The 278221-nt window shown below is 41.5% G+C and overlaps 23 protein-coding genes, 1 long non-coding RNA gene and 1 other non-coding gene across 47 annotated transcripts in view; 15 read left to right on the top strand and 10 right to left on the bottom strand.

The window, feature by feature from the left end:
• The first annotated feature begins 2961 nt into the window (after positions 1–2961).
• LOC115769722 (serine/arginine repetitive matrix protein 2) lies at positions 2962–9357 on the top strand. The gene is made up of 3 exons (XM_030714654.1): positions 2962–4204; positions 4286–8062; positions 8121–9357. Exons 1-3 carry the CDS (start codon positions 3321–3323, stop codon positions 9130–9132), a joined length of 5673 nt encoding a protein of 1890 aa, XP_030570514.1. The 5' UTR covers positions 2962–3320; the 3' UTR covers positions 9133–9357.
• A 1873-nt stretch (positions 9358–11230) lies between these two features.
• Positions 11231–13871, bottom strand: LOC115769836 (alkaline phosphatase). Its single transcript, XM_030714810.1, has 3 exons — positions 13712–13871; positions 11689–12839; positions 11231–11625 (listed from the first exon to the last, which is right to left on the bottom strand). The coding sequence occupies exons 1-3, from the start codon at positions 13815–13817 to the stop codon at positions 11287–11289; spliced, it is 1596 nt and encodes a 531-aa protein (XP_030570670.1). The 5' UTR covers positions 13818–13871; the 3' UTR covers positions 11231–11286.
• A 269-nt stretch (positions 13872–14140) lies between these two features.
• Positions 14141–15981, top strand: LOC115769783 (membrane-bound alkaline phosphatase). The gene has a single exon (XM_030714750.1). The coding sequence runs from the start codon at positions 14176–14178 to the stop codon at positions 15754–15756; it is 1581 nt and encodes a 526-aa protein (XP_030570610.1). The 5' UTR covers positions 14141–14175; the 3' UTR covers positions 15757–15981.
• Positions 15982–17357: 1376 nt separating this feature from the next.
• Positions 17358–18414, bottom strand: LOC115769453 (collagen alpha-1(XVIII) chain). The gene is made up of 4 exons (XM_030714266.1): positions 18378–18414; positions 18209–18316; positions 18047–18178; positions 17358–17992 (listed from the first exon to the last, which is right to left on the bottom strand). The coding sequence occupies exons 1-4, from the start codon at positions 18412–18414 to the stop codon at positions 17358–17360; spliced, it is 912 nt and encodes a 303-aa protein (XP_030570126.1).
• Positions 18415–19653: 1239 nt separating this feature from the next.
• LOC115769712 (transmembrane 9 superfamily member 3) lies at positions 19654–22383 on the bottom strand. Its single transcript, XM_030714641.1, has 6 exons — positions 22155–22383; positions 21509–22066; positions 21147–21445; positions 20655–21089; positions 20348–20578; positions 19654–20285 (listed from the first exon to the last, which is right to left on the bottom strand). The coding sequence occupies exons 1-6, from the start codon at positions 22242–22244 to the stop codon at positions 20141–20143; spliced, it is 1758 nt and encodes a 585-aa protein (XP_030570501.1). The 5' UTR covers positions 22245–22383; the 3' UTR covers positions 19654–20140.
• A 299-nt stretch (positions 22384–22682) lies between these two features.
• On the top strand, positions 22683–23301 carry LOC115769537 (protein lin-52 homolog). The gene is made up of 2 exons (XM_030714377.1): positions 22683–23068; positions 23132–23301. Exons 1-2 carry the CDS (start codon positions 22780–22782, stop codon positions 23278–23280), a joined length of 438 nt encoding a protein of 145 aa, XP_030570237.1. The 5' UTR covers positions 22683–22779; the 3' UTR covers positions 23281–23301.
• Positions 23302–23508: 207 nt separating this feature from the next.
• Positions 23509–24597, bottom strand: LOC115769535 (chromatin modification-related protein MEAF6). 2 transcript variants are annotated; one of them, XM_030714376.1, is made up of 4 exons: positions 24369–24597; positions 24097–24310; positions 23913–24038; positions 23509–23690 (listed from the first exon to the last, which is right to left on the bottom strand). In XM_030714376.1, the coding sequence occupies exons 1-4, from the start codon at positions 24519–24521 to the stop codon at positions 23524–23526; spliced, it is 660 nt and encodes a 219-aa protein (XP_030570236.1). In that variant the 5' UTR covers positions 24522–24597; the 3' UTR covers positions 23509–23523. The 2 variants fall into 2 exon arrangements, 1 of the variants encoding a protein (XP_030570236.1); XR_004018756.1 differs by having other exon boundaries at positions 23609–23690; positions 23748–24038; positions 24369–24596.
• Positions 24598–49211: 24614 nt separating this feature from the next.
• On the top strand, positions 49212–70045 carry LOC115769736. 3 transcript variants are annotated; one of them, XM_030714673.1, is made up of 6 exons: positions 49212–49589; positions 65120–65679; positions 65777–65893; positions 66238–66276; positions 66559–69124; positions 69194–70045. In XM_030714673.1, the coding sequence occupies exons 2-6, from the start codon at positions 65239–65241 to the stop codon at positions 69757–69759; spliced, it is 3729 nt and encodes a 1242-aa protein (XP_030570533.1). In that variant the 5' UTR covers positions 49212–49589; positions 65120–65238; the 3' UTR covers positions 69760–70045. The 3 variants fall into 3 exon arrangements, with proteins under 3 accessions (XP_030570533.1, XP_030570534.1, XP_030570535.1); XM_030714674.1 differs by lacking the exon at positions 49212–49589 and adding an exon at positions 64340–64517; XM_030714675.1 differs by lacking the exons at positions 49212–49589; positions 66238–66276 and having other exon boundaries at positions 65004–65679.
• Positions 70046–104639: 34594 nt separating this feature from the next.
• LOC115769721 (protein lin-28 homolog) lies at positions 104640–112855 on the top strand. Of its 2 annotated transcripts, XM_030714653.1 has the most exons (7): positions 104640–105262; positions 107271–107851; positions 108410–108567; positions 111936–112054; positions 112127–112275; positions 112337–112493; positions 112574–112855. In XM_030714653.1, coding segments are annotated over exons 2-7 (669 nt in total). In that variant the 5' UTR covers positions 104640–105262; positions 107271–107849; the 3' UTR covers positions 112658–112855. The 2 variants fall into 2 exon arrangements, with proteins under 2 accessions (XP_030570513.1, XP_030570512.1); XM_030714652.1 differs by lacking the exon at positions 104640–105262 and having other exon boundaries at positions 107229–107851.
• Positions 112856–116205: 3350 nt separating this feature from the next.
• LOC115769926 lies at positions 116206–118668 on the bottom strand. Its single transcript, XM_030714965.1, has 7 exons — positions 118560–118668; positions 118306–118501; positions 117776–118241; positions 117340–117723; positions 116981–117279; positions 116598–116923; positions 116206–116537 (listed from the first exon to the last, which is right to left on the bottom strand). Exons 1-7 carry the CDS (start codon positions 118630–118632, stop codon positions 116359–116361), a joined length of 1923 nt encoding a protein of 640 aa, XP_030570825.1. The 5' UTR covers positions 118633–118668; the 3' UTR covers positions 116206–116358.
• Positions 118669–123138: 4470 nt separating this feature from the next.
• LOC115769924 lies at positions 123139–226942 on the top strand. Of its 14 annotated transcripts, none has more exons than XM_030714959.1 (35): positions 123139–123239; positions 126667–126790; positions 126853–126991; positions 127587–127780; positions 127885–128003; positions 129373–129396; positions 131812–132010; positions 132404–132550; positions 133008–133294; positions 133410–133777; positions 133847–134280; positions 135574–135742; positions 135809–136057; positions 136121–136250; positions 169002–169147; positions 170183–170462; positions 171388–171519; positions 192350–192532; positions 194343–194543; positions 198818–199045; positions 200084–200270; positions 203956–204070; positions 205954–206105; positions 209444–209628; positions 213263–213433; positions 214618–214812; positions 214942–215050; positions 217291–217470; positions 217546–217683; positions 217771–217928; positions 218012–218380; positions 218448–218679; positions 218805–219063; positions 219573–219676; positions 226273–226942. In XM_030714959.1, exons 3-35 carry the CDS (start codon positions 126885–126887, stop codon positions 226356–226358), a joined length of 6237 nt encoding a protein of 2078 aa, XP_030570819.1. In that variant the 5' UTR covers positions 123139–123239; positions 126667–126790; positions 126853–126884; the 3' UTR covers positions 226359–226942. The 14 variants fall into 14 exon arrangements, with proteins under 14 accessions (XP_030570819.1, XP_030570818.1, XP_030570821.1 ...); XM_030714958.1 differs by having other exon boundaries at positions 218784–219063; XM_030714961.1 differs by lacking the exon at positions 129373–129396 and having other exon boundaries at positions 213290–213433; positions 218784–219063.
• Positions 177712–179189, top strand: LOC115769927. The gene is made up of 3 exons (XR_004018791.1): positions 177712–178710; positions 178764–178972; positions 179035–179189. It is a non-coding gene; the product is annotated as an uncharacterized LOC115769927 (long non-coding RNA).
• A 3639-nt stretch (positions 226943–230581) lies between the features above and the next one.
• LOC115769600 (dnaJ protein homolog 1) lies at positions 230582–232643 on the bottom strand. The gene is made up of 2 exons (XM_030714489.1): positions 232447–232643; positions 230582–232100 (listed from the first exon to the last, which is right to left on the bottom strand). The coding sequence occupies exon 2, from the start codon at positions 232066–232068 to the stop codon at positions 231016–231018; it is 1053 nt and encodes a 350-aa protein (XP_030570349.1). The 5' UTR covers positions 232069–232100; positions 232447–232643; the 3' UTR covers positions 230582–231015.
• Positions 232644–233047: 404 nt separating this feature from the next.
• On the top strand, positions 233048–242617 carry LOC115769358 (ubiquitin carboxyl-terminal hydrolase 47). Of its 5 annotated transcripts, none has more exons than XM_030714135.1 (10): positions 233055–233234; positions 236434–236668; positions 236732–238344; positions 238402–238813; positions 238881–239804; positions 239931–240929; positions 240998–241124; positions 241184–241254; positions 241323–241456; positions 241520–242617. In XM_030714135.1, exons 2-10 carry the CDS (start codon positions 236477–236479, stop codon positions 241728–241730), a joined length of 4683 nt encoding a protein of 1560 aa, XP_030569995.1. In that variant the 5' UTR covers positions 233055–233234; positions 236434–236476; the 3' UTR covers positions 241731–242617. The 5 variants fall into 5 exon arrangements, with proteins under 5 accessions (XP_030570000.1, XP_030569999.1, XP_030569995.1 ...); XM_030714136.1 differs by lacking the exon at positions 233055–233234 and adding an exon at positions 234034–234102; XM_030714138.1 differs by lacking the exon at positions 233055–233234 and adding an exon at positions 236209–236280.
• An 88-nt stretch (positions 242618–242705) lies between these two features.
• Positions 242706–245935, bottom strand: LOC115769360 (proliferation-associated protein 2G4). Its single transcript, XM_030714143.1, has 8 exons — positions 245784–245935; positions 245264–245361; positions 244803–244939; positions 244578–244740; positions 243917–244138; positions 243403–243628; positions 243034–243161; positions 242706–242968 (listed from the first exon to the last, which is right to left on the bottom strand). The coding sequence occupies exons 1-8, from the start codon at positions 245869–245871 to the stop codon at positions 242846–242848; spliced, it is 1185 nt and encodes a 394-aa protein (XP_030570003.1). The 5' UTR covers positions 245872–245935; the 3' UTR covers positions 242706–242845.
• Positions 245936–246030: 95 nt separating this feature from the next.
• On the top strand, positions 246031–247734 carry LOC115769361 (adenosine 3'-phospho 5'-phosphosulfate transporter 2). The gene is made up of 2 exons (XM_030714144.1): positions 246031–247417; positions 247478–247734. The coding sequence occupies exons 1-2, from the start codon at positions 246366–246368 to the stop codon at positions 247632–247634; spliced, it is 1209 nt and encodes a 402-aa protein (XP_030570004.1). The 5' UTR covers positions 246031–246365; the 3' UTR covers positions 247635–247734.
• An 11-nt stretch (positions 247735–247745) lies between these two features.
• On the bottom strand, positions 247746–248387 carry LOC115769365. The gene is made up of 3 exons (XM_030714147.1): positions 248316–248387; positions 248006–248243; positions 247746–247935 (listed from the first exon to the last, which is right to left on the bottom strand). Exons 1-3 carry the CDS (start codon positions 248333–248335, stop codon positions 247756–247758), a joined length of 438 nt encoding a protein of 145 aa, XP_030570007.1. The 5' UTR covers positions 248336–248387; the 3' UTR covers positions 247746–247755.
• A 362-nt stretch (positions 248388–248749) lies between these two features.
• Positions 248750–251254, top strand: LOC115769359 (FGGY carbohydrate kinase domain-containing protein). 2 transcript variants are annotated; one of them, XM_030714141.1, is made up of 6 exons: positions 248750–249303; positions 249392–250251; positions 250311–250461; positions 250515–250589; positions 250649–250867; positions 250923–251254. In XM_030714141.1, exons 1-6 carry the CDS (start codon positions 248788–248790, stop codon positions 251070–251072), a joined length of 1971 nt encoding a protein of 656 aa, XP_030570001.1. In that variant the 5' UTR covers positions 248750–248787; the 3' UTR covers positions 251073–251254. The 2 variants fall into 2 exon arrangements, with proteins under 2 accessions (XP_030570001.1, XP_030570002.1); XM_030714142.1 differs by having other exon boundaries at positions 249228–249278.
• On the bottom strand, positions 251188–252460 carry LOC115769362 (mitochondrial E3 ubiquitin protein ligase 1). The gene is made up of 4 exons (XM_030714145.1): positions 252286–252460; positions 251643–252226; positions 251376–251583; positions 251188–251320 (listed from the first exon to the last, which is right to left on the bottom strand). Exons 1-4 carry the CDS (start codon positions 252388–252390, stop codon positions 251201–251203), a joined length of 1017 nt encoding a protein of 338 aa, XP_030570005.1. The 5' UTR covers positions 252391–252460; the 3' UTR covers positions 251188–251200.
• Positions 252461–252694: 234 nt separating this feature from the next.
• LOC115769364 lies at positions 252695–254143 on the top strand. Its single transcript, XM_030714146.1, has 2 exons — positions 252695–253162; positions 253236–254143. Exons 1-2 carry the CDS (start codon positions 253133–253135, stop codon positions 254091–254093), a joined length of 888 nt encoding a protein of 295 aa, XP_030570006.1. The 5' UTR covers positions 252695–253132; the 3' UTR covers positions 254094–254143.
• A 114-nt stretch (positions 254144–254257) lies between these two features.
• Positions 254258–256526, top strand: LOC115769452. Its single transcript, XM_030714265.1, has 2 exons — positions 254258–255340; positions 256173–256526. Exons 1-2 carry the CDS (start codon positions 254258–254260, stop codon positions 256524–256526), a joined length of 1437 nt encoding a protein of 478 aa, XP_030570125.1.
• Positions 256527–256596: 70 nt separating this feature from the next.
• Positions 256597–259470, bottom strand: LOC115769780 (major royal jelly protein 1). Its single transcript, XM_030714745.1, has 3 exons — positions 259024–259470; positions 257794–257990; positions 256597–257163 (listed from the first exon to the last, which is right to left on the bottom strand). The coding sequence occupies exons 1-3, from the start codon at positions 259468–259470 to the stop codon at positions 256620–256622; spliced, it is 1188 nt and encodes a 395-aa protein (XP_030570605.1). The 3' UTR covers positions 256597–256619.
• A 953-nt stretch (positions 259471–260423) lies between these two features.
• On the top strand, positions 260424–260495 carry Trnac-gca. The gene has a single exon. It is a non-coding gene; the product is annotated as a tRNA-Cys (tRNA).
• A 3187-nt stretch (positions 260496–263682) lies between these two features.
• Positions 263683–264916, top strand: LOC115769451 (protein yellow). Its single transcript, XM_030714264.1, has 2 exons — positions 263683–264550; positions 264621–264916. Exons 1-2 carry the CDS (start codon positions 263683–263685, stop codon positions 264914–264916), a joined length of 1164 nt encoding a protein of 387 aa, XP_030570124.1.
• Positions 264917–269520: 4604 nt separating this feature from the next.
• Positions 269521–278221, top strand: part of LOC115769803 — a 20853-nt gene continuing 12152 nt past the window's right edge. Inside the window, exons 1-2 of the mRNA XM_030714771.1 lie at positions 269521–270030; positions 270093–270887. The gene's annotated coding sequence lies outside the window, so the exon portion shown is untranslated. The remainder of the gene's footprint in view (positions 270031–270092; positions 270888–278221) is intronic.

Below are 278221 nucleotides of genomic sequence, written 5' to 3'. Positions count from 1 at the left end.
GTCAGATGCTGTTCAGCGCGTCGCCATTTTGATTTGGTTTAAAATTAGCTAATAATAAAAAAGTGAAAAAAAAATGGTGAAAAAAGGTGCAAAAAGGTAAACAAGCCGCACACAAAAAAATCAAAACATACGAAAAAAAAAACATCTGCGAGTTTTTGTCAAGCGGAATATGCACAATAATAGAAATACGCTTCTCGATCGAGACGAATTCGCAATGCTCTACTCTACTAATTAAATTAGGAACCGCACCCTTTCACAACTCGAACGAATCAATTTCCAACGAACATTGTTCTTAAGCTCTATTTACTAGTTTCCTTATATGGAAAGTATTTGTTTTCCACTCCAAAATGCAGTCCACATCTCTATTGTTGTGTAGCGCATTAGAAAATACAATTAGATTTCGAGTTGGTCACGGTAGAATGGTTGTTGCGGTGATTATAGTTAGATTTAGGTGTTTGAAGATTGTTTTTGGGGATTTTCTATTATTATGTTCGTGCACCTAAAGGGTATTCACATGAAACAATGTAGCATGTTTCTTTACCTCGGGCAAACTGATTATTTATTTTACTAACCATAACTCTTTTTTACGTTTTTTTCTTTCTTTTGTAGAAAAAAGTCCCCATAGATATTATAGTATAGGCATACGAAAGGCGTTTTTATCAAAGCTCTGCAGCTTCTTTATGCGCAGAGACTGGTTTTTGTTTGTTTTGTGATTCGACAAATTTAAAGAATAATTCTATGCAATTGATGAATATAATTCCCTTTGTACCCATTACGAACGTGCTAACAGCGTTTAGCACCTCACCTCATATAAAACAAATGCCTCAAGCCCCACCATTCCCCCGGGCCACAGCGTTTCCAGTGCGCATGGGATGAAAGCATGCACAAATAAATTTAACCAATTTGAACGGGAATCAAGACTGACCGAGACCGTAAATTGTTTAAGCTCTAGTATATTATATTTTCATGTGTAGATCCGCAAATTAGTGATAGTTTTGTTTTGAGCAGATTACGCCCATTAGCATGGTGAAATTTAGTTGCATATAGAGCAGTGTATTGTTATGGTATATAAATGCCAATCGGAATTAGTTTTAACTTCTCTTCTTTTTTTCTCTCTTACCAATTAACACCATCCGTTCTGGCAAGCCCATTTACTTGATTTCTAGTTCAAGCTCCGCTGGTTGTTTGGCTTGGCTCGGCGCTTCGTGTTGAATGTCAATGACTTGGTTCGTCGCTGGAGTTGTTGCTGGAGCTGGAGCTGGAGCTGGAGGCAGTGGCATTTGCAGTGTTCATTTGTCAACAACAACAAGTAGCTACAACACCAACAACAACAACAACAACAACAACAGCAACTAGCTACAACTACAACAATGTCGCCCTCAATGCCCATGCAGCGTTGCGCTTTTAACGCTTTTGTATTATTATTTGCTAAGCAGATCATAAATACTCGGCTATATACAACAACAACAACAACAACAACGGCAATTGATGCAGCATATTTGACTTGAAATGGCATTTAGAAATGTTAATTGCCGGATTTATGGCTGTGGGAGTGTTTCGTATTTAAAGAACAAGCCCCACAAAGGTAAGAGCTGCGGAAAAGTTCAAATATCCGCCAAGATGAGTTAAATAATCATTGAGAAACTATAAACATAATGTGCTAAAATGATTATGGTCCAAGGCGCAAGGCACAACAAGCAGCCGCATTGTTACGCCCATTTACGCATGTTTACCAAGTTTCAGGAGTTTTTGGGTAGAAGGAAAACAATACGCAAGGTTTTCACACCAAGGTGCCAAAATTGCGGCAACAGCCAAATCCAAATGTCAAAGTCCGCATACAGCTACAGCTACAAGTGTAGGGTATATATGTACTTATGAATATTTATCTGAATTGGATTGCTTTTTATTTTTATTTTTTGTCGACATCTTCAAAACACAATGGTGGATTTTTTTTCTCTCTAAATTGCAAATGCACTTAACAAATGCGATTTTCGAAAGCGATAGCAAGTCACATTTTGAAGTTTTGGGAAAAGCTACAAAATTTCAGAGAAGCAACAAAAAAATTACACTTAAAGTACGGATAATGGACAAAGACAAAGCGAGGAAGGTTATTGTTGAAGCGCCACAAATTAATTTGCACCTTTCGCCTCTGTCGCAGCAGCTGTCGCGGCAGCAGCAGCAGCAGCCGCAGCAGCAGCAGAGATAGCGACAAGTCTGTCGGTCGCAGCAGCCGGTGAAAGTTGCATGCAAATACAAAGCCAGAAAAACTGTGGTGCTGTGGTGCTGTGGGGCTGGCCAAAAGCCCAAATCATGATTCGCGTTGCACTCTCTTTGCTGGGCTGCTGCAATTGCTGCTGGCAAATGCCAAAGCCGCAGGGCCCTTCTATTTCTTTTCCCTGTGCTTAGCGGCTATGTCATAATCCGCGTCGGGGCTTTTCCTCATTGCACCCGAAAGCGTTTCGCTTGAGTTGGGTGCCTGGCCTAACGGCAAGTGTACGCGTTATTTGTCATTTATTTGCACTTCGCAATTGAGTGCGCTTTGCTGGTAGGAAGCGGAAATAAGTGGCATTTGGCGAAAAGTGTGATGTTTGAGTGCGTTTTTGCTCAATTTGCGCCGTTAAAAGCATTATGCATTAACAATATTGGTCTTAAATTAATTTATCAACGGACCGTTAAATCAATTTAAAAATGTCATTTCTAACTCGCCACTTATCGATAGTTGCGCTCTCAGTGGCTGTCAAACTTTAACAGCTGTTTAGCGGCATACTTTTAAGCTGTGAATAATGTTATCGATATAAATAGCTAACAATTTTATTTGAATACTTAGTTTAAATTACCCATAAATACATGAGTTTTTGTATCACTGCTGTCATAAATATTAGTTTAGCAGTCAGGTATTGTAACATTTTGCATTTTGCAATCGATACCATATATCGCTTTGCAGCCCTGGAAGTATCGGTATCGTCTGCGCAAGTCATGACCCAAAAATGAACATCAGCTCTTTGAAAATGCATAAACACTTTTTTACATGAAGTATTCAAACAAAAGCAAACTCAAAACGTGTGCACGTGGATGCGACGAAGCGTGTGTGCCGTACGTGGAGAACACAGGAAAGGGCGTGCATCAAGATTTTAAAGAAACAATTCAGCAAGTACGCACCGCACTGTCAATGAGGATGACCCACACCCGCACCCCGCTAACGCAAACGCATTGATTACTACACATTTTCATCGTGCAAGCAACGCAACGCGGCGCCGCCATTGAATCTAAAATCAGGCAAGTTCTAAACGAAAAACGTTTCCACATAAGCTTACGCAAAAATGTCGCTAATGACGCGCATCGAGGGCGGCGGCGGCGGCGACAGCGGCGGCAGCGAATCGCAGAAGACGCCTTCAATTTCCGAGGTCGCTGCGTTAAGCGATGAATTACAAGATGGTGATAATAGCCTGGAGCCAGGTGAACTTGTCACGCCACCGCATCAGCAGCCAGGCAACGCTAGTCCGGCACTGAAGAAAATGCTCGCCAAGGACTTTATAAGCAAGGCATTGCGCAAGCTGACACAAATCGATACGGATAACTGTGAGGAGAAGGAGCGTGCTATTTTGGAGCTGGAGGCCATCAGGCGCAAAGATGCGGCTGTCAAAATGGTGACTGAGAAGCCAGCGCAAACCTATCCACTGGAAAATGGCAGCGCTGATACTGTAACGGCGGGTACATCGACGCCCGCATTAACGGACGATGCCGATGACAGTGAAGGCTTGTACTCGGACACCGACTCCTCTGGGGATGACCAAAAGAATGTAGAGGATGTGCAGAAGGCGCGCAAGGAGAAGGAAGCCGAGGCAGCTGCGGCGGCAGCACCACCACCACCACCTGCCCCTCACCATCCCTTTCTTGGACTAAATCCGCTGCGTTTTCACATGCGTCCGCCGTGTTTTGACTTTGGACGCATGGGTTTTGTGCCCAGAATGCCGCGTGGTGGCATGCGTGGAATGCGACCAATGTTCTTTAACCGACTACCCGCTGCCAATCGTTGTGCCACGCCCAGGGGCACAACACCGCCTTCATTAGTATCAGCGTCGCAAACGTGCAATGGACCTCAAGGTCATGCTGCTCCATCACCAGGTTCATACGGACCAGCGTTGCCACCCGGTCAGGCCCAAGGTCAAAATCAGGTCAATAAACGCACACAGTCCGATATAACGTAAGTATAACGAATCAACAGGAGACGATATTGTAAATAATGGTAAACGTTTTGCATATATCTAATTTTGTGCTCACCCAGCTGGACAACATCGCAGCCGCCAGTTTCGTTCATCTTTAACCTAGTTACGGAATGTGGCAATGCGCAACACAAAAGCTGCAAGCAGAAAGAGATACAGTCGGCCAAGCCTAACTCCAAGGAAAATGCCGGCAGTGACACGCAAAGGGAACTATCCAAGGATGAGAGTAACCCATGCAAGGAGCCGGCAGAGGAGCGTAAAGAGAAGCAGAGGGACCGCTTTAAGGATAAACTTAGGGAACGTTCCAAGGAGTCTAGAATCGATTGCTCAAAGGAGAGACTTAAAGAACGCTCAAGCGACCGTTTTAGGGAAAAAAAGAGCGAACGCTTCAGTGATAGGCAGAGGATTAACTCCAAAGAGAGAAAGGAGTGCTCCAACGATAAGCAAAGGGAACGCTCTAAAGATATCAGGGAATGCTCCAATAATAGGCAAAGAGAGCGCTCTAAGGACAGAAAAGAGTTTCCCATTGATAAGAAAACCGAACGTCCTAAACAAAGAAGGGAGAGCTCCTACGATAAGCAAAGAGAACACTCCAGAGACAAGAGAATGGGCGACAAGCCAAGAGAACGCTCCAAAGAAAAGTTAGATCGTTCGATTCAAAAGCAAAGGGAACGCTCTAAGGAGAAGAAACGAGCAAATGACCGATCCAAAGAGAAATCTACATCACGCTCAACGGAAAAGCTTAGTTTAGAATCGAAAAAAGGACGCCGAGATCATTCTAACGATGGACGTAGCAAAAAGTCAAGACACCGCACGCGTAGTAGAAGCAATAGTCGCAAGTTAGAGATTAGAGCAAAGACGCCGCCAATGCCGCCACTGCCACAGCCCAATAACGCTGCTCAACGGGACGAGCAAGTGCAGCTAACGCCACCACCCGCTCCGGCCGAGACGATAAAGGCCTTCGATATATTCGCCGAATCGCCGCCAAGACTGAAGAAAGCTAACAGCCCAGCCAAGATGCAATCGCCGGCACAGGAAAAAACTACCGAACTAAAAACAGAAAAGCCTGCAGAACGCAGTACAACGCCACCGCTGGAGAATCTACATATGCAGCCCAAGGTTGTACCCATTCTTGAGCCACAAAAATCAACGGCACCCCAGTTGAAAATACACAGCGAGATTCACATACGTATTGGTGCGCTGCTCGAGGACAACGATCTGCATTTCGAGGCGTTGCTGGCCACCAAGGAGCAGCTTCTGCGTAAAAGCACCGAACACCGCAACAAAAAGGAAGCACCCAAAGAGGTGCACATCAAAGTGGAGCCCATCGAGTCAGAGACCGCATCAAGCAGTCGCTGGACAACAAGCGGCACACCGGAACGTAAAACGGCGCCGCCTCGGCATGCCAATCCCTTTAAGCGTGAAACAGTATTATCTGAAACGTTCAGTCGCCTGTCGCCCCCCAGGCGCCCCACAGATTCGTCGCGTCGCAGCATGCAACGAAACGGGGACAGGCACAGCAACCCACGCAGTGAGCGGGATTCGACGACGCTGCGGCACAGCGATCAGTTCGAGGAGCGTGTCATCAAGCAGGAGAAGAATCGCTCCAAGACGCCACCATTGCTCACAGCGCAACAAATCAAAGTGGAGCGCAATGCGACACCGCCACGAGGTGGCGAAAACGAAAGGGAGGTGCCAGTGCGCAATGGTGTGCTGGCTGCCAATGCGCCGCCGCCACAGTTTGCTTCTGAGATGTCTGGCAAGAACGATGAGCACAGTCCCGATACTGATGACTACATAGACAACTGGGAGAATGACGACTCCATGGCGGGTGGTGACAGCAGTACGCCAAAAAATTTACCATCCACAGCTATGGCACGCCTTAACGGCGACAATGATGAAGACTCAAATGCCCTGTGGAACGCCAATAGCACGCCACCGCCTAAAGCCAAGTTGCCACAGATGCCACAGCAAATGCCGGAGGTAACTGGAGCAGCTGTGCCCGATAAGGCGCTGATAAACATACACGATTTGTACGACAAGTTCATGAAGAGTATTAAAATGGGCGGCAATTCGAATGAAGCAACAGCAGCTACCACGGCGGAGGCAACCACAAATAGTTCCTTAAGCAATTCCACTGCCGAAGAATCTTCCAGCGACACAGATGCAACATCGAGCAGCAGCAGCAGCAGCAGCGGCAGCAGTTCCGATGATGACGACAATAATGATGATGACGACGACGATGAAGATGACGATGACGAGTCGAGCACAGATGAGGACGACAATGCTGAGCAGCAGGAGCAGAAGACGCAGCAGCTGATCGACCTGGAGGATGGAGACCAATCGCAATCTCAGTCAGCTGACGTGGACGATGCAGCAGCGGCTGGAAAGCTGCTGCTTATCCACAAGAAGAACAATGTCAGCAAGGATTTGCGCAAACTCAAGAGTCTCGAGGACAATTTAGCGCGCATTCAAATGATGCGTGAGAATTACGATTCGGGTGACGACATTTGCGAGGAGCTGCTCAAAATGGAATCGCTATTCCTCATGCAGCGCAATGCCATTATGAACAAATATCGTAAGCCGGAACTCAAGACGGCCAGCGAGGAGGAGCATCAACTGCAACAGCAGCAGCAGCAGGACGAGCAGCAGCAGCATCTACCGCCACGGCCAGCATCGCCAGTTAATAATATCTTTGATGCAAATCGTGAAGCAATCAAACTAACCATTTCACCCTTAAAACTAACACGCAAGCCAGCAATTTTTGACAAGGATGAACCGGATATGGCACCACAGTCGTCCTCGTCGCAGCCACTCGAAGGCAAGCTGACCAAACCGCCCAAAGAGATTGCCATTGTCAAGCCCACCATCATGGACACGCGATCCAAGCCCCTACGGCAGCAGCAACATACACAGGCGCAGCTGCAGCCACCGCAACACCACCAGCTAAAGCGATCACGGACTCGGGAGCGCTCCAGATCGCGTTCAATGTCACGCAATCGTTTTCGACGTAATGTCCGTCCCAGCCGCAGCAAAGACTCGACACGTTCGCCCAGCCCACGTCGTCGGCGTCCAATGCCATCGCCGCGTCGCGGACGCTTTGGCAAGCCACGCTTGGGCGTGGGTCGCAGTCGTAGCCGCAGTCTGAGTCGCAGTCGCACGCGTAGTCGCAGTCCGTTGCGCAGGCGGCGCACCAAGCCGCTGCCCGGACGACGTCGCAGCTCATTGTCGCCGCCTTGCAAGATGCTGGGCCCACGCTCACCGCCGCCACCAGCGCGACGTCGCTCCTATAGCCGCGAGCGTTGCTACTCTCGCTCGCCGCTACCATTTAAGCCGCCATCGCCGCCCATGCGACGCAGCTGGTCAAGGTCAAGGTCACGCTCGCGCTCACCCTCACGCAGACACAGCCGCACGAGGTCGAGAACCAGATCTAGATCCCCACATAGTCAGAGCTTTGCCGACTACTTTGTGGAAAACCAGAGCCTAGAGGCAGCTGCCTACTACTACAATATGTCTCTGATGCAGCAGGATGCGAGTGGCGAGCAGTATGACAGCTACGCGGCCTACGTGGACACCGCCTACAACATGGAGCAGGCCTACGCACAATACACCGAGTACTCGGCGACCACAACAACTGTACCTATGGACTATGACTATGGTGGTGGCAGCCTGGTGGAGCCATCAACTATACCGGTGCTGCGCGAGCTGCCCATGGCGCCCGTTGCGCCTGTGGCCGTGCAAAAGGGAAATGTGCTGGAAATTGTGCCGTCTATGGAGGCCGCCGTGGAGCTAACGAACGTGCCGGCTGTTGTGCCAGAGGAACCACCAGAGGACAAAAAGTAAGTCAACTAAAATTAAAGCCGATCTGAAGCCTAATCAAATCGTATTGCCATACAGCAAACCTAAGCGCAAGCGCGTCAACTTTGTGGACAATGTGCTGCCCAACTACGAGAGCGACAGCGAGGATCGCAAAATTGTGGAAATAGCAGTGGAGCGTGCTGTAGGTCAGTATCGGGAAAGATGTGCCGCCAAGGCGACCAAATTGCAGCGCACAAGGGAACAACTGTTGGCCATGCCTCCGCCACTGCCGCCGGTTGCTCCAAAGCCGGCGCAACTGGATAGGCCCGTTCTAGTGCAAAAGAAGCCCCGGTTCCGCTACTATCACTTTGATCCCATTAAGGGCGCTATTGTTAAGTCGCGCGAACGCATGCTACGCCCGTCAATGCCGCATCCACCGCCACGCTTTGATCCCAAGTACATGGCAATGCTGGTGAAATCTGGACGCCTGCCGATGCCGGCCTTTTTGCGACATCGACCACCACCGCTACCCGCGCAAGCGGATGCCATGCTGCAGGAGTTCTTTAGCAAGCATCCGCCGCCACCGCTGCAAAACGTGCTACCACATTATTTGCGTGGACCACCGCCAATGACAACGGTGACGGCGGCACCGCCACCCATTGTCTCACAGCCGATACCTGTGCTGGGTGCACAGAGCTATCCGTGCTATCCGCCAACCCCAACGCCAGTTGGGGCGCCCGTGCCCTCAGTTGTCACAATACCAGCGCCCGTTCCTGTGCCAGTGCCTGTGCCCGTACCCGTTCCCGTGCTGACAGCCTCGCCACTAACATCAACACCACCGCCAGCATTGGTGCCTCCGTACTTTACGCCGCCACCCCTGCCCACTTTGTCATCACATTTTACGGTGCAGCCCGTGCCGACAATGCGCGAGATAATGCCCGTGGACATATTACAGAAAATTGGGCCACTGCCCAAGACACTAGACCTGGATGTCGGCAACCCCGGCCCGGACGATGCCAGCACCGATCTCAATGAAGCCGAGACGACGCCGTCTATAGAGACAGCACCTGCCGACGATCGACCGACGCCAGCAACGTTGCTGGAAACCTAATAAGAGAACAACACAAATGCACGCACTCTAACCCCCCATCCCTGAAGTCAGTCTTAAGAAACCGGTTCGCCATTATACTCGCATGTACTTAGAACCACCAACCAGCTGGACACATCATAACAAATTAGCTCTAAGTAGTTATCTTGTAGGCCTATCAACAACCTAGACATATTATTTTTTTTTTAACCATCCAACGAGCTCCCTGCAATTATATCATATTTTGTTGTTTTTCCTTCACCTTTTTCTTAAATTCATTTTTTTTACATATATATTTTGTAAGCGAAAGGCATTTATTGTTAATTTTTTCTAGAACTAATTCTGCATTGTGTAACATTTAACATTTAGTTCATTGATTTCTACAAGAAAATAAAAACAAATCAAAAACTGTAAATAGTGCGAACGACTAGGAGCATATCGAGTCGTATTTAGTCTAAGCGACATACGTAATGTATTTAACGAAACTTTATACAAAAATTCTACAATTAAACGATGGTACATTTGACGTATGTATGTACATGTATGTACGTGGAATATTTTAAGTTGTTAATTAATTGGAGGGAGCTGAAGGATATTATATAGCGATAATGTAGCTGGAGATAGATTTGTACGGGTGGAATTGGAATTGTTCTGATATTGTTAAATAGTCGTCTAAGGTAAGGTACCTTTAACATACATTTAAATGTATGTGGACATGTATGTATGTATGTGTGTGTATATGTACATATACTTATGTGTTTGTATGTTTACATGCAAATGTGCATGTTTCCATGTATGTACACATATAGTTTTCGCTGCACAGCATTTAAAAAAAAAGTATTAGTAAATGTTGGCCTACTACTCGATTCTCATGAATTTAAGTAAGCTCTAGAGGTTTTATGCTCTGATTACAAGTGTTATTTTTGTTAGTCTTGTGTGTGCTCAAATGCTTATATGTGTATACATGTATATATATTCGTATGTATGTATGTATGTACCTTTGTTCGTATGTATGTATGTATGTATGTACCTTTGTTCGTATGTTTGTATGTATGTATCTTTGTTCGTATGTATGTATGTATGTACCTTTGTTCGTATGTATGTATGTATGTACCTTTGTTCGTATGTATGTATGTATGTACCTTTGTTCGTATGTATGTATGTATTGTTCGTATGTACCTTTGTTTGTATGTATGTATGCATGCAAAGGTTCCCACCAACATAAATCGGTCAAAACTCAACCGATTTTCATAAAGTTTGTTTTTTTGTTAATGTTTTGGCCTCTCGATCAATTTTGCATTTAAATCTGACACCATTATTTTTGGTCAAAATTCATGTAAAAATGATACCCTCAAATATCATATGTATAGCCATAGATCAAACTTTCCCATCCCATAACTCGGTCAAAACTCAACCGATTTTGAAAAAGTTTGGCACTTTGCTAATATTTTTGTCTCCAAATCAATTTTGCATTTAAATCTGGCAACAATGTTCTGGGTCAAAAAGCATGTGAAAATGGTACCCTCAAATATCTTATATAGTCATAGGTCAAAATGTTTGGCGTACAGATTTTTTAATTTACCTACTGCTGCGCTGCGAATTAAAAAAAAAGACACCCAAATATGTAAATGTTGTAAATGTAAATGATTTCAAGAATTACCTACCTTAAAGCAAGTTCATGCTCTCAATGCAGTTGTTATATTAAATAGTTTCGTTGCCAATCAAATAAACCTTAATCTAAGATCATATTTTCTTGAACTCTATTTCCCTCCCTCTTTCGCTCACTCTCTCGCGCTCTCTCTCTCTCTCTCTCTCTCCATCACTGCCAATTACTTTGCTCTTAATTTCATCTGTTCTCTCTAACCTGCTCTAATTTTTTTTTTCAGCTATCAGGATATATTTAAACTTTTTACCCTCATACATATAGATGGAAAATTGAATAATCTCTGGCGTGAATATTTCGGTAAGTACATGTTTACATACGTATACATACATATATAAGAATTATGTTAATGCAATCCAGATTTGGATTATAATATTAAAAGAATGAGTGTGATTTTCCCCTCCGCCCTACCTATTCAGATAATCAGTGTACAGTTGAATTGTGGACTTATCTTAGAAATTCTTATTTAAATCTAATTATTTATTTTGCTGATGAGAATAACTACTTTATTGAAACTAATTCTTTAACTTGTCCGGAGCAAAGGGACCAATGTTGGCCGCATAAGCCATCAGAGCGGGTATTGTCGATTGCTCGTAGTTGCCGGAGAAGAAGTGCTCATGGGGACCCGAGGCAAAGACGCCCACATCCTCGCCGCCGTGAGTTTCAGTTTTGAGAGGAACTGTGGCTTGGAACTGGAAGTCAGCATCCTTGGTATTCTTATGCGACAGGTCCACGCGGCCGTTCTCATCGTAGGTATTCACAAAGCCCGGTCCATTGGCATAAGAGAGTATAGTGAAAGGCAGCTCATCTTCGGCCTGATTGGGAGCCAGCGAGAGTATATTCTGACGACGATACTGCAAAGTAATCGGAACATTAGAAGGGAACTCAAAAAAGCGAGAGCATAAGAGGAAACCTACTGGATACCCATTGATGGTCATTGTGTGCGAGTGATCCGAGGTGACAACAATGAGCGTGTCCTCCTCAGAGGTGAGACTACGTGCCAGCTCAACAGCGCGTGCAAACTCTTCGGTGTCCTCGAGAGCCTTTTGTGCCTTCGTCGCGTGGTGGGCCATGTCAATACGTGCGCCCTCCACAAAGAGAAAGTAGCCCTGTTCGTTGCAACTCAGCACCTTGATGGCCGCCTCTGTCATCTCGGAGAGCGAAGGCTCTAGGTATTCCATGTGCTGGCGCATACGATCGCCATGGTAGGGGCAGTGGTTGACATCGAATAGACCCAACAGGTAGTCAGTCTTGGTAAGGTCCAGTTTGTTGAGGCCATCGCGCGACCAGACATAGTGCGCCTCAGCGCCTTGTTGTTGCTTATCCGCCTGCCAGTCCTTGATCAAATCGCGTCCGTCCTTACGTTTGCCCACAAAGCCCTCCTCATCGCGCATGCTCTTATCGCGGAAGGAGGCACGTCCGCCGCCCAGTATCACACGCAAACCTCGACCCACCGGCCATTCCACCAGCTGGCGTGCAATATCTGTATTGAGCTCCGCGCTACAGTTGCTCGACTTGATCTTTCCATCGTGCTCCCATTCACGATCGGCCACGTGTGCGTAAACACCGGACGGAGATGCGTGTGTCACCCTGGCCGTTGTCACTAGACCCGCCCACTTGCCCGCCTCCTGTGCCCACTGTGCAATGCTCTCCGTGTGTGTGCTCTTGTCGGTGCCCGCCAGGCAATCGCCTCGCTTCACCTGGGCATTCACGCCAATGGTGCCATAGTTGCCCTTGACACCGCTCAAATAAGCAGTCGCCGTGCTGGCCGAGTCCGGGGTGCGCTCATCCACCGCATACGTCTTGGAGAGGCCCACGTAGGGGAACTTCTCGAAGGAGACCTGCTTGCTGCTGTCGCCCATGAAGGCACGTGTTGCCGCTATCGTGTGCACAGACATCCCATCGCCCAGGAACAGTATCACATTCTTGGCACGATTCTCATTGAGTTTTTTATGATGCGACAACTTATCGGCCAGTATAGACTGGGCCTTATCGTGCCAGAAACGTGTGTTGAGCTCCTCGTCCAGTTCGACATAGTCACGTGAGGCACTCATGCGTGGATGTTGTTCTGTGTGGGGACATAAAGCAAAGTTCTCAGCGATAGGGACTATCAAATGGGTTATTAATATGTTCTAAACACGTGAGGTACTCATGTTTGGATCTTGTTTTGGGCGGATTATAATACAATGTACTCAACGATAGGGCTAATCAGATTGGTTATTAACCTATTCTAATTCATAATTAATAAGTGTTATGTTTGATAATAGCTACGATTTTCTAATGAACCAAATTAATCAATAATTTATAGTTCTCAAAGTGCTATAAATTTTGTTTGTTCATAATAATCTTAAGCAATGGTCTTTCCAATAGATAATTTAATTGCAGCTAGTATAGATTATACATAAACTTCTCATCTAACAAGCTCTCAGCTATTTTTTAGCTGGAATTAGCTCATTTGTCAAAACCAAAATTTGATGATAAATGCCTTTTTTAAAGGATCAAATAATGAATTGCAAAAGCAATTGTTTAGTCTTTGAATTCAATTGGCAAAAATATTTCACACACTGTTCTCGACAACAATTGATCAGTCTTTGATTTTAATTAGTTTGACTAAGCCAATCAATTGGCAGAAATATTTCAGACCACTTTCATTGTTGTTCACGATGAATATTCGGGGTTCTTACTGTGCTGTATCTGAATCATTCTCTTATATTTGTTGATCATATTGTAGCCATTTTGTTCACTAAGTAGCTAGTTTAGCAATTTTGCAATTGCAGCTTGAAAAAAGTAGCTGATTTAGCTTTGTGAACATTTGACCTTTTAAAATGTCAATAGTTTCCCTCTGACAACCTCTGATTATGTCCTAATTTAGCTATAAACCAGCTGAATTGACTGCACGCAGTTCGTTCTCTTCTCCTTCAATCTGATCGAGTTACTCACCATTCTCTTGCTCGTCGGATAAATCTGCCCAGGCCGGGCACGTCATCAGAGCCAGGGCCAGAATGCACCACGCTGGGTAATTAGCACTTTTCAAGCCTTTTGTCATTTTGCTAAATTTATATTTGGAGATACGACTCGGTTCGACTTGGATTCGTGCCGTCCAACAGCTGGCGTTAGACTGTTGAGCCAGCGTGGGGCAGACATGGTTATATAGCCTACGAGTGGGCCTGTCCATTATTCCGTAGTGTATATCATTTGTTATTGTGATTTGTTCAATCTAAAGTGCCAATCGCGCAGAATCGAGTGCTGATTTGACACCTGTGCTAAAGAAGTACCCATAAATAAATCAAGCTCAGGCGTCCTAATCATCACTTCACAACAATAGCCCCAACAGTGGTTATAAAGCTGACGCTCAGCCCGGTCGAGTGCAGTAGTTGCTGGACTATCGAGCTGACAACCTGAAAATGCAGACACTACGTTGCTTAACTGGTCTATGGCTGCTGCTGCTCCTGGCGGCAAGCGTGCTGGGCGGCGCAGTGCCTGGTCAGGTGCCCGAGGATGACGACGAAGGCATGCACCCTCATCTGGAGGACAATGCACGGACAGCACCTGAGCCCCGCATCAAGGCAGAGAAAACACACGAATATTGGCTCTCGGCCAGCAAGCAACACATTCTGGAGAAGCTGAGCTATGTGCGCAACACACAGCGGGCGAAAAACATTATACTCTTCCTAGGCGACGGCATGGGACTGGCTACCTTGGCCGCGGCTCGCAGTTACATGGGTGGTGAGGAGCTGAAGCTCGCCTTTGAGGAGTTCCCCTATACGGGCCTCTCCAAGACCTACTGTGTGGACAAAATTGTGCCTGACTCGGCGTCCACGTCTACGTCGTATCTGTGCGGCGTGAAAGCCAACTATGGCACCATCGGCGTCAATGCACACATCAAGCGTGGCGACTGTGTGGCCATGGCGAACCAAACGAATCACGTCTTCTCTGTGGCCAAATGGGCAATGGATGCGGGCAAAGCCGCCGGATTGGTGACCACCACACGTGTCACCCATGCCTCGCCGTCGGGCGTGTATGCGCATACCGCCGACCGTGAATGGGAGAACAATGCCGTGCTTGAAGAGGCTTGCGGTGAACAGGCTAAGGGTCTGGACGACATTGCGGTGCAGCTGATCCATGGCGAGGTGGGCAGCAAGCTGAAGGTGATGCTCGGCGGCGGCAGACGTAACTTTATGGATCCCCAGTTCTATGACAAGGGCCGACGCACTGACGGACGCAATCTGGTCGAGGAATTCGAGGCCATGTCCGAGCGCAACACCTATGTGAAGAACCGCAAGAAGCTGCTGAAGGTGAATGCCACCGAAACGGATCGCCTGTTGGGCCTGTTCACCAAGAGCCATATGCACTATCATCTCGAGCAGCTGGCCGATCCGGAGAATACTGAGCCCACGCTGGAGGAGATGACAGAGAAGGCGATTGAAATGCTGGAGACCGAAGAGAATGGCTACTTCCTGTTTGTGGAGGGCGGTAAAATTGATATCAGCCATCATGATACCATGGCGCGCATTGCGCTGGACGAGACCGCGGAGCTGTCCAAGGCTGTGGCACGTGCGCGCAAAATGACCAGCGAGAAGGACACCCTGATTGTGGTTACATCAGATCATTCGCACACCTTCAGCCTAGGCGGCTACCAGAAGCGTGGCAGTGACATCTTTGGCAAGGCCAAGTCCAAGGGCACCGATGGCAAGCCCTATCTGGCCCTGAGCTATGCCAATGGCAAAAGCTTTGAGACCTATTACAATACGCAGACGCATGAGCGTGTGGATCTCATGACGCTGTTCGCGGAGGACCCAGATCCGGCCCAGCTGTTCCCGGCCACAGCTCCACTGGAGTCGGAGACGCATGGCGGCGAGGATGTTGGCGTCTTTGCTTCCGGTCCTTGGGCTCATCTCTTCACCGGCGTGTACGAGCAGAACACCATTCCACATATGTTGGCCTATGCCGCGTGCGTAGGCGATGGACAGAAAGCCTGTGATTGATTGACAGCTTGAATGACCCTTAATTTTAATTAAAAGTCGTGCTCCTTGGAGGCGATAGCAAACGATTCTCACGTACGCCTTATCATTAAGTGAATACTCAAAGATTGCTGTGGGTGTATTATGAACGTCATCAAATTGGGCTTCAGATTTGATTGTACTTACGGGATTTCGGCGCAGATAATATATTCCTATCTTCAAATAAAGTGTACCCAAATATGTATATTATATATGGATTTTGCGCAGAAGCATATTACGAGTACTTACTTTTAGAAGATAAACCCGTTCTCCAAAACGAATAGACTTCCATGACATGGCGTTAATCGGTTCTTGGAACTTCCTCACTCCAAAGGCTGATTCTATTATGGGACTTTTTATATTAAAAAGAAAAAGACAATTGCAGTAGAATTTTTTGACAGCATTGATCTTTTGTTCGATTTATTAATTTCTTAAGAGTTATGGGCTTGAATAAGACATATATGAGAATACGTAAAACTGGACATAATGACTTCTTGTGAATGAATCTAACAGGCAGTATGAGACTTACCGGATGCCAAGTGTATAACTACATAAGGTTAAGATCAATAGTCGATCAATAGTCATCAAGTATATTTGTCTGATTCTAGTTAAATCGGATCTGTTTCTGGGCCATCAACAAGAAACTTTGCATATGTCCGCCTTTCAGATCGAACCGCTATGCATATCATATGGCTGTCATAGAAATGATCCGTCATATATTAGGTTCTTCCATAAAAAAACATTTTTGTTGTTCAAGATAACCTGACCAAGCTTGGCACTGGCGAATTTTACTATTTATCAGTTTAGGGCTACTTTATCATTTAGCTTCATAGAAAGAACTGTTCAAAAACTCACAAACGCAATTTTTTATGGAAAAATATTCTCTTTTTCGAGATATATTCATAAAATTCTGTAATGTACGATACGATTTTATAATCTACTAATTTTCTTTATATTATTATTATATTCTCTTCATATCTGTCAAATCGTATCTATCCAGACTATATGAATATTCTTAAAGGAAAAATCGTTTGTTAATAAAACATTTCTCTGCTTTATGAATTTATACAAGACCTGAAGATTCTAGATCTTTCTTGCTTGGATTTTGTCTATATACACTTATACTTATATAGAATCCATATGCAGTTCGAAGCTGCGTAGAGGGTATCTTCTAGTTGGGCAGTTCTAAATAGTGCACTCCTTCTTGTGCTTATCATGATATTCTATCGCAGCTGTATGTTATATACGCTTGATTCCCTGATTATAGTCAATCTGAACTATTAAATTGTCATGATTGTAAATTAAATATTTAAGACTTGGTACTAATTTGTTTTGAACAAACAACTTTCTAAATCTTATCGGTTGCTGTAAACTACACGGAATTCGGATTAAAATGATTAGTTTCATAAATCCATAACTGTTTTTTATATAATAAGTATATACTTATATAAGAACTCGGTTATTTGTATTTCCCACTTTTGAGAAAATATTAAACTGGCTCTCCTAATTATTTTGCAATAACAGTAATTTTAGAAATTATCAGTACGGTTTTATTATAATAAAGGTCTTCAGGTGTTACTTAGTGTCTATAGAATAACGGCGTATCGCTGATCGACCGTGGGTGGCTGTATCAGGGAGGCATACTTATCCCTCAGATCGACCAGTGCTCGCTGGAAGCTGTCCATGCTGTTCTCCAGTTGGTTGGCGGTGGCCTGCTCGGAGCTGGCAGCGCTGATGACAGGCGGCTCACCCAGCAGCAGGACACGGCGCCAATCGTTGGCCTCAGAGTTGCCACGCAGCGAATCCTTGCGCTCCGAATTCGTTGCAGCCGCTGCAAACATGGCCTCATCCAGGCCGTCGGGCTGATCGTCGGGCGTAGGCGCTGTGGGCCCTGGCCGCGGATTTGGTGGCGTTATCCCAGTCGTTGAGGCGGCGGTGGGCACGGCCGCTTGTTGTGCGAGCTGCTCTTGGAAATTATGCGGTAGAATCTCATTGAGATCATTTTTGGGATTCTCGATGCGCAATAATTGGCCATCGGGAGTGATGCGGAAGAGCTGGGCGCGTCCATTAACGCCGGATGGTATGATTATAAGATTGCCAATAGCGGAGGATATGCCCTGACCGAAAGCTCCGCCGCCTCCTCCTCCTCCTCCTCCCCCACCTGGTCCAAAACCTGGTCCGAATCCTGGTCCAAATCCTGGTCCGAATCCTGGTCCAAATCCTGGTCCGATTCCTGGCCCGACTCCAGGTCCCATTCCTGGTCGTGGTCCATAACCACTATATGGGCAGGGGAAGCAGTAGCCCGGCGGTCCCGGCGGTCCAGGCAAGCCTCTAGGACCAATTATAGGCTGAATGTTGGGATTAAATGGTGGCATAGGTGGATAGCCCCATAGGCCACCACCACCACCTACACCAACGCCACCACCACCAACTCCACCAACACTACCAAAGCCAGCACCTGGAGGTCCTGGCGGTCCCGGTGGTCCTCGAGGACCCGGTTCACAATTACAGTTCAACAACGAGGCGCTGGTCGTGGAGCAAATACCTTTAAGATTTGGAAATACTTCACTTGGATGATTATTAAACAAAGCGTCCTCGTAACCTACCCAGCAGCAGAGCAGCCAGAAGGCTATGCGATGCCATGATCTCTCAGTATGGTCTATTCCAACAGCATCTGCAGACTGACTTGAGGCAAGATCAAATCATTGGTATTTATACCGAGAGCTGGGGTCTAAAGAATTTTCAGAGCTATTCTTAATGATATTCGATGCGAGTGGAAATCGGTTTCCAAACATTTTCATGTGCATATAAATGAGTGAAATGTGTGGAGAGACCCAAAACGTATTATCCAGGTGGGCTGCTGGCCCATAACTGTTCTCGCATAAGATAATCGTTAAACATACTTAAAAGAACTAGTTAGTCAGCCAGAGAGAGGGAAACTGATATACAGTGGGTTGTGCCATCGCCAGCATCTTGACATCTATGGTTGTTTATGTCGGAAAACATGCCCATGCTGTGGCTCAAATTCGGTCGCTTCTATTCTTGAGCCATGTCACTCGTTTCGTGTCAATCAGTCCATAAAATTTGTTGCTGACTTGATGTTTATTACAGTACGGGCATGAGGGAAAAAAAATAAAATAAAATAAATAATAATACCCTAGCGAAGAGATCTTGATTTTAGAACCTGGTGGGCTTGATGTCATTGATTGTGAATGAAATTGATTGAGCAGACACTTTTCCTCAGGTCTTCAAGCGTTAACCGTTATCTAATACACATACATATGTATTTCGAAGGTAGAGAGGAAAAGCCAACACGAAAACCCAAACGCACTTTTCATTAGCATAAATTAATGCAAACATGTTCGCGCCCCGAATTTAATGAGTCGCCTATTCAAATGTTCTGCCACATACATATATATGTGTGTATGTGTCATATCAGTTACAAGCATACCGTATGCCAGGCACAACATAGTCTATCTTGAGTGGCACCTCTCTAAATAAACCCCATTGAGCTGCGGCACGGTGCTGTGTTTGAGTACATCTATAAGTACTGCAGAAATTCCAAAAGAAAAAAAAAGACAAAAGATTGTAGGCTTAAGTACGGAAGCAACTGTCGTAGCCGTTGGAATGGATTTTTCCTATGGATGATAGACTGCTTTCAAGCTAATCAACCGACTTGCAAAATTATTAGTCTCGATGAGTGCGCAATTCACTTACGCATTGGTTCCCTTTGATAAATACGAACACGTTTCAATTAGCCAATAAAGCTCTTCGAATACCCAGTCGAAATAGAAAACATGCAATAATCATGTTTCGATAAGAGATCTTAAGAGGTTAGTTCGATTAAATCGTTCGCTGGCCCTAATGACTTTATGGACTTCATTTTTTATATGTTGATTTTATTTATTTAATATTATCGACTATTGCTAATCAGCACATTTCTGCAATGTATATAAACTTAATTGGCGCAAAATATTTGAAGTCACATTTGCAATTGCATAGATTTTCGATAAGTTTCTAGGCATATTTGATATTACAATATATATATATATATGTATATATATATGCTGCACACACGCATAAACACATACATAATACACATATACATACAAATACACAGTATATGTTCCATATATTTATATATACATAGATCAGATCAGGGGCGACGTTTCGGCTGTTATGTTATCATTGGTGTGAGCTCTTTGACTTGGTTAATTCATTCATTTTAAATCCACACCAATATGAGAAAATTGTAAGAGCATTGATAAAGAGCAAAATGAATATATATAAACACAAGTGGGTGAACTAAAGGACTACAAAATAAATACATTTGTAAATGGTTTCAATTGAACTCTACAGCCGCACGAATTTAGTCTATTTTCACATTGGAATAGATTTTACGCACGAAGAGATTCGTGCCCACATAGCCAACGGTTCCGCAGATAATGCCCAAAGCCCCGCTGAACAGTGCCATGTAGCCAAAATAGAAAGCTGTTTGGAATAGTCCAAACATTCTGCAAAAACAAAGTGATATGAATTAAAGATGTTAACAATGACAATGCTTAAATGTACGTACTTGGTCTTAAAAAAGAAGTAGTAAAAGGAATAGGCGTATACGTAAATGGACGTGGAGCCAGCTGCCATAAAGCTCGTCCATTGCCACCGATAATCCTCGGCATTCAGCAGGAAATATGTGCACACAATGGTAACGCAAACGGTGACCACAGTCAAAATGGAAAACACGAGCAACATAAAGCCATAGACATAATAGATTTTATACGCCCAGAACGAGGTGAAGATAAAGTACCTGTACATCAAAAGAGAGAGAGCAGAAAGTATTAAGAGATAAGCTCCAGCAATAAACAATTAAATTGATCACATACATTTCAATGAAAATGGAACCAAATGGTAGCACACCGCCCAGCAGCACAATAATCAACGGTTCCATATACCATTTCTTTTCGGGAATGGGCCTGGGTACAGCGTTAACGCGACAAGGGAAATCCGGCTGGCCATCCAAATTACGCCCCACCACGGTGCCAACGAGAGTCAGTGGCAAGATGACAAACAGGCAAATGCAGGTAACTGCAACCATTGTGCCAAAGGGTATGGCGCGCGATGCATGATAGCCAATGGCAATAAAGTTAATAAAGAACGCAGTTCCACAAACGGCGACAGGCACCGTAAAAGCGGAAGCGAGCATCTGACGTATCCACAAACGACCGCCCAGTCGAGCATACAGTGAGCCACCGAAATATCCATTAATAGGAGATGTAGCTGCATATACAAATATGGCCGTAGATAGCATTGAGCCACGTCTATGAAGCAAGAGTGATATAAACTATTTGTCAATGTTAGTTCAGCTGTTCACTTACTCTGTATACAGTTCGCCGACAATTGCAAACATGATGACACAAAAGACAACTGAGATGAGCTGATAGCCGGCACCGATGAGTGCCGAGAAAAGAAGGGAATTTGGTGGTGTGCGAAAAACATCGCCATGCACCTGTTTCCAGCCGTATTCATCGCCCAAGTCTCGTTCCATGTCATCCACCTCCTCATCCTTGCTGTAGCGTGCATAATCCTTGCGCAGCGTACGCATCAATATCATAGAAACCAGGCCCACCAGGAAAATGACCATCATGAAGCTATTAAAGATGCTGAACCAATGTATCTGAGTGCAAATAAATTGTACTAATTAGCTATGGCCAATAGAAGTATGAGCAGGCATAGATACCCTGTGCTGGAAAAAATTTGGATCCAGGTACTTGTCAAAGCGATTCTTAAATTCAATCTTTGTGGGCTTCCAATTGACCTCGTAGGAGAACTTGATTTTGGCATCCGTTTTCAGTTCCTCGCGCATTTCCGTTGTTAGCGTTATATCCACAATCTGCTGGCCATTATAGCCAATATCGAATTTCTTGTGCGTGTGTATGTAATACTTGCCATCGTTTTCATCCCGCTCACCGACCTTGCCCCATATGGGTAGACCATCGATATACATCTGATACCAATACTCGTTCATCACAGCATATTTAAACGCCTTCACATTCTCCTCGGTTAGCTTAACCATACAAATGACCGTACGCGGAACATCCGTCTTAAAGTCCATCTCGTAGCCGCTAAACTCTAGCTCAACTCCCTGGAGCGCCTCGCTGAGTGTTTCATGGTAGTGCGATATGCTCGATTTGGTACCGCTGCAGAACGGCAGCGAAAAGTAGGCATAGGTTTCCTGCCGGTTATGATACGGACCAACCGTATTCATCCATAACACCACCTCCTCTCGATCATTATACTGCAAGTATTGTTTTATGTTTAGATCTTGTACGAAGTGTGCCACCTACACTACAGATGCATGCATACAGACACATATACAAATATACCTTATGATTGTGCTCATCGGCTGACACCGACACGTAGCAGCTACTGAAGAGCAGACATAAACAAATTAGAAGGACCGATGACGTGCCCATGGCTGAACTTGTTTTTGTGGTCTTTCTATGCCTGAGTCTGCTGCTGGCCTCTTATAGTTTCTTTCCAGCGCAGATTTCGTTAAACAAAACGGAAGAATTAAAATGAAATATTTGTGATAGCCTCGATTAGAGCAGTGTTGGCTAGTGTTTAGGATTCTGATTGCTCTATCGATAGCTGCTGCATCGTTAAACGATTTATTCTAAAACTCCAATACGATATAAACATGGCCATATCATCAGGGGCTATATTAATAGCGCTACATCACAAATAACTATAGCATTATCAGTATTGTTCAAATAATTAAAAATGAGCACAGTTTTTCAAACAAATCGTGCTGTTTGATAGCGATATCGATACTCTTCCATTCTGAACTAGTGCTATCGAAGTTCATTTAGAACCACAATTTAACAGAAAACTCCGCAACTTGGGGAAATGCGGTCACATTGCTCGGTTTAATAATACAAACGCCTTTTTAATTAATTTATTTAATTCATTTAACTGAATTTAATACGTTTACACCACATCTGTGCAATAATGAACAATATGGAACCGGGGGTTGAAATGTTCTCTCCAGAGACTGTTCTGAAGTCGGAAACGGACACCAACGCAGCGGGGACGACGGGCAATGCCAGCAGCAATAAGGTGCTGAGCGCCAAAGAGGATGAGCTAATATCAATGGAAACACTGCGTGAATCACCGGTGCAGTGGCCAGAGCGCTTTCCTGGCATGGATGACTTTCTGACCATGAGCCAAACACCGATACACACACCAAACGCCGAATGTACACAAAACTTTAACAGCGCGGACATGGCAAGGATGAACCGTAAGCGGAATTGGGAATTCTTCCAGCAACCTGCGGGCTTTAACAATATTTGAACCTTTCCAGAGCTGGCCAGCCTAACACCAGAGCAATTGATAGATAAGATTAAGTCCATGCATGATGAAATCTATCAACTAGGCCTGCGCGAGTCCAAGGAAATGACACGCGGCAAACTGTTGGGCATCTTTGATCGAATGGCCAAAGGAAAGAAATAGGACATTCACCTTGAATTCTGTTGCCGTATTATATATAGTTAATTTTACTTTATTATACATAGACATGTGGTTACATGTAGCCTAAATTTAATGCATATTATGAATTTTTTTTGTAATAAAAAGAGCGATCGTTGATTAATTTAAGTTAATCATTTAAATGTACAAAAGAGACGCTAAAACACGATTAAAACCCTTTTTTTTTTTTGAGCGATCGACGATAGCCCAAGCTTTGGATTGGGCTCATTATCGATGCCGTATTTTCTTATTAATGTGTCCGCTCTTCTTTGCCGTCGCACTGGAGCTAGATGATAATTTGCTTTTTGTGTTGGTGGTGGGCGTGCCGGGTAGATCCTTGTTGCTGCTGCTTGAGCCGACAACGCTTCCCGACTCGTTTCGATGGGACGGCGAATCTGCAAAGTTCCATTAAGACATTAATTTGAGTCGCTGGATCAAATAACATGCTAAACCTGTTAGTTCACTTCTTAAGTTAACTTATAGTTATAAAGGCTTCATCAATTTTCTTGACATTCAGTTAAAGCACCGACACATATCACAGCACACGTTCAAACTTCTTGCTCATCATCTTCAATCCGTCACACTGATCTCGCCCACCTCGTCTTGCCACGCCTTACCCTTTTCATCCTGCGTCTTAATTGATGTAGCCCCATCGTGAGCAGTTGTTGTGTTCTGGTTAATTGAGATCTGATTGTCGCTGGAGTCTTCATTCGTTATGGAATCCGATTCGCTGGCGCGCTCAGCTGTGTTTATTGCAAATGTTTACTAAAGCTCGCACTGAACTTGCTGCTGGCTACTCACGATTGCATATGGCCATTGAGGTAATGCTGGACTTGGAGAAGAGGCGCTCAGCATCTTTGAATTTGCGATTGCGTTTGTCCGCCTTCGAGTTGGTGGCCTTGTTGGAGGTGAGGTAGCGCTCCCAGCCGCGTATGATGTTGCCACAGAGCTGTGTGTCCTCCAGGTAGGAGCCCTCGAAGGCGTAAATCTGTCGCTCTAGGTTGGCCAGTTGTTCCTGTTGATTGTGTTGTATATGGTGTAATGTTGTATTTGTTGCAATGATTGTTTGTTACCGAAGTTTCTGCCTTCTTCTTGATTAGATCCGCCAATTCTCCGCGCGTGTCCATGGTGCCGCCCTTGCCATTGGAATTCGTTTTGGCCGACTTCTTTGGCTTGTTGCTACTATTGTTCGTTTCACTAGCATTCTTACTCGTTGGGGAACTCATTTTTTGCTGTTTAGATGCGTTTTGTTATTTACTTCTGGCGATTTGTGTGCGCAGCTAGCTGTGTGTATCGATTCTAAGCCCACAAAAACTTATCGTTCAATATGGCGGCTTGTCGATATCACAGAGCTGCAATGCTACATATATCGATGCTGGCCATGACTTGCACATATGTAAACTAGGTGGCGCTAGTAGCATAAACGTGACCGTTAATTTTGAATGACGACCACAAAAATTAAATCAGTAAATGCTGAACACAAATGCTAAAGTCAAGCATTATCAATTCAACGATTTGAGAAAAGCTTTTCTTTGTAGATTTTATAGATATGCGTGTGTAAATACATTGTAAATTTTAAGTGGTGGCCATGCTGCCTTCAACTTTTTGTTCGTCAAGCAATTTCATTACAATGCTGCTCTTAACATTCATAGGAGATTCGAGTGCGTCTGCCATTGACCTCTTGCGTCGATTGTTTTATATATGCGTGTATATCTAACTATAGCCACGGCAGCAAGCGCCATTACCGACATCATCATCATCATCATCATCATCCACAGCCGCAGCAGATCATCACTGTGGCTTCCATAGTTTATTGACCCAAGTTCTTTCTAAGCTGTTGCCCGTAAAGTTTGTTGAACTGCCGAAAAAAAGTGAAGCGTTATTTCCATCAGCTGCTCCCGCTACCGCTCCCCCTTCAGCTACTGGCGCTGCGTAAGCTTGTGCTCCCTTTCGCTGCTAGCTGCGACTCTCTTTTACTTTTCAACAATTCGTTGCTCACACAGCTACGCACACACACACACACGCATACGCACACTTTTTGTGTGCTAGGCGCTGTGACTATTTTTCACTTTTAACAGCCGGCTCCCGTCATACGCGACGTATGCGTGATTTGATTTTGCTGCGCTTTTCTTACTTTTCATATGCCCATCTATGGCCCAGACGAAAAATGAATCCAGCGCAAGTAGAAAACAATATCGCATACGACGCCAGCGACAACATTAGAAAATGAAATCACAACGAAAAACGAAACGGCAACGACCGTTGCATAGTTTTGCAGGCTGGCAGCCGGTAAGCAAAGTCTGCTTCCACGTCTGACTGGCTAACTGACTGGCTGATTGACTAGCCAATTGACTGACTGACTGGCTGACTGACTGACTGACTCGATGCCTTCTATGTGTGTCAAAGATTGGCGCGCAAAAACTTTCATTTTATTAAAACAAACACACAAGGCGCGGCTTGGGCGACTTGGAAAAACTTATTTTCATTTGGTTTTTTGTAAGCAAACATCTACCAACAGCCCCCCGGCCCCTCTTGGCCAACTGTTGCTCCACCCTCTGGCCCACTGGTGCAATGGCTGCTGCTACTACTTCTTCGTCTTCTTCTTCTTCTTCTTGCTCGCCTGGCCAATTGACTGCAGTTTACAATAATTTTTATGATGAATTGCATGGCCGCGTGTGAAATCTGCTGCGGCGACTGAGGAAAAGTGGAAAACTGCCAGAAAAGTGGAACACAGCTAAAGAAGCGACGAGCTGCGTAGCCAACAACAACACAAACACTCTCGACTAATTAGCTGCGTTTTAGAAATTCAGCGGCAATGAAAACAAAATCGAGTTCAATGCTTGCAACGATGACGCTGCCACTGCCACTGCCACTGCCACAGCCACGGCTGCTGGCGCTACTGTGTTGCACATGTTGTTGTTGTTGCTGCTGCTGCTGCTGTGGCAACTTGTTGTTCGCGCTGCTACGTTTTCGTCGGTTTCCAAGAATCGCGCACACACAATATAGCATACATAGTTTGTTGCCATCGATTGAGGAAGACGCGCTTTCCAACGAGCGAGTGAAAATTAGTTGGTTGCGTTTTGGGCAAAAAATGGAAAACTTTTGTAAAACGCCATAAAAACAAAATGCATACAATTGAAACATTTTCAGCGCATATGCAAAAGCTTGCAGCTGAACCCATAAAAACATGGAGGAGGGGCGGAGGCGGCGCTGGCAGTGACATCATAACAGATTGACTGACAAACACACAAATGCACTTGCCATAAAGCACACTGGCAAGCGAGCAACACACACACGTGCATTCTCTTTCACACACTCAACTTATGCAAAAGCTACTGCATTGGCGTGCTCTTAACTATTGTGCGCTCTCTTGTGCTCTTTATGTAGCGGCAGCAACAACACAAAAAGCTCTAGTTTTTGTTTTTGTGCAAAAATGCCGGAAGAAACTTGATCTTGATTATTTTCTATGCAACGAGCAGCCGAAGCCAATGAGCACACGCGAGCGAGAGAGAGCGCGCCAGTGCGCAAAAAGTTCAAGTTGAATGTCGCTGTCGCGGCCATCGCGCTGCTCAGCCGCTCACAGCGTGGGGGCTGCCTCTCTCGCTCTCGCTCTCGCTCTATGTGTGTGTGTGTACGTGTGAGTATGTTTGCATGGTGGGGCGTCACAATTTGCACTGCTGCTTGTTGTTGTTCTTATTGTTGTTGGCAGTCGCTTTTGCTAGCTCGTGCGCTTGTATGGGACTTGCATGCATTTTTGTTCTAAGCATTTTGAGCTTTTGCATGTGTGCTCGTGCAGTGCAGAGCGTGGGCATAGAAAATTGATTGAAATTGTTCAATTGTGTATTTCGAACTGTAAACATAAAAATGCATTAATATTTCAATAATCATTCAGAGAATTCGGTTGTAAATGCAAATGTTTTTGCATATGTTGATTACATAGCGATCAAAGCTTTTTACTATATAAAATACAGCTCATGGCTTACATGCATATGCATGTGTATTTAAAATGGGCTACAAATATGCCTGAGCATGTAAAATTATCTCATTTTAGAATAGTTTCTTATGCTTTTATCATTCGTCAAATGCGCTCCTTTCTAACACAACGTCTTTTCCGGATGACCAAAACATAACCCTAGACACTTAAGTATTATTTGAACTTCTCACCTCTAAATGCAATCATAGTTTACGGCACTTTGTGGCACATCATCAGAAGTGCTTAACTGTCGGTCACCGAACTCATCGTAAGTAATTAAACAAAAATCCGACTCTTTACCCAAAAAATTGTTGGCCAACAAACAAAAAACAAACAAAAAAATGAAATGCAATCAAAGTTAGGTAAGAGAACTGACCTTAAACAATGCTGCACAGATCTTATGTGTGTTTCCCAGATGCGACACACACTTACGCACACGTATCCGACAGATACAAAATAAAAACGCATTCACCCAAAAACGTCGCCAGCAACAACAACAACAACAACAACGACAACAGCAAACATTCCTTTTCAAGAGACCCAAAACAACAACACGCAAAGTTTTCAGGCAGCGCGATGAGCCAAAGAAAACCAAACGAAAGCCAAGCTCTGAAAATAAAAAAGAGAAAAGCAATCGATACAACAACAACAACAGATTTAAGTCAAAAAGAAAAAGCCCAAGAAGCAGTTAGCTGCAGAGAGCCAGCAGGCAGCGGGTGCCGGGTGAATAGTGTTGGGCAAAGAGTGAACAAAGAGTGAAAGAGAGAGAGAGAGCGAGGTAAGCGCAGGCGAATGGAGTGCACGAGGCGAATGAACTTTGAGGCGAGTCGTCGCTGGCTGCGTTGGCATGAAAGTTATGCAACGCAACACACACACACACTCACACACACATAGACAGGCACTCACATAGAGCTGAGCGCCATGGTGAGCGCAGCTTTGCTTTCGGCTCAGCGCGCGAAACAAGTTAACTGTTTTTCTTCGGCCTCGCGTTAAGCGATTGCCTGCCAGACGACGACGACGACGACGACGACTTTGACTAGCCGCTGTCAATGTGTGCGTGCGTGTGAGTGAATTTGTAAGTATGTGCGTGAGTCGTTGACTTTGCATAAGTGTGCCAATTTATGAAACGGCGTGGCCTTCAATGCATTAAACATGAGCTGATAAGCATGCTTAAAACCATATAATAATAATATAAGCATTCATTCTGATATAAGCATCAATTATTTATATATAAAATAAAGCGTATATTGTTAAGGCCTGCTTTGCTTTGGGTCAGCCTTTTGCTGGCGTCGAGAGCCCAACTAATGCATTCTAAGTTGCCTGCGCCTAATGCTGCCCAATTCTGCGGGCCAGCAGCGCTTTGTGCATCACGAATTTGCCACGTTTTTTGTTTAGCAACAGCAGCAGCGGCAGCTGTAGCGGCAGCGGCAACGGCGTCAGCGTTGCATTCAGCATGCAGCAAACATTACTGTACATTCACCCACTTTTCAAAGTTCAAACACACACATAGACAGTGAGAAGCGCACGGCAAACGTTTCGCTAGAGAAACAGAAATTGCATTCTAGACGCCGCTGCAAAAAATAAAACCCGAGTTGCGCATGCGCAGCGATCGTGTGTCTCTGTGTATGTGTGTGTGTGTGTGTATTGGTGTGTGTTGCAGTTACAGTTGTTGCTGCAATAGAAAAAAAACTGCTTTCTCTTGAGGCCAAAATAAATGCAACGAGTCTATTCGCAATATTGTGGCAGCATCTAATGAAAAGACCATTTCAAAAGTTGTCTAGAACCTGAAAGAATATATATATATATATAGTGTATATATGTGTATATTAAGTGATTGGTATTAGAGTGCTTTAAATATTATATATTTATTAAGATATGGCAGAGCTAAAGACATAAGTTGGTCAGCTTGGGGAAGAAAGAAGCAGCAGAAAAACAGACAAGAAAATATAAAATCGTAAGGTAAAGTCCAAGAAAACAGGCAGTTCTTTATATATAGGAAAAAGTCTTAACTCTTTTTTAGAGTAATATTTTTATATACAAATTCAATTTTAAAATGATATGCTTAGTTTACTAATTATTTTACTTATTTACATTTCATATACAATTCTTAGCGCAACTAGTTTTTCTTTGTTTGCATCCGAAGCGCATTCTATAAACTTGTTAAGGATCATTCTTTATAACACGTAATCAATGTATATATATAGATATATAGATAATCTGTTTCGAGCTTCAAAGAAAGCAAACAATATTCAGAATCAGCTGAAGTCAATAGCCAATTGCCTGCCACCTGGCGCAGCCACTAAATTTTGCTGTCTATCGGCACAATAGAATCCGAGCCACGTTAAAAGCAGGAAAATTGCAATGCGAAAATCGGTTTCAGTATGTGTCTGTGTGTGTGTGTGTGTGTGTGTGTGTGTGTCTGTGTTTGTAAAATGTACGGTTATAATGCACTTCAGCATTTCACTTAATGCACAGTTTGTTCTCTGGATTTGCTAGCTGCCGCGTTGCATGTTGCTGTCGCTGTAGCTGTGCCGCACACTCTCTGTGCCGTGCAAAAGCACCGTTAGGTGAGTGTTTATTACGCTCCTGTTACAGCATACAAAAGCGGCCAGCCAAGCAACAGGCCAGAGCGGGTTGTGGGTGGTTCTTTGTCTGTGCATGTGTGTGTGTGTGTGTGTGTGTGTGTGTGTGGCAACTGCAGAACATTTGGCTTCGTTGCGATTCATATGTAATTTTCATATCTGGCCCGCAAGGAAATTGGTTTTTGTTTTTGGCCAAAAGAAAAGTGCCGAGTCGGTCAATCGCCCAATGACCGCTGGGCGAACGTTCCAATTGCAAGTTTCCACTCGCCCGTTCTCTGCCCCCCTCCTCCTCCTTCTCGCATTGCGGTTGCAGGGTGCAATGCATTTGCCAGCAATCGAACCCAACGATCGCAGCACTCGGCAATTTCTTTTTCTTTTTAGCCATGGCCTTTTCTTATGCTGCCAGCAGAAACATAATTTCAGTTATTTGCCAGCTCAGTTCCTCGACTCGCTGCGACTCGCTCTATGCGCATGCGCATAGAACTTCCGGGACAACAAAACTGAAAAACAAGAATGCAAAATGTGGCATGCAACAGCGCCGTTCGAATACCCTTGCACGCTGTGGTACCCTTCCTGTGGTTAATTATTTAATCTATACAAATTACTCCTTGAAAAGGAAACTTCCTTTCTCATACGATCTATGGGTTCCTTAGTAATATAACAAAGAACTTCTATTAAAAATAGATGTTTGTTTTTAGCTCCAAAGCATTTCTTTCAGGTCTTAGATATTTGGCTATCAAATCTTGGGTCAAGAATTTCTAATAGTATTTAATTTTATTGTTTTAATGAAAGACTTATTCCCATTTATTCAATATTCGGCTAAGAAATCTTGGGCAAAACTGATAGAATGCATAATTTCTTTGAACCTAAAATAGATTATGAAATTTTGGGTAAATGTGACAAAATCTGGAATTTTTATTAAAATGCGAATGTTTTTGTGAATTAGGAGCTTTTCATTAGATCCGAGATATTGGGCTTAAAGCTGGCCAAATATAAATTTGTATTAGCTGTGTTTTGTTTTTTTTTTTGTTTTTTGATTGTTATCTATGTCTATTTACTGATCAGCTTTACTTACTTCGAATAACTAGTTCTATGTGTGACACAAGCCAGGCCTTAGTTATTGTGCCTCACGCGGCAAGTGTATAAAAAGGCCAACTAACTCTAACAACAGCTACGATGGCGATGACAGCAACAACAACATCAACAGCAACAACAACAATAACTGCGATTGCTGCAACTGAGTGCAGAATTGGGTCACTGGGAATTCTTTTTTTTTGTTGTTTTTGTTCTATTGCCCATTTTGTGCAGCGTTGTTTTGCGCGCTGTTGTATTGTGTTGCTGCCTCTTGACTGCTGTTTGCGGCTAGAATTTTTTACTGTTTTGGCTTATAATGGCGCACAGAGTTTGGCAATGTGCAACGATCCCAGGCGGTGGTGGCGGCGGCGGCGGCGGCTTATTGAGTTGCTATGAAAATATTTGACGGTTATTTTCAATTTGTTGCACAGCACACAATTTGGCCTGCCGCAAGGCAACCCGAAAGAGAGAAGCAAAGACGCCACAGAAGTGGCAAGTTCACATCGCATTAAATAACATAGCGCAAATTTTGTGGTCAATTTGCTGTGGCACAGAATGTGTGTGGCTCGGTTCAAAATGGGTAAGCAAGTCAAGATTTGTCTGCGATATGCATGAACAGCCAGTCAATATGAGAAGCTGATGATAAGGCCCGAAATGCAGCTGTGCGCAGATTGATATATACCTGAACAATTCAAATAAAAGTGCAATTGTTGGGCTATCAAAAACTGGAATAAAAGCATATTTAAGTCTGAATTATATGAATTAAGCTGAAAAAACGTTTAGTTAACTAACAAAGTTAGATAAATATTTATTTATCACTCATTTACATCGCCATGTGCAAGCTATACAATAAATATTCCATATTGAGCAGCATAATAAATTAATTTAATTTTTTCGTTGTATATCTTTAATGACAAGCCTATTAACAATTAAAGAGCCGTTACTAAATACCATTAGTTGTGCATTTCATGAAATGCATTTACAAATAATTTCAAAAAACTTTAAATACCTTTTGCAATGATTAAGAGGAAAATAGGAGAATGTTGCTGAGAACTTTAGTCTTCACAAAAACAGCAGCAACAACAACATTGGCAGCAAACAAGCAAAACTGATTTTTCGCCAGAGCTTCGCATTGCGCCTTTCCCTCAATAATTTTCTTGGAAATATTTCTTAGACCGGTTTCATCTTTGGCAGCAGCAAACATTGCAGAATTGTTGCAGTTGTTGTTGTTGCTGTTGTTGTTGTTGCTGTTGTTGTTGTTGTTGGCTGGCTAAAGAACCGCGACGCAGACGCGCACAGCTACCGTTGAGATACTGTTATATTCTGCAAAATGCATCGGCACGTCTCCACACGAATGCATCTGTGTAGCTGCGAGAGCAATTCTTCTCTCTCTCTCTTTCTCTGTCTCTCTCACTCTGTGTGTGTGTGTGCGGCAGCTCCTTTCGCTGTGCTTTTGCACACATTTTTCAAATGTAAGTTACTTGCGGTCATTGGCTTTAACTGCTTCTTGTGCTGTTGCTGTTGCTGCTGTCGCTGCCTCTTCAGCTGCATTGGCAACTGGCCGCTGCAACTGCTGCAGTTGGAGTTGGAGTTAACTTGCGGCCATTGTATCGATTTAGCTTGCCATTAGATTCTAGGCGGGATTTGGCAATTGCTGGTTTATTCTTGAATTTGGGCATTGCCTAACCGTAAGCTGCCCAATAATGTTGCGGATCTGATTGAAGTATCTTAAAACCGTGCTCGCTGGCAACGCCCAAACAAAAGACTTAGGCAACGAACTTGCCAGAACTTGCAGACCAACTTGGGGACAGCGACAGCGACAGAGACGCTGCAGCAGCAAAAGCAGAAGAAGAAGCGCAGCAACGAGAGCGTCGCTGTACGAAGCCGAGCCGGGCTCAGTCGCAGCAGAATACGAAGCGCGACCGAAGCCCGGCCGAAGCACAGGCCACCGCGCAGCCGCTGCCAGAGTCAGTTCAACGAACCTGCGCTCGAATCTAGGCTAAACATTCTCGCGCTGACGTGCAATGAAAACGAAAAGTACCGTAAGCTAACCGCTACAAAGCGGAGGCTTCTGGAAGACGCGGCCAGAACATTGAACGTGCTGCGGAGAGCGGATAAGAGATAGAGGGGGAGAGAGAGAGAGAGAAAGAGTGAGAGCGGGGCGGTAGGCATTTGATTAGCAAGCGCTGGCCCAAAAAGGGGGCGGGTGTGTGGCAGGCTATGCCTGTGTGGCATGGCCCGAACGTGACGTTCTGTTGTGCCACATAGCACACGCACACACTCACACAGAGATGTGCGTGCACGTGTGTGTGTGTGTGTGGTGCTAATCAAATGCGCGACTTTTCCGGCACTTTGTCTGAGCGGAAGTTGCAAGCGGCTTTATTAGCTTTTAATGGGAAAGTTATTAATGGGACATATTTGGGCGAGCAAAAAGCAAATGGGTTCTAAGTCAGCTCACCTACACCACACACATACCCACACACACACGCACACACGCACACACGCACACGCACTGGCTGATATTGATGGCTGATCGGATTGACGCTTTTGGCGCATTGACAGCAACTCAATTGTTGTCGTCTCGTCGCTTGCCAGCGAAAGAACTGCGAAAGCAAAACAAATTGGTGAAAGTTGTTGCTCAGCTCCAAAAAGTCTTCTTGGCCATTCGTCGCCCGCTTTGTTGTGCGTTATATATTCGCGTTCTTATTCGCCGAAAAGGTTCTACCTCCTGTCCACTCTGTCGCCCTGCCTCCACGAAAAAACGGTCGTTGAACCTGTGCCGTGTGCGCGCCTCTTGAAAAGCTTCCAGCATTTCGTTTTTCATCTGTAATAATTTGGCGTGTAAACGGCGGAGTCAACGACTTCTGTGCCGCCACGCGAAGGCTTACAGCCCAGCTACCTCCACCCTACCTCTCCTTTCAGCCCACATTCAACACTTGATAACAACCGGCAGGCACTTTTCTGGCCCAATCACAGCAGCTACGTCTGAGTCATCTTGTTTACGCAAAACCGAAAAAAACGGCAACTTTTTTGACAGAGTTTCTTTTCATTGGAATCGGTATTGAGCATTGTATAATTAGGCTAACAGCTCCGGCCGCAGTGACGAAAGTGTAATCGCAAATACGCACACACTCACAAACATACACACACATACACAAGTTGTCTTAGAGTTATGGAAATTTTGACCATGACACGACAGCGCATAAAGCCGCGCTTCTTGTAGTCGTCGTCGTCGTCTGTGAGTCAGCGACCTGCAATCTGTTCTGCTTTGATTAGGGCCAAATTGTAAACAACATATTTTGCTAGGGGAATTCTTCGAGATTTCTTAGACTGCGCCATTTCGCTTGCAAATGGGGCAACAAGCTTGCATTCATATTTAAATGTGGTCTATGAAAAACTATTTTGCTTATAAGATATAAGAAATGTTTTACAGCTTGGCATTTACTAGCTTCATTATTCTCACATATCTACAAAAAGGAACTGTCTAAAAGGGTATAAGCTCAAATATATCCTTACCTTTTCGTTTGACAAACCTTATCAATACTAGATATCATAGTATCAAAAACTAAGTAATAATAATATTTATAAAATATTTTTTTTTTAGCTCATTTTCGAAAAATGTTGCAAAGTTCTAGAAATTTGCAAAGCCACAAATATATCCTAAATATTCTTCCAAATACTCAATGACGGGCTTAAGTCGCATTATAAAACTATGTATATTCCTTGTTACTAATATCAGTCATATGGCAAATTAAGTATGGCATATTTAAGCCCGTGTAATAATATGCTATTTGTTTCCCATCTCACGTATCTTTATCAAAGCATCTTGCGGTTCTGCGCAAGAAATTCTTTGGCATACCAAGACCTACATATGAGCTGGGGCTGTTCGCATATTAGAATTCCCAGCGTGGCGGGCGAGTACAATAAACAATTGCTTCGCTCCTACGATGCCCAGGTGATCCTCGGCAGATGCAATCGTAATAGCATTTTGATGATCATTTTTATCGCTTAGCCGAAATCTGTAACAAATGTAATGGCCCGAATGCTAAGAGCCACACAAGAATGAAGTAGAAGAAGAATAACAAAACCTGCTGCACGGCCGCCACTCGCTGCTCCAGAGCGAGTGCTCCACACATGCGTGTGCGGGGTTTCAATGCGCTTGGGACTTTGTCGAGCTGCGGCCAGTCCGGGAACTTTGGGGGCTCGGGTATATCGGCTTTTGGTTGATTCGTAATTATTTTCATTGCTCTCGGTTAGTTCGGCCGCCGGCTTCGGCTCGAGTTCGTGCTGGCGTTCGCGTATTGCTACTCCACTTTGTTCATTGTATATGTATATGTATGCCTGGCTCCATGGCAAGTTCAACGCACTCGCTTGAACTGCAGAAAAGACTGTGGCTGAGATGTAGATAAACATTTCCGCAACGGCGCCGAGAGGCCCCTCGGTGAAAAAAAAATAAAAAAATCTATGTAGAAACATTCTACGTTAGCCAGCAGCCAAATGGCCAAACAACCAGCTAACAGCCGACAGACAACAACTAAGCCAAGAGAGTGTAACCAACGCGAGATACTTTCATTGGCTTATGCGAATCTTTCTCTTTGGCTTGGTCGTTGCCTGGCTGCGAGCTGCTGCCTCGCAGCCAACCAGTTTCTTGGCCAGGCTAAAAAGAAAGGCTTTCTTTCTGGCCAGCTTTTGCAATGCTGCAGCGATTGCGACTGCAATTTGAAAGTATGACCGAGTGCCCAGAACTCCAGACCCCAGACCCCGGACCCCGGACATCAGACCCCTGAGACCCCTTAAAAACCCAGCCAAAGCGCAGCGCAGCGCTTTGGACGGCAATTGAGTAATTTTCTGCTGCTGCCGCTGCTTCTGCTTCTTCTTTTCGACAGTTCTTTCAAATTCTAGCCAAAATCTTCGTGTTAAAGTTCACATAGAAGATGGCTGCGGCTTTGGTTTTGTTGCTGTTGTTGTTATTGTTGTTGTTCTTGGTTCGTTTTTTGTTTGTGGTCAATGAACTGCCCGAAAAAGAAACCCAAAAGTTCAGACTTTGCTGTTTGTTACATTCTCGGCCCGCGTCTTACATAAAAAAACTCGACGCACTTCGCTGCGTGTCTTCATTGGGAGTCGGGGGGGTCTACGTGGGGGCTCTGAAAAGTCAGCGGCGTATTAATTTTTCTAATTTGTCTGCCAAGAGGCGAATGAACTTTTCTAGCCTTTTTAAATACACTTTTTGTTTTTTTTTTTTGTTTAGTTTTGTTTTATGTCATGTTATTTCGTTTTCTTTGGCAGCTTTTTTTTGGTTTTTTTTTGGGAGCTGTGCTATGAAGACATAATAGATGTAGTCGCAGCTCGACCGGCTGGAGTTCAAAGAACTCATTCGGCACTATTGTGAGAATTCATGCATATATTTGAATACCTTGTGCTAGTGTCTAGATTTATGGAAATGCGATACATAAAGACACATCATAATATCACAGTCTCAAATTGGCAATGCCATTAATCAAAGTTTTCTAGCCACGAACAATCGTAGATAGTTATACGTTTTTGGATGTGTGTAAAGTTAGCACCAAGTTTGATTAGCATTTGGAGCTTTGCTTTGGTTCTCAAGCGCTTGTAACGGCGGCAAACGCTCGATAGGAATTTTACAAAGGCAAGTATATAAAAATCAAAAAATGAAAAATTCAAAATTCTACAATTTATGAAGCCACTTAAAAATGTGGAATATTCAACTTAAAACTTGTTTCTATACTATAATTAAATAATTTATATTATATATATATACAAATATATATCTAGGTTAAGGATCAGTTTATGATGGGAAGCGTTTATAATATATGCAAAGGCAGGCAGCACGAGTCTGACAGTTTGATAAACTCATAGATTTTTACGAATACATAAGTTTTCTTTTTCATAGTTTGATTAATTTATGGATTTTACTTGTTGCCATAAATTGTTGAGTAAAACCAGAATTTTTGTAGCTAAGCACGATCTTTGAATCAATTCACACACTACTCCAAAAAGGTCTTCATATTGGTTGTGTGCTTAGAATATTTTATTATATTAATTATTAATGCATTATATGGTGCATTCAAATATAGGATATTGATACCAGGCTAGAGGATATATTATTAGCAAAGTCAAAGCCCAGTTCTATTAAAAAAAGTTAATAATGATGATAATGATAAGTATCAGAATAATAATGATAATTATAACAATGATAATGCTAATAATAATAATAACAATAATAATAATAAATAATAATAATAATAATAATAATAATAATAATAATAATAATAATAATAATATTAATAATAATAATAATACTAATGATAATAAAAGTAATGCTAATAATACTTATGATAATTATAATATTTAGAATAATAATAATATTAATAATACTATTATTAATAATTATAATAATACTTATAATAGTATTGATATTAATAATAATAATGATAATCCTGATAATAATATAAATGATAATAATAATTTTAAGATAATGTATTTTAAATTTCCCTGAACAGTTGATACAATACTTTCCTTTACCCTTTAGTTCTCTTCAAGTTCCCTAAAATACTTGAGCATATGTAAATTCTGATAAATATGCACACTACAAAGCGCTTTCTTTGCTCACATCAAGCAGCTGCTCCATTAGTTGCTGCCAACTTAAGTCAGCATCAGATGCTTCGCTCAATAAACAGACCTAACGGTGCTGCAATCCTTTAACGCCATTTTATACGTCAGCTGCCCGTCAGCTTTCAGAAAATGCCCCATTCATAATTGATTTCCGCTCAAGACAGTCTTCATATATGTAAGAGGCGCAAGTATTTCACTTCCACATTAGAAACAGGCTCTGAGCCAACTGTTATCACACACACACACATGCTGAGAGGGAGCTAGTGCCCTGTTTTGCATTTACAGTTATGCAACACAATGCATGCACATCCTTTGACATAATAGCCGCGGCCAAGGCAAGAAGTGTTCACACTACAAAACACGAGCTCGAGACGCTGTTAAAAACGAGTTTCCTGTCGCCAGTCGAGAAATAAAATTTAAATAAGAAAATAATGAACGAAAAAAAAACCGCTATGTTGCCGGCTGAGGCTGTGGCTGTTGCCTGTTGCCAGTTGCCAGTCTGCCTGTGTTGCTGTCGTGGGCTGTGGCTGTTGCTCCTTTCAATTTCTCGTAATTCTCAAATGAAGCAATCGCCAGAGACGACGTGCAGTTCCGCCCGCGTCGCCGCCAACGCCTACAAAGTGCTCAACGTTCCACGCAGCTACAAGACGAACAACAACCACCAACAACAACAAACAGCAACAACAACAGGCAGACAGTTGAACAATAGAGCAACAATAAACACGCAAACAATAGAGAGAAACTGAGAACAACAACAACAGCAACAGGATTTTTACCGTAATCCTTTCGTTTTGATCCGCTTGAGAAGTATATTTTCATTCTGACGAAAATGAGATTTTTGCCGCCAGAAGCTGACTGATTGAGCAAGGATTAAGGCTCGCTGCCAGCTACCTGCGCAGGACATGAGTTGCTTTATTTGAATACGAATGGCAGCAGCAGCCCGCTGGCAGGTACCGCAATATTGAGCGCGGCGTCAGGTGCTGCTGCCTGGCGAGGCAAGGGTAACTGATTGCCAGAGCCCATTCCATGGTTTTTGATTGAGGAGCAACGTGAGATTTTTACGGCATGTGGAGGCGCTGCCATTTGATTGCGTGAAATGCCTAAGAAAATTGATATTTTCCACAAAAAAACTCGTAATATTTACACAACCGAACACAAGTGGGAACAGGCCGCGCATATGCTGTGCAGGAAATGCTGTTAAAGGATTTACCCAGCGGAAATGACAGCAGCGGCAGCAGCAGCAGCGTGTCTGCCTCTATCGACAAACAATGGTTTAATTAAAGCAAGGACACAGTCAGTCATAAAGCCATAAAATTCATAGTGTCCCTCGCGGCAGCAATTGCCGTCAAAGGGTTGACCCAGGCAAGGACTCGAACGTTCGCTCGCAATTAGTGCAGCCTTTCGCTTCCTGGTAAATGTGTGCATTGTCCTTGCACGGTAGGCAAATGCGTTTCCATTGAAATTGCATGCAGTCTTCGCATGCAGACTGGGCCTGAGTGTGTGTGCATGTGTGTGTCTCAGTCAGTTTGGTCAAGTTCGTTACTTAAGTCTTTCGTTTTTACATAAACGAAAGAAGCAAAACTTGATGAAGACGCGCCACTAAAAACTGTTGCTCAACTCGCACAAGCCCAAACTGGAGTTCAACGAACGCACAAAATTCAAATATATAATGAAACAGTCCAACAACAACGGCAACAACAACAACAACAATCGTTGCTCTGTTACAAACGAGCGCCAAGTCACAGCAACTGCGGCTCAGCCCGCCGCGTCCCGCCAGCAATCAGTCAGTCAGTTGGCCGCTTGCTTACAGCACACCCCACCTCGCTCTGCCTTACATATAGACCCCCCAACACCCGCCCCTCACCCCCGTCGTAGCGCCTGCTGCTGCCTCACGCACTTGGCCGAAAAAAGCACAGCGACAACGTGGCTGGAGATGAGTTTGTTGACCTGCCAACTCAATTTTTGTTTGTTTTCGGCTTTTTTATTATTTCTGTTGTTTTTTTTTTATTTTGGCCAAGAGACGAAAATGAAATGGAAAAGAGCGCACACAACGTTCTTTACATTTATTTATTTTTGGTAGCCGCGAAACACTCTCGCCGTACGCCTTTAACTCTCTCGCGCTCTTGACTTGGTTTTTGAAAAGTGAAGTGAATCACTTTGATACACGCACAGTAGCCGCTGCCGCACAATGGACACGCTGCCAGAGGGTCCGGGGACCAGCGGACGCTGGGCAATGAGGCTACAAATTACTTTTATATACACATTTTGCTGAATTATGTCGAATGAGTTGGGCAAACACTCGACGAACGTAGCCGGTCTGGAGCTACGAAAAAAAAAAAACAAAAAAAAATCGCTGAACAATCAACTGTTAAGCTGGAGCCGAAGCTTTAGCCGCAGATTTCCGTCGCCAGCGGGCTGCTCTTCATTGTTTGAAGGTGTGTCGCGGTAGCATACGCAAATATAAACACCTGAATATATATATATATGCATATAAGTATGATTACTTATATTTCGAGGGTGTTTATAAATGGGGGGCAGCTGCTGCTGGTGTTGCTTTCTTTTGTGCTTTGATTTTCAAATCTGTCGATAAGATCGCGATGCGGAAATCAATCAGATTTGCGTTCAGCTGAAGCAACTTGCCGCATGACTAATCGATGAGAACAGGATGTTTGCAGCTTGAATTACTCATAAAAGCCAAATTAATTGATTAAATAATATTACTAACTGAGCTCCACGTCATGTTAGAGTGTTGAGAATTTAACAAGAAACGAGAAAGTAAGGAGGTTTTTCGATTACACGGTCTAAGATCTATAGTATTTATCTAAAAATATTGTTATTTATGATATGGAATTATAATAATTAATATTATTTTATTATAGAAAAAATAAAATAATTGAAAGAAACCCCGCATTGTAAGCAACATCTTTGCAAATTGTTAGCTTTGTATTGTCTGCTTATTCTTTGCGGTAGATTAAAAACACAATTATTGTATAAAATCCAAGTTTGCACGTTAGAGACTCTCAGGATTGTAGTTTAAGCTCAACAGCATTTCAAAGACTCCCAGACATTTTCTATACCACGTGGAACGCTTATCGAATATGCCTCTTCTACCCGTGATCATCACACTCCCTCTCTATTGACTTTGCCTCCCTTGTTGACTTTGCCCAAAGGCAAATCTGTCAATTTATGTGGAATTACAATCTTCATTTCATGCCATTTTTAAAGTCACTTCATAATGGGCTATTCAAAAATTGGCCAGGGCAAGAAGAAACTAAAAATCTCGTTTTTTTCGGACAAATTTGTAGCTACCTGTGCAAGCAATTCCTGAAAAAGATGACCGCAACCTTCTCAAAAAATAAGAGAGCAGAACGGAACGGAGAAAGTTATGAGTCCTTGAACTGTTTTTATGTGTTGTTTATCCCTGGCGATGCCGCAAAATGCGCGTGTCGCTGTTTTGGCCCCGGTCCGAGCATGCAAAACAATGGCCCAGGCCCAAAGTCTGGCTCGGGTCGGGTCTGCACAACTAACTGACCTGGGTTCGTGACGGAAAGTTGCGTCACTGTAGCAAATTGTGATCCGTGGAAAACACGGCATTGTAAATTATCTAACGTGTTTATGAGGCCGACAAGGTAAAAAGCAGGACATAAAAAATTTCACAGCCTTGTTGGAAATATCTTTAACAGGCCCATAAAATGAGGCAATCTACATGACTAAATTGACAATATCAGAGGTTTTTTTTATCGGTTGTTTTGTCGATAAGGTAGACAGTTTTTTTTTTGGTGATTTCAATATAGGTTACTAGTTCCGCTGTAAAAGGGGTCACACATCCTGCGCAGCCTTTTTTTTATTGCCAAGACGCATTTCCTTGAGCCAAGTGGAACGCGCTTTTCCAGGTCATTTCCGTTGATATTTTAAATGGAACTCGGTCACTTAAATTATTATTATTGAATAGCCTCTGCTCAACCACAAGGCTCTGGCACTTCCTTTTTTATCCTCAATCTTAAGGACTGCATTGGGCTAAAATTACATAATTATTAGTTGCTACCTCATAAAGGTGAGGGGTAAGCGAACCCTTGACAGCCGCTGCACTGACAACAACAATACAACAAAATAAAAACCCATAAAAAACCTGAGAATTTTCGCGCGCAATAGGAAAAATTCATTTTCCCCGCGGCAGCAACCCCAACAGTGGCAAAGGAAAACTGAAAGAAAAAAGGACAGCGCCGACAGATGCGCCGATTGATTCAATGATTATGATCAGATCCTTTGGGCTAAAGGGGCACTCATGTTGCACGGCGTTGCGGCGTTTATAACTGTGCTTGCTTTTGATTTCGTCAGGTGAGCCAGCAGCAGCTCCTTTTGCCTGCTGCTGCTTGGCGGCTGGTGGTAGGAAATCGAAATCCTTTTGTTGCGCGTTTACAGTTAGCGCGTCGCATTTGGTAATTGCCCCCAGCCGATGGCAGGGGCAGAGCAGCAATCGTGGGAGCGTTCTCTTACAGGATATGCGCGACGGCTCTAACGGTTCATAATTATGCAAGTAGCTGTCAACTCCAAGTACGCGACTCCCACACACACTAGCACACACACACCCACTTACATATGCGAGTGTCTATATCAGATTTCAGCTTGTCAGCTTGTCAACAACATTTGCAGTTATTTTCGCGACTTGCCGCCTTTCGATTCATCAATCAGCATTAGTCTAGTTGTTTGTCGGAGTCGTGGGGCAAAACAGCTGCAAAACAAGAGCGACAACAGAGTTCATTGTTACAATTATGAAGTGTTGCCGGAGGCGACGGAATAGACCAGACGCACAAAATAAAACAACACAAACAACCCAAATAGCCGAATAATCGAACAACCTGCGCGTATAAACAATTTACCCGCGGAAAAAAATAAAAAACAACATTTTCGAGTGGGCTTAATGCGTAATGTGGGAGTGTTAAACATATGAGCAAGATATTGGGATAACTTTAAACTATTCGAATTAAATGCTATCTAAATTTAAATAGAGATAAAAACAATGTTTAAAGATAACGAGCTTAACAGCTAGCAATCTCCAAAAAGTATGACAAATTTCTATTAATATAGGCCAATTTATCTATCTAGACAATTCTTAGCACATGATGAAATAAAACGCTTTTGGCTCAAAATATAAATAGTATAAAGATCGAAAGCATCAATACCTTAGCCATCACCCATATTTAGTACAGGAAAATAAATGTTTAAACTGGCAAATAATAATCAATTTTTAATATGTAATCATGTTAATTATAATCAAGGAAGGTCTGAAGCGGAACTTCATGGATGTGCAAACCAGGTTCACGAATCAAATCTAAGGGCAAGGAGCTGTTTCACAAACCAAATTTAAAGACGGGAAGCTGGTCCGAGTCGTTAGCGCTGCTTAATAAGACAAAACATGATGTATCTCTCACGTAAGATAATATGCCATAAAAGTAATTTGCTCGCACGTTGTATAACTGCAAATAATGATAAGGATCTGTCCATTGCAGCTGAGATAAGAGTCGCGAATGAGATACTCAAGCAAATGCCGTTGCTGGGTACTTCAAGCCAAAGCTGACAAATGAATGAAGTATTGCCTGCTGCTGTCAGCTACTCGTATTTGAATGCAGCTAACAGAATGATAAGCATTTCATCTTTGGCACCAGCCTAACAGCAGTTGCCGTTAGATTCTTGCATTTTAATTGCGTTTTAGGCAAATGTGGAGCATTTGCTCTCGCAGTGCACTAAGGCAAAACAATGTGAAATACTGCAGAGGGTTGTCGACTGGGCAGGGTGGGATGGGGGTAGATGCTGGCAGCGGCAGAGTATCTGGCGTAGGTCGTTGGCTGGTTTGGCGGATTGACAAACACTCGAAGACATGCAGAACGAGAACGCCAGAAAAACCAAAGAACCAGCGACAGCGACAACGATCCAAGGCAAGACACTTGGCGCGGCTCTCATTCGCGCTCTTTCTCTCTTCGAGAATTGCGAATACTCAATTGTGGAGCTCTATGTGTGTGTTGGCAGAAAACAGTTAACTTTGCTTTTGTGTGCGTTGGCCGCGCCGTTGTTTGCCTTGTTGTTGCTGCTGTTGTCGGCGCTTGTAGTTGCTGCCGCTGCTGGTTGCTGGTTGCTGTTGTTGCTGGTTGCTGCTTCTGTCGGTCATTGGCTTAGCACACATTTTTCATTTCGTTGCGGAAAAGAGTGAATTCCAATGCCTCCATCGTGGCTGGCCCCAGTCGCCGCAACTTCGAGTCAAATGTGCCACACGCTGTTTGTGGCAGTTGCTGATGCTGATTGCACTCGGTGCTAGCTTTCAGATTGATTGCGAATACTTTCAGAATTGCAACAGCACTATTCTAAGAGCCGTTGCCACAAATTGTACACTACAGGTGTCTATTATTAAGGTAAACAAATAACAAACGCACACACACACACAGAAATGGCAACAAAACATTCACTTTGTCTGCAGCTTCTGACGAATGGCAAGTTCATTGCTCCTAACCTAATTTTTCAAACATAATCATGAAGTAAATCAGGTTTGGCACATAGATAACAACAACAACTACGACGACAGCGACAAAGACGACAGCAACAGCGACGCGACTTCCAGAGACCGAGCCGCGCTTAGAATCATCACAGACGGGACTATCAATCTGTCCAGGTGTGTGAGTGTGTGTGTGCGGTGAGAGCTCTTACCGCAAAATTGGCGCGTGTGTTTAGCACCTTTCGCGCCCCCAACTGGCAAGAAGTTGGCAGCAGCAACAACAGGAACAGCAGCAGCAACAGCAACAATCATAGACACAGCTGCAACTGTGCTGCATAATCAACTTCTGCGTCGCCCGCTCTGATCCACTTAAGCACGGCCAAAAAGCGCAGCCCAAACTTCAGTTGGCAGCGATACAAAGTAATTGATGGCAACAACGGCAACAGAAACAACAACAGCATCATCAGCAGCAACTGCTGCAAGTGGCAGCTAGTTCGTCTGAGGTGGCTGACTTGGTAATTTGATGAGTGACCATTATGCACAATGAGCTCAAGAAAACAAACATTTGCGGCCAGATTTGGCAATGCATCAGCATCAGGGAGACAGCGACAACAGCAGCAACAGACAGCAGCTACGGGCAACAGTCATAGACACAGCAATAGATTCTTATAAGATTGAGGTTAAGTCTTGCGATTAAGTTTTGAAGCGGTCGTCCTTTCATTTTGTTCATTTTTATGGGCTTTTTAGCAGAAAAAGTTAAGCTCAAATTTCTAGACCTAAAAGTTATTTGTGTTTTGGTTCACGACTCGAGCCAACTTTAAAAATATAGTATCTAGTACATATTTTAAAAAAGAAGTTGCGGTCCACATTTGTTATCTGCCCAAAATTGGCATTTATCAAACATGGTTAGAAAAATTCCATGGTTGTTTATTAAAAGTTGTTTATTTTTAAACAATATATTTTGGCATAAAATAAGTTTCGTTTCTTCGTAAAAGCACAACTTGCATGAATTTTATGTGCCGCTAAACAAATGACTTAGGCAACAAACTTAAAAAAATTGTTCGAAGTTCATCTTTTGAGCACGAATCTTTGGCAAGTTAATAAAAGTAAACTCCATTTTATTTCTAGCGCTGTCATGCAAAATAATTTTATAAAAATTATTGCTTAATGCCAGTAATCAATCAGCAACAGCGACAGGTCGCACACAAAAGACTCTGGCAACAAACTTACAGGTAAAAAGAATATATGTAAAAATTTCAAATATAAAATGTAATAAATAAAAAGCATATTTATGGCCATTTCGGCAGCACTTTAAAAGCGCTTGTTCTCTTTGTCCCCGTTGCTATTGTTGCTGTTGTTGTTGTTGGTGTTGCTTTACCATCATTTATTTATTGAAGTGTGGCTGCTGGCGCTGGCCAATGAACTCCAGCAATGAAAACGAACGTATAAAAAACGAAAACAACAAGAACAAAAAACTGCGAAGAAGAACCAAAAAGAAATGAGCAGCGCCCCGCACAAAACAGAAACCGAAACGACACAGCACAAAAATTTGGTTTCAAGAAGTCATTGAACTTGTTACCAAAAAAATAACCAACACACACACACACAAAACTCTCTGAGTGCGTGAGCTTGAAATAAACTTGGCTCAAAATGAAATGAAAAGAAATGATTGTTGGAGCAGCCGAAAAAAGGCCGAGAAGCAAATGAAAGAGCCATCAAAAATGAAAGAGCCATAAAAGCGGGCGACGTTAACGTGCGCTCATGACTTGGCCTCTCTCTCAGTGTGTGCGTGTGTGTATAAGTGTTAAATAATACATATATATATATGTATATATACATATGCGTATAGGGCTAAAACGCACTTGATCTGCCTGCTGACAACATTTTTTTTATAATATTTTTCGATAGGCATTTCATATTTATTTTTTACTTTCAATTATGGATAGGCGCAAAAAAAAAACGAAGAACTTAAAACACGAACTTGTTTTAGCGCGGGGAATATTTCTTTTCCCACTTTTTTGTATTTATTCTTATTTTTTAACCAAGACGCAATAGTTTTATGCATATGCCAAAAATACATTTATTGAGTTGCGTTAATCAGTTGGGTTCTTGAAATTCGGAAAGTTCTTAAATCAACTGCGTTTCATCATCAGCGCGAGGCACATCAACCAAATCCGACAAATATAATGATGATTTATTTACTAAATATTATAATTGCGCGCATGCTCATGCTTATGTGTTGCCTTTTTGGGCGGGTTTTTCAGCTTCGTTTTTTTTCCCCCTTATTTATTTAAGAATTTATTGACCCCATGTTGGAGCGTTTTTGCTTTCTATGTGCCGCACGACAAGCAGCCGCAGCAGTAGGTTCTAATGACCACAGTTCCCAAGTTTCTTGAGCGTGTCTTTCGTTAGATTTTTTTCATTCTATTTATTATTTCGTTCGTTGGCTGGTTCCATTGTCCATTAGAAGCCGACACGTCGCTTTTTTAAAGTTCTGAGCGAATCAACTTTTGTATGCCTTAATTGTTATTTATAGAAAATGATAGTAAGTGTTGCAAAGCTAATGACTTTTTGCGCGGCTTGTCTGGAGTTCTATAGGCCTTTCGGGCTTATGGAGATCTTCTGAAACCACCAACTGATTTATTGTGCGTGTCTTTTGATTCGTTTCATAATCCTCTGTGCGCTTTTTTTTTGTTTGTTCACCAACGCGCAGAGTTCAAGGTTGAGCTCAGTTAATGCTAAAAATATTGATTACCTTACCAAATTGCCGGGTTGCCAACTGCTGGCAACTGCTCGATGCTGGTATTCTCAATGCCCGCAGCTCAACGAGCGGCTACCTTCGTTAATTACATTTTAGTTATGTAAATGCCAATTTCAATTAGTTGCCATTTTAATGTCTTTGTTGTAAATAATGATTTGGCATTTATTTGATCTATTGTCTTATCTCATTTGCCGCCCTTTTATCTCTGTGGCTAGCGCTAGGCTCTTAGAACTTATATTACGCAATCTATGGTATTTATAAAGAAGCTTTTTGTACGTAACGCTGTTTTATTCTAATGTCCGCATGCTTGCATCTATGAAAATGTATTAAAAAAAACTATATTTAATAACCTTAATTAAAGGTTAACTCCGCCTGTTGAATTCTGCGCCAAGCCCTTTGTCTGGCCTTTGTATTTAATTTGTTGTAATTCAAGATTTTCTCAAGATTTGTGCGTGGCCTGAGATTATGGCTTCGCTTACCTTTTCAGATGTTAGATGGTCTTAAACTGATTTTTATCCAAATTATATATATACATAATCAGCACCTAGCGCTATATATTTCTTAGTTTAGGAAAAGTTTAATTAAAATATCCTATATGTAAATTGAACACAGATAATCAAAAAAACAAAAATTTAAAAAATTTTGGCATTTTACCTAATAAATATAGAAGTTTTGATTTTTTAAGAGCTCCAAAAGGCTTATAGAAGAAGTTTAGAAAAAATTTGATAACCAATTGAATAGTAACTTTAAGGTTCTTTCTAAATTTATACTCATTCTATATTTATTTAACAATTTCAAAATTTGTTGGCTTAGAATATTGTGTTCAAATCGCCGGAGATATCTTCCCTCAGATCTTGTTATACAATCAACCTTTATTTGTTAATTTTCTAATGCTTGACTTAACTGTAGAATAAGTTTGTTTAGTATTTATTTTTTTTATAGATTTAATTGAAGTTTTCATAAAAACATTTCAAAGATTTATATTTGGTTTAAAAGCCAATTATACTACCCTATATTATTAACACGTTTCTAGTTCTTATTTCCTTAATATAATTATAATTTATGCATTTATTTTCAGCTACGCAAAATGACAACTCGCCAGTTCCAATTTGGGCAAACAACCAGTTGAAAAAAATAACAACAACTCTGTTGAGACGCTCGCCCATTACAATATGCAATTATAGCATCATGAAATTTAATACGCCAAAACAAACAAACAACAACGACAACAACAGCAGCAATAACAACAACGACAGCAACAGTAACAACAACGACAACCAATTACATGCAATTGTGAGTACGAGTGCTGAGCACAAGTATTCACCTGGTCAGAGAGTGGGTGAGAGCGCGTCGCGAGCAGCATGTGTGCGTGTGTGTGAGTGTGTGTGTGTAAGTGAGTGTTTGAAACGGGTTAAGAGAATGAGAACAAGTGGCGGTTGGTCGCGCTTGGCTTGCGCAGATTCTAAACTTGTTAGAAGAGTTCAACAAATGAGCGCGAGCGCCAATTGCCAAGATCAATGCTGCGGCAGCGACTGCTGCTGCCGCTGTTGCTGCTGCTGCTGCCGCGAGCCTTGAAAATGTTGTAATTTTACGCTCGCATGCTCAATTTGCGCTCACTCTCCATTTGATGGGCCGTATGTGTGTGTATGTGTTAGAGGCGTTTAGAACTATTGCAAAAAGCACGAATTTATTGAGTAAAGAGCGAGGCAAAAAAAACACCAACAACAAGCATAGCGGCAGCAGTGCCAGCGCTCAATGCCAAAGAGATGGCGCTGCTGCCGCTCTGCCGACGCACTCACCTTGAATGAAAGTTCTGGCCTGTTGCGCTCACCACACACACATACACACGAAGCCGAAGAGATACCGCGACGACGCGTTGCGCTCAATGTAAAAAGAAGGCAGCAGCGGCAGCGACTGAGACAGCGACTGCGGCTTTGTGTGTGTGCGTGATCAAGAACCTGAGACACCTGAGCTGCCGCTGTTGTGCTGTCTGTGCCTGTGTGTGTGTGCGTGTTTTGAAGAGAAAGAAGAGTCGCTGTAGAAAGCAGCGGGCAGAGCTGTTGTCCGTGTCCGTGTGTGAGTGCGTGTCGTGTAATGAAATGCTGAAAAAGTCTATCTGTTTGCGTCGGCGCTGCTGCTGCTGTTGCTGCTGCTGCTTTCAGAAGCCTCTAACGACGTCGCCGCTGCTGTCGTTCGACATTGAAGTCGCAACGCGACTCATCCGTAGTTCAGTTTCCCGTAAGCAACAAAACGATCGAGACATGGTTTCGTAAGCAGCACGCGTTACGTTTTTATTGCTTTTAGAAGAAGAAGAAGAAGTAGAAGTGCACGTTACGGCGAATCGTCTACAACAACAACAACAACAACAACAAATAAAAAAAAAACACCTTCCAAAACTAAACAAATCAAATTCTGTGCAACAACAACTACAAACAACAAAAGGTGCAACAAAGTTAAGAATTTGTGTTTTGCATATTGATAAGACTGCCTACAAAAGATATCATAGCAAAGTTTTTACATATAATTAGGCAATTAGTTCAAATACCCCGCCCACAAAATCAAGTGTGCACTTTAGTGCCAAAAATGTGTAACAACCACAACAACAACTAGTGTTTATAATAATTGAAAAACAACAAATACAAATAAAAGTAAACAGCATTTAAGCGTTTGGATTTATTACGTAATGGATTTCAAATTAGCAACAACAACTACAACAACATCAGCAGCAGCAGCTACACAACAACTAAGGCAACACGGATATGCATTTAAACAATGATAACAATGGTAAGTGTTATTTATATATATATTTTTTTAAATATTTATAGTCTACAAATTAATTTTTATCATATTTTTAAATTATTTATTAAAAGTAGTTGCCTAACAAATCATTTAGTTGAGGTCCAGTGGGAACTCTTGGTCGTGGCATCTAAATATCTATCTGTAAAGGTCTTACCAGAAAATTGTTCAAGATTCTCGAAAGTTCTGCAAAGAAAGCTTTCCATAAACTTACCAAACTTGTTGCCGTAACTCTCATACCCTTCCAGAAGCACCACGCAGAGTTGGGTTCTATGAAATGGTTATAATCAAGGCTTATATTTCAATAAAATTCCATTTTCTTGCCCTTTTTAGATAACTGAGCTTATAGCTATAGATATTCCCAACAACTAAATTGAGATTCCAAAAAATTGAATCTGTAAAATAGTTACATGCCGAATGTATCTTTAGGATAGGTTTTATATTGTGCGGCTAAAACTGCGCTTGGAAACATTTATCTCTGGAAAGTCTAAAGAAAAACCATCTTTAAGGCAACCAAAGCGCATAGATTGCATTTGCATACCTCAATTGCAAATCTTTTCATCATTTAGAAAAAAAATCCGCAACTAAACTCAAAGTAAAGCACGCTTAACAATAGTTTGTATTAAGCGCGAACGCGCCATGACTTGTGTTAGATGATTAATAGTAATTTGTTTACACAAGATCATACAATTTAATTGTCTGAACACTTCCTGGTTTATCTTGGCCATTACATAATAACCAAAACAATGCAAATGAGCCATCGATAAATACACTCATCCCAGACAGAAGGCCACATAAAAAATTGCATAATCAATTTGCCAGCCACTTTAATTGTATTATTATTAGTATTAATTCTTGTTTATCATCAAGACCAAGTGAGAATTGCTAATTGTCTTTTTTACACTTCATTCAATTCAACAATTTGCTAACAAATTATGTCTTGTTAATTGTCTTTCTCTGAAATATGGCCAACAATAGAGATGTTAAGACAAAGTCGACATAAATGCGTATAATTTTAACCATGATGTTGCCAAGAATTTCTATGATGATGAAGACTTTCTAGTGTACGTTATGCTAATACATAAAGGCATTATATAATCAAGCCGTGGGTAAAACGAGTTTCAAACTTACTAAACAAAAAAAAAAACAACAAAATTAAAGAACATACAAAGCCCAAAAGTGATTAATTACTGTCAGGCTAGTAAAATGGGGTGTGTATAAAAAAGTTCTTAAGGCGAATTTATGAGAAATTAAATCAAGCCTTAAAAACAAAATACGCTTAGGCCACTTGCCGCTGACTCAACGATGAGGAGCTGCCAAGTCTGGATAGCATTTCATTAGAAATATTATATATATAAATTGTATTTTTAATAATCATACAAATAAAATAAGAAGCTAGCAAAGTGAGCAACAAAAATAATTAGACAAAACCAGTTTCTGGCCTTAAACAAATAAACAGCAACAATAAATGGGCAAACACACAGATTGAAAGGCATACAGATATCCAGAAATATATACATATATTTATAAACGTACAAAGTTGGTAACATTATATATTATAAGAAGCGCTTGGCAGAGAGAGAGAGAGAGAGCGAGATGCAGAGAAAGAGAGATGCGAAAATAATTGGCGACGTAAGGCAGAAAAACCTTGACTTTGACTTTAAATGACTCGCAGCGCCGTAACAGCAACAACAATAACCACGACAACAACAAACTACAACAACAACAATAAAAGTTGTGATATATTGTCTAAACAAAAACAAATTTGAAATGAAATCGAAACGTGGCGCGAACGCTGACGCTTCACGTCGAGATGAATGAACAAAGCAAAGGCAAAACCAAAAGCAAAACCAAAAGCAAAGGCAAAGCCAAGAGCAAAGGCACTAAGCAAATGCAAAGCTCAATTTCAATATCAAGGTCATTAGCTGCAGCTGTCCGAAGACGCAGTTGCCACCTGTTAAAGTCGACAGCAATAGCTTCAATTGTAATTGATTTTAAATGGCATACAGAGTGACAGATCAGCTGTGCGAGGGCTGGGCGGGGAGTAAGGGGGGCAGGCACAGTTCAATATGTATTATACAAGCTGGCAGCAGGCGTTCAAGCAAAAGGTTGTTTTGCATTTCAAATGAGACAGCGGCAAAAAGCTGCTCTCAATGATTTGTAGCTAATGCTGTTGCTTCGATTGTTGTTGTTGTTATTGATATTTGGCACGAATTTAGGAGCGCTTTTTTGGGAATTGCGTTATGTAAACACACACACACACGGACGCAGAGGCACACACATGCTGAGTTGGCCGAGTTCAATGACTGCGCGTCCAAACAAAAGACTTAGGCAACGAACTCAATCTAGCCTGACAACGGTTTTCATTTTCATTTCTGAGAGAGAGAGAGAGAGAGAGAGAGAGAGAAGGCGCATGTGAGAGATAGAGACAGAGAGAGAGAGAGAGACAGCAAACACATAGGAGTCTAGCATTAGAATGTTGTTGGCAAGGGCGCGACCAAACAAAAAGTGAATCTGCCGCTTGCCGCAAACCAAACCAGTTCAACGCTGCAATTTAGTTACCATCCTTGCTGCAGCGGTGGGCCCGCGTTGGGGCAGGTTGCGCGGCGGTACAGGCAGGCAGGCCGCCAGGCAGGCAGGCAATCCAAGGCAAGGCAAGGCAAGGCTTGGCTTGGCAAGGCAGCTCAGCATCGGCATCGGCATCAGGGAATCATTTGCCGTGAAAAGGGCGTTCAACTGGCAAATGCTCATGGGCACATGGCGTGTGTTCGAGGTTCTTGCACTTGGGGCCGCCAACAAGTTCTTGCTGCTGCAGCAGTTGCACTCACTGTCTGCGCTCTGCCTGTCGATGCACTTATTTCTTACACATTTTCATTCGTCTTGTTTTTATTTTCTAAGCCTGCCCGTCACGTCATGAAAAGGGAATCAAATCACTCTTACTCTTTGCCGCAGCTGCAGTCAACTGCACGGGGTTATTGACTTTGCCTGTGGCAGCGCCTTTTGCTTTCTTTGTTGCTGCACAATTAGAATTGTTGCTTGCCTCTGAGCTTGTTGGCCAGGCTCCAGCTCCAGCTCCAGCGACAGCTTCAACTGCAGCTCTGGGCGGTGCACTTGCCACGCACTGCAACTGCAAGCAACATGCAAGTCATGCCAGCATCTCAGCTTCATGTACAGCTTAAGAGCTTAAGAGAGCGCTGGCTAAGAGAGGAAGAGAGGGAGAGCGCGCGCGCACAGGTGGCTTAAGAGAGCGCGCGCGCGCACACCAGGAAGAAAGTGTGCAATGGCCATGCAAAAGAATCAAACGAAAGACACGGACGCACACACAGTAAAAGAGGCATGAAAAGAAAACAAGTTCGCCAGTTCAATGACCGACCTACTCAAGCGCGTTATAACCAAAGCAACACCAACACACACACACACACACATGCATACACAGACAAGCGCGAGTGGAGAGCAGCGCGCGGCTTCGTGTGTGCCCGTTTGCGCTCAGAGCGTAAGCGCATGCGCCGAGGCGGCTGAGTCGCTGCTGCTACGGCTGCTGCTGCTGCTTTTGTTGAACTTTGCAGCGACAGGTTCTGTGTCATGTTGTTGTTGCTGTTGTTGTTGTTGCTGTTCCGACACTATCGCGTGTGGCGTTTGCTGCTAGCTGTAAATGCAGGCATTGTTGTTGTTGTTGTTGTTGTTGCTTTTGTGCATTGACTGTGACATTGACGAAGCCAGCGCAACGCCGATCGGCGCAGTTCAGTGGGTGGGCATCTCTCTCCCCATTTTTTTTTTGGTGGAGCTGACACGCTGACTCTTTTGTTTCGATTATTGTTGTTGTTGTTCGTATTGTTGAAATCAAATTATGTTCATTTACGCGCCACGCATACGCAATTCGTAATCAGCCGCATTACGTTATGCGACCCACGAAGTCAGCGCGCCTGTAATTGCCATTTGACTATGACAGAATGACTTCTTTTAATAAGCACACAGCCCAACCTGTGTAACGGTATTTAATGTGTCGCCTTCTGCTGCACGCTTTTCTTTATACTCTTTTTACAGTTGCTCGCCCATTAAAACGTACTTGAAATTTTATTAATAGACGTTTTGCGGCTGGGCCCAAGCTTTTGCTAGAGCTTTAACTGCGCCAGCTTGCATAATGTTGAGTTCAGGTGAATACTTCCGGTTTCTGGCTCTGTAGTTCATTGTCAACTGTCGCAGGGCATAGAAAACGCAATCAACTCTCTGGCGTGCGAACTTTTCCAACAAAGCATGCACTTGCAGCGGGCGAGAGAGAGAGAGAGAGAAATAGAGAGCGAGCTTAGCTGCAGAGCTTTAGATTGCGAAGCGCTGCAGTTCCGATGCACTGCAAGAAAAATACGTGTGCTTGGATAAAAACTTTACATGGCATTTTATTGATAAGATTAATTAGCAATTATTTGTTAAAACTAGACTTTCAGATAAGATTTGCTTGACTTTATGCAACAATTTGCTATAAATAGTGCAATTTATTTCCCAGGCCAGTAAAATCTTATCTTATCTGAAGATTTTACAGAGCTAAAGCTATCTGAACAAGGTTACGCACACAGTCAGTTATTATTTGTATCCAGAAATAAAAATGTGTCTTCTTTTGGGGCAAGTGTAGAAATGCTGTCCATAATCCTTTGCTGCACATAGATACAGGAGCAGAGTTAAGCTAATCTATTAATATCTATAAAAGAACCCAGCTGCTTTACATTTCCTCTACTATTATCAGGCCAAATATTACAAGCAAGCATTTCCTGTTAGCTTTCAAAGCTTCGTGTTGCATAGACAGACCTAGCCCAATAAAACGGCTTGGGTTTTTCTGCGTAAATCACAGCACCATGCAGCGCTGCACAACACCACAGGGCCCCTAGACGGGAGGGAGCCTGGCAACAACCCCTAGCGTGGCGCCGACTGCAGTGCAGACTCGGCTCGACTGCGAATGCTGGCGACGGACGCCGCCCTTGTATCGCTGCCTTTCGCATTGTTGTTATTATTAAATGCGCGAGTTCAGCTCATGCCAAGTGCAAGTGCCAACCCCACTTCAGAGCCCCTGCCCGCCCTTTTGGCCCCTTGGTCCCCTTGCATGTCTGCTTGTTTACTGTCTGCACTGCGTTCGGGCTGCATTCGCTGTCGCCGCTGACGGCAACTGCGACGGCGACTGCGACAGCGGCAGCGGCTGCGACAGCGGGCTGGCCAAGTGGCAGCCGCTGAACTGGCAGTCGCTTCAGTCCTGACTCGGGATGTTAGCGCGTTGGGCAGGTCATGTCTGGCAGGCGTAGCAGCCGCGTCGCGTGGACAAACAAAAAATAAAAAAAAAAAATAAATAAAAATAAAATAGAAAAATATGATAATAATAAAATAGTTTTGCATTTTATACAAAAAAAAAAAAATCAAATGATATACCACAAATGTGTTCAAGCAAATCGATTTAGTGCCGTTTAAGTGTAAGATTCTAGTGCATAAGGCTCGTCGAGCGTACGCTCTGTATATATAGTCTATATATCCCAGAAATACGGCAAGCCGAACAGACCGTGGCAATGTGTTCATACGGCCGTAGAACTCTATACTTTTATCGTATCTATTTTCGCGATACTTTTGCGATAATCAGTTTCTTCAAATCGCGTTTAAAATGCATTTTGGCCAATACTTGAGCGTTAATGAGACTGAGAGACCAAAAACAATACCAAAATTCTTGTGCAACAAATCTAAGGAAAAGGTAAATCCTAAAATACATAGCATTAATTGTATACTTTTGCTTTTCTGCGGCATGAGCATGTCCAGTGCCCAGTGCCTGGGGCCCGGTGCCAGGCGCTGGCTGACCATGTCCTAGCGCACCATAAAGCTCGCCGCCTCATGTTCTGTGAAAGTTCTTGCCTTTCTTTTTTTTTACCCAATACTGCTGCTGCTGCTGCTGTTTGTGGCAGTTCAATAACCTTCCAAAATTCGCAGCCAGTAATGGCAGCAGCAGCAACAGCAGCAGGAGCCTCGCGAGTCCTGACTCCACGCTAGACACAGACAACAACAAGCAGCAGACGCCGCTGCCGCTGCCGCTGCTGCTATTGTTGTCTCGCTTGCACGCATCGAAATCGAATCGTTGCCGTTCTGTCTGAATGACTGGAGTGCAAAAAATTAAAAGTGAAATTTTGTGCGCTGGCGCCTGCGCCGCGCCAACATAGTCTTGCCGCTGCATTCAGGGTCCTTGCCCGCAGTCGCTGCGCAGCCGGCGCCAACAACGAGCACGACGCACTGCACAAACTGCACACTGTCAAGACCACAACCCAAAGCGCGGCGGCTGCCCAGGCCCAGAAGCAGCATTAGCAGCAGCAGCTGGACCTTCGTTTGGCTCGTCGTTGTCCTCGTCCTCATCCTCGCCGTCGTCGTCGTCCTCGTCGTCCTCGTCTGCTGTCTGTGCTGTGCATTGTGTACAGCTTTTGCTGTCGTTGTCCTGTCGTTTGTGTGTTTCGCTTTCCGTATTGGGTGTGTATACCACTGGCAGCCGGCAAAAGCCGACGACCGTGCAACGTACGTGCCCAAAAGTTCAATGAACGCGCCAGCGATTTATGTATGAAAAGCGAAAAGGATAATGAGCAGCAGCAGCAGCAGCAGCAACAGCAACAGAGGCAGCAGCAGCAGCAGCAGCATTGGCAGCGACGGCTGCGTCGGGCCCTGCCCCAACATAATGTGGCAACATTGGCAAGGCGTCTGCTGCAGCCACTTCCCCGTATGGAAACTTCGAACTGGCGTCGTCTGGCGCTGCCTGAAAAGGGTCGTTCGCCTTTTCTGTTGTCTGGCAAATTTTACTTTGACTTTTTTCCGCACACCCGCCCCCTCACACACACACACACATACACACCCACAGCCAGTCAGTCTGCTCCTGTCTGCGTCCGCCCCCAGCGCCGCTCCATGTCTCGAATTTATGCGCATTTTCAATCGCTTTGTCGTAGGTCGTGTTTGTTGTTGTTGTTTCGTCAAGGTAATCTCGCACACAGGATTATGGCGACCATACATATCCTTTTAAGCCGCTTCGCTGCCTGCGTTTGCAGTTAGCTACCTGAGCGCGGACATCTTAATCTCGGCTTGCTTATAGAAATTTCCAGTTCTTTTTTCATACTAATTGTTGCTCGCAATTTTTGTCGGTTGTGGCGAAATTGTTCTTTTGGCAGCGGCATCTACTAGCTGGTAGCCATGACATCATGCCCCATGTGGCATGCAACTGTCAACTGTCTGCGCTGCATTTGACCTTTGGGTGCAATGACCCCAGTGCGACAGCTGCAGATGATGCAACTCTATTGCGGAGCTCTCCAAGTCAACAAGTAGGCAGGCATTTAAGCTAGTTGGGCCATGAAATATGAACATGTACTTGATTACATTGAAATATTATATCAAATCTCTATGCAGACAAATCCTTAAAATTAACATTTGTTTGGCTTTAAGGAAGAACTGAGATGAATAAATAAGTTATTATCAATTATTTTATTGCTTTCTACAACTCCTGCACAATTTTCGTAGCATGCTTCCAGGCGTCTCTAACGCATTTCGCTTAAACTTTACTTTATGTATATTTAAAGCAACTTTTATCGATTGCGATTAACTTGCCTGCTCGAACTTATATGCCTCTCAGTTAAAATTGTAGCGCAAGGTATGCAAAAAATTCTCTCAGCAAACTCAACGGCAAAATTGAATACTTTAATTAACACTAACAAAATCAACAACAAAATGTAAAACTTTCACTGCGCAATAAGTCAGAAAAAAAACAAAGAAAAAAAAAATAGAAGCAGAATAAATTCTAAATCAGCTGATAAGAAAAGGCAAGTGCATGGCAAATGTAAAAGCAGAAGAAGCAGCAGCTCCAGCTAACTGTAACTAAATGGTAGCCGATAAGAGGGCAACGAATTGTGCGGCGAAGCGAGGCGAAGTGGGGCGAAGGCGAAAAAGTTGCATTTAATTTATGATTAGGCGGCCAAACGACCTACGTCAAAGCCGAAAAGCCAATAAAACAAGGCAATCAATTGCACCTATAAACACACACGTAACTATATATAAACATATATAAATATATATATATATATATACATATATATATTGATGTGTGTGTATGTGAAGACTGTGTGATTTATAAGCATTTCGCAAAACAGAAAAAAATCAAGACTGCGCCCAGCAATTGGGGCGGATACATTTCGATTGCAAATATATATATATATATATATATATATATATTCATTTATTTATTGTTTCGCATATACAGATCTGTTAAGGTTTAATATACTTTCGCTTTTAATTGTTGTTATTGTTGCAGTAAAAATGAAATTTTTGTTTAAATGCAAAGCCGACTGCGAGACTTGGGCTCGTGTAGACTGAAGCAGCAGCAACTGAGCGACGGGAAGCTAATTAATATGCGAACACTGACAAAAAGCAGCAACCAATTGATAAGCAGAGTAAGAGAGAGAGAGCGAGAGAGGGCCAGTGGGAGGGTGGGAGAGAGTGAGCGCGCTCAATTGCATTGCTATTGCACATGCGCTAAATGCGAGCAACAAATTTCAAGGTTAAAGTGCAACGAAACCGCAACAATACTTTTACACAACCCGTGCAACCCTTGGCTGGCCGCTGCGGTTGTGGCAGGGGTGGGGGTTGCTGTCTGTAGAGCTCGCTGTTATAGATACATAGTATTTATCTGTGTGTGTGTGTGTGTGTGCTTGCTATTACATATACATATGTATATATATACATATTTTATTTTGATATCAATTTTAATTAGCATAAATTGAATTGCAATTTTTATTTCGTTTGCTGTTGCCCTTGAATTGCAAATATTAATTTCAGGCTTGCTTGCTTTTATTAGATAATGAGTGCAGCTAGTCAGTGCACAAAAGATACACGCTCTCAGATACTTTGCATACTGAAAATTCGACGTGCGCATCGTTGCATCGTTCCATTTGTGCATTCTATTCGCATGCACATTCTCGACTTGTGACTCAAGGTTATGATGATGATGCTGCTCACTGACTGACTGACTGACTGCAATCGCCCCTAGTCACCCCCCTCCCTCCCCCCTCCTCACACCCTACCTTACCGCTACACTACAAAATGAAAAAAGCTCTGGCAATTATTGCGCGCACACACACACGCGCACACATGTACGCATACTAGCTCAGCTTGGCACACAATTTTGTTTTATCAGCTGAATGCACCGCCCCCATACACACAACCCCGCGCTGTTTGCCCACTCTACCAGCGCCCACTTCCCCCCAGTTCCCCTCTAGCCCTTCGTTTGGTGTGCTTTCGTTTCGTTTTTGCATGCACATAAAATAAATGCGAGTACTCAACGTTACAACAAATTCTGTCAGATATTTGTCGCGGATTTGCTGTTGTTGTTGTTGTTGTTGTTATTTCTCTAGCCTCTGCTGCAGCGCACATTTTGTATTTATATTTCCGGGTTGTTGCACGCCCGTTCAAAATTTTGTTTTGTAGTTACTCGCAAATTGTTTTCGTTTGTTTTCGTTTTTTTGTTTTTGTAGCCGTATCTAAATGCATAAACACCATAATTTGTGCCACACGCAGCCCGTAGACTTTTGTAAATAATAAATTCATCATTACTCAATGTGAAAATGTTCTACAAGTTCAATAAATATTGATGTATAAATAGCAATATTTACATATATATGTTTTTTACACATTACTATAAAGTATAGTCATCTATAAAGTATAGACTTCCCTGCGTCCTTGAGATCTAGTTAGGTTTCAATTTCCAACCAAAAGGAAACAAAATATTTGAATGCATTATTCAAAAATATATAAATAAATATTTGTTAGCAATAAATATAATTTTTATTTACACACAAATATTTCAAATATTTAAAAATCTTTAAGATCTTTAGATCCCCACCTATTTAATCTACATATTAATAACTTGTAACTTAGAGAATACGTCTCCTCTCATGGAACTAATTGAGCCACAAATCCCGGTCAGTCTTGTTCTCTCCCTCTGTATCTCGTTTTCAACTTAAGCTGCATTTATAATTCGCAATTAGTTCTAACTTTATTTAAGTGCCTGTTCTTCATAAACAAAAACTTAATCTGGAAAACGTTTTCTTTCTGTTCCTCTCTCATGTAACTACTTGAACCACAGATCTAGAGTCCAATCTCGCCCTCCCCCTTCCCCTCATTTACTCTCCCGCTTTCAGCTTAAACTTCAATTATAATTCACAATCAGTTCTAACTGGCTTTAAGTGCCTGCTCTTCAGAAAAATAGCATCCTCATAGCTAGTAAATTTCAGCAACTTATCTGATTAGCTTACTCTCCTGTTGTCAAGTTCTATGGCTTTTCCGGCGTTTACTTTCCACATGTCTTTAAAATCGCACCCTTCACAACTGAATCATCAGGGAAATACACACACGCGAAAACGAAGTGTTGCCTGGTGGATGGGAAAGCCGATTAGAAAATGTTTTAGTGGAAAACGCAATACACAATACGAACGACCCAGGCACTCCCGAATATAAACAAATATTTGCATTGCACTTATAAATACATCGTGAAATTTGTTTATTCATTGAGACTACCCAACAGATATGCGTAGATTTCCTAGATAGCACTATTCGCAAGGCCACCCACTGAGCCCTGACACCCAACCAGCCCGAGCGAGACGGCGCTATGTAAGCGGACATTTTATGGCCTTTGTTGCAGCAGTTATCAGTAATACTCTATATATATATATATATATATCTATATATATATATATATATATATCTATATATATATATATATATATATATATATATGTATATATATAGGTAGTATATGGGCTGCGGTTAGTACAGTTTGCGTTGCCTATCGCGCACTTGTCCTTGAATCGAAATATCGACGTTTGGTTTTTATTGTTGAATATTGTTGTTGTAATTGCATTTGTTGCATTTTGTTTCGTTTCGCAACGCTTCCCCATTGCAATTTGATAAAGATCGATGCAGCGTCAACGACGTTGCGGAAGTTTTTCACAGTCTAGAATAACAAAATTATTATGAGCATTGCATCAATACTCAGACGACAATTCGTACATATAGAAATGCATCTACATATAAATATATGTATACATATGTATATGTATACTATATGCATAAGAACATGGTCGGGCGCATAGCTAACGCAGCCACAGGCGGCGGTAACACACGGCGTATGCGCAATGTGCAAAAGCTTATCAAAATGCAAATGCACTCGGAGACGACGCTGATGATGACGACGGCAACGTCAGCGGGTCGCCTGCGTTCAAGTTGAATGTTAAACTCGACGAGTCGTTTCGGTTGACAATTTTCTAATCGTTTTTATGGCTACTTTTGTTGTCTAAGTAAAGCTTATGGGGTATATTGAATTAGTCAGTGTGCGTGTAACGGGCATGTGAAACGTTTAAGTGAATCAGAACTTAACAATAATTTCCAATTAATATATTAATATATATTTTTGAGCTCAATTTCAATAAGCTTTTAAGGCTCAGTCTAAATTTATTGTGTTTAAAAAAATAAATATATTTTTTTTATTACTTAACATATTTATGTCAATTGTAGGGTATGCATGAGTTCTATCAAATATCAGAATCAAAAAATCAGTTTACAATGTAAAAACATTTCATATTTTTGAGCTCAATTTTAATTATTTGTTTTTTCTTAAATGTTTTAAACTATTTATGTCAATTGTAGGGTATGCAAATATTTCAGTTTTTCTATTAAAATCTCAAACAAATTTTTAAGCTCAAAATAATTATATTAAATCAGTTTCTGTTGGTATTTTCTTAACCTACTTATAACAATTGCAGGGTATGCATAGGTTTTGCCAACTATTTCGAAATGATATTGTGTACACAAAATGTGTTCGTGTAAGTGTGCAGTTGTGCGTGTGTGTGTGCGTTTGTGCGGCACTTATTTATTTTTAATTTACTGCGCCACTCTCTAAGCAAATTTCGCGTTCAATTCCCGCTGGGCCCCCAACCGTTCGCACCACCTGCCCTACGCTCGTTGCGCTCGTGTCCTTCAAATGCAATTGTGCGATGATTAGAAACGCAAAGCGTTGAGCTTTTTACTTTTTGTTTCTAATGCAGGCAACTCTTTATAAACACATACACACATACTCATGTAAACATATTAATCTTTGTGGATGTGTGTGAGTGTGTGTGCAGCTGTTTATTTTCATTTTCATAGCGATAGCGAAAAGCTTTTGGCGCACTATCTGCACACACACACACACACACCAACATACACACACATACACAATTATTCTAGTTTATTTTGTTATTTATTTTTATGCCGACGACTTCCTAGAGCCATAACGCATCTGTTCTATGTTAAGATGCGACAGAGCAATGCATTATCCAATTTTGGTTAACGTTCAGCGAAAGTTAGCTATAGAAAGAAGTCCCTTATTGCCGAGCAGTGCAAAATCGAAAGTACCTTAAATAAGAATAAAATTGAGATTGAGAAAAAAAGTGAATAACTATTTCGCGGCTGGCGCCAATTGCCAACACAAATGCAAACACACACCCACATGCACACTCAGATACACGCACATGCAGCTAGCCAAAAGTGTTCGCACGTTTCCGCAGTCATCAAAATAGAATCGAAGTGCAATTTTACAATTGCAACGCAAGTGCAAGTGCAACCAGACGGCAACACATGCACAAAGATACAGCATCTGTATCTGTAGCTGTGTCGATGTGCTTGCATCCGTGTTGTTGCCGCCATTGCCATTTGCCAAAGTCTGGGCAAAAAGTTCTCATTTATGCTGCACGTCGCCGCAGTTCGCATTCTACGTGCGTGTAGCTCACAGATTTAGTTACGGCAAAGACCCAAAATATAAAAATCGGAATACAAAATAGTATACGATCATTGTAAATTACCGTTAAGCCAATGGCAAAACACTTTAACTATTGGGTGAGTGCTGTTGGTTAGTAAAAATATATATTTATTTATGATTACAATTCTTAAGTGGTCTGTAAATAATGAGCTGTTATCAAAAGAACTTAAATGCATATCTGATAAGACTCTAAATATATATAAAATAGCTATTCAGGTTTATATGGACATATGTTGCAGATCTTATAACTCATGTTTCCTATGCTATCTGAGATCTCAACGGAAAGCTTTAAGCTTGAACCGTTTGCGAATTTTAATCTTTGCCTTACTTTAATCAATAGATTTGAAGGCAATTGAAAATATAAGTTTGAATACTTTTAAAAATCTGGAATATGCTAATAATGTTCAGTTTCGCCTTAAGACTAAGAAGTTTCCTTTCTTAACCTAACTCTCAGCCAGCCAATAGCTAGCTTGATTGATAGCTTTTTAAAGCTTCTTCGCCCAATCAACGATCTCAGCTTAGAAGTAATATTTTGTATGATGGGACATGCTTATGTAAAGCAGGCTCTAAATTAATTGACATGCTGCATCTAGCTGGCAACATAATTGGACATCTCGAATTCCATAGCTGTCAGCATGCAGCACACTTGTGGCATTGTCTGCCACTAACAGGCAACTCACAAGCTCATCATAAAAAAAAAAAAACTCGCAAGAAAATGTGAGGCTCATCAATATGGAAGCTGCCGCCGTCAATTCCTTTGCCAGCCTTGCACAATAAGTTTATGATTGAGCGGCGGCGCAGCAAAAACAAAAACAAACCACGCAAAGAAGAGACAGAAAGTAACGTTAGATTGCAACCACCGTTGGGACGCCAGCGACAGCGACAGCAGCGGAAGTAGCAGCAGCCCCGCCGATGCTGAAAGCGCCCGGCGAAATGCAGTCCGCACGAATTCGCCAAGCAACTGCGAAAGCTTTTTTGCATGACGCTCAAAAGCGCAACCCTTGAATAAACTTGAGCGATAAACAGTTTTTTCGGCTGCGCTGGCGCCGCTGCCGTCGTTGCCGTCGCTGCTGCAGCTGAGTGAGTGCATTCATTGGTAATGCCGGGTCGCTCGCGGTCTCTCCCTAGTCTAACTGCAGCGGCAGCAGCAGAGGCAGCGGCAGAGGCAGAGGCGAGCGAGCTTTGAGCATGGCGCCTGTGCCGGTTGCATGTATATTGTGTATATGTGGGTCAGTAGTAGGAACACTCGGTCCGCGTCTGTGTGGATGGGCACAGCGTTCATTCTAAAAACTTTTTTGCACATTAGTTTAATAATTTTAGTTTTTCTTGTTTTTGTTTTCTTTGCATTTGTTGCCCGATGCATTTTTGTTGCCCTCCACTGTAGCTATTGTTGCTGTTGTTGCCGCTATACATTTCCGCATAGCTGCATTTGTGAGCGCAATTTGATTTGCGAGCGGGTTTGAGAATCCAACGGGAAAACACAAAATATTTCTGATGTCGCTGCCGTGAGCTGGTTCAGTGCAATCGGGTATGCGGTGCGGTCGGTTGTTCTCGCTAACGGTGTTATTCTCACCGCCGGTTCGCAAACTTCAACAATGTACATTAATCAAATGTTAACCGAAAATTGCTAAAACTCTAAGAAATTAATTCAAATTTTTTTCAAAATTGCTGGAAATTTGCTGGCTGCAGTCAACAATGTAAGCTTTTTCGGCTGGTCAACGCGGCGTATGCGTAATATATCGAGCACGAAAACCAGCAACGAAACAGAAAGTGATGCGTAATTTGCCAGCACGAAAGTCCAAAAATTAAAACAAACAACAACAACAACAACTACAACAAGAAACGAAGCAATAAATTATTGAAATTATTCAGTGTGCGAGCAACAACAATATAAATAAAAAAAATTAAGAATTCAGCGGCTCAATTCACAGGAATATATGAATTCAAATTTGTATATTTGGAACAAAGTAACTGTCATTAATAAGCGCAAAAAGCAGCAAAACGAGAGTACAAACAGCAGTTGGCCAAAATAAAAATATAACAAACAAAAATAAAAAACGTAACAGCCTCACGTGAGTGTCAAATTCTGAATGAGTTTCCAAATGATTTGCCTTAAACTTCGATAAGAATATGCATATATATACTTTTTTTTTTTTTGGTGGGGAAAGAGATTTGCCTCTGAATGCCCCTGAACGTGAACGCGTAACCTCCATTAAGGCCGCAATCTTGAACTATGCAAACACACACACACACACACACACACACACACACACACACACACACACACACACATGCACGATGACGGCGTCGAACCGAAGCCACTCGACGCTCCGCCGTTAACGCTTTTTGCCGCTATTTTCCCGATAACGACAGCAACGACGACGCCATTGAAATACGAATGCAACACTGCAGGCACACACACACACACACACGAACCCACGCACACATTTATAGAGGCACATTTTTGAGTGTAGTTTTGAGTGAGTGGGCGAAGCTTTGCCTGTCTCTGTTGAAGTGTGTGCGTGTATGCGTCTGTATGTGTATGTGTGTGTGTGTGTGAGTGACGCATTTATTAATAGCCCTGGAAGAAAAAAAGTGAAAAGCAGCACAGAACATTCACAGCGCGTACTAAAGCTCTATTTTGTTTCTCTCTCCCGCCCCGTTATCTTTGCAGATCAAGTGAAACTTTAAATACAACAACAGCTAGCAGCCTAAGCAATACAACAACACAAAAGCGCACTTAAGCTTAGCATTAAGAAGCAAATAGCAACAACAATTAGCTGTAAATTTAAAATGCATGGACATCATCATCATCAACAGCAGCCGCAGCAGCAGCAACAGCAGCAGGCGCTGCCGCCGCCGCAACAAGTGCAACAAATGTCCGCCACAATGAAGATGGCCGGCAATCCACAGCAGCAGCAGCAGCAGCAACAACAAACACACATAGCCATACAGCAACAGCATCCACATCCGCATCATCCGCATCATGCACAGCATCCACATCATCATGCAAAGCTGCTGCGACGCTCGCGCAGTCGCAGTCGGAGTCCAACGCCGGATGGCACACAGGATTACGATGTGACGCGCATGCGCGAGGAGGACTTCGAGCGTCTGGCCGTATATCTGGTGCCCGACGTGCAGGCGGAGCGCGGCCTGCCCAATCGTGCGGATAAGACGCTGCCGCGCAGCCTGACGCTCAAGTCCTCCATGGTCTACTCAACGCCAAATGTTAAGGTGAGTGCAGAGCGCAAAAGCTCGCTGGATGTGAGGGTGTTCAGCCATCAAACAGAGCTAACTCTCTCCCTCTCTCTCTCTCGCTCTCTCTGTGCAGACTGAAGGAGTTTGGAGCAGCGGAGTCATACCGCGCGGCACACGCTTTGGCCCATTCGAAGGCATTCCAACCTCAAATTATCCAAATGATAAGAATAAGGCGCGATATTTCTGGCGGGTAAGCACACAATCAATTAATGGGCATTAACTGGTTTTTGTTTAAACAAAACTATGGTTAACATATTTTTAATTTGCTGCATTTTGCTACCTTTTGAAACAAGCAAAAACTATGCGACTAACCAACTGGTTTCTCTTAATTTTTAATTTCATGTGCATATCAAAAACAAAACCAAAAAAAAAAAAACAAATAATAAAACAACCCAATTACTATACAAATATATATAACCCAACTACAAAATACAACCGACAAATCAACCATTTATAAAAATTCCAAATTACAATTTTGCATTTTGTTGCGGATTTGGATTTGAATTTGAATCAAAAAAACAAAAAAATAATCAGGTGCAGGGAACACGCCACATAACCTACGGGAATATTAAGGTACCACTTTATGCTTTGTTTTATTTGTGACTCTTTGACCCTTCAACGCACTCTCTCCATCGCTTACTCTCACTAAATCTATCTGCACTCACGCTCGCTCTCTCTCTCTCTCGCTCACTCACTCACTCACTCTGTCTCTATCGCTCAGCAAGCACTGCGCTTGCTCTCTTTTGTAGTTTGTTTTCTGTGTTGTTGTATCTTCAACTTGTTGCTGTTGCCAAGGAAAATATCAAATCCAGCATTCTCCAATCTCGGTCTCTCTATTCTCATCACTTTCCGTAGATCTTCAAAGATGATGATTATTATTATCTGGACGGCTCGGATCGTTCCCAATCGAATTGGATGCGCTATGTAGCCTCGGCGTACAGCTTGTCGGTCATGAATCTGGTTGCGTGCCAGCATCAGGAGAACATCTATTTCTATACCACCCGCGACATATTGCCCAACGAGGAGCTGATGGTCTGGTATTGCAAGGATTTTGCCAGCCGCTTGGGCTACGATGTGGATCCGGAGCGCACCATATTCGGTGCCTGCAAGCAGGACGTGGATGTCGAGGAGGAGGAAGATGAGGACGAGGAGCTGGCGCACAAGAAACCCCATTATGCAATGGCCGCACCTGAAATACCCGCCGAGGTGGCTGTTAGTCACATCACCTATGTCATGGGTCTCCATCTGCCAGGTGCGCCGCCGGCAGCAGCTGCTCCTCCGCCAACAACAACAACAACAGCTGCCCAATGTTGTCGACGCGCCAGTCCGCCTGCCCATGTCAGCACCACCAGCAACCACAACAACAACAACAACAGCAGCAGCTCCAACTCGCTGCATCCGCATATACAGCACAGCCGGCACGCGTCCGTGATCATTGGGCAGGATCGTTCGCCGCTGAACAGCAGCGGCTGCGACAAGGAGACGGCTGGGTCGCCGTTGTGCGGCAAGGATGCGCACTATGAGCATCAGCTGACGCCGCAGGATGGCAGCGTGCGGTCGGTGCGCTCCGATGAGGGCTACCACAGCAACGAGTGCCAGGAGGATGGCCTGACGCCGCCGGAGGATTCCAGCGACAGCGAGAGCGAGCACAACTATGTGCTCGACTGCTCCAAGAAGGCGATTGCGCCCAAGGAGACGGTCATTGCGCAGGCGCAAAAGCCCAGCAGTGTGACGCCGCCAGCCACCACGCCCACCGTCGCCGCCGTCGCCACGCCCAGCTGTGAGTCGGACAAGAACGAGTTCCGCAAATTCAAGGTGAAAATGCCGTTAAAGTACGAGTTCAAAAACAAGAGCTGTGTGAAAACGGAACCGCTCAAGGACGTGGATGAGCATCTGCCGCCAGCCGGCGTCGGCTTGGAGGAGGAGGAGCTGCACGAGTTGCATGCGGCAGCGGCGGCGGCAGCAGCAGCGGCGGCAGCGGCAGCGCATTCCGAGGACTCGCTGTGCCCGCCCACCACCACAACAACGCTAGGCGAGGAGCAGCACCAGCACCAGCAGCATCTGGAGCCAACCAACACACAGCCCGCCTCCTCGACGGTAATTGTGTTGGAGCACAACTCGGGTGGCCAGACGCGCACCATTGTGCCGCTAAGCAAGCCCTACTACGAGGCCGATCCACCTGGTGAGCGCTATGTGCGCTTCACCCAGCCCAGCTCGAGCATACTGGAGACCATACTGACCAGCCAGCATCGCCTGGAAGCCGCCGCCGCCGCAGCCAATGCCTGCAGGCAGGCGAACGCAGCGACACCGCCGCCCACCTCGCCCACGGAGATGGCCTACAGCTACAAGAAGTCGCAGCGCTATGGCAATGCCGTCAGTCCCGATTCCAGCTCCAATCTGGGTCAGCCCCAGGAGCTGAGCGGCGCGCACGTTGTGAGCGAGCAGGAGCTCAGCCTGAGCCGCGCTACGCTGATCAAAGGCGAGTGTTCGCCGCCACCCGTCGCCTCGCATCATCATCACAATGTCATATATTCGCCGACGAGGACACATCATGCCGCCTACGAGCCGGGCAGCCATTCGCCCAGCTATGCCGGCTATGTGGGCTACCCGGGCGCGCAGTCCATGCATGCGGCCACCTCCACGTTCCACTCTCCGCCGCACAGCTCGCACTCGCCCTTCGATCGCCAGTCGAACGCGTCCAGCGGCGGCGGCTCCGCCTCCAATTTACATCTGCTGCAGAGCAGCACCCAAATGCTGAACCATCCGCTGATGCAGCCGCTGACGCCGCTGCAGCGTCTCTCGCCGCTGCGCATCTCGCCGCCCAGCAGTCTCAGTCCGGACGGCAACTCGTGCCCGCGCAGCGGCAGCCCCCTGAGTCCCAATTCGCTGGCCTCGCGCGGCTACCGCTCACTACCGTATCCGCTGAAGAAGAAGGATGGCAAAATGCACTACGAGTGCAATGTGTGCTGCAAGACCTTTGGCCAGCTGAGCAATCTCAAGGTGCATCTGCGCACCCATTCCGGGGAGCGGCCGTTCAAGTGCAATGTATGCACGAAGAGCTTCACCCAGCTGGCGCATCTGCAGAAGCATCATCTGGTGCACACGGGCGAGAAGCCGCATCAGTGCGACATCTGCAAGAAGCGCTTCTCCAGCACGTCCAATCTGAAGACGCATCTACGGCTGCACAGCGGCCAAAAGCCGTACGCCTGCGATCTCTGCCCGCAGAAGTTTACGCAATTCGTCCATCTGAAGCTGCACAAGCGTCTCCACACAAATGATCGGCCATATGTGTGCCAGGGCTGTGACAAGAAGTATATCAGCGCCTCCGGCCTGCGCACGCACTGGAAGACCACAAGCTGCAAGCCCAACAATCTGGAGGAGGAACTGGCCATGGCGGCGGCAGCCACCTCCGAGTGCCTGGGTAAGTTCAGAGCACAGCTCGGCTCGGCTTCACATTCAACAGTTGCTCAAAATGGTTTTGCATTTGCAGACAAGGATTTGCCGGAGCCGGACTCGCGCGAGGCCTATGAGCAGCTGCAGCAGCATATGCATCCAGTTCATCCGAGCCTGCGTCATTTGGCCGGCGCTCAGTCGCCGCCGCGTCTCATTCCACTGGGCGGCAATGGACAGCAGCACATGCACATGCAGCAGCTGCAGGGCCACCAGCCCCATGCGCAGGCGAGCAATGCGCCGCCGGGCCACCTAATGCACTCGCCACACGGCGGCCCGCCTATGCTGCTGACCACAGCCAATCAGCTGCCGCCGCCAACAACGCCACACCACCTGCAACAGCAGCAACAGCAACAGCAGCAGCAGCCGCCACAGGCCTCGCCCGGCCGACAGCCGCCAACGCATCAGCAACAGCAGCAGCAGCAGCAGCAACAGCAGCAGCAGCAGCATCTGGGGCCACCGCATCATCTGGCACAGCACTCGCCCAAGTCGCTGAAGCCGCTGCCGGACGCTGGCTATCTGCATGGGCCGCTCGTGCAGACGCAGGAGAATCGACCCTCGGTCATCGAGTCCTCCAGCCAGCCCATGATCATTGAGTGCACGTAGATCCGGCATTCAAGTATCCGTAACTGTAATTCAAGTGCAATACAACAGCAACAACAACACACCTAGAAGTTAAGAGAACCGTACGGAAGCGGACAGACGTTACCTAACTGCAGCACACACAAGCACACATAACGGTATTATTATTAGATTGTACATAGGCAGGCGGGCCCAAAACAAAACCCTACAAACCCACTCAAAATTTATTAAAGAAAACCAACTCATTTCGCGCTATGAAAAACTAGATCTCAACAATTGGCAGTCCCTCAGCAAAAAAAAAAAAAAAAAATGGAAAAACTGAAATTGAATAAAACATAGAAAAGAATACACGGCATATTATTTTTGATAAATATTTTATATTAAACAACTGGAAAATCATTTCAAGCTGTTAATTGTGAAAAACTTGCATTCAAAGTGGCAGCAGAGCGCATTGTTTATAGACAACAAAATAATAAAAACGGCAAAAAAAAACAACAATTTTGATTCGATGTGAAAACTAAAAATGCATTTAAATTTGTTTTCGAGTTGCGAGTTGTAAATTACAATTGCATACATAGACATATATAACACATAAACAATTAGATTCAAGTTGCCTTATTTGAATTTCGTTAGCACTGAAAACAAAAACAAAACACAAATATTTGCTTACAATTCCAAATTTAAGCAGAAGGAATATAAATTTATGAACAAAAATATAAAAAAAAATACTGCAAATACGTATTTTATATATAAATATATAAATATAAATATAAATATTTATTATATATTTGTATGTATTTTATAAAAAGCAGCAAACACAATTAAATCAACAAACTGTAAATAATTAAACAAAAAACAATAACAATAAACCCTGACATATGTAATAAATAATTAATTCATTTGAAGGCCTGTTAAATTTTGCAACCGCTTCATTCACTAGTGTTTAGCTATTAATTACTTAGCCACGTAGAGATTATCATTATGATTATATGATTATTATGATTAGTGAAAACTGAAAAAAAAATAAGATGAAAATATGAAGAGAAAAAAAAAAAATCAACAAGAACAACAACAACAACTTAGCTGAAAATCGGTGCTTTTGACTGTTTCCATTTGTCCACATTTACATTTACAATTGTATTTGTATTATGAAACACAATAATTATTACCATAAACTTAGGTACATAATAAACGCATATATTAATATAAATATTAGTACACATACATAGCCTAATAATGTAGCAACATATACTATATCATAAACCTTCTCTAAGCAAATCTTCAGCTCTTTGCAACAATTACTTTTGCGCCTTAGAAAAACAATTTCTCCAAAAAAAACAAAAAACAAAACAACAAAAATGCAAAAAATATGAATTATTCGTAACTTTACCAAAATTTAGCAAAAGCAAACAAAAACATCAACAACACGCTCTCAATTAGTCTTCGGTTCTTCTCAATGTCTAAGTTAAGTAAAGCAAATGGCTTAGTTAATTTGTCTGATTAATATAATGAAAACTAATATTTAAGCTTATAATATTAATGAGGCTGACTAGCGTTAAGTCTAATCTAATTAGCTCTAAATACAAACCTGTATATTATAGCTTAATACCAGCTTAAACTGTAAGAGACAACACCAATTCGTAACACTTAAGTATTTATCGTGTGCGCGCGCTGCGAGCGCACGCCGCATATGCGTAATATTATTGAATCGAAGATTTCCTTTACCAAACGCGCGTGCGCTCGTCTTGTAAAGTTGTTTACCGGGTTTTCATCTTTTTGATTTATTCGTTTATATATGTGGGTGAGTGGCAGCAGCGCGTGTTCGACCCGCTAATTGAGACTAAGACTACGCAAAATTCAATTTGTATTTTTGTATTCGATACAAAGACGCAAAACCGTTGAAAAAGTTGAACGCAAAGTTTGTACGGAGTTTAGCTATAAAACTAGAGTTTAAGTTTAATAAGCATATGCAATATTTATATATATATATATATATATATGAAGTATATATACGCATTATCTAACTCTAATCATAAAGTATTGAGTGGGAGACCTACATACATGGAAAATATAAAAGAAGATAATCAAAATTATAAAAAAAAAAACTAAAAAAAAACAAAGAAAATTGTTGATTTTATTTATTTGTTTTTGGCATACGTAAATTTTGCTTTTGGTTTTCATATTTTCTTCGACTCATGTGTTGTTGGTTGTGCGTTCATTTGTTTTGGTTCTTTGTGCAATACTCAAAAACATTGAAAGTAATTTTTCGAACTGATTTCATATGATTTCTGATTTATTGATTAATTAGTTAAAAATGAATAACAATAATAAAATGATGTAAGGAAATGTCATGCATAATAATACTTTCCTATTCGTGAGACTGAGACTGAATGAATTACTATATACACAATACTCTTAACTCTTAGCGTTTTGGGTATTACAACAACAACAAATACAACAGAAAAATGCATACAATATAAAACAAACAACTTTAGCATTGATTTGCTTGGCCGCATTTCGATATTTTACAACAGGAAACTTTTTGCTAAAAAAAAAACAAAAACATATTTTACAAGGCAGCACAAATAGTTTTTCATACGTTTTGATTTATTGACGCATTGTAATATATATACTTATTATTTATATAAATATATACATATACATACATATATATAAACTATTATATATTTGTAATAGCACACGTTTGTAGTTGGTAGGGAGTGGAAAGAGAGAGAGAGAGAGAGAGATAGAGAGAGAGAGAGAGGAAGGCGGAAGAGCTATAGAGAGCTATACGAACTATGCCCTTGGTGAGGATGCAACTTGTACAGTTATTTTGAAATCTGTTTCAGGATTCAAAACACAAAAACAAAAAAGTGACGACAACACGTAAATTTAAATGGAGAATAAATGACTGCTTCTTAGTGTTATAAGTGACTCTGATTTAGGTCAACACACACACAAAAAAAAAAAGACAAAAAACAAAAACAATGAATGAATCAATTATAGAAATCAAATCCAAATATATTGCATTATATATTCGATAAGTACTTATATGTATGTCAACTTTTATTGCAAATCAATATTTCCATATGTATCTGTATCTGTATCTGTATCTGTATCTGTATCTGTATCTTTATCTGTCTCTGTATATTTCTCTAATTACGTATATAGTGCATGTAGAGCCTTTGTTATTCATATTTATTGGTAAACGCATATTAATATACACACTATATATATATATATGTATATATAATTATTTATATATATATATATACTTGATTGAAAATTGTTTTTGTATCCACAAATGTACAAAATTGGTTCTCATACACAATTAAAAACGCAGCGAATTTCATTTGCAATCATTATTAACAAATCAAATTGCAATTAAAACCTTAAATTAGTGAACGTATTTTGTTGAATCCATTTAAAATTGTTAGCGATATGTCTCTGTCATTCACCTTTTATGCCACAATAACGAAATAAAAAGCAACAAAAAAAAAAAAAACTAAACCAAAAACAAATATGAATCCATAATTGACTAAATACATATATGCGAATTATATGCGTAAATCTAAAAAAGGAAATGTAATGAAATTATTTGAACGCAACTTAAATTCCTATTAATTATATAAAATATCTCTTAAATATCTCTAAATGAAAACCACAATTAATACAAATACGATGAAAAGACATAAATAAAAACAAAATATTTCATACTAAAATAACCATTTCCAAAAATTTCTTTCAAAAATGCATTTACCAAAGAATTTAACAAGGAAGATTTTATTGTAGACAACTTAAAAGTGAAGGTCTAGAAAAGTGTCTGTGCGTCTGTGACGATTTCCCAAGCCGTTTAAGATTTTGATAGATTTGTTTGCTTTTGTTAAGGGCTGCAAGTTCAACAAATATTATCGGCTCATTGCTTAAAGTTCGAACCAGCTTTTGGTTCAAACCTTGATTTTATATTTTTTTTTTTACTTGGAGTGAAGCCCTTCAATTTTTAATTTACCTGTGCCCGCTGTACAAAAAAAAATTTAAAGGTGTACATACTTTTAGTGGAGAATGCAAGCCCAAGGAATATAATTGACTTACGGTTTAAGGTTCGAACCAGAATTCGGTTCAAAGCTTATTTTCTCATATATTTTCAAATTGTTCATAACACACTTTAATAATTAATTTTAGCTGTCCGTTGTACCTAAAATGTTGGATGTTGAATGTATTTTCTTTACTGACTGCAAGCCCAGGCCACATTATCGGCTCACGGTTTGAAGTTTGAACCAGAATTCGGTTCAGACCTTAGTTTCTCATATATTTTATAACATGGTGTGAAGCTCTTACATTTTAATTAACATGTGCCCCTTTCTACTGAAAATATTGCAAGCTGAACGTAATATCATTAATGACTTCAAGCCCAAGAAATATTATGGGCTTGGGTAAGAAGCTGGAACCATATCAGTTTAAACCTAATCATTCAACTAATTGTGCAAATTTACTTAGTTGCCCTCAATACAGGCTTGCTTAAGAGTTTCTATGCCAATTGTACTTGCCTTTGGCTTCCGTTTTCCGTAGGTCGACAGGCTGTCACTGCAAAATGGAAACATCAATCACATGTCAATCAAGAGTGAAAGTGGGATACTTGAATGCTTATTGTGGACTGTAATAATAAGCCGGCCTCCTGCTGAACATGCAAATCGTGTGCGCTCTCGCATAAAAAAGGACACCGCCAACAAGAGCAAAAAAAAATATATAAAAATAGAGAGATTGTCGATAATCACACAGCCCCGACATGAGGTGCCGGGCGGGTCAAACGCGTGCAGCGGGACATCCGGCAAATGAAACGCTGCGGCGCTGCCTCCCCTGCCACCCGGCAGTTGCAACCACTTTGCATGGAACTTGCAGCATTTTTCTATATATTTTTCGATTACGATTTTGCATAGAGTTTTCATTGCCCGAAATTTCCACATTTGTGTTTGGCAACGTTTTTATAGACTTAAAGCGGATTATTTTCAGCGCATTGTGTTCGCGCGCTCTTTGTGTGTGAGTGTGTGTGGAATGCATGTCCGGAAATGCATGTCCGATCGAGCGGACCCAAAAGGCCGGCCGGACAATGGAACCGCTGCTCGCTGTTGCAATTGCATTCATGATGTGCGGCTGCCTTGTTAATCCTGTTCCAATTATGAGCATGTGAGTGGTTCGTATCCCCTAATGGGCACTTTCCATTTCAGCCATTGTGCCCGCAGGCGTCCAGCCTTTCGGACACTCGCACACACACATACACAAGCACACATAGGCACAGAATCTCGGGCACAAGCCAAAGGACTCTGCTGTCGGCAAAATATTGATTACACAGGCCCCTTTGAGCCAACGGCTATATTTTTTTTGCTACTCTGATTTTGTTTTGTGTTATTGTTGCTGCTGTTGTTTGTATGTGTTGTATGCATTTATTAAAGATAAAAATCAAACTGACCCAAGCCTGACCTTACAGAGCCAGTTGAGGGCAAAGTCCTGCTCTGGTTTCAAAAAAACTCATATCTTGTCTGTATGCGCGAAATAAAAGTAAGAACAGTTGGAAATCATATACATAATATATTTTAGTTTTTATTTGAATGTTTGTCGCTAGAAAGATATAATAATGTTCATTAGTAATCAATATAATTCTTAAACAGCCACGCTGAGCAGCAAGGAGGATTCACAGTAGTAGGGCACTAGCAATGCCAGTAATATCCGATCTATATGTTCCTTTATACCAATCGCAGACCAAGCTTTCTTCACATTTTAGTATGTGCGCAAGTTTATATGTGTATGTGGGCGCCAACGCATGTTTGCATGTACGTATGTAGGTGTATGTGTTTGTATGCATGAATATGTAAGTAAGTAAAGCATGTATGTATGTATGTATGTGTGTGTGTATGTATGTATGTATGTATGTTGTATGTATGTATGTATGTATGTATGTATGTATGTATGTATGTATGTATGTAAGTATGTATGTATGTGTATGTGTGTATGTTTGTACGTACGCATGTGTGTATGCATGTATGTATGTTTGTATGTACGTGTGTATGTATGTATGAATGCATCAAGGCATGTTTGAGTGTATGTATTTATGTATGTATGTATTTATGTATATGAGTGAACATGTACGCGTGTATGTATGTGTGTACGTTACGGTTTATGTATGTATGTTCGTATATGAGGATATCTATATTATATTTTGTATGAATATTTGAATATAAATGTAAGCATGCTTGTATATATGTATAAAAATGTCCATATGTAAGTATGTGTGTGTATCTGAATATGTACGTTCGTGAACATGTACGTGTATGTATGTTTATGTGCACGTTTCGTTGAATGTATGCATGCATATATAAATGTTTAATATATATGTATGTATATATGTACATATGTGTGAGAACATGGACCAGCATGTATTTATGTGTGTACGTTTCGTTGTGTGTGCATATGTTTGTGTATATGCATACATCTATGCTTGTGTAAATTTATGTATGACAGTATGTTTTTATATGTATGAATATGTATGTATGAATGTGTGTATGAATGTAAATGTATGTATCTATGTTTGTTTGTATGTAAGTATGTACATGTGCGTATGGTTGTATGCATGAACGTACATGCTCATATGTGTGCACGTATGTATATGGATGTATGTGTGTGTGCTTGTAATGTCTGCATGAGTGTGTGTATGCATGTCTGTACATATGGAGGTATGCATGTATGTATATATTCATGGCCAAAATTAAATGTTACTGCGGTGCAAATTCAAAAAAATTTTATTTTTGTCAAATGCCTTACTACTCGATTCTCATGAATTCAACTAGGCCCCTCATGCTTAAGACTGAATTTAACAAGACGGAGGAGGCGGCAGCTTGGACTATCAGGGATCGGCGGCTTTGACAAGGAGGAGGCGGCAGCTTGGCCTAGGAGGAATCGGCGGCTTTGACTAGGAGGAGGCGGCAGCTTGGACTAGGAGGAATCGGCGGCTTTGACTAGGGGGAGGCGGCAGCTTGGACTAGAAGGAATCGGCGGCTTCGACTAGGAGGAGGCGGCAGCTTCGACTAGGAGGAGGCGGCAGCTTGGACTAGGAGGAAACGGCGGCTTTGACTAGGAGGAGGCGGCAGCTTGGACTAGGAGGAAACGGCGGCGGTTTCAACTTTAATGCGGCTGCTTTGACTCAGATGAGGCGGGCCGTTCAACGAGGCGATTTAAATAAGTATGTTAAACTTGTGCCGCCCTATTCGATTCTCATAAATTCAAGTAGGCCCCATGTTCAAGTCTGTTTCTTACAGGGCGGTGGCGGCGGCTTCAACTATGAGGAGAAGGCAGCTTGGACTAAGAGGAGGCGGCGGCGGCTTCAACTTTGCTGCGGCTGCTTTGACTCAGAGGAGGCGGGCCGTTCAACGCGCCTATTTAATAACGTATGTTAAGCTTATGCCGCCCTATGCGATTCTCATAAATTCAAGTAGGCCCATCATGTTCAAGTCTATTTCTTACAGGGCAGAGACGCCGGCTTTAACAAGAGGATGCGGCGACGGCTTCACAAGGAGGTGACGATGGCGGCTTCAACCAGAAGGAGGGGGCAGCTTGGACTAGGAGAAAACGGAGGCGGCTTCAACTTTGAAGCTGATACTTTGACTCAGCGGGGTGGGCATGTTAAACTTATGCCGCTTTATACGATTACCATAGCTTGAAGTAGGCCAATCATGTTCAAGTCTGTGGTGGCGGATGAACCAGCTTCGAAGAGGCTGCTTTGACATGGAGGCGATGGCGGCTTCAATTAGGAATTGGCTACTTTAAGAAAGAGGAGCTGGCAGTTTTGACTAGAAGATGGATACTTTGACTTGGCGCGTCAGTCTGCTTGGCGAAATTAACGGAGGGGCATATTCTTGTACATGTAAGTATTAATGTGTATATGATTGAATGCATGTCAGACTTAGCTTATTTTTATACCCTGAGCCCATTAAAAATGGGTATAAGGGTATATTGTATTTGTTTAAAATTCAAATGTATGTAATAGGCAGAATGTAAGCTTCTCCGACCCCATAAAGTATATATATTCTTGATCAGCATCAATAGCCTAGTCGATCTAGCCATGTCCGTCTGTCTGTCCGTCCGTCCGTCAGTCCGTATGTATGAACGCAAGGATCTCAGAACCTATAAGAGCTAGAGAAATTTTAGATGTAGGTGCTCCTAGCTCCCGCGCAGATCGAGTTTGTTTCCTATAATCGATAACTGCCTCCGTTTCCAAGCAATCGATAAAAATTTATATCCATATCCTGTTTTTTGTGCAATTTTGGTAAATAATAAGAGCAAGAGTCACCAAACTTGAGCTCGGGAGCTCCCGACTAGAACCTCTTACTTGTTTATTCATGGTTTTGCCTCTATTCTATTTTGGCATTCCTATTTGGCCCTAAAATCGAATATAGCCAAAAAATCGAATATAGCCAAAAATTCGGATATAGTCATGGGTCGAAATTTCCCCTTCTCATAACTCGGTCAAAAATCAACTGATTTTAACGAGATTTGGTTTTTTATTCATGGTTTTGCCTCTACTTTAATTTGGCATTTAAATCTGACAACATGTTTTTTTGTCGATTTTCATGTCAAAATGTGGCAGCCTCAAATCGAATATAGCCAAAAATTCGGATATAGTAATGAGTCTAAATTTCCCCTTCTCATAACTCGGTCAAAACTCAACTGATTTTAACGAGATTTGGTTTTTTATTCATGGTTTTGCCTCTACTTTAATTTGGCATTTAAATCTGACAACATGTTTTTTTGTCGATTTTCATGTCAAAATGTGGCAGCCTAAAATCGATTATAGCCAAAAAATCGGATATTGCAATGACTCGAAATTTCCCATTCTCATAACTCGGTCAAAACTCAACTGATTTTAACGAGATTTGTTTTTTTATTCATGGTTTTGCCTCTACTTTAATTTGGCATTTACATCTGACAACATGTTTTTTTGTCCATTTTCATGTCAAAATGTGGCAGCCTCAAATCGAATATAGCCAAAAATTCGGATATAGTAATGAGTCTAAATTTCCCCTTCTCATAACTCGGTCAAAACTCAACTGATTTTAACGAGATTTGGTTTTTTATTCATGGTTTTGCCTCTACTTTAATTTGGCATTTAAATCTGACAACATGTTTTTTAGTCGAAATTCATGTCAAAATTGGCACCCTAAAATCGAATATAGCCAAAAAATCGGGTATAGCAATGACTCGAAATTGCCCCTTCTCATAACTCGGTCAAAACTCAACTGATTTTAACGAGATTTGGTTTTTTATTCATGGTTTTGCCTCTACTTTAATTTGGCATTTAAATCTGACAACATGTTTTTTTGTCGATTTTCATGTCAAAATGTGGCAGCCTCAAATCGAATATAGCCAAAAATTCGGATATAGTAATGAGTCAAAATTTTCCCAATCTCATAACTCGGTCAAAACTCAAGTGATTTTAACGAGATTTGGTTTTTTATTCATGGTTTTGCCTCTACTTTAATTTGGCATTTAAATCTGACAACATGTTTTTTTTGTCGATTTTCATGTCAAAATGTGGCAGCCTAAAATCGATTATAGCCAAAAAATCGGATATTGCAATGACTCGAAATTTCACATTCTTATAACTCGGTCAAAACTCAACTGATTTTAACGAGATTTGGTTTTTTATTCATGGTTTTGCCTCTACTTTAATTTGGCATTTAAATCTGACAACATGTTTTTTTGTCCATTTTCATGTCAAAATGTGGCAGCCTCAAATCGAATATAGCCAAAAATTCGGATATAGTAATGAGTCGAAATTTCCCAATCTCATAACTCGGTCAAAACTCAACTGATTTTAACGAGATTTGGTTTTTTATTCATGGTTTTGCCTCTACTTTAATTTGGCATTTAAATCTGACAACATGTTTTTTTGTCGATTTTCATGCCAAAATGTTAATCTCCGAAATTGGATATAGCCATGGGTCGAAATTTCCCATTCTCATAACTCGGTCAAAACTCAACTGATTTTAACGAGATTTGGTTTTTTATTCATAGTTTTGCCTCTACTTTAATTTGGCATTTAAATCTGACAACATGTTTTTTTGTCGATTTTCTTTTCAAAATGTGGCAGCCTCAAATCGAATATAGCCAAAAATTCGGATATCGTAATGACTCGAAATTTCCCATTCTCATAACTCGGTCAAAACTCAACTGATTTTATCGAGATTTTGTTTTTTTTTTCATGGTTTTGCCTCTACTTTAATTTGGCATTTAAATCTGACAACATGTTTTTTTTGTCGATTTTCATGTCAAAATGTGGCAGCCTCAAATCGAATATAGCCAAAAATTCGGATATAGTAATGAGTCGAAATTTCCCATTCTCATAACTCGGTCAAAACTCAACTGATTTTAACGAGATTTGGTTTTTTATTCATGGTTTTGCCTCTACTTTAATTTGGCATTTAAATCTGACAACATGTCTTTTTGTCGATTTTCATGCCAAAATGTTAATCTCCGAAATTGGATATAGTCATGGGTTGAAATTTCCCCTTCTCATAACTCGGTCAAAACTCAACTGATTTTAACGAGATTTGGTTTTTTATTCATGGTTTTGCCTCTACTTTAATTTGGCATTTAAATCTGACAACATGTTTTTTTTGTCGATTTTCATGTCAAAATGTGGCAGCCTAAAATCGAATATAGCCAAAAATTCGGATATAGTCATGGGTCGAAATTTCCCCTTCTCATAACTCGGTCAAAACTCAACTGATTTTAACGAGATTTGGTTTTTTATTCATGGTTTTGCCTCTACTTTAATTTGGCATTTAAATCTGACAACATGTTTTTTAGTCGAAATTCATGTCAAAATGTGGCACCCTAAAATCGAATATAGCCAAAAAATCGGATATAGTAATGAGTCGAAATTTCCCATTCTCATAACTCGGTCAAAACTCAACTGATTTTAACGAGATTTGGTTTTTTATTCATGGTTTTGCCTCTACTTTAATTTGGCATTTACATCTGACAACATGTTTTTTTGTCGATTTTCATGCCAAAATGTTAATCTCCGAAATTGGATATAGTCACGGGTTGAAATTTTCCCTTCTCATAACTCGGTCAAAACTCAACTGATTTTAACGAGATTTGGTTTTTTATTCATGGTTTTGCCTCTACTTTAATTTGGCATTTAAATCTGACATGTTTTTTTTGTCGAAATTCATGTCAAAATGTGGCACCCTAAAATCGAATATAGCCAAAAATTCGGATAGTCTAAATTTCCCCTTCTCATAACTCGGTCAAAACTCAACTGATTTTAACGAGATTTGGTTTTTTATTCATGGTTTTGCCTCTACTTTAATTTGGCATTTAAATCTGACAACATGTTTTTTAGTCGAAATTCATGTCAAAATGTGGCACCCTAAAATCGAATATAGCCAAAAAATCGGATATAGCAATGACTCGAAATTTCCCCTTCTCATAACTCGGTCAAAACTCAACTGATTTTAACGAGATTTGGTTTTCTATTCATGGTTTTGCCTCTACTTTAATTTGGCATTTAAATCTGACAACATGTTTTTTTGTCGATTTACATGTCAAAATGTGGCAGCCTCAAATCGAATATAGCCAAAAATTCGGATATAGTAATGAGTCGAAATTTCCCATTCTCATAACTCGGTCAAAACTCAACTGATTTTAACGAGATTTGGTTTTTTATTCATGGTTTTGCCTCTACTTTAATTTGGCATTTAAATCTGACAACATGTTTTTTTTTGTCGATTTTCATGTTAAAATGTGGCAGCCTAAGATCGAATATAGCCAAAAATTCGGATATAGTCATGGGTCGAAATTTCCCTTCTCATAACTCGGTCAAAAATCAACTGATTTTAACGAGATTTGGTTTTTTATTCATGGTTTTGCCTCTACTTTAATTTGGCATCTGACAACATGTTTTTTTGTCGATTTTCATGCCAAGATGTTAATCTCCGAAATTGGATATAGTCATGGGTTGAAATTTTCCCTTCTCATAACTCGGTCAAAACTCAACTGATTTTAACGAGATTTGGTTTTTTATTCATGGTTTTGCCTCTATTCTATTTTGGCATTCAAATCTGGCAACATGTTTTTTTGTCGAAATTCATGTCAAAATGTGGCACCCTATAATCGAATATAGCCAAAAATTCGGATATAGTAATAAGTCTAAATTTCCCCTTCTCATAACTCGGTCAAAACTTAACTGATTTTAACGAGATTTGGTTTTTTATTCATGGTTTTGCCTCTACTTTAATTTGGCATTTAAATCTGACAACATGTTTTTTTGTCGATTTTCATGTTAAAATGTGGCAGCCTAAAATCGAATATAGCCAAAAATTCGGATATAGTCATGGGTCGAAATTTCCCTTCTCATAACTCGGTCAAAAATCAACTGATTTTAACGAGATTTGGTTTTTTATTCATGGTTTTGCCTCTACTTTAATTTGGCATTTAAATCTGACAACATGTTTTTTAGTCGAAATTCATGTCAAAATGTGGCAGCCTAAAATCGAATATAGCCAAAAATTCGGATATAGTAATGAGTCTAAATTTCCCCTACTCATAACTCGGTCAAAACTCAACTGATTTTAACGAGATTTGGTTTCTTATTCATGGTTTTGCCTCTACTTTAATTTGGCATTTAAATCTGACAACATGTTTTTTAGTCGAAATTCATGTCAAAATGTGGCACCCTAAAATCGAATATAGCCAAAAAATCGGATATAGCAATGACTCGAAATTTCCCATTCTCATAACTCGATCAAAACTCAACTGATTTTAACGAGATTTGGTTTTTTAGTCATGGTTTTGCCTCTACTTTAATTTGGCATTTAAATCTGACAACATGTTTTTTAGTCGAAATTCATGTCAAAATGTGGCAGCCTAAAATCGAATATAGCCAAAAATTCGGATATAGTAATGAGTCTAAATTTCCCCTTCTCATAACTCGATCAAAACTCAACTGATTTTAACGAGATTTGGTTTTTTATTCATGGTTTTGCCTCTACTTTAATTTGGCATTTACATCTGACAACATGTTTTTTTTTGTCGATTTTCATGTTAAAATGTGGCAGCCTAAGATCGAATATAGCCAAAAATTCGGATATAGTCATGGGTCGAAATTTCCCTTCTCATAACTCGGTCAAAAATCAACTGATTTTAACGAGATTTGGTTTTTTATTCATGGTTTTGCCTCTACTTTAATTTGGCATCTGACAACATGTTTTTTTGTCGATTTTCATGCCAAGATGTTAATCTCCGAAATTGGATATAGTCATGGGTTGAAATTTTCCCTTCTCATAACTCGGTCAAAACTCAACTGATTTTAACGAGATTTGGTTTTTTATTCATGGTTTTGCCTCTATTCTATTTTGGCATTCAAATCTGGCAACATGTTTTTTTGTCGAAATTCATGTCAAAATGTGGCACCCTATAATCGAATATAGCCAAAAATTCGGATATAGTAATAAGTCTAAATTTCCCCTTCTCATAACTCGGTCAAAACTTAACTGATTTTAACGAGATTTGGTTTTTTATTCATGGTTTTGCCTCTACTTTAATTTGGCATTTAAATCTGACAACATGTTTTTTTTGTCGATTTTCATGTTAAAATGTGGCAGCCTAAAATCGAATATAGCCAAAAATTCGGATATAGTCATGGGTCGAAATTTCCCTTCTCATAACTCGGTCAAAAATCAACTGATTTTAACGAGATTTGGTTTTTTATTCATGGTTTTGCCTCTACTTTAATTTGGCATTTAAATCTGACAACATGTTTTTTAGTCGAAATTCATGTCAAAATGTGGCAGCCTAAAATCGAATATAGCCAAAAATTCGGATATAGTAATGAGTCTAAATTTCCCCTTCTCATAACTCGGTCAAAACTCAACTGATTTTAACGAGATTTGGTTTCTTATTCATGGTTTTGCCTCTACTTTAATTTGGCATTTAAATCTGACAACATGTTTTTTAGTCGAAATTCATGTCAAAATGTGGCACCCTAAAATCGAATATAGCCAAAAAATCGGATATAGCAATGACTCGAAATTTCCCATTCTCATAACTCGATCAAAACTCAACTGATTTTAACGAGATTTGGTTTTTTATTCATGGTTTTGCCTCTACTTTAATTTGGCATTTAAATCTGACAACATGTTTTTTAGTCGAAATTCATGTCAAAATGTGGCAGCCTAAAATCGAATATAGCCAAAAATTCGGATATAGTAATGAGTCTAAATTTCCCCTTCTCATAACTCGGTCAAAACTCAACTGATTTTAACGAGATTTGGTTTTTTATTCATGGTTTTGCCTCTACTTTAATTTGGCATTTACATCTGACAACATGTTTTTTTGTCGATTTTCATGCCAAAATGTTAATCTCCGAAATTGGATATAGTCACGGGTTGAAATTTTCCCTTCTCATAACTCGGTCAAAACTCAACTGATTTTAACGAGATTTGGTTTTGTATTCATGGTTTTGCCTCTACTTTAATTTGGCATTTAAATCTGACAACATGTTTTTTTGTCGATTTTCATGTCAAAATGTGGCAGCCTCAAATCGAATATAGCCAAAAATTCGGATATAGTAATGAGTCGAAATTTCCCATTCTCATAACTCGGTCAAAACTCAACTGATTTTAACGAGATTTGGTTTTTTATTCATGGTTTTGCCTCTACTTTAATTTGGCATTTACATCTGACAACATGTTTTTTTGTCGATTTTCATGCCAAAATGTTAATCTCCGAAATTGGATATAGTCATGGGTTGAAATTTTCCCTTCTCATAACTCGGTCAAAACTCAACTGATTTTAACGAGATTTGGTTTTTTATTCATGGTTTTGCCTCTACTTTAATTTGGCATTTAAATCTGACAACATGTTTTTTTTGTCGATTTTCATGTCAAAATGTGGCAGCCTCAAATCGAATATAGCCAAAAATTCGGATATAGTAATGAGTCGAAATTTCCCATTCTCATAACTCGGTCAAAACTCAACTGATTTTAACGAGATTTGGTTTTTTATTCATGGTTTTGCCTCTATTCTATTTTGGCATTCAAATCTGGCAACATGTTTTTTTGTCGAAATTCATGTCAAGATGTGGCACCCTATAATCGAATATAGCCAAAAATTCGGATATATTAATAAGTCTAAATTTCCCCTTCTCATAACTCGGTCAAAACTCAACTGATTTTAACGAGATTTGGTTTTTTATTCATGGTTTTGCCTCTACTTAAATTTGGCATTTAAATCTGACAACATGTTTTAATGTCGATTTTCATGTCAAAATGTGGCACCCTAAAATCGAATATAGCCAAAAAATCGGATATAGCAATGACTAGAAATTTCCCATTCTCATAACTCGGTCAAAACTCAACTGATTTTAACGAGATTTGGTTTTTTATTCATGGTTTTGCCTCTACTTTAATTTGGCATTTACATCTGACAACATGTTTTTTTTGTCGATTTTCATGCCAAAATGTTAATCTCCGAAATTGGATATAGTCATGGGTTGAAATTTTCCCTTCTCATAACTCGGTCAAAACTCAACTGATTTTAACGAGATTTGGTTTTTTATTCATGGTTTTGCCTCTACTTTAATTTGACATTTACATCTGACAACATGTTTTTTTGTCGATTTTCATGCCAAAATGTTAATCTCCGAAATTGGATATAGTCACGGGTTGAAATTTTCCCTTCTCATAACTCGGTCAAAACTCAACTGATTTTAGCGAGATTTGGTTTTTTTTTCATGGTTTTGCCTCTACTTTAATTTGGCATTTAAATCTGACATGTTTTTTTGTCGAAATTCATGTCAAAATGTGGCACCCTAAAATCGAATATAGCCAAAAATTCGGATAGTCTAAATTTCCCCTCCTCGTAACTCGGTGAAAACTCAACTGATTTTAACGAGATTTGGTTTTTTATTCATGGTTTTGCCTCTACTTTAATTTGGCATTTAAATCTGACAACATGTTTTTTTGTCGATTTTCATGCCAAAATGTTAATCTCCGAAATTGGATATAGTCATGGGTTGAAATTTCCCCTTCTCATAACTCGGTCAAAACTCAACTGATTTTAACGAGATTTGGTTTTTTATTCATGGTTTTGCCTCTACTTTAATTTGGCATTTAAATCTGACAACATGTTTTTTAGTCGAAATTCATGTCAAAATGTGGCACCCTAAAATCGAATATAGCCAAAAAATCGGATATAGCAATGACTCGAAATTTCCCCTTCTCATAACTCGGTCAAAACTCAACTGATTTTAACGAGATTTGGTTTTTTATTCATGGTTTTGCCTCTACTTTAATTTGGCATTTAAATCTGACAATGTCGATTTTCATGTCAAAATGTGGCAGCCTCAAATCGAATATAGCCAAAAATTCGGATATAGTCATGGGTCGAAATTTCCCCTTCTCATAACTCGGTCAAAACTCAACTGATTTTAACGAGATTTGGATTTTTATTCATGGTTTTGCCTCTAGTTTAATTTGGCATTTAAATCTGGAAACATGTTTTTTAGTCGAAATTCATGTCAAAATGTGGCACCCTAAAATCGAATATAGCCAAAAAATCGGATATAGTAATGAGTCTAAATTTCCCCTTCTCATAACTCGGTCAAAACTCAACTGATTTTAACGAGATTTGGTTTTTTATTCATGGTTTTGCCTCTACTTTAATTTGGCAATTAAATCTGACAACGTGTTTTTTCGTCGATGTTCATGTCAAAATGTGGCAGCCTCAAATCGAATATAGCCAAAAATTCGGATATAGTAATGAGTCGAAATTTCCCATTCTCATAACTCGGTCAAAACTCAAATGATTTTAACGAGATTTGGTTTTTTATTCATGGTTTTGCCTCTACTTTAATTTGGCATTTAAATCTGACAACATGTTTTTTAGTCGAAATTCATATCAAAATGTGGCACCCTAAAATCGAATATAGCCAAAAAATCGGATATAGCAATGACTCGAAATTTCCCCTTCTCATAACTCGGTCAAAACTCAACTGATTTTAACGAGATTTGGTTTTTTATTCATGGTTTTGCCTCTACTTTAATTTGGCATTTAAATCTGACAACATGTTTTTTTGTCGATTTTCATGTCGAAATGTGGCAGCCAAAAATCGAATATAGCCAAAAATTCGGATATCGTAATGACTCGAAATTTCCCCTTCTCATAACTCGGTCAAAACTCAACTGATTTTAACGAGATTTGGTTTTTTATTCATGGTTTTGCCTCTACTTTAATTTGGCATTTAAATCTGACAACATGTTTTTTTTGTCGATTTTCATGTCAAAATGTGGCAGCCTAAAATCGAATATAGCCAAAAATTCGGATATAGTCATGCGTCGAAATTTCCCCTTCTCATAACTCGGTCAAAAATCAACTGATTTTAACGAGATTTGGTTTTTTATTCATGGTTTTGCCTCTACTTTAATTTGGCATTTAAATCTGACAACATGTTTTTTAGTCGAAATTCATATCAAAATGTGGCACCCTAAAATCGAATATAGCCAAAAAATCGGATATAGCAATGACTCGAAATTTCCCCTTCTCATAACTCGGTCAAAACTCAACTGATTTTAACGAGATTTGGTTTTTTATTCATGGTTTTGCCTCTACTTTAATTTGGCATTTAAATCTGACAACATGTTTTTTTGTCGATTTTCATGTCGAAATGTGGCAGCCAAAAATCGAATATAGCCAAAAATTCGGATATCGTAATGACTCGAAATTTCCCCTTCTCATAACTCGGTCAAAACTCAACTGATTTTAACGAGATTTGGTTTTTTATTCATGGTTTTGCCTCTACTTTAATTTGGCATTTAAATCTGGAAACATGTTTTTTAGTCGAAATTCATGTCAAAATGTGGCAGCCAAAAATCGAATATAGCCAAAAATTCGGATATCGTAATGACTCGAAATTTCCCCTTCTCATAACTCGGTCAAAACTCAACTGATTTTAACGAGATTTGGTTTTTTATTCATGGTTTTGCCTCTACTTTAATTTGGCATTTAAATCTGACAACATGTTTTTTTTGTCGATTTTCATGTCAAAATGTGGCAGCCTAAAATCGAATATAGCCAAAAATTCGGATATAGTCATGCGTCGAAATTTCCCCTTCTCATAACTCGGTCAAAAATCAACTGATTTTAACGAGATTTGGTTTTTTATTCATGGTTTTGCCTCTACTTTAATTTGGCATTTAAATCTGGAAACATGTTTTTTAGTCGAAATTCATGTCAAAATGTGGCACCCTAAAATCGAATATAGCCAAAAAATCGGATATAGTAATGAGTCTAAATTTCCCCTTCTCATAACTCGGTCAAAACTCAACTGATTTTAACGAGATTTGGTTTTTTATTCATGGTTTTGCCTCTACTTTAATTTGGCATTTAAATCTGACAACATGTTTTTTTGTCGATTTTCATGTCGAAATGTGGCAGCCAAAAATCGAATATAGCCAAAAATTCGGATATCGTAATGACTCGAAATTTCCCCTTCTCATAACTCGGTCAAAACTCAACTGATTTTAACGAGATTTGGTTTTTTATTCATGGTTTTGCCTCTACTTTAATTTGGCATTTAAATCTGACAACATGTTTTTTTGTCGATTTTCATGCCAAAATGTTAATCTCCAAAATTGGATATAGTCATGGGTTGAAATTTCCCCTTCTCATAACTCGGTCAAAACTCAACTGATTTTAACGAGACTTGGTTTTTTATTCATGGTTTTGCCTCTACTTTAATTTGGCATTTAAATCTGACAACATGTTTTTTTTGTCGATTTTCATGTCAAAATGTGGCACCCTCAAATCGAATATAGCCAAAAATTCGGATATAGTAATGAGTCTAAATTTCCCCTTCTCATAACTCGGTCAAAACTCAACTGATTTTAACGAGACTTGGTTTTTTATTCATGGTTTTGCCTCTACTTTAATTTGGCATTTAAATCTGACAACATGTTTTTTAGTCGAAATTCATGTCCAAATGTGGCACCCTAAAATCGAATATAGCCAAAAAATCGGATATAGCAATAACTCGAAATTGCCCCTTCTCATAACTCGGTCAAAACTCAACTGATTTTAACGAGATTTGGTTTTTTATTCATGGTTTTGCCTCTACTTTAATTTGGCATTTAAATCTGACAACATGTTTTTTTGTCGATTTTCATGTCAAAATGTGGCAGCCTAAAATCGAATATAGCCAAAAATTCGGATATAGTAATGAGTCTAAATTTCCCCTTCTCATAACTCGGTCAAAACTCAACTGATTTTAACGAGATTTGGTTTTTTATTCATGGTTTTGCCTCTACTTTAATTTGGCATTTAAATCTGACAACATGTTTTTTAGTCGAAATTCATATCAAATGTGGCACCCTAAAATCGAATATAGCCAAAAAATCGGATATAGCAATGACTCGAAATTTCCCCTTCTCATAACTCGGTCAAAACTCAACTGATTTTAACGAGATTTGGTTTTTTATTCATGGTTTTGCCTCTACTTTAATTTGGCATTTAAATCTGACAACATGTTTTTTTGTCGATTTTCATGTCGAAATGTGGCAGCCAAAAATCGAATATAGCCAAAAATTCGGATATCGTAATGACTCGAAATTTCCCCTTCTCATAACTCGGTCAAAACTCAACTGATTTTAACGAGATTTGGTTTTTTATTCATGGTTTTGCCTCTACTTTAATTTGGCATTTACATCTGACAACATGTTTTTTTTTGTCGATTTTCATGTCAAAATGTGGCAGCCTAAAATCGAATATAGCCAAAAATTCGGATATAGTCATGCGTCGAAATTTCCCCTTCTCATAACTCGGTCAAAAATCAACTGATTTTAACGAGATTTGGTTTTTTATTCATGGTTTTGCCTCTACTTTAATTTGGCATTTAAATCTGGAAACATGTTTTTTAGTCGAAATTCATGTCAAAATGTGGCACCCTAAAATCGAATATAGCCAAAAAATCGGATATAGTAATGAGTCTAAATTTCCCCTTCTCATAACTCGGTCAAAACTCAACTGATTTTAACGAGATTTGGTTTTTTATTCATGGTTTTGCCTCTACTTTAATTTGGCATTTAAATCTGACAACATGTTTTTTTGTCGATTTTCATGTCGAAATGTGGCAGCCAAAAATCGAATATAGCCAAAAATTCGGATATCGTAATGACTCGAAATTTCCCCTTCTCATAACTCGGTCAAAACTCAACTGATTTTAACGAGATTTGGTTTTTTATTCATGGTTTTGCCTCTACTTTAATTTGGCATTTAAATCTGACAACATGTTTTTTTGTCGATTTTCATGCCAAAATGTTAATCTCCAAAATTGGATATAGTCATGGGTTGAAATTTCCCCTTCTCATAACTCGGTCAAAACTCAACTGATTTTAACGAGACTTGGTTTTTTATTCATGGTTTTGCCTCTACTTTAATTTGGCATTTAAATCTGACAACATGTTTTTTTTGTCGATTTTCATGTCAAAATGTGGCACCCTCAAATCGAATATAGCCAAAAATTCGGATATAGTAATGAGTCTAAATTTCCCCTTCTCATAACTCGGTCAAAACTCAACTGATTTTAACGAGATTTGGTTTTTTATTCGTGGTTTTGCCTCTACTTTAATTTGGCATTTAAATCTGACAACATGTTTTTTAGTCGAAATTCATGTCCAAATGTGGCACCCTAAAATCGAATATAGCCAAAAAATCGGATATAGCAATAACTCGAAATTGCCCCTTCTCATAACTCGGTCAAAACTCAACTGATTTTAACGAGATTTGGTTTTTTATTCATGGTTTTGCCTCTACTTTAATTTGGCATTTAAATCTGACAACATGTTTTTTTGTCGATTTTCATGTCAAAATGTGGCAGCCTAAAATCGAATATAGCCAAAAATTCGGATATAGTAATGAGTCTAAATTTCCCCTTCTCATAACTCGGTCAAAACTCAACTGATTTTAACGAGATTTTGTTTTTTATTCATGGTTTTGCCTCTACTTTAATTTGGCATTTAAATCTGACAACATGTTTTTTTGTCGATTTTCATGTCAAAATGTGGCAGCCTCAAATCGAATATAGCCAAAAATTCGGATATAGTAATGAATCGAAATTTCCCATTCTCATAACTCGGTCAAAACTCAACTGATTTTAACGAGATTTGGTTTTTTATTCATGGTTTTGCCTCTACTTTAATTTGGCATTTAAATCTGACAACATGTTTTTTTGTCGATTTTCATGTCAAAATGTGGCAGCCTAAAATCGAATATAGCCAAAAATTCGGATATAGTAATGAGTCTAAATTTCCCCTTCTCATAACTCGGTCAAAACTCAACTGATTTTAACGAGATTTGGTTTTTTATTCATGGTTTTGCCTCTACTTTAATTTGGCATTTAAATCTGACAACATGTTTTTTTGTCGATTTTCATGTCAAAATGTGGCAGCCTAAAATCGAATATAGCCAAAAATTCGGATATAGTCATGGGTCGAAATTTCCCCTTCTCATAACTCGGTCAAAAATCAACTGATTTTAACGAGATTTGGTTTTTTATTCATGGCTTTGCCTCTACTTTAATTTGGCATTTAAATCTGACAACATGTTTTTTAGTCGAAATTCATGTCAAAATGTGGCACCCTAAAATCGAATATAGCCAAAAAATCGGATATAGCAATAACTCGAAATTGCCCCTTCTCATAACTCATAACTCGGTCAAAACTCAACTGATTTTAACGAGATTTGGTTTTTTATTCATGGTTTTGCCTCTACTTTAATTTGGCATTTAAATCTGACAACATGTTTTTTAGTCGAAATTCATGTCCAAATGTGGCACCCTAAAATCGAATATAGCCAAAAATCGGATATAGCAATAACTCGAAATTGCCCCTTCTCATAACTCGGTCAAAACTCAACTGATTTTAACGAGATTTGGTTTTTTATTCATGGTTTTGCCTCTACTTTAATTTGGCATTTAAATCTGACAACATGTTTTTTTGTCGATTTTCATGTCAAAATGTGGCAGCCTAAAATCGAATATAGCCAAAAATTCGGATATAGTCATGGGTCGAAATTTCCCCTTCTCATAACTCGGTCAAAAATCAACTGATTTTAACGAGATTTGTTTTTTTATTCATGGCTTTGCCTCTACTTTAATTTGGCATTTAAATCTGACAACATGTTTTTTAGTCGAAATTCATGTCAAAATGTGGCACCCTAAAATCGAATATAGCCAAAAAATCGGATATAGCAATAACTCGAAATTGCCCCTTCTCATAACTCATAACTCGGTCAAAACTCAACTGATTTTAACGAGATTTGGTTTTTTATTCATGGTTTTGCCTCTACTTTAATTTGGCATTTAAATCTGACAACATGTTTTTTAGTCGAAATTCATGTCCAAATGTGGCACCCTAAAATCGAATATAGCCAAAAATCGGATATAGCAATAACTCGAAATTGCCCCTTCTCATAACTCGGTCAAAACTCAACTGATTTTAACGAGATTTGGTTTTTTATTCATGGTTTTGCCTCTACTTTAATTTGGCATTTAAATCTGACAACATGTTTTTTTTGTCGATTTTCATGTCAAAATGTGGCAGCCTAAAATCGAATATAGCCAAAAATTCGGATATAGTAATGAGTCTAAATTTCCCCTTCTCATAACTCGGTCAAAACTCAACTGATTTTAACGAGATTTGGTTTTTTATTCATGGTTTTGCCTCTACTTTAATTTGGCATTTAAATCTGACAACATGTTTTTTTGTCGATTTTCATGTCAAAATGTGGCAGCCTCAAATCGAATATAGCCAAAAATTCGGATATAGTAATGAATCGAAATTTCCCATTCTCATAACTCGGTCAAAACTCAACTGATTTTAACGAGATTTGGTTTTTTATTCATGGTTTTGCCTCTACTTTAATTTGGCATTTAAATCTGACAACATGTTTTTTAGTCGAAATTCATGTCAAAATGTGGCACCCTAAAATCGAATATAGCCAAAAAATCGGATATAGCAATAACTCGAAATTGCCCCTTCTCATAACTCATAACTCGGTCAAAACTCAACTGATTTTAACGAGATTTGGTTTTTTATTCATGGTTTTGCCTCTACTTTAATTTGGCATTTAAATCTGACAACATGTTTTTTTGTCGATTTTCATGTCAAAATGTGGCAGCCTAAAATCGAATATAGCCAAAAATTCGGATATAGTAATGAGTCTAAATTTCCCCTTCTCATAACTCGGTCAAAACTCAACTGATTTTAACGAGATTTGGTTTTTTATTCATGGTTTTGCCTCTACTTTAATTTGGCATTTAAATCTGACAACATGTTTTTTTTGTCGATTTTCATGTCAAAATGTGGCAGCCTAAAATCGAATATAGCCAAAAATTCGGATATAGTCATGGGTCGAAATTTCCCCTTCTCATAACTCGGTCAAAAATCAACTGATTTTAACGAGATTTGGTTTTTTATTCATGGTTTTGCCTCTACTTTAATTTGGCATTTAAATCTGACAACATGTTTTTTTGTCGATTTTCATGCCAAAATGTTAATCTCCGAAATTGGATATAGTCATGGGTTGAAATTTCCCATTCTCATAACTCGGTCAAAACTCAACTGATTTTAACGAGATTTGGTTTTTTATTCATGGTTTTGCCTCTAGTTTAATTTGGCATTTAAATCTGACAACATGTTTTTTTGTCGATTTTCATGCCAAAATGTTAATCTCCGAAATTGGATATAGTCATGGGTCGAAATTTCCCCTTCTCATAACTCGGTCAAAACTCAACTGATTTTAACGAGATTTGGTTTTTTATTCATGGTTTTGCCTCTAGTTTAATTTGGCATTTAAATCTGGCAACATGTTTTTTAGTCGAAATTCATGTCAAAATGTGGCACCCTAAAATCGAATATAGCCAAAAATTCGGATATAGTAATGAGTCTAAATTTCCCCTTCTCATAACTCGGTCAAAACTCAACTGATTTTAACGAGATTTGGTTTTTTATTCATGATTTTGCCTCTAGTTTAATTTGGCATTTAAATCTGACAACATGTTTTTTTGTCGATTTTCATGCCAAAATGTTAATCTCCGAAATTGGATATAGTCATGGGTCGAAATTTCCCCTTCTCATAACTCGGTCAAAACTCAACAGATTTTAACGAGATTTGGGTTTTTATTCATGGTTTTGCCTCTACTTTAACTTGGCATTAAAATCTGACAACACTTTTTTTTGTCGATTTTCATGTCAAAATGTGGCACCTTAAAATCGAATATAGCCAAACATTCGGATATAGTAATTAGTCTAAATTTCCCCTTCTAACTCGGTCAAAACTCAACTGATTTTAACGAGATTTGGTTTTTTATTCATGGTTTTGCCTCTACTTTAATTTGGCATTTAAATCTGACAACATGTTTTTTTGTCGAAATTCATGTCAAAATGTGGCACCCTTAAATCGAATATAGCCAAAAATTCGGATAGTCTAAATTTCCCCTTCTCATAACTCGGTCAAAACTCAACTGATTTTAACGAGATTTGGTTTTTTATTCAATGTTTTGCCTCTACTTTAACTTGGCATTAAAATCTGACAACACTTTTTTTTGTCGATTTTCATGTCAAAATGTGGCACCTTAAAATCGAATATAGCCAAACATTCGGATATAGTAATCAGTCTAAATTTCCCCTTCTAACTCGGTCAAAACTCAACTGATTTTAACGAGATTTGGTTTTTTATTCATGGTTTTGCCTCTACTTTAATTTGGCATTTAAATCTGACAACACTTTTTTTTGTCGATTTTCATGTCAAAATGTGGCACCTTAAAATCGAATATAGCCAAACATTCGGATATAGTAATCAGTCTAAATTTCCCCTTCTAACTCGGTCAAAACTCAACTGATTTTAACGAGATTTGGTTTTTTATTCATGGTTTTGCCTCTACTTTAATTTGGCATTTAAATCTGACAACATGTTTTTTTGTCGAAATTCATGTCAAAATGTGGCACCCTTAAATCGAATATAGCCAAAAATTCGGATAGTCTAAATTTCCCCTTCTCATAACTCGGTCAAAACTCAACTGATTTTAACGAGATTAGGTTTTTTATTCATGATTTTGCCTCTACTTTAATTTGGCATTTAAATCTGACAACATGTTTTTTTTGTCGATTTTCATGCCAAAATGTTAATCTCCGAAATTGGATATAGTCATGGGTTGAAATTTCCCCTTCTCATAACTCGGTCAAAACTCAACTGATTTTAACGAGATTTGGTTTTTTATTCATGGTTTTGCCTCTACTTTAATTTGGCATTTAAATCTGACAACATGTTTTTTTGTCGATTTTCATGTCAAAATGTGGCAGCCTCAAATCGAATATAGCCAAAAATTCGGATAGTCTAAGTTTCCCCTTCTCATAACTCGGTCAAAACTCAACTGATTTTAACGAGATTTGGTTTTTTATTCATGATTTTGCCTCTACTTTAATTTGGCATTTAAATCTGACAACATGTTTTTTTGTCGATTTTCATGCCAAAATGTTAATCTCCGAAATTGGATATAGTCATGGGTTGAAATTTCCCCTTCTCATAACTCGGTCAAAACTCAACTGATTTTAACGAGATTTGGTTTTTTATTCATGGTTTTGCCTCTACTTTAATTTGGCATTTAAATCTGACAACATGTTTTTTTGTCGATTTTCATGTCAAAATGTGGCACCTTAAAATCGAATATAGCCAAACATTCGGATATAGTAATCAGTCTAAATTTCCCCTTCTCATAACTCGGTCAAAACTCAACTGATTTTAACGAGATTTGGTTTTTTATTCATGGTTTTGCCTCTACTTTAATTTGGCATTTAAATCTGACAACATGTTTTTTTGTCGAAATTCATGTCAAAATGTGGCACCCTAAAATCGAATATAGCCAAAAATTCGGATAGTCTAAATTTCCCCTTCTCATAACTCGGTCAAAACTCAACTGATTTTAACGAGATTTGGTTTTTTATTCAATGTTTTGCCTCTACTTTAATTTGGCATTTACATCTGACAACATGTTTTTTTGTCGATTTTCATGCCAAAATGTTAATCTCCGAAATTGGATATAGTCACGGGTTGAAATTTTCCCTTCTCATAACTCGGTCAAAACTCAACTGATTTTAACGAGATTTGGTTTTTTATTCATGGTTTTGCCTCTACTTTAATTTGGCATTTAAATCTGACAACATGTTTTTTTTGTCGATTTTCATGTCAAAATGTGGCACCCTAAAATCGAATATAGCCAAAAATTCGGATAGTCTAAATTTCCCCTTCTCATAACTCGGTCAAAACTCAACTGATTTTAACGAGATTTGGTTTTTTATTCATGATTTTGCCTCTACTTTAATTTGGCATTTAAATCTGACAACATGTTTTTTTGTCGATTTTCATGCCAAAATGTTAATCTCCGAAATTGGATATAGTCATGGGTTGAAATTTCCCCTTCTCATAACTCGGTCAAAACTCAACTGATTTTAACGAGATTTGGTTTTTTATTCATGGTTTTGCCTCTACTTTAATTTGGCATTTAAATCTGACAACATGTTTTTTTGTCGATTTTCATGTCAAAATGTGGCAGCCTCAAATCGAATATAGCCAAAAATTCGGATATAGTAATGAGTCGAAATTTCCCCTTCTCATAACTCGGTCAAAACTCAACTGATTTTAACGAGATTTGGTTTTTTATTCATGGTTTTGCCTCTACTTTAATTTGGCATTTACATCTGACAACATGTTTTTTTTTTCGATTTTCATGCCAAAATGTTAATCTCCGAAATTGGATATAGTCATGGGTCGAAATTTCCCCTTCTCATAACTCGGTTAAAACTCAACTGATTTTAACGAGATTTGGTTTTTTATTCATGGTTTTGCCTCTACTTTAATTTGGCATTTAAATCTGACAACATGTTTTTTTGTCGATTTTCATGTCAAAATGTGGCAGCCTCAAATCGAATATAGCCAAAAATTCGGATATAGTAATGAGTCTAAATTTCCCCTTCTCATAACTCGGTCAAAACTCAACTGATTTTAACGAGATTTGGTTTTTTATTCATGGTTTTGCCTCTACTTTAATTTGGCATTTACATCTGACAACATGTTTTTTTGTCGATTTTCATGCCAAAATGTTAATCTCCGAAATTGGATATAGTCATGGGTCGAAATTTCCCCTTCTCATAACTCGGTTAAAACTCAACTGATTTTAACGAGATTTGGTTTTTTATTCATGGTTTTGCCTCTACTTTAATTTGGCATTTAAAACTGGCAACATGATTTTTAATCGAAATTCATGTCAAAATGTGGCACCCTAAAATCGAATATAGCCAAAAAATAGGATATAGCAATGACTCGAAATTTCCCCTTCTCATAACTCGGTCAAAACTCAACTGATTTTAACGAGATTTGGTTTTTTATTCATGGTTTTGCCTCTACTTTAATTTGGCATTTAAATCTGACAACATGTTTTTTAGTCGATTTTCATGTCAAAATGTGGCAGCCTAAAATCGAATATAGCCAAAAAATCGGATATAGCAATGACTCGAAATTTCCCATTCTCATAACTCGGTCAAAACTCAACTGATTTTAACGAGATTTGGTTTTTTATTCATGGTTTTGCCTCTACTTTAATTTGGCATTTAAATCTGACAACATGTTTTTTTGTCGATTTTCATGTCAAAATGTGGCACCTTAAAATCGAATATAGCCAAAATTTCGGATATAGTAATCAGTCTAAATTTCCCCTTCTCATAACTCGGTCAAAACTCAACTGATTTTAACGAGATTTGGTTTTTTATTCATGGTTTTGCCTCTACTTTAATTTGGCATTTAAATCTGACAACATGTTTTTTAGTCGAAATTCATGTCAAAATGTGGCAGCCTAAAATCGAATATAGCCAAAAATTCGGATATAGTAATCAGTCTAAATTTCCCCTTCTCATAACTCGGTCAAAACTCAACTGATTTTAACGAGATTTGGTTTTTTATTCATGGTTTTGCCTCTACTTTAATTTGGCATTTAAATCTGACAACATGTTTTTTTGTCGATTTTCATGTCAAAATGTGGCAGCCTAAAATCGAATATAGCCAAAAATTCGGATATAGTAATGAGTCTAAATTTCCCCTTCTCATAACTCGGTCAAAACTCAACTGATTTTAACGAGATTTGGTTTTTTATTCATGGTTTTGCCTCTACTTTAATTTGGCATTTAAAACTGGCAACATGATTTTTAATCGAAATTCATGTCAAAATGTGGCACCCTAAAATCGAATATAGCCAAAAAATAGGATATAGCAATGACTCGAAATTTCCCCTTCTCATAACTCGGTCAAAACTCAACTGATTTTAACGAGATTTGGTTTTTTATTCATGGTTTTGCCTCTACTTTAATTTGGCATTTAAAACTGGCAACATGATTTTTAATCGAAATTCATGTCAAAATGTGGCACCCTAAAATCGAATATAGCCAAAAAATAGGATATAGCAATGACTCGAAATTTCCCCTTCTCATAACTCGGTCAAAACTCAACTGATTTTAACGAGATTTGGTTTTTTATTCATGGTTTTGCCTCTACTTTAATTTGGCATTTAAATCTGACAACATGTTTTTTAGTCGATTTTCATGTCAAAATGTGGCACCCTAAAATCGAATATAGCCAAAAAATCGGATATAGCAATGACTCGAAATTTCCCATTCTCATAACTCGGTCAAAACTCAACTGATTTTAACGAGATTTGGTTTTTTATTCATGGTTTTGCCTCTACTTTAATTTGGCATTTAAATCTGACAACATGTTTTTTTGTCGATTTTCATGTCAAAATGTGGCACCTTAAAATCGAATATAGCCAAAAATTCGGATATAGTAATCAGTCTAAATTTCCCCTTCTCATAACTCGGTCAAAACTCAACTGATTTTAACGAGATTTGGTTTTTTATTCATGGTTTTGCCTCTACTTTAATTTGGCATTTAAATCTGACAACATGTTTTTTTGTCGATTTTCATGTCAAAATGTGGCACCTTAAAATCGAATATAGCCAAAAATTCGGATATAGTAATCAGTCTAAATTTCCCCTTCTCATAACTCGGTCAAAACTCAACTGATTTTAACGAGATTTGGTTTTTTATTCATGGTTTTGCCTCTACTTTAATTTGGCATTTAAATCTGACAACATGTTTTTTTGTCGATTTTCATGTCAAAATGTGGCAGCCTCAAATCGAATATAGCCAAAAATTCGGATATAGTAATGAGTCGAAATTTCCCCTTCTCATAACTCGGTCAAAACTCAACTGATTTTAACGAGATTTGGTTTTTTATTCATGGTTTTGCCTCTACTTTAATTTGGCATTTACATCTGACAACATGTTTTTTTTTTCGATTTTCATGCCAAAATGTTAATCTCCGAAATTGGATATAGTCATGGGTCGAAATTTCCCCTTCTCATAACTCGGTTAAAACTCAACTGATTTTAACGAGATTTGGTTTTTTATTCATGGTTTTGCCTCTACTTTAATTTGGCATTTAAATCTGACAACATGTTTTTTTGTCGATTTTCATGTCAAAATGTGGCAGCCTCAAATCGAATATAGCCAAAAATTCGGATATAGTAATGAGTCTAAATTTCCCCTTCTCATAACTCGGTTAAAACTCAACTGATTTTAACGAGATTTGGTTTTTTATTCATGGTTTTGCCTCTACTTTAATTTGGCATTTAAAACTGGCAACATGATTTTTAATCGAAATTCATGTCAAAATGTGGCACCCTAAAATCGAATATAGCCAAAAAATAGGATATAGCAATGACTCGAAATTTCCCCTTCTCATAACTCGGTCAAAACTCAACTGATTTTAACGAGATTTGGTTTTTTATTCATGGTTTTGCCTCTACTTTAATTTGGCATTTAAATCTGACAACATGTTTTTTAGTCGATTTTCATGTCAAAATGTGGCAGCCTAAAATCGAATATAGCCAAAAAATCGGATATAGCAATGACTCGAAATTTCCCATTCTCATAACTCGGTCAAAACTCAACTGATTTTAACGAGATTTGGTTTTTTATTCATGGTTTTGCCTCTACTTTAATTTGGCATTTAAATCTGACAACATGTTTTTTTGTCGATTTTCATGTCAAAATGTGGCACCTTAAAATCGAATATAGCCAAAAATTCGGATATAGTAATCAGTCTAAATTTCCCCTTCTCATAACTCGGTCAAAACTCAACTGATTTTAACGAGATTTGGTTTTTTATTCATGGTTTTGCCTCTACTTTAATTTGGCATTTAAATCTGACAACATGTTTTTTAGTCGAAATTCATGTCAAAATGTGGCAGCCTAAAATCGAATATAGCCAAAAATTCGGATATAGTAATCAGTCTAAATTTCCCCTTCTCATAACTCGGTCAAAACTCAACTGATTTTAACGAGATTTGGTTTTTTATTCATGGTTTTGCCTCTACTTTAATTTGGCATTTAAATCTGACAACATGTTTTTTTGTCGATTTTCATGTCAAAATGTGGCAGCCTAAAATCGAATATAGCCAAAAATTCGGATATAGTAATGAGTCTAAATTTCCCCTTCTCATAACTCGGTCAAAACTCAACTGATTTTAACAAGATTTGGTTTTTTATTCATGGTTTTGCCTCTACTTTAATTTGGCATTTAAATCTGACAACATGTTTTTTGTCGATTTTCATGTCAAAATGTGGCAGCCTAAAATCGAATATAGCCAAAAATTCGGATATAGTAATGAGTCTAAATTTCCCCTTCTCATAACTCGGTCAAAACTCAACTGATTTTAACGAGATTTGGTTTTTTATTCATGGTTTTGCCTCTACTTTAATTTGGCATTTAAATCTGACAACATGTTTTTTTGTCGATTTTCATGTCAAAATGTGGCAGCCTGAAATCGAATATAGCCAAAAATTCGGATATAGTAATGAGTCTAAATTTCCCCTTCTCATAACTCGGTCAAAACTCAACTGATTTTAACGAGATTTGGTTTTTTATTCATGGTTTTGCCTCTACTTTAATTTGGCATTTAAATCTGACAACATGTTTTTTTGTCGATTTTCATGTCAAAATGTGGCAGCCTAAAATCGAATATAGCCAAAAATTCGGATATAGTAATGAGTCTAAATTTCCCCTTCTCATAACTCGGTCAAAACTCAACTGATTTTAACGAGATTTGGTTTTTTATTCATGGTTTTGCCTCTACTTTAATTTGGCATTTAAATCTGACAACATGTTTTTTCGTCGATTTTCATGTCAAAATGTGGCAGCCTCAAATCGAATATAGCCAAAAATTCGGATATAGTAATGAGTCGAAATTTCCCATTCTCATAACTCGGTCAAAACTCAACTGATTTTAACGAGATTTGGTTTTTTATTCATGGTTTTGCCTCTACTTTAACTTGGCATTTAAATCTGACAACATGTTTTTTTGTCGATTTTCATGTCAAATCGGATATAGCAATGACTCGAAATTTCCCATTCTCATAACTCGGTCAAAACTCAACTGATTTTAACGAGATTTGGTTTTTTATTCATGGTTTTGCCTCTACTTTAATTTGGCATTTAAATCTGACAACATGTTTTTTTGTCGGTTTTCATGTCAAAATGTGGCACCTTAAAATCGAATATAGCCAAAAATTCGGATATAGTAATGAGTCTAAATTTCCCCTTCTCATAACTCGGTCAAAACTCAACTGATTTTAACGAGATTTGGTTTTTTATTCATGGTTTTGCCCCTACTTTAATTTGGCATTTAAATCTGACAACATGTTTTTTAGTCGAAATTCATGTCAAAATGTGGCACCCTAAAATCGAATATAGCCAAAAAATCGGGTATAGCAATGACTCGAAATTGCCCCTTCTCAAAACTCGGTCAAAACTCAACTGATTTTAACGAGATTTGGTTTTTTATTCATGGTTTTGCCTCTACTTTAATTTGGCATTTAAATCTGACAACATGTTTTTTTTGTCGATTTTCATGCCAAAATGTGGCACCCTAAAATCGAATATAGCCAAAAATTCGGATATAGTAATGAGTCTAAATTTCCCCTTCTCATAACTCGGTCAAAACTCAACTGATTTTAACGAGATTTGGATTTTTATTCATGGTTTTGCCTCTACTTTAATTTGGCATTTAAATCTGACAACAGGTTTTAATGTCGATTTTCATGTCAAAATGTGGCAGCCTAAAATCGAATATAGCCAAAAATTCGGATATAGTAATCAGTCTAAATTTCCCCTTCTCATAACTCGGTCAAAACTCAACTGATTTTAACGAGATTTGGTTTTTTATTCATGGTTTTGCCTCTACTTTAATTTGGCATTTAAATCTGACAACATGTTTTTTTTGTCGATTTTCATGCCAAAATGTGGCACCCTAAAATCGAATATAGCCAAAAATTCGGATATAGTAATGAGTCTAAATTTCCCCTTCTCATAACTCGGTCAAAACTCAACTGATTTTAACGAGATTTGGATTTTTATTCATGGTTTTGCCTCTACTTTAATTTGGCATTTAAATCTGACAACAGGTTTTAATGTCGATTTTCATGTCAAAATGTGGCAGCCTAAAATCGAATATAGCCAAAAATTCGGATATAGTAATCAGTCTAAATTTCCCCTTCTCATAACTCGGTCAAAACTCAACTGATTTTAACGAGATTTGGTTTTTTATTCATGGTTTTGCCTCTACTTTAATTTGGCATTTAAATCTGACAACATGTTTTTTCGTCGATGTTCATGTCAAAATGTGGCAGCCTCAAATCGAATATAGCCAAAAATTCGGATATAGTAATGAGTCGAAATTTCCCATTCTCATAACTCGGTCAAAACTCAACTGATTTTAACGAGATTTGGTTTTTTATTCATGGTTTTGCCTCTACTTTAATTTGGCATTTACATCTGACAACATGTTTTTTTGTCGATTTTCATGCCAAAATGTTAATCTCCGAAATTGGATATAGTCACGGGTTGAAATTTTCCCATCTCATAACTCGGTCAAAACTCAACTGATTTTAACGAGATTTGGTTTTTTATTCATGGTTTTGCCTCTACTTTAATTTGGCATTTAAATCTGACAACATGTTTTTTTGTCGATTTTCATGTCAAAATGTGGCAGCCTAAAATCGAATATAGCCAAAAATTCGGATATAGTAATGAGTCTAAATTTCCCCTTCTCATAACTCGGTCAAAACTCAACTGATTTTAACGAGATTTGGTTTTTTATTCATGGTTTTGCCTCTACTTTAATTTGGCATTTAAATCTGACAACATGTTTTTTCGTCGATTTTCATGTCAAAATGTGGCAGCATCAAATCGAATATAGCCAAAAATTCGGATATAGTAATGAGTCTAAATTTCCCCTTCTCATAACTCGGTCAAAACTCAACTGATTTTAACGAGATTTGGTTTTTTATTCATGGTTTTGCCTCTACTTTAATTTGGCATTTAAATCTGACAACATGTTTTTTCGTCGATTTTCATGTCAAAATGTGGCAGCCTCAAATCGAATATAGCCAAAAATTCGGATATAGTAATGACTCGAAATTTCCCATTCTCATAACTCGGTCAAAACTCAACTGATTTTAACGAGATTTGGATTTTTATTCATGGTTTTGCCACTAGTTTAATTTGGCATTTAAATCTGACAACATGTTTTTTAGTCGAAATTCATGTCAAAATGTGGCACCCTAAAATCGAATATAGCCGAAAAATCGGATATAGCAATGACTCGAAATTTCCCCTTCTCATAACTCGGTCAAAACTCAACTGATTTTAACGAGATTTGGTTTTTTATTCATGGTTTTGCCTCTACTTTAATTTGGCATTTACATCTGACAACATGTTTTTTTGTCGATTTTCATGCCAAAATGTTAATCTCCGAAATTGGATATAGTCACGGGTTGAAATTTTCCCTTCTCATAACTCGGTCAAAACTCAACTGATTTTAACGAGATTTGGTTTTTTATTCATGGTTTTGCCTCTACTTTAATTTGGCATTTAAATCTGACAACATGTTTTTTTGTCGAAATTCATGTCAAAATGTGGCACCCTAAAATCGAATATAGCCAAAAATTCGGATAGTCTAAATTTCCCCTTCTCGTAACTCGGTCAAAACTCAACTGATTTTAACGAGATTTGGTTTTTTATTCATGGTTTTGCCTCTACTTTAATTTGGCATTTAAATCTGACAACATGTTTTTTTGTCGATTTTCATGTCAAAATGTGGCACCCTAAAATCGAATATAGCCAAAAATTCGGATATAGTAATAAGTCGAAATTTACCCTACTCATAACTCGGTCAAAACTCAACTGATTTTAACGAGATTTGGTTTTTTATTCAATGTTTTGCCTCTACTTTAATTTGGCATTTAAATCTGACAACATGTTTTTTTGTCGATTTTCATGCCAAAATGTTAATCTCCGAAATTGGATATAGTCATGGGTCGAAATTTCCCCTTCTCATAACTCGGTCATATATGTGCATATGTTTGTGTATATGCATACATCTATGTTTGTGTAAATTTATGTATGACAGTATGTTTTTATGTGTATGAATATGTATGTATGAATGTGTGTATATGAATGTAAATGTATGTATCTATGTTTGTTTGTATGTAAGTATGTACATGTGCGTATGGTTGTATGCATGAACGTACATGCTCATATGTGTGCACGTATGTATGTGTGTGTGCTTGTAATGTCTGCATGAGTGTGTGTATGCATGTCTGTACATATGGAGGTATGCATGTATGTATATATTCATGGCCAAAATTAAATGTTACTGCGGTGCAAATTCAAAAAAATTTTATTTTTGTCAAATGCCTTACTACTCGATTCTCATGAATTCAACTAGGCCCCTCATGCTTAAGACTGAATTTAACAAGACGGAGGAGGCGGCAGCTTGGACTATCAGGGATCGGCGGCTTTGACAAGGAGGAGGCGGCAGCTTGGCCTAGGAGGAATCGGCGGCTTTGACTAGGAGGAGGCGGCAGCTTGGACTAGGAGGAATCGGCGGCTTTGACTAGGAGGAGGCGGCAGCTTGGACTAGAAGGAATCGGCGGCTTCGACTAGGAGGAGGCGGCAGCTTCGACTAGGAGGAGGCGGCAGCTTGGACTAGGAGGTAACGGCGGCTTTGACTAGGAGGAGGCGGCAGCTTGGACTAGGAGAAAACGGAGGCGGCTTCAACTTTGAAGCTGATACTTTGACTCAGCGGGGTGGGCATGTTAAACTTATGCCGCTCTATACGATTACTGTGGTAGCGGATGAACCAGCTTCGAAGAGGCTGCTTTGACATGGAGGCGATGGCAGCATCAATTAGGAATTGGCTACTTTAAGAAAGAGGAGCTGGCAGTTTTGACTAGAAGATGGATACTTTGACTTGGCGCGTCAGTCTGCTTGGCGAGATTAACAGAGGGGCGTCGTATTCTTGTACATGTAAGTATTAATATGTATACGATTGAATGCATGTCAGAGTAAGCTTATTTTTATACCCTGAGCCCATTAAAAATGGGTATAAGGGTATATTGTATTTGTTTAAAATTCAAATGTATGTAATAGGCAGAATGTAAGCTTCTCCGACCCCATAAAGTATATATATTCTTGATCAGCATCAATAGCCGAGTCGATCTAGCCATGTCCGTTTGTCTGTCCGTCCGTCCGTCCGTATGTATGAACGCAAGTCGATTTTCATGTCAAAATGTGGCAGCCTAAAATCGAATATAGCCAAAAATTCGGATATAGTAATGAGTCTAAATTTCCCCTTCTCATAACTCGGTCAAAACTCAACTGATTTTAACGAGATTTGGTTTTTTATTCATGGTTTTGCCTCTACTTTAATTTGGCATTTAAATCTGACAACATGTTTTTTCGTCGATTTTCATGTCAAAATGTGGCAGCATCAAATCGAATATAGCCAAAAATTCGGATATAGTAATGAGTCTAAATTTCCCCTTCTCATAACTCGGTCAAAACTCAACTGATTTTAACGAGATTTGGTTTTTTATTCATGGTTTTGCCTCTACTTTAATTTGGCATTTAAATCTGACAACATGTTTTTTTGTCGATTTTCATGTCAAAATGTGGCAGCCTAAAATCGAATATAGCCAAAAATTCGGATATAGTAATGAGTCTAAATTTCCCCTTCTCATAACTCGGTCAAAACTCAACTGATTTTAACGAGATTTGGTTTTTTATTCATGGTTTTGCCTCTACTTTAATTTGGCATTTAAATCTGACAACATGTTTTTTCGTCGATTTTCATGTCAAAATGTGGCAGCATCAAATCGAATATAGCCAAAAATTCGGATATAGTAATGAGTCTAAATTTCCCATTCTCATAACTCGGTCAAAACTCAACTGATTTTAACGAGATTTGGTTTTTTATTCATGGTTTTGCCTCTACTTTAATTTGGCATTTACATCTGACAACATGTTTTTTTGTCGATTTTCATGCCAAAATGTTAATCTCCGAAATTGGATATAGTCACGGGTTGAAATTTTCCCTTCTCATAACTCGGTCAAAACTCAACTGATTTTAACGAGATTTGGTTTTTTATTCATGGTTTTGCCTCTACTTTAATTTGGCATTTAAATCTGACAACATGTTTTTTTGTCGAAATTCATGTCAAAATGTGGCACCCTAAAATCGAATATAGCCAAAAATTCGGATAGTCTAAATTTCCCCTTCTCGTAACTCGGTCAAAACTCAACTGATTTTAACGAGATTTGGTTTTTTATTCATGGTTTTGCCTCTACTTTAATTTGGCATTTAAATCTGACAACATGTTTTTTTGTCGATTTTCATGTCAAAATGTGGCACCCTAAAATCGAATATAGCCAAAAATTCGGATATAGTAATAAGTCGAAATTTACCCTACTCATAACTCGGTCAAAACTCAACTGATTTTAACGAGATTTGGTTTTTTATTCAATGTTTTGCCTCTACTTTAATTTGGCATTTAAATCTGACAACATGTTTTTTTGTCGATTTTCATGCCAAAATGTTAATCTCCGAAATTGGATATAGTCATGGGTCGAAATTTCCCCTTCTCATAACTCGGTCATATATGTGCATATGTTTGTGTATATGCATACATCTATGTTTGTGTAAATTTATGTATGACAGTATGTTTTTATGTGTATGAATATGTATGTATGAATGTGTGTATATGAATGTAAATGTATGTATCTATGTTTGTTTGTATGTAAGTATGTACATGTGCGTATGGTTGTATGCATGAACGTACATGCTCATATGTGTGCACGTATGTATGTGTGTGTGCTTGTAATGTCTGCATGAGTGTGTGTATGCATGTCTGTACATATGGAGGTATGCATGTATGTATATATTCATGGCCAAAATTAAATGTTACTGCGGTGCAAATTCAAAAAAATTTTATTTTTGTCAAATGCCTTACTACTCGATTCTCATGAATTCAACTAGGCCCCTCATGCTTAAGACTGAATTTAACAAGACGGAGGAGGCGGCAGCTTGGACTATCAGGGATCGGCGGCTTTGACAAGGAGGAGGCGGCAGCTTGGCCTAGGAGGAATCGGCGGCTTTGACTAGGAGGAGGCGGCAGCTTGGACTAGGAGGAATCGGCGGCTTTGACTAGGAGGAGGCGGCAGCTTGGACTAGAAGGAATCGGCGGCTTCGACTAGGAGGAGGCGGCAGCTTCGACTAGGAGGAGGCGGCAGCTTGGACTAGGAGGTAACGGCGGCTTTGACTAGGAGGAGGCGGCAGCTTGGACTAGGAGAAAACGGAGGCGGCTTCAACTTTGAAGCTGATACTTTGACTCAGCGGGGTGGGCATGTTAAACTTATGCCGCTCTATACGATTACTGTGGTAGCGGATGAACCAGCTTCGAAGAGGCTGCTTTGACATGGAGGCGATGGCAGCATCAATTAGGAATTGGCTACTTTAAGAAAGAGGAGCTGGCAGTTTTGACTAGAAGATGGATACTTTGACTTGGCGCGTCAGTCTGCTTGGCGAGATTAACAGAGGGGCGTCGTATTCTTGTACATGTAAGTATTAATATGTATACGATTGAATGCATGTCAGAGTAAGCTTATTTTTATACCCTGAGCCCATTAAAAATGGGTATAAGGGTATATTGTATTTGTTTAAAATTCAAATGTATGTAATAGGCAGAATGTAAGCTTCTCCGACCCCATAAAGTATATATATTCTTGATCAGCATCAATAGCCGAGTCGATCTAGCCATGTCCGTTTGTCTGTCCGTCCGTCCGTCCGTATGTATGAACGCAAGTATCTCAGAACCTATAAGAGCTAGGGACTTCAATGATTGATGCTCCGATAATCAATAACTTACTCCGTTTCCAAACAATCGATAAAAATCGATATCGATATCCTGTTTTTTGGGCAATTTTGGTAAATAATAAGAGCTAGAGTCACCAAACTTGACATATAGCTTCTAAAATAGAATATATATATACATTTAATGTTGGAAAAAGAGGGTTCAGGGTATCCCCTAGTCGGGAGCTCTCGACTAGAACCTCTTACTTGTTTTTCGCTATGATTTTATGAACGCCGTACTGTTTTATTCTAAACAATTTATTTAGGCCCCCCATACTGGCCTTCCGTCAGGAGGAATTAGCACCTCAAATAGCGAAAGATTCGAGTGGTTTTATTAAAAACGAGACAATATTTTCGAATGTATCAATGGAGCAAACTGCGGCAATCGTTGCTATCAAATTCGTTTTATTCAACTCAACTTATGGTACGTACTAAAACATTCCATTTTAAATAAATAGATAGATAGAATAAGGTATCAATATATGCTAAGCTAATCCACACGACACGAGTTATCCCCTTTAACTTGATATAAGTTAGACAACGTGCTATTGTTGCTTAAGATAAAGTGCACAGCGTTTCGTAAGCATCTCCATTTCAAGCTCTGCTCAGTCACATTTGCTACTCATGCTTATATAAAATTTTTCTTGGTTTCGCCCCTTGTCTCGTAAAACTGTGTTCTATATGTGTGCAGCCTCTCACCCTCGGCAGTGCGGGTCCGGGCACCCGCCCTGCACTCGGCTGTCGTCGAGCATTTTGCGGCATTGGCCGACGATTTGGCATGCCACATAGCGGCAGGAGCGAGGCACGTGCCATGATAAATTGCATCCATGGCCTGGATAGACATTCGCAAAATGTTGCACAATGATGCTGCACGAGGGTAAAAACGCGTTGCCACGCGACATTAGCAATTTGTGTGCATAATCTGCAGCATTCATTTTGGGGTGGCAAATCGGAACAATGCGACGTGCGTGTACGTGTGCGGCTTGTTGTGCAGTTTTTTATGCAATTTTTTGTGGCACCAATCAGATGTCAGCCTGTTTTTTAAGCACTCAACCTATCAGAACGCAGACCAACAGCTTGCGTTGTATAACAGTCTCGTGGTATAACAGTATGCCAGCCTGTATGGCATACGGATCTTCAGATACATGTCACCCATGCATTGCGTACAGTTCCAAAATTTTTATCTAAAAACCGCAGATAACAAAATAGAAAAAAAAAAACACGCACAAATTAAAGTGCCCCGCTCTGACTATGCCTCTGGCTCTCGCGCTCTCTCGCTCTCTGCGTGATCGCTACGTAAAGTATCTGTCAGATACATTTACGTTTGTTACGTTCACTGCTCACCACGACTCGACTCGACTCAAATGTTTTTCCACACACACACGTACACTCGGCTATTGATGTCGCGCTCGCACACACGCACACATATCTTGTGCGTCGTGGCCGTGTTTGAATATTGTTTTTGAAGATACAGCTACAATTTCGGGCTGTCTCTTGTGCGAGCGCGCATGTGTGTGCGTGCGTGCGTGTGTGTGTGTGTGTGTTTCAGGCACTGTGACCTTCCTAGAAATAGTAAAACGCAACTCACAGTTCAGTTTGACGAAGTGCGTCGTGCGCAGCGGCAGCGTTTTTCAATCGAGTTCGTTTTCCGAGTTTTGTTTCGTTTCACCTCCATTCCGTTTCGTTTCGTACATGCGTGCATGTATCTGTAACTGCATTTATGCGTGTGTGCATATGTGTATATTTTGGTGCTGAATAGTGTGGGCAGCGGAAATATGCAGCAGTTGACACACAACACACACTCATAAGCAATACCGAGAATTGAAGCCAAACAAAATTTAAATCTACAGCAGAACAGCATGGAACATCCCAATTTAAGCAGCGAGCCAGCAGCTGAAGGCGGCGCCAGGAGCAGCTCCTCGCCAGGCACAGCGCCAGGTATTAAATCTCCCCCACCCACAACCCTCTGTGACAGACTCCCCCCTGCCCGCACAGACTCCCATGTTAGAAACAGTGCGTATCCAAAACATTAAGGCCAAAGCAAAAACAAGTTTCACTTTTGTTTATGTGGCTGCTGCTCTATAAAAAAACGAAATCTTATCAAACTCGACGCTGATTGGCCGCAGCGATCGTTTGTTTTTTTGTTATTTTCGTTTCGTTTTGTTATGTACTGCGCAGTTCTTTATATTTGTTTTCCGCATTTCTGTTTTGCTTTTGGCATTCGACTTTTTTATTGGCAAACTGTTTTTTTGTTGTTGTTTTTATTTTTTTCTGCTTTATATATATGTATGCTCATGTAGCTCGTCTTAGGGGCGAACGCAGATCAACCCTCAAACTCTTGCAAATCGAAACGCATTCACTCCCCCCACCCCACTGCCTACTGCCTGCAGCCCACACCCCGCTGAATGCAGCGGAAAATGTGCAGAAACCGCCCTCTTCGCCCCTGCCTGGCCTGTGGGCAACATTTTCTGCGCATTTCTCAGACATTTTCCCGGCTTAGACCTTTTGCTTGACTGCATTTTTTTAATAACTTTTTTTTGGCGTTTCTCTTCAATTTACAAGTTTAGTTTACAAAACAAGTTTATGGTCTTACAAATTGTGTAAGCAAATTTGGGCGCTTCTTTTTCATACTTCAGTGAGCTGCCCAGAAAAATAAGACATTAATAGGGAAATAGACGCGTTTCCCCGAACATTAGAAGTCACTCAGGCATATGGTGGTAGTTTCAGCTAAAGATCTTGCATATATTTTTAAACTAATTGAGAGATTTTACAATGGGAAATGTGTCATAAAATTGTGCACTCCTTTGTGAATATATTTTCATAGAAATTTTATATTAGGCAATCTCAAAGATTATATCCATGGAAGCAAGATAAGTCCGCAATATAGGAAAGATATATAATATAGAAAATCTATATAAAGCTACTCACTGAAAACTTTCTCAAACAGCTGCCCAAATGAGCTCTATAACCTTTATAAAACCAGCTAATTAATATCTTGATTACTCAAGTAATATCTTGGGTAACTGGCCTCAATCAATGTCCATTTACGTACCCAAAACCTCCTCTTCAATTGAAATAATCACAACCAAATTCTTAATGAAACAGCAAATGTTTCAATAAGACAAACAAAAAAACTCTTAAGGTCCGACAGCAACAACAACCCTCAAGAAAAGCACACACACATATATGTGTGTATAGGGTTTTCAGATAAGAGCTATCAGCCAGCGTGCATGCATTGCAGTGCGTGGCAGTATCTATGTATCTGTCAGATACTACGAGACAAACGCAAACCAAAAGATAAGCGCCCGAAAATGGAACGCAATCGAAATACCAAATTATGAATGAACGCACCAAATGAATGAAACGCATGCGTGTGTGTGTGTGTGTGAGTGTTTATAGATGAAACTCGCGCATTTCACAGATAAAGAAGTAAAATGTGGAACAACAGCTCCCCAAGCATTCAATTCAATTCAATCCAAAAGATATAATACACATATTCTTATTAAAAACAACGAAACCTGTTTTCCAATTGTTGTTGTTGTTGTTGCTTTTGCCGTGGCAGATTTTTCGGTTTGGTTGTCTTGAGCATTGCCTTGCGGCAAATGGGACAAGGACACGGCAGAGCATAAAAGTTCTTCAGCTGCTGCTTTCGGCGGCGGCTCAATTTGAATAACAAAAGACAATTGCAGCAATGCCCAGGCAGGATATTCAGGATAGCCGAGGCCCTGTTGCCACTCAAATGCTTGATTCACCATCCTTTTTATATGTGTATGTGTATATGTGTGTTTACAGCGTCGCCCGGTGAGGAATGCGGCTGTGTGCGTCTGGGCAAATGCAAATGGTTTAATGTGGCCAAGGGCTGGGGCTTTCTAACGCCCAACGATGGCGGTCAGGAGGTTTTCGTGCATCAGGTGAGTAAACACACACACACACACACACACACGCACACACACTGAATGTCACTCAAATGTTGCCACACACAGAGCGTCATACAAATGGCCGGATTTCGTTCGCTGGGCGAGCAGGAGGAGGTGGAGTTCGAGTGCCAGCGCACGGCACGTGGCCTGGAGGCGACACGTGTCTCGGGACGGCAGGGCGATGATTGTCACGGCAGCACCTATCGGCCGCGCATGTAAGTGGCCTTTGCACAGGCGAGAAACTAAAGTCTAAACCAAGTTCAACTCAATTTGCAGCAATAGAAAAACTCGCCGCATGCGCTGCTACAATTGCGGCGAATTCGCCAATCATATTGCATCGGAGTGCGCGATAGGGCCGCAGCCGAAGCGCTGCCATCGCTGCCGCAGCGAGGACCATCTGCATGCCGATTGCCCGCATCGCAGCGCCGCTGTGGTGAGTTACACGCAAATACACCATGCACAGTGTGGTGTGCTGGCAACTGAGAGTCTAGCTAAGTTCACATTTTTCCACAGACACGAACCAGCAGGCGCAGCAAAAGCATTGCCAGCGACGAGGCAGCCGAGGCTAACTCTGCGGCAGAAGCTGCAGCTCCCTAGCGCAACGGCTGGGGTACATTTGAAGTTTAAAACTTGTAAAATACACCTAAAACAACGTACAAAACGCATCAAATCAAAGAAATACCTCACGTACAACCCACAGCAGCGTATAAGTGCAGTCATTTTCGTATGCGAAACTAGATATTAAACAGTTTTTGGGGCGCCACAAGGTAGGCGGTGCAAGCGCCTAAACTATAGTTAAGTGCTAGCGATTAAATTACTGTTTAAAAGAATAACTAAAGGCCATTTAATGATTAGGCTTAAGTAATAATGCTTAAACACTAGCAAGAGCAATGCAAGAGTACAAATTTTTTGTCATTTTCGGCATGATTTCTGGCCTAAAAATTAACCCTGCCAGCAAATGTCTTATATGGCTTTTCTTTTTTATTTTTTACCAATAATTAATATAAAATAAATTTCTAAAATTGTGCATTTAAAAGTAGCTAAATTTAACAACAAAAAAAAAAACTTTAATAATTGTTGCATTTGCTAAAAGTACATTTTCTAAGAAATTTTCTTCAATTTTCCTCAATTTTCACAACTGAACAGAATTTAACATTTCAAGATTTGGCTTTATTTGTAGATTTTATATTTTATAGCCACAGCTAAAAAGCTTTGCCCGGAGAGCTTCAAATCTCAGCGTGCTACACACACGCACACACACACACACACACCCCCTCCCTACCACCCTTCAAGGGGTAGCTGATTGATAAGAAAGCTCTGGCCAGTCACGTGCTGCACACAATAACAACATTTGGAGCTTTGGGCCTGGCGGCAACAACAACATTGTAATCACCATGAAAACGCAGAATCATTGTAACACATTCCCGAGCTTCAACCCCGCGTGCAACTGTGAAAGTGAAATAGTGGCCGAGGCAGCGGAAGCGGCAACAACAATAAGGACATTGTGCGAGGACACGCACGCGAGAGGTGAAAGTTGCGCTCAAGTTTGCTCTCAACGCAGCGTTTGTCTCTCTGGGCGAGGGCGAAATATCCCTTCGGCTGTTTTTGTCGCGGTTTGCGATTGAAATTTTTGCGCTGCTGCTGCTGCTGCGCTTCTGTTGTTGTTGCCACTCTCCTGTTGTAGTTGTTGTAGTTGTTGTTGCCGCACCATCATTTTTGCAACATTGTTCGCTTCTCTTTTTGGCGCGTGGCTGGGGCCTGGCCTCGGCTCTGTGACAGACTGCTAAAGGATGCAACTGCCTTGGCGCGAGGACAGCGAGCATTGCCTAGTCTCAGTCTCAGTCTCAGGCTCGGGCTCAGTCTCAGTTTATCTCTGCCAGAGAATTGTTGTGTGTGTGCAACGCGGCGGATTTAACAACCAACAACAGCAATAAAATACAAACACAATTCAAGCCACAAAATCAAATAATTTACAATAAAAAAAATAAATAAATAATTGAAAAACAATAACTAAACAACAAGAATTTTAACCAAAGTTAACAAAGCGTTTCAGCAACAAAAACAAAAATTCTAACAACATTTGTAACACATTTTTTGCATATAAAACCCTAAAAAAAAAAAACAAACATATAACAAAAATAACAAAATTTAAAGTAAGACAATAAGAAAAATAATCTTTTTTTTTTGTATAAATTTTAAACAAGGACACAAAAAGGCAAAGCAAAAAAATAGTTCAAGGTTGCAAAAATAAAATAATTTGATTTTGAATTTACAAAAACAAAACACTTCAATTCTGTTTTTGTACAACGAAATATGCCAAATGAAACAGTCAAATGTAAGTCAATGTGTGCGTGTGTGTGTGTGCGTGTGTGTGCGTGTCAAGGCATCAACACAAACAGAATGAGGCATCGAGACCCGAAAAAGGAAACTGCTCAAAGAAAAACCAAATGCAATTCAAGTCAAAAGAACAATAACAAAAGCACACACATACACAAACACACACACACATATAGTTAACAGCGCACACACACACGCACACACATTTACATGTCGCTTGCTGTTAAGGCAGCGCCTGTTATGTAATATCCTGTTTCTGAAGCTGTCGCCTGTCATGTTACAAGTCCAGCCAGGCAAATGCTTAGGAATGGGCACAGTATCTGTGTGCGTGTGTGTGAATGTGTGTTGGCCTGGCTTGAGCTCTTGTGTGCGGGGGCGTGGCATGCACCTCAGTTTTAGCTGCTGCTAAAATGATTTACTACACTGTGAAACGCTTCATGGGCACGGCATTGAGACATTAACACGAAGGACGAATCATCCTTTAAATATATATACCTAATAGGGACACATTCTCACATCCAGATACAATATTTTTAGTGGCCACAGGGCGTGGATTTTGATTTGCGTGCGTGTGTGTGTGTGTGTGCGAGTCTGTGTGTTAAGCATGCAAATATGCGACACTAATTCGATGAGCAAATGCTAATATTACGCATACGCCGCATTGGTCGAAGGTCGTCGCCACAGAGTTGGTCATTTTTTGTTGTTTTTTCCTGTGTGTTTTTGCACGGCCAGCGCCTAATTAATGAAATGTATGTCATAATGCGACAGGCAGTTAGTAGGTCAAGTGAATTCCATGTTGAGGTTGAGGGCCAAAAACTCTTTCGCATCAAAAAGCCCTTGGCCAAAAGAGAACAAGCCTCCCGCCACCCCTAACCCCTAACCCGTTAAGCACGAGCAAATGCGACGATGTTGCGCGTAAAGTAAATAAATAGATGGGCGTTTTCTAGCCAAGTCGAGCTACGTGGTAATACATTAGCCTTTAAATGGGTTGGGCTTGGTTTTAGCTGTCGGGCGCCTGGGATAATAAATAGATCAGTCGACAGCAGCTAAAATGCAGTAAGAAATTGATTTTAGCAGAATATAGGATTGGCTTTCCAATCAAATAGTTATTTTTCAAATTCCTTTTAACTATATAAAACTAATTGTTCTTATTAAAAATCTAATTGTTTTGTGTATTACTACTAAGCAGTCTCTATCTAACTGTCAACGCACCTCACTTTTCCATTTTTCCATTGCTAATTTTTTGTCTAAATATTTCACTTTCACTCACAATAATACATTTGAATCTGTTTTAAATTCTGCACAGGCGATTTATATATTCAAATTGTTGTGGCATGCTTCAAAGTGCAGTACCAAATAATACAAAACTAAACGGTGAATGTTCCAACAAGCTAAACTACAGTTTGTACAAAAATAAATAATAACAATGCTTGAGTTCAACTAAAAACCTCACAATAAAATAAAGAGCCCCTCACAAATGAGATAAAAACATAAACAATTACTGTGCTAAACGATACAATTATTAACCTAACTTCAATTAAACAACTAAAACAAAAGAAACTTCAAATAAGTCTTCACACAAATTGCACCCCAAAGAAGGTAAGTTAAAGCGCACTATTTTTAACTATCTAAATGTTTAGATTTGAACTCTTATGCGATTCTATGTGTTGTGTTTGATCTCTTTTGCAAGATTTTTAAGCACTTTTTACATGCAAGCGGGTGAAAAATGGAAGCTAAGGGGCTAATCTTAGATAAAAGGCAGATTAGGAGGAGAGGGGAGGGAAGTTGTTATTCCAACATGCAATACAAAGCTTAGATACAAATTATACACATTAAGCTGGGCTCTGTTTATACTTATATAAAGAAGTCTGTTTGGAGTTTTGGTCGAGCTTTTGTTGGGGTATTAGAAATATTTTATTATACTTATATGCTAAGCCTTACCCTAATCAAGACTAGTTGGGCTAAAAGGGCAGCTGCTGCACGGCTAAATTCCAGGCGGGCAAGCCGCGACACACATAGACGCAACAATTGTAGATTTTGGGCTCCGTTTTGCCCATATGAACGTTAGCTAAAATGGCGCACAGGCTGCCCATCTGGTAGTCCGGCTGCTGGGCCAGTGTCTCGGTGTTGCCTTTCAGTGCTGCAGAGGTAGGTTTAATAATTAGCGTGAACCTGTGTATGTTATGCTCTCTAACTCTACCTTTGACAGTGCCCTGCGAGATCCAGGACTGGCGATCTATGTGCGTCCAGGGTACGATCTGTGGATTTGCCGGCTTTGTCCACTGGCTGAGCATATTGGCGGACACATTGTCCATGTTGGCGTCCAGCGCGGGCATCAGTGTCCCCATCACAGTGGGACACAGGGCGCCATGGTAATAGTCCTGGGCGCCATATAGGGCGCTGTACAGACCCGAGCTGAGCACGCGCGTCGAATCGCAGCCGAACAGAAAGACAACGCCCTTGATGCGATTGCGATAAATCAAGCGAGTAGAAACATACTGCAGACTCGAGCCGTGACCTGCATAGCTGCAAGAGAATGTTGGATCAGTTGGTTGCCAGGTTAGATGTAATGTGGTTACCTACACAAAGCAATCGGCTTTGAATGCCTTCTCAAGCATAAACTGTTCGCTGGGCACCGTCTCGTACATGTGCTCCCAGTGGGTCAGCCAGTATTCGAGAAAGCTGCGCAGACGGCGACCCGAATTGGCTAGATCCGCATCGGGATTGATGAGCGTTATGCCGCGCTTAATGTTAACCGTATAGTAGCCACATTGTATCTGCTCCTTGTGGCACTTGAACAGGCGCCACAAGCTGTGCAGCGACTTGATGCGCGTGCACTCCTGCATGGACGCCAGCTGCTCCCAATGCATATGATCCAGGCGCTAAAAAAAAAACAACCATTACGCGTTTCGAAATCTGACTATGCTGCGAGCTTAGCTTGCCTCATCCAAAACCAGAATGATGGGAAAACGCTTAGCAGCCAGCGGCTCCCGCTGTTCCAGCTGCTGCCAGTCGCTGGCACAGCTCTTGAGCAGCTCATAGACGAGCAGCGCTTCAGTCTCATTGTTATTGTTATTGTTCTGGCTGTTGCCGCTGAGCTCATAGCTCAGCTGTTTCATCTGGTCGCGTGGCAGGCGATTCGCATGCAATGCCGCCTGCGAAAGGAGTACGCGCTGATGATTGCTCCAGCTGTACTGCACACAGAACTCATCCACACGGCCGTAAACAGCTTTGGTTTGCTGCTGCACTGCGGCGCTGGCGTAACGCTTGCCCAGAAACATAAAGCTATAGGGGCTAAACACGCTGCCAAGATCTGCAATCAGTTTCTGCAAGATTCAGGAGCATGAGCATTTGGTAACTACAGGAGCACAACTATACCTTCAAGAACTCTTCAAAGCCATTCAATTCCTTCCAGTATTTGGCCTTGGCCTCCTGCGCCTTCACCGTCAGCGGATCGACAGTGACCACACGCCTGAAACGCTCCACTAACGTGCCGTACTCCTTAAATAAGCTGGCCATTGCGTCGCTATTGAGGCGCAGGCAAGTGGCGGCCAGCTCCGGACTGCGGCAGTGACGCAGCAGGGACACATAGATGTCGCCATTGGCGCCGGCGATCTCGCAGAATGTGGAGTATGTGGTGGCAGCATTGAAGCTCTTGCAGAGCTGCAGCACGCACCACTCGTCGGGCAGCTGGCGGGATATGTGTGTGATGCGTGCAAAGCCCGCTGCGGGCTCTGAGACATCCTCGAGAAAGTCCAGACTATCGACGGGTGGTTCTTTGGTTTTTGCCTTGCTCTGTTCCAATTTCTGTTGGTATCTCAATATGTTCTGGAAGAACTTGTTGCTGCACAGAAGAGTATGGAGAGTCGGTTTGTCAGTTTACATGGTTTCGACCTTGTTACACTCACCTTTTGTAATCGGCTTTCTCCTTGGCGCTGGCTTCTGACAAAATTTCCGCTGTGCTTGGCTGATGATTTTCCATTTCCTGTGCCTCGGTCAGCAGCCGCATATCCGCGCACTGAAAGAGCGCTCGTACCTGATAATAGATCGAGTCCTGCTCGTTCCCATTGCGGTACTCCTCATCCGCACGCAGCAAATTGTATTCTGTCAGAACGCGCGCTTTGCAGTTGAGTGCTGATTGAAAATTGTGTATTTTACGTACCTTTCGTTTCGGGGCCAAACTGCACGCTTGTTAAGTTGCTCAATTCATTTTCCGTTGCTTCGGCGTCGAACATTCTGCATTAATATGGTTGAAATTAAATTGATAAATTCGAAAAACGGCGCCGTCAGCTTCAGATTCTGCATGCCACAAGTTGTTGTTGTTTTTACAGTTCGCTTGCCGCAGTGTTAGCAACGTTGCAAAAATAGTGCTGCGCATCACTGCAGATATCGATATGCGCAGGCTGTAGCTCATTTCACACAATATATCGATACTGGTTATGGTAATTTTTAGTACATTTCTGCGCGGGTAGTTCAAATACTGCAAGCAGAGCATAATTATCAAAGTTTAGTTATTTCTAGTGTATTACATGCAGTGCAGTGTGGGAAATTTGAAAATTGCTACCTCGGATTGGAAATATTAAATGAAAGTTAATAATCAAAGGTAAAAAGCAATATTAATCAATCAGGTGTGATTTTGAGCACTATTACTGCACGGCACGTGCTGCAGACTCTGCGCTTACGGCGCAAAAGCTCTGCCGCTGCTGTTGTTGTTATTGTTGTTGCTGCTGCGACCGCGTGTATTCATTCATAAAAACGCAGCGACACGAAAGTTCGCGTGGCGAAACGTTGGCCAAAGCTCTGCGCAGCGGCGCAGATGCCCAAACACCCAGAAAACTGTGTCAATCTCGTCTAACACATATGTTTGCGCGTGTATGTGTGTGTGTGCGTGAATGTGTGTATGTTTATACAATGTACATTATATTGGCTCCCCGGTGAACCACACCCTCCAGTTGCCCTAAAAAACCTTACGCAACAACAAAGCGACACACATTGGCAATTATTGCAACAACACTAACTGCAGTAACAACAACAACAACAGCAGCATAAAGGGCAACAAGAACTTTGACATTTTACAGCAAGGTCCAGCACTGACTTTTGTTCGCGTTTTTTGTTCTGCCCAGGCGCGTCTTTTTGCTGCCTGCTGCAAGCCGCTGCTGCAGTTTCTAATGACGTTTCTTAAAGAGATAACGACAGTAACAGCGGCAGCGGCAGCGGCAGAGGCAGCAGCAGCAGCGGCGGCAGCGGCGTTGTGCGTGGGGTGTGCATGGCTTGTGTGTGTGTGTATGCGTGTGAGGGTCTGACGTCAGTGAGCCTGGCGCATCCCGTTCGTGTGTTTGTGTGTGTGTGTGTGCATGCGTGTTTATTCCTTTTTTTTGTTTTTGTCGGCCGCTCCCCAGCTGCTACTGTAACCTGCAGTTTGAATGCGAGGCTGCTTTACCCCAGCACCTTCCCTACCTCCCTTCCAATCAACCAAACAACTCGTACGCCTTACACTCTCCTGGGTCCTTTGGCCCCGGTCTAAGGTTGTTGAATTACATATGTATTTATTGGGTAAATGAATGCAGCGTGACAGTGGCAGCAATATTATTATTGATGCAGCATCCGCAGCAATGTAAGCAAAGTTGACAACTTGACGAGACTTTCGTTAAATATTGAAAGCACGCCGACGCACAAGCACCTGCTCTCTCTCTCTCTCTCTCTCTCTCTCGCTCGCTCGCTCGCTCGCTCTCTCTATTTTATACACTTTTTCCCTGTCTGTCGTGCACTTTGCCTTTGCTACTTTGTGTTTGTTGTGTATTGTTGCGCTGCCAGCGTCGCTGTCGGCGTCGCTGCTGGCCCGTTGGCCGCAGAGCACTCAGCATCCTTTCTACTTATTAATTTTGATGTTGCTTTTCACTTTTACTTTGTGTATGTTAAACGTGCCTCAGTCTGAGTCTAACATTTTCTGCGAGTAGGTGGGTGTGTAGGTGTGTGCGTGTGAGCGTGTGTTTGTGTCCCATGACAATCATCTGTTGTTATTGCTGTTGTTGTGGTTACTTGAATTTGCAACACTTTTGTCGTTTGGGCCATAAAAAGTTGACTTGCTGTTTGAAGCGCACGTTCAATCTTCTTGACCAGTGACCACTTGCACCACAGCACCATTAACCATCCCCGCAACCACCTGGCAACCCTTTGCATTATTAATGAGCCACTGCCAATGCAAAAGCTTGGCACGTACATGTGTATGTGGCCAACCTGCGAGCGGGTTGAGTGCGTCGTACGCCTAGCAAATTATAACATTAATATTACATTAACGCACACAAGCGTGCATGCTCGCACACACACACACACACCCACACTCGCCCGACAGGCACACACATGCATCGGGGAGACATTAAAACGAAACAGAATGGCAAAAACTTTCATTTGACGTTCTAACAGCAAGAGCAACAAGAACAACAGCAAAAGCACGCGACATGTAAAATAAATGTAACAAAATGCGCCCGAACACGAAGCAGAAACAGAAACAGTAGAAACAGCAGCAGAAGAAGAAGAAGCAGCGGCAGCAGCGCGGCAGCATCAACAAAAGAAAAAAAAAAAAACAACAAAAGACCATCACTAGCACTGGCAGCGGCAGCAGCAGCAGCAGCAGCAGCGGCGGCAGCAGCAGACACCCCAAAAAATATGGCACACATTCCAACAGTTGCAGCGATGCCAACGTCGACAGCGACGCTCAGCAGAGATCCCTCTGCCAGCTGCTGCTGCTCCTGCTCGTTTGTGCGCTGCTCGCAAAGTCAAAGCGATTTTCGAAGTCGACGGTTGTGTGGCTCGCGCTGCTTGCTTCGGTGCTGCTTCCAGAAGCAACTGACAAACGCTTTTAACACTTAACCAAAAAAAATAAAGAAAACACCAACACACACAACACACACATATACATATTCTAGGCAATTGCAAAAATCGACAAGAGAAGTAAGCGAAAAATCAACAACAGCAGAAAGCAGAGCGCGTGAAAAAAGTTTAGCTTGCTTTTGGGCAGCGCACAAACGACGCCAACGCAAAATAACTTTTGAGATTAACAAATGCCAATAGAGCAGTGTGTTAAGTGTATTTAAATCGACATTTAAGTAAATTAAGGTGTGGTGATTTATGCAACTTTTTAGCCACACGCACGAGCACAGGGCGGCGACAGACACATACATAAGCGGAGTGCAGGGGACGCAGAGTGGAGAGCAGCAGCAGCAGCCAACGACTGCACATAGCTCTAAGCCAAAGCACACACATACACGAAGAGCGGAGGCATACAAAATAAAGGATAACGACGAACGAGCAACGAAAAAGCAAGAAAGAAATCGAAATTAAAATATATGTTGTACAACAACAACAGCAGCAGCAGCAGCAGCAACAATAACAACAACAACAGCAACAGCGCAAGCAATTTTCGGCTGTCGCTGTAATTCGAAGCTCATCTGCGCTGCTTTGCTCTCTGCTGCTGCTGCTGCTGCTGCGGCGGCGGCTGCTGTGTGGTTGCTGCCTCTGCTTCGCTCTCTCCGCCTGCTGTATGTGTGTGTGCGTGCGTGCTTCGTCAAGTGAAAACATTTCGTTTCGTCCAGTTTTGTAGGTATTTTGGCTGGCCAGGAGGCTGCCACACACAAATCTACAGAGCGACGACATGTCCTCGTCATCTGCTGCTGCTGCTGCTCCTGCCTGGCAAAAGTGAACAAAAATCTAATCTAATAATACATTTCCAGAACAATTTAGATAAATAAATAAAATACAAAATTGCACACAAAGTTGAAAAGCGAGCACAAGGAATTGCAAAAACCAAAAATAAAAGAACATTTTTTTGTGTGTTATTTTGCAAACAGGCAAAAGGCGTTGCCAAATCAAAAGCAGCAGCACGCATTGTGGCAACAAAAAAAAAAAAAAAAACATAATTAATAAACCTAAAACAGAACACAGTATTATTATTGTTACGGAAAATAAGATGAGAACAGCAAGCATACATTAATCATACGCACAGTTAAACACCGCAAAAAGCAAAAGTAAAAAAACAAAAAAAAAAAAACAAATGCAACAGCACCAAAAGTGAAATTTTCAAATGACATTGTGAAAGGCAGCAACATTCCAGGCTGCATTAATAATAAATACAACAATCATATAGCACGTATATAGGATATAAAAGGATAAAAGGACTCGGCACAGGAGGCACTCTGCCTGTTCTATTATTTAACTGCTTACCACAGACGTTTTCAACTTGACGAAAGCTGATTGAAAGCCGCTTTCAACAACAGCATCCATCGCCCACGGTACGCAAGAGAGCGCAACGCAGCGAGAGAGCGAGTGAGAGAGTTTGTGAGCGTGACAGCAGCTGCCGACGTCTACGTCAACGTCAACGTCAATCCGCTCAATATTTATATTGCACGAGACCAATCTACGCTCAAACTGCTCGCAACTCGAACGCAGACGCCACTAGGTCCTGGTCTTCAGTTTGTGGCTCTGGTTCATCTGGTGCCTGGTCCAGTCGCAAGCAGCACCAAAATAAATAACATCTGACAGCTGCTGCTGCTGCTGCTGCTCCTCCCACGCCAGCTCCACCCACGCCTCGCCTCGCCAGGCGAGCTCGCACAGGCCTAGGCAATAAGCGCAAGATAAACAAACTACAGCTGTAACTGTGTCTGTAACTGTGACTGTAACTATAGCTGTGTCTGTAACTGTAACTGTAACTGTAACTGCAACTGGAACTACAATCAAACACAACAAACCAACAAAATAATAAACAACTAAAAAACACGCAATGGGTGCCAAGGAAAGTGTCGAGGCGGCCGTCAAAATGAACGCCGATGGCTGGGGTCACGTGGAGGTGTGTATACAAACAATATAATAGTATAATAACAACAACATTAACATTTAACTACCCATAAGTTACCCACGATAAGATATATAACTGTTTTATTGTGGTTTTATTGTGCTTTTGATTACAAGCTTTGCAGGCCATTTCCTTCCTCAGAGTTTTGAGCACAACTCTTTAATAACTATATAAAATGTAAACTATATAAACTATTTCACAAAGTTTATCATATAGTTTACTTCAACAGAATTTGGTTTAATTACGGTGTCATATTTAATACTGATATTTAAAAGTTAACTTTGAACTGGGAAGCGTTGCCAAATAGCCTATATATAACTTCATAAATGGTTATCGAAAGCTCTTGAGATTGCGCCGAGACAATTGCTAAACATTAAATTAATACATTTAGAAGTGATGTTTAAAGGTTAATTTTGAATTGGCAAATTGAGACTATCTATAAAAATGTATTTATCAATTTTATTAAAAATATATCATTGCTTATAACAGAGAAATTCGTAAGGAAATAAGACAAAATTCAATAGAACGTTTAAATAGGCACTTATTATTTGAATAGTAAACAAATTATGCAGAGCAGAAATAAATTGGATTTTTGAATGCATATTGAAAAAATATTGAAGGAATACTGAATGAACGTTTAATGATTATTGCCTAAGAAAAAGATTTTTCTGAAAAAGATGGATAAAACTAATATTCAATATACCACTTCTACATCTATAACAATAAAAGGCTCGAATTGGCCTTGGCCAGAATCCTTTTAAAGTGAAAAACGAATCCAACTTTTAAATTTATTTTCATCTTTCCTGCACAAAAACTAATCGAATATCAGTAAACGTTACTTGATAAAATGTCATAAAAGATGATATCCTTAAGCTCTTTCGATTTTATATAATTATAGCTTGTTTTATCTCATTTATTGCACTCGCACACACACAAACACACAGATGCACACACACACACACACACACACACGTGCACACACATTTAACCCTTCAAGCTGTGTGTTTTATCAAACTTGAGTCATCTTTTACTCGTATCTGGCTGTCAATCGCACTGGTCCACAACTCAATTTGTCAATGGGTGAATGATGGTGGATGGAAAGAGGGGAGGGGGGAGAGCGGGGGGCAACGTCTGTGGCGAGTGTGACCCAAAAATCGGCAGAGCTGTCGCCACCTTCATTCCTTATTGCATTTTGATGAGCACTGCGACGACAATTGAGAGCGACTGAGCGCTATTTGATTGATTTTAAAAATAAATTTCAACAAAATCAAAAACAAAAAGCAAACACGTGCAGAGCGCCACAAAGTGTGGCATCCACTCGATGAGCCCAAAGTATGCGGGCAGCAGCATTTTATCTGCCTATCGCCAGATCTCTTGCGGCTCTTGAGCTCAACAAACGCTGTGTGGGCGAGCGTCAGCTCTTGAGATCGCGCCGAGACAATGAGGCTGCTGCATAAGATTTACGGCTAATGTGGAGAGCTGCTCGAGTTGCTGAGAAACATAGAGAGAGAGACCAATAGTGAGGGAGAGTGGGAGAGCGTTACGTAGCGACTGAATGAATGAATGAAAAATGCGCTTTGATTTTTCCCTCAATTTCCGTTTGGAGTATTTAGTTGTTTGCTTGACTCTGTGGCGTGTATTTCAAATGCTCTTTTGGCACTCTACAAATATTTATATAAACAATAATTAAAGAAATTCTATGACCCCAGTCGGCTCGTAAACAGGTGTCTGTTTGTCTCAGCGGTAAAGGCTCATAAGCAAAAATAGATAAAGTGTACATTTGCTATAGCTTGGCTAGCCAAACAAACAACAAATGTGCTCAACATATGTGGCCAGCAACAGGCTGCAGATAGCCCAAAAACAAAATGAAGAAGAAAAATATGATATATTTATATAAATATATGTACACGTTTATATTTAAGGTGTACCAAAAGAATTTAAAATTAAATTCATATAAATAAGGGGGCAGCAGCCGCAGCCTCAGCCTCATATGCAACATGTGCGCGAGTGTGTGTGTGTTGCTGTGTGTGTCAAAGAACATAAAACTCACCGATCGATCAGATCGAATCATAAACAACTAAATCAAAGCAAACTTCAAAGCACTTTTTTCCGCTACAAATCTCCAAGTTTTTTTTTTTTGCCTATTTTTTGTTGAATATTTGTGTTGTTGACACCTACACGCCAGCGTCGTTGCAGCATGGGGCAGCGCGCGGGGAGCGTGCGGGGAGCTGGGGCGCGGCAGGGGCGACTGCATTTTGGCCAGCAATAGCTTTGAACTCGCTTCGTTCGCACCTCTCGACAACGGCAACGTGTTGGTGATAATAGCCCTGGCTGCAGCCGGCGTGGGTTGTTTCATGGGTTAATCACAGATCTGGAAAATTAAATACGTGTGTGGCACAATCGTTGCTTAATACATGCTTCAAGTTCAAATTGAATGATTTATGAGGCAGATCTTGGCATTTCTGGTATTTGACTGCATTTGTCTTTTTTGTTTGAGCATATATGTATATAGATATATCTTGTGTATGCTTGATTGATAAACAGCTGAGTAAGTTTGATATATCGATTAACGGTCTTACGCTTCGGCTGGCTGTTGCAAAGCTAAATCAAGGCCTGTACCAAAGTTTAGCTAAAGAAGTTATACAAGCCAAGTAATTTGTGCAGCATTTCCATGATAAATTATATGTTAAATATTAATATAATTATGATTTGGGTAAATGAAAAGTCAATGGCAGTCAAAGTTTGCATGAGCGAATGTTTAATTGTGCTGCAATGGTCCTTAAACTCATTCTCAGAGCTTTACATTATATATTATATTAATAGTTGTTTTCTAGATTTTCTTCTCATACGCTCCATTCCAAAATCATGATTTAGGACAAATACAAAATAATTGAAATATTTAAAATGATATATGTATGCAGGAAAAAAATTGGCCCGGATAATGCTGGTTCTGGGTAACTTTCCACCTTGCCAGCAACAGAATATTTATTTCAATCTCTTTCAATCTTATAAAATGCATAGGAGTCATTTTCTATAAAGGGATAAAAATCAATTATTTTCTCAAAGAGAGAAGCTTTCTTGAGAGAAACTTTCTTAAAATTGCAGTTCACACATAAGACTACAAGACTACATAAATCTTTACTTATTTATTTATAATGAATTATTGTTAATCAACTTATATAATGCATTTTAGATAAAGACTATGTATAATTAGATTGAGAAAAGGTATTTTAGTACTTGTATTATAACAAAATATTGTCATAGGAATTACAATTAAATATTAAATCTTAAAATTAAATGATTGTAAAGGGGGTTACCTATTAATTAATTCCTGAGCTAGCCACATGCATTACCCAATTGATTTGACTAATAATTCTTGTTATTTTTGCTTTCTCCTCTCTCTCGTGTCCCGCCCCTCCAGCAGCGCGGTAGTCGCTACCACGGCCATCGGCATAATCAACGGTCGCAGTCGCTGAATCGCGGCCAGGCGCTCTCGCAGGCGGACGTGACCGGCATGTGGTGACATCGGGGTGCCTCTGGTAAAGGTGAGTGTTTGTATATCGATCGAGTTCGATAAACATTGACCGGTTACTTATCCACACCGTAGCAGGAGCTGCGGTGAGCTGTGCCAACTGCGCCATGGGCAACAAATTGAGCTGTTCGTGTGCGCCTCTAATGCGCAAGGCTTATCGCTACGAGGATTCACCCTGGCAGAGTTCGCGTCGTCGGGATGGACATCTATTGAGGTGAGTTTGGCTGTCTAAGCATTGGCAGCAGCAATCTTTGTGCTCTTGTAGTTGACTCTTTTGTTCTCTGACTGGCTGTGAATATGGAACAATAACAACAACAACAAAAACCAATTGAATTCGCTATTTTGAGAACTTTTGTAATTTAACTAATTGTGTTCTTTTCTGGTTTTTCTTTCTTTCAAAAACTAAATATGAAAACAAAACGAAAAACTTTCGACTTTTGCCTTCACATCCAATAATCCAACAACAACCAACACACACAACCACACACTGCCTAATCAAATTCGTTGGGCGCTACAACAACAACAACAACAACAAATCTGCAACAACTTTTCCTTCCTAAACGACTGCAACAACAACAAACAACAACAACTGCCAAACTGCGCTTCCTTTGTTTGACTTTACGTTCAATTGAAAAACCCTCCAACAAAAATGAATTTTCCTCAACAACAAATTCGCACCAAATTTCAATTGGATGAACCAACCCAACAACAACAACAACCAACAACCAACAATTAAACAACCAACAACCAACAACAACAACTTTTGCAATAATCAATTTGTCAACAATGGTTTTATTAACAAACGCTAGTTCGTTCAGGTTGTGGGCTGAGGTCTTTCACGTATCGGCTAGCGGCGCCGGCACCGTCAAGTGGCAACAAGTGTCCGAAGATTTGGTTCCTGTCAACATCACATGCATTCAGGACTCGCCCGAGTGCATCTTTCACATCACCGCGTACAATAGTCAGGTGGATAAGATACTCGATGTGCGACTTGTGCAGCCAGGTGAGTTGCAAGCCCCGCCCAAAGCTTTTCTCCTTGTTTACTTTTGCAAATTGAATATGGTTTTAATATGTGTTCGTGTGTGTGTTTGTGTGCGGTATTTGCAGGCACACGCATTGGCCAGGCATCGGAATGCTTTGTTTACTGGAAGGATCCAATGACAAACGATACTTGGGGCCTCAATTTCACATCGCCCATCGATGCCAAACAGTTTCGGGAATGCTGTGTAAGTATTCTCTTACAGTTTGTTGCATATTGCAAGCGCGACGACGACAAGCAACCACCTCAACTGATACCTTAACCAAAGAACCACCTCAGCCAACCACAAATACAAACACTGAAATAACATGTGCACCCCACACACACACACACACATACACACACATACACACTTCCTACTAACAATAACAATAACATTTGGGCAGTTCTATACGGCATGCAACAAAGTGTGGCAAGCAACTGCCCGCAACAAAGCCACAACATCTGCCACAAATGCAAACCACAAGTTGATGATGCTGTGATGATGACCGACCGTGATGAATGTTTGATGATGATGATGCGGCTCAAGCTCGTTAACATTTTCTTTTTGTTTTATCTATTGAGCTCTATAACTATCTAGATAAAGTATTTCCAACAAATCAATCATCTTAAATCAAGTTTAAATTTTGTTGGAAAACATTTAACAGCTTCGAAATGTGTACGCAAATAGGCTCAATTCATGCCATGCCATTTGTCACAGTCAAAATCACAGTCGCAGTCACTGTCACAGTCACAATCACAGTCACTGTCACCCAACACACAGACAAACACAACAGACAGACACCGCTCTCTCAACTGCTTTATCAAGTACTGCTCCATGTTAATATACTATATAATATTCTATATATATTCATATATATATATATATATATATATATATATATATATATATATATTCTCGTTCTTAGTTGACTTACATATGACATATTTTGAATAACCAAACAATTTGCAAAATTTGGCATCGTACTTGAAATTTATATTTAAGTTCTGTATTGAGATTGTGTTATCGAATCTTTCTTTTTCTTTTTTTAATAATAATTTGGAAAAAGAATAAAGTAATACATATATTATAGTGCTATATTATTTATAAGCTATAAGAAACCCGCCTTAACTCGTTGATTAACAATATAAACCAATATACACACAAGCAAACAAATGATCAGAAATTGAAAGAACGAAAAGAAAATGAGTGCAACATTAAGAGTAAAACTAACTTCGGTTTGGATATCAACAATCAGATACGATGTATATATATATCTATATATTTCATTAGGCTTTCCAAAAATTAAAATAAAACTAAAGGTATTTTTCAAGTAATAGAAAAGGTAAAATCCAAGAAGAGTGAGAGGTAAATAAAACTGAATTCAATTTCTGATCAGAGACTTGTATTTACGATCCATAAACACGCCCATGCAAGCACACACACACACACACACACACACTTGACAAAGCCCTTCCCCCCACCTATGCCACTCACATAGTCAGAGTATACTGTCTGGATTAGTGTCTAATAATTGTTTCGTTTCTTTTCTTACTTTGCGCCTCATTTGTTGCAGGTATCTTACATAGTAAAAAAATACGTTAGTATCGCTTCATATTATTTATTTTTCACAAAACACAGTACAACTAACTTTACAAACTGCTGCTACTAAGACTCTACTAGTAAATAACTAATTAATTTTATTAATATAACTGCAGAGAAAAGTACTTCTTTAAGATAAATCGTATTTATATACAGACTCCTAATGTATTTAAAAAAAAAAACAAAAACCCATTCAAGTAGCGCTTCCCTTTGTCGGGCATGTGTAAGATCTACCATACATACTTGCATACATATGAACTTCCACTCACATACGCACATGCACACACACCCGCGCACACACACATAACAGTGTCCTTAAGTGTCGTAACCGTTTGTAAGTTATTCAATTTTTATGTGTGTCTGTTCCCCCACCTCCTCTATCAGTCAAGTTTTTCAACCCGATTATCACATTAAACTCGTTTTCAGTACAGCCAAAAACACACGCATACCATAACAGTTATATATACCAGAAACATACCAGAAATATACCAGATATATACCAAATAAATACTAGCTAATTATTTCAGTCTAAAGACGCGAGTTGCATTCATTTGTAAATGTACAAAGTTCTTCAACTCTTGTTGTGTGTGTGTGTGTATTAAAAGTTTTAAAGGTTCCAATAACTACATACACACACACCCACACATTGTTTACGCTCACACACACACAGACTGACGTCACTCACACATACAGTTAAACGCACACCCACTAAAATTTGTTAAATGTATTTATATTATATATTCTTTCATTTCTTTTTCTCTCTTCTAATCATTTTCGAATTCATTCTCGAAACACGCCAAAAAATAAATATATGTATACTAAATCAAATAAAAAACTAAATTCTTTTTCAAATATTTCATTTTTGATGCATTTCATTTTGATACTTATGAAAAAAAAAACAATAAATGTCGTACTTAAATTTGAAATATTACGAACAACTTTTTCGAAATTACTTTTACAAAAATGACCAAAAAAAAAAAACTTTACACGCAACAAAAACGATAACAACAACAACTACAACAACAACAACAAATAACAAAATAACAATTTTGAATACATTTCTAAATGTACACCTTACCAATCTATCTATCTATAAAACTCTGTCCCACCCGAAATGCTTTTATTATCTAACATGAATTTTATTTAACAACTCTTAACTATATATTTATGTATGTATAAATATATATTTTCAACTCTATTCGTTTGCATTTGACACGTGCGACACAAAAAAAAAAAAAAATGAATAAATAACTAACGAAATCAAATCAATTGACAATTTCCATTTGCAAAATCGAATGAACGAAAAACGTAATGAACGTATGAAAATTTCATAAATTATATGATAATTGTATAATAATTGTTCGAATTGCCAAACGTACAATGAAAATGCAAAAGAAAAACGCAAAACGCTTTAAAACAATCGCACGTATCCTCTACTACAATACCGTTACCTATCCACTGCAAACCCTTTCCGATGAGCCCTAAGTTCCCAAGTACAATCCAGCCCGAACCTAATCCCAAGCCAAGTGGGCGGTTTAAATACGCAAATGAAAATCAAATATCGAAACAACTTTCAAAAACAATGCAAAATTTAGACTCGAATCAAATGCTAGCAGCGCTAGGAGTTAGAAGAGTGTAGCCAAGTGCTACGTTTGAGAATCGCCAAGAGAGGCGACACACAAAGTTAACCGGTTAGGCGTCAGAAGAGGCCAAAGCCAAATATATATTATATATTCTTGGAAAATAGTTTTAAGGTTTTCAAAACCAACACCCAAATCGAAGCAACACGCACAGGCTCACAATAATTGTTTCCGCAGCAAATGAATCAAAATTAAGCTAAAGATGAAATATAATTAAAACTAAGTGTTATTGCTAGGATAAGCAGAGTTAACAGTTTAAATGTTGCTTCCAGAATCAAATAAAATTATAATTAAATGCGCCTAGCGCAGAGATTAGCTCTTTAAAGCACACCCTGCTTAATCGAATGCACTCTTAAGGCTTCATAAACTTAACTAAACTCTAACTACTAACTAACTAATGCTTGTATGTGTACGTTTGTCTACTTCACTTTACTAACTATCTATTTCTATATTTAAACTAATATATATATATATATATGTATAATCTGACTCAAGGCTTGAGCACATGTCTAGTAATACTATTCTATGTAAATTCTATGCACTCTTCTAATAGTTGTCTAAGTCCTTTAAATCGCACACTAAGCAACAGCTACAAACTTCGCCAAGTCACACGGCTTGCGCCAGTTACATAGATGCAGATCTATATAGATCTATATCGAGATATATAGACAGTTAATGAGAGAAGAATTTCGAAAGCAGTGAAAGCAGAAACCGCACACACAGAACCTTGTAATCCCAATCAACTAACCTAATGATAGTGCGACGTTTTACAGTCGCCTTCTTTCAAATTTTCACGAAAGGCCTCGTCGAGCTACTCCCTAAAACTGGATCCGCCGGGCAAGGGCAAGGTCAAGGCCAAGCGAAAGCCGCTCAGCACTCCCGCGTCGCCGTCGCGCGTACGCCAAGAGCCCCAATGCACCTGCATGTCCGCCGAGCAGTATGCGCGCCTGAGAACCGATCCACGTGTTAGAGGTGAGAGAACAAACCAATCCAAAAATAAAACCAAAAAAAAAAAACCAAACTCAGCCAAATCAAACTATAAGCAAATCGGTTAAGTCAATCAGTTTGCGAGCGTTTCGACTCGTACTATCCACTTTTTTTTTGTTCCTCTTTTGCTTTACGTTTCCAGTTTTTTCTTTAACCTTACGCGATAGCCTCTGACATTCTTCTTTTTTTTTGAAGGGGGCATAAGAAGCCTTTATAGATCTTCTGGCTTACCGTTTGATTTACGCTTAGCATAGCCTTTTCATGTAATACAATGTACCCCCACTCGTATACCCTCAATATACAGTTAAACGCAACTTAGCAATTAGGCGCCAAGACCACCGCATCCCCCATCAAATCTCATCGCCATACTCATTGCAGGTTCATCCACTTTGCCGCGTAATGTCGGCTCCCACAGAATCACCGATGTCGATGGCCAGCAGCAGGGCAAGGTTGTAAGCGCCGTGAGCAGCACCTCGCTATATGATAACGTGGCCAGCGGTGGGCCGGGCGTGGCCCAAGGAGGCGGTAAGTTCCAGTGTTTGCAGTTTGTAATATAAACAATATATAAATAGAGCATACGATCAAGTGTTAAATCTGATCTGGCCAATGATCTATAATTTCCAACTCTAGGCTCTGACCCTAGAGCAGGTCAAAAGCTCGTATGGATTAATACGAAGTTTAAAGTTTAAAATTATTTAACGGTTATTTATCGATTATTGGAAAAAACTATTGACTTTCATGCATTCTGTTCCGCTTATGAACGGGATTTGGCTTCCTTAAATGTTGAACTTTAGAACTAGAAGTAATTCTCATATTACCTCTTTAAGCCGGTAATGTATCTGGACTGCACTGGGAAACGCTGCAAAAAGAAACGTTCAACAGCCTGCTTGCCACTGTGCAACATCTGTTGCATGCTCTGATTTGACATACGATCCACTATAATTGTTTCTAATCTCTCTCTGGCACTCCCTCTAATTCGCAGATACCTTACAACGTCAGCTCAAGGGGCAAGATGGCAATATGGTGGCCAATGCGGGTGTTAATACCAATACGCCGGGCGTGATTGTGACTGGCGTGGGCAGCGGCTCGGACATGTGCTCACAGAATCATGTGGGCTCACAGGTGGGCTCAGACGATGCCGGCGCCTGCCATATGGACATGGATCTGCCCAAGAGCGAGGGCACACAGGTTGGGGGCGGACTGCATCAGAGTGTGGGCACCTCTACCAAATCAACAGGCACACGCACCAAGGATTTCAGCGATGATATGGTAAGCTGAGTGCATCCAGGCACGCTAACTAGCCGGCACAAATGCCTGTCTCACATGGCGCACCTGGCTGGATTGTCTGTTCTAACCAACAACTCTTTGTGCTTCTGCCACACAGACACGCGACGCACACTCGCACGATATGCACCACCAGCACAACGTAATCAACAACAACACACGACGCAAGACCAAGAGCACCGAGGACATGAACGTCGATACGAGCACACTAAAGCGCATGCTAAAGCCGATGCCCAGCACCGAGAGCCCCGTCACGTCGCCGGAGATGGGCCGACGGCGTTACAACTACTACAATGCGAATGGGGCCCAGACATTGGGCCCACAGCACATGCATCAGCACGGCATGGGCATGGGCATGGGCATGGGCGGGGGCGGCGGCGGCGGCGGCGGCCATCACGTCATGAACAACAATACATTGGGTCGCGGCAGCGGCAGTGGCAGTCAGTCGTCGCGCTTCTCCGGCTCGAGGTGAGTTCTGTTACTTGCGCATTTTGCTGTCAACCTGGTTGGTAAACAATTTTTACTTGGTTTTGACAGATCTTCGCATGAAATTGGTCGCGGTTATCCGCCGCGCAATCTATATTTGGAATTGGAGCGGGAGCGTGAGCGTAGCTGCATTGAGGGCTCGCCGCCATCAGATAATGTGATGTTCGATAATCAATGCTATGCGACCACGCCCAGCTCTAGCAATGGCAACTCCGATCAGGATCAATCGTATGGCCAGCAGCAGCAGCAACAACAGCAGCCGCATCCGCCGCATCCGCCGCATCCACAGCAGCGTGCATCGCGCCATCAGCATCATCAGCATCAGCAGGCACCGAATGTGACGCCCACGCCGGGCAGTCCCACCTCGCGTCTGCTCATGGAGTACGAGATGCATTTGCGTAATACGCTGGCCAAGGGCATGGACGCCGAGTCCTACAGCCTGCACACCTTTGAGGCACTGCTCTCCCAAAGCATGGAGAATCTGGGTGAGTTGCTCGCACCGTCGGCTGCCGAACGATTACGTTTTAGTTTAGGTTTCGTTTGGGTTTCGCTTTTGGTTCACATTCGGTTTTGCTAAAACTTGTAGCTAATTTACTTTTCTAAACTTTTCGTTCTCGTTGTTGTTGTAGCTGAACATTTCGTCTTCTTCTTATTATCCACACCCTCCTACTATCTATTATTTTATTGCGCCCCCTCTCTAATCGAATTTTTAATTAGCTTGAGCTCTAGTGCGGTTTGTGCCCTCGTCAATGTCTCGAATCAAGTCAAACAACGCTCGCATTTCATGTAACACCTGCGTCTGCTAATGGGGCTTGGTTATGTACCTTTAGCTAGTTGCTGATAATCTGATTAATGTGAGTCTTTCGTTGGGGTATTTCGCAAAAAATCAGATAAGCTGGTAATGGAATTTCTGTGGGAATTCGAATGTATTTTTAAGCAAATACTTAAAGCATCTGGAAAGCTTTCGAGAGAAATTTTAATAAGAAAAATTCATCCATGTAGCGTAAAGCGGCTACAATTGTTTAAGGCAGAATGAAAAGAGTTTAGAAGGTAATGCCAGCAATATTGACTATCTAATACCTTTAGATAGAGTCAACTTTTAATTCGGTAAGGGAAATACTTGAAAGCCTCAGTCGTAGCTTATTGCCTCAAAATCAATTATCAAACTAATGCTTAAATGATAAAAGCAAACACTTAGATTGCCTATAAATGTCATGCAGAATTTTCATAAACTTTATTTCATAATTCTTAATGTGATTTATTAATTTTGCAATCATAAAAACTATATCTATCTCTCTCTTAATAACAATTAAAATAATTAAAACTTAAATGCTATCCATACATATCACAAAATGCTCATCATGCGCCTCGCACACAATAACTACCACAACTGTCACACCACGTACCATCAATATAAAAACAATAAACATCAACAATAATAACAACAACAATATCAACATCACTATCAAATATAACAACAACAACAATTTCCACAACAACAACAACAACAATTATCATCAGAATTCGCTGAAAGCCTACCAGGATCAACACAGCGCAGCCCATATCCACTACGTAGGCGTAAGTAGTTCTATTGATTGCACGTCTCTTAACTAATTCAGTGTCTTAAACTATCCTCAATGTAATCCTGAATATCCTTGCGCCAATTATAGAGATCTGAAATGCATTTGCCTGCCTGTGTCATGTTCTTTAAATTAGCTTTGAAATCCAATAATAAACAAATGAAATTAATTTAATTTTATTCTTGTTTTTCGATGCAGCCAATGCCAAGTCGTCAACCTTGCCGCTGCCCCCACATCGCCCCCTATCCACCATACGCGATAAGGAACGCGATCGTGACCGGGATGGCTACTACAGCGATCGCAATGAGCTAATACGCGAACGTGAACGCGAAAGAGATCGCGGCTATCTATCCGATCATAATGCCAGGTAAATAATACATCTTCAATTTCTTTTGCAAATCTAATTTCATTTCGTTCTATTCTACTTTCACAGTTTCTCGAACTCGCGTTGTGCCAGCTGTATTGGCGAATCGGCGCGCGCTCAATGGTTCCGTCATTCGGATGGCTGGCGCTCGGGCAGCTCAACAATTGGCTCTGGTTCAGGGCATGGCATGATGGCACAACAAATGGTCGGCTCGGGGCACAAGCGTTCGCCCTGGGATTCGCTGCCATCGCTGCGCCAGGATAGCAGCCTCAATGATTCCGGCTATAAGAGTGCACGTGCCGATTCCTTGGAGCAGCGGTAATAATCTATTTTGTTCTAAATTCTATTCTATATTACTTATGCAATATTTTCGTCTTACAGCGCGGAGTTTATACGTCAGGATAGTTTGCGCTCTGAGTATTTGAGTGATCGTGAATCACGCTATGGAATTGTACAGCAGGCCTCCATTGAGAGCACCGATTCGCGCATGTGTTATCTCACATCGTCCGAGGTGAGTGTTAGATATTAAGAACAAATAGACTGAGATTATCAAAGTGCACTTTAAACACAAGTTTATTTATTTTCTTAAAACAATTCATAGAATCCATTTTGTTTGCCTTCAAGTTTAAGAAATCAAGATATTCGGCGAATCGTAGCTAAAATTTTATTCCTAGTATAAATAATCCTTTCTAATCTTCTTATTACAACTTTTATTCCTAGTATAAGCAATCCTTGCTAATCTTCTCATTACATTTACCGCAGTCCTTAAAGAACTTTTTACTGCTACCCAAATCACAAATCGAACGCAGTTCATCGGCCTGTTGATTGCCTTCCATCGCTCCAAGCCTTGTCATAAAACTCTTCCATCAAGTTTTCAATGTACTCAAAAGTCGTAAGCTTTTTTATAAATACCAATTTAATTCGCATAAACCATTGTGACAGAGCGCTTCGTTTCTGGCGCAGTAGCAATTGCCTGCCTCGTAATGGCACAAAATCCATCATAAGACCCAACCCACATGCAGCTTCTGTAAAGTGGAGTCTGCCAATTCTTTCCCCTCGCTGCCCCTACCCTCCCTGCCTGACAGCACTCGAGAAGGCAACTGTATGCTCTGCTCTATTTATAGGCACCGGGGCCAGGCAACTGGGTCAACTGTTACAGAACCTTTACTGCCGCTGTTAGCGCTTAACAGCGGCATGTTAGTTAGCAGTCGTGTTCCTAGTTAACAGTAGCGAGTATCGTAAATTTGTATAGCAATTAACACAGCATCCAACTGTAACTGTGTACAAGTGTGCGTGTGTGTGTGTGTGTGTGTATATACATATGCATGCACATTCTATATATGTATGTGTATTTGCATTTGTGCACACAATGCATTCGCTAAAAAAATAAATAAAATAAAATGAGGAGGAGGGAAAGTCAACTGGCACATTTGGCTGGGCAACATAAATGATATTTATAGTTGCAGCCCAAACTGACCCAGTTTTGCCTTGATTAAAAACAAACTGCCAGGCATGGTACACTCACACACACACACACACACACACAGTTGCAGGCACACACTCCTAAGCAAACACAGTTGCAAGCAGTCCCCCGAAAAACAAAAGAGGAAAAACTTTCTCTTTTGCAACTCCCTCAGCTAGCAGCCTTGTCAACGTCAACGTTGCTGCCTGCCTGCTGTTGATGATGTTTATAATCATGATGATGATGATGATTATGCTAATGATGACAGTGTTGATAATGTGCATGTGCTTTCTGCCTGCATATAAAATTGTTGTGCAGCCGCTCAACGCTTTTGTCTGCTTTTTCGCCTTGGACTCTGGGCACGACCCGGCTTGTCAAGCCGGCGAATGCTAACTGTGTGTGAGTGTGGGCGTGGCATGCATAATGCATGTGAGGCATGTAATGTGCATACTTGTGGCACGCTTAAAGCCAATTTTGATCTCCTTGCCTTGACACTAATGAGTCGCAGCAGAAAAGATGTCGCCGCGTCCACTTGCACTGCACTCACGCATCATTGGGCATCAGCAGCAGCAGCAGCAGCAACAGCAGCAGCAGCCCAGGCTCACGAACACAGAGACAGAAGCTATGCGCTGTTAATTGCAATAAACTTCCATTGTTACACTGACACATAATCCAAGCGTACAGCCCGCCCCCACTGCCAACTATTCCCAAACTAACGGCTTTTCCAGCATTCTTAACGCGGCGCATGCGCTTTAAGCAGTTAGCGCTCTTTGGTCGCTCTCTTGTGTGCGCTTTCGCTCTCGCGGGCGCTCTCGCTCTCTGCGTCGCAGCTTTCGCATCACTTCCAAGCAGCTCTGCTGCTGCGACTGTTAAGACTTCCAGCTGCGAAAGCTTCAGTTGCGTTTGCTACGCTTCGCTCCGCTTGCCGCTGGCTGTCATTGCTGCTGCTATTTTGCTAGTGTTGCGCTAACTTTTGCTCTGTCGTTTTATAATCAACTCACAATTTCGCATGTGTGTGAGTGTGTGTGTGCGTGCGTGCGTGTGTTTGCCATTTTGCAATTAAACAATTACCAAATATAATCAACAAAATTTAACAATAATTAAACCACTGCCACTGTGTTGAAAAATTTGAGCAGCGCTCGCAAAAGCAAACAACTGTGAAAAATTGTGTATAAAAAATTTTTGTTGTTTTAAAATTCACGAGCAGCTTCCGTCGCGGCAGTAACTGCAATTTTCTCTCTGTATGTGTTTTTTGTAACGCTTGCGTGTGTGTGTGTGTCTGTGTGTGTATGGCTTGCGTGTGTTGAGTAGCGCTCAAAAGTATGCAACGTGTAGAAAAATTCGCTTGATTGCAATTTTGCTGAAATACCAGAAACAACAGGAGCAGCAGCCAAACACAATATACAACAACAATAAAACCCACGACAATAAAAACAGCAACAACAACAACAACATGAAATAGAAGAACGCAACGCGCACGTTAAGCAAGTAAATGTCAATAAAACCCCTCACCACACTCCTCCCCCCCACAAAAATAGAAGTCAGGCATAATAAATAAAGCAAAACACGAGCACAGAAGCCTAAATCTAACCCTGTTGTGTGTGTGTCCCTCTCTCTGTGTGTGTGTGTCCCTCTCTGTGTGTGTGTGTGTGTGTGTGTGCGGGTGCTTTGCTGTGTCATTTTATGCCAAGCTAAGATTAAATGCTTTGTTAATCTCTCATAAGACACAAGCAGTGCCTAAGCAGCGGTCCAAAATTAAAGCAACTCAAGCGTTTCTCGTAGCACTCAAGCTTGCGTATTTGTGTATCTGTGTGTGGGCGCTCTTCTGTGTGTGTGTGTGTGTCTTTGCGATAATAATAATAAAGCACGCTGCGTTTGCATTAGGCATTTAAACGAAGAGCACGCGGCGTATACGCAATGTGCACAGTTCACAGCCAAAAGCGACCAAAAAAACGTTTTCAATTAGGCTACAAAAAACATTAAACATAACAAATCCAATAACGATTAGCAAATGTCTAAAAAACAGCGCAGCTGTGAAAATGTCGCTGGCAAATGCGATTAGCATCACGTTTTCCCCTTCTGCGGCACGTGCACAGCAGCTATGTGTGTGCGTGTGTGTGTCTGTGTGTGTGCGTATTTCGATGTTGTGTTTTGATAAGCCAGCAAGTTTGTATTCACAATGAGGCCGGTGTTTGTATGGCTGCATCTACCTTTGGGACATAAAAACTGTCTCTGGCACACGCGAATTGTTAGCTTATTTTGTTGCCGGGCTCTGCAGTTGGTTAAACTCTTTTAGCCGCCATTGAGCTTCTTTGTATCAATGACAACTTAAGCTTTTAACTGATAAATCTAGTTAGTTGTGCCATCAGCGAGCTCTTAGTTTAAGTTGTTAACTTTTGACTTGTGGTAGGTTCTGCTTGACTGCAACTTAGCCTTTCGTGTATTATTAATGATAAGCAAACTAGTTCCTTGAATTGGATTCTATATTCGAAAAGCTTACCAGAATCTATAGACTCTTAGATATGAAGAAGGATTGTATGTGTTTATCTCTTTAATACTGTTGTTTTGTGGCCTTGGCATCCTTTATATCTAAATCCTTGCCAAAACTGCTTTCAAGGCATTTGCAAATGAACCTCTGGTTTATCATGACATAATATTTGTCTCAATATTTGTTTCAATATTCTGAATATAAATATATATAGATAGATTCTACGCATTTAATGGAATGCACGAGTTTTATTTCCTCATCAGTTTCCCAATTCTATCAGCTGCTCCCGCAATATGTATATGTTTTGTTATATTGATTCCTTATTATTAATTTAATTATTTGTATTATTGCCACGCAGTTAACAGTTCGCAATTTGTTGAATATACCTCATTAATTTGCCTTCTACAGGTCCATCATAGCTTGTCTGCACTGTAGTCTTTTAAAGAGAGCGCAAACAAAGCTGCGAGTGCTGTTTAAATAATGTAAATCGGGTTGCACCTTAACAGAGCGCTAAAAGCTTTCTAAAAGCTTTCGTGCACACCTGCACTCTGTTAAGTAACCGCGGCTGGCAAGCACTTGAAGCCGTTGCGCCATGTTCGGGGACTTAAAAGCTTTGCCTTGTCCACCGGATGTGGCCGGGAGGCAAGTAGCCCACGATTCTGTTAACAGACTGACAAGCTGCTGTAATGGAAGCTTGCCAATGTGGGCGATGCACGCTCCCTCTTTATCTCTCTGCTCTCCCTCCGCTATACTCTCTTCCCCGCGCTCCCCATCTCTTTCATGTTGTATATGTGATTGCGAGCTGAAATTTGTAACTAAATTGCAAATTTTTGACGCAATTTGTGTGCAGTTTATTAGGGCCAAAACGTAGGCAACAGTTTTATGTGCTTTTATAAAGGTTCTTGTTAAATTTGATGTCTGTCAAAGTTATCGCAGTTATCAAATTTTGCACAGCCTGACAGCAAAAGTCTGACAGCAGCTGTAATTGAAGACTTTTAAGTATCGATTACAGGACTTGCATTATGCTAATTGAGCGTCGTTTATTCATAAGCAATTTATCTCAATTCGTTTAAAAGGTGTACAATAATGCGAGTATTTACAATATCTATAAATAAATAATATACATCATTATTCACGCTGCCCATCACTCGGCCTCTCTCTCACTCTCCCTCTCACTCTATCTCGCGCTCTCTCTCTCTGGGGGGCGACTATAAAATATTGTGCACACACAGCTTTCGGGCCCCGAATGATCAATCAAATTGATTAATTACCGAAAAGCGTTTTAAATATGAGCCAAAGTACATTAATTTATGTGGTCGAATAACAAAAAACAAGAAAAGACAAAGTATGCCGCGACTTTCATTAGATGAGCAAATGCAGATTAGAAATGAAGATGGTACGAAAAACCAAAGTTTGATACCTACACACATATATATGAGGCTTAAGCCACTTAGCGTAAGGACCTTTTTATTTTCCATACCCAGTGTACACCAAATGTTTGCAAGAGGGTAGCATGAGCATGGGGCTGTGAGTGTAACAGTTGGGTGAATAACTCTTCAAAAAGACGGCAGCATTTAAAAGCCTGATCGGCTTGTCGAGTTTAACTATGATGAGTTTCATCTGATTTCGATCTCAGAGGCTGTCAAAAGCTAATGTCGCGAACTTATTGAAGTATTATCCAAATAAAGCACAAAAAGATCTTGGTTTATTAAGCCCTTGATAACTCTGCTTCTCTCTTCTTGCTCGAGATCTGTATAAATGTAAACATCCTTGGGGAAATCTTTAAGAACTGTTTATAGGGTATTTTTTCGGCTAGCAAATTCGCTTTTTGTCTTTCTTTATTTTTGTGGTTTAGTTAGCAGCTGCAACTTTGTCACTTTGGCCACGTTCATTAGCCGTGACAAGCGTGAACCTTTTTGTTTGAGTATTTTATCATAGATGTTGCTTCAATTGTGAGCAGCTTCCTTTTTTAATTTGTTTAAATTTCAGTTTCGCACCTTTTTCAACGTCTGCTCCTTTTTTTTGTTTTGTTCTTTTGAGAAACAGCGAAACCCGCTGATATCATTAGGTTAAATTGACGAACGCGCTGCCAAACAGCTGAGGTTGCCCGCGTCCCTAAGGCGTGAGCTCAAAAACAAAAGCGCAAACTTTTTACCCACACACAATCTGTATGTGTGTGTGTGAGTGTGTGTGTGTGTGTGGGAGTATGCGTATGTGTGTGTGAGTGTGTTGAAGGGACTGGCGCTGAAAAAAAGCAACGCTAAATCATTTGGCACGAAGCGTTTCAAGCAAATTGACGCCACGACTAAAAGGAATATCTCGAGAGTTGTGCAGACGTGGAAATTACAATTTGGCTACAGAGTTTTTGCCCCGGACCCGGCCTCGGCCCCGGCGACTTGTCGCGTCCGCTTTGCTGCTTTGCTGACATTCCCACTGACATTTCAATAAGTGAAGAAACTAATTTTTGTGCTGCAACACAACAACAACAACAACAACAACAAGCAGCAGCAGCAGCAACGAGCCAGCAGACGCGCAAAAAAGTTTCTTAGCAGTTTCTCATCTCAACTTGTGCAACTATCGTCCTTATATACTTTATTTTTTTTTTTACTGAGCAAGCGAGAGGGTAGAAAAAAAGCGGCAATATTAATTTGCAGCGAGTGCATTAAGGCGTGAGTGGGCGGGGTCGCTGCCTCGTGGCAGCTGTCAGCGAAAGTTCGACGTGTACGTGGACAGTTCTCCAAGTATTTGACACAAAAATAACAGTTTTTCCTACACTTTTGCCTTTGTGCTCTTCATGTGTGTGTGTGTGTGTCTTTTTTAGTGCTGACCAAACGAGAGTTTTGTGCAACTATTACACGTATTTCAGTTACCAACTTGACTTGCCCCCTTCTGCTAATATCCTTTTGCAGCAGCTTCTACTGCTTTGGCAATATGAATTGCTAAAAGTGCAACCCCAACCCCACGCCGCACCGCCTGCCCCTCCCACCGCCGCTCCCCCTTGAGTTCTTGTCAATGCTGAAACGAGTCACCATTTTGCAGCGCGCTGCCAAAGCCATTGCCTTGAATTCACTTTTCGATAATTCCTTTTGCTTTTTCTATTTTTTTTTTTATATCCTTTTTCGAACTGCCCCAAAATGACAGTCGTATGTAACACACATGAACCATTTCGTGCCAGGCTGGGCGTGGCAATGCGGTCAGCTCAGCATGTGTGTGTGTGTGTGTCTGTCTGTGTGCCACAGATTTGCTGGTTTGCCTTTGGCCGCAGGCTTATGAAACTTAAGCGCATTGCAATGCATTTCATTGCGGCCTCTTCAAGTTGCCAAGCATTTTTGGGGCTCAGTTTCAAATGCAGTTTATGGCCAGCAAAGTTTTGCGGCCAACTGTAAGTCCTGTGATGTATGAGAGATCCTCGTTCCCTTTTTTTTTTTATTCGCACCCTTCAGCCTTCATAGGCTGCAATATTGGATAAAAACTGCGAGCTGGGTAATATATTGCCAGAGCCGACAGTAAGTTGCATATGTGGACTGAGTTTAATGCGTTTTTCTCTTATTTTGTCTACTTTCTTTTTTTGGGTCTGCTTAAAATGAACTTACTGAAAGTTTTTAGCTTAAGGTATGCTGTGTATTCACTGTACTTAATTTGCTTGTGTCTAAAGTTGAATTTTATGTGCAAAGTATGTTTAGCTTCCAAATTTTAAATAAACTTGAACAAACTCGTAAGAGTTTTAAATGTTAATTATAAGAATTCTCGTTAGGAAAACTGGGAATACTCAAAAGTTTGTCTAGAAGAATTTTTTTGGACTATTTGCTTGGTTCCCAACACTTTAAAACTATCGAAAGTGCAATACGACTATCGAGAACGCTTGTATATTAATACTATCGATATTTTTCTGTGGGATATTTATTGCTAGCTTGAAAAAACTTTAGAGTTTTTATAGTTTAATGGTAAGGTATCTTTTCCATGCAAATAAGTTTAAGTCTCCCTTAGCACATTCTGAAGAAAAAGTCTTATAAGTTAGTTTTGTTGGTTCCCTACACTTGCAGACTATCGATAGTTCAAGGTAACTATCGAAAGGTTTGAATATTTAGAATATCGCCCTGTTCCATAGTTATATATGGGATTTTTTATGAGCCAAATGCCTATTAAAATGTCATTTGCCTGTCAAAAAAAAAAAAAAAAGACTGCTAGAAAACTATTTAATATTAATGCAAGCAATGCATTTATATAAAAAAGAACTCTGATATAACAAATCCTTGTTAAATTGAATATATATTTAAATGCAGCTGAATTCCCGGGTGCGTCGTTAAGTGATAACGGCTTTAACATATATTTTAAGCACTTCAATTACTTGGCAAATAGTCGGAGCCGTTACAGGCCCCATTCCAAAGTTGATTACCATTACCAGCTCTCTTGTGGTAGATTTTAAAATGCTTACACAACTTTTCACTCAGAACGCCCGAGTTTCAGAGTTTCAGAGTTTCAGTTGAAGTGCAAACAAAACTTTCATGCCTTTAAACAAAAACAAAGAAGAAATCGTCACGAACTTCAATTCAACTCGGTTCAAAATCAGTGACTGTTCCTTTAATCAGATGCCTTCGAACGAGTTGCCTTTAAGCAAATTATACAAATATAGTCATAATCAAGCCCCTACAAAAGCCTGCTGCAAATGAATGAAATTGCTGAATACAAGAATGCCAAACCAGGCGTATGACAGACGCGACAGCCAGTCGAGAAATGGAATGGAATGTGCCAACAGAGTTGGCGCATTCATTTCAATTGTAAACTGTGCGTCAGGGGCATGGGCCGGGACGGGGACAGTGGCAGGGCCAGGGGCGGGGATCTCAAGTGTCTGAGTAGCAGACGATGAAAACCAGCGACAGGCAGTTAAAGTAAGCTGGCAAAGAACACACTTAAGTCAAAACTGAAACTGTGCCCCGAAATGGAAAAAACTCAATTCGAGATGACAATCTAGCTGGAAAAAAAACGCCAAATGTTACAAAAGCCCAAAACATCAATGACAAACATTTTAACAATTGAACAAACTGGCTGTGTGTGTGTGTTAGTGTGGGTGTTTGTGTGTCTGTATGTGTGTGCGTGTGTGTTGGTGTGGGGCAAACACATCATTTTCCTTTCTTTGGCCTCACACGAGTTGCAAATCAAGTTAGCATGAATATAAAAAAGAGGTGCGGGAGCCGGGCTGCTGACAGGAAGGCAAAAAAGACGCAAATGGCAAATGGCTGGCTTGTTTCGTTCCGCCTTTTGACTCGCCGCTCCTTGATTTCTTCCTTCCGCCACAGATGCCGCGGAACGGCGTATAAGTGTTACCCTAACCGAAAATAAAGTAGAATTGTGCTGCCAAAAAGTCTGCCAACACACACTCCTTTCTCTGTGGCATATTCCCCCTTTTTAATACTCTTTTGAGATAGAACTAAGCTAAGCTCTGGTCGGCATGTCTTTAGAAATATCTGGGATTATATAAGAGCTATCTATGACCAGCTAACATTATGCTCAGCTTAACATATTCAAATTACGACAAAACCTGAATTTTTAAAGATATTAAAAGAAGCAAAATTGTAATTAATTGCATTCTGCTTTGAAGCTTGCATAATTTGCTAGCTAATTAAAGGGCATCTAGTAGTCGCATGCTGCGCATAGCTCATGCTTTTTCGCACCTTTGTCAAAAGTCATAAAAAATAATAAAATGTGCGAGCACACAACTACAACAGCAACAACAACAACATTAAGCAGAAGTCAGAGGCAAGCCGAATCCGAATCCGAATCCGTGCTGCTCACATGAGCGCACCCAAATATGAAGACCATATAACCCCGTGGCCCTACACCCTTGCAGCCTGTAGTACCCCCTCTGCACCCTTGCGCAGCTCCTTCAATACAGTTGTAAGGGCGCGTGTTGAGTTCCTTTTGCATTTTGTATGTAAATGTCGTTTGGCATTCGCGCATTTTAAGCTTGTGCCTGGCAACCGTGCGTAGGCCGCCGGGGACGGCGCTGGGGCTGGGGCTGGGGCTGCGACTGAGTCTGTAGAGGGGCGTGGCAGGCTTTTACCTTTAGTCCTCATTTTGGCACCTTGGCACTTTCGGCGCCTGGTAATTGGCATGTGTTCAGCATTTTTGTACATTTCGCACAGTTTGCAAGATCTGAACGCGACACGCCCATAAAGGAAAGAGCACAAGAAACGAAGGGGGCAAGCGGCAGCGCAGCTTTGTAACTTGTCGGATTACGTGGCACGTTTGGCAGCCAAAAGATATGAATATAATTAAATGTAACAACTACATTTTTACCTCTTAAAAGGCAATGTTTAAGGCGCAGCCTCTGAGCTCTCTTCCCCCAAGTGTTTATGGGCCAGGCCAAAAGCGGCGTAAAGCCATCAACTAAATTGCCAGTACGGCCGGAAAGGCGGCTCATAAAACCCGACTGCCAATCGTATTATGTGCGTACTTTCTTGTTGTTGTTGTTGCTGTTGGTCAACAATTAAGGCAATGACAAGCGAAGATTAGTCCAAAGTTGCAAATTAACTTTTTTTTTCCCGTGATGCTGAGATTAAATTTTAAACTTTATGCGCCGACTTGAGTTTCTAAATTTGGCCGGACGTAAAAAAATAAAAAACAAAAGAAACTAACGAAAAAGGTACACACAACAAAAATAAAAACAATTCTAATTTGGCAAATCAAATAACAAAGTCAAATTGAGTTTTTACTCTAAATGACAATGACGCAAGCTGGAAGCAAAGTTTTTGAATAACTTAAGCTACAAACAGTGAGCGCTGAATAGTGTGGAAGCCAGAAGGTTTAAATAAAAAGAAATCGCTGGTTCGATTCACGGTTTTAAACAGCTTCCTGACTTTAGATGCAAATGCGAACGCTTCTTTGCCACTGTCTTGAACTCGTTTTTTGTTTAATTTATGTGCAAAATGTGAAGGAAACTATTTAATTTTATATTTACAATATTTTCATATACAAGATGCGGGCTAAATTTGAGCTGTGCCCAAAAATGCCAGCCACACCAAAAGTTGGTTCAAAAAATGCAAGGATTGGGACCAAGTTGCTTGTGCTAAGAGGCTGAATCTCCCTCAAAAGTGTTGCAGATATATTTATATTCCTTCTAACTAAAACCTGTGTAGCAACATTTGTCTTCTTGGTCATAAGTTTCTGCTCCAGATTGTTTAGTTGCCTTGATATTCATTTATTAAGTTTGATTTGGCATACAAACAGATGAAAAACAATTTCTCAAACTTTTTCATCTATCTTTTAAACAACTAATCTTCAAGTGCACTTGTAATAAATGTGCTGCCTACTTTTTGGGGCAGTCAAAAGAGTTATGTCAATTGATCATTTTACAGTTCTGCTAAATTTTGCATATAAATTCACAATAAATTGGCAATAAATCATCCATATACATCAAATATTCATTTGAAAATAGTTGAATAAACTAATTTATTTCATCTCTCTCTCTTTCAGGTAAGTTTCAGTGCAATTTGCTTTTGTTTTCTTGAACTGTTCGCACAGTGCGGGTAAGTATTTATAGCATATGATATATATAGAATTGAATTTGCACAATTTTGGAATTTATGAGGCCACTGAAAATGTTGCTAATTTATGGCTGAATCTTGGCCACGACACCTCAATGCAAAGCCAATAACAAAGTTGGTTATTTATATAAATGCGACTGTATCTCTTATAGCCCCTTGCTCTCTCTCTCTCTCCATTCCCTCCGTCTCCCCTTCTCTTTGTTTGTCTGTCTGCGGATATCCGCATGCAAGCCATAACTCAATAAAGCATTGTCCAGAGCCAAAGCCATGGAAGTAGCAGCATAAAACAAAGGCAAAGGCAATAGCAAAGGACAAACGACCAAAACTAAAACCCAGTAACACCAACAGTCAAAGATACAATCGAAATGCAGTAACAACATGCGATAGCCAGCACTGACAGGGCGGTCTACAGGGCGGGGTAGCGAAAAAAAAAAAATAAAAGAGCAGACAGATTAGAAGAATAAACAAAGCCCTGGGCATGACTGTGGTCCAACCGGGCGACTGCCCGACTGGATGCTCGCTGCCTCCGACTGTCATTGGTGCCAAGAAATAAACATTAACTGTAATTTAGTGGGGCATTGTGCTTAAGTGTTGAGTCGACTCGACTCGAATCGCCACGGCCAGCTCGACTAGACTCGAGACTCGCACTCGCAGCGCTCTCAAATTATGACCCATTGTAAGAGACAGCGAATCATTACCCCCGACCCATTCTGACCCGTTCGACGCACAGCTAGTTCATGTTACACTAGGCGTTTCGTGCTGGTCAAAACGCTGCAGGAAGTCTCGATGTGAAGGCAATTGTTATGTTGCCTTTGCCTTCATGGGCAAGTGCTCAGTTTTCACATAGCCCAACAATTAGTTGGCAGCAGCAGCTGGCAAATCTACAGATACACACGCAAAGCATATATATAGATATAAATAATAAGCTAACACAAATAGGCAAGGGCAGAAACCTTCACCATAATCGACAACAATAAAAATGACGTTGTGCCCACCGCCTCGCAATCTTTATGAATATTGCAAAGCTTTTAAATCTGCTTAAAACGAACCGAACTGGAAAAAGGGTCGGCAATTTCTTGATTACCACTCAGAAGAATAATGTTAAGTAGATGAAAAATATGGTAGCTGCAAGTCATGCCAGTCAGCTGACCAGTTACTAAACATATTTAATGCTCAATCATTGCAACAGACTTCTGGGCAATTAACTAGAAACGTGTCTGTTAAATGTAAATGTTAATGCGAGCAGGCTAACAGCTGTTAGCTAACAGCTGGCGGCAGAGCCAACAACAAGTGAAAGGCCCGCCAAAATGCTCTTAAGTGCAAAACAAACTAAAGCAAAGCAAACGCCCTCTGCGCAAACGTTACTCACCACACACACACACACACACACACACACGGACAGAAGCACACACGCACACACCAACTTGGCGCGTGGTGAGCGTGTCTGCTTTGGGGCATGGCCCCGAACCGCCAATGGCTATAACATGGCTTTATTTGGCTTATAAATTGTTCGACGCCGTCTGCAGCTCATGAACTTTACTCATAATTCAACACCTAACAGCAACACCTACAACCCTCAGCAACAACTGAGCGCAAAAAATAAAACGCACACAAAATAATAATAATAATAATAATAAAAAAAACCTTTTTCAAATTAAACTTTGCACTCTGACCACTTGATGATGCCACCAAGCGGGGCAACAACAACAACAACAACAGAACAGAACAGAAGCAACGCCTCGAGCTGCAAAATGAAAAGAGGCGCAAAAGCTGTGCCTGATATCCACTCGACAGGCAGCAGTCGACAAGCCGCACCCCCCACTGTCTGCCCCCTCGGCTTGCCCTTTATTGCAGCTAAACAATTTTCATAGCCTATCAGCGAGCGGGCAGCGGGCAGCGGCAAGTTGGCAACTTTTTCGAGTGCAGCAACAAATTAAATTTGCGCTGGTAATTGGATTTCAAAACACTTCTGCGACGGCTGTGTTTAATACCGCCAACAGCCGCAGAAGCTTTTGCACCCGCCACAAACACACACACACCAACACTCGCACGCACACAAACACACACACTGAGATAGACACACTCGGAGATTTGCCACGAGTTGGACAGACGTCGCGGCCGCCGCTGCTGCCGCTGATGTTGAGCTGTCAAAGGCTCTAGCCAGCACTTTGCTTGCGGCCTGCACACGCCTGCCCCGAATGCCCCGACTGCCCCGCCCGCTCGCACGACTCACCAGTGCACCCATCCGCGCCCTTAACACAGCTCGACGGAGCTTTGGCCTAGAAATTGCGCACCGTATCGGACGCAAACGCTAACTGCCACCAATTGCGTGTCCGTGGGGCAACTTGAGGCGCAACGCTGCCCCCGCGGCTTCTTTTATTTTTATTTTTATTTTTTTTTTTTTTGCGCTTGGCAAATTTAGCGTGCGGCGTGTAAAGTAAACAAAATGAACTGGCACACAAAAGGACCTAGAATTGTAGCGCCCACCGGGCACTTTATAATTATGGCGCGCAAATAAATCTTGTCATGTTATCCTTGTTGCAATTGTTGCAAAAAAACGACAACAGCGGAAATGAAAGCGGACATTGCCGGCCCGGAAATTATAAAAAATGGCTAAATACCGATTTCTTTTTTTGCGGTTGCGGAATTTGTTGTGCGTGCCAAGTCGGCAGTCGAAGAACATATTTATGGGCGTACAAAAAAGGGTTAATAATACTTTATGACATGGTTGGGATTAACAAAAAAAAAAAAACCGTACGAAATTGACTGAAGCTCGTCTTTTTAACAGTTTCCCAATATGAAATGCATAAATTATAATATTCGTACACTATAATATTTTATAGTATTTACAAATATCAATAAAATTTATATTGGATGATGGAATACTTTCTTTCTAGTTTTATTTACCCTTTCAATACAAACAATTCCTAACGAATTCCACAAACTGAAGTCAACATCAACAAACTAATATTTAGTTGCCATTTCTGATATTTTCTTTAAATTACCAAAGTCTTAAATAAGACTCTCAATCCATAATGTATCAAGATTTTTGTTTATCTAACATTTTCACAAATTGTGCGCATTTCTTTTTAATATTTCATCTGTTTAATTTGGCAAACCGAAATAAAAATAATAATAATAATAATTCCATCTTCACATCCATAAAAACTGCGCGCGCTCCAATTACATAGACAATATTTACAAAGGTTTCCGCTACGCACAGGAAATTCAATGCCAAATCCGTAAGCGACATAACGGCAAAATCCATTAAATAATCCACGTAAATAAACTAAAACCAAACGAAACGAAATGACACGAAAAAGAAATAAGAGGGGGGCTTACGTGGTTGGGGCAGGGGCTTGGCTGAAGGCCATTCAAAAAAGAAAGGAGAAGACAACAAAAAAATCAAGAACAACAAAAACAAGACAAACAATTTTTGTACGAAACGTAGAAAAAACGAACAGAGGAAAAATTCATTTTTCAAATTCCAATCACAGTTATTAAATCTTTGCTATATGGTTATGGTTATTGTTGTGATTTGATTTTATGGTTATAGATGAGAGCGAGAGAGTCCGAGCGAAGGATAGAGGACGAGAGGCAGACAGAGAGAGAGAGAGAGAGAGAGAGAGAGAGAGAGAGAGCGAGCAAGTGTGAGAGTTCAAGCTAAGCCAAGCTGAGCTGTTGTTGATGTGAAACTATTTTAAAAGAGCCAGCAAAAGCTTTGCCCTCTCTTTTAAGCGGCAAACCAAAGAGCAAATGCGACGCTCTCTTTTTGTTATTATTGTTTGTTGTTGCTGCTGGGGCCAGCTATTGCTGCTGCTGCTGATATTTGCGCGCGCTACAGCAGCAGCAGCAGCACTGGCAACATTTTGTGTCAGGCTGCAAAAATGTGGGCCTAAAATGCTTTACTGACGTCATAAACGTGTCTTTTCTTATCTGGCTGAGTATCTACAAGCGAAATGCGATGGATGATGCCGCTGCCGCTGCCGATGTCGTTGTCGTTGCCGTTGACGTTGGCCTCTCTGTACAGTTATTTTGCGTATGCCTCTCCGTGTCTTCGCCTGTGTGTGTCTGTGTGTGTGTGGTACAAATGTAAATGTCGCTGGCAGGCAGCAGCACACCAATACACACACACGCACACAGGCACGCACACATGCACAGTTATACGTATGTATGTGTGCCTGTCACTGACGCATAAAGGAAAATAATTATATTTAAAGGCAATTTGGTGGCAGCCGCAGCCTTCTGCAGTGTCCTTGACCGACTTATGTAGATTTTCTGCAGCTTACTGCCGGGCTTTCACAATTTTCACACATATAATTTTCGCAGCTGCTGATGCTGTTTGTCCGTTCGCCCTGTGCTCCCCCTGACAGCGCAATCCGCCACCGTTTCCAGCCCTACTGCTTGCATTACCACCTCCTCCCCACCCACGCCCTGCCTATATTGTCCAAGCCTTAAACCTTGGATATGTATGAATAATATTCGCACTTGCCTCGCGCCCATCTCATTATTAACATATTTCGAGCTATTTTCTTATTGCAAGCAAAAATATTTATGTGCTGTGAAAACTGGGTGACAATGCCTGCGTATGTGTTATAATTCTGTTGTGTTTGTGTTTGTATTTCTACGTGTGTGTGTGTGTGTTTCTGTCTGTGTGTGCGTATGTGTGTGGGCGTGGCAGACCATGTGACTTACTTGAGCCAGCTTAAGCCATTTTCGTTTGCCTGTGATTACCTATGCACATTGCGGGGGCGTTGCCAAAAAACAAGAGGTATTCTGTTTATGGGCCATTTGTGGCCCAAATTGTTGCTTGTAATTAAACCGCTATAAACAACAAAATAAATGGTGTATTTTAAATACGAATTGGGAATTGTGTTAATGGGCAACTGTTGCCTACTTTTATGGGCTCGCTATGCAAGATGTTAATCAAGACAAAACTGTTGCCTATTTTTATGGGCACACGCTGTACAATGTCAATTAAGACAAAACTATTGCCTACTTTTACGGGCACAAGTAGTTGAACTTATTTTAACAGCTAGATGCAACTTTTAAGCCGCATACTTACCATGCAGCTCATTTGTCGCCTCGTGCCACATGCCCATAAACTGCTCTTTTAGTAGAACAACCATTCTAAGTCAACTTACAACTTACAACTTAGTCTTATGGCTCTTTCGCAATTTCATACCCAAAAACTCCATGCCACACACACAAGTTCTACTTCAGCAGTGGCTGCTAAACAATTCTATTAAGTTGCCGCTGGTGCAGTTCACCCCGCCAAAAACTTGTAACAGAGACTAACAAAATAAATTATGCTTACGATTTGTAAAAGCTTTAATACGCCCTAGAGCCAAATCCTAAGTGCACACAGCAGCAACAGCAGCCAGAAAGAGCAGCTGCTTGAGCTTCAGCTGCTGCTTCGCCAGCTTCTGCTGGCTGGCTCCAAAGACAACAATGAATAAATTTAATTTTAGCTGCAGCCGACCTACCGCACCAAAACCTCAGCTTGTTGTTGCTCGTTGCTGCTGTTGCTGTTGTGGTTGTTGCTCATGTTGACTAAACACCTTTGAGATTTCCAGCTATGCCTCGCCCTCTGACAGCTGTCAAGCGTGCTTTGGCTCCATGCAACCCAACCACCACCAACCCCCCTCTATTCAAATGTCGCTGCGCTCTGCCCCGCCAGAACTGCCTAAGTGCATTATAACTGCATTTTGGTTTTGATGACGTCGACAACGTTGTTGTCGTCGTCGTTGTCGTCGTCGTCTTCGTTGTCGTCGTCGTCTGATTTGTAAATTATGCTTGGGCACAGAGCACACACATACACAGACACATACTCATACACTGCAGACTCACAGAGATTTATAATGTGACTAAACGGGCTGTTAACTAAAACAGCATCCGCTCTCTTAATGGCAGTTCAATCAAAGAGCACGAAAGCAGCCAAGTCTGAGCTTGATGGCGGCAGCTTTTCACCGCGCTCATGTGACTCCCGCCAGCAGAAGAGAGCGAGCCGCGACGGATGCTGTGAAAGCTTTTTGATTTTGCTGATTACGTAAATAAAAGCGAAGTAACGATGTTTTACGAAATGTGACGAAACTGTTATAAACAATTTGAGCGGCGGCCAAGAGCAGCCGAGTTAGCAACGACCCGCTTTCGTTTGTGTGTGTGCGAGCATAAGCTTAGCCTGTACACACACGAAATGGGGCAAGGAGCAGCAGCAGCAGAGGCAGCAGCAGCAACAGCAACAACAATAAAACAAACGAAAGCTAACGAGGCTGCCGCCTGCCCGACACAGAGAAAAAGAGCGAGAGAGCGAACGAGCCAGACGCCGAGAGTCAAATTTTGCAAATGCAAGGCGAATTGTCTCTCTCAGTCTGTCTCTCTCTCTTTTGGCGCGTCGGCTGCGGCCATCGTCAGCGTCGCGCTTAGCTGCTGCCTGTGCTGTGTGGTGAAAATCAGTCACAACGGGAACGTCGTCGCGAGCTGTTTGCGCGCTTCATGCACTTGTGTTTGTAGCGAGAGGCGAAACACACAGAAAGCAAGCAAATCCAGAGACTGCTTACAAATGAAGCCAAAACTCGAATAACCAAAATAAAGCGTAGGAAAATAACCAAACAACAATCAAAATATAAAAAATGTAAAATCAAGCGAATGCATGGAAAACATTTCGCAATGCGACTTTGTCGGCCGTCAAGTGCGGAAAGTGCGTCAGCAGCAGTGAGCCAAGCAAAGCAGCTACAGCTTCAGCTTCAGCTACGGCTACAGCCACAGCGGGTGGCGGGCGGCAAAGAAATCAAATTACAAAACAGCAACACACACACACACACACACAAACACACAGTTACGAATACTAACACAGCATCCGAGACAGACACACGCAGCGCTCTGAAATCGACGCAGGCTATATAATTTAGCACACAAGTTAAACGCAAAAAGCAAAAAGAAAGATGAGCAAAAAAAATGCAAAGAAATGAAGTAAAATCGGAACAACAACGCAGCCGCCCAAAAATGCGCGTGTATGCGTGTGTGTGTGCCTGTGTGCAGAAATCAAATGAGAATTGTTCGGCCAATCGCCATTAAACACAAATTAACAAGTGCAGAGTTTTCCAAAAAAAAAAAAAAAAAAAAAAAAACGAAACCAAAAACCAACAATATTAAAAAATAAAACAAGTTGAACGTAAAAAATGTTGAAAAATGCCACAGCTGTGCAGCGGTGCGGGGCAATGGCAAAAAGAAAAGAAAAACACGCAAATACCAACGCACTTAACACACATACTAACAACAACAACAACAAACAGAGACATTTAACAGCGTGCACAAAAGAGAGACAGGCAGAGAGAAAGAAACATAATATAAAACACAGAAAGCAAAAAACTCGAGACTTGAGTTTTTGAGTCTAGGCTACGTTCCGTTGGATTCGTGTATTGTAGTTGACGCTTGTTTTGTTGGCCAGGCTAACAGCCAGCCAGGCAGCTGTTGTTGCTGTTGTCGCTGTTTGCCTATATTTTTAGCACGCGCAGCGAAAATTTAAAACGCCAACGCACAAAAAGTTTTTGCTTGCCCTGACTGGCTAATAAAATACATATCAACAAGCAAATGGGCGCAGAAACAACAGCAGCAGCAACAACAACAGCAACAGCAACAACAACAACAACAACAACAACAACAACAATTGTTGTGGCACTATGAAAAGGCAGCGCCTGCTGTTGCCGTTGCCGTTGCCAGTAACGACAGCAGCAGTAGCAAAAGCAATAGTCGCAGCTGCAAGGATAACCAGCCAGCAACGTCATACATGTGCAAGGATATTATCAACGTCATGCCTGCCAAAGCACACACACACAACCGCACACACACACACAACCGCACACACACACATAGTGAACGAGACAAAGCGAGTGAAACAGTTGGCTAAATGGCAGTCAGAGAGAGAGCTAGCGACATTTAGTGTGGCATATTTGTGCTGCTTGTACTTGACAGTTGTTTTTACTAACATTAAACGTATTTATATTTATGACTGCACGTCTGTGTGCGTGTGTGTGTGCCTCACTTGTGTGTGCCTGTGTGTGTGTTTGTGTGTGTTTGTGTGTGCTTGTGGGTGGGTGTGCGCTGACATTAAATGCATTAAAACATGTTGATAAATTCATTAGAATTTATTTAACTAAAAATAAATGCACAGCAACAACCAGTCACAGACACACATACACACACACAGACACATGTTGCCCAGGCGTAGACACTCGACTGCTGCTGCTGCTGCTGCTGCTGCTGCTCTCATTAGTGCCTGTGGCTGCCCATCGAATTATGCGGAAATCTAATTTATTTGTCCCAGCCAGTTCGTTGATTTCAAATTGCTAGCCGACAACAACAATAACAGCAGCAGCAACAACAAGAGCAACAGCAGCAGCAAACGCAGTAGCAACAAGCAGCTTCTAGGCAACACACTTCATGGCCGCAGAGCCTTAACGAGTAAACGAAGCCATTGCCGCTATCAGTAATTCCCCCCGACAAAACTGTTTTTCTAGACAATATTGCTACTGCGAATATGTTGAACAAAAAGCGTTGCCTACTTTCAAGCGCAGCACAGAAACTCTTCCAGCTCATTTCATATCATTCTGAGCGACTGCAAAAAACGGTTGCCTACTTTTCAGCGCGTGTTAAGCACTTCTTAGAATATAGCTTAAATAGACAAACTTTGTGATTCACACACTAAGTGCATTATATTAATATATATTAATGCAACACTCTGTTTTTGGATAGAGAATTTTTTATTTTTGGACATGTTTTGTGTCAGTTTGTAAGTTTAGACATTAACCTAACGCTGACATTATTCATATTCCACGAAATATTTAAAACGAATTTGTTGCTTCTCAACTTCAAAGCATCTTTTGAAGAGCAAGCAACTTATATATCTCATATATCTTCAAGCAACAATAGCTTCAAATAGATAAAACTTTGAGCTCAGAATGTTGGTTAACAGAGCAAAATATAAACAACTTTAAGCAACAGCTACCCTTTTGGCTAATCGAGCATCTTTATAGAGCTGCTTATCTGCGTAGCTGCTGCATAATTTTATAATTCAATTTTAAAAACCTCCGTGCCGAAACTTTCGCCTAACTCTCGCTTATTGCCTATTGCCAAATATACGCCAAGATAACTGCCAAAACTTTTCGTGGGTCTAAAACAATCGAAATAATTTATTACAGTTGCCTTAGATACAAACGCACACGCTCATAGCTATAATAATGTCATTTAAAGCTTGGAGCGGGCTAGAAACAACTAAAACTTTGGGCGCAGGAGTTAATTTTATTGTGCGAATCAAGATAAAATTGCTAAACAAATGCGCTCGAGCACCTTTGGGGCCTACACCCAACCAAGCACAGTTGCCAACTAGTTGAGCTTCACACACACACACTCACACTCGCACGTGCATGTGGCAAGGGGAGATCTTAACTAAACACATGGCAACTTAAACTTATCGACAACTCGCATCTAACGGCTACAAGCTGGCCAAAAGTTTATTATGTCTGTGTGAGTGTGTGTGTGTGTTTTTGCACGCGCGTAAGCCGCACAACCCCAACAACAAAATGAAATAAAAATAAAATAGAAAGCAACTAAGACGCACTAATTCAGGACTCGCAGCTCGCAGCATCTTCTTGTTTGTGTTTTGTTTTTTTTTTCAGTGCAACGTCCCCTCCAAAAAAGAAGTAGGCTATAAAAACTATCAACACAGCTCGAGGCGTTGCTCTCAAGATTTTCCCTGGAGCTGCTGCAATAGTAACAACAAACTGGCATAACATAAAAATACGAAAACTTATTTTTTCAAGTTTTACAACAAAACACAAAAAAAAAACAACAAGAAACATACTGGATCATATAATCCTTTCACTTAACAAGCAAACTTTTGGCAACAGACCGAAAAACTTTGCGCATTTCTACTGCTACTGCTACTGCGGCTGCTACTACTACTGCTGCTGCTGCTGCTCCTACTTTGGCTGCTTTTTCAACAGCTATGTTGTGCTTTGCATAAACACAAGTCAAGAGCGGGGCGTGGGCTACAGGATGTGACTTGGTGCCTCTCACATACATGACGTTGGGAAAATTTATGCATTCGCCAGCCCGGCCAGAAAAGTATTTATGTATGCGCTTATAAATATATGCGCATCTTGCTCTAACAGCAGCCCCTCCCACTCTCAGTATGTGTACGTGTGCGTGTGCGTGTGCGTCGGTGTGTGCAGATAGCCAGCAAATTTATGCTAGCAATATAACAAACAAAATATTTGCGCACCAAGAAGAGTTGTGCAAAAACTTTTTTAGCACCGCGCCCCTTTGCACTGTTGTTGCAAAACTTTAAAATAACACAAGAGCAAAATATGAATATGAATATAAATAAAAAAATGTTTTATTTTTATTTTTGGGGCAGCTTCAAGTTGAAATTTAAAAACTTGCAAAGCATACAACACGGTTTTTTTTTTTTTTTGGGTGGCTCGTCTTTTTATATGCTAATTAAAGGCAGCAGACACAGCACACACACACTCACACAGACGGACTAATGTGTGTGTCCTTGTGCCTAAAAAAATATATATATATATATATACATATATATATATAATATAATATGTATATAAAAATAAACTGAAATGCACACAAAAGCCTAACCCTGAAATATGCAGCTGAACAGGCGCAAGGCTTGAAGGCTGCCGCTCAGCTAAAAAGTAGGCAACAGAAAGTAAACTAAATAATTAAACGGTGCGCCGAGAAGCGGGCAACAGAAAATGTTGCCAGGCATTTAAATGCGTAATTTCAATAATTGTAGCAATTAATGTATTATACCAAATTAACAAGAGCAACAAACGAACATGCAAAAAAAATACTATAAATAAATAAAATTAATGAAATCAGCAAGCAAGCAAAACAACAAAAGCAACAACGCACAGCTATTTAAAGCGCAAGCATAATTAAATTAATTGTAAATAAATGCCAAAAAAAAAAAAACAGCGGCAACAACAACAACAACGGCAAATGAAACTACGCACGCAACAACGCACAGATAAACAGTTTATCAAATAAATAAAAGAGCAACAAAAATAAAACCGAAACCGAAAACGAATGTGTTCAGTACTCATATAATTTTGCGAATTTTTTGTGGTGCCATTCAGCCTTTCGCAACAAGTAAAAATAATTAATTATAGATAAATGTGTGCGACGTGTGTGCGAGATACACCCACACATACCCGCACTCATAGATAAATAAATAAATTGCCGAAAAAAAAAAACCAACAACTGTTTAATAAATGACTGCATTATATAAATGAGCTTTTAGTTTAATTAATCGCCAAATAAATAACACACTCACACACACGCATACATGTGCAGCTCGTGCGTGTGCGTGCGTCGATTTGTGTGTATGCGTTAGCTGCGAAGCCAAATGCATGGCAGCAGCAACAACAACAACAACGACAACAACAAGCGCAACAAACATAGCCACATCAACCAACAAAAACGCATTTCTAACTGCAACAACAACAACAGCAACAACTACAACTACAACAATAGACGCAACAACGCCTCAGTGCAACAGGAACAAGTTAGCCACGCCCAAGAATTTAGCAAATAGCCATAGCTGCCATATCTGCCATATCTGCCAAAGCTGCCAACGCTGCTGCTGCTGCTGTTGTTGTTGTTGCCGCCGTTGCTGTAATTCATTCTGGCCGCCCCAATACAACAACTTCAACAACAACAAAAACAACAACAACATCAAACAAACAACGAACAGCGCCAATCAAGCGAACCAAATAACAACAGCAGCAAAAGCAACGCCGCCCACGAAGTCGGCGCCAGCAGCAACGTTGGCGTCGGCGTTGCCGCAACCGCCACCGCCACCGCCGCTACCGCCAGCAACTGCCAGAGCAGCAACAACAGCAGCAGCAACAACCAGAATAAACAGCACGCTGCCAACAACGACGGCGGCGGCAGCAACAGCACCAGCAGCAGCGTTGCCCCAGATCCCAAGAAAACCTTCTCGCTACACTGCTGTTGCGTGATCGTCGACATTACACCCGTCTCACATCCGGTGGCACGTTTGACATCAGCAACAACGGCCTCGGGAAGGGATGCGGGGGCTGGCGCTGGCGCCGGCGCCGGCAGCGGCGGCAGCAGCGGCAGCGGCTTGGGCCTCGGTGAAAATGTCTCCCAGCTGGCGAGTCAATTGTTTCGCTTTGGCAGCAAGAAACGCACCGGCGTCTGCATCTGCAATGCTCAGTGCCGGCTGCAGTCGCTTGGCGAGGGTTCCGTGCTCACCACAACGCATCACGGCTCGCTGGATCGCTTGCTCCAGCAACAGCAGCAGCAACAACAACATCAGCAACAGCAACCACAACAGCAACAACAACAGCAACAACAACAGCAACAACAACAACAGCAACAACAACAGCAGCAGCTGCCACCGAAGCAGCAGTCGAGCGGTGAACGTTGCATAAGTTGGGTCGCTGATAGCGGCGCCGGGGTCGGTGGTATTCCCAGCTCCGATGAGACCAGCGAGGATAAGCAGCAAAAGAAGCAGCAGCAGCAGTTGGAAGAGGCACCACCGCCACGCCCAGCGCGTCATGGCGCCAGCAAGCCGCACAGCGTGCGTGAGGAATTTGAAAGAGGCGTGGAGGTGGAAAAGTTCTATCACCAAATCAACGGCGACATCTTTGAGATAACGCGACGCGTGCGCGCACGCGAAGAGGACACCATGGAGCAGCGCTGCATCCGGCGCAAGGGCTCCGTGCGCCTCACCGAGCCGCACTATGTGCGTCTGCCGGACCAAAAGCCGCAGCTACCGCCGCGTCGCCAAAAGAGCGCTGAGGAGGTGACCATGCCAAAGAGTGCGCTGCGCCAGGCGGCGCCCGAGCCGCAGCTGGAGTGGTTTGATCGCAAGGCACAGCAGCGTCATTCCGCACGCTCCGCCGAGGGTGGGCAGGTGCGCGAGGAGACCATGGAATGGCTAAAGCTGCAGAAGAGCAGTGCCGCCCAACAGCAGGCGCCCGCGCGCACCTCCTCCGGCCCCAGTGAGATCACCGTGCTCAAGGATGAGCTGCCCGATTGGCTGCTGGAGCATTTGCCGCGTCAGCGCGAGCGCCAGTCCACAACGGAGAAGCCCGTCAGCTCGGCGTATGCCAAGGCATTGGCCGAGCTGCTCAAGAAGCCACTTTCCCGCCAGAGCTCCGGACCCTGCGAGGTGTCACTGCTGAAGACGGACATAGTCGAATGGCTGACCAAGATGCAGTCGACAGCTGGCAGCAAGTCGTCCCGTCGCGCGCATCATCGCCGCAACGGCAGCAGCGGCGCTGCGCCGCGCTCCAACTCGCAGGAGGATCACGCGGCCACGGAACATGCTGCGCTGCAGCGCAAACGCCACTCGCTGGGCCACAGCGATGAGGAGCAACTGCAGCAGCAGCAGCAGCTGCCAACGCTGGACTGGATTGCGTATCCGCTGCACAAGCTGCAGTCGCTGGGCAAACCGCCGCAGCCCCCATTGGCGACGACGACAGTGCCCAGCGGCTATGATGTGCCTGTGGTTGCCACCCACACGCAGCTGTGCCAGGAGCAGCGGCGACGCGAGGAACGCTCCCGGGAGCGTCGACTGCGCCACTCGGCCAGCGAGGTGGTCAGCAGCGGAGCGCCGGCGTCCAGCGCAAGCGCACACCTGGATCGACTCGAGCGTCTTTATGCCAAGCCGCACAAGGAGCGCTATCAGTATGTGCCCAAGGTAATGCCGCCCATGGAAACCATCACCACCCACACCAGCAGCTCCGGCAAGTCCAAGCGCGAGCGTTCGCGTCGCCATCAGACGCAGCGTTCCGCGACCGTGACGGACATGTCCGTTCAGCGTTCCAGCGGCAGTCACAAGCGCAAATCCTCGAGTGCGGAGCGTGCGCCACGCTCCCGTTCGCCATCGCCCTGCACAGATCCCGCCTGCCCGCTTCTGCCCATCTGCACAGATCCGCACTGCCGCTACCAGGAATGCCAGCGGCGACGCTGTCTCACAACCTCGGCCAGCTCGGTGAATCTGGCGCGGCACCAGCAACTGGCCCAAGTGCAGCTGCATGCGGTGCCCGCACATTTGATGGGCGGCTCCGATGCCACAACGCCTTCGACAACGGCCACGCCACCACCACAACAGCAACAACAACAACTACAGCCACTAACGCCAGCAGCTATTGCGGCACCGATACCGGAGCGCCGTCTGGTCATCTGCCACGAGTGTCGGTCGTGCGCGCCGCTGCTCAGCTGCCAGAATCGCAAATGCCTCAATGCCGCCAAGTGCAACTCACTGCCTCGCTGTGCCGCCGATTTCAATCGGCTGCGCACCTCACTCGCCCAGCCGCCGGCGACACTGGACGACATTGAGCCGGCGCCGCTTGAACTGGAACATCAGCCGTTGCCGCTGCTGCCGCCTGCCTCGCCCACACGCCACATGCAACATTATCGCAGCAATTCGCAGCCGAATACGTTGCAGCGCGGCGATTCGACCGCCTCCAGCTGCGGCCTGGCCACAAATCTCGGCTGGCTGGAGCCCGTGCAGCAGCCCTCGAACGGCCATATGCATCATGTGCTCAATGGAAATGGCAAACTGATGAAGTCCGCCTCGGCTGCATCCCTAAACTCGCGTCGGCGCCGCCACAAGACCGTGCACTTTGGCGAGAATCTGTTGCGGGAGGTGTGCCAGAATCGTAAGCTCATCAAGACGGAGCAAGTGCCATCGGGCTCGGCGCCCATGAAGGCCAACATACAGATGCTCTACAATTTTGTGGAGGGTGTGCTTAGCGCCTGGGTGGACGACGATGAGGATCAGGTGCGTTCCGGTGCCGAATCGGAACCGGAACACGGCCTCGTTGCTCTCCAGCCCATACACCGTTGCAATCGGCTGCGCTATCAGTGCATCAGGCGTGTCGTCGAGGAGGCAGCCGATCTCCAGGGCACCCTCAAGCTGGGCAACTCACGGTATCGCCATCGGCACTGGCGCAGCACCGCCAAGCAGTGCAACGAAATGTTCCTTCGCAAGGTAAACAAAAAAAACCTCAAAAAATTACCATATCGTTAATTATTTGCGGTATTTCTGCATACAAAAATGCAATAACTTCTGATTTAAGTATATTTATATAATCTTATTCATAGCAAAAACATTTTAGGTAACAGCTTGCCCGCGAGCTGAAAGTATTGCCCAAACCCTACCTATTTAAGGTATTCCAGCATAAATGGGTTTGATTTTTCAAATTTTTATATACATAAGATCCAATTTTTGGCTCTTATAAATACCTGTCAAATAATAACTCACAAATTCCATATAATTAAGGATATATACAACATTAAAATGGAAAAAAAATAGAAAAAATAATCGCATTTGCGCCATCAATTAAAGTGTGACCCAACCAGTTTGTGCATTTGCCAGCCATGCCTTGCCTTTGCTCTAGTCTTTAGAGGATTACCTCACATTAGGGGTATTCCTTGTCAAAAACCCACTCAAATTCATTGTGTTATATGACAGACAAATGCAAGTCGTTATCAATAATTTTTATTTATATTGTTTGGTCACACTGGAACTGCAGTCATGCCCTTTTTTATTACATATTATTTTTTTGTATTTTTGTTAATACCCACAAATTTAATTGTAAAGTAATTTTTTTTTTAAATTTGAAAAACTTTTGTTGTCGGCTGCTTTAATTTTGAGCTTTGCTTGAAAATCCTGTCACAAAGAATGTTGTCGCACCCGTCCTCGTTTCCGCCCCCGCCCCGTGGCTCATGGCCCTTTGTCGCCAACACCAAATGACTTAAATATATTGTCGCAACGTTGCGTCTGTTGTCCGTTTGTCTGTCTGCTACAAATTCATGTTGGTTGCCTAACAAAACGTTGATCAAAGCCAAAAGCATCCTTTTCACGCTCGAGCTCCTGCAAGGCAGCTCCGGCAACGACTCCATCGCCGTCTCCGTCTCCGACCCCGACCCCGACCTCGGCTCCTGCCTGCCAGTGTGCTCACAAAGGAGGCTGGCAATAAATTAAAGCATTAGCCCCAGCCGAAAAAGCTCTTAACAGAGCACACACGCACGCACCAGGCGAACAAGTGGATGAATGGGCAGGGGTGCGGTGTGTGGCGCGCTGATGCGAGGGGATTTTCATTTACTGTTCGTATTTAGTTTTTGGATAATGAATGGCATTGATTGGAATTCACATGAATCACAGAGGCAAAGTGATAAAGGCTATTTGTAGCATATGTATGTACTTTGTGGACTTGTCCAACGGGCGTGGCATCGTCCATGAGTGCCGCATTCATGCGCATCAACAGTGCAGCCCTAAAGCACTTGTATCTTGTATCTGGCAACTGGTTACTTGTATCTATGGAAACTATGCAGCCATTTTCAATCGTGTAGCTCATTTGCTGCCCGACTAGGAGATACCCTCAATATCCAATGGTAAATTTATTGAAGACAAATGATAAACTGGTTCTGCATATGAAATACATGTTTCAAATAAGTTCGAGGATGCCTCCTTCAGTCTGTTACATACCTATTAACCTGTTTAGAATACCCGTTTTGGCCATTTGCAATGTGCTTAGGGTATCCAAATTCAGTCGAATTGGCCAAGGGACAGCAACCTCTGCAACTGCATTCAACTTGGAGCCAGATACACATCGCGCTGTCCATGTATGCAAGTATGGCTGAATGGCTTGAATTTGAATGGGGCATTAGTTGAATAACTGATAGCTGGCCAAACGCGCTGCATATTAATTAATTGCCAGATCAACAGAGCATATTGAGTCATAATATAAAAGCTGACTCTGCTCCAGTAAAGGTTTTGAAGCTAAGGTTAGATTGATTATACTACTGCTCTTGAGTTCCAATTGAATGTAGTTCAATAGAAAATTGTTTGCGAGCTTATGTTCGTGTTTGTGGATCAATTCAGTAGCTCAAAAAAAGTGAATCTGAAGTTTTTAAAGAGTGAAGGAATTGAAGAGAAGGGTCGATAGGCTAAGGCAAAGGATAGAGAGTATTTTCTATACGGTTCCAACGACGCGGGCTGCCTTCGGGTTCGGTTCGCGAAGCTGGTTCTTCGCATGTATTTATCCAGGATTTGTTTCAAGATATTGTTGTTGGTTGAATGTTGTCAAAAGTTACCCCTTGCAATAATTATAATTCGGTTTTGGAATCGCATTAGTTTAAGGCTCGCCCCAAACAGTACAAATAAATAGAAATTTCGAGTTTGAACCGGCTGGCTTCAGTCTTATGGCTCAAATTTTGGCCTGAAACAGCAGTCTTCAACACTCCACGCAATTGGCTCAGTTAACCTGTCTAAAACCCTTCTTAGTTTTGATTGATCTGCCGCCACAACCCCATCGCTGCACAAACCAATTAATGCTAAGCAACGCTCAGTGAACACATTTAATCAAATGGGAATGTCATGACACATACCTGTGCGTTTAACCCCTATTTGAGTCCCGCTCCCCGCTGGCTGCACAGCGACAGTATTTCCGTTTTAATCATTGCCAAAATCCGTCTTACAGCTAATGCCAAATTGCTTTCGCTTAGCTCGCGCTGCACAGAGATTTTGAATGCTGCTGAGACAGCTTCATTTGCCACTAAGATGTTGCCAAAAAAAATAAAAACCAGGGGTTGAACTGCGGCTGGCAAGGACTTGCAAGGCGCTGCAGATTTTCCATACTGAATCAATTTCTGGGCAACAGGACTTCAGTTTAATGCCTCACTTAAGAGCTGCGCAACGACAAACGTGCCACGAATTTGCAGTTTCTTTTATTTTTTATACTCCATTTCGCTGACAGCTGGTGGAAAACCTCACAACGTAAGCAAATGTTTGCTTACATATGTGAAATTGTGCGAATGTGTGAGATTTGAATGCTTGGCAGCGCGCGCGCGTTGCGGCAAGGACAACCGACAACTGACAACCGACATTGGCAACAGCAACAACAACAACAACAACAATAGCAACAACAACAAGAGCGTCCTGCATATAAACACTCTATCAAATATTGTAATTTTTGACAGCGACAGCGACAAATGAAATGATTTTTCCTTTTTTCTTTTTTGTTAGAGGAGGGAGTGTGAGTGAGCGTGTGTGGGGGAGTGTGTGTGTGTGTGTGTAGGTGCCACTGGCAGGCAACTCTCACATTTGACATTCAAAAGTCATTGATAATTATGGATGAAACGTGAACGACAGCCGCATCGAGGGATCACAATCAATTCTTGATTAGAAAACGCAGCGCCGACATCAGGGGCGCTGCCAGGCAGGCGGCAGCTCACCTGTCCGGGCCTCGATGAGGGTGTGCCGCCTAAGTGGGCGTGTCTGCGTGTCTTGGCGCCTGTGTGCGTGCGTGTGTATTTGATTCTGTGCGTAAATTGAATTTTGATTTTGCACTGATGCTGAGATATGGCATATTAGGCCCAAGTAATCAGATGAAAGGAGTCTGGGGGGGTAGACTTGTCACAGCCCAGGACTATAGGCATTTAATCTTTTGTGTGTGTGTGTTTGCTTGTGTGCGCGCGTGTTTAGGGCTGCCCATTTAGGCTTACCCATGTGAGTTAGCCGACAGACACAACAACAAACCCATTGTCAGGCAGTCTGTCCCAAACTGCTGATGAAATTCGACAGCATTTCAGCCATGGAACAGCGCCCATGCATTGCCCATTGCTGGTGCTTCGGGCCGGGTCATATCAATTAAAAATTCATGAATCATTTGACAAACTCTTTGGGTCCTGCACAAATTGTAACCAGGCGACAGGGCCAATCAGTCGACGTTGAGATTTGATGCTGCCATTTGCGCAGTCTTGGTTACGGTTCGGCTCTCGTTTTTGGGCACACACACACCCGCACATACATAATACACAATTGTAGATGCACAGTAATCTGTTGTAAAAGGTAAAAAACTCGTTAATTTTGCGAGTTGTGTCCTTTTTGCTAGCCACTCGAGGCAGCTTTCTAAAGGGTTTTCCATTACATTAGCGTCGATTGTTCCGAGTGTTTTGTTGTTGTGCACAGCAACAACTGATGAAGTGACTTTTAGTTACACAAAGTTCTATTTTGGTATATAGGTATATATACATATATACATATTTACAGATACAGCTACATGCGTATCTTAGCGGCAACTCAGCAAAATGTATTTTTGGCTTGGCCCTTTGCTTATTGTCTTTAATTTCGATGCGAAAAGTTCGTGCTACTTATGTATTTGTGTAGCACACCTCGTTGCCAGGGTTGCCATAGCTGCTGCCAGAGTTGCTGCCGCCTGCTTGGAACAGTTCCGCTCGACAGCTTCCGTTCGGCTTGATGATTTCATGGAAAACTTCATTGAGCAAGCGGAAACTATTTCATTTGGCGCTATAAATGTTGTCAGGTGTACTTTAGGGCAACAACGGGGCATCGCAGTGTGCAGGGCGGCTACTGATAAGTGGGTGAGAGTGCTTTTTGAGTGTTTTTGAAGTTTTCAATATTGAAGCTGTCCCGAATATGATTGCGGCCACTCGCTGGCTATTTAAAATTGACGCTCTGTTTATGAAATTGTTGCAAATTCATTTTGTAAAAAATTTACACAAAATCAAAACTGCCAAATTGAAAGCAAACTGAGATAGTTAATTAAAAAAGCTGTAACGGTTAATCAAAGAACATGAAAATTTTATTCAAAAAAGGTAATTATGTCAAAACAAAGAACGCAGAGTGTGTCATAGGTGAAGAGGAAAATATATTAAACTGACCTATTCAAGGAGAAGTCCAGGTTGAGTGGTAATTAAGTGCAAAAAAATGTATAAAGAAGTTTACAATATATACTTCAAATACTTAAAAATATACTTCTCCATCTGCTGCACAATGCTTGTTCAACCTTTTAATGGCTTCTCCGCTTGCCCTGCTCTATTATATACCATTCCCAATTAATCAGAGCTACAAGCTTTGCACCTTAACACGATTCAATGGAATTGCCCTCCATTCCCCCTGCTCCCGTGAAACCCCTTGCCACAGTGTGGTACCGCTTTGATGTGCTGCCGTTGGGTTTCCCTTTTTATTTCTTTTTTTTTTTTTGCCAATTTCGACTCGGAAAATATTTATGTTGCCGGAGCGGAAGCGGCAGTCACTCAGCCAGCTCACGTTTGGGTATTTGCATGCCTTTGCACTCCTTCGATTAATATAAAATTTGATTAAACTTGGCCAACGACAAACGGCGATATGAGGGCGACATCACTTGTGGGTTAAGCACACATGACTTTGCCTGCTGAAAGGGCGAACGACTGCTCCTGAGGATTGGGGCGTGGCTGCTGTGCAAACATAAGCGTGCTTGCCACTTGACAGTTGCCCATTTGCCGCCCCCAACCGACGCGCCGGGCAGTCAAATAAATAACTTGTAAAACATGCATATGAGCAAAAATGTTTGAAAATTGCCAAAAACGTAAAAGAGGCGGGCAGACATGTATGGATGGTATGGGCTGCTGCTGCTGGTGGGGTTAGTGTTGGTGGTTAGGGCACACTGTGTATCGCAGTAACCAAAGCCAAGAAATGGGGCCAAGGAATCGATGGGTCTGTCGCTGGCTGGCGTCCCCGACCGTCCCGACCGTCCCTTCCCGTGCCGAACCGTCCAGAGCCAGCAGGAAGCGAAGACGAAACGAATAAACACATTGTAAATTGATTTCCTTGGGAACTCAAATAAAAATGGCATGAACAGCAAGTGAGCGACATTGTGGGCGTGGCTGGCTGGTAGCTGGGGCTACCAGAGCACCCCATCCAATTGAAACGAATGAATGGGCAAACCAATTTTTATTGCCACGCGGGACACGTAGCGTGCGCGCGGCACCGCAGCCTCAGCCTCAGCATTGGCAGCGCCGTGTTGCCTCAGCTTGATTCCCACACGGACCAGCTACCAGCAAACTCCCTCTCTGCACCCCTCTCCCGCTCCCTTCGTCTGTCTTTCCTGTTGCGAAAGCAAAATTGGCGCACTGGGCTCTGTGTGTGGTGAGAACGGAAGGAAGTCGCAGGATGGTCCAAGGCAGGACAGCACAGAACAGAGCTGAGCAGAGCAGAGCTGTCGCTCTCGACCCGGCTTTTGATGGAATGCTTGCTAGCCAGCTCGCCTCGATAACATGGCCAAGAAACTGTTTGCCATTGCCTTTATTTTCTACTGTCACATCTCCTCCGTTTCCAGCTGCTGTTGCTTTTATTTTGTTTCGATTCGTTTTCTGAGCCTTTTTTTTTTTTTGTTATTGTCAATTGTTGTCCATCCGTCGCCCTCTCGAGCCGTCCCGGCAGTCAATTCTGCTCCCATGTTGCCAACTTCACTAAAAATGCAGGCGAGAGAAGACAAATTGCTTTATCGACGACATACGTAACAAATGTTGCTGTCGGCAGTGACAACGGCAACAGCAACAACAGCAACAGCAATACGAAGAACGACGACGACGACAACAACAAGGAGCCAGTCAACCATTATTGGTTTCAAATGGCTTACGGGGTCGATTCGACTCATTGCGATTCGTATCGGGTTGAGTTGTGTATGGCTGGGTGGGTGTGTGTGCGTGTGTGGTTGTTGTTGTCGTTGTCGTTAGTTGTGGAGCCTGCCTCTGACTGGCACTGCTAATTATGACTTAATTATTTCAATTATTACCTCGCAGACTTATTGAATTTTATCGCTGCAAGCATCAACAACAACCACCACAGCAACAGCAGCAAGTGTTGTACACATATCTGTTTGGTACTTCCTCCTTACTTACACGCTTTCAATTAATGCACTTTTGCAGATCTCGGACGATGATCGAATGAGCCTAACTACTGCCGTTTCGGATGAAGATGATGGCGAAAGTGTCATGGCGTCACCATATAAAGCAAAGGCCACTGGCACCGCTGCATCCTCCTTCAACTGCACGGGCGCTGTGCGTAAAGCTGGGTAAGTTAATATCAAGACCCAACTAGCTGTAATCAGTGGCACGAAATGGTATTCCCTCAGGCATGGCAGCATGCTGCTGCTGCTGCCAGCTGGATAGCATGGGCACGTGTGCCTCAAACATGCTGCCAGCCCGAACAGCTAATCATAAATAAAGTAGCAAATGGCCTGACGCTTGCCATATCATTTACAGCGATTACGGCCAAGCGCATAGCACACTCTGCTATCAGCGCTGTGATGAAGTGTGTTCCGCTCGCAGCGGCAATGCCGTAGAGACTCTCCAAAAAGGCAAGCAGAGAAAAGTTTTTGAATGTAATAAGAGATGCGCGTCTCTTTGAGGGCACAAAGCTTGCACGTTTAGTGTTACCTATTAGCTAATGAACCTTAACTATCTTGCCTATTATGTTAAATGAATCCCTTTGCACAAAAATTTACTGCAGTCGCGTTTTTTAAAACGTCATCTAGTCTTCTTCTTAAGCAACCTCTGTAATTTATACAGTCGTTAGCCTTGCATTTTTGAACACTCATTATCCTAGCTATAGATTCTCTGTGGAGAATTGTCTCATATCAAATGTTACCTCGTTTATAATTAAGAGGAAGGAGCTAATCCTGGTAAATTTATAATTCTCAACTAGCTAACGCGAGCAGCACAAAAAAAAACGCAAAAGACCCAGCTTAATATGGCAGCTCTTTCCGAATATTCTTTATAATTCTCAACGAGTCAACTTATAAGGACCATTCGAATATCCAATGTCTAAGCTATTCTTAAAACTTAGATATATAAACGGTTATTATGCCAATTCACAACACATTTATTTTATAATTCTCTACGGCTTCTAAATCAGCTCGCTTTTTATAATTGATTGCATCGATTTGCCAAGTCATGTCTATTTAATTTTCTTGAATCCTCTGAGGGAATATTGTTCATGCTGCTGCAAATGGTATTTACAAGCTGTCTACAAATTTGTTTCCTACACTCGGAATTTATTAGTTGTGCTTATTTAACAACTCAATTTGATTACATTTCTTTATTTACAGCTTTCTATCGGTAAAGAAATGGTTATTACGCAAGAAGCATCAAATTGAGCTGGCTCGCAAACGTGGCTGGAAGGGCTATTGGGTGTGCCTAAAGGGCACCACTCTCCTCTTCTATCCGTGCGATTCGCGTGAGGGTCGCAGCGTTGAGGCGGCGCCCAAGCATTTAATTATTGTGGACGGAGCAATTATGCAGCCAATACCGGAGCATCCCAAGCGCGATTACATATTCTGTTTGAGCACCGCATTCGGTGATGCCTATCTGTTCCAGGCGCCCTGTCAGGTAAGTGCTTCTTGCTGCTAGACTTGGCCCAGGCTGTAATATATGATGCGTGGCGTACTCAATAAAAACTGGGAAGCCCTTGAAGCGTACAACTTTCATTCTGCAATTAGAAAAGACATCAGGCCCCGGCCCAGGGGCAGTCGAGCATAAAAGCTGGCCTTGTCCAGGAGGGCACCGATGATAGCATTGAGCAGCACGACTTGGACTTGGGCGACATCGTCGAGCCATTGAGTGAGAGCTTGTTTGCATAGGGACATCAAGGATATCTATCAGGCAGCTGCCTCTGTGTGTGTGGTGTTGAGTTCAGCGCTCGCGGGCTTTCAGCAGACCTTATTCGTAATCGCCATGCAAAATGTGTGCCACACACCAACACACACACACGCAGTGACAGTTTAAGACTCGAAGGCGTTAACTGATGCAGCCCCGCAAAAGGCTGAAATGCAAATCGCTCGGCTTAAAGTGCGATTGAGCCTGGGCATGCGACAGCCAACTGGCAGATTGCCTTGAACCAATAGTTGTTGCCTAGCTGGGTCCTTGTGCCTAAACTGTTACATGTCTCAGAGGCATACGCTCCTCATTCGCACCTGCCACCTACTATCTGCCTTTCCCCGCAAAACCCAACATACTAACCGACTGACTCGCTGGCTGACAGCATTTCAGCGTTTTGCCTGGTCGCCTCAGTGATTTGTCATTAAATTTGCATAACTGATAGTCAGCCAGCAATGACAACGACAACAGCAGCAACAGCAACAACAACGACAACAGCAACAACAACAATGTTGTCGACATTTGGCGCTGGGGAGCCATGTCAAATTGCTTGTGGTGCATTTGGCTCAGCAAATTGTTGCAACAAAAAATCACCTTTCCCTCTCTCGCTCTCTTCAAAACTTTCTCTTACCTGCTCTTTCATTCTTTTCACACACAGGTGGAGCTGGAGAATTGGGTAAATAGCATACACAGCGCCTGTGCCGCTGCATTTGCACGTCATCGCGGCAAAACGGGCACGCTGCATCTGCTGCAGGAGGAGATCTTTCGCCTGGAGAAGGCCATTGAATCGGTAAGTGAATGCCAACATTTTACTTAAAATTCCACCACACTAGCTAACTTATGTGTGCGAGCATGTATGAAAGAGCATGCCTGAGCATGTGTGTGCGTGTGTTTGTGTGTGTGTGTGCACAAGAATATTGAGTTGAATTATTGCCATACATTTTCGACTTGAAGGAAATTGTTGAGCTCCTTCAGCACAAATTCAAGTGATGAGAATTGAAATTGTGTATTGAGCATAAAAGTTGTTTGTCGAGTGTACAGCCACCAAAAGCAACGGCATTATTATGAAAATGATATGCAAAAAAAAAAAAGAAAAGAAATAAAAATAAGCAAAAAAGAATATCTAAAGACATGTAAATTCCATGATTTATGAACCCAACTGGTTTGCATATTAGATGGCCGGATACAAAATACATGAATTCTCCGTTGTGTGTGAGCTGCTAATAGAGAAAAGGCAACATTAAACAGCTGAACATGGCAGAGCTCTTAAACTATCGAAACCAATAACGATAAAAATAATATTCCACTCGATATCGATAAGTTTTTAAACTTCATTAAATGAAATACTTTAGCATACATTATAAAAGTTCATAAAACAGTTCCAAAAAAAAGAAGACATCTATCTAACTACTATCGATAAATTTAATGTTTGGCAAAATCGATAATGTGGCCTATCGACAAAGCTTGCTTCTAGGTTTTTAGACTGCAGCCGTAATCTCTTCATTATATTATAAAGAATTAATTTTTTAAAGCAAGTCCACATTTATAGCCACAGTACCTGGCCCACCTAAGCCCTAACAATCTAAAATGAACAACAAAATAAATCCAAGTAAAACCATTAAATCAATCAATAAAATTATCTTCAAGCTACTCATGTACATTCAATTTGAGCTGCCGCAAAGTTTCTTGTTCTATCTCATTGATATTCAGAACATGTTTCTGTATATTTCAGCACCTAATCAGTCGTTAAAGTAATCAACAACAAAGCCAAATTGTACGAATACATCAATTCGCGATGATTTCTCAACTCAACTCCCCAACTTTCTGGCAAAGACACAACAAACGCATTTCGTTTTTTTTTTTCTTTGGTTTTTCCCCCGCAAAACACGCAACACCCAATTTACCATCCGCCACATTTTGCCCGGCCAATTTCTCAATTTCTGGCACAAGCACAATATCTAGCCAATTTCTCAGTGTGGTGCTCCCCAAAGATTTATGCGCTGCCCTGTTTTTGGTGGCTTCTTGGTGGCTCTGCTCCATTTATGTATTTGCTTTCAAATCAATTCCCCATCAATTTCGCGTCGCGGCTTCGCAGCAACAACATTTGTTTCTTGCCTGCCTCCGACTGCATTGCAATTTATTTGCACAACTTTATGGCCAACAACAGCGGCAGCGGCAGCGGTAGCCGTGTGGCAGCTTCTCTTGCAACTCAACTCGTGGCAAAATTGAGCGGCCAAAATGAAAGCAAAACACAAATGCACAGGCCAAACAGAACTCGAGTTGGGAAGAGGGTGCAGTACAAGGAACTGCACTTGCCACACAATAAATGGCTGGATAAACTCAGCCAAAGTGGCAGCAAGAAATGCTGGGTGAGGCAGTTGCTAGTGCTTTGGGCCAGGGAGCAGACCTCCCGTTTGCTCTGCCGTGTCATCCTGCATATCTTCTTTTTTATTTATTTATTTATTTTTTTATTTTATATTCGTTTATTTATTTTTGCATTATGTCAATTGCAGAGCAGCCGGCATAACAAATTTTTCGACCGATTGTTGGTTTGGCCAGCGCAGGTTTTTTTTACTACTACTTAAAAAGCAGTTATACCCCGCATTTCGTTAGCGGGGAATAAGCCAGGAAGGGAACGTAGGCTTTTAAAAAAAAAACTCAATTTTTTACATACGAAAGCCCGTTGTGCTGAAAATATTGTCTTTTCTATATATTTTCATATACAAAATCCGGGCTTGTAGCATGTACTGTGGTGAAGCTACTCTAGCAATACATATCGGGTAGCAACGGTGACGGCGGTTGGCAGCCAATCTTCACAAAATAATTCGGGAAGTAGTCACCGAGGCCCCTCGTGGTTGAGTTAGCATGGCAGGGCGGGATCCTCTTGTTCCCTAGCTCTTTCGGGTGGGGGGGTTCTTTTTGCCATGTCTCGACCTGCATACACAATTTTATTTTAGGATCCCTACAGAATCTAAATTGGAGACCGATACTCCGCAGAAACAAAATCTCAAACAGGCATAACTTAACGAGCACTTAAAGTGCCAATACAATGGTGATAGCTTTCATTAGGGCATATATATTCCGAAGAGGCGAAGTCTTGGATGTAAGCTGACTCTCGCGTTCGATACCCTCCCAACCATGATCTTCAGCGTTTAAGGTTTTGAAGATCCCAAAAAAAACATTCTTCTACTACATTATATCACCATGTCACCAGGAAAGAAAACTTAGCAATTCATAATCAAAATCCGTAATTAATATTTATTATAAACAAAAGCATTATTCAATGAAACTGAATCCTTCCGTTAGATAATCTGCATCTTATTACAAGTGGCATTAATGATTCAACAATAATTCAGTAACTAAAACTAGTCCGTTAATATTTTTACAATGTCTCAAAGATTCTTCAAAAATAATTCATTTTATAAACTATTCAGTTAATATTTTTTTTCTTATTGATCAAAAAGAAACTCTCCAAATTTCGCTAAAGTGCATTTTAATAATTATAGAATATAGCTAGGTAAGAAAAAAATGACATTCGTAAATTGAACTAAAGTGTATTCGGCAAAAGCAAAAAAAAAAGTTATTATAATAGAGTCAATACAATTGTAGTTGATGGTTAATTGTATGGTCGAAAAAAATATGGGCAACAGAAGGTTAAGCTCAAAGCGCATGGGCAAATCGGAGCGCAGCGCAACCAGCTGATCGGTGAATACGATGATACATCTTTGTGTACATATATTTGATTCTGTTAAAAATCTTTTCTTTTAGGTTGCTTCTGTTTCAGCTAGTAATTGAGCGGGGTGTAGGTAGAATCAAAGATGATAAGCATTCACCAGACTGACACGGTCATAAACATATTGATCGGAGCTAAAGCGTAATGTGAAACAGAAAGTAAAAAAAACTCAGCAGGTGCGCATGTCAGTTTGGCTGTGCTTATCTGTGCCAAAATAAGAAAATATACTCAAAACAAAAGGTTAAAAACTTACATGTATTCCTCGATGAAAGGCCTTCCAGCGGAGAGTTTGCAGCAAATTTTATTTAATTTTTTTTTCATTTGTTTTCTTTTGTCTTCTGTGGGGCTTTAAATTGTTTTGATTATATTATTATGGCACAGGAGGGTTTTTAAATTGTGAGTACTAAGAAGATACTCTCCGAAAATAAGTGGGAAAAAAAATATAAAAAAAATTCTGAAATGACTTTGGACTCTACAAGAAGGGGGATAGATTTATACTAGTATTCCTTTCTATATATATAAAGCTATGTATATAGATGTCAATTTTTCTTTTTCACTGCACTTGCACGCGGTTTTTTGAGGGCCTAATAAATGCACTTTTCACAAACTTTTGGAAGTCTCTCACAAGATTTAGTTAACAATTTTTTTACTAAAAACATTTAACAGCAATTTTCATGCATCTGCACGCTCCGGCCAACTTAATTGGCGATGTCATCTGGGCTTCTGATCAGCGGCGCGTCAATGGGGCCCAGAAGGCTACTGCCTCTTCCGGATTCCAAACTGTGGAAACGGCGCCTGCCCTTGCTGGCATGAGCAAGGGTATGGCAGCTGATCCGCCGTTGAGGCTGACGTCTATTTAATGGGGGCAGAAATGTCATTGCCGTCCCAAGAAATTACAGTGCCGTCCAATTGGCACACGTGGCGGCTGCCTCAAAATAAGTGGGTTTTTCTGTCAGAGACGGCGGCGGCAAGATTTATTCCTCCAAAAATTACTTTCGGCAGGCAAGCAAGAACTGGTTAAAACTGTGACCAGATCTTGGCACAAAGAAATATATGCCGGTGAGGTGCTGGTGGCCGGGTGGCGGAGCGAAAGGTTATCATCAAATGAACAAAAAAATTTATTTCGCCAATCGGTTACTTTTAGGGTTTTTCTTTTTATTTTTTTGTTGTTTTTGGTTCAATTTAGTTGGAATTTAAATTAAACGAATTAAACGACTGATGCCCGAACTTGTTGCTTTTAGATTAATATTTTGGTGGGGCTATGTCCGCACCGCCGTAGCCAGACCTTCGATGGTAAAGTAACTTTTGAAAAAAAAAAGGGTTATATCCGGGACCTGCAGGCTTATATAGGGTCTCAGAGCTTTTTTCTTTCCCGGATTAGAGGGAAGATAGCTGCGCTGCCAACGTGCACGCAGGCGGTTTATAGCAGCGGCTGACTCATTCGCAGCTGACCATGACAGACAAAAGCTGATCGCTATAGCGTCGTTACACAAACGCAAGCTGTTAGGATCGCTTATGCGGTTTAATTTAAATAGGAAAACTGCGACCATTACACCACCCGATAATATCCTACCGTTAGACGGGTATATTAGCGGGAATTAGACTCTAATGTCCTTGGCATGAAAAGTACCAATTTCTTTTCCTTGCTGATTTTCAAGGGAATAAAAACAATTTCCGAGTTTCTTTTTGACACGGCATTTAATAAACTGGGGAGCCAGTTTAGCATTAAAATTGTGTGAGAATTTACTAAGCGCAAAATTTCGACAGAACACCTCCTGTCCTTCACGAAAAGAAACAGGCTTGCTGCGTAAATTATATTGAGCCGCATTGCGCTCATAGGCTTTCCTGATGTTTTTCTGAATATCTGTCCTTAGCAATGCCAAATGGTCAGACCGCAACAGGGGGGCCTGCGGTTCTTCCAATAAGGACAACTCCTTCAATAATTTGTAATCGGTACCATGAGTGATCATATCCACCCCGAATAGGGCACGGTATGGAGAACACCCAATCGATTGGTGCAGAGCAGACCTTAAGGAGCATGAAATCCCTGTAATATGTTCATCCCAATGGGTCTGATCCTGTTTTAAATACGAGCGAATGGCGGCGAGTATTGAGCGGTTAACTCGTTCTGCAGCATTGCTCTGCGGTGAATATAGAGCTGTATACAGATGTTTAATGCCAAGTTCGGCTAAGAAGGCATTGAACTCACGAGCTTTGCACTGGGTGCCGTTGTCACTTATTATAGTTTGTGGCACACCAAAACAATGGAAAATTTGTTCAAGAAGAAATTTTTGTATCACAGCTGAGGTGAATTTCTTCAGGGGCTGCAACCAATGATACTTGCTAAAGTGATCTAAGACTATTAACAATCCCACATGACCGCTTTTGCTTCTAGGGTATGGCCCAAGCAGGTCAATATAAAGCCTTTGAAATGGTCTGCAAGTTGGGATGTGAGCACCCATAGGTGGCCGAAGGGTATAATTTGGAGCCTTAGTTTCTTTACATATCTCGCAATTTCGTATGTATTCACGTACATCTTTAACTAATCCTGGCCAGAACAAATGTCTGCGGATTCTCTCAATGGTTTTTTTGCATGCCGGCGTGAGACGACGTTATGCTGTCATGGGCTTGTTTGAGCACATCGACTTTAAGTCGATCAGGCACCCATAGTTTCCACGAAGGACTTTCTTGTGACGAGTCTCCCCTCGAATGTTCGGTGCGTACATACAAAAACTTATCAACTAATTTTATGTCCGGAAACTGAGTAAAATTTTGGGAAAATTTGTCTTTAATTTGTACATAGCTGGCGTCCATAAATGTATCGGACTCAAGATCTATTACAGGACCCATGTCTAATTGAGCGATTTCATTCTCAGGCAACCGAGACAAAGCGTCGGGAACAATGTGGTCTTTGCCTTTCCGATGGGAGACGGAAAATTTAAATTGTTGCAGTCTAAAAACCCATCGTGCCAGTCTACCCGATATATTTTGCTGGCGCATAAGCCATAGCAAACTAGAATGGTCGGTAACCACTTCAAATTCCTGGAGTTCCAAATAACATCGGAACTTTTCGATGGCTAATATGACTGCTAGGCATTCACGCTCGGTAACACTATAGTTTCGCTGCGCACGGTTTAATTTTTTTGACATGAAAGCTATCGGTTGTTCTTCATTATCTTCAGACATCTGTACTAAAACGGCGCCAATGCCAAAATCACTAGCGTCACAATGTAAGAAAAATTTCTTCTTAAAGTCAGCATTTTTTAAAACCGGCGAGGATGTTAGCACTGTTTTTAAGTTGTCCATTGCGGTCTGTGCTTCAGGGGTCCACTCAAACTTTTTCTTTGTCGATAATACGTCCGTTATGGGGCAAGTGAGATCGGAAAAGTTGCATATAAACCGACGATACCAACCGCAAACTCCTAGAAATCCTCGAACTTGCTTCAAGTTTTTTGGCGGCGGCCAATTTACAATACAAGCTACTTTTTCCGGATCTGTGCAAATACCTCCGCTACCAATCACGTAACCAAGATAATTGATACTTGTTACACAGAATTGACTTTTCGAAATATTTAAAGTCAAGTTGGCTTTTCTAAACTGCTCAGCGATGCGAACCAATACCGCCAGATGTGAACTGAAATCTTCGGACACAATACACAGATCATCTAAATATCCAAACACGCAATAGCGCAGGTCAGAAGGAATTATCTCGTCCATTAACCGACACATGGTAGAAGGCGCGTTACAAAGGCCAAAGGGCATGACCTTAAACTGATATAGCGGTCTTCCGGGGACCGTAAAAGCAGTGAGAGGCTTTGAATCCTCGGAAAGTTCTATTTGCCAATAGGCGTCTTTCAAATCTAGTTTGGAAATTATATTCGCCTTAGGTAGCCGCGAAAAAATGCCATCGATGCTCGGCAAAGGATAAGCATCTTTTTTTGTGGCGTCATTCAGTCTTCGAGCATCCAGACAAAGGCGAACCTTGTTGGGCTTAAGGACGAGTCGCATAGGCGAGCTCCAGGCGCTTACCGACGGCTCAATAACTCCAAGCTGCAACATGCGATCAATTTCTGCATATAACAACTTTTCTACGGCCGGACTTACAGGATAGAATCTTTGTTTCACTGGACGTGCGTCTCCTATATCTATACGGTGTTGGATCAATGTTGTGCGGCCTAATCTATCAACAGCGTTGGGGAACAACTGCTTTACTACGTGCAGCTGTTGCGTTTGCTGGCTATCTAAAGGGTATGCAATCGACTCTGTTTCCTGCTCTTTTTCCATTGATTTTAGTTCTACAGAATTTATAATGCTTGGTGCGAGCTCAAAGGCTCTCCAAAAATCATGACCCAAAATTAGATTTTGGTTTATAGAAGGAATCACATACAGTTTCAAGGACTTGGTAGCCGATTTATACTGCATTTTAACTTCAAGCATTCCGATGACTTTCTGACTATGGCCATCTGCTGTTCTGACATGCGATTTAATAGGCTTAAATTCCGGCATTACGGTAAAATCTTGTTGCGCAAGCGTAGAACCTATGCAGCTAATATTCGCGCCTGTATCCAATAGACCAAGCTCGGTAAAGGTTAAAAACGACACTTCGGCATAGCTGCGCATATCGGTGGGATTGCAAAAAACGGTCGAAACTAAAAGCTTGCTATGTTGCTTGATTTTTGAATAATAATTTTTCAAGCGCTGCGTACGCTGAGAAATACGGGGTTTTTCTTCATAAAAAATCTTATTTCGGACATGCAAATAATTAGCTAACCGTTCATGATACGGTAAAAATCGTAATTTAATAGTTTTAGCTATTTCTAAATTGTTGGAATGTGACTTTAAAGTCGGTGTAGGGACCAAGCTTTTGCTTCGGTCCACAGTTACAAAGTTCGTATGGGAATTAATTAGATTTTTGGGGGCATCCGACTGCTGCTGGATGCACCCTTCTGTTGGTTTTCCGAAGCTTTACGGATACAGTTTTGGCACTGGGGCTTATAAATGTTGGGTGCCCCGCATCCGTAACAAAATATACGGCGGTCAGCAAGGCAATTTTCCCACAGATGCCCTTGCTCTTCGCAGTTCCAACATTTAAAGTTGGTATGACATCTACGAATTGCTGCGATGTCAAAGTTTGTATCTTCTGAATTTTCTACCTCCGGTTCATTAAAAGACTCTTCTAGTCCATATACTTGGCGACGGCCAATAGTTCTGGATTTATTCATACCATCAGTGCGACAACTGAGCTCATGAACTAAATTCTCGTTCATTTGGACCAATCTACGTAGATGGCCAACTGAACTTATTGGCTGGTATAGCAGTTTATGTCGGGTTTCGGGTAATAAATTATTTTTTAAAATTTCGATTAACTCCTCCTCGTCAATTTTAATTGCAAATTTATCGATCAGTGACGCTACAGCGTCATGGAACGACACAAATGATTCCCCAGGGTTTTGCTTTCTAGCTCTTACCAGTTCTTTGCTCATAAAATCGGACCGATAATCTTTGTACTGATGGCGAAGTGCAGTACAAAATTCAGTCCAGACTATGTGGTCTACCTGCTTGTGGTACCGCCAGTACCAGTCACGGGCTTTGCCTAAAAATAGCACATGTAAGTGCTTACAGAGACCCATAAAGTCGCTGTCCAAAGTTTCATCAGTCAATGTTTTGACTCTATACAGAAATTCTTCTACCCCTAATCCTTCGGTAGACCCATCAAAATGAAGATTCCATTTTTGCATGGTGTCAGCAATTTTCCCATTTCGGAATGACGAACTACTAGGCGACACCTGGATCGGGGTTGGCAACACTCTTGGAAAGGGTGGTGCTTGTATTTGCAGTGATGACATAACGCGAGTAATTGATTGTTCGATCATCTCCTGAATTATCCTATAGTCCACTCCCAGATTTTGGCGGGTATAATTGGACTGAGTGGGTCTTCCTCTTCTTCTTACACCAGGAGCTGGTCGTGCAGGAGCGATTTCAGGTGGATTCGTGCTATTGCTAGCGTCGAGTCCTGATTGTGGTACATCACTAACATCTAATAACCTTGCTGTTGGATTCTCGCCACTCTGGGTCGGACCAGGATTAAGAGATTTTGCTAGACTGCGCGTTACCGTTCTCCCTATGTTAGTAGGTGGAGGTGGGGCAGATTGTTTTCCTCTCGGCGAGCAATCTCCAACAACTAATTTAATTGAGGCTGGATCAATCACAGCACTACAACTGGGACATTTAGCATGGTTTACCAACCAACCTTCCAAGCAAAGTTTGTGGAAAACATGCCTACAAGGGGTGCAATAGCAAGACTGTGTATTGTCCATTACTAACTGGCATAGAACACAGTGGTTATCAGCGGTCTCTGACGACGGCTGTACATTTTGTGGGCTGCGTAAAGGCAACATGCTTCATTCATATTTTCCTGATTCGTGACATTGGTTTGGTAATATAATAAAGTAGAAGTTATTTGTTTTTTTTTTTTTTTTTTTTTTTTTTTTTTTTTTTTTTTTAATTACGAAATATAATCGCCTCAATGAAAGTAGGTAATTTATCTGGTTTATTGAAACTACTATAGAAAGCGGTTTGTAATATTCAACATTTTAATCTAATCAGAAATGTTCGGCAAGGATATGCAAAGCAGCATATGGCCAAGTTCCGGGCAACATTCTAACTATCTTTGATAGTATCGTTAATACAAAACCATTCAATCTAACTTTATAACTTTTGGCTCCACGAAGACTGAGATTTACTTAACCATCAACAAGCTATCAAGTAGCAATCAGTACTGATATCTTAGCAAAATATGCAGTATTCTAAAATTGCATTTGAAAGTATTTCTACCTAAGCAAACCTAATCTGTTGTTTCTCCAAAATTATAAGAAAGAAAACGAGCAAATGTATGGGACCGATTGTATAGCTGGTGTTAATAACTATAGTCGTGTTTATATATAGGCACTCAACAATATAGTAAGGTCAGATTCTCGGCATAATTCAAGCTCTGAATTGTAAGCATCGTAGTCCTAATTACTATCTTGTATACTACCAGTATCTGCGCATGCGGAAGATAGACTAAACCAGTCACATCGACGTCAGCGTGCGTGGACAATAATATAAAGACTCATTTTTTTTTTTTTTTTTTTTTTTTTTTGCCGAATACACTTTAGTTCAATTTACGAATGTCATTTTTTTCTTACCTAGCTATATTCTATAATTATTAAAATGCACTTTAGCGAAATTTGGAGAGTTTCTTTTTGATCAATAAGAAAAAAAATATTAACTGAATAGTTTATAAAATGAATTATTTTTGAAGAATCTTTGAGACATTGTAAAAATATTAACGGACTAGTTTTAGTTACTGAATTATTGTTGAATCATTAATGCCACTTGTAATAAGATGCAGATTATCTAACGGAAGGATTCAGTTTCATTGAATAATGCTTTTGTTTATAATAAATATTAATTACGGATTTTGATTATGAATTGCTAAGTTTTCTTTCCTGGTGACATGGTGATATAATGTAGTAGAAGAATGTTTTTTTTGGGATCTTCAAAACCTTAAACGCTGAAGATCATGGTTGGGAGGGTATCGAACGCGAGAGTCAGCTTACATCCAAGACTTCGCCTCTTCGGAATATATATGCCCTAATGAAAGCTATCACCATTGTATTGGCACTTTAAGTGCTCGTTAAGTTATGCCTGTTTGAGATTTTGTTTCTGCGGAGTATCGGTCTCCAATTTAGATTCTGTAGGGATCCTAAAATAAAATTGTGTATGCAGGTCGAGACATGGCAAAAAGAACCCCCCCACCCGAAAGAGCTAGGGAACAAGAGGATCCCGCCCTGCCATGCTAACTCAACCACGAGGGGCCTCGGTGACTACTTCCCGAATTATTTTGTGAAGATTGGCTGCCAACCGCCGTCACCGTTGCTACCCGATATGTATTGCTAGAGTAGCTTCACCACAGTACATGCTACATAAATTTTTGGCGCCCAACGTGGGGCTTTAAATTGTTTTGATTATATTATTATGGCACAGGAGGGTTTTTAAATTGTGAGTACTAAGAAGATACTCTCCGAAAATAAGTGGGAAAAAAAATATAAAAAAAATTCTGAAATGACTTTGGACTCTACAAGAAGGGGGATAGATTTATACTAGTATTCCTTTCTATATATATAAAGCTATGTATATAGATGTCAATTTTTCTTTTTCACTGCACTTGCACGCGGTTTTTTGAGGGCCTAATAAATGCACTTTTCACAAACTTTTGGAAGTCTCTCACAAGATTTAGTTAACAATTTTTTTTACTAAAAACATTTAACAGCAATTTTCATGCATCTGCACGCTCCGGCCAACTTAATTGGCGATGTCATCTGGGCTTCTGATCAGCGGCGCGTCAATGGGGCCCAGAAGGCTACTGCCTCTTCCGGATTCCAAACTGTGGAAACGGCGCCTGCCCTTGCTGGCATGAGCAAGGGTATGGCAGCTGATCCGCCGTTGAGGCTGACGTCTATTTAATGGGGGCAGAAATGTCATTGCCGTCCCAAGAAATTACAGTGCCGTCCAATTGGCACACGTGGCGGCTGCCTCAAAATAAGTGGGTTTTTCTGTCAGAGACGGCGGCGGCAAGATTTATTCCTCCAAAAATTACTTTCGGCAGGCAAGCAAGAACTGGTTAAAACTGTGACCAGATCTTGGCACAAAGAAATATATGCCGGTGAGGTGCTGGTGGCCGGGTGGCGGAGCGAAAGGTTATCATCAAATGAACAAAAAAATTTATTTCGCCAATCGGTTACTTTTAGGGTTTTTCTTTTTATTTTTTTGTTGTTTTTGGTTCAATTTAGTTGGAATTTAAATTAAACGAATTAAACGACTGATGCCCGAACTTGTTGCTTTTAGATTAATATTTTGGTGGGGCTATGTCCGCACCGCCGTAGCCAGACCTTCGATGGTAAAGTAACTTTTGAAAAAAAAAAGGGTTATATCCGGGACCTGCAGGCTTATATAGGGTCTCAGAGCTTTTTTCTTTCCCGGATTAGAGGGAAGATAGCTGCGCTGCCAACGTGCACGCAGGCGGTTTATAGCAGCGGCTGACTCATTCGCAGCTGACCATGACAGACAAAAGCTGATCGCTATAGCGTCGTTACACAAACGCAAGCTGTTAGGATCGCTTATGCGGTTTAATTTAAATAGGAAAACTGCGACCATTACAGGCTACAGTTTACTTCAACCCAAAATTAACAGCTAACGAATTTGGTTAGATGCAATGTTTGGGATACAAGCTATTATGCTTTACGGCCAAGAAGTATGTTATTTTACTTATTTTGCATTGCTACTTTGGCTAAGGAGTTGCCTTACTGTTGAAAATAATTTGGAATTTCGAGGTTCTGACCGACTTGGTTCATTATAATTAGTATAGAAAGTAGTCTTGGGCCAACTTGTTAAAGAAGACTGTAATTTTTTTTAGAGCTTGACCTAGCATATCTTAAAGTCGAATGCTTTGAACCCTTCTTCTCATATTTGCACTCCGTTTACTTTGCTTTAACCAACCACGGACCGAGCCAACATTCAGTTGTTATTATTGTTTGTTGGCGTAATTCCAAAAGAAAATTATTTTGTCGGCCCTTCTACGGAGTTGAACTTATCCAGCCGTGTTCTGTGTCCAGTCTGGGTTGACTCGTTCATTCATTCGTCTCTGTCGCATTTCCCTTGCGACTTGCCCCTTTTCTAATTTAGTTTTTCTCATTTACACGTAAACTTGGAAGTTTTGATGTTATGAATCGTCTTCTCGTTTTCCTTTCCTTTCACAATTTCTTGCGCTGCTGTTGCTATCATTATTCCAGTTCTTGTTGTTATTGTTGTCTTGCTTTGCCTCGCCTCTATCTGTCCCTTTGGATAAACCATAATTACTTCCTTGAACGCTGCGTTTTTCCTGTCTACTATCCCACTCATAAGTTTTCAACTTGATGTTGATTTCCTTTTTTTTTTTGTTTCGTTCCTTTTTGTTTTTTGTCGTTGTTTTATTTGGTCTAGTACGCTCTGGTCGCTGGCAAGAGTCACTTGACAGTCAGTTCGTTTAGTTTTCAAGTGCCACGCCCCCTTTGCGAAATGCCCACAGCGCCTCGAATTAAGATGCCCCATTCTGCTGGCTGCCAAAGTTGGCGGATGAATATTAATTTAATGAGCTGCCGGAGTGGCCACAAAACTGCATTTGCATTTGCATTTGGATTTGCATTCGCATTTGTTGTTAATTAAATTTGTGTGCAAAGAAAAGAACTGAATATTAAAAAAAAAAGTATATTAAAGTGCCATCGGATAAACAAAGCCCGCAGGTCATCAAAAAAAAATAAAAATGAGCAGGGGGAGAATATGCTGTTGCGCTGAATGAAATTAAAAAAGGTGCCAACGCGGGCGGGCTGCCTATCACAATTTAATGGTCGTGAAGGCGTGGCTGAAAAGAGCAACAGTGTTGTCTACGGCCTTTGTCTTGCCTTCTGCTTAATATGTGTGTGTGCGTCTGTATGTGTGTGTGTGTATGTGTGTGTGTGTGTGTGTGTGTGGATGTGTGTGGGGTTGTGTGTGGTGGGCGAAGTCCACCTACGTAAGGCTGTTTGTCTGCCCTTTTTTATAGCTGTCACCTTTCGGAAATAATCATATATGTGTCAGTGGGGGACAGCACTTCGCTTCGTTTGCTTTAGCTTTTCTAGTTTTTCGCCAGCTATCTATTTTTCTTTGCGCATAAAGCACTTGCACACACACACACTCGCACTCGCACACACACACACACACACACACACACACATACCTACACACAATGCAGGCGTAGAGAAAAAAATAGTAGTAGCTGCCCGAGCGCATTTGGTTTTTCGTACGCTCTGGTTTTTACGCTCTAATTACGACTTCTACGAGCAGCCCCGCCGACCGCTTTTCGCAGCGTGTCCTGCCTTACACAAACACACCCATACACACACACATACACCTTGCACCCTCTGCTCGGCTGTGCCCCGCAGTAACTGTTTTTATTCCCGGCTGGCGTGGCTCGTGTGCAATTGCCATGGCGCTCAGTCTAAACAAGGCTCACTTGCCTGCTGCTTTCAATTTGCAATGGCGGCTGTCATTTCAGCTCAATAGCAGCCGCCACCCACAACCACCCCCGGGCATGCCCATTGCCTCGCGCCGCCCATCATTCACCCATAGTTGGTCGAATACGAACTGCGTTTTTAAATCGCTTCAGGTTGCGTTTTAAATTCTGCGTGCATCGTTTCATTTCAGACATTTATTCCGCATTCTTCTTTCGATATATCAATAATTGAGCTAATTAAATGTATCATTTGCTGTTTGTTGAACGTTATTGATAACATTTAATTATGGCTTTTTTAACAAGTGCCAAAGTCGCACGAACATGGAATTAAATTTTCTCTTTTTGTAATTGGAGTATTTTCAGCGCATTTTGATGAATTTTTCATGGTAACAAAGCTATTTTGATTTGATTTTTAGCTTGTAAAATACAAGCTGTAAAATAGTTAATTTATGTAAAATAATTGAAACTTATACATATTTTTTCATGAGATTTAAATACATAGCTCAAATGCCACATAGTTTATTCAGAACCAAAAGCTGCAAAGCAAATTTAAAGCACAGTTTCACAGAGTAATTTTCCAACTTTGGGCAGCTAATTTGATAGAAACAACACAAAAACAATGTTGCAGCATAACGCAGTTAAGCCATTTATTAATTTAATAACAATTAAGCTTTAATTAAAGCTTATGAAAACCTTAAATTTACAGTGCAGCACCCAAACTCACATTTTCCAGCCCAGAAAACCCGAAACCAACAACAAAATAAAACCAAAAACAAGCTAAAGCTGTTGCAGTCGGGTACTACGAACTATTAAATACTCTATCACGGTTCAATATTAGTTTAAAATACGCTACTTGGCATCCGATTAGCCAAATTACTTTCAGATCAATCTTAAGAGAAGTTCAAATGTGGTCTAAAAGTAAAGAACCTTGGCCACACTCTAAGACTGTAGAAGAAATGCATCTTCATGCTTATCTGATGCATATATATATGAGTATATAAGTATATTTGAAGTTTCAAGTCTGATGCATAATATACCCTGCTCGCTGAGTGGCAGAGTATTACAAAATAGAGCAACACTTGCCGGCAAAACCGTATGATGAAATACATACTTAGTTAAGTTTTAAACATTTGTTAATTAGTGCGTTGATTCTTTGGCCTCGGCAAACTGTTGGCCAACTTAAAGCCACATGCATTTCCGCAGCTCTCTCCCTCGGTTCTCGCACGAGGAAGTTATTTTGCTGCGAAACAATGAACGAGCGATGCAACTTTCTTTTCAAATTCGTTATTTTTTTTTTTGGTAAAATAAAGTTTATAATTACCATAAAATGTAGTGCTCGATTTTCTGCGGTTGCCCAGCACCGAACTTCCTTTTAACTGGCCATGGCAAATAGTGTGGGCGTGACTTCCCCCGTCACAAAACTAATACCAAAAAAAGGGGTGGGAGGGTGTATTACATAGATGTGGCAAGAATTTATGGCAAGAAATATGAGCAAAGCCGACTTCCAACGTCATAAAGCACGCACACATGTCGCCAGTCCTGGCAGTTGTCCACGTTCCAGCTGCCTCCTGCCAACCCCGCTGCCCCTTGTTGCACCCTGCAGCTGCTTTTGTCTTTGTTTTGGAGCAAACGTGCGAATATTTTTGCAACTTTCGGTCGCAAGTTGCACAGGATATGGCCAGGCATACGGTCATATGGCCAGCTAAAGCCAGCTAGGCGCTAAGGCCTGACACTAGGTGTTACCCAGTTTGGGTACTGCTACCCCCCTTCCTGGTGCCCTACTGTATGGGTAGCTGGCAGCAAATGCGCTTTTGGTTTTTGATTTGTTTTTGGTTTTGCCTATTTGGGTTTTGCATGCTGAAATATGCTTTATGCGTCTGGCATGTGGGCGTGGCATTGCCACAACTGCTGCCAAATTCAATTCAATTGTCAACAGCCATAGCAGCAGCAGCCGGGAAAAAAGGCAAATGGGCATCACACACACACGCACACATACGAACACACGTTTAGCTGTGGCCACAAGGACAAACAGGCGGCAGTTTTTGGTTTTAGGCTTAGCTTGTTTCACGCACAACCTGCGTCCCTGCCTCTCGTTATATAATGTGGCATCATTTTGTGGTCAGCATTTATGCAGGACATGTGCATACACTCACACTACACACGCACACGTACAGCTACACAACGTGCACGAAGCGTACAATTTGCAGGCCTTTTGTTGACATTTTGCACCCTTGCACCACCCACTTTATGCGGTCACCCGCACTCACATTTGACTTTTTGTGAGTGGAAGCAATGTGGGGAGTGCATTTAATGCACCAGCAATGGCTGAAGCGGCAACAAAGTCAAAAGTCCTGCCATGAGGTCAGCTGAGCTGCAGTTCATTTAAAATTTCACGTTGCGCATACGCTACGTTGTACGTGGTGCACCGCAAACTTAAAGTTTAACTTTACTTTTTGTTTAATTTTCTTTAACTTACAGCCAAAAGCTGTCCCTGTCTTTGTTGCTGTTATTGCTGCAACTGCTGTCTGTTGCACATACAGCACAATGGCTATAGTTGCGAGGGGGGAAGCGGGTGCGGCTGCTGTGTTAATTGATCGTTATTGTCTTTGGCTGGGCGAGAAAGAATGTGGAGCGACCGGTTGACTTATCGAAGGACGAGGCCATTAGCAGCAACAAAACTGATACCAAGCAGCGCTTTTTGCTGGGGCGTTATTATTATTTCAGTCATTGTTGCCTACGCTTGTTGCTGCTGCTGCCGCTGTGTGTGTGTATGTGGGTGTGTGTGTGTGTGTATGTGTGTGGTTATTACTGCGTTGTAGTTGTTGTTGTTTGTGGTTTGCGGTTGCTGTGGTTTTGCTATTTGCGGCATCTTTGGCTTGTCATGCGATGCTGACGCTGACGACGATGACGATGACAACAATAGCAAAATGTATTTTTTAATTGTACTCTCGGGTAAACATATATCACAGCAACGCACAGCAACAAAACGCACCATGAACTCAACTCAACTCATCTCAACTGAACTGAACTCAACTCAACTCGGGCAGCCAAACTGAGGAAGCGGAAATGACAGTACGACAATGGCGACAACAAGAACGGCAATGGCAATGCCAGCTACAGGATCTAGGAGCCCGAACAACTTCAACTACAGTTTGCCTACTTGAGAGAGCCTGTGGCTGTGCAGCTCACAAATGTGCGCACGGGGAGCCATACACGAGTGACGCTTAATGAAAGCGCAACAGACAACCACAACACACACACAGACACACACCCACACAGACACACACCCACACAGACACACACTTATGCACACACACAGTGCAGAAGCAAAAGCACTGGACCAGAGCAAAGCGCAGAGGGCAGTGAGACAAAAAAATAGAAACCGCACAGAAACAAGCAGCAACAACATAGCAATAATAAAATTGCTGTTAAGTGGGGAATTGAGATGACAGTCTAAATTGCGAGGCCGCCCGTAACATAGATACGGGGGGGCTGCTAAAAAAAACTATAGGTCACAGCCAACAACCATCTAAGTTACTAACCACTTTCAAAGAAAACGCCAACATACTGATTCGAGTCGAGTTTTTGCGTCGCATAAATGAGTGTTTTTTACAGTAAAACAAACAATAAGCGGCTATCAGGAACATGCTGCAGATTGAATACCTTTGTAGATATATGAGTCCATACAAAAGCTATGTTTCCCACCGTTTAAATAATATATGGGGTTACACTAATGTATGATTTCCATATAGGAGCTATATAATTTGGTCCGCGCAATTATAAACAGGCTTCCAGATAGGTTGGAAGATAAGATACCTTGCAAGAAGATTATTCCATACAAAAACTTGTTCCTCGCACAAAGCTATGTATTATACAAGTCCAATATTAATAGGATTTAACTCATATGAAGGGCAGTGAAGCTTGTAAAAGCCAAGCTTAGTCTAGAATTATTGAAAAAACTCATCATTGCAGAGTCTGGTTAAGATATCTTGCAAGCCAGAAGAAGATTGTTCCATACAAAAACCTATTTTTCCAAAGATTTTTTCCTTAGAGCTATTGAGTGAGACTTAGCTAATAAATAGGGAGCGCTTTTAAGTGCCGAGATTAGTCTAGATATCTTGAAAAACATCAAAGTTGCTTAGACAAAAATATAAATTTAACCGATTATTTTCATGGCAGCTATATGACATAGTAGTCGGATTTCATGTTTAACCTGCAACCAAGTATATTAACGGAGCTTAAAGTTAAGTTATGTGACGATTGTCTTAATACAGAGTTTATTTTAACTGGACTGTTGATATTGATCAACAATATATATGTTATTCAGGCGACATCTCCAGCGAAAATCGATAACATCGATAGCAATCATATCACGTTGATTTACATTGCAAGTGCATGCAATTACAAGGCAATTAACATTGCCATTTAACCATGAAGCGCAAACAATACGACCACGATTAATGTGTGAACACACACAGACGCACACACACACACATCCATCACGTTCAGCCATTTATTTATGTTGCTACATTATTTGTGCATGCGTATGTGTGTGTGCGTTCAGGCAAGCTCAAGCTGTTGTCTATTTTGGATAGTTGTCCTTTTGTTTTTGACCGTAAATAATTACAATATTCACTTGCCAAATGTTTTGACTGTCAATTGTGTTTGTCAAATGACGCCTACAACCCTTCACCTAGCCTTATTAATTGTACCATTTCTTGTTGTCCGCCTGGGCATACATATTATGACACTTACCCAACGCTGATGCAATTGTTATAAAACTAATGCAGCCCTATTGAGGAGCTCAACTGCTTGTTGCACGTATTGTTTGTGAGCTTGTGCGCACATTAAGTGCAGTAATTAAATCGTAATACCATTTATTGTTCTTGCTGCTCGTTAAACTGGCAATGGCAATCGAAAGGCCTGTAGCTAAGCCTCTTTAGTTGATTTAGCTTTTTATGTTGTTAATGTTGGGCAACATTTGGCTTAAAATCATCAATTTTGTTGCAATACGTCAAGAAAGCAACTACTTAGAGAAACCTACTTGACTGGGTCGAAGAGTGCTTGATCAAACTAGCTGGCAAAGGAATTATACATCCGTATACTAATGATGATAAGGTTCCTGAGAACAGTTTCAATTTGTGCGAAGAGTTGGTTGGGCAAGCTGCATTCGCTAGTCTCAGCTTTTCACTTGCTCTAGTACTACATGGTAAGCCACATTGGCCAGTCTCAACTATTCATTCCCTCTCCTTTCGGCTTAAGCTCTTGGTATTAACCTTCTCGCTGTATGGTAAGCTGCATTCGCTAGCATCAGCTTTTCACTTGCTCTTCCTTTAGTTATTACTCGCTACTTCAATCTCACCTACTAATCGCTGCTTTTCACTCGCTCTTCTTCTAGCTAATACTGATTAGTCTAACATAATCGCTGATTAGTCTCACGCTCTAATTAATTACTAATTAAAAATTGTTCACTTCCACCTCAATTCTTGATTTGAGGCTTCCATTTTACTCTTAAGAACACTTTCAAGTACGTGCAGCACGTCCATCAAATATTGCATATAGCATATGATTGTTGCATTAGGCACACGCATTACGTATACGCCGTTTGGGCCCGGTTGAGTTTGTTAAATCAAATACACCAAATATGATTTATTTCACGTAAAATAAACAATACCGAGCTCAACAACGTCACAAAAGCTAGCAAGTAGCATGCTCTAGCACACACACACACACACACACACAACGCGCTTACGCAGACACCTTTGTAAGCCGGCAAACAAATACATTTACATATGTGCATTGTTTATATGTGTGTGTGAGTGCTGCTGCTGCTACTGCTGCTGCTGTTTATGTGTACACATTCATTAAAATGTCGAACATCGAAAGTGCCCATTCAGGTTGTTGTTGCCACGGCTACGCCCACTGTATCCGCCACTGCAACGGCAGCTGCATCTGCAAATAATTGTCAGCTTACATGAGCTGAATGGAGCACACAGCACCAACAGCAGAAACAATAACAATAGCAACAACAACAATAACAACAGCAACAGCAACTGCAAAAGTGAAAAAAAAGTCTAGCAACCAAAATGAAACAATCACGTGCTCCATGAAATCTATGGAAGCGTGTATAAATGCACGTGAAAGTGGGATTGCAATGGCACTGGCAATGCTAACGAAGGGTGGTTGGATTGGGCAAAGCAGGCTAAACTAGGAAGGGTATCCTGCTACCGCTCCTCTGCGCCGTCCTGCTGATGCGGATGGGATGCGCTGCGGCGGAAGTCAAACGTTATTTGTAATGAAAACAGGGGCATGTGTTGCATATGTGTGCGTGCGTGTGTGTGGCTAACGATGCCAAAGTATCTCTGACGGTGTGTTTGTGTGTGTGTGTGTCAAAGTTGGTGCATTGCCAACGCACTTCAGCAGGTCAAAGCGAACGACCGGGTTGGAGCTGAAGTGTGGAGAGCAGGGCTCAGAGATATTTGAATTGCGTCAACGAAAAATGCTGCTGCACATGACGCGTGATTTATGTATTTTCGTCAAATGGCAGCAACCGCAGCAGCAACAAAAACATCAACGACAACAACAACAGCAACAACAACACAAGCAAAAGTTGCTGTGACGCTGCCATGAAATGCTAATGATGCCATGCCAGAGATGCTTTCATAACCGTCACGAGTGCGACACTGCCGCATCCTTGCCCCACAATCCACACACACACACATACGAACACACTCCGTTAATATATGCATGTATGTGTCTGCTCATGTCTAATGTCTGTCGTTTTTCTGTGTTTTCCTTCTTTTTTTCCATTTGCAGGATCACAAGCTGAAGCACATGGCTGAGCTGCAGCAATCAGTTGTCACCGATCAGGAGACGCGCCATCAAATTCAGGCACAGATTTTGCAATGGGAGGAAAACCTTGAGCGCCTGCACTGTGAACAGTTCCGACTGCGCTGCTATATGGCCTCGCTCCAGAGCGGCGAGCTGCCCAATCCAAAGGTGAGTTATGCGTACGATTATAACACCCAGCCCCACAACCCTCTCAAGCGCCAAATGGCAAAATGGCAATTGCCGCAATTTGTTTTACCTAACGGAAGCCACAGAAAGTTCACATAACGTGGCTGAGATTGCGTCAATTTGAATTACTTAGCTCCTGCTGCTGACACTCATGCTGATGCTGATGCTGATGCTGATGCTGATGCTGATGGTTCTGGAGCTGCTCTCGTCTCTGTGGTGATAAACTGCGTACCTGAAACTGCTATTCAATGCAAAGTAGTTGTCAAGTGCACAGGATAACAGCAGTCTCTAGGGGGCCAGTAACAGGTGGTACTTGAAACTGAAGGAATAGCAAAAAGAGTTAGAAGTCTATTTAAATCTGATATATTATAAATGCAAAGTGAAGCTAGAGAGTTAAGTCTAGGCAAAACTTGACAACTGGTTCAGTTTAAATTAAATTAAGGGAATTTTAAGTCTTTAAAGACGGACTTGGGATGAATTTCAGGCTTTAAATACAGTCAACTCACGTTCGGTGTACAAGAAACCATATTAAAGACAGACTCAGAGAGTTAGAGAGATTCGAAAGAAGATGGTCATGATTCCAGTAACATTCACATTAATTTTAAGCTGACTTTCGTAATTGCATGTAAATAAAACTAAATATCTAACAAACTATCGCACCCACCTTTAATATTCCTGTAATCAACCACAAGACTTGTAATCTTCTTAAAGCTCACACAATACAACAAGACAGAAGTTGAATAAAAATCACCCAGACCGTAAAATAGAGCGCACTTGTGAAGAATTCGAAACCAGCCATAACGAAGCTTAAAACACAACTCCAGCCACAAAAAGGGCACAGATTATAGCTCTTAGCACAGAGTTTGGGGCCCCGTTGTCTATAATTGGTTTTACCTACTTATATTTAGAGCGGCGGCAACATTGGGCCGAAATTTCGATTGCTCGGACTAGTTGAGAATCCGAAACGTGTACTGTTAATCTGCATAACACAATTTAAGCGCCTTAAATGAGCTGCAGCTTAAAGGGTCAAAGGGCACTCTTGGGGGTAACTTCCAGAGGCAGCACAGGCAACTCGAACTTTGCACTGCATTAAAAAGATTTGCGAGGCCAACCCAACGTAACCCAACGTGATGGGTGACGAAAAGGGTTGCAAGTTAATTGCGCTTTTTATGGCTTGTAGAGAGCACTGGAGAGGGGGATGGGGGGTGTAAAGGGAAAAGGGAAAAGGGGGGCTAGCAGCCAGCAAATGCAGTGCTTTCAACTCAACTACTCGCATAAAGAGCAACCACATTTATTATTAATAACCGCAAAACCCAAACAACTTCAACAGCACCACTTACACGAGAAAGTGCATGCACCGGAGGCTATTTACACAGCACACTCGCAAGCCAAGCATACACACACACACACACACACACACACACACACACACACGCACACACACACACACACGCACAAACACACGCACAAACACTCAGCCAGTTAATGTACTTTGTGTGGTTGTCGGTATGTATTATGAAATTAATTATGTCATATCAGTCAGGTTGACCAAAATGAATCAGTTGCCCAGTAAACGATTTTCCACTTGCTTCTGGCAATTCATCAGATCGCGAGCAGGAGTAGCTAAACATCCCATTTTCAATGGTCCTTGTGGTTTTTCTTGCTTCCGATAACTTTTCATTTACACTCAGCTCTTGCACTTACAACTTATCCGACAAATTTATGGGCTGTATTTTTCTATAGATTATCTAAAATAGTATTATGTGTAACTTTTTATTTTTTTCTACTGCAGTCACTGCTTACACACGTGTCGCGGCCGACGAAGAACACTTTAAATAAATTGGGAGTTTTTACGGTCTCGTCGTTCCATGCCTTCATTTGCGCCCGGTCGCCGTCGCTGCTCAATAATCTGTTGGCTGGACGTGGTGCCACCAAGCGACGACCCCCGATGCTGTCTCGCTCCAATAGCGGCTCCAGTCGCCGCTCCATGCAGGTAAGTTATATATAAAATTGAGCCCACGGCTCGTATACGTAATAAAAGTATATCAATTTTTTGAAACGATTTTATGACGCCTCTGTCTGCTCATTTTTATTGCGTGTGCGTGTGTTTATATGTATGAGTGTGTGTGGGCATGCTTAAATAATTGAATTGTATTTAAGGCAGCGGAAACGGCATTAAAAGCCAAATTGAGCGCTAATGCGCATCCGAACGGCAGAGCTGAATGTGTCACCAGCGTTCCACACAGACTTCTCTAATGTATTTCCACGCTGACCGCTGTCGCGTATTTTTAACATATTGTTGTCCTTCCTTTTTTTTTTTGGTGGTGGTCTGCGCTTCTTTTATAATTTAAATTTAATGGCCATCAGGAATTACAAAAACAAATTTATGAAGCTACCGGAAAAAAACGCCCAATTTTTGTTTTGCTTGGCTGGAAGATTCTTTAGATAGCCATTAGGCAAATGGCAGCAGCAGCGGCAGCAGCAGCAGCAGCGGCAAAAACTAATCCAAAGTTCTGAAAATATTTGCATAAGTTACGTAGTTTGCTTTTCCAAAAGCCAGTTTAATCTCGATAAAGGCAAACACACAAATCACAAATATGTGAAACACTTACAATTTACATTTCACAAATGCAGCTCTTCAACTAAATGCTTTTTATTTGCACTTCATCCCATTCAATAGTCAAATACTCTTTGTATTGAAATTTGGAATTTTAGGTATTTCGTTTATTAGAAGCCAACCACACAAATAGCAATGAAAATAATTGAAATATGCAAAAATAGTATCAAATGCAATGCAATTTGTGCTTAGCCATAAGATTATCACAGCCGCAAATTGCATGAAGTATACGCAGCGTCAAACGCCGGTCATTTTTAAAGGCATTTAAGTGTATTAAACTATAAACTCAATTTGCGGAAATTGATGCTTGAAGTCAAGTTGAAATATGTGTGCATTTTCATACACTGCCAATGGCTATTTTGGCTATGTCATCTAATTTATGGCACACTTAATGCGTGTCTTGTATATTGACAGCAAAATTAAATAGACGACTATGAATGCCAAAAGATAAAGTTGATTTTCCCATTTGCTAAAATACTTGAATTAGTTTGCCATGTTGTTTAGTTCGTTGCATTTATTTAGCAACACGAATTAAGCCCGTTCTTTCAATTTATTATGCGTTTTTTGTTGTTTTATTTATGGACACGTTATGTATTTGATGTTGCTTATTTGATAAACTTCATTTAAAGTTGGCAGTTTTGCATATACTCGCTTTTTTTTTAATATGTGTGGCTTTTCATACACTGCTAGTGGCTATTTTGGCTATGTCATCAAATACGCGTTGCACTTAATGAATGTCATGTACATTGACAACAAATTAAATAGACTATGAATGCCAAAGGGATAATAAAGTCGATATGCTAAAATACTTGAATTAGTTTGACATGTTTTTTAGTTGGTTGCATTTATTTAGCAACACGAATTAAGCGCGTTCTTTCAATTTATTATGCGTTTTTTGTTGTTTTATTTATAGACTCGTTATGTGTTTGATGCTGCTTATTTGATAAACTTCAATTAGAGTTGGCAGTTTTGCATATACTCGTTTTTTTTTTAATGAAATTCATTTCATAAATTCAATTTGTTTCGATTATTGGCAAAATAATCTTGTGCGCAGCACTCGATACACACACACATACACACACACACACACACATATATATATATATACACACACCCCGTGCAGAGGGGCGTGCACACTTCATTTCCAATTAAATTTGCCAACGCTGCACAATTGCAGTCGCCGTTGCCAGTGAAACCAAAAATATTCATGGTAAAAACAAGAACATAAATATATAAATATATATAAAACGTTACTAACGTAAAATGAGACTCTTGGATTTGGCGTTGTAAATGCGGCGCTGAAAATTCATTGAATTTGAAAAATGTGCATTTGATTTGGTTGATATTTTTGCGCAGTCAACTCGATTGAGTATGTGTGCGTGTGCGTGTGCGTGTGTGTGCGTGGCTTTTCATTCTGCCAGCATGTCAGCTGCAATGCAGTTGAAATTGCAATTGAAAATGAAATGAAATCAAATTAAAGGTGTCCGCCAGCGCCGGTGGCAGCGCTCGCAACTGGCAATTATCGAGCAGCGCAAACTCTTTGGAAAATGGCCTTTAAACAATTTTTGTCACGACGCATTTAATTGGCCCATACTAGTTGGCCCGAAGAGAGGTGGCATCACGACGCAAAATTGAATTATGCAACGAAGCGACAACTGAAAATTGACTTGTGCCACACCAACGGCTCAACCTGCGTGCAACTCGTTGTGGCATTAAGCAGCCAAAGTTCATTAATCGACAGTTCAAAGTGCGCCCAGCCACAGGCAACGTGAACTGAAATACAAAATTAAAACAGTTCCTACAAAGTTGCATAATGCTAATGAAAATGAGCGTAGTGCTGGCCAAATGCAGCTGCGATCTAAGAGAAAACTGCGCTGAACTCAATTGAATTGGAAATTATAAAAGTTTGACGTTCATTTGAGACCATAAAATATATATATTCCAGATCAGCTTTAACCGTCAAGTTTAGCTGATTGTAAACGCAAGGCATTCTGTACACTTTTTATATTTTATTTTAAATATTCTCATACGCATGCTATTCAATTTAAAACAAGTCAGAATACTTCAGTCGGGTATAACCGACTGCGAAATACTCAATCAAGCCATACACGATTGTCTGACCAGTTAAATTTGTGTTTTCCCCTTCTATGAAGTTCTTCTTGATCATAGACTGTGGCAGGTATCGATTTTGGAGCTTTGCCGCGCCTTCAATGGATCTAAATATAAAACTCAGCACCATCTGACAGTCGAGCATTGCATAAGCCCAATATACTCCATTTCCTTTTGTAAGCGAGCATGAAAAAAATAAATTGCAATCACAAATTTATTGAATATTTGCCACAGAGATTTTAAAGAGTCTTTTGTATTCCGAATATTTCTTAATTATCAGACATAAAAACAAAAATACTGCGAATTGTTCGCATTTGGTAATTTATCTCCCTCTCCCTCTCTCTCTCTCTCTCTCTCTCTCTCGCTCTGTCTGTTTGTCTCTCTCTCTTTGTGGGAATTTTTAACTTGATTATATTTATAATTTGCAATCTCTGCAGCTGTTGCCTTCGCATTTCACATCACGTTCAAGCCACAACACGAACAACAAAGGACAATATATTACAAATGCCTTCATTTCCTGTATATGAATATAAAGTTGACACCCAAAAATGCAACGCATTGCATATTTATTATTGATTTCGCTGTGTGGCATCAACTGTGCAGCATAATGACTTTGCAAGCGATATATGCCGCAATAAACATATATGCGAATATATATAAATATACGTGCTTATAAGTATGTATATGTATGCAAAAGAAAGATGCCAACGTTGCCCAATTGTTACGTAATGCAAAGATTCCTTTCAGTTGATGCTGCTGCTGCACATGTGGCAAGCCTGACGGATGTGCATGTAAATGTGGCATAGCTGCCGCTGTCGCTGCTGCTGCCTGTTTGTCTCTCTCCCTGTGTATGTATGTGTGTGTGTTTGAGTTTTGTAACTGCCAAACTAATTCAATTGTCGTGCAAGCAGTAAACTGCACACACACCCAACAGTTGATAAGTTAATGTGGTGTGCATGTGTGTGTATGTGTGTACGCATTACACCTGTGTGCGGCTGCCTCGGGGCGCCTGCTGCAGCGGCAATGGCAACGGCAATGCCAGCCAAAGTTATTCAGCCAGCAAAATCCATCGTCGATGGCTGCCAATACAAATGCAATTTTCAGCCGGCAACAACTGGCAGCTGGGCGCCTGATTCGTTTACCAGTTGGCCAAACTGTTCGCTGCAGCACGGCGCCAACTTCAAATCCAGCTGCAGCTTTAGCGTTACCTCCTCCCCTCTGCCTAACCATCTCTCTCACACACACACACACACACACAGAGACGATGATGCCGTTAAGCATTTTAACTGAATTTTCTTCAAAATGGTGTCTGTCAGAGTCCGTTGACTGCCGACTGCCTGCTGGCTGACTGCTGCTGACGTTTTTCATTACACATTTGCTCGGATAGAAATGTGTTTTTGCTATTTTTCAATTTTCACTTCCGTGTGTATGTGCCCCAACAACAACAGCCTTAATGACATTGTGTATGTGCCTGTTTGTGTGTGTGTGTGTGCTCGCCTGGCTCGCCTGTTTATCCAATCGAATTTTCTGCCTTTTTCCAGATGAATTCACGTGACGAGCCGGAAAAAACCTTCAAAGTTGCAATGCCCGACAATGCTTACTCGACAGTTTATCTACGTGACGCGATGTCTGTGGAGGAATTCCTTGCCAGCGCCTGCGCCCGTCGCAACCTCAATCCCATGGAGCACTTTGTGCGCGTCAAGAAGCGACGTGACATGGAGGATCACAATTACTTTGTGCCACATCGCAATGATCTGATTGAAAATTATGTAAGTAACCTATACCAGAAGCCCGCCACAAAGCATGCCCAGGCACACAAACACAGAGACACACGCCTTGTGGGTGTGTGGGTGTGTGTCTGTGTGTGTGGGTGGCAATTTCGATTGAACTTTGAACTTTGCGCATGTGTTTGTTATTTGCTCGAAATTAAGGGCAATTAAGAAGTTAGGTTTTTCTTGTATCGACAAAGGAAACGTGAACCAATTCAAAGGATTAAATACGATTTGTTGCCACAAACGATGTGCAAATGTTTCGGATTTAACAAAGACTTTCGAGCTTTTCTAACTGGCATTAGAATTCAAGTTTAATTACAGTTGCAACTAGAACAAAGCAAAGATTGCATTTGAGTTTAAATACTTTAACAATTGCCTCAAAAAGCACGCAACAATATTATTTCAAATTGGAAACAATTAAACGCAATCAATAACGCAATTATAAATGCAAACGGACGTGTTAAGACACAAAATCCATTTTAATTACACAAATGACACCGTAATCTGAAAAACAATTTAATAACCATTTAAATTAGTGTCAATTTCAATTAATTAAATTGAAAAATTTTATATAATTGTTAATTGTTTGCTAAAAAATTATATTTACTTGCAAGTTCGAAAAGCTTGGCTATTTGATTAATATCAGCTCAGTCTTGTGTAAACCACACACATGTTAGGCCCTCGCAGTTGTCAGCCTTCGAAAATGTGGCCACTTAGCAGACGATTAGTCTAAGGATGCCATTTCTCAAACTTGCCAAGTCAGCCACCACCCGAAGGAAGGAAAGTGCTTCAACAAAACTGCGAACAGAACTCCCTAAAAAAGTTTTTGCTGAACAACAAGCTGTAAATATTGCCAGGTCAAAAGTGCAGCTGTACGAAACTTTTTGGCTGCTCAATAAATTGAGAATTAAAACAACTTTCCGGGGCCAAAATTTATTGGAAGGAGGGAAAAATAAGAAAAAAGGCAACCTTTTTATTTTTAGCTCTTTTGCACTGTGGCTTTTTGGCTAATTTTTGTATTTTGTTTAACCGCAGCTACATAATCACGAATTTGTGGAGGTCTGCATGAAAATACTGTACCAGGTGGAGCTGCAGCGCACCACATTGGAGCAAATGTGGGGCTTCTCGGTGGAAGCGGAGCTGATTGAGAATGCCGAACGGCAGGACGAGCTCTGTTGCTATGTGAGCCGCGTCGAGGACAAAAGTGTCGCCATGCACAATGGTAAGTACTTAAGGGGAATAACACTCAAACTTCTACAGCTGCTTTGCTCAGCTCAATTCAGTGCACTCACTTGCAATTTATGACACAAAATGCCAAATGGCCAATGCCAATGGGCAAACATCATGATTTCCTGTTTCCGGCCAACCAAACAAAAACGTTGCCAGGCCAACTAAGTCTTTGCCAGCCGCAGTTCGCCGACTAAAACAATGTGCGGCCCAATGATGGCAAAGAATATTATCAAGTGGCACGCCCAAGCGTCCTCCCCCCTTCCCATCTCCTCTCACGCCGCTCGCACACTCAATAGTGCTCGGTTGGCATGCGCCTTTTCTGTATAAGAACTGCGCTTCTTTTATATTTAAATGCTTTTCACTTTTATGTCACAAAACTTGAGCAAACTCGCTTTGGTTGCACAGAGGCGAGTCAAGTGGTGCACTGGAGTTGCAGGAGTTGGAATTGAAGCAACTGCAGCCTTTGGAGTGAGCAGCAGTTTGTATAGCAGCTCCTCAGAGCCGGCTACTGCGCCTGCTGCAACTGCTGCATCTTCATAAAAACTCAAAAGTCAGCGCTTGTGACCGAGCAGACATCACGTTGATGATGATGGGTGTGGGTGAATAAAGTGGATGCACCTGTAATGGCAGCCACAGGGCCATAGCGCCCTGTTGAGTCCTTAAAGGGTTTTTGGGCGTCATCTTAGACGTCGTTGCCCGCCCGCCCTTATACCTTGCCAACCTTGTTGTTTTTCTATCACTTAAAATCAACTTAAGTTGGCATTTGCATGCGTCCTGGGCTGGAGCACAGGCGCAGCTAGCGAACTGCAGTCAAGTGCTTGTAGTCGAAATGCCACTCGAGCAGCGCTTTAAATTATGTCGCCTGATGTTGACAGTACCTCACCCCGCCGGTACGCCCCGCCAGGTGTTGGCAGGATAACTGCAACGCTGCACTTGCAAAAGTGATGAACCTGAAAGAAAATTTCGCAGCGGAAACCTCATTAAGCACGTGGAGTGCGAATGTGGCAACCATCGTTGCGACGACAACGACAACGACTATGACGACAACAGCGAATCAAAAGTCCATAAAACAATGTGCACGAAAATCGTTAGTAAAAAGTGAGACATGAACCCGCCCAGCACCCGCAGGCGCCAGGACCTGTCCGCGAATCCTTTAAAAGTTAGCCCTGCCACTGGCGGTTAGTTTATAATTTGCTATAAGTTTTCCTCCCCTTTTTTGTTTGTTTCTAGTTTTTTTTGGTGGCTTGAAACTGCGTTAACAATGCCACTGGACAAGTTTTTGCCAGGGTGTTGAATTTAATGAGCAGCAAATAAAGTGCCGCAGCAAGTGCCAGATTTGCTAATGACTTTACTTGTTTATTTTTCTTACAGTTTTGCAAAATTGCATTTCAATCCAGGTGCAAATTGTTAAATGTAAATGTAAAATTACCCTAAGGCTGTATAGCCATATTTTAAAGAATTTATATTAACCTGCGCCCGAGCAGGAACTTTTGTTGAAATATTTAAAAATATTGTGCTGCATGAAAAATATGACAGCTTTCATTATTATCAGCGCAATATTGTTAACAAAATTGGATTGATAAAATGGCGCCGGGACAGGGAATTGTTTTAATAATTTGCAGTAAATATATGGAAAAATAACTATAAAGTGAAATTATAAGTGCAAAAATAGTCATACATAATATATTTCCCCATACGCAATATAAATACCAAGGCAACCTGAGCAAAGGTGCATACGGCTATAGTTTAAAATATTGTGCTATTATGGAGCATTAAAGAAGACTTAGTAGTAGTTTTCTTAAAATTATGGACCACTTCGAACAGAAACTGATTAAATGGCGGCCAGGCAGGCACTTATTTTTATAATATGCTGCAAATATAATATTTTCGACAAACTTTTTTAAAGACATCATCCACACGCAGGACATAAGTATTAAGCATCGAAACGATCAATAACATATTGCTACAATCTACATGAACACATGCGCACAACACAATGAGAGTGACAATGACAGGATATTATTCAAAGATATCAACAAATATTACATAACACTGCCTAAAATGTTGTTTGAGGGTGTGCCGAATACTGCAATTGAACAACTGCGTGTGGCTGCATAAATTAAGCACTTGAATTTACATGGCCAGTTGGTTGCAACAACTTGAAAGTTGCCGCAAAGTAAGAGTGGGGCACACGTACAATTGATTTAAATGCCTATTAGCAAATGCCAAAGACCAATTTAAGGGCATTTGTTGGTCAGCGCAGGGCAGCTACCAGCCCAATTGTCGCCTTAAACAAAAACAGAGGCAACCACAAATGCAGCAGCAGTAAATGCAAATGCAAATGCTGTGGCAGCCCACTTTTCTTGGGCTAATTGAAACCCCAAAATGTATTTGAGTGCGGGCTGGGGCATTAATGAGCGCGCAAAAGCGTGCCTTAAATCAATACGCGTTGGCTTTAAGTGCAATTTGCCACACACATGCCACATGCCACACGCCACTCTTAACTGGCAACTGGCAGCTCTCGACTGTGACTCAGCGCCTGTTTGCTTGGCTTTTTCCAGTTAACAAACAGACGCAGTCGAGCAGCCATCGAGCGATCCATAATAATGATGGCCACAAATGCAGCAGCAGCAGCAACAACTACTGCTACTAAAGTTGCACCAACTGCTGGCAGCATGTGCACAAAAGTTGCATGCCGCACACTCGAGTGTTGAAAAACAAGCGTGGCAAAGTATTTGGCAAACATGAAATAACAATTTGCTCAAGCCAAGAACAAAGCTGTTGTCAACGCAGCCCCCTACCGCCTCCCAAAAAAAAAGGACAAAGTGCAACAAGGGGAAAAAGAGCAACCGCAAAATAAACAAAATAAATACCAAGTCGAGTAGATATTTGTCTAATGCATATGCTGCCAAAGCCAAAGCCAAATAATCCACACCAAAACGTAACGAAACGTAAACGTAAACGTAACGAATTCCCTGGCAAAAAATAAAAGAATAAGGCAAAATCCATTTGAAATTGTAACAAATGCAAAAATTGTGCATGAGGTGCTGGTGCTGGTGATGCTGCTGCTGCTGCTGCTGCCTGGCAGAAGGTTCAAGGTGCAGCAAACTCTTGCATAAAATACACAACTGTCTGGCAGATAACAACCCACACACTCACACACACATGTGCATATCTGTCGAAGTTGTTGCAGCTGCAACAACACTGATAACGTGCAACAAAACAAAAACGAAGCAGCTGCCTGGTCGAAATAAATGTTGTAGAAAACGCTCACACATACACACACAACACACCCACACACATGAGCTAGAAAAGCTGCAATACATTTGACTGGCAACGTGGCGTATGAACAATGCGAAACCTAGAATGCTGTTGTTATTGTTTTTATCGCTGGCTAAAGACATGGGCGCTTATCTTAACGAAAGATGTCACTGCCTCGCCCACAATTGATGCTGTTACAGTTGCCACATCCAACCCAACCCCCTGTCGCCCACTTCCCTTTGCCACAGCAGCAAGCACAATAACATCGCGCATCTATTAAATTTCTGTTTAGCTCAAGCAAAAACAGAGCTGCATTGTGCGCCTTCTAGCTATGCATCTATTATAAAATAGTTAAGATATAAGAAGAAACGTAACTTGCTTTTAACTCTAGTTTCTGTCTTTATTTCATTGCACAGGCATTATCAAAGGAGACGAAATAATGGTCATCAATGGCGCGATTGTTTCTGATCTAGATATGATGTACTTGGAGAGCGTGCTTCAGGAGGAGCAATCACTCAGCATGATGATGCGGTAAGTTGCGTTAGTCCTTTGTCCTCCTGCCCGTACCTGTCCCTGTCCCCATCCCTGTCTGTTCGTGATTCTGCCTGTCAATTGTCTGTATCTCGCACGTTTCGCAAACATCTGTTGACTTGAATACAAGTGAAGTGCAGAACCCCCAACTCCTTAGCCTGCACACCTTGCCCTGCATTTCTATTTCTATTGACAATACACACAATGCCATTGTCGAATTTCGATATGGTTGCCCATTGTTTAAATAGATATTCCGATTAATTAACTATTTTAGCCGCCAGCGAGCGATTGTTCTACTTACAATGCCATTTATCGTCATACTAGTGCCTCAACTGATCAGTTACAATAGCAATTGGTTACACTCTCATTGTCCATAGATTAACTATTCATCCTTCAGAGTGTCCATATTAAATGCACAGCCAACAAAGTGGCAGCCAGCTCCGTCAAATTTGTGCTTTATTTTGGAATTAACTTTAATACGGTGCAATAACAATTAATGTTTAACCTTAGTTAAGGTTGTGTTGAGGTAGCTTTAGCTATTCATATATTTCAGATTATATATATAAATATATATATATATATATTGAAGAGAAAACATAAAACAATAATGAAAGTAATTGTTGTATTTAACTATGGCTTACACAAATTAAATTACGAACTATGCAACTATGAAAGGAAGGACATGCATGTTACATGAGCATTTTTATAGAGAACATTTCTCAGAAAAATACTTAATTAAATTTTTGTCAAATATTTGAAAAAAAAAAAAGAATATCGTCCGTTGCCGGCCAACTAAACCACTAATAAATATACTGCATTTTTCTGACAGCTCCGGCTTTGTTATGGCACTCGAAAAATCAATTAATTTATTCAAATGGGACCTTATATCACTGGTCCGGTGCTTCTTTTTAGCCAACTCATGTTCAGTATATCTATCTTAAATTTTGATATTGAGCTGTCTTGTAAAATTCGACGCCCGCAACCCCAAAATTGTATCTGCTCCCAATCCCAACCTCTATGGCTGCCCACATGCTCGTTTAATATTAAATACCGCACATATAAAACTTTCAAAATGATGCAAAGAAAAATAAAACAGAAAAACCTCGAAATATGTCAACATGTGACAAGCTTTTGCAAATTTTTGATAAGCAGTTGGCTGAAGCCTCCAACCTATAGACGCATAGACACAACCAGTCACACACGCACACACACTAACAAAAAATTGTTTGGCAACAAATCAAAAATGGGGAAATTTAGCACCAAAAATGGCAGCGACCAACAATTTTGCGAGCTTTCATTATTTCGCTTTTCAATTTTCATGACAAAGTCCAAACAACAAAACTAAAGCCGCAGATGAACAGAAACACGTTGACCACTTCCCTCTATGCAGCAGCAGCAGCTCATGAAGAGTGGGTTTGTTGCGGGCAGCGTTAAAGTAAGGGTAGCATAGATTGGGGTAGGGTAGGGTGTATATTTTGGGTGCTTTTTTGGGCGCTTTTTTCGCTCGGCTGCTGCGACGACGACCCCACTACAGTCGCAGTCGCAGACCCAGGCATTTTGATAGCCTAATTAGCTGCTCTTTATGGCCGCATTGGCTTTTGTGCTAAGCGCTTGCGAGGCAACAAACTGTAGCCCATGCCTAGTAAACAACCCGCTCGTTACCCGTACCCCGTGCCCTGCTCAAATCCCATTCAAATTATGCACGTTGGAGAGCATTTTTCCGCATCTTTTGCCACTGACATAGAAAAAGGTCAGCCAGGTGTTTGCTTTAAAAAGCGGCTGCAAAGCAAACCCAACCAGAACGCAAATTTAATAAAAATTTATGTTAATTTAAAAAAATAAAATAAAAGACAAAGTTTTCATTTTATATGTTTGTTTTACAGCTCCTCACGCACCGAGCCGCCAGATCTAGTAGGCATTATGCGTGTGACGGATGATATGATTGACTCCCTGGTGTGCCCGCCGCCGCCCACAGATCCGCCAGTGATGAGCGAGGAGATGATAACTGGACTGATTGTGCCAGCGCCCGGTTGGAGTAAGTAACAACTACCCCTCCACCCTCCCCCTCTCTCTATACACAAAGCCGTGTAAATACTTTTGGTCTGACTTCAAACTAAAAGTGTGCGTGGAATTTATTTTGTTTACGTCGTTTTTCAACATTTAAAAGCCGCAACACAACATTCATCTACGGCTACAACAAAAGCATACTAATCACGGCAGTTGTTCTCGTTGTTGTTCCTGTTGTTGTGGTTAAGGTGCGGCCTGCCTTTCTCGCTTGCTCTCTCTCTCACTCCCTGTGGGTATGTTTGTGTGTGTACTGTGTCGGCAGCAGCGGAAACGTAAAGCGCATTTCCGGGCGCGCATGCGAATTTCTAAAGTTCATTAAAGTAATTTATATTTTTTGTTAAATGCATGTTGCAAGTGCTTCATCCAACATGCAACAGCAACAACAATTACTTCAATAAGTAGCATGCTAACAGTGTGCGGGAGGAAGAGAGACCGAGAGAAAACGAGAGAGAAAGCCAGAGAGAGAGAGAGAGCGGCAAGGGTGCAGTAAACAGAGTTGTGTGTGTGTGTGGCGGGAGTTGCCTGCCTGTTTGCCGCACGCAGTCGTTTCTTTTTACAGCAACAACTACATAATTACAGGATTACAAACTGCACTCACACACACAACCACACACGCGCATACACACAAGCACACACACACACGCTGCACTGCACTCAAAAAGCCGAAGTGGCTAAGAACACAAAACAATTAAAAACCAACAAACGCAGAAAACAACAACAAGAACAACGCCAACAACAGATGTGTGTATGTGTGTGTGTGTGTGCGTGTGTGTGTATTTTATACACAAAATGAAACATTTTTATGCGGCAAACAATTAAAAGGCACAGCAAACTAAAAAAGAATTAAAATAAAATACACACAACAAGAACCTATATATAAAAAATACTACAAAAAAAGTAGAAAAAAAAGATGTAGCAAAAATTAAACGACTCGCATGCAACTGGCACATGTATTACTTGTGTGTATGCGTTGCGTATTTTGTACCATATTCCCCATTTTGGCACACACATTCGCACACACTCAGTGTGCTGATGAACGGACATTTGTGGCATATGGGTTATGGATATGGCGGCATATGCGACAAAAATCGTTTGCCATTGGGGGTGCAGGGTAGAGCGTATATATACAAGAAAAAACAAAAATCTGGATTACATTTCACTTTGGCAATTAAACAGAGAAAGCAACTTGGGCAACGAAGCAGCAGCAAGAGGCATGCAGCTTGATGTTGAAGCACTTTTAGCTTATTAAATGCACAATTTGATGAAGACTGCAATCAGAGAAGCGCAAGCTGTAGACATGCACAACATGAGCTGGTCAAGAGTTACACAACTTTTATGCTGTGCAAACCAATTAACGAAAGAGCCACAAGTATTGCGGAGTAATCGAAACAATTTTAATTATCATATTTTACCCTGTTTATTCACGAGCCAAGGCACAAAATTTGCTCCCTTTGAAGTGCCTTAAAGTCCCTTGAAGTACTTGTTTCCGAGCAGCTGCATATAATTGAGTGGGTTCAGGGCTGCTCGGTAAGCTAAAAATTGTCGCTGGTTCAGATTACAGTTCGAACAGACTTCCTGTCTTTGAAGTGTGGCTCGTCATCCATCCAGGCTCTGGTTCAAATCTAGTTTTGCTAAAGATTTTGAAAAGTATTAAAGGCAAATCATTTTTAAAGCTATATCGCATTTCGGCTAGGCATTAATACTAAAAACTGCTTTTGCGTACATTTTTATTCTTAGTTATTAACAGAATCGAATTCCAGATTGGCTTGGAGATACTTTATTAATTGGCATAGGATTTTAGTTACATATAAGGTTACATGTAAATCACAAATTTTGAGAATTATTTATATGTATCTCAACTCAATGTCAGCTCGCTTTTCTAAGGCATCCGGCTTGTCTGCTTGCACGTATTCCTTAAAGCATCATCTCTGAATAATCCAGTTGCGCTATCAATAGCTGTCAAAAAGAAAAGCGTCCCAACTGACACTTGCTCACCTGCCCCTAAAGCATTCGATACTTTTAACAGCCTCACGTTTTGAGAACGTCTACCAGCTCAGCACGCGTCATAAAGTTGTTCTCCTTGGCCCCACCGAAAAAAAACATCATAGTTTAAGTAAAGCCACTAAAACTCTAGACTTTATGGGCAATGCACGTTTTCTACTTGTTCGTTTAAATGACTTACAGCAACAACAACAACAACGAACAACGTCTAGAAGTTATTAGCCCAGTCTTGTTGTTGTAGTTGCTGCCTAGCTCTGCCTTGGAGCACTTCGGGCAATTTGTAAAAAGACCACTAGTTGAAATTTATAAGGCGGCAATTTCGATATCTAACACACACGAAAACACACACACACACACACGACTAGCTAGTGTGTGGTGTCAAATTTGAAGCAAAATGTTCATAAAATTTGTTGTAACCAATTTGCATATGGCAGATCGTGGCCAAGGGGACAGCGGTGGCGGCATTCAAGGACATGATTTTTAAACGCTTCCTGGCGCTGCCAAAACTACCACTACATAAACTGACACACACACACACACACGCACACGCATATATATATAAATATGTATTTATATACAGGCATACAGGCATGCTGCTTACATATGTATACATGCCATGTGTATGGCCCATAAATTTTTTTCTTGTTGGTTAAATCTTTGCCGCGCCACCATATTAGTGTATGTGTGTGTGTAAGTGTGTGTGTTGCGTGTCTGCGCCCTCTGCAGGCTCCACCTCTACAATGCCCCTTCGCTCTGCCTCTGTTGTGTGGACTTTGTGGCAAACACATAGCAGCAATAATCATTACAGCTTGTTGTGGCTGTTGTTGTTATTCTGGTTGCTGCTGTTTTTGTTTTTGGCTGCTTGGTGGCTGCTACTGCTGCTGCTGTTGCTGCTGTTCCTGGCTGCTGGCTGCTGGCAGTATTTTTGTTGTTATTACTTTCAGCTTTGTGCTGCCTGGCTGCGTTGTTTTTTTTGTTGCCTTGTTTCTTATTTTTTCTTTTTTTGTTGCTACTTCCTTTTTTGGGCGCCATTTCCGCAAGTATTAAATTCTTGCTGCTTTTTATTGCGCAAACATGGAATTTAAAATTAACAAACAAGCTGCAACAACATAAATAAAATGCTTAATCGAACTTTAAAACTGGCCCCCCGCCAACAGCAGCAACAACAACAACAAAAACAACAACAACAAAACTGCAGGCAGACGATTGCCCAGAGGCCACTGGCAACTAATTATGGGCCAGACAAAAACTAATAATAATAAACATAACTAACGGTTATCTAACGAATACATTCCTTTATTCTAGATGGCACTGGCAAGGATTTGTATTCACCTGAGGCGGAAAGCTCGCCGGCGCCCTCATTTGTGGAGCCAACTGTGGCGCAATTGGCAGTTGGCGCAGGCGGCGGAGTCTCGGCATTGGGCGTGGCCAAGCCAACATCGCGCACCAGCAGCTTTGAAATTGAGAATCTGCTAAAGACCGCGGAACAAGTAAGTGCCTAGTACTCAGCCTGTCCCCTTTTTTCGCTCTGCCTCTTTCTCCCTCTATATATATATATTATATAAACATGACCAAGAAGAAACAAAACGCTAACACGTTAAACCCGTCTGCCCTGAAACCCGAAAAAAAAAATAAACAAAAAATAATACTCTGGCCCCTAGACCTGACATCCAAGAACATTCAAACCCGGCACTGGGAACGGAACTTGGCACTTGGCTGACACCGGCTAAGGCAGCGGGCAAAGTCAGTTCCAATTGCTTTGAACTCGCTGAGCGGAAACGGAAACTATTAAAACGAGCGCCAAACACGAGGCAGCAACGCATGGCGTGTGGCTTGAGCTTCGGCTTGGGGCTTATGCATTTCTGATTGAAATGTGCACAAATTGAAATTTGCTAAAGCCATGAGACGACGGCGGACTGAGGACTTCATATGGGGCGGTTATGGTTTGGTAAGCAGCTGCGGGTCTCTGGGCGGGCCTCTAGCTGCAGCTGGCTGTCAGTAGCTGGTTGACGCTCAAGATGTCGTGCCACAAATTTGGCCTATTGGGTCTTGTTGCTTGCAAGTCACCAAACAATAAACGTCACAAATAGAAATGTGCTGGCATAAAAATATCAAGGATATATACACTACAACAGCTATGAACGCCAGGCGACAGAGAAAGAGAGAGAGCGACAGCCTGATAGAAAGCGAGTGAAGCGACAAGAGACAAGAGAAAGAAACGCAAAGACGCCACAGAATGCACTTTGTTTCTGGATATGCTTTACCCAAGTGTGCTCGAAACTGGCAGAAACCCACTTCATTTAATGATACTTGAACACTGTGACACACAAACACACTGAGGCCGAGCCACACACACATACACACATGCACATGCACATACCCAGACACACGCACAAACATGCAACTGCCAGGCGAGACAGCAACTGGAGAGTCAGGGCGTTACATAAGAATCCTTTTAATTCAAGTTGACATTTCGCACAGCAGCAGCAGCAGCGGCGGCGGCGTCGGCGGCGGCTGCAGCTCACCAAGAAATTCAAGAAATTTTCAAATTTTTCATCTTTGGGGCATGACGCCAGCAGCAACGCCAGCAACAACAATGTTGGCACTCAGCAGCTGGCCCATAAGCTGCCTCAGCCGCTCACCTGGCACTAAACCCACGCCATGCCAGCCAGCACCCCAGCAGCTCTCCACCACGCCCCGCCCGCCCATGGACCCTTTGTGTCTTACTCTTTGTTGGTTTTGGGTCGCTGCCGACGCCGCTTATGCAAATCAGAGACGCAGCCGTCGACGTTGCAACTGAAAGAAATGCAGAACAATAAAACAGTTAAAAGTAGACAAGAACAAGCAGCACAACAACAGCAAAGAAGAAACGCCAAGAGAGAGAGAACGGGAGAGAGAAGGAAATAATAATACACAAAGTGCAACTGCATAAAAGTGAAATGTCTTCCACAATGCCAACGAGCAGCAACAACAACAACAAAAATAAAAACAAGAACAATTCAACTGAATGTTGTACGAACAATGACAACTGAAATTTCATGAGATTGTTGTTGCAACTACATGGCAAAGTCTTCAAGTGTGCCTCTGCGTGTCTTTGTGTGTGTGGGTGTGGTGTGTGTGTTTGTAGGGATGAAAACGTGACAAGACTGTCAGTCACGACAAAAAAGTTCAGCTAAAAATCTATATGCAAGATAGGTTTCCAGCCATATTTTGCGTTAAACAAAAATTGTTCAAGACATATATAAATCTGCCATAAAATGTGGCTGCAGTTTGGACAATAGATGGCGCCAGCTATAAAAATATACAAGTTACAAATAAAATTTGACTATCAGTTAATTTGTAACTTCTTAAGGCAAATGCAAATTTGCATATTAATTAACTGAACTCTATCTATGGATAGATAAGGCTAACTTTAAATATTCACAAGTAACCAGTTTCAGCAAAACTTACAGTTATTTTCTAGCTTCCGGCTGTTTATTTTCATTTCAAGCAGCAGTTGGAAAAATGTTTTCATAAGCTGCATTTCCGGTTGTTTAGCTTAAGCGTGCGGCCAACAGATGGCGCCAGCAACCAATACAGTGCTTTGCATATAGAATGAATACAATTTTTAGAATTGTAGAAATTCTTAAGGAAATTCCGTAAAGAAAAGCTAGAATTCGGTATATTGAGAATTTAATTATTGAGCATTTGACGACTTTGGCTGCCATCTGCTTGAAACTGATATTAAATTTCAATTGTATTCAAATAAATTTCTCAAATGTCTTGAAGTGTAAAATAGCGCCCACTTAAGCCTTTGTCGCAATCACGCTGTCATCGCCAGTGGCCGCCCGTTCCTTGAAGAACAACACGCATTTTGAGCGCTGTCAAGCACAGTGGTAAGGCTTATGCGCCAGCTCTCAATCCCTGCCTCTGTCTCTGTCTGTGTTTGTGTCTGTGTCTGTGTCGGTGTGTGTCTATCTCTTTGCTGTTTACCGCTCTGTTGATTTAAACTTTGACCTTTTGCAAATTGCACAGCACACAAATACACACACACAATCCCAGGCACAGTAAGGCGTATAAAAATATTTGTTTAGGCATTTACAATGCAAATTCGTTCAATATTTTGCTGGGCATGGCAAGTCAATTTAACTCAGTTCCGGTCAACACGCCATTTAACACTTTTGCCTAAGCCAGAAAACAGCAACAACAACATAGGTATAATAACAGAAGTTAAACCAAAAAAAAAAAAAAAAAAAAACAAGTAAATAAAATAAATATAAAGAAGACTTAAACAAAAATGAAAAGCCGAGGGACCTAAAACCACTGTGCAAGTGACATAAGAAGGCTGAAGATTTGCGCACCTCTGCACTTTATGCAAAATGCGGTTGTGTGGTTAACTCTATGAGAGTGTGTGTGTGTGGGTGTGCGCGTATTTGTCTGGTGTAGTTGTATGCACACACGCTCTATGTCAACCGTCAAGCGTCAACTGTCAGTGCCAAATGTGCTTGTAACCGCACACAAACACCAACACCAGCAGCAGCAACAGCAGCAGCAACAACTTTGGCGAGGACAAAACACAACAACAACAACGACAACAACGAGAACAACTACAACAAGCAAACGACGCCCCCAACTTGGACTTACGACAAGGACGTGACAGTCATTTAGAACCGCAGCTGACGTCGTCGTCGCTGGGGCTACGTTTATGTCTGTCTGTTTAAAGTGGCCGCCGCGAGTCCCACAATAAAACCGACCCCGAACCAGAGCAGCAGCCGAACGAGCCATGCCAACAGTTTGACCCAGGACACAGCCCCCTGACCCGCTGCCACAGCCAACGTCTAAGCCCACCGACCCAACGAACCAACGGCCCACCTACTCCAATGTCCTGCTCTTAACTATCGCTGTCTATCTATCTCTGTCATGCTAACTTCATTTTTGTTTATTGTCATTTATTTTTGGTGTCTCTTTTTTGTGTGGTCGCTTTTCTCGTTTTTGTTTCGTTTCTTTCGTTTCACGATCCTCATCATGCAACAACAACAACAACAACAACTACAATAACAACAATAAAAACAACAACAAACACAACAACACAACACAATCAACAACCAACAACAAACCAACCCAACTGAACCCTGACCTGTTAAGGTTACCGGATTTTGTCGTTCACCTCAGGAAACGCGCAAATCGAGCCCCACGGGTTCAGTCACATCGTCGGTCTCGACCACAGCGCTGACACCGTCGCGCCAACTGACCGATGCCGAGAAACTGCGCAAAGTCATCATGGAGCTGGTGGACACGGAGCGCACCTACGTTAAGGTAAGTACCAGAGTCACAGACCCCATGCTCACACTCTATTCAATCTTATTGCAAACTTTGGTATGCACTTGCTGCAGGTATTTGCAATTTGTCATTAAGCATGAAGCGCACTGAGATAGTTATTAAAAAGATCAGGGCGGAAAAAAAGGTTGCCTTAAGTTCTGGGTCTTAATGTAAACCTTCTTTTGGGATATATATTTTTTTACTTTGAACTTTAAATGAAACAATAAAATTGTAATTAGACAATCGCCCATTGTACAAAGAATATTGCAATCCATAAATATTCTCATATACTATATGTGGGCTAAAACTTAAATCAAATTAAAGCTAGCAACTATTTTGATAAATGCCAAATATGTTTAAACTTTGGAGCAGGTTCTGCCTCATTAGTTTTTTACTTTGAATCGGTTTGTCTATTTTTCTACTTTACGTATTACTACTTTACTTTAAAGTACACCTAGCACAGCAATCTGCTGCAAGTAACTATCAGGGTATTTAGACTTCTTGAAAGCACAGATAACGTTACCTTCTTGCTGTCCTTGTTAGCCAACATTACACATTCCATTCATTAGTCCTGGCTTGCAATTAAAAATGCAAATTTTAATCCTTTAACCATGCGGCTATGTTTCTGGCTTTAAGCCATGGCCGCCCGAGTTGGCCAGGAAGCATACAAATAATTATTATAATTTAGAAATTATGTAAAGCGCCGCGCCGCTGCCGCAACGTTGGCGAGTCTTATCTCTGGCTGTAACCCGACTGCCCACTCTCCCCCCTAGTCTACTCCACCCTCTCTCTATCCGCTGGCCGGAAGTATTGTTCCAAATGAAAGCGCGCGCCTGCGGCTATGCTACAGTTTTTTTCGCCCATATTTTTATATACTTATTTTCTTCTGCCTTTCTGCGTTGTTGTTGGCAAACTAAAAAGTTGTTCTGGTAGCTACCAGAGCACCAGGAACTGGTCACCAGCTCATCCCAACTGGGAGTTCGTTGGCTGGGGGCACGGGACTGCTGTTGTGGGCAGTTGTCGTTTTTGGGCGACTGCTGCTGATTTTTTAATTTAATTTATGCATCTCGTTTTTTGTTGTTGCTTTTCTTCTCATTTTTCATTTTTTATGTGTCAACAAATTTGAATTTATTGAACAACAACAACAACAACAACTACGTTTGAATTATTTTCGTATGCAGCACTTGAACAATCTGCTGGAGCATTATCTGGAGCCCATGAAACGCGAAACGTTTCTATCGAATGCGGAAATTAATGCGCTCTTCGGCAACATACACGAGATTGTTACATTCCAGCGCCAGTTCCTGCAGAATCTCGAGGAGGCGCTCGAACTTGAGCCGGAATTCAATAAATTCGAGCACTGCGGTCAGTTTAGGGTAAGTTCCAGTACGAGCTCCCTTCCGAGCTCCTGCAAGTGCGTGACTTGCCTGTCTAATTGCAGTTTTAAATTCGTTTTATGTAGGCTCGTAATGTTTAATATCTGTGTCTTTTCTTTATTGTTGCAGAACGTCTTGTTTGCAATCGGCTCGGCTTTTCTCTATTATGTCAATCACTTCAAGCTGTACTCCTCGTTCTGTGCCAGCCACAGCAAGGCCCAAAAGGTTTTGCATCCAAGTAAGTACATATATCAATGATCTATACATTTCATTTAGTTGCCTAAAAGACCAAACTTTTTGTCAAAACTGAATTGATTTCCATTCAAAAAGGTATTACAATTAAGTTAGCTTTCAAATTTCATGGACTATTTCTACTCAAATGAAAGCCCATAGAAAAAATATGAATTCTGTTGTATGTATTCTGTATTTTTAAAAAATACAATTTAGCAGTTTTTTGCTAGTTTTTGATACATTTCCATTTGATTGTTCATACGCCTGGTAGTCCGCTAAAAAAAATTGCAGCCTACTTGTAGGTTGTTTTGTACAAAAATTTGCATGGGATAAAATTTAAAACCAAAGCGAACGCAACGGAAAGACAAATTTGTGGACGTGTCGTGTGAGAAACCAAAAGAAAAGTGTTTGACATATGCATAAATACATATATTATGAGGCATTTCTATGAATGTGTGTGTGTGTGTGTGTGTGTGTGTGTGTGTGTGGGGATGTGTGTGTGTGCTTGGTGTGAGCTCAACTATTGCAATCAGCGTGAAGCGTCAAAGTCTATTTGAGTTTGAAGTTTGATGCGAGTGTGGGCGTGACTCGGGGAGCGCAGGGGATGGATAGTTTGTGAAAGTTGTAAAAGTCAAACAAGCGACAAGTTACGAACAATTGGCAAACTATGCGCTTCAATTGTTGTCTGCGGCTGCCGCAACCCACGCACACAACGCGCCTTTAAATGATTTGCAAGTTAAATGAATAATTACAACCGCAAATGCAAAGATACGAGGCGCAGGCGCGGCAAGGCGTGGCATATTCATATTCATGCCATGCCATGCCAGCAGCAGCAACCGAAGCTGTCAAGTATCTTTTGTTAATTAAACTTGTAGAATTATGACACGTTTGCAAATGGGCAAAGCGCAGGACTGCCAAAAACTATGTCGCGCTGTTGCCACTGGCAGAGTCCCCATGAAAGGCAGCTGGAGCAGCAGCTGCGACACGGGAATAGGCGAAAAAGTGCAGACTAGAGAGACCTGCAGACTCCAGATTCTGGCTTAGGCGACAACATGTCATAATTAAATTAGACTTAGTGGCAGCTTAAAAACACCCGAGCAAACACAAGTGCCACAAATGAGAAACGGATGGAAAAGAGAGCAAACAAGAGCGTACTAGATATGCCTGGGTATGCCGCAGTCGAAATACCCTTGTTAACCCTGTTAAAGCAATCAGATTTTTAATATAATTTAATGGGGCTTTTATTGCAACAAACTCGCAAGACAGAGCTATATGATTTTCATAAAAAATAAAAGACGAGAGACTTTGGTCATGATATAAAAAAAATGTCATATTCAACTCTAAAACTTAATTTGTTATACATAGCTTTAATATATAAAGCATGATGCTTACCATCTCTTCGTGAAGATAGTTTCAAATCTAAATATATGTTGGCATGGAAACAGACAAGGTGACAAGGTGATCCAACGACTCTGGGATATACTTGTGTACAGATGTCTTCTTTAATATAGAATACTTGACAATATATAATACCCTCTGCAAGGAGCAATAAGAGCGAAAATAAGAGTGAGTGTTGTAGATGTTGTAAAGCTTTACAATTTCATAACAAAGTACTAGCTAATTAATGACAACAGCAGCAAAACGTCGAGGTACAAATTCGCAATATTTGCAATCAATGGCAGTCAAAGCTGCTGCCAAGAGCAAGCAGGAGCAGCAACAGCTGGAGCAGGAGCAGAAGCAAGAGCTGAAGCACAGTGTGTCAACTTAAGTTTCAGCTTTAGCTACGGCAGATACTCGAGCTGCTGCTGCTGCTGCTGCTGTTGCGCTTGGCTGTTGCATGCAATTTTATGCAAAAAGTTGAAAGGATAATTAATTATAGCAAGAAGTGCACTTAAGTGCCTTCGTTACAAGCAGGCAGGCAGGCAGGCTGGCAAAAGCAGGAGTAGGTGCCCAGGATAGGAGAGGGAGGAAAAGAGAAGCCAGCCATTAGACGCAAATCCGTGCAGCAGACAGGCTTTGACTATGGCCTTTATCAAAGCTTCTCAGCTGACTATAAGAACAAGTTAATGACATTTTCTTGTCAACGTTGCGCACGTGTAGCCTGTCCCTGTGTCACCTGCCCTGGCCCTGGTTCAGAACAACGTTCGCATTAATGGGAATTGAAGCGTGCACTAAAATCAAATCATTTGCCAAATTTGTCTCAATTTCTGCAATTGTTAAGCGTCTCAATTTTCTCATTTGCTGCAGACGAGGGCAACCATGCGCTCCAGGAGTTCCTTGCCGCACGCAATCCCAAGCAGCAGCACAGCAGCACCTTGGAATCGTATCTGATCAAGCCGATACAGCGCATACTCAAATATCCGCTGCTCCTGCAGCAGATGCGTAATCTGACAGATACGCGCGCCGACGAGCACGTGCATCTCTGCGGTAAGTATGGCGAGCTGAAACACCCGCCCCAGCACACAATTGGCAATCTTGCAAACCATTCGTTTAACCCAACAGAGGCGCTCAAGGGCATGGAGAAGGTGGCGGAGCACATAAATGAGATGCAACGCATCCATGAGGAATACGGCGCGATATTTGATCATCTATTCCGGCAGCATCAGAAGTCATGCAAGCAGCCAATCGATTTGAGTCCAGGTGGGTTACAGCAAAAGCATTCAATAGCTACATCAGCTTCAAATGCCAATGCAAATGCTCCTCCCCCGCAATGCTGCGCATTCCCAGGCGATTTGCTCTACTATGGCGGCGTCGAGTGGCTGAACATTTCCGATTTTCTGGGCAAGATCAAGAAAGGCCTGGAACTGCATGCCATGTGCTTTGTATTCAAATCGGCGGTTGTGTTCCTCTGCAAAGAGCGTTTGCGTCAAAAGAAGAAGCTAATGGTAAGTAAACAAGTGAATAGCCACGAATAATTAACCCGTCCCCTGTCCAACCTGTCCAATCTCATGCTCGCTATCGTACACAGGGCGTCTCAAGCAAGAATGCACCAAATGAGGTCGAAATTATACGATATCAGGTGTTGATACCCGTCACCGAGGTGCAGGTGCGCGCCAGCTCTGCAAAGGACATGGACTCGCACTTCCTCTGGGAGCTTATACACTTGCGCTCGCAGCTGCAGCGCCGCTCTGAAAAGGTCTATGTGCTGTCCAATAGCACCGCCGATTTTCGAAATGCATTCCTCAAGACGATCAGGCAAATAATACGCGAGAGCGTGCGGAACATGTCAATTCCCATGAAGAACTTTGGCGGCAGCTCGGGCTCCGTTTCGGGTCTATCCTCCCAGCTGGGCGGCTATGCGGGCAACTCGCAAACGCTGGAGCGGCCCAAGCAGCAGGTAACTAACTAACAGCTGCCTATAATACCCAATCCCTGCCAGCTGCTGAACTCCCTGTTTTTCTCAGATCACCATCGTTCATGGTTCTCATACGCTGGGCAAGCCAAAGAAGAAGTCCGGCTCACAGCGTCATTCGGCCGGCAATATTGACTACGACAATCTGTCTGGCAGCCAGGAGGGCGAGGAGCTGCCGCCAAATATGGCAGGTGTGGTGCACTATGTGCCACTCTCACACGCACAGCAGCTGCAGCAGCCGGGCGGCTTTCGCAGTCGCAGCAAGACGCTGGGCGATGTGACAGGTAAGTTTGAGCTGCAGTCGATTGCGGGCGTCTCACGTGCCTGGCAAATAACGCTAATCACACACAAACACACACATCATTGCATCGCTTCATGCTTCATAAAGAAATCATTTACACCTCCATAGATCCGCAACAGCCGCAACAGCAGCAGCAGCAACAGCAACAGCAGCAGCAGCAGCAGCTTGTGCAACAGTCGGTGGCGCCGCATCCACATCCACGCGAGCCACCGCCGCCGCCCATAAGGCAGCCGCATTTGCATCATCACAGCAGCGACATTGAACGCATCGATCCGGGCACCAAATCGGAGGGTGAGGAGGATTCGCAGCAGGGCACAATCAGGCCCAAGGCTACGCTGGGCCGCACGCCCAATCACCTGACGCTCAGGTAAGTCCCAAAGCTCAACCCTAGCTAGTAATTTGGCAGCTAGCTATAAAATATAATTGAAAAAAATAATAAATGAAAGCCCGAAAGCTTGCAATAATTGTAATAGCTGCTGTCATTTAGTTTGCAAAACTGAAAGTTTGGTTCATTTCGATTAATTAGCAGGGCTGTAAACTCATCAATAATATGTCTGTGGTTCAGCTTACGGTTTGAACCAGCTCCTGCCCTTATGTTCGATTCAGGAAACTGGTTTTCACGTTCGTGAGCCCAGACTTTGCTTTGATTCATAGTAAAAATATATTAGAATTCCGCGTTAGAGCCAGAGTTCAGTTCAAACTTGGTTTACAGAACTGTCAACTAATAACAATATTCTGTTAACCGAGTTGGAATCTAGTTTAATAGGTAGTTAGGTATATTAGCTGTTAATTATTTAATTTGAAATCCTCGTAACGCTCGTTTATTGCTTGACTTATTGCTATTTTACTCTCTTTCTTTGTCATTTTATCATATAGCACCACATCGACGCTCTCGGTGGGCAGCACTGGCAGCCAGGCGCGCTTGATACAATCATCGCATCCGCCGGCCAGCTATCAGCCAGTGCTTATGAAGGATCTAGGTAAGAGCAGCCTAGATATAGTTCCCGGCGAATCCGAGCACGAATCGGAATCCGAGGCGCATGCCGCACACGTGCCACATGCCACGTTTAATTTAAGCCTAGGCAGTAGTGGTAGCTTGTTTGCAGCAACAGTCAGTAGCGATACGAATCCGAATCTAACTTTGACCCAGACACTGACCCAAACTCAGAGCCAGACCATGAGACATTTGTCGCCGCGACAGTCGCCGCGTCAGTCGCCCAAGCAGGAGATCGAGGTAATTGAGATCTTTGAGAGCGAATCGGAGCGTTTGGCCGCCTCCCAGCAGGTGGCCGTAGTGCATCAGCATCCCAGGGGCACAGCGGAGTCGCAGCACAAGCGTCGCGAACGTGATGCCAACAACGGGTCTGCCACTGGCCATGTGACCGAATCAGATGCCACTATGCGTTTCATGGACAAGCATCTGTGCGAGCTGGAGCAGGAGGATTTGGCAGCGGGCATCTGTGACATAGCCGCCTACATGGCCAACTTGCGCGAGAAGGCCTTTGAGCCAGCGGATGCCGGTGAGGAAGCTGCTGATCAGCAGCAAAACGACTCCAGCCTCTCGCCCGAGCCACAGACCATTGTGGAGAATACACAGCAGATCGTGACCGTGGACATTGAGTCGCCCTCGAGTCGACCTGCCACAGAATCGGACAGCACTGGCGGCAACACAACTGGACCATCGGAGCGGTCCGGCGATGAGACCGAGGATGAGCCAACCAGTTCGCTAGCCTCGCACATTGTTGTTATCGACAAGAAGGTGGACAAGGTGTTCAAGGCCAAGTCCCCGGAGCGAGCGACTGCAGCGGCCGGCGCCAAGCCGAAAAGCGGCAAGCGTCAGAGCATCTACATTTCGCCAGATCGCTGCAAATCCCAGGGCAGCTCCCCGGTGCGCATCATTAAGATTAAATCGCCACGCAACAGCGTCAGCGACCAGGGCAAACGTTTGAGCATCTGCTCCAGTCGCGAGAACTCGCAGGATCGCCTCTCCGGCGGACGGCGCACGCCCAGTCCGCGTCGCAGCTCTGAGGGTGGCGGCGGTATCTTGAAGCACACAAGTCCTGGCGCGGGCATACTGAAGCCACCGGCCAGCCCTGCCAAGTCAAAGAGTCCTGATCGCAGCTGCCTGAAGAAGGGCGGCGCATCGCATGTATGTGCCATGGAGCCAACAACCACCACGTTGTCGCCACGCATATCGCCACGCGGGAGTGTGGATCATTTGTCGCCGGATCGCGCCAGCATTTGCCAGCGCCATTCGCCGCGCAGCAGCTTCGATAGCCACGGCGGCTCCGATCATAATCTGGATGTGCCCTACGGCGGCGGCGGCGGCTCACGCAAGCGCAGCATGTCTGCCCACGGCAGCTTTGAGACGGGCAACAAGCCGCACGCCCAGGAGACATATCAGTATTATCCGGTTTATGACAATCAAACTTGCAGCGATCATTATGTGGCCGCCGCGCCCACTACAAGCAGATATGGCTCCGGGAATGGCCGCAGTCGACTAAGCAAATCCCTGGAGCGGTCCACCTCGCGTGACAGCACCACCACAAGCAGCTCCTATCGCCCCTATGGCGTCTCGCCCGAGCGCAACTATGTCGTCTATAGCTCCGGTCCGCTGCGCTCTCAGTCGGCGGAGAATACCTTCTCGCAGCCCATCTATGATGCGCTGCCCAGGCAGGCGCCACAGCAATACATGCCCATGGTTAGCTATATGCAGGATATGGATATGGGCTATGGACAGCCGCCGCCGCCCAGCTGCCCGCATGATCCGGCCCAGCAGGCTGTCTATCAGCTGAGCTCCTCGGCGCCCGAATATACCACATGCATTGACTGTCTGTACCAGAAGCGACCCTCCTAGCATAAGCCCCGCGTGCGGCAAAGTCGCACGCGGAAGAAGACGCCACGTGGCCTAAGCGGGATGCCCGGCATGCCCGGCATGGTGGTTAGCACACAGCCCACAGCCAGCGGCGGCATTGGCTACATGCCCGACATGGGCAGCGATCAGGCAGGCGGCTGTGTCGATTGCCATGATTATTTCGAGATACACGTCTAAGGACGTACCAACTGACAAAAGACCCAAAGAATAAAGTAGGGGGAATTAAGAGTGAGGGAGAGACACAAAAACAGGGATTTTATGAGATCTATTAAATATACGAGTAGTTGAATTAAAACTCATTACAAAAGCGCAACCAAAGATAACATAAAACAACAACAACAGTAACCCAAAATGCCTCAAGAATTTTACAAAAACTATAAACAAAATGGAAATATTACCGCTCAGCTCTACAAAGATACTAACATATACGTAAACTTCAATGCAAACTATATAAAAACGTTAATCAAAACTTGAACACAAGGGATTGAAAGCAAATACTTATACACAGCACACACACAACACACACACGCACAACAGCACAGTTAAGAGTCATGTTTAAGTGTTAGATTAAGCTCTTGGTATAGCTCTTAGGAACACTCAACTACATCTTCAGAGCACAACTAATTTTTTGTGGGGTGCGGCGGGCTCTAAAAAGTTGCAGCTGCAATTTGTGACCGCGCCCCCTTGCGCCTCCCCCTTGGGTGAGTGTGTGTGTGCTTGGCACATCAGGTTAATTATTTTGGTTTTAGGGAGAAAAGCAAATTTTGGGGCGTTATTTTTAAGGCTATGATTTACACAAAATGGCGGAAGTTCTGCATGCTGCGTGCGGCATTACGTATACGCACATGACGCATACGCCGCGTTGCACACAATGCTCAAGTGGCGTAATTACGACTAAAAACTAAAGTTGAAATTCATACTCGCACTCAAGTAAACTAAGAGACATGCATGCCCAACTTACTAACAACCACACACACACACACACACATACACACACATGCACACGCAGAAGCACACGCACACGTACACGTACACAATGGCAGAAAATAGGCACTTATATATAGGATAAAAGTTGTAAGTAATGCCAGTCGTTCCAACTATTAGCTGTGCAAACTGGCATTTCCGGAATCGTAAGAAAAAGTTTTTAATTACACGGCTCGCAAGATTGAAAATGATTGCAGCTGCTCCGGGGTGCAAAATACTCGTGTGTATTTTAGTTTAAGTCTAAGTGAATAATGCGGGTTAGCAACATTCTATAGGTTAACATTATACATACTACCTAAAAAAAAATCAAAACAAAAAACAGGAAACAAAAATGAATATTTACATAGTTAGCTAGCGAAATAGAAAATATGTCAAAAAATATGTGTGGGTGTTGTGACAAATAATTTTGCATTAATTAATAACAAAACATTTTCGAGTTTTTTTATTTATCAATCATAAAACTGCATATGCAAATCACGTACATTTTTTCATAGGCAACTAATGATTTACAAAAAAAAAAAAAACAAAAAACAATAAAAACCAAATGAAATAAATGTATTGAAGAATGATAATCGTAAGTCGTACCTCAATGTTCAGTATTAAATAAATTCAACAGAAAATGCATATAGGCATATTATATAAATCGATTATACATAGAGCAACGGATATATGCGGCCATAAATATACACTTAAATCAGGGCAGGCAGGTGTGAACACTAACCTAATGCATACCCAGAGATCTTCCAATTCTAAAAGCAAAGCCCTAAGTAGTCCGAGTTCCATCCTCCTATTCAATCCATTCGTTCGACTTGCCTCGCTCTCATATACACATTCATACTTAGGCTAAGTTTGGGTGTCTATTAACTGCAGGCATATATTACACATAGAGAGACCCAAGACGGACTTAAAGATCAAATGTCAGGTTGTTCAAGCTATATTCAAAATAGTCAAAATAATTCTTAAGATATCTACAATACAAAAAGAAAAAGAAAAAGAAAAGAAACGTTTACAGTTTACACTGGGCTTCACAGCAGCAAAATCAAAAACTACAAATTTAAAAACAAATGGAAAAACCAATCAAATCAAAATATATACGAAATACAATTAATAAGACAAATGACAACATATACTAACTATATACAATACATCAATTTACATGGCTACATAAGTAATAAATTTAAATAAAAATAAAAAATAAATTAAATAAAAACCACAAGAAAACACAATACGTTTAAAAAATGGAAAACTAATACAACTAATAAGCAAATAATCGCGTAAACACTTTAATCACAAAATCAATTTAAAATTTCATTGTTGCATATATGCCAAAAACTCCAATATAAATGTATACCACTAAATAAATAATCAAACCAAATATAATCAAGAGCGCTAAAATCAACAGCAACAAGAAGAAGTTGAAAAAATAAAATAGACAGCAAATAAAATGATAATTAAGCTCACAAAATTTAAATAACGAATACTGAAAAGTAAACAAACAGAATAGCTAATTAAACAACAATTCAAATTAATGTCAACGAGCTCTTTGGACAGCGACAAAATGACAGTAATCGATGCAGAACCCTCTGAGACCCGCTCCTGCTCCCGCCCCCGCCCTTCAACTCCCCCCCTTAAGGACAGGCACAGAACCGTATCGTATCGTATCGTATCGTATGTTTTAGGCGCCCAAATATATTAGTTGCAAATTGATTTTAGTTGATTTAGTCAAGTTAGCAGGTAAGTGCGTATTTTCCTTTTGTAAATTAGTAACAAATTATTAATTATATTGAATTAGCAGTTAAACAATTTAACGGGTGATATTTAATTTTGTTATTGCAAATTATCTTCAAGATAAATAAAAATAATAAAATCCAAAAAAAAATTAATAATATCAAATGAATCAAACACAATGCAAATCGTAACACAATCTCCTATTAATTAATGCTTAAATATGTTTGTCTATTCATAAGAAGTAAACATTTAAGTATGTTCGAAGGTTGTGTGCGTAAGCTCCACACAGATACATCTGCATCTATGGTCAAAGCCTGTCAGTACAGTGTGTATCTGTTGTATCTGTTGCAAGCACTTGATAGCTAATAAAAACAACCAAAAACAACAACACAAACAACAACAAGAATAACAAGATTTTCTAAGTATATTTAGTTGGCATCGCTTGATTAATTAATAATAATAAATAAAATTTTATTGAAAATGAAATTTGTCGGCGATTTTGCAAGTTATTTACATTAAAAATTTTCGGCATTTCAATAATAATCTGTTTTGCATTTTCTAATTATCTAAAAACATACAATAAAACCAACAAAAACTAATAGTTAAATAAAACAAACCAACTGTGCCAGATTAACGTAAACTCTTTAAATGCTATGATTATGTTTATGATAAATTAGTGCCAATGGAAAACTAAAGCATTAATTAAAATACGCAATAACATATATATATATATATATATATTTAATCGAAATATTTATACAAATGTCTTATGGTTACACACACGTGTCCCCACAACCAACCAAACACCAAGCAACAAACTCCATGTTAACACTTACCCCTTCTCTCTCTCTCGCTCTTCAATCTAATTTAAAACAAAAAAAAAGCAAAAATTTTATTTCGCTTCTCGTATAACTTTTTGCATTGCATTTTTGTGTAACTCATACCTCGAAAAGAACATCGTTTTTTTAATCACGGCAAATAATTTTCCAAACATGTTAACTATTTTCCGAAATCAGCTAAAACTTGTTTATTGCAATAAAGGCGTGGCAACGCTTGCCCTCAATCATTTTCATCTAATTGGCCGACAAATTAAAGTATTTTAAGCACATGTTTTAGATATTCTAACATTTTCAACATGCACTCATTTGAAATCAAAAGTGTTTTTCGGATTTATAGGAACAATCACGATATTGACCATATTTAATTCCATTTCCTTTTTGTACTGAACACAAAACATACAAAAATGTTGGCATAAAATGCAAAACTAATAAAATAAATAAGAAATCATTCGAAAATTTGTACAATCACTGAAAAAGTAGATTAGCTTGAATTAACGAGAAAAAATAATACAGAAAAGAAACGAAAGCAAGAAATATGAGAAAAACCAAGCGATGTCAACATTTTAAACCAACAGAACTAAACTTTTATCCCATACTGTTTTAATTCCCTCAACAAATATCAAAATTTTAAATTAATACAAATTCTAAATTAGTTATTTTTAGCTTAGCTGTTTAAACTGCCCGAAGCCACAATTACCCCTCCTCCTTCTTCTCCTCCTTCCCGTCCACCCCATATTAAGTAGCAAAAGCAGCGTTAAAGTAGTGCTCATTATGCATTTAAAAGAAATATAATTAGTTTTGCTTATATTTTATTTAAGCTAAAAGAAAACGTTGAAAGTATTTGCTTTGACCAAGTACTTTGAACGGGCTGCGTTGCATGTTTTATAAGTAAATATCTGAATCTGAAGACGACAATTGGCTAACTCCTAAATAAACCAAAACGAAATGTACACCAAATTATATATTTAAACAAAATGGAGAGCTTTTCTCTGCTACTCTTTATACTGCTACAAGTTAAGTTCTTTATTTTTGTTTGACCGCAAAAGAATGAAGAAAGCAAACAAAAATAATAGAACGAGAATACGAAAATTTCATATTTTTTCATATATGGTTTCCATTGTATCTTTTCCTTTCTTTCATTTAATTGTAGGGTCCCCGGTGTGGAAACCACGAGACATGATAAATTTAGGCACAGATCCACAGTCAACAACCCGCAAAGACGATGTGAAAAATTAAATCAGAAAAAGCAAAACAATACATTTAGTATGATGCTAAGCAAACATAAGAACTCTTGAATAAATTCTTTTGTTACAATTTTAACTAATCAAGTGTAAGAAACAACGGCAACAGTTCAATCAAAGAACACAACACACAGAAACAATACGAACTAACACTTTTCCACCCTCCCCTAAAATCCCCAATCAAGCAACTTGCAAAAGAAAAAAAAAAAGAATAAAATAAAATCCAAAATAAAACTTTATTTATTATTAACTAATTAATACTGAAACAAGTGTGTCAAAATGTTAAAGTTGCTTTTAAAAAAGTGAATAGTCTCGAACTGTTTTAAGCATAAAAAACATCGAACAAAATATGAAAGAAAAAACAAACAGTTTGTTGTTTTTTGTTTACGTTTTTAATGAGAGCGAAAAGATGCTAACTTGCACATCTTTTTTAAAAAGAAGACTTTGATTTATAATATCGATTGTATTGAATGTGCAAAACATATAATAAACGTATAATTATAGCAAAGGATTTTGAACAAATTTAATAAGGATTAAATAAATAAATTAATTAAAAAAGAAAATGTGAACAAATTCAAATGCATTTGTCGCTGGAAAAGACTTGAAAATAAATTTCGATTTAAATACATTTATTGAGGAGAAAACGTGAACAAATTGAAACATTGATTGTATTTAGGCTTAGTGAATTTAAAATGAAAACAAAACCAACAATCGCAAATGAAAACCAAAAACCAAAAAGGAAAATTAAATAAAATACAAACAAAACCAAATATATTAAAAATGCAACTTTAAGCAAACGTTCTAAAAGGCAACAAGAAATTAAAAATTAAAAAGAAAATCTTAGAGAATTAAGCAACACGAACAGCAAATCGACACACACTTGAATTAAATCTAAAGCTGCAATGCAAAATGTTTAGTTTGTAGGAAGTACACTGAAAAAAATTAGAAAAAAAAGAGAAATAAGAAAATACCATACAGCAACCACAAAAGAATACACACACACACACACACACATGAAAACAAAATAGAAGAAATTTAGTCAAAATGTTAAATGGTAAACTAACAAGTAATACTAACTAAAGACAAGAGAATTCCATACACTTAAACAAAAACATATTTATAAACACACACGAAATCGAAATGAGTTTTGCGGATTACAAATCCCAGAAGACAATGCAGAATTCAGCGTCAAATACAGCAAAACCTAACTTGTTAAACGCGGGCAAACATTTAAATAAACCTAAACACAAAACGAAAACTATATATAACTATATAAGTGTGAACACGACAGCAAAAAAAAAGAAAAACAAAAACAAAATAAACACACAAACAAACACTCTTCTAGCTAAATTACAATAATATTATAATTAAGATCTTCACTCGAACACATGCAAGAGATGCGAAAACCAAAATACATGCATAGGTAAATTCCATAGTTGAAAAACGGAAAACGTAAAACAAAATATTGAGCACAAACTTACATTTCTCCTGATAGGTTTTGCCTTGATTTTATTTTATTTGAAATGAGTTTTCAATACGAAAACAAGAGTTTTCACAAAAAGAAAATATTCTACCAGAAAACAGATAAAAAATAATAATTATATTGGTTGTGAATGCAGCTTGGATGTTATTCGAATCAGGAAACCTACCCAATTGCTGAAAGAATTCAATGCATTAACCAGCTCATTAAACCGGGGTACACTGCAAGTAGTTGGTGCAATTGTGTGTCAATTGCGAAGGGCTTGTGTTGCAATTCTTTTTTTCTTTCAGTGTACACTTGACATGCAGTGTTGTATGCGAGTTTCATGCATTCATTTTTCAATCCCATTCAAACACAACACGTGTAGCAAAAATCGAAACATAATCAAAACATTTTTAGGTTTCCAATCAAATTGAATTAAATATACAATGAAAACTTCAATTAAACTACAGACAGTAAAAACAAGAAAAGCGTAAGAATCGAGTCAACAAAAATTCTAAACAAAATAAATATACAATTGATAAATGGATGAATGTTAATCAAACACACAAAAAAGAAAAGAAGAAAACACAAAAAATTAAAGCAAAAAGCAAAATACCAAATCACAACATTTTAACATAATTTTTACTGTTTATATAAGTTTGACAAAAAAAAAAAATAAAATAAAAACAAAAACTAAGCATAACAAATAATAATATAAATAATAAACCGAAAAGCAGTCAGCAGTTTCTTGCGGGAAACTTTAGTCAAATGAAATAGTTAAATTATAAAACTTATTTAAAGATGGTTAAGTATATGAATCATTCGAAATAGTATAAAATTTTTGTACACATTTGACTATTTTTAATGCATTTTAAAAACAATTTATGTATACATATATATAAATCAATTAATGTGTATGTATAATTATTGCAACATGTATAATTATACACATGTACTTATTTAGTTTAGTTCAGGCCGCTTCTCTCTGCCTTAAGTAAAGGTGCGCGTATCAAGTTTAACAAATTGTTAATGGGTATTTTGATTTGTTTAATACAATTGTTATTAATTTTTGTTTTATTCACATTTACTTTGGAAAGAGCAGAAGCAGCAATGCATAGAGAATGATTGCAAATGTATTACATTTATAAGTCAGCAACACACAAAAGCATAAGAAAATTTATGAATCGAAATTTCAATAATGAACCATTTGTAACACACAATAGCAACAAAAACAACAACAACAAGTTAAACAGAAACAATTCTAGTTATAACGAACAAATGAACAAGCATTCATGAATTCAATTTTTATTATTGACAATTAACAACTGCAACAACAGCATGCAATCGATGTTAATAATTTTTGAAAAGATAAAAACAAAATAAAAAAAAAAAAATATACAACAAAATACACAATGAGAAAATTATTATACAATTGCAAATGCAAATTAACACTCAAAGTAAGGAAAGTGAAAATATGTGAAAATGATTAAATTACAAAGATCCTTTTGAAATGAACAAAAAGAAAAACAAAATAAAATGTGAAAATAAAAAAGTCCTACTCTTGTAATATTTCTTTGAATGCCCACTTTAGAAAAATAGCTATAACTCGGCCATATCCTTGCAGATTTTCAAAGGACACTGTGCTTTAGGACCGCAAGGACCAGCTCCATCGATCTGCATCAAAATATTATGGGGTCATCTAAGAATCCAGGACTTGTAAAATTTCAGTTGTGCGGATTGCACGTAAAATGGGCTAAAATCACATAATCCTTAATATCTTAGAAACTACAAGGACGATCTCGATGCCCTTTGGCCAGTTGGTAGCCCTGGTCAATACAATTTTTTTGACACAGGATTTGTCAGGATACGCAAGGATACGGCCGAGTTATGACCTATTTTCACTTGTTAAAATTGTCCTTAAAATTTCATTGATTGAAGGACTTTCGTCCTTATTAATGTGTATTCATAATTGGGAGGATGAGGACTACTTCATGGCCTAAGGACATCCCGATAGTCCTTCAAATGGCCAAGATAGCCCGGATTTTTTCGATTTTTGCCAATTTTGCGACTATATCCCTTGAAAAAGTTTTAGGCGAAAATTTTGGTCGAATCCTGGAAATTTTTGAATGCCAATCGATGGTCCTGAGTCCTGCGAGCTCAATAAGGTTTGTCCTCGCCAGATCCTGAAGGATTTGAGCAAGCTTGGCCAAAAAACAAATGTCCTTTTTAGAAAAATAGCTATAGCTCGGCCATATCCTTGCAGATTTTCAAAGGACACTGTGCTTTAGGACCGCAAGGACCAGCTCCGTCGATCTGCATCAAAATATTATGGGGTCATCTAAGAATCCAGGACTTGTAAAATTTCAGTTGTGCGGATTGCACGTAAAATGGGCTAAAATCACAAAATCCTTAATATCTTAGAAACTACAAGGACGATCTCGATGCACTTTGGCCAGTTGGTAGCCCTGTACAATACAATTGTTTGCGAGTATTTTTTTTATTGTAGATTATAATCTTTCCTAAAGTTACTCAGAATGTATAATTAAAATATCATTGAAATTAGTTTATTAAATACTTTTCTCTTTCATGTACAATATAATTATGGTACTAAAACGTACTAGTTCTATTGTATGTGTTTAGTGTACGTGTAATGTCTTACAACATAATAGCCGATGTGCATAAGAGCAGTGCTTTGTGGGAGCTGGATATATGGAGTTGATGCAGATATTTTTTACAGTAATTACAGGTAACATGGAAACTTTTAACAATTTTCTTTTCAATTTATTTACTTGGATTATGTTTAGAATAGGGAAAATATACATAATTAAGTAACCGATCAGTCTCCAGCTCAAAACACTTTCAGCTATCTTATACATATGTGTGTGTGTCAGTGTTTTGTATTTTCATTACTTATCTTATCGCGAGAACAACTCTATGGTTAGCATTTGCATTTATATCTACATCGATTCCAAATTGGCGAGATATATCAGCATGCCAATTTTTAAACACTCGTTTGGCATGTTATGTTTATACATAAAACATTTCAAGCGTAAACCGACAAATTAATTTTGTGTCCCAGTATAAGGATTATAACTAAAATTAGAACTTAATTTAAAACATACTATACAAATTTGTTGTAGGAGGATAGAGCTCAACGTAGTACGAAACAACTTGGCTTAGCCAATCACATTTAGTTTGGCAGCAGCTCCGCTAGTTGGTTCCTTAGACTGGGAGGGAGCGAATCGGGAAATTTGATGTCGAAGGCAACGATCAGGTCGCCGCGTCGCGACGGCTCCTTGGGAAAAGGCAAGCCGCGCCCACTAATACGCTTCGTTGTGGTGGGTTTGATGACTTCGCCCTGTGTGTTGACTGCTATGCGATCGCCCTGGAGCGTTGGCACTGATACTGAGGCGCCGCACAGGGCCTGCTTGAGACTGACTTGGGCATTGTAGCGCAAATCACTGCCCTCACGCTTGAATTGCGGATGCGGCTTGTCGCGTATGATGAAGATGATGTCCGCAGGCACTTTTTGTGGCGCCTGATCGCCTTCTTTGGGGAATGTGATCTTTGTGCCTGCCTTCCAACCCGGCTTTACAGTAATGCTCAGCACCTTTTCCTCTTTACGCGCCGTGCCCGTTGACATGGACATGCGCGAGATCTTCATTTTCTTTGTGCAGCCTCTGTCGACTTCTTCCAGCGTCACATATAAATCATGCTCGATTGGTGGGTCCTGTTGCTGGCGCTTCCGGCTGGGCGCTTGTGCATTAAACGACTGGGAACGGAAGGCGCCCATAGGATTGCCGCCAAAACCGCCAGCGTTGAACATTTCATCACCGCCAATGTTCATGAAGACTTGCTCAGTTCCGTCACCGCCGCCGCCACCAAAGAAGGCACCAAACGGATCCGCTGTGCCGAAGACATTCTGCGAGCCAAAGAACTGTGCAAATGTGGCGCGTGGATCACCATGGAACTGGTAAGTGTAGGCGCCTGGCTGGCCGCTGCCATCTGGTCCGGGTGGTCCACCCTTCAGTCCCTCCTCACCGTGCTGATCGTAAATGTCGCGTTTCTTCTTGTCGGACAGCACCTCGTACGCCTCTGCGATCTCCTTGAAGCGCTCCTCCGCTTGCGGGCTCTTGTTCTTGTCCGGATGGTATTTGAGTGCCAATTTTCGGTACGCCTTCTTAATATCATCATCTGTGGCCTTCTTGTCAATGCCCAATATCTTGTAGAAGTCTTTTCCCATTATGCTTTGCTTTGACGCCGCGCACTCACAAACTGCGAAAAAAGAATAGAAAGCACACAATTATTCTACTGATATACACATATTTATAAACGAAAAGCTAAAACAGCAGAGACAAATGTGTCGATTGTTTTTTCAACGCGTCGCTCAATGGAAATTGCTAGAAACTTTGAGTTGTGCAACGACAAAGACAACGCCAGCGAAAAGCTGATGTGTTGTCAATCTGGGCGTGACGTCGACACTGCCGTGTTTTGGGATTGTATTGTATTGCTTATTTCGCTTTTTATTTTATGTCTTGTTTTAAAGTTCATCAAATGCAGTTTGTTTTCAAGTGAAAACAAGCTAATTTAAGCATCAATTAATTTGTTAGGCCCTACATACCTTATTTGTTTTGCAGCTGCGTGCTATTCTTTTATTTAACTTTTTTCTTGTAAATTAACTTTCCGATTTGATTATTACTTGAATTTCTATGAATTGCAGTTAAAATATTCACTATATTCTTGAAATTATGTTGGTTTTAATCAATAGTTCTGTTTTTTTGTCTAGTGTGAAAACACACCCACTACTCGTTTCTCTTGATTTTTGCTAAATGAGTCGAACTGGCAACGGATGTTGCCTTTATATAGACTCGGAGCAGTCTGCTCGTCGAAAATTCTCGATGCTTCTAGCATAATAGGGTTGCATCCGGAACACAGCGGTTCGATAACATATAGCGCCAAAATTCAAATATTTAAATCACTTTTCTAAGAACTTAAAAATCGCATGTAAGTTGATAAATTGGCCTTAAATAAGCATTAGTTATTGATATGTGAATAATAGTGTGGCAATTAACTGCGTTTGTTACAAATCAATAATCGATTTGATTGCAATCGAATTGCAGCCATAGCATCGATACTTTGCGGAAGGTGACTGATGGAACTATCGGATAACCATCGATAGTACGTAGGCTTATCGGTATTGCCATCGATAGAACTGCAGCCAAACCGCAGCAGAACAACAAAAAACATTTGTTACATTTATAAAAATGGTTGCTGCTCGGTATCAACGTCAAGCATCCTCCGTTTAAACAGTTTAGATAGCAACAAATCAATTGGCCTGTGTAGTCCCAGCCTTTGGGCCGGATTGTGCATTTAACCCTAACACAATATTGCAACATTTTCACAGTTCAGGTGAGTGAAATCATACATATGTATGTGTATCTGTATGCCTGCATATAAATGTGTGTATGTGTGAGCGAACATATTTTGGAGCCGCAAGTTTTCCGACATTTGGCCAAGACGTTGAAGGACGCATAGCTTGAACTAGTTTTTCGCACTTAAGCAATCACATGTGTCACGTTCCAAAGCAAAACCTTGACCGATCTCCCGTCCACCGTGTGCACCCCCCCCCCCACCCCCCCACCCCCCCACCCCCCCCCACGGCACACACGGTCAGCGCTTCTTAGTCACACATGAGACGCTGGTGAGGCACAGCCAAGCAGCGCATAAAAATAGTCATTCATCGGCCAATTGGCGAGAGCATCTTGAATAAACATTAATAGCACTTTCGCTGTGAATTTCAACACAGCACGCTCTCTGTCTCCCCATCTCTCACGGAATATCCATACAATATAGTCGACTATTCATTGAACAATTCGTCTAGGTTGGGGACTATAGACCTGCCGGGTGGGCTACCCGTCACTGCGTCACCGGTCAGAGCCCTGAGCCCTTATAAACTACTTACTCACGCGCTCGCTTATTCGCATATTTTTGTTTTTGTGATATTGTTATCAACAGTTGCTGCTAATGCCAGCTGGGTGCGTTTGTTATTGTTATCAGTGCTGCGCCCGCGACCAACAACTGCATCCAGTGTGCGATTCGTAGCGCACCCAACTGCCCGGCTGGCTATTCGGCAGCGATCGAGACCCACTCGTGCACTCTGTGGCGCCAGCACCAGTTCGTGCCGCAGCAGTGGTCAGTACTCGAGCACGCGTGAAACGATGTCGTTGCGTTGACGGCGGTTCCACAGCGCACAGAAGAACTCGGGAGCAATCAGACGGTGTGTGTGTGTGTGTGTACGTGTGTGCATAAAAAAGATAAATTATATATATGCAAGTACACATATATATTTTTAATCCTCCCCATATAAGTATATGTGTGTGCGCTTCAAATGGAGTTTATCGTATAACGTGCGAATCCCCTTGCAATTAGTCTAAAAATAGAATCCATTTGAAATAGATTGCTTTCGTAATAACTACAGGGAGTACACAGAACTGCATAATTTGAGTCTCTACATAGAAAGCTGCGACATGACTCGAACTCGATCGATGTGCGTGCATGCATGTGTGTGCGCGTGTTTGTGTGTGTGTGTGTATGTGTGTACTATATATCTGAGAAATCGGAACTCTAGCTCTTTGGCATGTGGGGCTTGCTATGTGTGTGCAGACCCAAAAACTTAAAATGTAGCGAAATAGTTTTAAAAATAGCAAAACTATATGCAAAAATAAAAAATCAAGAAAAATACACACACTTATCACATTATTCAGGTCTGGCGAAAAACATAAAACTCTTCGTGTGCGCCAGACGTTGGGCTAATTTCTGTAAAAATCTCGTACACGTCACGCCCAAACCCAAATGTGTGGGTTGTGTGGGGATGGGGATTAGCGTCAATGTAAATATTGATGAGAATTCTATGCGTCTCAGATATTGGATAAACAGACATAGGCATAGATATATATATATGTATGTATGTAGGTTCATGTTGGCTGTGCAGTGTTTTTTGACTGCGCCTTTGTTACGTTTCGGTAACGAAAACCTTCGCATTTACAAATAGCCAGATTGTATCTGACAGATACTTGTGCTCCTGCTTTGAATATTTGTTTTTCTTTTTATTTTGTTCCGTCAATTTCTGTGCTCTTGTCGCCGTCGTCGCCACTTTTTATTTTTAGACGCACAATTTTTTTTTCTATTTTTTTTTCTTCTGTTTGCGTATTAGCATTTTTGGATTCCACTCTTGCGTACCAGCACTTGCACATATATATTTTTTATTTATACATTAATATATCATATAAATGCTTGCGTTCATCCAACATGTGTTTGAAATTGCAGCTCGTTTGGGTTTATCTTTTGGCCAGAGCACTTGGCACAACGCGCCTCTCCTGGTCCCACCTCGCCTCGTCTCGTCTCGATTGCAATGTTTGTGCCTATTTTTATAAATTCAAGTTGGAAAAACATTGCGCATTTCGTATATACTAATTGCTTTGGACATTTAATTCGACTGTGAACGCATTTGCGCAAGTTTTCCGGTAAACATAGATTTTTACCAATTTAGCCAGAAAGTTTTCATTTACATTCCTATGTGCGGGGCTTATGAGAAACTTCTTAGAACCACGAGAGTTTTTTTTGTTTAGTGAACGTTATCAGAAATAGATGTAGATTGAAGGAAACAGCTGAGCTTGATGTTGCCAATTAAGTTCTTGCTAGACAATAGACAATAGAACATATCATATCTAGCAGCTTTATGTGCGTTCGATTTTTATATATATGAATTAGTAAAATTTTCCAACTGTCAGCTGCTATTATGCGCTGTCAAATCTTAAAGGCAAAACACATTAAAGCTTTTCCAAAATATATTTTCTAATTTTTCTTATACATTTATTGACTTACTGCTGTGCGCGCCCCCAAAAACTGACGTTCCGTTCGTACATTTTGCGCATTGCGGCCAAATGTCATATATATATAAATATATTGAATATATGTATCTGTATATACATAATTATGGCACTATATATATTGTAGCATTTCCGTTACAATGTCGGCTATCGAGTCGCCCGTCGTTGCCCAACAAAGAAAGCAACAGCAATCGCCTTGGAATGACATTTGTTGGAGCAATTTATGCGGCAATTATGACGCTGTTGCTGAAAATTCAGACGCAGCTGAAATATGGAATATCGGCACTTCTAGAAGCTGCCTCCTCCGGCCGCAATTTGTTTATAAAATTCCGTACAATCTTAGTCATGATTCTTGCTTTTTTTTTGTGTGCCCGCGTACAAATAAGGCGCGAAAAAAGCAAACAGCAGCAGGCAATGGGATTTTGGTTTATTTTCGAATTGAGGTCTACGGTGGGTGCTGGGGCATTGAAGGGGATGGGGCAACGGGTGGGAGCAATGAACATCTCATGTGGGCTGGCTTCCTTGTTTCTCTGTGGCCGTTGTCAAGCAGCTTCTAAAAATGAAATGTCAGTAGTTTTTTTCCATTATTTTTGTCGTTTTTATTTTTTATTTGTATATATATATAATAAATATATATTGTTTTTTCAGGCATTTTTTTATATGCAATCGTTCAAAATTTTTATTTATATCGCAATTTTTTTTAATTTTAATTTTCACAGGCCTTAACCCATTTGGTTTGCAACTTGCCCCCAGGACTAGGACATGGCTGAGCAGGACAGCACGGATAGTACACAGTGCGCCGTCTTTGACCAAACGCCTGGCTCACAACAAAAGAAAATCAACATCGTTGTGCGCTCCCATTTTACGGTAAAGCACGTCATTGCACTGATTGGCACACAGTTTGCCTATGGCAAATTCGAGCTGCTGCTACAGCCGCATGGCGAGAAGGATCTGGTATGTATTTAATGCCAAGTCATTCGGCCGCCCGCTCTTACTAATGCATTTTACATGATTTAGGTTAATTTGAATGCGCTGGACAAGGAGCTGCTTTACGACGTGCCTGGCTTTGAGCCTCAGCTGAAGAATAACCTGGTGCTGCTGCCAGAGGGCACCTGGGACGGCAATGTGACCAAACGCTATGAGTTGACCATGAAAAAATCCGCTTCGACTCTCAGCAAGCAGGCAAATTCCGCGGATAACATGGCAACGACAACCGCAACGACAACAGCAAAAACCGGTGAGAAAAAGAAGCGGGTAACAACAGGCGAGAAAAAGAAAAAATCGCCAAGCAAAACCAAGACTAGCGTTAGTCCCACTGAATTGACAATTGAGTCAGCGGCAGCAGCACCAGCAGCATCAAACACAGCCACGCCCACAACGCCCAGCAAGGTCAGCACAAAAGTGAAAACCAAAGCCAGCGAAAGCAAGAACAATATTGTGAAGAGCAAGGACCAAGTGGATGAATGCGTGCAGCTGCCAAAAGCGCCAAGTACCTGCGCCACAGACATAGCTATTGATGAACTAACCAAAGTTGAAATAACCGAGCAGCTAAAGCAGCAGTTGCCACAAAATAGGATCCTCATATCGCCCGTCGATGATGTAGCTCCAGAGTTATTTAATATAAGTCCCGTCTCGGAAGCTGAACAACTGTCTGACGATGATTTGGCATTGGGCGCCTCGGCCAGTCCCACATTGATGGGTCCAGCCTACGAATTTGGCAACGCCGGACCCACAGAGAGCGATCTGTTGGCTGGAACTGAAGCTGGCACCGATGCACTAGCGGCCATCGCTGGCAATGATAAAGTCGAAGAGGATGATAGACAGGAGATGGAATATTCAAATTTCTTTGGGCGCAAGTACGGCGGCGATGAGGTGCCCGCCTGGCAGCGCATCAATACCAGCGCCTCAGAATTTGTGGCCTCGGCCAATACAGAAACGGAGACGCATCGAAATGGCGTTGGGCCACGTGCATATGTGGGACTTGTCAATCAGGCAATGACCTGCTACCTAAACAGTCTGCTGCAAGCGCTTTATATGACGCCCGAGTTTCGCAATGCCTTGTACCGCTGGGAGTTTGACAACGACAACGAGGCCAAGAACATACCCTACCAGTTGCAGAAGCTGTTTCTCAATTTGCAGACATCGCCGAAATCATCGGTGGAGACAACTGACTTGACGCGCAGCTTTGGCTGGGACTCCACGGAGGCCTGGCAACAGCATGACATCCAAGAGCTGTGCCGCGTCATGTTCGATGCACTGGAGCACAAGTTCAAGAACACAAAACAGGCCAATCTCATCTCGACGCTGTACGAGGGCAAAATGAATGATTATGTCAAGTGCTTGGAGTGCAATACCGAAAAGACGCGCGAGGATACCTTCCTTGACATACCGCTACCGGTGCGTCCATTTGGCAGTAGTTCCGCTTACGGTAGCATCGAGGAGGCACTGCGCGCCTTTGTTCAGCCCGAAACTCTCGATGGCAACAATCAGTATCTATGCGAGAAATGCAAAAAGAAATGCGACGCCCACAAGGGACTGCACTTTAAGTCCTTCCCCTATATACTGACGCTGCATCTAAAGCGCTTCGACTTTGACTATCAGACCATGCATCGCATCAAGCTGAATGACAGGCAAGCGTTAAATCCTTAACTCTTAGTCTTCTACTAATATTTTTCTGCATTTTATAGGGTGACCTTCCCGCAGAAGCTGAATCTGAACAGCTTTGTGAATCGCAGCGGCCAGGGCGAACAGTATCAAATGAATGGCAGCAGCAATGCAGACGATTGCAGCACCGCGGACAGTGGCTCGGCCATGGAGGAGGATAACTTGAGCAGCGGTGTGGGAACAACGGCCAGTTCCAGTCAACATGAGAACGATATGAATGACGAGGACGAAGGCATCGACATGAGCAGCAGCACCGGCAAGAGCGCGAACATGGAGGCACGACTCAAACAGGAGTTGCTATCGGGTCCATATATCTATGACCTCTTTGCTATCATGATACACTCGGGCAGCGCTTCAGGCGGTCATTACTATGCTTACATAAAGGATTTTGATAATGACGAATGGTTCTGCTTCAATGATCAAAATGTGTCAACGGTGAGTAGCCAAAGATTGGCTAGTGTCAACATATATTATATGTCCATCTTCTCCTCACACTTTTCAGATCACACAAGAGGACATCCAGCGTTCATTTGGCGGGCCAAATGGCAGCTACTATTCAAGTGCTTATACGTCCAGCACGAATGCGTATATGCTCATGTATCGCCAGGTGGACGCCAAGCGTAACGAGCTTGTGGTCAAATGTAAAGACTTTCCGGAACACATCAAGTCGCTGCTTCCCAAGCTGCATGCGGAGGAAGATACGCGCGTTTCGCGCCTGGGTAGACACATCACAGTAACAGATCTGGCACTGCCGCATCTATACAAGCCGCGCGTCTACTTTTATAATCCGTTGCTCAAGAAGCTCAAGATGACCCGCGTGTATCTGTCGCAGAGTTTCGATGTGAATAAAGTGCTGATGTCTGCCTACGATATGCTCAATGTGGAGCAGTTCGCGCCGCTGTCACGCTGCCGTCTAGTTGCCTACAACTCATCCATGGACACTATCATACAGTCGCTGGAGAATTGCACTGACCCGGCACTAACCGAGCTGCGTTCCTCACATAACTACAATCTGGACTTTTTGCTGGAGTACCGGGCTGAGGATCAGCAGTTTGAAAACTATGCCAGCGATGGCACTACGTGGTATGTGTTTAAGGTAGATCTCTCGACCATGGCGATGGACGGTCCCTTCCTGGTTTATTCAGCAGCGCGGGAGTCTAGCGACGTGCTGCGCCATTCAATTGCAGTACGTTTGCACATTAACGAGCAGCAATTTCTGCTGGCCGCCGTGCGTGGCACTTACCGCATGGCCTTCGTGGCGTACGATCCCCAACCGACGTCGGAGGCACAGCAACATCTTCAGCAACTGGCTAACTCACAATTCAAATATATCACATACTTTTACTTAAACGTGCCTAACACCGATGCCACCAGTCTCGAGATGTTGGGCGTGCCCAGCAGCGAGCCCATTGCAGCTCCCGTCGAGGTAGGTACCTTAACCCTTTAACGTCTAGTTCACATCAAATTGTGCCCAATAGTAAATTGTTTTATTTACAAATGCAAGTATTGTATCAATTTGTCAAAGTTCAAGTAACTCTTCTCCCCTTTGCAGCCCGCCAATGGCTGCGCCGGTGGTGATGTAGTGGATGCTGCCATGATGAATGGCATTAACGGCACAAACGGCACGGCTACTCCCGAGGGTGTCAGCGCCGGCAACAACGACTGTGATTGGCGTCGCTATAAGCGCGATCAGGCTGATTCGCTTACGACACCCGGCCATGAGTCCAACTCGGAGGATAGTAGCCTGAGTGATGGTGATCGTACGCTGGTTGAGAGTAGTATGCAGCATCGTGGCGGCGGCGATAGTCAGGTAAGCTCCACCAGCCACTCACCACAGCTGTCCAGTCCTGAGGATGAGGCCGCCTCACATGACGCCATGATGCGCGTTCACGCTTACTGCAATGGCAACGGCAGCTATGGCAGCGAGGCGGGCGACACCAGCTCCCTGCCACCTAGCACAACAACACAATTTTTCCATGCCATCAAAATTGATTGCGTGGATCTGGCCACCAGTAGCAGCACCACCAGTGGCCACCAATCCGATGACGAAGCGCAACTGCGTAAGCCCACACACGCTTATAAGCTTCTTGTAGGCAAGCATATGCGTATGGGTACCTTTAAGCGGCACATCGAGCAGTTGATACGCGTTCCCAGCGCCTATTTTAAGCTGCAGCGCAAGCATGAGAGCACCATATCCAATAACCAGACCAATACGCTGGTCTTTCTCAATGAAGGCGAAACTCTGACCGTGGAGATCGGTAAAACACTGCAACCGTACGAGTTCAAGTCTAAGATATACTTTTTGCGGTTGGCGGATTTGAACAATGAGACCGCCAAGCTGCCCTGCGTCTGTGAGTGGGTGTATAATGCCACCACTACAGCGGAGCAGGCCAAACAGGATCTGGTCGCCAAGCTGCATCGCATCGATGCCAAATACAGCTCCCTCACCGTGGACAATTGTCGCATCTGGCTAAAAGGCGGCCGCTGTCCCACTAAAATACTCGCTAACGAGGATACACTGTACTGCGACATTCGCTCCACGGCTGCCGAGGTGAGCACGAAACTATTTACATGTGTCGATGTTTATAAATCTAATTCATGTTCATGTTTTGGCCACAGTTCATTGTGCAAGAGTGTGAGGAGGGCGTGGTGGCGCAGCCCAAGGAAGATTCGTTAACCATATTCGTGCGTCGCTGGTATCCGGATAAATGGGAGTTTGGCAAATTCCAGGAAATCACAATGGACAGTAAGCTGATTGAAATTGGTAAATTGTTAAAGCTTGGTTTTTAATCTCACTTCTTGCAGAGGACGGCGAAATCAAAAGATGTTTATCACAAATATGCAATATACCTATTGATCGCTTGAGTTATATGAAGGTAGGAAATGCCTCATCTTTATATAAGTTTATATAAGATCTTCTTACACTCTGTTACTTTGCTCACAGCTAAACAGCTACTTTCCCTGCACAAGCATATCGGCAGTTAGTGTTAACGAGGCCGTCAACTGGCTCTCTGTGCCCGCGGCGCTGGACGTGTATCCATTAAATACAACTAATAGTGGCAACATGTATTTGTATAAGTGAGTTGGAGGCAGGTCATTATGCTCTTTTGTGTATGACACTAAGCTTATGGTTTATTGCAGAGATAAAAGCGTGCCGGTGCGAGAGCTCTCGTCAGATGAGCGCCGCTCGTTAACCAATAAGGAGAAGGCGCGCCTGGATCGATTGGGCTGCATTTCAACGACGCGTTACTCGCAGCGGCGCGAACGAGCCCTAAAGATCTACTTGGACTCGCCAGAGAAACCAAGCAATGTAACTGCCTCGGCGCCCATAGACGCACATGCCGAGAACTAATGGCCCAAACGGCACCAGCAAAAACGTTGTCGTTGTACCCTCTTCCCGTTCCCTTGCTGGCTGTAGACTCGCTTGCTGCATAATCGGACCCGCAAATACATACAATATGTATTTCAACTAACCTAACCAAACGCAATTGATTCAAATGTACGAGTCCTCTGTCCGTTTTGTTTGCACATTTTATTCGTGTGCTGCACGCTGCTCGCTCTCATAATTCACAATTTAATATGTAATTAGTTTTGTTGTTTAATTTTGTTGGCACAATTCGTTTGGCGTGTCGAAATGGGACGTAGACAGACGGGGCTATTTGGGGAAGTGTGTGGGGATGGGTGTCCTAGTAACCAGTAACGATAACAAAAATTATTCTTGCTGCTTTTGTAATACAAGAGTTCAGACATGAGACTGTGTACAATTTTAATTACATGCAAGAAATTAAAACAAAAAAATGCAAAAAGATTGTGAACATAACTTAATTACATAAAACGTAAAAATAAAAGAAAAATTATTTGTATTGGAAATAATCATAGTTCACTTTTTTATTAACTTTTCTTCTCTTATACATAAGTGATATATGAAACAATTTGATGACATGTCCAACCACAGTCCAAGAAAACTCAGTTTTACTTATCCTTTTTTTTTATAAAATGTTAATTTTATTTAATTCCTACTACGCGTGGATTTGTAACGTTTTTGTTTTTTGAATTATAAGTATTTTAAAGATCATGTTTACTTTAAAAATGTTTTAATTCTTAAAACTTCTCGTTTCGTTGCGATTTAGAACAAATCGATTTTGAAATTCAAAACGAAAGATCAGTACGTTTTTATAAGGAGGGAAGAAATATGTAGAGTTGACTGCACATAGAATTTTACAGGTTTAACTGTTGGAAAAACTCGAAAGGCTTTCAAGTGGTTATTTTTTTTTGTTTTTGTTTAATCTTAGAATGGGAAATTTAAAGTTCTTGGAACGAAAACGAATTGTGTTGTCAAATGGATTTTCTGGTTTACTAATCAACGAATTCTATAGTAAAAATTTATAGAGCGGCAGCAGTGGGCAGCGCAATTGTTCACATTCTTGTTGCTTTAAGGGGGCGTTTTTTGTATGGTATCCGGGAGGCCTATGCCTTGGTCTCAACGGCCGGCGCCGATTCCACTTTTGTCGCCGCAGCAGAATTGCCGGCAGCCGCCTTCTTGCCTTTGCCCTTGCCCTTAACAGGTCCCAGTGGCTGTGCGACCAGTTCCTGAACAACAAAATAAAATCCACAGATAAGATTGTCAGGTTAGATCACCAGAAATTACGATTTACCTTCAGTTCGGGTTGCGCAATGCTGTATTCGCTCACATAGCTGTCCACATTGAAGGGTATACCGGTTACTAAATTGACGCCGTTCGGCATGAGCAATACCGTGTGTTTGAACTGTGCCACAATCTCAGCTGCAAGTAAACAATTATACAAATTATAGGCTCCCATTTGGACAAATTGGTTCAGATGCTTTTGTAGCAATGGCATGTTCAGACTGAGGCCCATGTATAAGGAGGCAACTGCTGAAGACGCCAAAGCCTTTTGAGCTTTGTTCTAGCAAAATGTCTGGCCGTAGTTGGCAGCTTAAGAGTTATACCAAATCCGGAATTAGGTTTTGCAAAACTAACATCATATCAATAAGTGGCGACTTACAAGGCTTCTCGTACAGTACTTGGAAGGGCTCAATCATCTTGTGTGAAACGCATTCAACGACGCCCATGCGCGCCTTGGTCTCCTCCTCGAAGCTGCGGATGTTGAAGGGCATGTTGCCGTACTTGGTTTTCACCTCAGCGAGCAGCGCACGCGATGCCTTTAGCTTAAGCATGTAGTTCTCATCGGACTTCTTGTAAATGGAGACCTTTGTGTCCTTCTCGCGACCCTGCAAAAAACACAAATGTTAACAGTGCTGCGAAGTCAGCGAATCAACATGTTTCGATGGTTTTCGATGCGTTCTCAGATCTCATAATCTTGCAATCTTCGGGCCAGCTATGGCGCAGATCTGAAGCTAACATGTGCCGAGCTGTTAAAATAGATACTCGCCAAACACACAAGGCGCTTACATGAATAACTCCATCTCCTTGCCATGCCAATCCTCAAGCGCGTGTTTTTAATCATCGAACAAATGTTTGGTGATAAAGTTAGTGTCCCCTAGAGACCTACTGCTTACCACGCCTTCGCCGCTGCTGACAATAACATCGATGGCATAAACCTCGTGCGTCTCGAAGGAGCACTTCTCGTGCTCCTTACGCTGTGCCTCGCTCGGATTCTGTATGATCGTCTTTTCGCCATCGATTTTGAACTGCTTCAGCTCGTGACTAAGCATGCCCTCAATGGGCTTACACTTGTACGACTCGCTGATTTGTTGCACGGCATCGGTGATTGAGTAATTCTGAAAGAAAGGCGAACAATAAAGGCATTTTACATTTGAATATAAGCCCTATACATAGTCTACTATGTATGATTTTCTATAATTGTGTGCAATTGTAAAGACCAAACATTTCTATGTATAAACTCGTTCAGTTCACGAAATTGCCGCAATTGATCTATGCAGACGTTGAGCTGTGCTGTGCCAGTTAAAATTGAAGGTCAACAGCCATTCCGTTGCCTGCAGTATAAGGATTACTAGAACTATATCTATCTATAAATATGTATACATGCATATGTGGGCAATCAACAGAGACCCAGCCATGAATATTATGACTGTGCTTTCGCCAATTGTCGCCTGTGCTTTGTGCAGGTGTTGACATGTGCTGGCGCTGTGCATTATACGCTAGACAATCCGTTGCCTGCACCCCCTCCTAATCTTATAAATAGGCGGTAACACTTACGCTGGAGCCGGACTTGAGCAGACGCAGTGCAGCCTGAACGGACCAGTACGCGGCCAGTATAACATCAGCTTGGCGGCCGCTTATTTTCTGATCCGCGCCGGCGCCCACGACAATTGTGTGCGCAGCCACAGCAATGAAGCCATCGATGTGGGCACCCAGATCGCTGTTAGGAAACAGGGTAAATAAATAAAAGCGGAATGTGGCAGGTGAGTGAATAATACTTACATTTTAACCACATCACCAGCCTTTAGCGTGTAGTCGGCATCGTTCTTAGCTGGCGAAAAGTGACAGACACAATTGTTGACCGACAGACATGTCGGAAATGCGATACCTTTCTTCAGTTCCTTTTCCTTTTTGTATACCTAGGATAGGGTACATGAAGGCAGTGTGTTAATCGATTTATAATAGAAACAATGACATTTGGCTGGATGCCAAAGCGTCCTCAGATCTCATAATCTGTGAATCTTTGGGCCCCAGAGCACGCGCGCCAAGCGCCGCAGGCCAGCGCCAAAAACGCACGTGGATGAAAATTCAACGCACGCAGGAAGCACGCGGCCTTTTACAGCGCACACATGCTGCCGGCCCGCAGCGCAGTAGCGCACGCAGAGGCCCTCAATTGCGTTAGTTTTAATCATTGGACTTATTTCGCTTGTGTTCGTTGGTGCAAATATTAAGTTGGAACTTACTTTGCCGGTTTCTTCAGTCAGCAGATTATCGCCCTTGGTGCAAATTTCCCTCACAGAGGCATCCGGCACACAGAGTCCAATAACCGTTTTCAGTGTTTCTAAAATTAAACACATCGAAACAGAAATAGTCGAGTTAGTTCTATGCAAAACGAGTTTTTGTATGTCTCGCGTGGCACTGTGAGTCTCATATTAGCATTGCAATTTCGTGTAGGCATTTCAGGTTTTTATTAAACTGAAGCTCTAAAAGCTATAATCGCAACCTTTATTGTCTTAAGTTTGTATTTAGGCATTGAATTCAACACCTGAAAAATTTGAGGTTATGCACGCTATGCTCTCGCATATCCCGCGAACACCGCCGCGTGGCTACTTCAAGCAACGGCGACGTCAGCGTCAGCGCCGACGTCTTCGTTAGCTCCATTGTTGTCGGCTACACGTAGCGGCCGACAGTAAATGCAGAAAAAATTTGACTTCACTTTCACTCTGCAACGCATTTCTTAATTACATTCAATTATTTACTTACTATTTGCAATTTCTCCAGCCAATTTGTATTTGGTAACAACCAAATCCTCAGCAATGGTCTTCTCAGGCTCCTTTTCTACGTCTGCCATTTTTAAAATGAAACAAAAAGCGAGAGCTGCTAAATGACGAAATGATGTTTTTAAGAGTATGTAGTATGGCCAGATAGTTAATGGAAAACAACTGGCTGGCAACATTAATGTGTGACCAATATTAGAAGTTCGGGTGACCATAATTTTTGATATTGGTGCATTTTGGGAAATTTACCCGGTCTGGCAGCACTACACACTAATAATATATCGAGTTTAAATGATCGAAAACTGCATTTATCGAGTGGCCACAAACATCAGAATAAACAAACGCGTAGCTAACACTATTAAAAAACAAAAGTTGTTACTAAAAGCCGCGTTACATTATGGTGATGATGTAACAAAGAGAAATGCATAATCAGAACTATGCACCAATGCAAACGTGAATGCGTAAAAACGTTAGCTTTGCGTGGCAGTAATTAAAATAATACACACCGAAACTGTGATAAAAACACACGCACACACACACTCATACAGTGTGACCGACCACTCGAACAATGGTGGGCGATAGCCAAGCAGGCAACGGACACGACGTTATCAGCATCAACGGCACTGGCAATGGCCAGCAGCAGACGGCGGCTTCCGCTTTCGCCTCCCCTCCCACCTCTCAGCGTAAAACATCATCCGCGTCAAAGTCACCACCGGCAGAAGTGCGCATTCTCTGCTTTGACCTGAGCCACTACAATCGAACAACGCAATTTTTGCTCAGTTGTGCCGGCGTTTTCATACTCTATATTATTTATGGATATCTGCAAGAGCTGATCTTTACGGTTGAGGGCTTTAAGCCATACGGCTGGTTTCTCACGCTGGTGCAGTTTGGCTACTACATCGGTTTCGGATTGGTAGAGCGTCGTTTGGAGTCCTATCGGACGCAAGGCGGAACACTTTGGAGCCTTGAGCCGGCACCACGATGCATTCCTCTGCGCACATATTTTGTGCTTGCTGCATTGACGCTGGGCACAATGGGACTGTCAAACTCGAGTCTCGGCTATCTCAACTACCCCACTCAGGTGATCTTCAAGTGCTGCAAGCTGATCCCAGTGCTGGTTGGCAGCATCATTATACAGGGCAAGCGCTACGGACCACTTGACTTTGCTGCCGCAACGGCAATGTGCATTGGCTTGGCCTGGTTCACACTGGCCGATTCGCAGCTAACACCAAATTTTAATCCCCTGGGCGTCGCCATGATATCCGGCGCCCTGTTGTGTGATGCAGCCATCGGCAACGTCCAAGAGAAGGCTATGCGCGAGCATAAAGCGCCCAGCAGCGAGGTGGTCTTCTATTCCTATGGACTGGGCTTTGTCTATTTGTTTGTGATTATGTTGCTTACCGGCAACTTTTTCAGTGGATTCGCCTTCTGTCTGGTGCATCCGTTGGAAACGTTTGGCTACGGCTTTCTGTTTAGTCTCTCAGGCTACTTGGGAATACAATTCGTGCTGGCTTTAGTTAGGAGCAGCGGCGCTCCCTTAGCCGCAACAGTGACCACCGCACGCAAGGCTGTGACCATAGCCTTCTCGTTCCTGCTCTTCAGCAAACCCTTCACAGTGCAGTAAGTAGATGCCTTGGTAATCTCTTGGTCTCCCGTAAAAATCAAGTTTTCTCTTAACAGATACATCTGGTCCGGCCTCATCGTTGTGCTGGGTATTTATCTGAATGTCTACAGCAAGAAGAACAAACTGACCTTCACGGATTTGCAGCACAGGCTCAAGCAATTCAGTGCGAGACTATCTCGTTCGCCGAGTCGCAAATTCCTTATTGAAGTATAAGCATCGAGTGTACCAAAAAAACCTTAAATTTAACTTTTAGTCGAATTGGAACAACAATATTCTATAAGAAAACTATGCACTATGCTTAAGTATACATAAATCATTTTGCTTAACCTCCATGTTATCTGTCCATGTCGAGCTCCATGACGCGCTTGAACAGATCCTGGCGCTCCTTGGCCGATGCCACTTGGCCCATCATGCGGTCCAAGAACTGTCGCTGATGTTTAATTATAAACTTATTGCATTGTATGATGGTGGCGCCCGTGTAAAGAGTGCGGAATTTGGCGCGCACGTCGCCTATCTGCAATATATATATTAATTTGTACGTATAGTTAAATGCCGCGCACGTGCTACATATCTAACGTAATTACCAACGTTATCAGCGGCAATATGCTTGACACATATCGTTGTCCGCGATGTAGGCAGCGTATAATTGCAATTTTAGTGCGCTCATTGCAGTATTTCACACGGAAACCGTGCTCCAAGACGCCCAGCCCGTACACACCGTAGTATTTCTCTATATTTTGCAGCAGGCATTTGGTCAGCGTATGGTCGTTGAGGCGCAGGCTCTTAACAGGCGCATATGGTACAACTTGCACGGCTATATAACTGATAAGCGACAAGGATGAATCGTAATAAAGGTGTGTGTCATAAATAATATCATTTATTTAATCAACTTACCGATTTTTAATGCGCACCATTGTAAACAAACGCCGCGATAGACATGAGATGCGGCGCAGAGTTGCCAGACTGTTAAAAAGCCTGAGCTCACATTTGTGATGGACTAAACGTGAGAACTAACAAAACGTGTTGATCGTGAAAACCAACTGACCTTGAATAACGAGAGCAGCTGCTGCAATTGGTAGATGACACAGAGCAATAACAAGTGAGAAAGGTATTGAGTGGGAGAGAGAAAGAGAGAGAGAGAGGGGGCGAATGCGCGCGGACTGTTTACAATTTGAATATTTGAATATATAAGCTGCATTCGAGAACGAGACTTCAGTATGCGAGCGACGGCCGTAGCTGCAGGAAGTTCAAGTAAGTCAGCGTAATGCTTATAAAACAGTTATTAATTAGTAAATGATTTTGTCAAATTGATCAGTTGTGCTTTCAAATTCAAGCTAAATTAGTAGTTGGTATAATTTCAAGACTAATGAATATGTTTAATTTAACTTTGATAAAATTACCAAATGGCTGGCACAGGCAGCTACTGCTTTTATCTTTCAATAACATAGGTGGGCGTCAGCCAGGCCAAGCCTCCGCCTCAGTCCCAGGCACAATACAACTAAATTATTCAACACAATTTGCGAGAGGTCTTTCACAAACCGGTAGCGGTACAAGCCCCACGTTTCCACAGGCAGCTCGAGTTTCTTATCAGTCAGCGTTGGGCGTTCGTCGGGCTTGGTTTAATAACATTTATTTGACCGCAAATTGCGCAGGCAATACAAATTACTATAGCAGCAGAGCAGGCGCCAACAGCACTATGTCCGAGCAGGCGTACTTTGTGGGCGTGGACGTGGGCACGGGCAGTGCGAGGGCAGCGCTAGTTAATGCCAAAGGCCAAGTGGAGCAGCAAGCAGTAGAGGCGATCAAAACCTGGACACCAGAGCCGCACTTCTACGAGCAATCGAGTGAAGATATTTGGTATGCAATCTGTAAGGTTGTCAAGGTAAAATTGGCGTACAACTTAGACATCTACTGATAACCTCCAAAGCCTTTAGAGATTAGATTAACCCAGCTTTGCCGTTTATTTGCAGCATGTCATTTCCGGTGTCAATAAGACGCAAGTGAAGGGCATTGGGTTCGATGCAACCTGCTCCCTGGTCATATTGGGTGCTAATGGAGCACCCCTGACGGTGAGCAAGAGCGGCGCGGCCGAACAAAATATCATTCTATGGATGGATCATCGCGCTGAGCTGGAGACGGACGAGATAAATGCTGCCAAGCATGCGCTCTTGAAATACGTGGGCGGTCAGGTTTCGCTGGAAATGGAGATACCCAAATTGCTGTGGCTGAAGCGTAATTTGCCGCAGACATATAGAAGTATTTGGCGGGCATTCGATTTGCCGGACTTTCTGACCTGGCGTGCAACAGATACGGACACTCGCTCGCTTTGCTCGGTGGTGTGTAAATGGAACTATGATGCAGCCTCCCACAACTGGAGCGCTGACTTTCTACGCGGCGCCGATCTGGAGGAGCTGACGCGTGACAAGTTCGCGGCACTTGGCAGCGATGTGCAGCCGCCGGGTAAGCCTGTGGGCAAAGGCTTATCTCAGCGAGCCGCCTCAGAGTTGGGCCTGGCCGTGGGCACCGTGGTCAGCACATCGCTGATTGATGCACACGCCGGTGCACTGGGCATGTTTGGGTGCCGTCCCGATGAAGGAGACGACGACGTGCAGGGCAAAATGGCTTTAATTGCAGGCACATCCACTTGCCATATGAGCATTACACGCGATGCCTGCTTTGCCCAGGGTGTATGGGGTCCGTACCAAGATGCCATCATACCGGGTTACTTCTTGAACGAGGGCGGTCAATCGATTGCCGGCCATCTGCTTGATCATGTGCTCAAAACGCATGAAAGCTATCCTGAGCTGAAGGAGAAGCTAGGCGGGGACAAGTTAATAGATTCAAATAAATTTATTCAATTTCTTGGTACACATATATTTATTCTTTTAGATACATTTACCAGCATCTGAACAAGTTGCTGCCGGAACTGGCCGTCAAACGTGGCCTGAGCGAGCTGAGCTGCCTGACGCAGGATGTGCATGTGTGGCCGGATCTACATGGCAATCGCTCTCCCGTAGCAGATCCTACGCTGCGCGGCATAGTAAGTCTACAAAGCTTGACTATATTTATAAAGACAGCTCTTTATCCAAACAGATCACTGGCCTAGACATGACTCGAGGTGTCGATTCGCTGGCTATCAAATATTTGGCCTTTGTGCAGGCTCTAGCTGTAAGTAGATCTAAACGCTGTGCGATTTCATTTGTGTATTTATAATAGACTATTTTAAGTATGGCACACGTCACATCATCGAGAATCTTTACCAGCATAAGCGCGCCGCTTTTCAGACGCTACTCTTTTGCGGTGGCCTGGCCAAGAATCCACTCTATGTGCAATGCCATGCGGATATTTGCAATCTGCCTGCTTTGATTCCTGATGAACAGGAAATGGTATTGGTGGGGGCGGCCGCCTTGGGCGCCGCTGCCGCCGGACACTATGACAGCCTAGAGGTGTGTACAGAACAATCGCCCAACTATAATTATCTCAATTGTAACTCGTTAATAGAGCGCCTCGAAGGCCATGGGCGGCACTGGGCAACTGTTGATGCCAAACGCCAACACAGTGGAACTGCATAATCGAAAGTACAAAGTCTTTCTAAAGCTATTGGATCATCAGCGGGAGTATAGAGACATTATGCAGGCAAACAGTGCATAAATTCCACACAAAACTTTTAAATGGTCAACACTTGAAACGAATTTTATGAATATGTAAAACTGCACACTCGGTAACAAAGACTTGTGGTGAGACAGGTACAGTTGATCTATCTTGACTGAGATCCACAACTAGGCAATAAAAGCAGCCGCCTTGGAGTCAATTTTGCTGCGGCAAACAGGGCAGGTAATGTCAATTTTTTGGGCACAATCCTCACACAGGCAAACATGCCCGCAGGGCAATAAGATGATCTGAAAAAAATAAGCACAGGTTAGCGAGACGCACTGCACTGATTCACTAGCTAACCTCTTTGGGATTGGTGGAGCACACAACACATAGCTGGTCTTGCGTCAGGGTGTGTGGCCTATTGCGTGCACGACGTTCCCGGCGCTCCAGCTCTAGGCGCTTACGGATCTTAGCTTCTTCGCGTTCTTGTTTCTTTTTGCGATACATTTTGCGTACGATCAGGCCAACCAGCACCATGGAAATGCTGCTGCACAGCACAATTTTGAAGCTTGAATGGAATACATACATTATTAGAGAAGCCTTTAAAGCGGTCATCCCTTGGCTTACAGCATAGAGGACTTGGCATCCTCAAAGCGTTTAATAAGCGTCGATTTTGTGGCGGTGGTAAGGAACAGTGGTCCTTGTTTAGATGGCTGCATGCGCAGCGTTTGTCCGTCCATTTCCAGCTCTCCAATGGCCGTCAAGAAGCTACCATCGCGCAGCACTTGTTCCGTTGTCTGCAGGCCCTTCTGCCGCACTCCCGTAAAGAAGCCAAATATGTGATCGAAGAACGACAGCGATGTGGATTCATAGTTATCGTAGACAACGTCCACATCCAGCACAGCGGCACTCATCGCATCTATAATTTCCACGCCATGCTGCTGATTGGTCAGCTCAAAGGGCATCTCGTTGATACTCTCGTGCAACATTTTACGCTGCTCGGCCCAGAAGCCGGCAAATGCGCGCATCACGCGATGCTCATGGAGTTTCACAATCTGGAGCACCCCGCTCACGCTGGGCACAAACGAGCTGCGCAATGGGACGCCAATGGGCGTGACTGTGCCGCGTATTACGGCATACGGTATCTTCTTATCCTGCTGCCGGGATACAATGTTCTTGAGATCACCATCAATATTGTACTGTGGCGCCTCCTGCAAGTAACGGGAATTGCTGATTAGGACTATGCATGCAATGCAACTTGCATGCTTACCCTCAAAACTTTCGCGGTGGTCTTGTAGTTCACATATTCGCGTACACAGAGGCCGAGGATGAGTAAATCGACGCCAAGGGCTACAGATTCGTGTACGAAATCCATTAGAAATTCTAAAGATAATATTGAAGCAGTTTAGAGCGAGTTATGTGTCGGTGTGCCTGTGCACAGCACGACTAGAAAATGCTAGATTTCAATTGAAATTCTATTTTCGTTCAGAAAAATACCAAAAAACTAGTATTTGTAATCGGCGTCGATAAAAACGCCACATTTTTTGATACTATTGATGAATTACGCGCTCGTTTCTAATATTTTGAATGACAGTTGCAATTCAAAACAATTAATACCCTCTATATGTAAATATTTAATTTTTCTAAAGTGCGCATACAACTTAAGTGCTTCATGTTTGTCTTGTGAAACTAGAAACTGCTATTGGCATAAAATACACAAGGCCATTTCTAAGCTTAGATTTTGCCAGAATGTTTTCTGTGTAAATATGAACCCATTTGCTCAACAGCGCAGCATTCCATTCGTTTGTAATCTCTGGCCGTTGTAATGGTTACGATTTTCACTTTGCCCAACTTTTAACTTTCGCAAGATGTTAGACACACATATTTACACACACACACACACACACACTTGCAGACAGAACGTTCGTATTGATATAAAGACTGGCACCCGGCCCAGTGCCAGAGCAGAAGATATCTTTACCTTTGTACGTCTGCTATATTTGGGTTGTGAGTCAAACTGTTTTTGTAGTTCCCAGCTACGCTATCAAATCAGACAATTTTAGCAGCTGGCAGCAATTAGACGTGCCCAAATTTATATTGATCTTTACACAATCAACATGTCCTTCCGTAAGCTGCATTTTAGCTTGGTAAGTTGTTTGAACTGATTTATTTGTATCGATTTTTCTCCAAATATTTTTTCATTCCATTTGCGGTGAACAGCTTCTGCTCAACGTCATCAATTTGTTGACTGCTGCCACAGTCACCACGCGCATCATCCAGCCCAGAGAAACAAGCAATTGTGAGGGCCGTCAGACACCTGGACCTATATGCGAGTCATGCGAACTGCTGGCCACCTGTGTACAACATTCCAATGGCTGGGTTAATATACCCGTTGAATCGTGTGATGTGGCCAATGGGTATTTTTGTAATATGCGACTGGGCACGTGCTCGAATGCCACTGGCCCCTGCCATCCATTTGGTATTGTCGGCAACTTTCAGTGCACCTCCCAGGGCATATTTCCAGATCCGTATGATTGCCAGAAATATCATATGTGCTATTTTGTCGGCGCCACCCTCGTCGCTGCCGCCGTCGACTGTGGCAATGACAAGGCCTTCGATGCCCGAACCGGTCAATGCTCGATGACGCTGCAGAGCAGCGTGTGCACCCTACCGCAGTACCATTGTCCCAAGGTGGGATATGTCGCCGCCTGGCCCAGTAATCCCAATATCTTTTACGTGTGCAAGTCGACGGTTAACCAAAATCTAAACGATACTGTGGTCATTTACCCCTCGCTGCATCGCTGCAACGATGGCGAGATCTTTGCGGACTTCGTGTGTCGTCCTGGAAACAACTTGCCTGTGGTGCCAACCACTCAGCCAGAGATTGTGGACCCCAATGATGATGGCTTCACCGTATTGCCGATCGCCTGCGAACATGTGGGTCTCATAGCCGATATGAACGATTGCCATAAGTATTACTATTGCTCCGCAGTGAACGGAGAGATGCGCCACTTGGAGTGTCCCTCTGGCACCTTTTACCGACCGGAGCAATCTGCCTGTGTACTGGGCACATGCTAAATTTCAAATAGTATTTAAGTGAATTTTGTCAATCTTTGTACTGTTGTGACTTTAATGAACCATCAACCATTATCTTTTAATTATGCGTTTTACACCTGCCGCGAATGCTTATCTTTAGCTATTTAAGCATCTGCTTGGAGCACTCCCAGCCAACAGTCTTTAAAATGAGTTTTCCTAAGTTGTTGCCGCTTCTTCTGCTGGGATGTCTAGTTCGTTGCCAGGCTGGCATTGTTAACAGCAGCTTGGGTATTGATTCTGCTGAGCTTGTGACTAATCCCTGCCAGGAAGTGCGCCTGGCCGGCTTTGTGTGCGTCGACTGCTCCACACTGGGCTTCTGCTCGCATGTGGATGGCCAATGGCAGACAATCTCCATGACCGAATGTCAGACGGAGCGCGGCTTCTTTTGCAGCGATGAGGGCACAATTGGCTGCACCTGGCAGCCAAAGTGTCAAGTGCCCGTGCGCGGCAAGTTCTACTGCCAGCTACCAGGCATATTTCCAGATCCCTACGACTGCCGCAGCTATCACGATTGCAACGAACAGAACGTGGACACGCCACGTCAATGCACCAACGGTGCCGCCTACTCCCTGCTCACCCACAGCTGCAGCATGCCCCGCGAGAGCGAGCAGTGCACGGAGAAGCAATACTCCTGCAGCTATGTGGGTCAGACAGGCGCCTGGGCCGCGAACAGCAGCTACTACTATGTCTGTCAAAAGGATAAACAGGGCGGCCAGGACATCTTCTATCCGCTGATGATGAAATGCAGCGATGGTTACACTTTCAATGGCCACAGCTGCATTAGGCCCGTGAACACGAAGAGAATTGCCCCAGCTCAGATGTTGACCGTCTGCCAGGAAGGTATTCTCTATCCGGCAAATACGATCAACGGTTACTTCTCCTGCATCAATGGAGATCTGAGCTATGAAAGCTGTCCCGTGGGCTACAACTTCGATGCTATCGCAAGAACGTGCCTTAAGGAGTCGGAGATATGTCAAGAGGGCATGTCCTATCCCGCAGAAACGAAATATGGCTTTAATTTCTGTTTCGACGGTACGCTTATCTATCAGAAATGCCCCGTAGGCTATTACTTCGATCTGTCTGATAGCGTATGTATTAAGGAGGAGGAGACCTGTGACAACTTTCAGCTCTATGCCGCAGATACTGAGCATGGATATCTGCTTTGCTTGAATGGTGAACTGAGCTACTACACATGCCCCGAGGGCACCAGCTTTGATGGAACCGGTGGCGTATGTATGCCCAAACTCGCCTAGGCTTGATGCTCCTGTTCTGATCACATTAAAAATAAAAGTTTGGGCTATAAAACCAATAATAAAGTCATGATAATGTATCTAGCTGCTTTGCAATATATATATATACCGTTCCCAGTTTCATATAATATATTAGAGTTCTTGCCGTGTATTTTTCTGAGTTTTTTATACCCTTGCAGAGTGTATTATAATTTTGTCGTGAAATGTGTAACGCATAGAAGGAAACATCTGCGACCCCATAAAGTATATATATTCTTGATCATCAACAGCCGAGTCGATAGAGCCATGTCCGCCTGCCCGTCTGTCCGTCTGTCTGTTTCTATGCGAACTAGTCGCTCAGTTTTAAAGCTATCTTAATGAAATTTTGCAGAAGTCCCTCTTTCTGTTGTACGCAGCACATATGTGAAAACCAGATGGATCGGACCACTATATCATATAGCTGCCATAGGAACGATCAGTCGAAAATTAAGTTGTATGAAAAAACATTTTGTTTATCAAGATATCTCGGCATTAACTATTTTCCCTGTGCTTCTTAGATACGGGCAAAGCACTATAAGCATTATGAAAAGGTTGGGTCTGCAAGGGTATTAGATCTTCGGCGTGCCGGAGATAGCCTTTCTTTCTCGTTTTTTTTTAATGCCAGCCAGCTAAGTGCATATCTTTTAATTAATACTCCAACATTTCCGGACTTATATGGAACCTCCAGTATTTAAGCTGCTGCTGAAAGCAGTCGCCAGGCATAGTCTCAAGAATGAATTCTCGTAACCTGTTATTTCTGCTATTGGTATCTGTAGTTACCTTGCACTTGCAGGTGATTTTAGCTGCGGTTTCGCCAGCCTGCCGCAATGGCATGCTCTATCCTGGGGAAACAATATACACATACTACTACTGCGTGAACGGAGCACTGAAAGATGGAAAGTGTCCGGAGGGCAGTTACTTTGATGCCAACTTTCTCATGTGCCGTCACGGACGGCCGCCAGCTGGTAGCGATTATGCAGAGATCACGAATGGCGAATGCCAGCGTTGGGGATTGGTGGCGGATTTGACCGATTGCAATCGCTTTTATCACTGCCAGAATAAGGGTGCTACTATGGAGCGTCTCAACTGTGACCAGGGTTTGATCTTTGATGAGTCCAAATTTACTTGTGTTGTGGGCCAATGTTGAACTTTAGGAATCTTTAATTTATACAATAACAAAACTTATGACTAATAAAATGAGGCAAGGCTTCAACCAGAGAGCGAAAGAAACTCTGGGGACTCAATCATCGCATTCGCGCACAACTGGATGCAGCACAATGGAGGCGCCATTGCAGCCAGTGCGATCCGATATGAAATCATGGAAATTACTCTCGAGCGCCCACATGAAGCGCTTGTGTCCCGGCAGCACCTGCGTGGATAGGCGACAATCGCCGCCGCGTTGCACTTCCTGTAAATTGGAGGCCTTAAAGCAGGTCTCCGAGTCCCACAGATAAATGTCATTCTCGCCCTTGTAGCGGAAGAAGAGCGAGGTGCCACCATCAGCGCCCAGCAGCACCGCCTGCTTGCCGTAAGGCTTGGGTCCCACATCTATGATGGAGCCGGCGCCCTGACCCACACGCAAATACTCGCCCTTTATCGAGTACAGACGCGACGAGCTCAGATAGCTGAAGAATAACGTCGAGGTGCCATCTGGCTTGGCAGTCAGGGCCACATAGAGCACATCATTGCTCGGTGCCGTGGCGCGGGGCAGTACAATGCGATACGATTTGTTACCCGTAATATCGTAGACAAGAATGCTACGGGCTCCTGCATCTGCTACATAGCTGCAAGTGGAAGAAAGAGAAGAAAGATTTAAATTGGAAATTGTTAAAATTCTAACAATTCGATTAAAAAATAAATGCGCTTATTGAGAAACCAAGAAACTGATAAGATTGCAATTTCGGAACAATCGAACATGATTCACTTGTCTTCTGCTCGGTTCTGTTTGACACTTTCTTGAAGGAGGTAATACAACCTATTTACAAATATGGGTGGAGCCAGTCGAAATGTGAGTTTGTGTAAAGAAAACTTTTCTGATTTGTACTTCTCCAGAAATTTCGAGTTTTAGCATTCTTCTAAATCATGGGCAATAGCTCTCAGCCCCATATTACTATATTATTTTGTTCTCTCTTGCTTTCGCAAATGCCCTTCCCTGTGGTTTTCATAGTCTTACTATTGTTTAAAAATATATTATTGTTAAGAGACAGACAGGAGCTGTGAGTGAGAGCGATTGACTAAGAGAGAAAGTTAGATGTGCATTAATATGCCCTTCTATGCAATTCTCACGAATACAAGTGGGGTCTCTTTCTTAATGTTATTTAAGTCATTTTGTTTTAGCAATAGTAGCTTATTTCTGTGTACTTAAACTTTGTTGTACCGCGCTTCCTAGTTTAATTGGGTTTAAATTTACTTACACGAAAGGCTTGTTATCCTTGGAGTAATCAACGACAATGAACTGCAAACGACTTTCGGAGGTCACCAAATCGCTAAGATCGATGCTTTTCACCACCTTGTTGTTGGCCGTATTAATGGCCACAATTTTGGGGCTGCAACGGCGTATGGGCTGCTCCAGCGTATTGACAATGCCCACATCCAAGGCCCACAGCAAACCCTGTAATTCATAAAAAGCATTAATTTTATGACATTTTAAATATATCAATTGTAATTGAGACATGACTGGTATTTTTATGAGTCAAAACATTTATGTGTTAGCTCTCTGGCACAATCAATTTATTTTTTATGCGCATCAGCAAAAATAATAAGCAGCAACAACAAATTATTTAAAGTTCAAAACAATGCATATAAATTGTGTGAAATTGCTAAAATGCAAATAAACAAATTCGCGTGCCAATTGTTGTTATTGTTATTATATACGTACAATATGTATTCACATGCAGTATATTTCATTGTTTTTATTACTGGATGAATTCTGTTTAAATACGATGCAGAAATTGCATTTGGCTTAAAGGCAATTTGACATGTGAAAATGCAATTGAAATAATTTATAAATTGAAAAAAATTTTAATTTGAGATACAAATTAAAGATCAAGGAAATGAACTCGACAAAACACAAGAAAATAAATTTCCAATAAAAAATAAATGGATTTTTATGTGCATTTGTTTTGGAAACATGTTAAATATTTTTTGGTCTTTTGTAGCTTTAAGATAGTAGCTAATTGTAATTTGTTAAGCGCTTGTGTTGATAAGAAATTAAGATAAATGGTTAATTGAAATGTCAATTAAAATTTGAACCTGTTCAATTATCGGCTTGTTTTATGCTGTTCATAAAAATTGTAAACCTTGAACTGAGGCAATCCACAGATTGTGCTTTTTGTGTTGTCTCCTAAAAAATTCCATTTAATGGAAATTTTTTGGCATATGCATTCTGTTTATTTAATTTAAAAAAACATTATGCTGAAGTAGCCAGGATTTAAAAGAAGAAAAAAACGCATAGTGTATATTTTTTATGCACATGCGCTTGCATGCATACAAAATTGCGTGGCAAGTTTCGGGTTTAAAGAAAAAATTGAATTCCCGGCTAAATTGGCTTGTTAATCTGTGTGTGTGTGCGTATTGAAAACGATGCGGCTCTCACTGGAGCCACATGTTGGCCTGAAAGGTATAACAAATTGAATGGCACTCACATTCTGATCGACAGCCACATCGACAACGGATTGCAGCGCTTGGCAGTTGCCCTCCTCCTGTATGGCCCAGCAGGGATATGGCGCTATTTTGGCCAAACACTCGCCCTTCTTCAGATTCACCTTGCCCAGGGTGAAGGGCACACCTTGCTTGTAACGTGGCAGCGCCACAAATGCCGAATCCCGCTGCAGTTGCGCACGTGTCACGATCACATTTCTGGGCACATAGCGACCGGATTGCACATAAATGTTCTTTGTAGAATCACAGGGCCAGTGAAGATTGCTGCCGCTTAGCTGAAAGGTGAGTTCGCCCAGCGGATTCTTATCGCATTTGCTGCCGCCAATTGAGTTCGCATTAGAGCTGCTCGTGGAGTCGTCCAGCGAGGAACTGTAGGCGGCACAGGTGACCGCTATCAGCGAGAGCAGCAGCCATGGCAGCAGTGCAGCCATTTTATAAAGCATAAAGAAAAAGAACACTTGCTTTAAACTGATTTGATGTGGAGCTGCAGCTGGTTTGTCTGTGGCTGCTTTCGATTATGTAAAACTGTTGCGCCGCTTGGCACATTTATATTTATAGCCGATGCTTAATTTGTGGCATTTGGCGCGTGTGCTTTTGGCTCATCTGCGCTGGGGCAAGGTCGTCTGGTAAACATGAGGAAACATGTGTCTCATCAACTTTCACACGCACACACACACACACACATACGGGTGCAGCGCTGGTCAGCCAGCACGTCTGCTTCGCGCCATTTTGTGAAACAACGGAAGCGCACAAAACTGCCATGGTGGCACTTCCCCCCTACCCGCTGTCCGGTCCATGCCAGCCACAAGAGCACTTTGCGGAAGTTAACAGCGAAAAAATGTTTGCAGCGCGTGTGCAATTTGCACAATTCAAATATTAATTGTGGCCCATGCCAAACTCTTGCTCTGCATGTAATTTAACATGCAACTGTGTATTTAGTTATTTAAAAAAATTTCAGCAGCGTACTTCAAGCTGCCAAAATTGCCTGTCCTTCCATGTTGAAGGCTGTCGAAACTCTTTTGCCCCAAAACTTGCCAACTAGTTGGGTGTCAATAGCAAAGTTTTTGCCTGTGTTGTGTATATATATATATATCAACTTTGAGTTTGTTTTGTAGTTAGGTGAGAGAAACATGTGCTCTTTGCCATATTTAACAAGAAACTGAGCGTGTTGTCAAGTGTCGAGATAACTTTTACCACGTGATAGGCATTTTAAAGGAATTTCTTTTGAAATTTAAAACTATAAATGTTGCGACATTTAGTAAAAGACAACTAGCTGATAATTTAGAAATTTGATAAGCAAACACTTCGAGCTGCTGCTGTGCTAAAATTTTATTTATCTTAGACTTTCATAACAAAAACAGCTCTAACTATGAGCTTTTTATATGGGGGTATAGCTCAGGGGTAGAGCATTCGACTGCAGATCGAGAGGTCCCCGGTTCAAATCCGGGTGCCCCCTGGAATTATTTTTATTTATTTTTTATTTTCCACATGCTCAACAATTTTAAGAGCTCCATTAAAGGTGTGTGTGACGTTGACCTCTGCTCTGGGTTTTGGGCAACAGCGGGTCGTTAACAATTCGTGACCATTCATAAGCATTGCAGCCCCATTATATTCCCTTCCCTTTCTTGCGCCCACAAAAAGCAAATAAAAAACAGTGTGCGGGTCCAGCTGGGTGAAGCTGTGTGGCTTTGTTTAGACCTGGGTCTGTGGACAGCACATGCATTGCATTATGCTCAAGATACGCTACAGTCTGTCCCTTTTAAATTACATTTAGAAAAACACAACGTTGGGATAAATTTAAACTGGGCAAAGCAGAGAAAGCTGACCCTTCCGTAAAGGCTGCGGTCTTTGGCCTTCAGTCTCCATTCTAGAGTCGCACAATGTAAAATGACATGCAGATTGAATTTGTGTGAAATTCATTTTAATAAACTGTCATAAGTTGCCTTTTTTTTCGTTTTTTTGATGGTAATCTGAAAATGTATAATACACAAAGCCATCGACATTTGTAGCATGTGTGGGCGTTCGCTTGTCTGTGGCATCATTCGAGCTGCACGAGTCGTAGATAAATATTTATGCGTTTTCATAAATAAAACCAATAAGAACAACAACAACAGCAAAAATATAAAACAAAAATTTGCCAGTGTAAATGCAAGTCATATAAATATGGCCCGGCATATGCGTAGAAATATGAATACAGTACGAAAATATATACACATATATGAGCATATGTGTGATGGTCTGCTTTTTAATGCCAAAAATATTTCTGTTTGCAATTTACAGACAAGTCAACTAAATTGATATTTCTTGTGGACAGTGTTCAATTGTGCAACGTTTTTAAGGGAAAAACAATCAAAACAAAGCGTTTTGTGCTTAATTTTTGGCAAATCGTTTAATGCGACAAATTGAGTATGTGCCCAAATAAAAATCAAGAACTTTAAGCGAACGTTAACATAAAAACTTTGCCGGCCAAATAAAGTCAGAACCAGAAAGCGCGAAAACAGAAACAGAAAGCGAATGCGAAAACAAAACACAAAGGCATGGCACATAAATTATGCGGCAAGCTAAATAACAAAATAATAATAATAATAATACACCCCAATTTAATGCTAATCACGTGCACGATTGTCTAAATACCCTAGAAAATAGGTTTTTGTCAAAGTCTGCAAACAGAAAGCACACAGAAGAGTCTATTAATAATCGGAGCAATCTGCAAGTCGCATGTTTAACAAAAAATTTTCATTTGTTTACTTGACATAATAATATGTATAATAAATATATTATTCAATAATAAATACGTTAGGAAACTTCCAGCAAAATAGTCAGCAATAAACGGACTATTTTCGTTCGTAGGCAAATACACACCATTTCCGCCCATTTTATTTATTTATATAATAATTATAAAAGCTTTAATTTTTTGCCAACACGCCAGCTCACAATGCCCAAACTTTATCTTATATCTACTGTACTATCCATCACTGACCCAAAGTCGCCTTTATACCCTAGATAAACAACAAAAATGCAATCGGGAAATCGGTAGCCAGAAATTTTGGAAACGTTATTATAATTTATGTGAATTTTTGGCCCCTGCCCCGGCACAAAACAGAAAAAAATCGCTGCGTCCAGCAAGTTTAACGACCCATTTAACAGAGAGCCAAAGCCAAAGCAAACGTGACCACAGTCAATATTTATATGATTTTTTCCTCTATAAAAAGAGACACAGGAAAGTATCGAGCGAAAAAAGAAAACAAAAACAACAACTAGGCAAAAATCAAATAACATTTAAGGCAATTTGCGTATTCAATTGGACGTTTATTGGGCATATTTGAAGTATTTTAAACAAACATTTCGAGTTGTCCAAAAATTGTGCCAGATTGTAGAGAGTCGATGGCCGTTGGCCAAGTGTCTCTGCACATGACGTATACGCCTCGTTAAACCGGCAATAAAAACTGTTCAAATAATCGGAGGGTAAATAGCCGGGAGGCAGGAGGAATTTCTGCCGTGTCTAATCGAGAGGTTGGTCAGTGCTCAATTCAGTTGTTGTCTCTTATCTCTCCGGGCTGTAAGCTAATGTTTGCATAAATTATGTGGGGCAAGACGGGCAGGCAGCCCGGAAGTGCTTGTCATCAATATTTTTTTCCCATACTACCAAGGTGAGGAATGTGTGTGGTGAGTGGGGGAAAAGTGAGCAAATAAATCACGACAGCATAGGGGGAGGGATTTACTGGCAGTACATATGCGGGCGTACCCTGACATTTTGGCATGCCAAACATGTCGCGATGTTGCAAACACTTCGGGCGTTGTCTGTTGAGCTGCTTGAAAGCTATTTTCCTTTCTTCTTTTTCGTCTTCTTATGCCCCTCTTTGGGAAAGTAGCAGATGTGCTGCCTGTGTTAGGATTTGATGTAGTTAAAGCAATCACATGATAAGTTAACTCTATTAATAATATTGCAGCTGAGCGCTGATGCATATATGGATTGAGTTATGAGAAGCCATTTAAATTATATCTTGGCCATATTTCAAGCACAATTTCACTAATATGCCAATTAAACGCATTTTCGCTGTGGAAAATTACCCAAAGGCAAATTAATTTGTAGTGCATATTGAAAATTAGCTCAAATTATCCCGTAGATTGGCGCTTGCAATAAGAACGCACTTAGCTGGCTTGGCCCAAGCTTCCAGCTGTGCATTTGTGTGTGTGAGAGTGTGTGAGTGTGTGTGAGGGTGTGTGTATGGGTGAGTGATTATATTCATTAGTCGCAGCATGAGCTGCATATATATTCTCTCATAAAAATATATGCACATATGTCGTCTAGTGCTTAATTTTGATTGCTTTACTGTGGCTTCTGCGCGTGAACTATTTCAATTATTTTTAATGCAATTGGACACACACAAACACACATACACACACACGCACACAACTAAACAGTCAACTTTTGAACAGTTTGTTTTTGGCTTTTTTCTTCAGTCAGGCCGTCAAGGTTCTTCCACTACGAAAAAGTTGTTTGCAATCTGAGAAATTGGCTTGCAGCACGTCGTGCATTTCTGGTCGCTTCTATGGCTTATATAAGACGCTAGACTCGGTTAACTTGGTGTTCAGTCAATATATATTGTCAGCCACATACGCCCAAATACTCAAGCATAGAGATGCGCTTCTTTTTTGCCCACTGGCTGGGGCTGCTCCTGGCCATTTGTATTGCACCACGCATCGCATTTGGTCAGGGCACCAAGTACGGACTGTGGACGCCGGATCGCGCACACTCCGATACACAGCCCATACAATGGACGGGCGGGCAGTTCGAGTTTCCCTGTGCCAGCACCAAGTCTTTATTCAAGAGCTCCGGCAAGTACATAGCCAAGAATGTGATTGCCACGCGTGCCCAGCTGATTGGGGACACCATCTACTTGGCGCTGCCGCGTTATCGCAAGGGTGTGCCGGCGACGTTGGTGAAGACCAATGTGCTGCCGGGCACCTGCTCCACGACCTTCAAGCCATATCCCTGCTGGGATCTGCAGGAGGAGGGCAACTGCAAGGCGCTGCAGTCCGTGGTCGATCTGGTGGTGGATCAAAATGAGGTGCTCTGGGTTCTGGACACGGGCATTGTCAACACCTTGGAGACGCCGGTTCGCAAATGTGCGCCCAAAGTGGTGGCCATGTCCGTAAAGACCGGCAAAGTTCTGAAAACAGTCTCGCTGGAGGGCCTCACCTCAAGCACCTCCCGACTGCAGTATCTGGTGGTGGATTACGCGCCCGATGGCGGCTGCTTCATCTATGTCAGTGATGCGGCCAATCGTGCAATAATCGTTTACAATCTGCAAGCGGATCGAGGCTTTCGTGTGGTGCTGCCCAAGGCCGTATCCGCGGGGTGTCGTTCTCGGGATGTGCTCTATATAGCGCTTATACGCCGCGACTGCGGCTCCACAGAGCTGTATTTCACCTATTTGAGCACCAGCAAACTCTTCTCCCTGAAATCCGAATACCTGCGCAGCGGTGTGGCCGATGGACGCATTTTGGGTAAGTTCCTACAGCTGCTATTCACCGGAAGTAGTTCTTAATTAGACAAATCTGTGGTTGTGTGTTGCAGATCTGGGCAAAAAACCGAGTCGCATGGTCATCATTGGCACGGACAATGGCTCGGCCATATTCTTCCGCAATGAGGGCGACGCGGAGGTCTATCGCTGGGACACCAACTCCACGTTCGCGGAGGCCAACTTCAAGCCCGTCTATCGCAGCCAGACATGCCAGCTGGTTACCCATGCGGTGCCCGATTACAAACGGAATACGATGCGAGTGCTGCAGAGCAATTTTCCGGATTATATGCAAAATCGTATCGGATGCGGGGCCATACAGCAGCTCAACCATATGCAGGGCTGTTGGTAGGCACAACACGACACACACACACAGACACACACACACACACAGACACACACACACACACTAGACACGTACACACACACATACTAGACACTACTACACACATACCAGTACACGCTCAAACACATACACAACTGTTGTTGTTGCAACTGCGCTGGCTTTGTGACAAAGCTTCTGAAATTGCAGTCGCAGCAATAACTGAAAAATCGTCAAGAGTCCATAGTTGGCTCTTAAAATGGATTTGCATTCTGTACATAAGCTTGCTAGTTTTAGTAAGTTCCTTTTTTGTTGTTGTTGTTAACTTAGATAAGCAATAAACAGTTCTGCTGCTGTACATTTGAATTGGCAGTCTCTGGCCCTTCGTCTAAGCACTGTGGGGCAGCAATTGGTTGGCTGTGCACTCAACTCTCGCATTAAGGATATCTTTATCCTTTTTATCTCTTTTTTAGTTGATTTCATAGAAGACGAGTTTATTCAACCCGCACTCGATTGTCGTCATTCAATGCGTACATTCAACTTATTTTTATGTGATTACATAGACATAAATTGCAGCTTTAGGTAATTCTTTAGGGGTCATTAAACTTTGTGCCACAATGAAAGCAGCTTTAAGAGAGACTGTTATTTTATATTTTATATGAAAAAAATATTATAATTAATTATTTAATTATTATTATAATTATTACTAATATTTTTATTATATTTGACCTTTTGTTGGATTCAATTCAACCATTTAGGTTCGGCCCGCAATGCGAGTTTTCCACATTTAAAGCACAGACTTTAATTTAAACCTGACATATATTTTTTATGTTTTTATACTCTTAATGGTAAAAATTCAAGTTCCAATCTGCAATTGCCCGCTGTACTGAAAATATCGCAAGCCGTGCATATTTTCATTTACAAGAATGCGGGCTACATTTGAGTTTTATCCAAAATTGTCAACTACCAAATATGGTTACATAAATGCAATATTTGGGCCAAACTTATTTATAGCTTGGCGCAGTGGCTGGCTCAACAGTTTTTTATAAAGAATAAAATATTATTTGGGCTTAGCTCTTTTCTAGTATTTGTTGACAGCCGAAGTTCGGAGTTTTGGGCAAAGCCTTGATTAAAACTAAATCAACTAAATCAATTGTGAACCCCATATGTAGTACATATATCTTAAGCACTTGTACTTTATTAATATCTGAAATCTTCCATTAAAAGAAGTCTGATATTTACTTGCTCAATCTATTACTGGCTGAGACTCTTTGGTATCTTATCCAACCAGCTAATTAACATAACTGAATGCTCCACATTATGAGCTGGCAGTTCCAATGACAATAAATTTTCAAGGCTCTTAATACTTGCCTTGATTACAGTATATTTCAACGGCTGCTTCATTTGCTCGGCCCGCGGCGCACTCATTAGCCGTGCAGTTGGCGAATTAATTGCGCCAGAGATTCGCGAGTGCTTGGCTCAACTTTAACGCGCGCTTATTGGGGAATTCCGTGATAAATTGCAAGACTTCTGGACTTCGTCTGCGGCGGCTTCGTATGACGCTTGCCGCCTCTCAGGGAGTTTCCAACGCACCAGGCGGCAGGCGTTGAGCATTTTTCAATAATAAATCAATTAATCAGCTGCATTGCGGCACGTTTGGCTTCTGTGTTGACCTTTGCCCTGGTCTGATGATTGCGGGCGCTTCTATGGCTGCGGAATTGAAATGAATTGATGAGATCATTTAACAAATTGCCTATATTTTTAGCCACCCTGCGTGGGTGTGTAAATGTGTGAATGTGTGTGTGTGTGATTGTAATTGAAACTTTGCCAGCTCAAAGGCTTCACGCCGCCAAATAGGCAACAATAAACGTGCTAGAGCCCACGGCAATGCAATGAAAACAGGTCACATATGTGTCGTAAATGTGTCAGCTACAGGAACGCATATATTAACGATAATAAATTTTGTTTTTCGGCTATTGCCCCTATGCGCTAACCGCACAAAACTCCCAAAAAAAAAATGCCCGAAAAAGTACACTTTTCAGCTTTCCTGCTTGGGATTTGGAGCAGCTGACAATATCAGCAGACGGCAAAGCAAGCGATAAGCACGTCTCTCTGCGCTTGATTTACAAAGCGCATTTTTTGGGCCAATTCCAGTGAAAAACCAAATACAGAATAAGTAAAAAGGAAGCCAGGCATAAAAATATAAAAACAAATATATGCTTTTGCTACTAAGATATGAGTAAGTATTTAAGAAGTTCAAAGATGTGTTCGAGTGGAAGAACAATGATAAATAATGATTGTTTATGATGTATAATTCGTCTTATAAGCTTAGGCAAGTCTGGAATTTTTCTTTAGCTAAGACTCTTTCTCTTTTTTTTCTCTCTCTCGCTCTGAAGTCAACGTTAGTGGCTAAGAAGCTCTCATCCTCGTCTTCCATTTCACTCTTAGGAATTTTCACATAATTTCGCTTTTCTATGCGTTTTGTACGAATTCATGTAAGTATGTGAATGCTCGGACATATATAAATGTAAGTTTAAATATATATAAACTAATTTTTACCAGTGTAAGTAACCGTAATGTATCTTAATTAGTCTTTCGCTTCAATTTAATTTGATTATACACAACAGTATAGTTTTTTTAAGAGCATTAGTCACATTTTAATGACCATATCTCGCAGTACGTTGCCTTTAAGTTTCCTTTGCCCAGATTTATGCATTCTTTGACAAACATATTAAATGATGCAGAAAGACAATAAACTGCAAAATGAAGCAGTCAAAAATTCTTTATAAAAATGTTATTTTTCTGTACTTTGAGCATACGCTTAAAAAAAATATAAAAACTAAAAGACAACAACAACTTTTATGTATCTCTTTACCACTGCAAAGATATCTCCTTCACTTGCCCTGCCTCGTGTCTGTCTTTTGTTACTTTACACATATGACAAACTATGAAAACTTGCTCAGTTTGTTGCAGGTGAATTTTCATACTTTTAAGTTGCTTCCTGTCTTCCGTTTTAGTTTTTTAGTTTTTCCTGTCATTTTAGCTTTCTCTGCTATGTCAGTTGTGTCAACATGTTATGGGCCCGGCCATAATATAGTTTGCATTTGAAGGTTGCAAAGCTCCATCTAACATCAAAGCTGGCAGTAAACCACATGAAATTGACATTCCATTCGAAACGGCTGCTTTATTCAAATGCTTATGTACTTATTTTTATTCAACTGATTGAGTTGACCAAGAGGATATTTTGCATGCAGATCCCTTTAGCTGAAGGGTGTAGAAGTATTTACAAAGGATTTTAATAGACCTGCTTGAATGCCGGAATTAGCTTAAAATCAATTACGCGACTGTTTCTGCCATTCAGCAGAAAAGTGGTATGTCATATTATATGTTACACATCTGCCACATACCATGTCCACATATCAGGACCTCGATTATGAGCCTAACTGTGGTTAAAGCAGAAACTGCTAAAAATCCAATCAATAACTTTTCTTTCTTTTCCACAAGGCAGACGTGCGTGGCATGAGGAATTCGTGAAATCAAATGCCATAGCAAAGTTTGGGAGACAAGGAGTACGGTTTGCCACAGTAGGGATCCATTAGATATGCAAAGGCAGCCAAGGAATAACAGCCCCGGGGAGGCAGCATTACTCACACATTACAACTTAGCTGAGCTGACATTCAATAAACATTTCAAATGTTCAATTATTTTTCAATTGCATCGATTTGCGTCGAGCATTCAGCAGTTTCGTGCTTTACCTAAACAGCTCCAGGACACAATAAAATCGGCGACGCTAAATGACAAGCGAGACATTTGAAAATGCGTTCGCTGACAGCCAGGGGTTAGCACATAGAAAGGATAGCGTTGATTTTCAGTGCCTCAATTTTGCACGTGACCCTCTACAAAATTAAAGAGAGACCGTTAGCCGGAAGTTATTTGACAACCATTTTGTACTGCCGCTAGCTAAATGTTCCAGCCATTTCGACGCCACCCAATTCCAAATCCAATTCAGCTGCTTTGCATTAGAGCGTACCAAGGTCTTAACTGAAGCACTATATCCGTTGGCATCCATACGACGACTTCACTGGGGGCTTACAGTGCGTATGTGTGGGTGTGTGTATGTATGTGTATGTGTGAGTCAGTGAGGCGGGGGTAAGCCAAGTGCCCGCCATGGTAAACAGGAAATGCTGACTTGACAGCGCCATATTCCCATGTCCATACCCAAGCCAATGCCCACCTCCATACCCAAAACAGCCAACGGCAGCTGCCATGGCAACTGTTCGCTTAACCGCAAAAACCAGAAACCATTTTGGGAACGGAGCCCAGCGCGATAATCCTTTCAATTCACTTGGACATTTTTTGTAGAGTGCAGCTTTTTGCTTTTTGCTCCTAAAAATAAAAAAGAAATGATTATAATGATTTTGCAATCATTTTTAATAGCTGAAATTTAATGCTGCATATATTCTTTACTTAGTTGACATGGCGCCTTTCGTCATTTAAGCTGGCTTAAACCATTTCCATTTAATATTCTAAAAATGTTGGCAAAAATAATCAAATATTTTTCATTCTTATTTCAATTCGAATAGTAGTATAAATAATAACTACGGCCATAAATCTTCTATAAATAAAATATAGCATCAACGACTTAGTTAATCAACATGCATTTAAAAAAACACAAAAGTGAACACGTGAAACCCGAAACACAACTCAAACAAAAGAATCTAAATTGATATATATACACACACACACACGTACACATATATATGACAAATAATATAATCCACTGTATAAACATTTATGCACATGCCTGTGTGAGCCTGTGTGGCTAAACATAAATCTAAAAATAAAGCGCCTGAAAAATGTGCAAAATAGTACAAAAATAAAAAAAAACACAGAGAGAACAACACGCAGATAACCAAACGGTTTATGACCGCTCAAAAAGGGTTTAAACATATTTCAACATGGAATTTTCAAGTGTATTAAAACTGTATGTTTTTTTTTTTGCCGCTTGCTGCTGTTGTTCCTGTTATGCTGTGTGTAAAAAGTGTGTGCACTAAATCATACTATTTGATGATTTATAACAGATGGATAGGACCTGTGGAACTGTGGGTGGCTCCTATTTGGCTGCGGGCAGAATTTGACGGCTGGTTAGTATTGTTGCAATGTCTGACGGAAACTTTTGCCATAAATAAATAAAGCAAAATCACAGCAGGTATGAAACATTTGGTGAGCCCAAAGACAAGAGCAAGTGTGGAATGCAAAGCAAGAACTCAAGTGTGGGGTATTCATTCATAAAAACAAGCGTTACTTGCAGTCCACACAGCAAAGACAGGCAAAAGCAAAAGGGCTGCAAGCTTGAGAGAGTGAAAGAGCGAAAGCTTTGCAGCGCTGCAGAGTCAACAAGTATTATGGTGCCAGCTGTTCCAGTGGATGCCATGTGGATGCCATGTGCAGTACACCAGTTGCGCCTTGTGGAACGCAGGGCTCGTTTACTGCGGGAACAGCTGTTCGGGGTGCTGCTGCCGCTGCTGCCGCTGCCACCGCATTGGCTACACGTTCGTCAGGCGCGCAGGAAACAGCTCCATGTTGCTGTCAGCGTAGCCAACAGCTGGTCACAGTTTTCTTCAGCTTTTCAGTTGGCTTTCCATTGCGGCGCCGCACGCACGTGTCTCGGCAACGCCACGGGTCTGCATCTGGATATCAAGTAGCTGTCTCTGTTTCGGTTCTCGCTTCGCGCTGCGCTGCGTGTTTTGTGTGTGGCCAAAAGTTTTCAAAACAGAAAATATACAGCACAAAAATTGATTGTAAAAAAAATATAAGGCATATAAATTGAAAAATCTTGGAATATTGTTGCGCTCGCCTGCAGCTGACATAAAATTGATGTGATTTTTGTTGTTCAAACAAAGATGATAAATGCAGCCCGCGTCTTGACTTTAATTGAAATCGTGTAAGCGCCGCAGACAGCTGCAACTAAGGCGTGCTTCAGTTTGCGGATTTTGATGAGGTGAGTTCTGTTTAAGCAGCTCTCAAAAACTTTTCGCCAAGTTCACAAAGCTCTTTTGCCCGAGGATTAGTGGCTTACCAAATCCATTGAGTATACGCCATGTAGTCGGTCAATGGCCCAGTTGATAAATATTTTAATTTAACTGGGCTTATGTTTTTAATAGGCTAGGATAGAATTAATTAATCAATACTCGAGCAGTGTCTGTAAAATTTAAGTTCAATTAAAGAAACTAATCTAGCATGTATTAGAGCTTTCTCTAGACGCATACAGGCTACCAACTGACTAGGCTAATTAACTTTGAGCTGCAGCTTATAGCTCACATTTGCTTATGCCTGTGGTGTAGAGCTCTACCCAATGTTAGCTTTCATGTTTTCCCATGCTTATACTTATCCTAAAACATGGCCCATGCCATAAAGTCTCCCACACCACATATTCTTACCTATCTATTCTTATCTTGACGCTACGCGCTACACTCATGGCCATTATTATAACGCAGACACATAAGTATATGCTTGGTTTTTCTTTATGATCGATGTGGCCACAAAAGTGCAATCGAAGTACCGACAACGACCCAGCACGCACAACTATCAACTGGGGTGTAGTTTTCCCCGGCAAAGTGTAAATGAAATTTATGTGTTTTATCATAAAATATAGTCTTTATTGTCAATAGCCGGCGCGCAGCAAATAAACAATAAAAGCGAATCAAATCATTTGTACAGCTGCTTGGAAAACATAAAAATCATTTTTTTCCCATTTAAATTCAGCTAAAAGAGAAGTTCGCATAAAACGCGTGTTTTAGCAGCAAAAAGGAAAACGGCAGACTGAAAAATCTAAAGGACAACAAACATAAACTAGAAACCTGCGCAAACCTTAAGCCCTAAACCTGATATTTTTATGCTTATACCAGATACTATCTCTCTGCCGTTTGCGACTTTCTGCTGTGTTTTTTTTTTTATGGCCACAAAGTAAAAGCGGGTCCAAAAAATTTGTATTACAAAAGCTAGAGAGGAAGCAACAAATGAAAAGGACGAGCGCAAACAATGCTCGAAAGGTTTGTTTGCCAAAATATTGAGAAGATAGCGCAAAGTTTTCTAATTTCCCAGAAGGAAATTGCCCTTCGTAAGTTGACTTAACGTGGTGCAAGCCTTTCCTTTTCACAGCCATGGCGGCTTTATTTATGCAAACAAACCAAACTTCTGTCAATAAAAGCCACAATAAACATTTCAATTTAAGTGCTGTGAAATTCGCAAAAGCAAATGCAACAGCTGCTAACACTTACTAAAAGCGTCTCAGTGCGGCATATTTTTGGTATTTTATATCGTATATTGTTAGTATTTCTTCTATATGCATATATGTTCGCAGGCGTCAGAATTTACAAAAACAATGTCGTTAGTTTTAATTGGCTTTGTTGACACATTTATTTAAGAGCAATTTTTCTGGCGCCGGCATTAGACCACAAATAAGTGCACCTATTAAGAATGTTTTTTTGGGTGATGCTTGACTGGAAGATACCCTATTGAAAGTGTTCATCTGTTAACTAGCCCAAACCCATTAAAATTTAATTTATAAAATTGACATATTACAAATGATCTATTATTTATTATTTAAATTAGTTATATCCAAATTGAACTAAGCTAATATTACTTGATTAATTTATTTATTAAGTCCAGAAGTCTCTATGTCTTAAGCAGACTTTCTTGTAACAAAGATTTTCAGAGTATTAAGATACGCGTCTTATGCATTCGTTGACAGGGTATAGCATTGCCCGCCAATGAATGTGGCCATAAATTTAGCTCTTTAATGTCCACTTATTTGTCTGTCATACTCGTCACAGTCGCTCGAAAGTCAAATGTCAATAGCCTATGTAATCGTTGAGTCGTGACTTTGACTCCGACTCTCTTCTAGTGGATTAAATGAAACGCATCAAACTTTGAGCGCTGGTCAAATTCATAAGAAATATCGCACAAGTTGAGTTAATTAGGTTTTGCAACTGCCCATGAGACGGTAATTGGCCATTGTGGTTTGATCCCAAAGCCGAAACGAATGATATCAGTCTTTGTCTCATTCTGGCTTCAAGTTGGGCTGCTCCACCGTTGCCGAGCTGCGACTGTCTGTGGCTTTTTTGGCTTGGACCAAGTTCTGGCAATGGCTTCGCTTCGTTCTCTGATATCATTTGAATAAATTGCCTGAGGCGTTCAACAGCTGAATATTATTTGCCAAGCCAAGAAGACTATTAAAGCGAGCTATATATAATTTAATTTTGTTGCATGAAAAGTTCGATTTTTCATATTTTAATTGATGCACTACTGGATGAACAAAATGCTGGCGTGGAAATTTGTGCAAGCATAAAAACCTTTAATATGCTTTCTTGCCTAACAGATAAGCTATAAAAAAGTTGCGTATACGCCACATGTGTCGCATTATTGTAACGCGCATCATAAATTTGCCAACTTTTCAACGGGAAGTGTTACATTTTGCAGCTTGTAAAATACAAGACTTGGAACAACTTTGCGCTTCCCAAGAGCATTGTGCATACGCCATGTGGGCGTAGGAAACAACTGCGCTCCGAAGGTGTGTCAGCAAGTGATAATCCAAATGGTTACTGTCAAAATAAATGACTATGGGCTTAGCTTACATTAGGACCTTTTTTCGCTCTCAAATGAGCCACGTAAAGTGTTTGTCTAGCCGGCCCTTGAAATAAATTCAAATGACTCTTGAAATTGCCAACAATTTTTCAATGAAAAACTTACGAGCCAAGCTAAAAGATTTCAATACCCAAGCCCATAACAATATCGAGCTCAAGAGGGCTAACCGCAGAATTTATATGGGTTGTGCGGTTGACAAACTTGTAGCCCAATCACCGTCTTATGGACCACGTGACACGCCCCACCCGGGAATAACTAAGTTGTAAGACATTTTTGCATACCCGGACAGACCCCAAAATGGATCAATATTTCATTTGCCCATGCTTATGCGCCAGTTGAGGCCCAGTTGGCGGCAAAGCACTTTAAATAAATCAGTTGCGGAAGGGCATAAAGCGGTAGAGAGAGTTCGGCGTATAACCAAAAGGAGCTGAGCAACATATGCGTTGGCAACAACAACAACAACAACCAAACGGAACAAACAAAATATCTTACGTATGCATTTTATTTTGTGCAATACCAACTGCAAGGTCAACGCCAGCCACGTCCTGTGCTCATCACGTCCCAACATCAGCGGATGCCTTCTCCAAGTAGATATGCATGAGTGATGGCGTATCCATATTATATATTTTGTACAGCAAACGCGGATGTATTTCCCATACCCTCCGTTCCCTTCACACCCTTTTTTTGCCACCCTACTTGCAAATGCGTTACTGTTGCATAAATCTGGGCGAATATTACGCATACGCAGAGTGTGGCACCAGCGAGTGCCCATGAAACAATCTGTCAGTCTATGCGAAAGATGAGTATAGCAAATTGCATACATAAATAATGATCATTTCATTTAAATAATATTTTCGAAGCATTTTGTTAGTGTGTAAATTACGTCAAAATGCAAAAGCAGCGGCAAATGCGTTGAGCGCTGGCATTAAATTCAATTAAATGCACATTGCCAGCAAGATAAGTGTGCGAGCAGCTGACTGTAATTATACATGATACTATTTGGGGAAGGTAGATAGATAATACACAGCTGCAATTATGGCTATTAGGGCTTGGGGCTTACGTTTGGGTAAATCATGAAATTTTCTGAAGAATATAAAATGAAATACAAAATGCTGCTCCTGCTGCTCGGATTAGTTCAAGTATTAAATGGAATTAGGATAGCTAAGGAATTAAGGGGTGAATTTTGCTAGCTAAATTATGTATCGATTTTGTGCCCTGCGGTGCAGAAAGCAGCTCAAATGGAAACCAAGGACTCTATAGACTCTAGGATTGTATCTTAGTTTATTAGCTAAAGCGATATAGTAATAATATCATAAATATAGTAACCAGTTGCCAGCAGCCAGTTCTTATAAGCCACATTCATTCAGTTGATAACCCAAACGGCAAATTAAACAAAGTGCAGTAAACCATTGCCTAGCAAAGGGCGTACTTGGGTATTTAAGCTCAAGTGCTTTGTTTACTTGACCAGCATAAAACCGAACAGATACCAGACGGGGAAAGGCGTTGCACTGGTGGCGAACAACAAAGCCAATGGCAACATCAACAATCGACAGCAAATAGACAAAAGATGCGGCAGACAGCCCGTAAAAGATTATAAAGAATCAAGTGGTGAGTGTCTGAGCTAAGGAGCCAGCTATTGTCAAAATACAAATAAAAATAAGAACATTTTCCTTGTTATTTTTACCAAAAATTGAACACGGTTCAGACAGATGAGTTCACCATTGAAGTACTGCACGCACTTTTACTTCATTTTGTTTTCCCTGATTTCTTGTGCATTCAGCTTAATTTTTCTTTTGAAATGAGAAAAGATAAACAAAACGCAAAAGTTATCAACATAGCCTGGAATATTGTGTTGGCATATGCTCGCTGATAGGCTACAAACACATACACGAAATAAAAGAGAAAATTGCACTTGTCGTCTATTGACACTTGGCAAATGGCTGAGTTATGAGGTTTTTGGCTTGGCACGTACTTTATGCAGAGTAGTACAACAACCAGACAAATGGCTGGGCTGCCTGATTTACATATTATTGTCGGCCATATTGCTGAAGAATTTCATTCCCAAGTGCTGCTATTTTTCAACGCCAGCATATTTGACTTTTGCCTGCTCCAATAAAAAAGGAAAGGATAAACAAAATGGCCCGAAAATTGCATTTTATCAAGGAGACAAACATCAAGTGCACATGCAAGACAAGACAGAGACAAATAACAAGCCCCACGGCATGGCAGCCAAAGAGTTCTGTGTGCGTGTGTCTGTCTCTGTCTATTCGTGTGCAAAACATTTCCAGACTTGTTCAAATGCAAGTGCTGGGAATACTGTTGTGGTATAATACAGGAAACAGTGAGGACATGCTTATTACCTGATGTTGACATTTCTCAACAGTGCTGTCAACAAACGTAAGACGTCACGTCTTCGGCTTGTAAATGATCTTGGAAGGATTTGCCCGCAGCTGTTCCATCTAATGCCAGCCGACAGCTCACAGCTGACAGCTGACAGTTGACACGGTGCATTTATTGAAATAGCTGGCATCTAACAATGCCATACAACACACAAGCTGTTCATTTTAAAATATTTAAATTAATCAGAAGCCAGCAGCATGCACAGCTAGCACAAAACTCTGCCCCATTTGCATTAAAGAGCTCAGCTCGACGTTGAACACTTAAAACTGAGCAATTGATTATCTGCCTGGCCCGCAGTCCATGTTATTTTAGCCAGTTGTCTGCGAGGGTGTCTGCTTGAACTTCCATTTGGGGGCCTTGGCCCGCATTAACAGCATCATTAGCTGCCTGGATTGTAACCAATTTCGCCCGATTATCCAGCGCTTGCCCGCAGCTGGCCAGCGCTGCCTTTGTCATTGGAGCTGTTAAGGTGCTTAAACTGCATTAGAAGTGGCGCCTCAATTGCCAGTTGATCAGGGCACATGCAACGCATCGCGAGGGGAGGAGAGGGTGAGTCTTCAGTAGTCGCTGATTGCAGGAGCTTTTCCAGTAGCTGTTTCGACAATTTATTAAATCCCACATGTGCCACCTACTGCTAAGCAACTGCCAAAGTCAATTTTGGACGGTGGCACGTGAAAAATGCGCTACAATGCTGGGGTCACGCGGGATATATTAGCGACATGGTGACCTGCAGCAAGCTCTGTATGTCAATGACCAAATTGTTAATGTGCCGCGGGCAGCAGCAGGTAACGCAGTTAACACGGCATTTAGCCAGCGCCGAGCTGTTGACTGTGTTGACTACTTGAGTTTAAGCTGTGGAAGTGCATTTTAGTTGTTATAATAATTATTTGCCAACAGCTCTATTTAGAACTTAGAAAACAGGATACGACAGATTAAAAAAATGATTTGTTTATAAATATATTAAAAAATTAAAACTTGGATGATTATCATTTTTATTAGAAGTATTATTATAAACAATATTTTTAATTAAAATAATTAATAAACTCCATTTTATTATCATTTGTACTATTATAATTAACATTATTATTATTGTTATTAATATTATTATTCTTATTGTTATTATTTTTTATATTATTAATCTCATCAAGTCTTTCGGCCGAACTAGACTTGTATTTTTTTCTTCAAGTTAATTTTTTACAATCTCATCCCCAGGCTTAAATTATGGTTTAGTATGGTTATTAAAAATTTAGCAAAACAATTGAATTTTTATTTTGCATCTGCACGTTGTACTGAAAATATTGTAACCATACATATTTTCGTATACAAAATTCGGGCTACATTTGATTTGGATCTAAAATGTTTGTCTACCAAATTTGTTTGGATAAATGCAATGGGTCAAAATCACTTATACTTATTGGATTATTTATTATTAGCATTATATTTTATTTTTATAAATATTATTAATTTCAATTTTAGTCTGACTAATAACTGACATGTCCGTGCCTTAAGGCATACTTAAGCTTAAGAATTGAATCTGAAACCTGAACTTTTTGTAGATTTAACGGGCTACCCATCTATAAAGAACGACCCCATACCATAACATACCCATACTATTATATATAAGGGAAATTGCAGCATTATCCTTAATATAGCTTAGACAAAACGCAATATGCTTAAGCTTAAATTGAAGAGTAAAAGGGTAATTCAGTTGTCGGCTTACATTATTTAGCTGCTTTCTCGGCTTTGTAGCTTAAATCTAATGGGGCTTGTGTTATAAAGGGCGACTACTGTCTGAAAGGACGTTACGAGCAAGTGTCGAAAAACACTTTTGTGCGCCCAAGTTCTCTCACCTTGGTTAAATTTTTGGTTTTCAGTTGATTTTTTTTTTCACAGCTGTACTCTGTGCATGTCTCAAGTGCACTCAAGTGCCTTTGGCTACTTGTTCTTCTCCACACACACACGAGGCAGATGCACACGCACAACAAACTAACCCACATACACACATACACACACACACAGACACAAACAGACACATGCGCGTGTTTATACCTAGCGTACAAAAACAAATATGCTGCTACTTAGTTTTTTTTTTGCCCACTCCGTGCAAATTTCTTGCATCATGTGGCGCTATTTATACATTTTGCTTTGCATATCACTCTTGCTTCTCCTTTTTCTGCCTCTCCACCTCGTGCTTATTTTTGTGGTAGCCTGTAGTTGTGTGTTGGTGTAACATAACTACTTAGTTTTGTAATATTCTAAGATCTGTGCCAGCTAGTTGACCTCATTCTA

Source organism: Drosophila novamexicana, unplaced genomic scaffold (genome assembly GCF_003285875.2).
Source record: "Drosophila novamexicana strain 15010-1031.04,08,12 unplaced genomic scaffold, DnovRS2.1 tig00004554-arrow-pilon, whole genome shotgun sequence".
NCBI classification, from domain to species: domain Eukaryota; kingdom Metazoa; phylum Arthropoda; class Insecta; order Diptera; family Drosophilidae; genus Drosophila; species Drosophila novamexicana.
This window is presented reverse-complemented; position numbering and strand designations above follow the sequence as displayed.

What these genes read in the sequence shown, in the direction of transcription:
- LOC115769722 (XM_030714654.1), top strand. Translation starts at nt 3,321, where the DNA reads ATGTCGCTAATGACGCGCATCGAGGGCGGCGGCGGCGGCGACAGCGGC. An exon ending in CGCACACAGTCCGATATAAC is followed by an intron (nt 4,205 to 4,285) that starts GTAAGTATAACG and finishes GTGCTCACCCAG; the next exon opens with CTGGACAACATCGCAGCCGC. An exon ending in GAACCACCAGAGGACAAAAA is followed by an intron (nt 8,063 to 8,120) that starts GTAAGTCAACTA and finishes ATTGCCATACAG; the next exon opens with CAAACCTAAGCGCAAGCGCG.
- LOC115769836 (XM_030714810.1), bottom strand. Translation starts at nt 13,817, where the DNA reads ATGACAAAAGGCTTGAAAAGTGCTAATTACCCAGCGTGGTGCATTCTG. An exon ending in ATCCGACGAGCAAGAGAATG is followed by an intron (nt 12,840 to 13,711) that starts GTGAGTAACTCG and finishes GTCCCCACACAG; the next exon opens with AACAACATCCACGCATGAGT. An exon ending in TGACCATCAATGGGTATCCA is followed by an intron (nt 11,626 to 11,688) that starts GTAGGTTTCCTC and finishes ATTACTTTGCAG; the next exon opens with TATCGTCGTCAGAATATACT.
- LOC115769783 (XM_030714750.1), top strand. Translation starts at nt 14,176, where the DNA reads ATGCAGACACTACGTTGCTTAACTGGTCTATGGCTGCTGCTGCTCCTG.
- LOC115769453 (XM_030714266.1), bottom strand. Translation starts at nt 18,414, where the DNA reads ATGGCATCGCATAGCCTTCTGGCTGCTCTGCTGCTGG. An exon ending in TGCTGGCTTTGGTAGTGTTG is followed by an intron (nt 18,179 to 18,208) that starts GTGGAGTTGGTG and finishes GCGTTGGTGTAG; the next exon opens with GTGGTGGTGGTGGCCTATGG. An exon ending in CTTCCCCTGCCCATATAGTG is followed by an intron (nt 17,993 to 18,046) that starts GTTATGGACCAC and finishes GAATCGGACCAG; the next exon opens with GATTTGGACCAGGATTCGGA.
- LOC115769712 (XM_030714641.1), bottom strand. Translation starts at nt 22,244, where the DNA reads ATGGGCACGTCATCGGTCCTTCTAATTTGTTTATGTCTGCTCTTCAGT. An exon ending in GGTTCCATTTTCATTGAAAT is followed by an intron (nt 20,579 to 20,654) that starts GTATGTGATCAA and finishes TTTGATGTACAG; the next exon opens with GTACTTTATCTTCACCTCGT. An exon ending in TACTTCTTTTTTAAGACCAA is followed by an intron (nt 20,286 to 20,347) that starts GTACGTACATTT and finishes TTGTTTTTGCAG; the next exon opens with AATGTTTGGACTATTCCAAA.
- LOC115769537 (XM_030714377.1), top strand. Translation starts at nt 22,780, where the DNA reads ATGAACAATATGGAACCGGGGGTTGAAATGTTCTCTCCAGAGACTGTT. An exon ending in GGACATGGCAAGGATGAACC is followed by an intron (nt 23,069 to 23,131) that starts GTAAGCGGAATT and finishes GAACCTTTCCAG; the next exon opens with AGCTGGCCAGCCTAACACCA.
- LOC115769535 (XM_030714376.1), bottom strand. Translation starts at nt 24,521, where the DNA reads ATGAGTTCCCCAACGAGTAAGAATGCTAGTGAAACGAACAATAGTAGC. An exon ending in AGAAGAAGGCAGAAACTTCG is followed by an intron (nt 24,311 to 24,368) that starts GTAACAAACAAT and finishes CACAATCAACAG; the next exon opens with GAACAACTGGCCAACCTAGA. An exon ending in CTCAATGGCCATATGCAATC is followed by an intron (nt 24,039 to 24,096) that starts GTGAGTAGCCAG and finishes CAATAAACACAG; the next exon opens with CTGAGCGCGCCAGCGAATCG.
- LOC115769736 (XM_030714673.1), top strand. Translation starts at nt 65,239, where the DNA reads ATGCATGGACATCATCATCATCAACAGCAGCCGCAGCAGCAGCAACAG. An exon ending in ACTCAACGCCAAATGTTAAG is followed by an intron (nt 65,680 to 65,776) that starts GTGAGTGCAGAG and finishes CTCTCTGTGCAG; the next exon opens with ACTGAAGGAGTTTGGAGCAG. An exon ending in AGCCACCTCCGAGTGCCTGG is followed by an intron (nt 69,125 to 69,193) that starts GTAAGTTCAGAG and finishes TTGCATTTGCAG; the next exon opens with ACAAGGATTTGCCGGAGCCG.
- LOC115769721 (XM_030714653.1), top strand. An exon ending in AGGAGGTTTTCGTGCATCAG is followed by an intron (nt 112,055 to 112,126) that starts GTGAGTAAACAC and finishes TGCCACACACAG; the next exon opens with AGCGTCATACAAATGGCCGG. An exon ending in CGCATCGCAGCGCCGCTGTG is followed by an intron (nt 112,494 to 112,573) that starts GTGAGTTACACG and finishes ATTTTTCCACAG; the next exon opens with ACACGAACCAGCAGGCGCAG.
- LOC115769926 (XM_030714965.1), bottom strand. Translation starts at nt 118,632, where the DNA reads ATGTTCGACGCCGAAGCAACGGAAAATGAATTGAGCAACTTAACAAGC. An exon ending in GCTTTGAAGAGTTCTTGAAG is followed by an intron (nt 117,724 to 117,775) that starts GTATAGTTGTGC and finishes TGAATCTTGCAG; the next exon opens with AAACTGATTGCAGATCTTGG. An exon ending in TCATTCTGGTTTTGGATGAG is followed by an intron (nt 117,280 to 117,339) that starts GCAAGCTAAGCT and finishes TTTTTTTTTTAG; the next exon opens with CGCCTGGATCATATGCATTG.
- LOC115769924 (XM_030714949.1), top strand. Translation starts at nt 126,885, where the DNA reads ATGGGCAACAAATTGAGCTGTTCGTGTGCGCCTCTAATGCGCAAGGCT. An exon ending in CTTACATAGTAAAAAAATAC is followed by an intron (nt 129,397 to 131,811) that starts GTTAGTATCGCT and finishes GACGTTTTACAG; the next exon opens with TCGCCTTCTTTCAAATTTTC. An exon ending in GACGCTGGGCGATGTGACAG is followed by an intron (nt 218,680 to 218,783) that starts GTAAGTTTGAGC and finishes TGCTTCATAAAG; the next exon opens with AAATCATTTACACCTCCATA.
- LOC115769600 (XM_030714489.1), bottom strand. Translation starts at nt 232,068, where the DNA reads ATGGGAAAAGACTTCTACAAGATATTGGGCATTGACAAGAAGGCCACA.
- LOC115769358 (XM_030714135.1), top strand. Translation starts at nt 236,477, where the DNA reads ATGGCTGAGCAGGACAGCACGGATAGTACACAGTGCGCCGTCTTTGAC. An exon ending in CCATTGCAGCTCCCGTCGAG is followed by an intron (nt 239,805 to 239,930) that starts GTAGGTACCTTA and finishes TCCCCTTTGCAG; the next exon opens with CCCGCCAATGGCTGCGCCGG. An exon ending in GGCAACATGTATTTGTATAA is followed by an intron (nt 241,457 to 241,519) that starts GTGAGTTGGAGG and finishes GGTTTATTGCAG; the next exon opens with AGATAAAAGCGTGCCGGTGC.
- LOC115769360 (XM_030714143.1), bottom strand. Translation starts at nt 245,871, where the DNA reads ATGGCAGACGTAGAAAAGGAGCCTGAGAAGACCATTGCTGAGGATTTG. An exon ending in GGCTGGAGAAATTGCAAATA is followed by an intron (nt 245,362 to 245,783) that starts GTAAGTAAATAA and finishes GTTTAATTTTAG; the next exon opens with AAACACTGAAAACGGTTATT. An exon ending in TGACTGAAGAAACCGGCAAA is followed by an intron (nt 244,940 to 245,263) that starts GTAAGTTCCAAC and finishes ACCCTATCCTAG; the next exon opens with GTATACAAAAAGGAAAAGGA.
- LOC115769361 (XM_030714144.1), top strand. Translation starts at nt 246,366, where the DNA reads ATGGTGGGCGATAGCCAAGCAGGCAACGGACACGACGTTATCAGCATC. An exon ending in AGCAAACCCTTCACAGTGCA is followed by an intron (nt 247,418 to 247,477) that starts GTAAGTAGATGC and finishes TTCTCTTAACAG; the next exon opens with ATACATCTGGTCCGGCCTCA.
- LOC115769365 (XM_030714147.1), bottom strand. Translation starts at nt 248,335, where the DNA reads ATGGTGCGCATTAAAAATCG. An exon ending in ATGGTGCGCATTAAAAATCG is followed by an intron (nt 248,244 to 248,315) that starts GTAAGTTGATTA and finishes GTCGCTTATCAG; the next exon opens with TTATATAGCCGTGCAAGTTG. An exon ending in TATTGCCGCTGATAACGTTG is followed by an intron (nt 247,936 to 248,005) that starts GTAATTACGTTA and finishes TATATATTGCAG; the next exon opens with ATAGGCGACGTGCGCGCCAA.
- LOC115769359 (XM_030714141.1), top strand. Translation starts at nt 248,788, where the DNA reads ATGAATATGTTTAATTTAACTTTGATAAAATTACCAAATGGCTGGCAC. An exon ending in GAGAAGCTAGGCGGGGACAA is followed by an intron (nt 250,252 to 250,310) that starts GTTAATAGATTC and finishes TTATTCTTTTAG; the next exon opens with ATACATTTACCAGCATCTGA. An exon ending in ATCCTACGCTGCGCGGCATA is followed by an intron (nt 250,462 to 250,514) that starts GTAAGTCTACAA and finishes TTATCCAAACAG; the next exon opens with ATCACTGGCCTAGACATGAC.
- LOC115769362 (XM_030714145.1), bottom strand. Translation starts at nt 252,390, where the DNA reads ATGGATTTCGTACACGAATCTGTAGCCCTTGGCGTCGATTTACTCATC. An exon ending in GATGCCAAGTCCTCTATGCT is followed by an intron (nt 251,584 to 251,642) that starts GTAAGCCAAGGG and finishes ATTCCATTCAAG; the next exon opens with CTTCAAAATTGTGCTGTGCA. An exon ending in GCTCCACCAATCCCAAAGAG is followed by an intron (nt 251,321 to 251,375) that starts GTTAGCTAGTGA and finishes TATTTTTTTCAG; the next exon opens with ATCATCTTATTGCCCTGCGG.
- LOC115769364 (XM_030714146.1), top strand. Translation starts at nt 253,133, where the DNA reads ATGTCCTTCCGTAAGCTGCATTTTAGCTTG. An exon ending in GTAAGCTGCATTTTAGCTTG is followed by an intron (nt 253,163 to 253,235) that starts GTAAGTTGTTTG and finishes TGCGGTGAACAG; the next exon opens with CTTCTGCTCAACGTCATCAA.
- LOC115769452 (XM_030714265.1), top strand. Translation starts at nt 254,258, where the DNA reads ATGAGTTTTCCTAAGTTGTTGCCGCTTCTTCTGCTGGGATGTCTAGTT. An exon ending in GCTTTGATGGAACCGGTGGC is followed by an intron (nt 255,341 to 256,172) that starts GTATGTATGCCC and finishes TTGCACTTGCAG; the next exon opens with GTGATTTTAGCTGCGGTTTC.
- LOC115769780 (XM_030714745.1), bottom strand. Translation starts at nt 259,470, where the DNA reads ATGGCTGCACTGCTGCCATGGCTGCTGCTCTCGCTGATAGCGGTCACC. An exon ending in ATGTGGCTGTCGATCAGAAT is followed by an intron (nt 257,991 to 259,023) that starts GTGAGTGCCATT and finishes TATGAATTACAG; the next exon opens with GGTTTGCTGTGGGCCTTGGA. An exon ending in AAGGATAACAAGCCTTTCGT is followed by an intron (nt 257,164 to 257,793) that starts GTAAGTAAATTT and finishes TTCCACTTGCAG; the next exon opens with CTATGTAGCAGATGCAGGAG.
- LOC115769451 (XM_030714264.1), top strand. Translation starts at nt 263,683, where the DNA reads ATGCGCTTCTTTTTTGCCCACTGGCTGGGGCTGCTCCTGGCCATTTGT. An exon ending in GGCCGATGGACGCATTTTGG is followed by an intron (nt 264,551 to 264,620) that starts GTAAGTTCCTAC and finishes TGTGTGTTGCAG; the next exon opens with ATCTGGGCAAAAAACCGAGT.